At 42.3% G+C, this 210,719-nt stretch overlaps 18 protein-coding genes, 2 long non-coding RNA genes and 2 pseudogenes across 33 annotated transcripts; 10 read left to right on the top strand and 12 right to left on the bottom strand.

Moving 5' to 3' along the window:
• Window positions 1–8,181: 8,181 nt before the first annotated feature.
• Window positions 8,182–11,665, top strand: sgf29 (SAGA complex associated factor 29). Of its 2 annotated transcripts, none has more exons than XM_047571968.1 (10): window positions 8,182–8,317; window positions 8,929–9,002; window positions 9,129–9,204; window positions 9,306–9,378; window positions 9,557–9,621; window positions 9,720–9,849; window positions 9,996–10,142; window positions 10,275–10,310; window positions 10,555–10,717; window positions 11,212–11,665. In XM_047571968.1, exons 2-10 carry the CDS (start codon window positions 8,937–8,939, stop codon window positions 11,326–11,328), a joined length of 873 nt encoding a protein of 290 aa, XP_047427924.1. In that variant the 5' UTR covers window positions 8,182–8,317; window positions 8,929–8,936; the 3' UTR covers window positions 11,329–11,665. The 2 variants fall into 2 exon arrangements, with proteins under 2 accessions (XP_047427924.1, XP_047427925.1); XM_047571969.1 differs by lacking the exon at window positions 8,182–8,317 and adding an exon at window positions 8,377–8,619.
• Window positions 11,666–12,667: 1,002 nt separating this feature from the next.
• On the top strand, window positions 12,668–17,529 carry LOC124997359 (nuclear factor of activated T cells 2 interacting protein). Its single transcript, XM_047571014.1, has 9 exons — window positions 12,668–12,733; window positions 13,535–13,633; window positions 13,712–13,772; window positions 13,859–13,991; window positions 14,083–14,166; window positions 14,474–14,726; window positions 16,009–16,153; window positions 17,078–17,190; window positions 17,270–17,529. The coding sequence occupies exons 1-9, from the start codon at window positions 12,722–12,724 to the stop codon at window positions 17,429–17,431; spliced, it is 1,062 nt and encodes a 353-aa protein (XP_047426970.1). The 5' UTR covers window positions 12,668–12,721; the 3' UTR covers window positions 17,432–17,529.
• A 774-nt stretch (window positions 17,530–18,303) lies between these two features.
• On the top strand, window positions 18,304–24,763 carry spns1 (spinster homolog 1 (Drosophila)). 2 transcript variants are annotated; one of them, XM_047571400.1, is made up of 12 exons: window positions 18,304–18,531; window positions 20,049–20,273; window positions 20,946–21,011; window positions 21,090–21,226; window positions 21,317–21,535; window positions 21,630–21,772; window positions 21,865–22,017; window positions 22,104–22,293; window positions 23,390–23,455; window positions 23,539–23,637; window positions 23,728–23,896; window positions 23,991–24,763. In XM_047571400.1, exons 2-12 carry the CDS (start codon window positions 20,057–20,059, stop codon window positions 24,059–24,061), a joined length of 1,530 nt encoding a protein of 509 aa, XP_047427356.1. In that variant the 5' UTR covers window positions 18,304–18,531; window positions 20,049–20,056; the 3' UTR covers window positions 24,062–24,763. The 2 variants fall into 2 exon arrangements, with proteins under 2 accessions (XP_047427356.1, XP_047427354.1); XM_047571398.1 differs by having other exon boundaries at window positions 20,046–20,273.
• A 2,094-nt stretch (window positions 24,764–26,857) lies between these two features.
• LOC124997592 lies at window positions 26,858–39,922 on the top strand. Of its 3 annotated transcripts, XM_047571402.1 has the most exons (14): window positions 26,858–27,166; window positions 27,234–27,576; window positions 32,133–32,242; window positions 32,405–32,444; window positions 33,137–33,168; window positions 33,653–33,707; window positions 33,897–33,946; window positions 34,044–34,076; window positions 34,759–34,795; window positions 34,902–34,948; window positions 35,114–35,149; window positions 35,250–35,327; window positions 37,456–37,589; window positions 37,668–39,922. In XM_047571402.1, exons 3-14 carry the CDS (start codon window positions 32,140–32,142, stop codon window positions 37,680–37,682), a joined length of 660 nt encoding a protein of 219 aa, XP_047427358.1. In that variant the 5' UTR covers window positions 26,858–27,166; window positions 27,234–27,576; window positions 32,133–32,139; the 3' UTR covers window positions 37,683–39,922. The 3 variants fall into 3 exon arrangements, with proteins under 3 accessions (XP_047427358.1, XP_047427357.1, XP_047427359.1); XM_047571401.1 differs by having other exon boundaries at window positions 26,858–27,576; XM_047571403.1 differs by having other exon boundaries at window positions 26,859–27,576; window positions 33,140–33,168.
• Window positions 39,922–49,974, bottom strand: atxn2l (ataxin 2-like). Of its 2 annotated transcripts, none has more exons than XM_047571396.1 (23): window positions 49,710–49,974; window positions 49,291–49,348; window positions 48,405–48,461; window positions 48,235–48,306; window positions 47,950–48,157; window positions 47,590–47,708; window positions 47,198–47,289; window positions 46,882–47,088; window positions 46,203–46,513; window positions 45,608–45,691; window positions 45,349–45,495; window positions 45,137–45,214; window positions 44,713–44,774; window positions 44,236–44,582; window positions 43,561–43,630; window positions 43,307–43,468; window positions 43,161–43,221; window positions 42,685–42,851; window positions 42,414–42,546; window positions 41,752–41,867; window positions 41,230–41,406; window positions 40,888–41,071; window positions 39,922–40,131 (listed from the first exon to the last, which is right to left on the bottom strand). In XM_047571396.1, the coding sequence occupies exons 1-23, from the start codon at window positions 49,724–49,726 to the stop codon at window positions 40,073–40,075; spliced, it is 2,988 nt and encodes a 995-aa protein (XP_047427352.1). In that variant the 5' UTR covers window positions 49,727–49,974; the 3' UTR covers window positions 39,922–40,072. The 2 variants fall into 2 exon arrangements, with proteins under 2 accessions (XP_047427352.1, XP_047427353.1); XM_047571397.1 differs by having other exon boundaries at window positions 40,888–41,056; window positions 49,710–49,972.
• Window positions 49,975–54,722: 4,748 nt separating this feature from the next.
• On the bottom strand, window positions 54,723–64,541 carry sh2b1 (SH2B adaptor protein 1). The gene is made up of 10 exons (XM_047572131.1): window positions 64,157–64,541; window positions 60,297–62,421; window positions 59,981–60,082; window positions 59,550–59,641; window positions 59,366–59,448; window positions 58,471–58,626; window positions 58,171–58,382; window positions 57,532–57,706; window positions 55,827–55,917; window positions 54,723–54,868 (listed from the first exon to the last, which is right to left on the bottom strand). Exons 2-10 carry the CDS (start codon window positions 62,010–62,012, stop codon window positions 54,847–54,849), a joined length of 2,649 nt encoding a protein of 882 aa, XP_047428087.1. The 5' UTR covers window positions 62,013–62,421; window positions 64,157–64,541; the 3' UTR covers window positions 54,723–54,846.
• On the top strand, window positions 55,067–57,519 carry LOC124998017. Its single transcript, XR_007111012.1, has 3 exons — window positions 55,067–55,170; window positions 55,807–55,962; window positions 57,167–57,519. It is a non-coding gene; the product is annotated as an uncharacterized LOC124998017 (long non-coding RNA).
• A 1,109-nt stretch (window positions 64,542–65,650) lies between the features above and the next one.
• Window positions 65,651–68,351, bottom strand: LOC124998279 (annotated as a pseudogene).
• A 1,274-nt stretch (window positions 68,352–69,625) lies between these two features.
• Window positions 69,626–72,240, top strand: LOC124998282 (heat shock 70 kDa protein 1-like). Its single transcript, XM_047572557.1, has 2 exons — window positions 69,626–69,790; window positions 70,039–72,240. Exon 2 carries the CDS (start codon window positions 70,058–70,060, stop codon window positions 71,975–71,977), a length of 1,920 nt encoding a protein of 639 aa, XP_047428513.1. The 5' UTR covers window positions 69,626–69,790; window positions 70,039–70,057; the 3' UTR covers window positions 71,978–72,240.
• A 1,684-nt stretch (window positions 72,241–73,924) lies between these two features.
• On the top strand, window positions 73,925–76,529 carry LOC124998281 (annotated as a pseudogene).
• A 1,226-nt stretch (window positions 76,530–77,755) lies between these two features.
• LOC124998288 lies at window positions 77,756–82,835 on the top strand. The gene is made up of 2 exons (XR_007111043.1): window positions 77,756–77,963; window positions 78,049–82,835. It is a non-coding gene; the product is annotated as an uncharacterized LOC124998288 (long non-coding RNA).
• Window positions 82,836–87,103: 4,268 nt separating this feature from the next.
• tlcd3ba (TLC domain containing 3Ba) lies at window positions 87,104–106,616 on the bottom strand. Of its 2 annotated transcripts, XM_047572562.1 has the most exons (7): window positions 106,479–106,616; window positions 104,461–104,634; window positions 104,169–104,252; window positions 101,803–102,013; window positions 100,552–100,647; window positions 100,087–100,196; window positions 87,104–99,037 (listed from the first exon to the last, which is right to left on the bottom strand). In XM_047572562.1, exons 2-7 carry the CDS (start codon window positions 104,577–104,579, stop codon window positions 98,821–98,823), a joined length of 837 nt encoding a protein of 278 aa, XP_047428518.1. In that variant the 5' UTR covers window positions 104,580–104,634; window positions 106,479–106,616; the 3' UTR covers window positions 87,104–98,820. The 2 variants fall into 2 exon arrangements, with proteins under 2 accessions (XP_047428518.1, XP_047428517.1); XM_047572561.1 differs by having other exon boundaries at window positions 104,461–106,605.
• Window positions 106,617–106,762: 146 nt separating this feature from the next.
• On the bottom strand, window positions 106,763–118,752 carry nlk1 (nemo-like kinase, type 1). Its single transcript, XM_047572558.1, has 12 exons — window positions 118,439–118,752; window positions 117,324–117,739; window positions 116,571–116,700; window positions 116,434–116,489; window positions 115,998–116,104; window positions 115,297–115,382; window positions 114,962–115,171; window positions 114,772–114,873; window positions 113,488–113,574; window positions 113,107–113,305; window positions 112,327–112,420; window positions 106,763–112,136 (listed from the first exon to the last, which is right to left on the bottom strand). The coding sequence occupies exons 2-12, from the start codon at window positions 117,629–117,631 to the stop codon at window positions 112,088–112,090; spliced, it is 1,428 nt and encodes a 475-aa protein (XP_047428514.1). The 5' UTR covers window positions 117,632–117,739; window positions 118,439–118,752; the 3' UTR covers window positions 106,763–112,087.
• Window positions 118,753–118,893: 141 nt separating this feature from the next.
• On the bottom strand, window positions 118,894–126,882 carry LOC124998284 (myc-associated zinc finger protein). 2 transcript variants are annotated; one of them, XM_047572559.1, is made up of 8 exons: window positions 125,856–126,879; window positions 124,758–124,908; window positions 123,400–123,797; window positions 122,943–123,199; window positions 122,453–122,516; window positions 122,070–122,241; window positions 120,678–121,140; window positions 118,894–119,599 (listed from the first exon to the last, which is right to left on the bottom strand). In XM_047572559.1, the coding sequence occupies exons 1-7, from the start codon at window positions 125,886–125,888 to the stop codon at window positions 120,815–120,817; spliced, it is 1,401 nt and encodes a 466-aa protein (XP_047428515.1). In that variant the 5' UTR covers window positions 125,889–126,879; the 3' UTR covers window positions 118,894–119,599; window positions 120,678–120,814. The 2 variants fall into 2 exon arrangements, with proteins under 2 accessions (XP_047428515.1, XP_047428516.1); XM_047572560.1 differs by lacking the exon at window positions 118,894–119,599 and having other exon boundaries at window positions 120,801–121,140; window positions 123,011–123,199; window positions 125,856–126,882.
• A 530-nt stretch (window positions 126,883–127,412) lies between these two features.
• Window positions 127,413–131,493, bottom strand: cdipt (CDP-diacylglycerol--inositol 3-phosphatidyltransferase (phosphatidylinositol synthase)). Its single transcript, XM_047572563.1, has 6 exons — window positions 131,318–131,493; window positions 130,607–130,741; window positions 130,200–130,353; window positions 129,643–129,724; window positions 129,460–129,541; window positions 127,413–129,280 (listed from the first exon to the last, which is right to left on the bottom strand). The coding sequence occupies exons 1-6, from the start codon at window positions 131,358–131,360 to the stop codon at window positions 129,138–129,140; spliced, it is 639 nt and encodes a 212-aa protein (XP_047428519.1). The 5' UTR covers window positions 131,361–131,493; the 3' UTR covers window positions 127,413–129,137.
• A 5,673-nt stretch (window positions 131,494–137,166) lies between these two features.
• taok2a (TAO kinase 2a) lies at window positions 137,167–151,599 on the bottom strand. Of its 2 annotated transcripts, none has more exons than XM_047572553.1 (20): window positions 151,107–151,599; window positions 146,231–146,371; window positions 143,694–143,765; window positions 143,475–143,576; window positions 143,323–143,368; window positions 143,123–143,219; window positions 142,921–143,034; window positions 142,529–142,620; window positions 142,340–142,433; window positions 141,962–142,043; window positions 141,701–141,871; window positions 141,397–141,606; window positions 141,178–141,306; window positions 140,836–141,072; window positions 140,614–140,742; window positions 140,116–140,319; window positions 139,801–140,040; window positions 139,433–139,654; window positions 139,025–139,207; window positions 137,167–138,756 (listed from the first exon to the last, which is right to left on the bottom strand). In XM_047572553.1, the coding sequence occupies exons 2-20, from the start codon at window positions 146,360–146,362 to the stop codon at window positions 137,845–137,847; spliced, it is 3,468 nt and encodes a 1,155-aa protein (XP_047428509.1). In that variant the 5' UTR covers window positions 146,363–146,371; window positions 151,107–151,599; the 3' UTR covers window positions 137,167–137,844. The 2 variants fall into 2 exon arrangements, with proteins under 2 accessions (XP_047428509.1, XP_047428510.1); XM_047572554.1 differs by having other exon boundaries at window positions 139,442–139,654.
• A 1,490-nt stretch (window positions 151,600–153,089) lies between these two features.
• LOC124998280 (heat shock 70 kDa protein 1) lies at window positions 153,090–155,661 on the bottom strand. The gene is made up of 2 exons (XM_047572556.1): window positions 155,461–155,661; window positions 153,090–155,199 (listed from the first exon to the last, which is right to left on the bottom strand). Exon 2 carries the CDS (start codon window positions 155,178–155,180, stop codon window positions 153,261–153,263), a length of 1,920 nt encoding a protein of 639 aa, XP_047428512.1. The 5' UTR covers window positions 155,181–155,199; window positions 155,461–155,661; the 3' UTR covers window positions 153,090–153,260.
• A 5,279-nt stretch (window positions 155,662–160,940) lies between these two features.
• Window positions 160,941–167,720, top strand: LOC124997576 (serine protease 27-like). Its single transcript, XM_047571377.1, has 6 exons — window positions 160,941–161,098; window positions 162,704–162,724; window positions 163,504–163,666; window positions 163,746–164,014; window positions 165,948–166,099; window positions 166,186–167,720. The coding sequence occupies exons 1-6, from the start codon at window positions 161,044–161,046 to the stop codon at window positions 166,456–166,458; spliced, it is 933 nt and encodes a 310-aa protein (XP_047427333.1). The 5' UTR covers window positions 160,941–161,043; the 3' UTR covers window positions 166,459–167,720.
• A 1,381-nt stretch (window positions 167,721–169,101) lies between these two features.
• Window positions 169,102–173,766, top strand: jmjd8 (jumonji domain containing 8). The gene is made up of 9 exons (XM_047571379.1): window positions 169,102–169,311; window positions 170,040–170,135; window positions 170,521–170,569; window positions 171,173–171,269; window positions 171,398–171,466; window positions 171,590–171,709; window positions 172,931–172,998; window positions 173,094–173,228; window positions 173,326–173,766. Exons 1-9 carry the CDS (start codon window positions 169,223–169,225, stop codon window positions 173,404–173,406), a joined length of 804 nt encoding a protein of 267 aa, XP_047427335.1. The 5' UTR covers window positions 169,102–169,222; the 3' UTR covers window positions 173,407–173,766.
• Window positions 173,767–173,909: 143 nt separating this feature from the next.
• Window positions 173,910–178,760, bottom strand: LOC124997577 (E3 ubiquitin-protein ligase CHIP-like). The gene is made up of 8 exons (XM_047571378.1): window positions 178,602–178,760; window positions 177,700–177,910; window positions 177,227–177,425; window positions 175,687–175,852; window positions 175,489–175,573; window positions 175,184–175,240; window positions 174,919–175,035; window positions 173,910–174,821 (listed from the first exon to the last, which is right to left on the bottom strand). The coding sequence occupies exons 2-8, from the start codon at window positions 177,817–177,819 to the stop codon at window positions 174,696–174,698; spliced, it is 870 nt and encodes a 289-aa protein (XP_047427334.1). The 5' UTR covers window positions 177,820–177,910; window positions 178,602–178,760; the 3' UTR covers window positions 173,910–174,695.
• Window positions 178,761–179,228: 468 nt separating this feature from the next.
• LOC124997575 (calpain-15-like) lies at window positions 179,229–191,106 on the bottom strand. The gene is made up of 13 exons (XM_047571376.1): window positions 190,980–191,106; window positions 189,791–189,979; window positions 186,128–187,154; window positions 185,825–186,033; window positions 185,271–185,454; window positions 184,305–184,528; window positions 184,086–184,211; window positions 182,248–182,400; window positions 181,865–182,026; window positions 181,565–181,785; window positions 181,247–181,392; window positions 180,531–180,709; window positions 179,229–180,438 (listed from the first exon to the last, which is right to left on the bottom strand). The coding sequence occupies exons 2-13, from the start codon at window positions 189,949–189,951 to the stop codon at window positions 180,261–180,263; spliced, it is 2,970 nt and encodes a 989-aa protein (XP_047427332.1). The 5' UTR covers window positions 189,952–189,979; window positions 190,980–191,106; the 3' UTR covers window positions 179,229–180,260.
• Window positions 191,107–193,238: 2,132 nt separating this feature from the next.
• Window positions 193,239–198,298, bottom strand: amdhd2 (amidohydrolase domain containing 2). 6 transcript variants are annotated; one of them, XM_047570939.1, is made up of 13 exons: window positions 197,929–198,296; window positions 197,725–197,840; window positions 197,313–197,447; window positions 197,079–197,215; window positions 196,545–196,684; window positions 196,389–196,443; window positions 196,093–196,305; window positions 195,883–195,971; window positions 195,644–195,788; window positions 194,871–194,978; window positions 194,003–194,071; window positions 193,807–193,908; window positions 193,239–193,698 (listed from the first exon to the last, which is right to left on the bottom strand). In XM_047570939.1, exons 3-13 carry the CDS (start codon window positions 197,393–197,395, stop codon window positions 193,619–193,621), a joined length of 1,221 nt encoding a protein of 406 aa, XP_047426895.1. In that variant the 5' UTR covers window positions 197,396–197,447; window positions 197,725–197,840; window positions 197,929–198,296; the 3' UTR covers window positions 193,239–193,618. The 6 variants fall into 6 exon arrangements, 5 of the variants coding, with proteins under 5 accessions (XP_047426895.1, XP_047426899.1, XP_047426897.1 ...); XM_047570943.1 differs by having other exon boundaries at window positions 197,725–197,770; XM_047570941.1 differs by having other exon boundaries at window positions 198,043–198,296.
• Between the last annotated feature and the right edge of the window lie 12,421 nt (window positions 198,299–210,719).

The raw sequence follows: 210,719 nt of genomic DNA, 5'->3' as shown, positions 1-210,719 counted from the left end.
GAGAATAGTTAAATGGGGGGAGAGGGGCTTTTTCAGTCTGATTTATTAGTTGGTCGATAACCTGGATGGAGTAAAAATGATTGAACCAATGCATCATTTACAAAAGGGTCCAAAAATCCTTTAAATTTAATATATAAAATTGATTAAGAACAATAAACGATAAAACCCACACAACACCAGTTAATAAACCAAACACACCAATATGCCTAGCTTCACTGTATAAATGAAAAAAAATAAAATAAAATAAAAAAATCTGTCAGAAAGTAACAGTATAATCTTAACAAAAGAGCCATTCAACTGAGATACTGTCCATTTTAGAAATAGGTTAGCCATTCTTTGTGTATAATGGAAATGTCTTTTGCTTTTTTCTTCACTAAATCACAAAACCAGTGAATGAATCCATTTATCCTCTTGCTGTGAAATAGAGCTTCACTGTGATCCAAAAAAAACATTCATGACACATCTATTTTGGAAAAAAAAACCACTGAGCTCTGTTTTAATTTAGCATTAAAATTGGTTTGATTTACAGTTTACAAACAGCGGCATATCATCAGCATACAAACGTGTAAAGGATCTAGAATCGCACCTTGGGGTGCGCCGCAAGTAAAGAGACATCCATGGATAAGATCACAGAGTGCTTTCAAAAGGAAGGAGAGATGTGTATATGAAGGTTTATATCTCTAGTCTGAGGCAGTGTGTTTGGAGATAAGTGCTGAAAGATTACTGGAGAGTTTTAATGTATTACATCATATACGCTACCAGTCAAAAGCTTGGACACACATTCTCATTCAATCCAGCGAGGGAGAAGGTGTCTCCAAACTTTTGACTGGTAGTGTATAAAATAATAATGAAAGGAGTGTTATGCGCTGGCTGTCAAGCAACATGAACACGCACAAACAGCAGCTCATATGACGCCCCGGCACGAGAAAGATTCCAGGCTCCAGTGGTTCTCTGTTAAACAAACAGAGTGAAATATCCCTCCTCCGTCTCATGTCTGTGCTCATACAGAACGAGCAGGTTGATGAACCAAACACTTGAGCCTCACACAGGGGTTCATTTAAATTCAGACAATGTCTGCTGGAGAGAGGTTGCAGCAGTTTGAGATGCCACTGTATCGGTTCGGTCAGGAACACCTCTGGAAACACTAAAGAGACGATAGATAGATAATATATAAATACACAACCGTATTTATGAATTGACAGCATGAGTTTAACAGGCATCACTGCTGCTGCGGCATTGGGGAATTATTTCTTGGACAACTTTGGGGTCATTCATACCAATCAATACAGTCTGTCTGAGTCTGAGTGTTGTTGCTGGCCGCTCACATCCCTTTATGACCACAGCTGACCGCCTACTAATGGCTGCTTTCAGCAAGATCATGCTCCATGTGTCAGGCCGAGACTCAAAGCAGGACTCAGGACTCAGAATGCAGAGATGACAAAAAGGCTTTATTTGAATTCCTCAGAGATCCCTCACAGAGGGACAAACCTGACCAGTGAAAACAAAAAACTCTCCAGAAGGAGGAAACTCAAATCAAAGTAACAAATCAAAAAATAACACAAAACACTCCGAATGGAGGAAAACCTCAGGACTAAGGATATAACTAAAAAACTAAACAAACAAAAACTCTCCCTTCAAGAGGATTCACAGGCTTACTTGAAACTTCTTTGGTTGAAGACATGAAGCAAGGCACGAGAACAGGTCGAAGACGACAACACTGTGGCACGAGACAAGGGGAACACAGACTACTTAAACACATGGAGGGAAATAGGGGACAGGTGGACACAATCAGGAATCAGGGAAGACAATCAGACTGGTGACACATGAGGAAGGGCAAGTGACCTGAAACAAGGGGAGAGTTACTTTTCAAAATAAAACAGGAAATGACAGGACAAAACAACCCCAAGACAAGACACCCTCACCACGGTGTGACACCATGTCACAAAGTCAAACAGGATTCACGAACGGGTGAGTTCCTCTCCAGTCAGCTGATCTGAATCCAACGTGCATGAATCAAATGAAGTGATGAATCTCATGGTAATGTGGATCAGAATTTCAAAAAAAGGTTCCAACATTTCATCAAGACCCAAGGGAGGTTGACTCAGTTAGTACTTTACCCTAAAGTTGGAAAAAGAAGCTAAATAAACAGTGAGCGCAATTCACCATTGACAACCACAGAAACATTTAGTCATGTTTAATCATCATTTACCCACTGGGGAACGCCCAGTGGTTGTTACATAACTTAAGACTGCTGCATAACCTCACTTCTCAAACTGCAGCAAAACACTGAATTACTTAACGAAAGTGTTTTCCCCGTAAAAAAAAAAACACTTTGAGTTCACAGCCGACAGTTCGTGGTGAAATCAATCAGCTGTGCCCCTCAGAGAGGACCTCTCTCATCCATTCTGATTGACTCTCTGCAGGGTTCAGACTCTGGATGTTTGAGAGACGCTGCCACCTGCTGGAGGACGCACACTTCACACAACAAGTATGGTAAGTGGACAGTGAGACGCTATTTTTCTTGTTCAGGCCCAGTTTCAGCACGGATTACAATAAATGTGTTAAAGCAAGGTTATAAAGTCTAGTGTCAGGTTTTATTTGTTAAGTTACAACAGTATAGAGATACTTGTGTGGGATGTAATGTCAAATCTCAGAAAATGTCATTGTCATTCCATGAAATTGTTATTGTTTGACGTCTTAAAATACCTAAAACTTCCACAAAATGGAAAGCATTCGCATATATGAGGGAAGCTTTGGGGTCTTATAAAATAACTAAATGAATAAACTACTATTTTCTATAAGAGGATGTGTTTGTAAAGGTAAGACACCTGAAAAAGATGAAGAAGAACAACACAAATCTCAAGTGTTTAAGCAAGTTTTTAATAGTAAAAATATTTTCTAAAAAAATCCATAAAAATTCCCCAACATCCCACCATCACAATCGCGGGCGCACCGTCCGAGCAGGGAGCCGGTGCACCGCCACCACAGGTGAGTGCTTCCCGAAACCTTCAGGCAGAGGAGACACATCAGCGAAGAAGCTGCAGCTGCAACAACATCTGGATGTGCGGCTCCTCGTCACGCCCAGGTTAAACCTCGCCCACCAGGAGCTGGAAGACGCTCCTGCCATCTGCTCGTCTCGTTCTATCGCCAAGGAGGCCGTGGTCGGTTTTTCCGGGATGAGCCGTCCGAATTGCCTAGGTTGGAAAAAACAATATCAGACGCGTTTCAGTGACGCTTTGTTGTGCAGCAACTTTTAAATATAAATACATGTGGAGCATTTTTACAAGCCGATCTTCAGACCTGATGTATAATTAAAAGTATTTTTATCCCAAACCTACCACAAACTGGATGACAATGTCAGTACATACAATACGTCTAAATAACCAACTTCTAATCTCAGCTTTCGAGCACAGACCTTTGCTTTAGGCCAACATAGCAAAACATACATTGTAATACTTTTTAATTGCCAAATAATCTGCTTAAATTTTTCTATGCGGTTTCCTCTGAAACCTTTTTTTTAGTTTTTCGAGGCATGCCAAACTTGAAAATTATGAGCTTATTTATTAAAGTGCAGAAAACATACTACAAGTGGATAAATTCAGCTTTTAATTATACACGGAGACGAAACATAGAAAAGTTAAACGATAGAAAAACGTTGTTAAAAATACCGGATGTCATTTAGAAATGTGTTAATGTCCTGTTTCTTATCATGCGAAAAAACAAAACACTTAAAATGATTAGGCAGCTCTATCAGTAATACACATGAGTGCACACAGCTGCAAAGAAACAAAAGGGTTAACATTTATTTCTGCAGGTTGGAAGCCACATCCACTTGAGGGCTGTGGAGGGAGGGCTCAGAGTCTTAAGGAGAAAGTTAATCTTCAAGAGTTTAGTTTTGCTCCAAGTAAGAACCAACCTTGATGTTCAATTTACAAAACTTCAACACATTATGTTCAAAACCTCACTGAGGAGTTTGCTCATTTAGACTATTTACTGAATGGCACAAGTGCAAACCACATAAAATTACTCATTCACAAACCAAGTAGTCATTCTCAAATTCGGCGCATGACTAAAGCGATATGAGCAAAAAATAACTCTTATGTCAGGATAAAATATGTTTTGGAGTCACGGCCGCTCAGTTGAGGACTGCGCAGAAAGAGGAGCTTAAATCAAACGATTCTTCAAGGAACCGTTGAATCAGGAGAGCAGGTGTCATATTTCACAACAGATCTGGCCGTTGTCCCAACATTTTTTAAATTAACATGCGCCAGATTTATCTTAGAGATGTGTTTGTGAACTAATGACCCGTTGTTACCTCAGTATTCACTCTTTGGCTTTCTTCTCGGTGTTCTGAAGTTTTTCCACTATTTTGCGCTCATGTCCGCCGGGATTGTGTCTGTTGGTGTTCTCGCTGGCCTCCTTCTTTGTCCTGCCTTTCCTGGCCGAACCCTCTGCAAAAACATATAAACAAATAAATAAATAATTGCTCAAATGGATCAATAAACACTGTTCAGGAGCAGCCGGGGTTCTGTTACAAGTAAACAATAAACTGATTAAACAATTAGTTAAAAACTTTTTCTCACCAGTATACTTATCCGTTAAGTTGTAATATTCATATTCATCGAAGTATTCGTCTTCAAAAGTGGTGGGTTTCAAGTTTTTAACGTCGACGTGACTCATGTTTGTTTGTTTTGTTTGTTTCTTCACCAATTTCTCCAAGTTTGTCAGGAAGCTTCAGGAACGGTTTGTACGGTCGGAAATCTCAAACTCCGAGGGTTTCCAGACTTTTCTCCGCGGTTCTTTGCTTCTTCTCTGTTGTAGTTTTCTTCTGTTTCCACAGTTCTTCTCCCCGTGTCTCAGTGTTTTTCTCCCTGTGATTTCTCTGTGTTTTTATAAGAGGGACCAAGCGGCTCCTCCTTCATTTTCTCTCCTCCCTCTGTCAGGTTTCATCTTTCCGCTGCTCAAACGTTGCATCAGACAGAAAACGTTCTGAAACTATGGAAACCAAATCTTGACAAAACTTCCTTTGCTAATTCAGCGATTTTTTTTTTAACGTCACAAGTTGTGAGACTTGTGAGTTGTGAGACTTGTGATCTTCTTTCTGGCTCCATTTGGGTTTAATGACTTTTTTTCTTAATTGTTTCCCCCCTCTTTTTTGTATCCCTTTTTGATGTAAAAATATTTTTGACCCTTTAACTCACTGTTTTTTTCCTAAAGTTGATTTTAGTCAGAATTTATCCCATAAGCCAACCTCTTTATTCCATATTTTGTGACTTAGGAATTTTTTACAGTTTAAAATGAGATTCCTCAAAATGAGATTTCTCAAATTGTCCTCAATATTTATTTATTTATTTATTTGGAGGACTCTGGTTTCAGTTTGAAGTTCCACATTTCACTCTCCACGTGTGACCTTCGTTTCTGCAGCAGGTCAGAGCGACTCTTGTTTACCCATTTTATCAGCAGCTGCCGTCTTCACAGGGCCCTGACCCGATTCAGGGTCTCTCTCTTCGTCCATAACTCCTCCGTCTACCCTTAAAACCAAGAAAGTGGAGGACCCACAAAAAACAAAACAGTCCAGTCCTGAGGGAACGCTAATTTGGGTTTGTACATTCTGACGACGCGGCATTTCAAATGGACACAATAAAGTAATGATGTATCGTTACTGCAAGTAAAATGTATTGAAATACACTTTGCTGATTATTGTAACACATAATGAGTCCATGTTGGACAACAACATGTGAGTTTTTTTTGTTGTACATTAGTATATCTAAGCTGGACGTGTAGCTGTATGTTGATGCATGTTGATATCTAATCGCAGTCAGTTTATCGCACTCGAAGCCTTCATGCAAAACAAACTTTGGACCGAACTTATCTGACTGTAACGGGGAGGGTGGTGGAAAGAGGAATAATTTACAGTTCTCTGTTGGCTGGAATAAGTTTCTCTGACTTAACTGAAAGTAATCACACGCCAATTATACACTCTATGAAGCAGAGCAAACAGAGACTTTTTACGACCGTAAAACAACATAATCACGCAATTTATGTCTTTATGGATGACAGAAGGTCAAAGCAGCTGTTGTGTTTGTTTTTCCTTTTTTTTCTTTTTTCACTTTTGTTTTTTTCAGTGCTGTGAACTCCTCTTGCAGAAACTCCTCCCGCAGTCTGGAAAATTCAGCGAAAAAAACACTTTGCAAGTGTCACGTGACAGTCTGCGGGGAGACGAAGACACTGAGTCACAGCTTGTCATGGACCCAAACTCCAGACGGAGAGAGGAGCAGGCAGAGTGGAGGCGTTTCATTACGGCCAGCTCTCTGCATGAAAACACTGCAGTTCTGATTTTCAGGATGTTGCGAGCAGTAAATATTTGCAGGCGTGTCGAAGCTGTTACAAAGTGTCCTCACTGCTGACCTGCAGCACACCCAGAGTACACACAGTGCTGCATACCTGGCTACAGACTTAACAAACCTGCTGTATGTAAACACACTAAACTCCCATTTGGCTTCTGTAGGCGCAAAGACGCAGTAAACACGTTTAATCAAGAGACGCGCACGCGCTTTTTTCTTTTCATGCAACTTACTTCCATCAGAGGAAATATTCATTTGATTAAGGTGTTGCTGTGTGCTGAAAAATGACAAACCGGTAAGGGTTGGGTGCTTTTCATTTTTATTATTCAATCATTTTTGAAGAGCAAAACAGCAGCTGTTTTATTTTTATTTATCTTTTGTTTACTTGTTTTTCAGGACGTGCCATCCTAACTCCCCTGAGTTAAATGTGATGTCTTCAAAAGTCCAAAAGCATTGCGTTTATGGTGAAAATGACAAAGAAAAGGAAGAAATCACCTCATTTGAAATCCTTGAGTTATTAAAAATAACGATTATTCCTGCGAGCGATTCATCGATTCAGGTCTGTTTAGACTCTCTTGTCGGACGTTGCAGAGGGAGGCAATTTTGGCACACATTTTTAATCCAGTAAATAATTTCCCATCATAACACACATGTGATAGCGCGCACTGGCCTCATTCTCAGACACAGCGGTCACAGTCACAGTTAATCATTCATTTCCAGGATGTTTATCTGCCGCCTGGTCTGGGCGTGTGATGATAGCGCAGTTTGCATGACAGCTGGCACAGGCCAAAGTACCCTCAACAAATCCTTTCACTTGTTCATCGTTTGGCCCCTCCCGAAGAAGCAAAACAACAGCGGGGCTTCATCTGGTCTGCAAGAGTTTGTGGATTGTAGAGTATGTCACTGGCAAACACTCCAAGGCACTATTGCAGATACTGTTATTTGTAGGAATTACAGCTTGTAATAAGTAAAACTAATTACCACAACAACAGAAACAGAGCAGAACGGCAAGATTTTAAATAAATAATGTCTTTGGTAAAAGGGAAATAAATGACTGGAGGGAGAAATCACTTCAAAATGGTCAAACAATGCAAATCCATGTGGATTTCACTAAACAAATAGGTACCAGCTTCCTATTGGATAATTACTGCATGGCACAAGTTATTTAACCGCAACTGATGCAACGAGTAGTTTCTTATTTCTTAAACAATCATGTCGAAACAACACACCCTTATGGAAAAGATGTTAGTCTGTTTGAGAAGATTCAAATCATTGGCATGTGTCAAGCGGAGAAAACGTCTAAGGAGGTTGAATCAGAAAGGAACTGTCCAATGCATTATTAAAAGCTGGAGGGATAGTGGGGAACGGTGGTCTTCCAGGAAGAAATGTGGTCAGTGGTCAGTCTTGATTGATTGTGATTGGCGATCACTTGAAAGTTTGTTGAAATCAAACCAAAGGAAAAGAACAACACTAGAACTCATGTTTAATAGCGAGAGTAAGAGCATTTCCACATGTACAATGTGAAGGGAACTCAAGGGATTGGGACTGAACAGCTGTGTAGCCTTAAGAAAACCACTAATTAGTGAGGCTAACTGGGAAAAAAGGCTTCAATTTGCCAGGGAGCATAAAGATTGGACTCTGGAGCAATGGAAGATCTGATGAGTCCACATTTACCCTGTTCCAGAGTAATGGGATATCAGGTAAGAAAAGAGGCAGATGAAGTAATGCAGAATGAGGTCAGCTGACTGCCTGAATATATTGAATGACCAGGTTATTCCATGTTTTGGCCAGGCAGATTATGTGTTTGTTTTCTCATTGAATAAACACGAAGAATTAAATGCGTCCCATGGCTGCAGTACCACACCCGTCCAGCTTGTGGCAGTGTGAACATCAAAGCTGCCGCACCGACTTCTTCTGTGGTGGGAAGTCCACAGTTAGCAAGTCGACAGTAAATAAACAATAAAAGTAAAACGGTGAGTTTCTTTACGGCGCTTTAAAGAATACACCTGCATGTGTATTGCGATGGTTTATCTGTCAGAGAGAAAACGTATGGCCAGTTTAGTTTCCGAATGGACACGAATCTAATTATTCAGCGATGCTACTTTGCTAACATTAGCGATACAAACCAGTTGCTATAACCGGGTCTGCTAGCGCCTCATTAGTTAACAACGCACTTTTATGTCAATTTGTTTATCATTCATTCGTCAGAGCACAATTCCGGAATGTCATCATTGTTGTTCTACCTTGGCTACGGGTCTTGTTTTAATAGTTTGAGGTGTGTTCACCGAACTCCATTCAAAAGTCTGTCAATTAAGGGATATTATGTATTTCAAGAGCCATAATCGCCATATCAGACTTGAAACTAAACCGACTGAACCTACTTATTAACTCGGCTTTAACCCAGTATAATATTTCAATACAATGGTTAAACTGTTTAGATTTATTTGTACTCTTAATCACTGTTTCCAGTCATAAAAATCTGTGTCCCCGTATCTTAAAACGAGAGAATTTTAAATGGAGTTTTGTATGTATCAACTCTTATGTAACCAGACTGTTTTCTTTTTTTAATGCCAAAACCTCAAAGGTTTGGAAATGTCAACTGATACAAAGATTGCTGAGCTGCTCACGGAGCTCCATCAGCTCATCAAACAGACACAGGTGAGCAAAAATATTTATTGATTATTTAAAATATATTCCAGAGCCTTTGTTATGGTTTCAGTCAAGTTTTTGTATTTCCAGTAAATTCATGAATTAACAAGTAATCAATCACGTGCCTTTCTATAGGAGGAGAGGTCACGCAGTGAACACAACCTGCTCAATATCCAGAAGACACACGAGAGGATGCAGACAGAAAACAAAAGTCAGTCTCCACAAATAGAGTCACACCAAACACTGTTTTTTTACAGTGTCCGTTTATTAATTGTTTCATGACTCCTCCACTTCTCCCTGTGTCTCCGTCAGCCTCTCCGTACTACCGCACCAAGCTGAGGGGGCTATACACCACAGCCAAAGCAGACGCAGAGGCCGAGTGCAGGTGAGTGGTCACTCATTCCCCTTCTTTGAATTCTTCCTCCGTAGTATTATTTCTTAGCCGTGACATCCTGGGCTAAACACTTCTGTGAGGTAGCGGAAGTGGTTCTGGGAATCTTGAAGAGTCAGCTGAAGGCCTATGTGTTGTAAAGTACTGGTGCATTTCTGTCTCTCCCTGGCAGCATTCTGCGTCACGCTCTGGATAAAATTGCAGAAATCAAGTCTCTGCTGGAGGAGCGAAGGATCGGTACGTGTGCTGAGAAATTTGCTTCACCTTTTAAGATATGCTGCTGGAATTCTAATTTTAAAGTATATATATATAAATATATTTGTCTGTGTTTGTAGCTGCTAAAATGGCGGGAGTTTACGGCGAGACCGACCCTCCCAGGAAGACGATGAGGCGAGGCGTCCTGATGACGCTCCTCCAACAGTCGGCCATGACGCTCCCGCTGTGGATCGGGAAGCCGGGAGAGAGGTATCAGCCACATTATTAGATATGCCCAATCTACATCAATTAATCTGATTAATAACAGTAGTAAATGAGTAATAGACTGTCTTAACAAATGAAGATATACAAACTGAAACCACTCTATAAATGCTCTCCATCTGAACCTCTTCCAGCCCTCCTCCTCTGTGCGGGGCGACTCCAGCCAGCAGCGACTACGTGGCCAAGCAGGGCGACAAGGTGGCAGCGAGAGTGAAAGCTCTGGAGGTAGACGAGCAGTGGATCCTGGCTGAGGTGGTCAGCTACAACCACTCAACCAACAAGTGAGAGCCTCGCACATTTCAAACAGAGCCTCTGCGTCGGGATGTTAAATATCAGGGTCCAGTCTGACCTTCAGGACTCGGAGGAAATCAGCCGGATGTTCTCAAACTGATCTGACCTTTGTCTCCCTGCAGATATGAAGTGGACGATATAGATGAAGAAGGCAAAGAGTGAGTTCATGTTATCAAGTTTTCTATATGTCTTCACTTTCTTTTTAATACTGGAATATCTCGACAAATCACACAGGCTTCTACTGAAGGTTTAAATCTTTGCTAGATTTATGTTTTATTTACATGATTCATTCATTTGTGATAAGACGCATCAAGTTTTGTTCACTCTTCTGTCCTTTAAGAGCTCGTTGTCTAGATGTTCTTCATGTGTCTGATAAGTGCGTCTGTGTGTGTGTGTTATCAGGAGACACACTCTGAGCAGACGGCGCATCATCCCTCTCCCTCAGTGGAAGGCCAACCCCGAGACGGACCCCGAGGCCCTGTTCAGCAAGGACCAGCTGGTGCTGGCCCTCTACCCCCAGACCACCTGCTTCTACCGGGCCCTGATCCACACTCCCCCACACAGGGTGAGACGTTTCATTGCATCACATGTGTCTGAGTCAGGGGTCGTCTCATAGGTCGGTGGCAGACAGTGGCAAGTTTTGAATTCGACGCCAAGAGTGTGAACTTGTTTAAAAAAAATGATTTTGTTATTAGGGATTATTGATTATAAAGGGAAAAAAAATACAGTTTTATTAACAACACAAAGTATGAACAAAGTTTTCCTGAAGTAGATCAAACACAACAAATAGCACCGCACTTCCTGCGAAGGTGTTATGTAAGTTTAATTTATGCTTTGTGTTGATGTTATATGATGATTTGACCTCTCACTTAAGGACTGTATAACCTGGACCTATTACCAGTTTATAGATGGTTTAGCGATTAGATTCTCACGGTCTATCAGAACCAGGTCAGTCTTTCTGAGTTCGGACTTTGTACTGTACGTCCAAATAGTAACGATCTAAAAGAAGCTCCTGTTAAGCCTCAGCCTGCGGCTCTAACCTCAGCTCTCTGTGTTCAGCCTCAGGACGACTACTCGGTGCTGTTCGAGGACACGTCGTACGCCGACGGTTACTCTCCTCCGCTCAACGTGGCCCAGCGATACGTCGTCGCCTGCAAGGAGAACAAGAAGAAGTGAGCGACGACCGGATCTGCAGACTGACCCCCGCGAACGAAGCATCAGCATCGTTTTCATAAGAGACTCGGTTCCGTGTTTGTGTTTCTATCCAGATGTCACCTGATCGGAACTTCTATTGATAGATGATGGAAATATCATTAACAACTTTGACCTGAATGTGGATGAAATCGAGAGAAATTCAGCTGATGCCTCAACTGTTCTCTTGGAGCGCCATCTATTGTCCAACATGAGAACAGCAGCTGAACGTTTCATCCAGCTGCTGTAGTGGAAACTGTTGAATTATTCTGCTTGTATGTGTTTTTTTATGTGTCAAAAAAAAAACAGATTTGTGTAAATATCTCCTTCATGCTTCGTGTTTTTATTCTTCAGACATGACACATAAATACTGACTGTTCACAAGAAAATGAATATGCTCTTAAAATGTGTCTTTTTGGAGTTTGCCAGATATAGTTAATCCGAGATGGAGAAATCACCAAAAAAAAGAGGCAACAAAATTAAGAAAGTTTGGAATATATTGGTTTCCAGTAATAAGAATAAATCTACAGGCTTAAACACCTATGGCATTTCTATATAACGTGTGGCACTATGCTGCTAAATGAAGTGTACTATTGTAGCAAAAGGTTGAAGACAGATCCAGATTCTTCAGGAAAAGTAGAACTACTGCGATATCAAAATGGTACAAGTCTGACATTCTAATTCTTACATGTTCTTAAGTATTTAAAGAAACCTTCCGTTATTATAAAGTTTCTTTATTATTTTAAGTGCGGTAAAGCTTTACATATTTATGGTGTAAAGTGATTTGGTTTAGGAATGTACCGTAGATCCTGAAGGCATCACCAACATCCCGCAGTCCGTGAAGGTGACATGATGGAAATTTAGGTCACATGAAGGGAGTCGGTTCTTGTGTATCAGTTCTTTTCCATTTCCTGCGATTTTCGAATTGATCAAATCAAATTGATGGAGCAATAAAGAATACAGCGCCAATTAGCGTTGTTACAGAGCAAACCAGACTGACGAGCGCGCAAGTCTGTCTTCCACTGACTGAGTGTCTGTGCGTAAGGTCCTTTCGTAGCCCTAAACAGTAAATTACGCATTACAGATTCTTTATTGATCCAAAATAATCAGTTTGAAAGTCACGGAAATAGAGAAGCATCCGTAAATACTAAAGCGGAAACACGGGGCTACTAAGCGGACGAATCACAGCTCTTGCGTCAGTGGCGCGTACATTTCTGAGAAGGCTTTAATGCGAGAGCTCCTACGTCAATTGACGCAGAAGTATAAACCGCCTGTAACGTCCGATTCCTTTCGTTCGTTCTAAAGAGCCGTTAAAAAGATTCGAATCGTTCCGATACGCATCAGAGCGCGCGAGTGGAAAAAAAACAAAAAAACAAACATGGCCGAAAAGGTGAGCGTGTGATTTACTCTCTCTTTTATCTGTTAAAATCTGACTGATTTGCCGCTGCTTTTATTTATTTAGACACTAAATCAGCGCATAATCCTGTTGAGATGTGATAAAAATTGCTTCTCGCTCAAAGTGAGATGTTGAGACGCGAAGCCTATGAAATTACTGTCAAAAACTGTATTAGCTTGAGTTTTAGTTTCTACTTAAACGACGCTGACAGTTAAAATCTCAGCTATAACATTTAAGCAGAACCGGACACTTTTAATTAGACTAGTTTAACTAGATGTAAGCGAAGGAGGGGTCCCGTGTTGTCCCGTTAGCTCTTAGCTAAGTGAAAGTAATAGTTCATGTTGGTGACAGGTACCGGTTGTCAGTCAGAGACCGAAAGTGCTGCACGTAAGTGAAATACGTCTCAACTCAACCTGCCTTATCAGTCTAATAAGCTCAAAATTTATAATATATCAGATGGACACCGGTGATATACGTCTTGACTTCATTTTTATCTGATTTATCGGCTTCTTTTATCACTGGAAGCTGTTCAATAACAACACATCCTGCTTTTAAAACATGCGTAATGTCGTTTTTAGTTAGAAGAAATACTAATCTACTATTATGAACAGTCCATTTTTATTAATTTCACTTTCACTCCCTGTACACATTGATGTTTCTAATATGATTTGTGCTCTTTCTTAAGTAACACAACAATTCCACACAAAAAAAAAAAAAAAAAAAAAAACTATTTATTATCGGAGTCAAAAATCTTGATTTAATTTGTACTGTTGCGTCTTCTGTGCCTGTTCCCAGGTTTCCGACAGTCCGGTACGGGCTGCGAATCCTCCACCTAAACGAAGACGCATCCTCGACTCGTCAGCCATTGTCCCTGTCCCAGTCTACTCCAACAAGGTGAGGTCAAACTAAACCCAGACGTCCAGTGTTGTCTTGCTTGTGATGATGTCTTACTTGCCGTGTTTGTGTTGTCAGGTCAACAGCAGCCTGCAGCTGAAACCATCAGCAGCTCTCTTCGCCAAAAAGGACAACACAGGTAAAGACAGAGGTTTTATGGAAGATGGGGGCGATGGTGTAAGATTGTTTTTTTTCCCGTCTGCAATTGTTTCCTCCTCTGACCAGACGAGGATGCGGACGACTCTCTGTGGTCAGCGTTTTCATCCGGAGGAAGGACGGCACCGGTCGTCAGCTTCAGCGACTCCGAGGACGAAGTAGAACTTATTCAGAAAACAACGGAGCGCACAGAGAGGCGACAGTGAGTCAGAAGACGAGATCGTCTCTCGGCGGCCCGACTCGGGCTGAGCAACACTTTTTTGACGTAAATCTATTTGTGCTTCGCGTTGTAGAGAAGCCGTCCACTGCCCGTCTCCTCCTCCACCAATAGAGAGTCCGGTCCACAAGAACTCCAGAAAGGTCACGCAGAAGATAAAGTGAGTCTGAAGTGATTTTTTTATGTTTGACGTGTTGTTACACATTCAGAATAACTGAATTTTAAACACTGAAATAATGAGTTTTAAAAGCTGAACGAGTGATTTAACCGAGTGAACTAACAGACATCAGACAAACACCTTAGGTCTTATACACGACTAATTCACTAGGAATTCTGGGTAAATTAAGATAAGCTGAAAGAATGGCTGACTGAACACTCTTAAAAAATTAATGGTTACAGAATATTTTACTGGAAAATTCAGTCTAGAAGCTGACGATACGACAAACTGAATGTGTTTCCTCCCTCAGTGAGATCGACAAGAGGCTTCAAGAGGTGAACTCCCTCCTGTCTCCAGAACTTCAGGGTGGGAGGGGGCGGTCCAGACGGCGTCGAGGCGCCCTGGCTCCCCCTCCCATCGAGGTGGAGCCTGACTGTAACGACGAGGACGACGACGACGACGATGTCATCATCATGAGCCCTTCAGGTTACAGCCCGTTTGTGCGGGAGATTCCTCTCAAGATCCGCTGCCGTACAGATGTGCACAAGATCCCGGTGCTGTGTGTACGTACCATCCTAAAGACGCCTGTACTCAGGCTCAGTCCAGGTTTTACTTCAAACCACAAACTGAATGTCCCTTTCTCAGTTTTTAGTCCTCAGCCTGTTTTTGTACCAACCGTCCAGACAACTGTAGAAACAGAAGTCGTTTAATCACCCGTGTCCTCTTCATCCGCTGCAGTTTATCGGCTCCAACAGGAGAATCAGCCGCACCTGACTCCTAATACAGTCGTAACAGTTACGGGCGGAAACAGCAGGAAATCACATTGTGTTTGGAAGATTTTCTCAGAGTTGAGCTACAATTTATCAGACTAACATTTCAGTTCTTGCTCAGTTGTTTTTATTTACAGCACTTAACCCTCTATGACATGCATTATGATGCCAGTTAGGAGGTTTTTTGTCTTAAAATAGACTAAATAAACATAATCTAAAGAATTTTTAAATTTTTTTATTTTTTGGAAGTTTTTGGGCTTTGTTGCCTGTAGGCAACATTGTACCGTAATGGTGAAAAGTAAAAAAAGAGACTTTTCTTTCAATTTGAACATCATTTATATCATAAACATGTATCAAATATTTAAAAGCATCAACAGGTTACAATATACGCCATTGTAAATTTTTAAAATGTTAGAAAAGGAACTCTTTTGAAGGCTTTGTTGTCTGAAAGATGCCTGTAGGCAACATTGTACTATTGTGGAACAACAAATCGAATTTGAAGAGTCAAAGCGTAATACTTTAAAGAAAGTATTCAAACTAAGATTATAACCTTTAGAAGTGCGAAGTACCCTCTTCTTCTTCTTCTTCTTCTTCTTCTTCTTCTTCAAAGAGGCATAGAATGAGGCTGAATTCATTCTGTAAATGGAGGCAAATGTGCAAATGGAGGAAAGTAAATTAAAGTAAAGTAATAGCCTGAACCTACTGCAGCCAATGTCAAATTTACCTTTGTGAAATTGTACAAATCAAAACAAAATTATGACGAATGGCTGCTTTTGAACATAACACCTAAACACACAATACTCACACACGTTAATGCTGCCATCTTGATTCCATAATGGTACATTGTTGTCTCAGGGCAACAGTTGCATTTTAACATGTTTCCATTATTTAATTAGCAAATAAATTGCATGGAACTATCAAATATTAAAGTTTACTCATCTATTAGTGTGAATATATTTTTCTCCAGATGGAAAAGGGCATTATGAAATTATGAAATTATGTTTTCAGACGATTTTTGTGGTTAGTGCTGCCCTACATGAACAAATCATTTCACTTCCCCTTTGTTTGTTTTTAGTCAACACTTCTTAGTGACGTAGCTACGCGACTGTCCTCCATCCTGAACGTCCCTCCTTCTCGCCTCCTGCTGATGAGGGAGGAAGTGGAGCTGCAGACGGACTCCACCGTCAGCGAGCTCGGCCTCGGCATCGCCGACATCATAGGTGAGTCACATGACACAGTAATTAGATTCTTTACTTAAAACTATGAAATGAATGAATAATCACAGGATGAATGTTGGTGCGTTTACATGCGCAGCTTAATCAAGAATCGAAATTCGACTTTCTGAATGTGGTCCTTGTCCCAGTTTACTTGTAACGGAGAAAATTTATTAATTGACAGGACATGTCCTCCTCCTCCACACTAGTTGGCGATATGTGTCTTTTCAGTGGATTAATACAGCCCCCTACTTCGTCATATAATAAACTGTCGGAGTCATTCATGCGGGAGACCGGCAACAACCAGATGTATAATAGTTCAGCAATAGTTTTTTTAATCTGTTCTTATTGACACAACTTTTTTTTTTTATAGTTTTTGCTGTGATGCTTCTTGGCATTTTAAGAGAGCAGAGAAAAGACAAAAAACTAAAATTCTTAATGGATAAAATCATTTATAAATGATTTAATTACACGACCACAACACCTTAAGGCAGGCAGCATTTTCAACCAGTCAGAGCTTAACTATTAGACCTATGTTCTGTAACGAGTTGATTTTATTTGACTTTTGTGGTGCCGTCATGTTGTCGACTGTTTACAGGAAATTATGCTACAACAGCACCGGTCAATAGCAGTGATAGAGTGATGTCACAGATGCGTCTTCATCTTTGGCAGAGCGCAGTTAATCAGCAGCGGCTGACAGATAAACCTTTGCTGACGTCAATGTCTGTGTTAATAAAAGAACTAAAGGGTTTGATGAAAGATCATTTTAACCTGACCCTGCACCCAAGTGTTTACGTTTCGTCCTCAGAGTAACTTTAATGTCGGAACCACAGGTGTCAGAGTCAGTTCTAGTAGTTAAATGATCTGATCAAGCTCAGATCTAAAAGAAAAAAATCTAATTTCTTGAAATCTTTTCTTTCTTCTGTGCAGACTGTGTCGTCATGGCGGAGGAAAACCTCAAAGCTGCCGACGACGGCAGCATCATCACCGTGAGGCTGCAGAGCAAAGACAAAGACTCGTCTCAGGAATTCTCTCTAAACAGAGTAAGTATCCTCGTCCTCGCCTTGTGTTTGCTTTAGTAGCCGAACGCAAACTAATGACGTCACGTGTCACGTGTTACAGGACGCCCCGCTGGGCTCTATCTTCTCTCAGTATCTGTGCAAGATGTCTGCCGCCGCGCAGACAAAGGTCCGATTCCACTTCGACGGCTCCAAAGTCGCAGCCAGTCAGACGCCGGCTCAGCTCAACATGGAGGACGGAGATATCATAGAAGTCTGGATCTGAGTGTTATCTTTGCCATTGTGTGAATAGCATGGTTCAGTTTTTGTTACTGTAATAAGACTTCACTTATTACTTCAATAAATGTTCTTTTTTATTGAGAAATTTAATAAAATATGTTGTTTGCACTATAAATACAGTTTTGAAAATAAATAAATAAATAAATACTCCTGAGTGTGTTTCAAACCTAAACCAACCCGCCAACTATAAATATGAGTAGAGGTGTTTGTTGTGCCCCCTAAAGGCAGAGCAGGAGCTACATCATGTCACATGGTGTTGAGTACAAAATAAAAGTAAAAATAATATAGGGATGTTTAATTATTCTTATTACAAAAAACATACTAAGAAACAGATGCATGTGTTAGATCAGGGGTGTCAACATAAGGCCCGAGGGCCAAAGACGGCCCACCAGAGGGTCCAATTTGGCCCGCTGGATGAATTTGCAAAAATTACACTGAAGATATTAGCTGAAAATTTTTCGATAAAATAAGAAATTGCACTCGCACCTCTTTAGAAATATACGGCTGCTCATTACATGTAGCTGTACCTTTTTGCACTACAGCAAAGGGAAACATTTGGAGTTGTTATTTACAAGTTAATAAGTTATTGTGTTACTGGTCCGGCCCCCTTGAGATCAAAATGGGCCCTTGAACTAAAATGAGTTTGACGCTTCTGTGTTAGATGATTAAAATAAAAAGATAAAAAAAAATATGTTCTAAATTATTGGGTATATTATATTAAATTTAAATACTTGCTAACTGTCTCACTCTGCTGACTTTACACCCAGTGACAGAAACGCTTCCTCTTTTATGAATTAATTTCTGCCACGTGATTCGCCGATAATAAAGTCACGTGAGCAGCGAAGCGGAAGTGTGGTCAAAACCGTCATGGCGGCCGTATAGGGGCGTCAATTTTAGTAGTTCCGCAGTAAACATTCAGGTTTTTTTAAGCTGTTGTCCCGGCAGACTGTGTGCTCGGGGAATATTTTAACCTGTAAATCTTCAGCATGGGTTCAGCTTAGAGTTTCTGGGCGTGTGTGACGACGAGGAGCTTTGCAGCCCGCGGCAGAAAGAAGAAAGAAGCTTCAGCCTGACTCATCCTCACAGGTAAACAACAAGCAGGCTAACAGCGACTGACACTGGCTCAGCAGTAAAATGAAGACACGCTCATTAAAACCATTCAGACTACATGACAGACCGAGTGCACTTTTACAACGAATTCTATTCAAAATGCTACGAATTTAGTTTTGCTCTAACAAGAGTGAACCCATGAAAGAAATGCCACTTGTTAGATTCAAATCTAAAGCTAAGTATTTATCCAAAACATGTTGTTCGTTTGCCGAATTCATCGTCATCATCAAAAAAGATTAAAGACTTTAAAGCAACTTAACTTGATGTATTTGTAATGCAGTTTACACAGAATTAACAAAATCCGCAATAGACTCTGGAGTTACTCTTCATACCTGGCAGTGATTTGCATATTGAAATTAATCAAAACGCATCGGGGCAAAAACAATTGTTTGTTTGCCGAATTTTTTAGATTCTTTTTTTAGGACACACCGGGGGTTTAAACCAGCATTAATGCTTACTGCAAAGCAAAAACATAAAAATTCCTGAATTGTGAATGGGGGCTGGAATTTTGTGAATTGCACCGCAGCGAGTTAACCTGCGCATGCTGCTGGTATTTTTACCAGCTTATTACTTACTCGTGAGGCTGAGTTCAGATGTAAGTTTAAGCCGGCGGACCTGCGCAGGGGGAAATCACGCACTGTCTAATCATTGAGCTGTGTTTACTAATGGAGCGAAGGTCAGGGCAGCCTAATGATGTCTCTGCACATACAGTACGTCTGTGCCTGCGTCACTTCTGTGACAGAAAATCTTAAATATGACAATTATATGATAATTTGTCGTTGCAATGTGCGGCCACATTCAACAATCAGTTTATATTTGCATAAAAAACAGAGATAACCAGATTGCATTTTACGTCTGGACGTTACTCAAGTTTGATAATAAACTGTGATTATGTGAATTGCAGGTCTGACCATGAACACGTATCGTTTTATATGTCAGCAGAAACCGTGTGAACACCTCAGCGTACGCTGATGAGTGAAGTGTCTTTTAGTAAACCACAGCCCGTCCTGCAGTTCCACTGAATGAAGCAAAAAGTGACCACATCAGCTCATTGTCTGTGTCATGAGCTCCTCTTCCCGGACGTCACATGTTTGTAGTTTCCCTGCTTCTCCTTTATACGGGTTCTCTTCAGCGGCGCATTCGATGCCTTTCCACTGCAATAATTACGTGATGCAAAGAAGAATATAACTACTTTCGCTTTGATTTCCAGTTCTTCCATGTGACATTTGACACAGAGCTTTGAGCAAAAGAAGATAAACAGGATTTTCCACTGTGGTCCTCCCCCTGTGTGCTCATAACATGTTCACATAACTTCCGTGTGTGTGGCAGCACTTAAAACATATGGCCTAACACAGAGGTGTCAAACTCACAACTTTTAGTTCAGGGGCCACAACATGAAATGGATAATCGGAGTCAGACAATGGCTCAGCTGCTTCAGATCCCTTTCTGTCACCATTTAAACGAACTGCCCCTTTGCCGCCTCTCCCCAGCAGCAGCAGCCATGTCTCTGGGTGAGCCGACGTCGGACTCCGCTCCGTTCTTCTCCTCTGACAGCGAGGCGGAGGGTCCGGAGGACCGGGACAGGACGGGGTCCCAGCGGCCGCAGGAGGAGGAGGGGGAGTCGGCCAGCGGGGTGTCCCGGGTCCGAGCGCTGTCCACCGTCTTCATCCTCTGCTACATCAATCTGCTCAACTACATGGACAGGTTCACTGTAGCAGGTACACCGCACCTTGTTTTTTTTTTTTTTTGTTTTTTGTCGTTCTTTGTAGGAAGCGATAAAGTAGAAACTTCCTGTGAGAAAGGAAATGAATCATCGCTGCTTGTGGGTGCTTTTATCACAGAGACAGTTTAGATCATTTTGACAGATCAACAAATAGAAGGTTTTCACTTTTCTTATTAGGAAGAGTCTGTCGAATTACAGTACAGCCTCTTAACATGATATATATCTCATTACCACATGTTCTTTATTATATTTGTATGCTGGTGGTTTTTATTTGGGATCTTATCTTTTATAAACGTATTAAATAAAATAAATAGTGTTAATATCGTAATTAAAAATAAATATATGAATAGAAACTTTTTTAACTTTATCAACTTGTTTTAAATTTGATTTATTCTGTATCAGCAAAATCAGTATTTTTACCTTTTAATTAGACTCTGTCTAAAAGGACTTTCCACCTCAGCATGTTTCCACGTGCATTGTGGGTAACGCAGGCACCAAGGAGGAGGGATGTGTTTCCGACCTGTTTCTGATAATGTTCTCGCATAATCTTGTTTCCTGGACTGTTCTTCTCACTAGAACTTCCTGCATTATACATCAATAAACACATCAAATATGTTGAAGTGCGACGTAATAAATGAACCCCGCTCTTTCTTGTCGGCTCCACCAGGTGTCCTCCCGGACATCGAGCATTATTTCGGGATTGACGACGGGAAGTCCGGCTTACTCCAAACGGGTGAGACGACCGATCGGCTGCAGCTCCTGTGTTTATTTCTGTCCCGTCACGACTGACGGGCTGTTTGCCTGCTCTCAGTTTTTATCTGCAGCTACATGTTCCTGGCTCCTGTCTTTGGGTACCTCGGCGACCGCTACAACAGGAAGTACATCATGAGCGTCGGCATTTTGTTCTGGTCCTTGGTGACGCTCGCCAGCTCCTACACCCCCAAAGAGGCGAGTGGTGGTTCGCCGATCATCCAGAACGACCAAACATTTTGAGAAGCTGGATTGTTGAAATAACAGTTCGGTGTTTTCTTGCTGCAGCATTTCTGGGCTCTGCTGTTGACGCGAGGCCTGGTGGGAGTCGGGGAGGCCAGCTACTCCACCATCGCCCCCACCATCATCGCAGACCTCTACGTCGGAGGGAAGAGGACCAACATGCTGTCCATCTTTTATTTCGCCATTCCCGTGGGCAGCGGCCTTGGATACATCGTGGGCTCTCAAGTCAACAACCTGACGAAGGACTGGCACTACGCCCTGCGGGTCAGTCCTCCTTTGTGCCGGTTTGAGTTGATCGGAAACATCTGCAGCAGCCCGTTTGATCACGTTCCTCCTCCTCCTCCTCCTCCTCCTCCAGGTGACTCCCGCGTTAGGGCTGGTGGCCGTGTTGCTGCTCCTGTTTGTGGTGAAGGAGCCTAAAAGAGGAGCCATCGAGGAACGGGCCGAGCATCAGCTGCACCGGACCAGCTGGCTGAAGGACCTGCACGCTCTGAGCAAGAAGTAGGTCACTGCTGAAGAGATTAGCTAAAGAGAGATGACCGATGGATAAAAACAGAATACCGCAAAGGTTTGATGCTTGTTCTCCTCTGCAGCCCCAGCTTCATCTTGTCCACCTTCGGCTTCACGGCCGTGGCGTTTGTGACGGGCTCCCTGGCTCTCTGGGCTCCGACGTTCCTCTTCAGAGCTGCTGTGTTCAGCGGAGAAAGGGCTCCCTGTGTGGAGGGACACTGCGCCTCCTCCGACAGGTGGTAACGCCCGTCAACAATGAACCGAATCTTCTTCTACTCCCTCCCCCCCTCCTGACCCATTTTTTATTTTTTTCTTCTGACAGTTTGATTTTCGGGATCATCACCGTCGTCACAGGTATTCTGGGCGTGGCCAGCGGCGTGCAGGTGAGCCGCTGGCTGAGGACGAAGACGGGCCAAGCCGACCCGCTGGTCTGCGCCGGCGGCCTGCTGCTGTCGGCCCCTTTCCTGTACCTGGCCATCGTCTTCGCTGAGGCCAGCACCATCGCCACATACGTGAGTTCAGCTCGTCCTCCACGTTTCAGCCTGACGATCGGACCTGGAGCTGGTCTGATCAGTTATTTAGAACACAACCTGTCTGATATATAGATTTATTAATATTATTGATCTAATAATATTATTAGAATTTTCAAAAAAAGTCAAATGTGAAGACTTTTCTGAGGCTAGAAATACAGCCGACCAATCAATCCCTTCCAAACATGTTAAATTATCAGTAAACCATGGATCATGAGTCGGGGTTTCCTCCTTTTGTCGTAGATTATATGTCACAGTTGGAGTTAATGTTAATTAAGAGTAGTTTTTAGTCTATAGAGGATGTGTATTGATGTGTATTGCCCCCCTGTGTGGCAAAAACATGGTGAAATGTATCAGTAAATACAACGAGACCAGGAAAAATGTGGATTATCAGCTCAAATTATGGACAGTTGGACTCAACAATCATCGATACAAACTAGTCTGGCTTTGGAAAAGAGGATTAGCCTCAGTTTCCATTAGTTAAGTTAGTTTTAGGACATTTCAGTTATGATAAATGTAGCTAAATAAAAGATGCTAATGCTAAGTGTTTTACTGAGAAGTAGCGTTACACATATAATACTATAGCGTCTGACCGGATGTTAAAAGGACGACTAGGAGAGATCACAAATATTCCATTTATTTTTATCTATTGTTGAAACTGAAATAATTACTGTTGACCATAACTACACCAAAACAACAACAACTTATCTGAGAGCCCTCCACAACGTAACTTAAAAAGTAACTTAAGGTATATCAGAAAAATGCAGCACAACACCAGGTTTCTGTGCCTGGATTCCAGTTGTTTCTTTGTAATGCAGGGATCCATTTACTTCTCTTTTCTTTGGCAGATATGTGTAAACATATATCTGACTGCTTTTCAGATCTGTTGATACAGTCAATCGCACAACAGCTCTTCATCTTTCTTTAAAATAAATTTTACAATTTAGATGCTATTGATTCAAACTAATGCTGCTAATCTCTGTGTTTAACTGTCAACTTTTTGGGCCGTAACCACGGAGACGTCACAAGCGTACCCTCTATGTGCGTTTCTTAACGTGTTCTCCGTTCATCTCTCCAGGTCTTCATTTTCCTCGGGGAGACGTTCCTCTCCATGAACTGGGCCATAGTGGCTGATATTCTCCTGGTGAGAGACGAGCCTCTTTACTCGTTACAGTGACGCGGGAGAGAGTTCAGATACGAATTCAAATGTGCTTCTTTGTCTCTCAGTACGTGGTGGTTCCCACTCGTCGCTCCACGGCCGAGGCTCTGCAGATCGTCATCTCCCATCTCCTGGGAGACGCGGGGAGCCCGTACCTGATAGGAGTGGTACGTCCACGCTCTCGCTGCCTCCCTACTGATAAATATGAGCGGTTAAAAGTTCCCGGAAGTTGGTGTGATGGTCTTTGTGTGTCTCAGGTCTCTGACGCTTTGAGGAAGAACGACTCGTACCTCTGGGAGTTTCGCTCTCTGCAGCTCTCTCTGCTGCTCTGCTCCTTCGCGGCCGTCATAGGCGGAGGCTTCTTCCTCGCCACGGCGCTCTTCATCGAGGAGGACCGCCACCGGGCCGAGACCTACGTCCCCCCAGGTGAGACGTACCTCCGTGTCGCCTCAGATCTCTACTCCACTAAGTCGCTACTTCTCTGTTGCCTAATTTTGTTCTCATCATCTCGTGTCGCCAGATGAGGAACCGATCGTCGTGCCGAAAAGCGGCCGGTCCACCCGGGTCCCCGTGTCCAGCGTCCTGATCTGATGAAGGTCCTTCTCAGCAGCTGTGGTTGAGTTACTAAATCTTTTATGACTGAGGACTTTGTGACTCGCACAGAAACGCGTTTGGACGACTTTTATTTTTCCCCTCAGCGCCTTTTTATAACTTCACACGGGACCGTTTGGAGAAATTTCTTTGTGTTGGGACTTCAGATGTTTTTTTTGTTTTTTATTTTCACCGCGAGCTCAACACGAAGACTTCAAACTAAGAGCACTAAAGACTGTCTGAGCAGAGCGGACAGAACCTGCTCTTCATTTTGAAGGTTGGGACGAGATGACGAAAACAAGCTGAGAAAAACACAAGGACAAAATCCTGCGGAGCGACCCCGACCGAAAACGCGCGGCATCCTTTTATACAGGAAAAGCTTTATTAATCCCCTTTCACAACATGTTTGTACATACTGTATGTTTTAATAATGACACTAACCGCAGGAAAAGGAAAATTGCAATGAATCTTCAGACCTCTTACCGTTTTTATTTAAGGCTGGACGTTTTTGAACGTATTTGAAGCAGAACTCTTTATTTTTTAGATCAGAGCTTTTATTTCCTGCAGGTCCTTATCAGTTCAGATGTCATGTTAACAAAGGTTATTTTTAAAAAGGAAAAAAAAATAAGTTTTTAATGAAGGTTAACCTCAAATTATTTTAGCTAAGCTTTTTTGTTGAACATTAAATGAGATTTAACTTGTTGTGATGTTTGTGTGTGTTTGCGTCAGATGAACGGGGACGTGTTGTTAACATCAGGTACGTACATTATTATTCTAATTATAATTATTATTATTATTATTTCATTTATATAGTAGTAGTAGTAATATACAATTGATTAACCTATGGCTGAGTGTGCAATATGTGAAATTGTTTTTTTATGATCAAATTAATTTTAAAAAATTTAAAGAATTAAAAATAGAAAAGTAAAATTAGTAGAAAAAAATAAAAGGGCTAGTTTGCCCTTTTAAACAGCGTATATAAAGCAGATGTTCTGATAACAGTCACATAAAGAAACAACCTCTGCAGGTATTTTTCTAATAATAATTGTGTTTTGGGGTTAAATTATTTATTTATTATTTATTTGTTTATTATTATTATGGTGCGCTTGCCACAAAAGTCCTGAAAGTTGATTTGACCTTTCACCAGGGCCGCACCACCAGGATCCGCAGACCAAGCCATTCAGGGCCATGAGGGGGCCCTGTGGGGGTGGGGAGAAGAAACTGATGAATAAATAATAAATACACACACACACATCCACCTGTCCTTCCTGACGCTTTCTCTGGACGTGATAGTAGACTAACACATCGGGTTGATTTACCGCCAGACTATTTTGAGCCTCAAACAATGTTTAACCTCACACCTCCTCCCCCTCTAGAAAGACTAGACCACGCTGGGGTGATCTTTTCTTACGCAGATGCAGACGCATTTCTTGGAGCATACAAAACCCGTGAGGTTATTCTGGTTGGATCGTAATAACGAGACTGATTAGCATAAAGCAAAGATATTTGTCCACTCTCATGCTGACGTAGGATAAAAAAAAACTGGAAAAACAAACATCCATTTAAGATTAATTTACAAGGTTTTAGCTGCGAATAATTACGCGTTAACTTTGAAATTTAAGAGATTAATCGATTAAATATTTCACGACAAACGTAGGTTTTCACAGCCGGCATTTTGACGCAGGTTCGGTGTCATGCCTTAACTGGAGCACTTAAAGGAAATGATCACTACGACACCTGTGTCTTCTCCGCAGAGACAAGTCAGAATATCTGCCGTGAATAAAGTCAACCAAATGGAGCTGCAGATTATTTGAACTGGCTGTGAAGTCACGCTTCATGCCTTGAACGGTGAACTCAAAAAGGTTTCAGTGGTGAATCTATAAATAGAATCCAGAGATGTGATTAACAGGTGGCGACTTTTTCTGCACTACTGATATTTTAAACGTGACTTTGTATCTTCGGTATCGATAACCCTGGGATTAGTCCATATAATGTGTCCACACATTTAAAGTATTATTCACTTTAATTCCCTCAGGACTTTTCAGACCTTTTACTTATACGAGAGTATTTTTTTTTTCTTTATTTGGCTCAGCTCAACATCACTAAAATCTTTAATATGTTATTATTTTAAGAAAACATTTATTAATCTCATTAACGTGACAGTCACAAACCGCTGATTATCTTATTTTAGCCTTGCATTAAGACTTGGGGGGGGGGGGAGCGGTTAGCCGGGCCGTCTCCGTTTTGTTCACAACATTTCTTGACTTCTTGCAGTTTTGTCGTCAGTAGCAATAATCTCCAGGAAGCTTCCGAGAGGCTTCACCTTGACTGACTCCTGACATTCAGAGTTAAGCAATGTTTTGATTATTTATATAGTACGGTTGTAGTTTATGAGTCAGCAACCGCTTCGATTCAAGATTATTGACCCCCACAACAAAATTATTTTGTCCTAGAGTCACAAAAAAAACATACATAAACAAGACATGCACATAAGAATAGAATAAAATAATAAGAATGAGGTAGAAGTAAAACTTTACAAAAAAGTACAGTGCATCCCAATTTACATGAAATATACAGTAAATAAATGGGACACGCAGAGTCTCTCTTTAGACACTTTTAAACAGCTATCAATCATCCGGGTTCAGGTGATCTAAGCCGTAGTTTGTTTCCCGTCTTTTTTCCTCCATTCTCGTCCTTCCTCCCTCTGCGTCGTGAATCTACGCAAGGAGCAACGAGGGCGAGCGAGGACGGGAGAAGAGAGGAGAGGAGTAGAGGGGAGAGGAGAGGAGAGGAGGACTCGGCTTCCTCCCCTCGGTGTGGTTTCCTGTTTGTAGGTGGGAGGATGTCGAGACGGTTGCAGCCGCGTTCTCACAGCGCTGCAGCTTCTCAACAGCCGGCGACGCTCTGAGGCGTCGCAGCTACACCTCCCGATTGGCTCGAGGTGTTTGTGTGAAACCCTCTGAGCTGCGGGCCCCTCTTTTCCACTTTCCACCAGTGGCAGAGTGACAGAGGGCAGTTTGATCAGCCCACACATCGCTCACCACACACACACACACAGAGGCCTGAACTTTATGCTGCTGTTGCAGCTGCTCCTTCTTCTTCTCGGTTAGTGAGTCACTCATCTTCGGCTCGGAGCCGGTTCACTTTTGAGGCTCATTCTGTCTCCTTTCAGATTCTCCTTCTGACTGATGCGCCTGCGGTCCCCCGCCACCTTCCTTCCTCGGAGGAGCCAGTGAGAACGACTGCAGATACGGAGGACCGGCGAGTGGACGGAGGTGCAACTCGAGAGGTGATTGGCTGATGACAGAGGAGGAGAGTCGCTGACAAAAAAAAAAAGACGCCCAGACTCCAAATCAGCTCATCAGACGAGGCCCGAGCGAGGACGCGTTCAGACATGGCAGATGTTTGGTTACTGTAGGCGCCTCATGTGGAGCAGATACTGTGGAGGAGACCTGAAACTTCCACCCACCCTCCGCCCGACTCTCTCTGCCATCGCTGTTTGTCCCCAGGCGTAGGTGAGTGCTCCATCTTTCTTTATTATTATTATTATTTAATCTTCTCAGGTGTCTGAACCTAGAGAAGATCAGATCCATTAAAAGTTTTTTATTATTATTCAGTGTGGCTCATTTTAGTGGCTCCAAAGCGAACAGGCCTCGTTTCCTGAACAAGTAGGAGTTTGGCCTCTTGGCTGGTTACTGCTGAAAAAATTACTCAATAGGGCAGAAGTATGACACAAATCTGCACAGTTTAAACCTTTTGTTTCTTTTGTCAAAAAAACTGCATCATATTTAATGTTCACGGTGTTTTTATTTTACCTCCATGATCAACAGCAATTTAGCAGAAATAATCCTCCTCTATCATGAAGCTGCGTTATGGGATTAAACCAGGTGCATAGGTTTAAGTGTTTAATTTATATACATGTCAAAAACCACTGGGAACCTCTCAACCGGTACAACATTTGGAGAAAATTCGTGAAGTTTCAGAGATGGAGATCTGTCACATACACACGAGATCAGACTGATTAAAACCAGAAAGCAACTTTAATCTGTCAGCGACGCTGTAAGTGAATGCAACAGAACCAACTTTAATATATAATTAAGCTGAAACAGGATTTTGTTCGTTTACAAAAACAAAAGTTGACGTTTAAAACATCTTCTACTGAGGATTCTTTTGTATTTTAACTCGTGATGAGAATTATTATTCTAAAGCACTGAGGTGTTTTTGAATGCATCCACACATTTACATTCATTTACATTTACATCATACGTTTAAGCACCTGACTTAAATAAAAAGGTTTACACACAGCAACCAAAAATAAATAAATAAAAACACGATTTGAACACGTTTCTTCTACATGTGTAGGCCATTTTGTGCCCATATATTTTTGTAGAGCTGTGTGTTCACAAGAACTCTGAATCGCCATCTAAGAATTAGTTTGAAATCCTCTACAACCGGGAGCCGGCTAACTCAGCACGAGAAGAAAAACTGTAAACGGTTGGCGTGACTCTGTGCAAACGAGGCAAAGTCGTGCCCAAATCCGGCTGCTAAATCTGGTGCGTTTGATGTGCAGAGGACCCGAAGAGTAAAAAAATGACTGTTGACAGTTTCATGAAGGTTCTGTTCAGGACTGGAAGATGTGACTTCCTGCAGTTCGGTCGTCACCTTGATGTCAGAAGAACTGCAGCAGAGTTAACAGGAAGTGTTTCAAGGCTTCTTGATCTCTGAGAGATACAAATACTCCATGTAATGATGGTTCGAAGCTGCTGCTCCCTCGGTGTTTCCACTTTTACACGAGTTATCCACTGAGATTTTTGGTTTGGTGTCGTTAATCAAACGTGTCAAAGTAAAATGTGGCGCGGCGTTATAGATTAACTTTAAAACTGACTCCATGTCTGACAATAGAAGTTTCACCATCATTATTAATCTATCTACACATAAGTTACTCTGTCGCATTTGTTTTGTCTGTTTATATATATTGATATTGATCATTCACCTCATTTAAATTATTCTTAGAAGACTTGTAGTTTTCCGACCCCACCTGCACATTTCCACGAACCTCCACTCTACCAAGAGATATTTGCAAGCACTTCTTCTATTTTTTTTTATTTATCTATTTTTTTTATGTGTGCAAGCAAATAAATAAAATAATAAGATAATTCACAGGAAACTTCATCAGGTTTCATCAGAGTTGGGGCCAGGAAACAAGTCTTCTTGATTGATGTAGATTAATCGCTGTCAGCAGTCTGTTCATGTCACACTTCCTCTCGACATCTGTGACCTTTTTTAAAAAAAACAAAAAAAAACAAAACAAAAAAAAGGGGCTTTCATAGCGGGAATATGTCTTAAAGGTAGCTAAGACTTCCAGTATTTGACAAAACAAGGAGCGGTGACGACTACACTGCAAAAAAGGAATTTCAAGAAAGCAAAAAAAAAAAAATCTTTGTGTCAAAGAATCTTATATTTTGTTCAGAGACAAGAACTTTGTGCTTATTTTAAGAATTTTTGTCAAGCAAAAAGAAGCAATAAGTAATCTCTTAATACAAGATGATTTGACTGAATACAAGAATATTTGGTTTTGGTTTCTTTCCAGCAACGCTGTTTGTGTAGAAGTTTTGAGGTTGAGGAGAATCCGGAGCTGAGCGTTTGTGGCCGGTTTCCACTTTTGTACGGTGCGTCGGTGAGTTTCCAGGCTTTGGCGAACGATTACTGGAGAGTTCAGGTCTGCAGAGGAAAGAAAATGATCAGTACCAGTCAATTGCACCACGTGTCGACTTGGCTTTCCTTCCTGCGTGACGCAACTCTGCAATCAGGAGGCAGATTATCATCCGGCTGCAAGGCTTCAGGGAAGAGCAAACCGGCAGCAGTTTCAATTTGAAGACAGTCAGAATTAAAATTAAAGAAAGAGTTAAGGAGCCGAAAGCACGGTTTAACCAAAGAGGTTATGAATTGATTTCAGTGCAACCTAACGCGACCTCTACGTGTCTACCGCATCGTGCAGAAGGAGCTGAGGGCTGAAATTTAGTTTTGCTTTTACATTAAATTAAAAACGTATTTGGTGTCTCAATGCTCTCAGCGCGTATAAAGACAGTTGTTTGTTTTTTTTACTCTAAAGTTTTTACTAAATACATCCTGACACACGCAAGCCTCAATCTGACTCAAATGTTTGCGAGAAGTCATAACAGCCTTAGCAGCAACCACCTGCAAGAAACACACAAATGTCAGGCTGGTGGTGAAGTCAGAGCAGCTGAATCTGCAGCTTTTCACTTGCACAACAACGTTGAAACAGATTAGCTGTAAGTTCCACTGAAACTGGATAAAAATGACAGGAAATCACTAAAAGATACTTTTCACTAAGATTACTTCAGCGCGATTGAGCCCGTAAGTCAAATATAAAGTCGACTCAAATGTGAATATATAAACTAGAACGAGGACCAGTTTATTTCCACAGGTGATGATTTTGTGTTTAATTTTCTATCACGATGAAACTGTTTTTAGGGGATATAGACTTTAAAGTTTAAAGTTGTTTTAGACTGGATTTAATGGACATAATGGTTGTAGACGTTGTTCAAACTTCTGTTAGACTAGATTAGGACTGGTTAAAATGTGTTTTAATCTAATTTTAAACTGAAATTAGGCTCATTTTAAACTTTATTGGACTGGATTTAGATTACATTTACATTGGATTCAGTTATTGTAAACTGGGTCTAGAGTGGATTGACAGTGGTCCTCTACGTCCGATATAAGTCCAATTTAAGTATAGTGTTAGTTTAAACTTTGTTTAGACTGGATTTAGACTGATTAAAATGTGTGTTAATCTAACTTAAAACTGAAATTAGGCTTATTTTAAACTTTATTAGACTGGATTTAGATTAGATTTACATTGGATTCAGACTGATTTTAAAGTGGATCTAGAAGGAATTTAAAAATGATCAAGGTTAAACATGTTTAAAACTGGATTGACATAAATTGTCTTAGTCTTCATCCACTATAAATCCAATTTAAATCCTGAGTCTGAACTTCCTTTAGACTAGATCTAGATTTAAACTTGTTTCAATCTAATATTAAAATGAATTTAGGCTCATTTTAAACCTGCTTTTGACTGGTTTTAGATTAGATTTACAATGGAGACTTCAGACTGGTTTTACACTAGATTGAGAACATTTAAAATTAATCAGACTTAAAAACTTTAAAAGACTTTAAAGTCAGACTTAAAACCTGATTTTTAGAGCAGCTTGTCGATATTTCTTTATAACACAAACTACATGTCCTGCTTCAAAGTGAATCAAACTCCTGACGATGGGGAGAAAAATTCTAAAGTATCTAAGTCATGGACAGTGTACAGTGCACAAAGCCAGTACAGATACTGTTATCAGGTGATCAGGTTATTACCCATCATATCATGGTTATACAAGTGAAACGCCCCCTCATGTTTCTTTGTTTTTTGTAGAAGTGTAACATGAAGCCGTTCGTCACTCTGACCACAAACCTCTCTGGTTTTGTCTCATCCAGCTCGTGTAGTTTTCAACTTAGGTTTTTACTTAAGTTTTCTCTAAGTTGTGGAAATTCAACATGTTTTTGAGTGAAAACCTCACTGATGGAAGCTTCCAGTTCTGGTGAAGCGACGACTGACGGGGAGATAAAAAGTTGTTGTGGAGAGCACTCGCTGGTTTTTAGCGAGTCTCTGCTTCCTGCAGGGTTTTTGCAGTTTTTTTTTTTTTTTTTTTTTTTTTTTTTTTTTTTTAGAAAGAAAAAGAAAACTTTATTCAACTGGTGTCTTTTATTTAATAATGTGTTTTAGAGATTCGTCCTCCTTCGTGTTCAGCCTCGAGTCACCAAACACAGACAAACTCTGATCACTGTCGGTGCTGGGTTAAATAAAGTATTAGTACTTTTCAGATAAAGTAGATGATGAGCTTTACTGTGGATAATCCAGATAAAAGAATCCAGTAATATGAAATTAAATACTTGGATTACTTTGATATTATTTATGTTATTCAGGTTTATTCTGTGGATGATTAAAGGTCCCGTGAGTCATAATGAGAAAGTGTCCTCTCACTCTTCTTCTCCTCAGATGAACTATGGATCCCACCTGGTTGGTGGTGCTCGTGTCGGCCGGCGTCCTCCTCGCCCTCGTCCTCCTGGTCGTCGCCTGCCTGGACTGCAGGAACAAAGGCCCTATGGGTGAGACGCGGCTCTCGTCGCGCTACATTCACATGCGGTTGACGACTCATCACGCGACTTTCAGAAGGGCCTTTGAAACCAGACCTTAGACCATAACTTTCACACATTTGACCGACGCACTCAGATTGTTTCGCTTTAATGTTTTCTCTTATCTGTCAACAGTCTCCATCAGGCAAGGGAGCGCCTCGGAGGAGTACATCGAGTAAGTAGATATGAGTATCGATACTCTGTACCGCAACGACACCGGTGCCGATGCTTAGACCGAAAAGCAACTCAGATTATCGGTGCTTCATTTAGGTGCAGCTGAATTTTTAATTACTGCCCCTATAGTCGGGTAATTGCTGTGCCGACGCGTCACGTGTACATGTCACGTCATGTCAATTTTTCACCGGTATGTATGGAAGTGAACCTTCCACCTACCTGAATTGCCGCGATTGACTGCGGAGCCGCTACTGCGTCAAGTAGACTACGCACGCGGTGGAAAACCTGGATAAAGCGAAATGGTCAAAAGTTTGACTGTAGTTCACCGTACTTCATTGTGTTTGGAATTTTATTTTGTATTGGTTATCTTAGTCTTACTTCTATACAGCTTAATTTAAATAATATAAATATAGTTATATTATATATATTATATATATTAACATATTTATTTAAATTAATATTCTTGCACACAATGCCTTAAAAATAGAAAGGCACCGTTTTTGGCCAAAGTTTCCCATTTTTTAAGCACCGGTTCAGGCACCTTTTATAGGCACGTTTCAGAAATACCGGTTAGGCTCCGGTATCAGATAAAACCTTAACAATACCCTACTTTAAGTCTGTTCTGATGTGCGTTTGTACTTATCGATAACTGTCTGAGTAAATCATATAATGATGCCTTTTCTTTCTTTGAAGCAGATCAACTGAATTCAGAGTTATCCACCCCTGTGAGTATTAAACATTTGAAATAGCTGAAATATTTTGAAATATTTTTCATAGTCAGGAACAACAAGTCCCTTTTAAATCTCTAAAAAATAGTAGCATGCAACGCTATAACTCTGTTTTACTAATTATGTCAGTGACTATTTATAAGCTTTTGATTTCTATGTGCAAGAATAATTTATTATTATTCAACAATTCACGGTAAAAATTAACTTTAGGAAATCACATAGTAACAATGTAAATTAATAATGTGTTTTGTTCTATTTCAAAAACTACTTGATCGATATTCATGCTGAATCAAAGGAAAATGAACAGCTGTTATAGTTTCACAAGCTGCTGTCATGACATCAATGATCTAAATCTGATCTGAAACATTTTAACTGGTGAAACTATAATGAATAAGACTCCAACTCCAAATGTTTCCAATGACAGCTTGTGGTGTGTTGATGATGCTGTGATGCAGGTAATCTTCTCTGTGTTGAATTTCAGCGCATCCAGCCTTTGGCCTAAGCATCCACTCTCCCTCCAACGCGTTGTCGACTTTGTGAGTAACTTTAATTAAACACGCCAGCTTTTCACCTAAAATGATTCATCAGACTGAAACTTATGTGTCACCATAACAGACTTCTATAGACCGCTGTTTACTAGCTGACACTTTATGTAGGGATGGGATGGTGCCATTATGGTTCAGAGTGACGGTACCCATCCCTAATTTTCTGCCGTTCACTTTCAGGCGTAATTCACCTGATCCTGGAAGACGACCCTACACGCCGACAGAAACCGGTGAGATTCACAAGTCGTGTTTGTTTATTTTATTTAATTTTTTATTTCACGTGTTAAAAACAGCTTGAACACCCAACGCACTGTTTCTATTCTGCAGAGAGCAACCCGAGTTATGAGAATCCAGTCAATGGTAAGAGCCGTCATTTGCTTTCAGTCATGACAGAAAAAACTGCCCTGGATTTATTCTTAGCTGCAGCTTTCCAGATCAGTAGTCAGATGAACAGACTAATGGGGCTTTTCAACAAATAACTGTCATTAAACGTCGTTTTTGAGTCATTACAATCAAGCAAGGAAAATTTGATTCAAATTGAGAACAGACCTGATCATGATGACTTGGACTGTTTAGCTGTAAAATTCATGATTCAAAGGATTTCAATTTTTGAATATTTGTAATGAAACAATAGTATCACTTAATACGTACTTATACAGTAATAATAAAATGATATCTGCTGTGGCTCATTGTACAACAAAACTAAGCAGCGACTTTTATTAATCAATCAACACTGTTTTCTGCTCATAAACTTTCTAAATGTTATCATGATAAATTGCGATTAATCGCACGATTGTTCACAGTTAACTTGCGATTAAACAAAGGTAATCACACAATTATGCTTATTTTATGCTTTTATTTTTGCTTCAATCTAAAACAATAACAAATACCGTCCAGACTCCACTCTTTAACTTGTCATCTATTACTGCTTCCTGACTGGAGATAACTGCCATATATTATTTTAATTATTAACTTAATGTTGTATTAAAGTCCTTTGAGTTGAACTCTGTGTAAGTGTATGTGTGCGTTCTGTTTCCCCCAGGACCCGAGTCCCTTGACAACCCAGAAGGCGATTACATGTAGGTTTCCTCTTTCAAAGTATCACCGCTTTTTATTTATTTATTTGTTTGTTTGCTTTTTATCAAACACTGACCTGATCCCTCATTTTTTCTGTGGTTTCCATAGAATCGTGCTCGCTGACAATCAGAACCGGCCTTCGACGCCCTGTTCAGGTACAGAAACTGAGATGCTAATAACGACCTACTGAAGAGTGTGTGCTTGTTATCTTAGATTTACAAAAAAGTGTCTCAAAATAGCATGTAAAATGGACATTGTGACATAATGTGGGTGCCTGTTTATGCGAAGTGTGAATGTTGTCTTTATTTGCTACTCCACAGACACCCTACATGATTACGAGAACTTGGAAGGAACACGTAAGAGTCCTCGTCTGCTTTTTTTTTTGTTTTGTTTCACATTTGTCCCATTTTTTCTTTTTCAAATGTACCTGTAAATTATTTCTTTACATTTATACAGCTGATAGTAAATGTTCGACACCTGCCTCAGAGGAAGAAAATGACCACGATTATCAGAATGTGAATCCAAGCATTTCAAGTGAGTTACAACCATGTCTTGTTTGTTTTCTCTGGCGTAGTTTATTTTGAGTTGAGCTTGGTTAGAGGTCCACTTTTAGTTCTGAGGTCATACAGGAAGATCTACTCATGTTGACTATCTGGTTGTTTTTGAGGTCAGCTGGAAACTCACGTCACCATCTCCTTCAAGTTCAAATTTTTTTTGAAACACCCCCAAACTGGTGGAGACATTCAGTGCGTTTACATGCACTTGAAAAAACGAATTATTGCTTTAATCGGACTATAACAGGAGAACTTAAGTGCATGTAAACACGTTACTCCGATTAAAATCGAAGTTCTCATTATCCGTTTGAGACACCCAGATAATGCGATTGAATCGGACTTTTAAATCGGATAATGCGTGTGCGCATGCTCCACGACCGCTGCGCTGGCGTGTGACCCCGGAACAAAAACACCCAAGAAAGCCGGTCGCAGAAGAAGAAGAGAAACGGATATCGCGGAACTTAGCTGCACCAGAAATAGCGCGGACATTACGTACAAGATTAAAAAATGTACTAAAATCCGCCTGGTTGTTGTTTGAGATGCCGGTCTGCCGCATGAACGACTCTAGTTTATTATATCACGCAATAGGTCAACCCGGAAATCGGGCCGTATTAACGTGGTATTAACCCGCTGAAAAGATACGTATCGCCACCTAGTGTGGAGGAGGAGAACAGTTATTCGATTTTCTTGCGCTGCATGTAAACTGGGACAAGGACTGTAGTCAGAAAGTTGAATTTTGAGCATAGCTCGATTAAGCTCTGCATGTAAACTCACTGATTAAGTAGAGACCCTCTGTCTACTGTATGTGGTCTATATTAAACTCAACCTAGTTTGCTAATGTTATAGCTAGCATGCTAACAGCATGGAGAGAAAGTAGTCAATGTGTGGTCAGTTAGCCAAGCAGCTAGCAGTTACCGATCACTTTCATCTATAAAAGCGTAGTACTCACTACTGTGCACATTTGTGGTAAATGACTTTTTGATAGGGCTGGGTGTATCGATCTAAATATCGATAGTACCAATGCCGGTATCGGATCGATATTAGCGTGATGAGATCGATACTTTTGTAACAGTTTCTCTTCTATACGTCCAGTAAATTACATGTCACAGAGTTTGTGCGAGCACAGCTCGGGCTTTAGCGAAATGTGAGATATGGATATGGAGTTTGATACTGAAATCCTAGCATCACAGCAGCATCGCACAGATGTAACTGATGTCGTTATTGAATTGCGTCGGTACTTAGAAAAGAAGACAATTACATGTAGATAATGACTCACTTCTGTGGTGGAAAATTAATGAGCCGACGCTTCTCAACCCTCTCTGAGCAATTTATATATTTATTTTTACATTGTTGCTTTTATTTACGCATTTTCCTCAACTGAAAATTGTTAGTGACTTTATTTCCCATTGTTATTGTGTTGTTTACATCGTTCATTGTTATATTTATATTTTTCTTCTTCATTTTCTCATTTTGCACTAAGGACTTTTTCCCCCCTAAAACAATTGTGTGTAGTCAAAGGGGAATTATTTAAATTTTAATATATATATAAATTGTTTTATATTGTAATTCGCAAAAAAAAAAGGTTTATTTGCTAAATATTTGTCCTGTATTTTAATTGTAATCAACTAACTAAAGGAAAAATAGAAAAAAAGTTAAAAAAAAACTAAAAAGTTATTCAATAGTTTCAAGAAAAAGTATTGGTATCGATGGTACTAGCCCTGTATTTACTTGGTATCGGATCGAAACCAAAATCCCAATATTACTCTTTGAAAACAAGATGGAAGCTCACGTTTCTGCCATGTTTGGACTTCAAAGTCAAGTAGATGTTTTGAGATTCAGAAATGTATCCAAAGCCAAAGCTTTGACGAGGTTTTCCAGATTTTTGATTTAAAGTTAATACTCCAACTAAAAAAAAAAAAAAAAATAGAAACTCTAAAGCTTTCATTTATTAACACAAGAGATGCAACAATTTCAAATTCATGCTCCCCGGCGAGGATGGCTCTCAGTCGTGTTAGTTGGTGGTCACATTTCCATGACGGTCTGACCACGTGAATCTTAACGCGGTGATCACCACAGATCCTGATAATGTCTTTCTTTTCATCATCCAGAGCTACGGATCTGTCCAGCAGAGTACTTTCCACGAGGGCCAACACCAGAATCCTCTCCTGCAGGTGACACCACCGACGAAGACGACGACGACGATGACTACGACGACAGCGGAAACTACGTCAATCAACCAGCTGTAAGTAGACGCACCTGCTGATGTTGAGGGCTACCTGCGAGGAACACGTGTCAGCTCTCTCTGTCTCCTGCCTTTCAGATCATCCACAGCTAGCCCAGTGCATGATGGGACGGGCGAGTGGGCGACATCTTGACTGCCTGACCACAGTGAGCTTTTCAACCGCCACCTTCGTTTTTCTTCTTCCACTTTTGGCCCACAGTAATGACTGATGGTGTTTATTTAAAGAGCTGAACAACTGAGAAATGAAACATGCCTCTTCCCCACCGCCTCCTCTCCAAAAGTGAAAAGTTTCAAAGTAAAACACCAACCAGGAGCCACATTTTTGAACCTGCTTCGACTTACACTGTCACAGCAGCGTCCGAAAGCTTTGATCAACGTTGCAGTGGGAGCTGGGGGTGAAGATATATACCCCTGTGGTCAGGGTGTTTTGTGTTAATGTGAATGAATGTCCGTGAATCAACTTTAAAATCATTGACAGACAGTGTAGAACCTGCCTGAGAATCTTTTTAAGTTTTCCACAGCACCACAGTTATCAGATGGTGGTCTGGTCTGCACACTTATGTTACGCCGCAAACCAGTGTGTCTGTGTACATTAAAGTTAGTCCACCTGCCCCGAAAATCACATTAAAAAGGCTTCAGCCAAACCCAAATAATTAAAATGACCTCAACAAATGTAACCTTAGATTAAAAACCACACTGGTCGTCTGTTCACTGCTCGAAATGAACTTGGAAAAAAGAAGATAGTTAATGCACACATGGTGATATGTTTGTTCCTCCTGTTCATACCTCAGATTGTGTTTTCAGTTCAGTTATTTGAGGCTAACCAAAAGGTTACATCGAGTTTGTATATTCTTATTTTATTTTGAGAGCTGAACGTGTTGCTGGATGAACAGTGGATCACTGAGGTAATAATTTATCCTCAGAGGAACATGATCTGGATTAAAGAGGTGGACCGGCATTAGCATCTAGTCCTGCCCCTAGTGTAGCCTAATAATAATAATAATAATAATAATCATCATCTGTAGAACTGTCAACATCTGTCTAAAGTGGTTCCAGTTTCTCATTTACTTCCTGGGACTTTTCTCTAATATTTGCATCTTTGTCCTGTAAATGTTTTTCTTATCTTTTTTAATCTTTTATTAATTATTAATACAGTTAAAAACAACTGTTTAATTGAACTGACCACCATCCACAGTCACACCGGTTTCTTTAAGAGTCTCAAAGGTTGGAAACACTAAATTTAAATCCTTTTTTCTCAGCAGCTTTAGTGAAAATCCTCCCAAACAACTACTGTTTATCAGGCGTCAGGTCAGAATCTGAATCAGTTCTTTTAAATAGTTTTTTTTTTCTCATTCTTAAACTGAAATCAGTCAGTTATCATTTTTTCCTTTTTTTTTTTTTTTTTTTTTTTTTAAATTGATGAACCCTTTCTTCCTTTGTCTGACATAGTGAACGGTGTACATGTGGGCGACACGATGTTTGAGCTTTACTTTCATTTTACTGACAACTCCTGAGAATGTGTATTTATGTGTTGTTGCCACGGTTACTGTCTCTGGGCCTTTATTCCAGATGTGTGAACTAGAATTTTTCTTATGCAAATAGAAATCAATTAAACCTTAATAAAACCTTTTTGGCAGCAGCTTTTTTCTTTTCTTTTCTTTTTTTTTTTTTTTTTTACTAGTTTTTATCCACATAAAACTTTTTAACGGAAATTCAGATTTGTTATTTTATCTACACCAACATTCACTGTCTGCAGTCGTTGTTTTTGAGAATATTTTTCGTCAAACAGCAGTTGTCAATAGAGCCGACTGGAACCAAATTCTTGTTGAATGATTACAGTAAAATATTGGTAAAACTGCTTGGCTAACTATTTTCAATTGCATTTTCTCATTTGATATTTTTCTTGTTTAATAATCGCTAACTTCCAAAGGACTTTGAAAGGTATCTCATCAAGCAGCAGTCGGCATTTAAAGCAACTACAGCCATTTCTTGTGTGACAATGGTCAGTGTTGACTATTTCTATTTTTTCTACAATTATCTGGTTGTTATGTGTTGGTTTTCAGTGACAGATCTAGTCGATGGATGATAGACGGACACATAGAAGCTGTAGAGAAATATTTGTCTGTGCTACATTCAAAACATTACGACAGAAATCGGGAGATTTTTTTTTTTGTTTTTATTAATGAACTGGTTTTGTCTTTAAAAGGACAGAGGAGGGACGGGGAGAAAAACAATGTTTCCACTGTTGTCAGTCCGAATCTTTCCACCAGTTTTAACGTCTTCAGTCCATCTTCATGTCCGCGTGTTAAAACAGTCTGTACTCGCATATGAAAGTCCACAAAAAGTTCCTGTCTCTTGTCTGCTTGTCTAAAAGATCTGGGTAAAAATAAGGACGTGTTAATTTGATGTCAGGAGGTGGGAATGTTACGAGTTGGGGTGCCACTGCCTTCGTGGCTCCTGAATCTAGCTGTGACGGGGACGTTTCAGTTGGCAGAGGGGTGGAAGGACAGCTGCTGAGTGGGATGAGCCTGAACCTGGACAGCTGGAAGACACAACACACAGAGAAATGTTTTATTAAACCCAGTTCTCCTGATGAAAATTATTTAGCAGAATGCAAAAAAAAAGTTATTTAACTGTCTTAAACTTATTCAATCTTTTTTATTCCTATCAACAGAAATTTATTTTTCTCTGTCAACTGGCAACTGCGAAACCTCTTCTACCCGGTTATTAACTTGGAGTTCCTCAGGGCTCTGTTGTCGGCCCGTTAAAATCTCTACTTCCCATCTGAAAAGAGTCAAAGAACCCCATTTATATTTGATCTCAGGTCGATTAATATCACTTGATGAACTTATGAGGAGTTTTGATGAATTCAGGCTACTCAAATTAAATTGCAACCTTACACACAAAACTTTTTTCATAGCCTAATGGAGGCCTTTCACACGATGACACACTTAACTGTTAAACACTACATGTAAACATGTTGGTGAATATTTATGTGGTTGGCCTCAGACTTTATCTCCAGCTTGCTCCTCTGACTTGAAAGAAGCTCTCTGAAAATGCACCAGATTTGTTTTGCATGCACGTCAAATGTTTCAGTGTTTTCATTCAACGTTTATCTAAGATTAGATTAAATAGATACTGTATTTTCCAGAAGGAATTAGTTTATGTCTGTGTAATACATTTATCAAACATTTTTATTTGTAATTCCACTGAACATTAAACATTTGGGTTGATTTGAACTAATTATTAATAATGTGTGACTTTAAAGACCAGTCCCAGTCTCTGTCCAGGGTTTTACCTTGTGGGTGTCCGATGTAGAAGTGTTGTGGTGCCCCCTGTTGGGGTGGCGGTCCGTGCTGAGGGTTGGCACCGCCGCCTTGCTGAGGGGGGGGATAATGCAGCATGAGGTGCTGGGGGGCGTGGCCAGCAGCGTGGGGAGGTCCTGACATACCTCCTTGTACATGAGCCTGAAGAGAGGAAAACTAGAGTCAAGGATCATAGAAAGTTATACCCAGAAGTTATCCGAGACGAATACTTAAATTATAATCATAACAAATGTAAATTCATATCATTAAAAAAAAGTATTTTTTTTTTAGCCTTGTGTTCTTTATGAGTGGGTTAGATTGTTGTGGATGTTCACCTGTGTGAGTTGGCTGATTGAGAAGCCATGGGAAAGCTGGTGGGTGGGGATGCTGTATCCCTGCATGGTGTAGGAGGCCTGAGGAGAGCTGTGGCCTGGCGGCAGGTTAGGAGGCGTGGGAGCTGACAGACCTCCAGAGTGGAACAAGGACTGAGGCTGAGGGCCGCCCTGACCGCCCTGAGGGGGAAATCAGGGTGGAGATCAAGACCAACACTAACATAATATAAATGATATTAATGTAAATTTATATTAATTAATGATCCTTGTGGATCATTAAAGTTGGTTTAAGTCTAAGGAAATGTTCACAGTTCACATGAAGAAATCACAGAGACGTCAAAAGTGTTTTCTATCATGACGTCCCTTGTTTTAAGTTACAGTGTTTCACGTGGCAGCATCAGCGCCCCCTGGTGTGTGGATGTCTTATACTCTACTATCTGCACCTGAATTTATTTGTGCTTATAACTAATAGAAAAGAAGCTGTTAATTAACTTGCTGTAATTAACTTGACTCGGTAGCACTCACCTGGGCGTGTCCTGGACTGGGTGCTGCGTGCTGGGGCGGTGGCTGGTTCCCTGTAGGGGTGCTGGAGGGCTGGGGATGATGGATGGAGCCCGAGTGGTGGGAGAACGACTGAGCAGCTGAGCGACAGAACAAATGAGAGAGTTATGACTTGTAACGACTGAACATTTACTGAGCTCCTCTGACTTTTTAAGTCTTCATCAGTATTAGAGATCGACCGATACAGATTTTTTATGGCCGATACCGATACCTCACTTTGAGAGAAGCAATCTGTAAATTACTTTTTCATGCTTGACTCTTAATCACCTTCCTCTTAATGTACATCACAGCTAGATGCTGGAGAAAATAATATATGAATATGTATCATCGGACGCACCTGCGTATTGGATATCGATACCACTAAAAAATGTAAATATCGGCTCGATATATCGGCCAATCTCCAATCAGTATGAGTAGCTTATCTACATTTTCTGCACTAGCCACAGGTGTGTTTCTGATTTTAAACTTTGAAGTTTTTTTTTGTTGGCCTCTCAGGTAACATGCATTTCTTATGTAGGAGGTATGAACTAAAATAAATCTGCATTTTGCACCACATGTGGATTGTTCCAAACATTTCACTGGGTCATGATTCAGGTCAGAGAGGACGTCCTCCTCCTCCTACTTACCATACATGGCCTGTTGGGGCCCCTGTGGGCCTTCGCCCTGGCCGGGATACTGGGGCCCGGGATGACCCATGGCCTGAGGGGGGGCCCCAGACGTCAGCATCCTTGCACCACTCTGCAGCATTGAGTAAACCGCCTTGAAAAACAAGACAAGAAACAAGAAGAATAGTTTCATTTCCTGTGATCCTGATCTCCTATTATCTCCGTTCAGCTGAACACATCAAGGTCTACTGATGACAGTACCGCTCATTATCAGAAAGTGCTGCTGCTGTACCTGTCCGTGGTAGTGGGGGGGCATGGCCTGGATCACCTGCCCGTACTGCAGGTAGGACTGAGGGTAGGGAGAAGCCACCAGCGGGGGTCCTGCTGCCGAGGCTGCAGCTGAAATCATGGTGGAGGCCTGAGAGCCGTGATGGTCGGGACGAGAACCCATAACTGGGCCTGAAACACAAGAACACGTGACTCAAGTTAAACCACGATTCCCACAATGCTTTGGGGATGTAAACAGGAAATTTAAATGTGGAGCTGTAGATGTTTCTGATGTAGTACACGTTAATAGTTAGATACTTTCTACATTAGAATAACTTCACACTGAGACACTTTTTGAAAGTGTGTTTGAAAACATCAGTTCCTGTCATATCACTGACTAACCAGAGGGTGGCAGCAACTCCAAGTTTCTCAATGACAACTTTACACTGGTTTCTAAATACCTCACTGACTCTGTTGTGCTGTGTATCAGTATGTGTTTACCTTTGGGCCGGTATTTGGCCTGGTTGACAGTCGACATGGTGTACTGATACATCTGAGGAGCCTGAGGGGAAGACGACGAGACGTCAAGAGTCACATCTCATTTTCTCTGGGGGGACGAAAACGAAAACAAACGTCGAAACACGAACCTGGATGGAGTGTCCCTGTAGGGGGATGGGGGACATGTAGGATAGGTAGTGTCCAGGTGGGCTGGTGTAGATGGCTCCGCCTCCCGGCTGTCCTGGAGGAGGCAGGACCACGGAGGGGCTGGGTTGGGTCAGTCTGGGCGGGGTGGGGGTGGGCGCGGGCTTCTGTGAATTCAAGTCAAAGAGGAAACTCTTGAGTTGCCAGTTCGACGTCGTCGGTCTATTAAATTAACCAAGAGGGTCGACGTCACACTAACCAGGACTGTGTTTACTTTAATGGGAAGAAATTCCTTTGCATTCGGATTCAGTGTCGAGTTTTTCACTTGGCTGAAAAGAAAAGAGAAAAATTAATTCGACCGTGAAGAAAACAAGCAGCGAAATCACGTCCAGATCAGTTTAAATGCTATTTAATAGCACGATCGAAAGACAGTGATCATAGTCTGTGCTTTCCTCCACTGAGATGAGATTATTTGATCAAGCAAATAAAAAATTATTCAGCATTTAACGGTTCCAGTTTCTCGGGCTATTGAACAATCTGGGTTTGATAAGTCTGGATTGTTATTGACGGGATATAAATAAAACCGAAGTGAACAAACCCAGATATCAAACGACACAAATCTGTATTATAACATGGGAATTATCTTTTATTTTTGACTCGAGCAAATAATCAGTAATAAAAAAGAATCATTAGCAGAAGCTAACGCTTACAAACAATTGTTAATTAGTCATTCATGGATAAGTAGAACTAATAAATATATAATAGTATCAAATTCCAGAGCAGTTTTCTGATAATAATCACAGAAATACATTTTATGGATGATGCTACTGACAGTAATATTTAAGACTTGTTATTCTCATATATGTTACAGACTTTTCACAGCCTTTAATTAATCAAGGAGACACATTCAGCCGTGACAGTAGTAGTTACTCACACTGCGGCCGGAGACGCAGCCTCGGCTGGTTCGCTTCCCTCTGGACACGCCTCCTCTCCGCTGTTGGCTGCGGCCGGCTGGTTGGGGGGCGCAGGCTGAGGTCCCTCTGGCCCCGCGGCGGACGTCAGACCCGGTGGAGCAGCGGGCAGGGCGGTGGGCGCGGAAGCGGGCGGGGCCGCCTCTGTAGTTTGCTGCAGATCTTGAGCAGCAGAGGTGAGGGAGGTGGCGGGTTTAGCTGGGGCAGGGGAGGAGGAGGAAGAGGAGGGCGACTCCACGGCCGGTGCGGAGGCGTCCTGAGGGGGACCCGCAGAGGCCGGACTCGCTGTGGGAGAAGAGCTGGGCTGCAGCTGACGGACAGAGAGCGGGGAAACTCGGGTCAACTCAGTTTTTTGCTGCCAGTTGCGAAGAGTCGGTAGAATTATTTATTTATATCACTTCATAAATAATAAATCTCGAGCGTCTGACTTTGAGCGTTACCCTGAACTCTTTGCCGAACTTGCGCAGCTCCTCCAGCTGTGACCTCTGCTGAACTGACGGAGCTGTGAAAGAGACAGTGAGGTCTGGACTCATCAAATGCACCACAAAGACGCTTTAAGGCCCGGACGCAACAAACACACATCAAAGAACCACCCGCTGGCAGAGCTGAGAGGAGATGACTGATCGCACCAGCAGGTGGCAGTAGTCTGCGTTTACCATTTCCAGACATTTCATTTAAAGGAAGAGCTGCTATTAGCTGGGAAGTTAAGAAGAGCTACAACTAACGGTGGTAAAGAGCGAACATGTTCATTTTAGATAAAAATATCTGAATGATCGACTGAATAGCTGATGACAGAGGTTCTGTTACTTCCACCGCTGTCAGTATTCCTTCATAAAAAGACACAAACTAAAGTAAATCTTTTACCTTTGCCTCCTTTTCCCTCCTGTGGACTGGACAGACCCTCAGTTCGCTCTTTAGCTGCTGTGCTCAGGATTTCGTTCACTGTGGAAAACGTGGAGAGAACGTCTGAATGTCAGCGCTGAAGCATCTTTACACGAAGTATGTCGAGCGTTTTTTTTTTTTTTTTTTTTTCCTAAACTTGAAAATCTGCTAAAAGAAACTAAACCGTGTCTCACCATCGACTGGGAAGAGTGGGGTGGGACCAGAGGGTTTGGTGGTGCTAGTGGGTGCCGCGGTTACAGCGGAGGGTGAGGACTCCAGGTAAGCGGGGCCGACTGAGGGGGGGTCCTGGGGGGGGGCGTCTGGTTTCAGAGTTCGAGAGACTGGAGGGTGGACCGGTGGACGGACGGAGACGGAGGAAGGTTAAAGAGTGTGAAGCGACGAAACTGACAAGAGGCGGAAAACGCCTGGAAATAAAAGCCGACTGACTGTTACCTGCAGGAGATGACTGCGAGTTTGGGGTCCGGAGAGTTCTGTTGGTCTGAAGCCTCTGAGATTTCGGGGACGTTCTGGACGCAACTGAAAGAGACGACGTTCACGTAATCATCAGCGGGAGATTAAACTGTGGACGGATCTTAATACAAGCTCAGTCTGAGACACAAGACACAAACAAGTTCGTTTTGCCGTCAGTTTAAAAGAGAATAATTATTTTTTCTTGTAGTTAATTTGTAGCATATTACATCCATCACATGTCTGGTGTCTGTTTGTAGCTTCCATTTGAAATAGCTTGTAGCCTGTTGCCTCTGCTTTACTTTTGTCTCATTGCTGGTAGTTGTATTCAAACTCCAGGTCAAACTCTGTGTCTTAAATCTGCTTCTTTGCACCTGAAATCCTAAGGAACCATTCGGGACCAGTATTACGAGATGTTTGTCACATTAATGAAATTCTCTATGACCTGAGACAATAATCATAACGGGAAACTGACTTTACATTTTTCTTCCCTTTACAACTTTTTCTTGTGAACTCTTTTAAAAACATTACGGTAGCTGCCGATGTGACCGCGGCGAGCTGCCGGCGAAAAGCTCCGTACCTCCGTTGACAGAGGAGCGCGACGTGTCGGCCAGCGCCTGCGGATGCGAGAGGGAGTGCGGGAGAACGTGATTGGCGCAGGGCGGGCTGCCGGCCGCTGGCGGGCTGCTCTGCGGTTGGTGGGGAGAGTAGGCGGTCCGGACGGACAGCGGGCTGCTCCTATCAGACGGCGGCTTGGGGGAAGAAGAGCTGGGAGGCAGGTGTCTGGAAGAAGTGGGCGCTGCGGCTCGACCGGAGGCTCCGGGTCTCGCGCCGCCGGCAGACATGCCGATCTCTCGGGCTCTCTGAGGGAGAGGGATGTATTTACCTTCCCTGGAAAACAAGAGCGAGGGAAAACAGGAAGTGAGGGGAATTCCTGGAAGCAGATCGGATCGTGTCCTGTTTTCAATCACGCAAGTATTTCTGCGGCCTTCGCAGCTCATTCGGCCGAGCGAACAGATGTTTCTGAGTGAACTCAGCATGAAAGTTCAGATGTGTCGAACAGTTTCACACGTTACACACAAGCCTGAACAAACAACTGATTCATTTACTGTTTTTAAACATGTTTTAATAGTTTTATTTATCTACTGTTCTCAGTTTGAATAATGTGTTTCATTTATATGAAAATTACTCTCAAAAAGGAGAGTGTCCAGTCTCCGTCTCCAAAAACACTAACACACAAACTGAGTGTATCCATTCACCTGCTGGTGGAGGTGAATCCAGGGCTCCCCCTCTCCTCCCGGTCCCGCACGACCGAGCTGTATTTTTCCTCCTCGGTTCTGCCCTCGTCGTTCTCCAAGGACACTCTCCGCCGGTACTGCAGGTTGCCCTCGATCTCGCTGGCTAACCGAGCGGCGCGCGCTTCACGCTGCCGGTAGCCCTCTGAGTTTCCCCTCTCTAAAGGCATGCTGGGAAACACATACGACAACGGGTCATGCTGTTTGTAGCAGGACTAGGATAAGAGCATTATTATTACTGTTATTTAGCGCAGCTTTAAATGATGAGAAGTTCACTCACGTGTACATGGAGAGGCTGGAGTCGTACGTGGACTTGATGCCGTACGTCTCCTCGTTAAACTTGAACATGTCGTTGGCGTCCCAACCATTTGACTGAGAGAGAGAACAAATAATCATTAGTCATTCAGCTTTTACTTTTAGTTTCACTACAGTATCTTCTTGAATGAATAAATAATGGAGACATCACAATATATTACAACATAGCAGTAACAAACAATGTGGACACTACCAACAACCAGGCAGCAGCTGGTGTTTATATAAAACTAAGCCATTGTTGCCGATCGTACTGCTTAACCAACAGGCCTATAGCATGTGAGTGTCACCACATTTAATGCCAACACCGCTTCCTGCCTGTCGCGTCTAAAGCGTCGGCGCGCGAGTGTCTTTTCTCACCGTGTCGGCCTCCAGCTCAAAGTTTTCTCCGTTCCCGTCTCCGTCCCATCTCTGCAGCACCTTCTCCCGGTGCTCTCCGTTCAGCCGCGAAGAGCTGATGGCAGTGTCCGTGAACGTGTCTGCTCAAACACAAGACGTATTAAGTTGTTTTCAAGAACAGAAGTCTAATGCAGCAGAGTAGTATTTAGGAGTTTGTGTCTCTAGGCACCAAAAACATCTGCTCTGGCTCTTTCACAAGTATCCTGGAGGATATGCATCGTTTAAGTACTGATTCTTCTAGCTACGTCTTATGATTTGAGGTTCTTTCTTTGAAAATAGACATAATAACTAACATACTAGCATTGCTTAAAGTTTGATTACCTCTAACAGCAAAGTTTAAATCAACATCCCGGCAGGTCATGGTGACGAGGTCAGCGGGGCTAAAGATCATGGTGTCGGTAATGTCCTCGACCCTGGGAGAAGACTGGCCGCCTCCTCCTCCTCCTCCTCCTCCTCCTCCTCCTCCCTCACCTCCTCCGCCTCCGTCGTCATCACTCCGTTTATGAACAGCATCCAGGGCCAGCTCACACTAAACGCGAGGACAAAAACGTTAGCGCCTGCAGAACGATCACCGCGTAAAAAAGGCCGAAGCTCGAGGCTCCTCACCTGCGAGCTCAGCGTCTTGAAGATCCCCTCGTACACCGAGCCGTTTTTCACTCTCACGTCGCAGGTGGAGCCCTGAAAGCAGCAGAGGACACGTTTAGGTCGTCTGTTACAAAATGTTCAGGTCAAAACGAGGCAACGGACGCATTAAGTTTCTCCAGGAGAAGACTCACAACGACCGCGGTGAGGAAATGAAGCATCCGAGGATTGTTGTAGACGCCTTCAAATACCTGCAAATACAGATGACACATGATGGTTAATTAACGTTTTAGTAATTCATTAAATTTTAAGCCATTTATTGATCATTTAATAGATGACATCTGAGATTCTGGTTCATCCTCTGAAATTGTACATCTTCAAATTTAGATCTGATCAAATAATCAACAAACATTTATTAGAATAATCACTGATGTAACTAATTGTTAATTATAGTTAATAATAATAGAAGAGAATAAGAATATAGAAGAAAAGTTAAAATATACTTGTTACTACTAATCTCGTCACGCACCACATCTAACTCTCAGTTAGATGTAGTTTTTGAGTTAAACTGTTTGTTTTTAATTTTCTAATTAGAAAACTGTCCTGAATTATTTTAGACTAAACAACAAGGCCTCAAATTTCTCAGTCACCGAAACTGAAAGTAAAAGTAAATTTATTCAAGATCTGTGCTTTTGGTTCGCCTTCAATACATAATCGTAAGCAGTTGTTTGCGGCTTTCACTGCAAGTAAATCACTTAGAAACGATTTAACACTGATTTATTGCTCGTTTTAAACTAAAAAGTAGCTCAACATGGGTGTCAATTCAACTAAATGTTGAATTCAAAAGTGATGGCAGCCCCCAGTGCTGTCTGAAAGGCCTCTCCATTGTGTGTCTCTCCCCTGTCCCTTTAAGGACCATTAAAAGCATATGTTTGTTGTTGTCAGTTGCCTGCATGTTGACATCATTTTCTGAGAAATTTAACCACGCATGGGAACACCAGGCTGGGATGAACAAACCAGCAGCTGCTCATAACTCTGACATCAGTCATTCTTCGTGAGTACGGAGCTGTCAGTACTCACTAAGCTGCTGGCAGGAGTTGTCTGAGTCTGAGACGGTGGTTTCATTGTGTTCCTGGTCCTGCAAAAAGGAGAAAAATTAACACAACGGCTCCTTCAGTGAGAACAAAAAACCTCAAACTGGCAACACAGCGGCAGCTAGCAAGTCAACCACACAACCGCTGACACGAGATGAGTAGAGCGAACATAAACTGACTAAAATAATCTGAAATATTCCCGTTAAAGGTAAACCCGGCCACCGTTCCTCTATGTTATTGTTGTTGTTCAGAATAGTGACGGAGGCTAGCGAACTAAGCTAACGCGGCTAGCTTAGCGTAGACGACGGATTTTAGCAAACGAGACGCAGACGAGCCGCCACAACTGGAGCTGGTGTCAGGTTAGAAACTGACACGGGGGATAAACAGTCCGAAAATAAGCCTTACTTTTTAGTCATGTGCATCCCTGTTAACCCGGTCTCGTCGTCCCAGCGGAAAGTCACACGGTTTGACAGGCCAAACACGACACACCGCTGAAAAACAACAACAAAACACAGCACCGGGTGCGCTCGATTTAACGAAACCCGGCATCTGCTGCGAATGTGACTATGGTTAACTCTGCCAGGCGGAAAGATTAAATGTGCTCTTTTTAAAAACGATAATAATAATTTCACAATTTCCTGAAATGTAGCTAGGCAGGAGTTGTTAATGTCGTCCTGTGTGAAGAGTTCACCGAGAATAACCGCTCACCGGGCTCCTCCGAGTAGGTATAACGAACGCTCCTGTAGGTTATCCCCGCCCACTTAAGAACAGCGAGCGCTGATTGGTCACCACGTCTCCGGATGATTCTTGACTCGTCTTCTCATTGGTCAGACGCCCTGTCAATCATTGATCTTCCGGGCTAATTCTCCAAAGCTGTCCTTCTGAAAAATTAAATCGACCCCATTCAGTGTTTTACTTATTTTGGGAGAAAAAATATGAATAAACGCAAAGGGGTTCGGCTAATTCTGTGTTAAATACCAAGGTGCTTGAAACAATAACCACAAAACTACAATTTAAATGTGTTACAAGCAGTTTGATTTTTGGAAATAATTATTTGACATAAATATGGTTTTTTAGGAACTTTTATTTTTATTTTTAAAGCCACTCAAACTGCTTTCTGTAGTAATAGTCAATTTGAGTCTTATTATTATTATTATTATTATTATTACTACCACTGCAATTTTACCCAGAAAAGATAACATATTTAAAATATAAAGAAACTAATTTATTTATTTAATTTTGCAGTGGGATCAGGAGGTCTCATTTTGTGTCCAGACTTCTACGTGGCTCTTTAACCGGTGATAACCTCGACATTACCGACGACATCCCACAGATTAAAAACCGTGCCATGTCGCCGTAGCTCCAAAAACAGCGAGTGATTAGATAAACAGACCTTTAGTTGGGCTTATACCCAAGGAAGTTTCTAGTATCTCACTCTCACCATTTACATCCAACATCAAATAGTTTTTCTTCTCATCTTGAATAAAAGGTCGAGTGCGTGACGTTCACTCGGGACACTCACGACCATCTGCTGCACGAATCCCTGCTCCTTCTTGTGGGTGGAAATGGTTTGGCTGAAAGGTTGGAGCTGATGAATCGGAGGCGATCAGATGCCTCCCGAAGGTGGCGGAGAAGCAGGAGAATGTGTAAAAAGCTTAGAAAAAGCAAAAATCTTTAAACCCAAATTAAATGAAAGCAAAGTGTACACTCAGTGTTGTGTGATTATCAAATAGTGAGGAAAATGACCACACACACCAGCCTTTATGTTTCACTATATTTATATTATATCATTATCATTAAATTCAATGTAGTACCTGAAACTAACCACACAGGCTGGACAGACGACGCTGCCCGCCCTCAACACACGGTCCCAGCAAAGAGAGAAAAGAGACAGAGAAAGGCACAAAGAGTTCTGAAACTGAGACACAGAACATGATGATTGGAGGGGAAAGGTGCATATAGACAAATACATGAGCAAAGAAAAGACTGGCAGAAAACAGGAGAGCTCTAAACTGAAAGATGAACCGAGACAGAGGCCGATGACGAGACGACAGACACAGAAAGGCACAAGTACAAAAAGTAGTTGTTGTTTTTTTTTTGTCATTTTTTTTTTCATTGACATTTTCTGCTATATTTTTCTTGAATGCGGGATGAGGCCGAGGAGGAGAGGACAGCATGAAAAGAGAGCGAGGGATTTTGTGGCCTTGAGAACGAGGCATTTTTCTTTTTTTGTTTTTTTTCTTCCTTCTTTTGAAATAAAAAAGGCACAAAGACATTTGAACTGAATCACTAAATGGAGTCGGAACAACAAGTGTTACATGGAGTAAGCATACAAAATAAAAAGGTGTCTTAAAAACAAATAAATTTAATACTATTATTCTGACCGTCATTATTATTAATATTATTTCCATCGACGTTATTGTTATTGGTTTCATCAATAATTTTCTCCCAGAAAGAGAAAGAGAGAGAGAAAGAGAGAGAGACATACGTACTGAGTGATGCTGCTAAGTGTGACTGAGGTAAATGTTTCCTGCCTGCTACGGACCCAAATCATTACACACACAGTCGAGACGGCACCAAACAAAAACAAAAAACAAAAAAAAACAGCCAATTTAATCTTAACCTGTGTGCAAACCTTTCTGGAAATGTATAATTCAATAAGAATAACTGGTAAAAACTGAAGTACCGTAGTGTTAGTCGTGTGTATCTTCTCAGTTGAGACGTGCAAAAATACCATTAACAGGAAGAAATGAAAGAGAAAAAAAAAATCAGTTTCACTTTTTAATGATATCCTCCTTTATGAAGGATTTGTGAGTAGTGATCAATGGTTTTATATATAATGACTGATAATTTTGTTCCATTATGAGCCTTAATAAAAACAACCGTACCGTATCTTTACAAAGGGTTTATATGTCGCAGCTAAACTCTTCATAAACGTCTGAACATTTATCAATGTTTTCTATGGCTTGTTTAGACACAAGGATCCTGTCAAAAACCAATGCTTCCTGAGCTCTTTCTAAGCTCCTTCATAAAGAGGTTATAATCAGGGAGTGAGTAATGGTGATCTTGGTCATTGTGGAGTAAATATCAGCAGCTAAATCAAATAATCCTGTCATTAACCCAAGTTGGCAACTAAAACTAGCTTAACGGTTTTTTATTTAACATCTTTCCTAAAACCGGTCGGACGATGACCCCGTTTCACGCCCGTGTGTGTGTATTTGTTTGCCGCAGAAGCTAAGCTATCGCGTACGTGCATCTTCCGTTATCCGCGTGCTGATGCCGGTGGTTTTCATGCGAACTGAGCTCGGCCCCTCTCCAGTCCAGAGGACGGAGGTCAGGCAGCTGAAGGCAGAACGGTCCTGCATGCGTTCAATCTGCTGATGCAGCTTCCTTTTTCCTGAGACAACAACAACTTCTACTTTTAGCGTTTTTTTTTTTCCGGGAGGGTTACATGAGTTCACGTGTTTGCCGACGACAAGCTAATATATTGCGATTGTTTTGTGAAACGTCTGAGAAAAAAATGTAGATAATCTTTCGCCGTGTCTTCGTTTTTCTTCTGTTTGCTTTGTCGGCGGCTCGCTTAGCCTCGCTGCCGTTGCCTAGCAACGACTCACAGCTGACGTTACCAACCGAACAGCAAAACATTTTGTGTAGCAGACTTCTCAAGTTGTAACCACGAGCTCACGAGCTACATTTGTAGGCAAGATGGCAGCTCCCGTTTCTGCTGCGTTTTGGCTTCGCTTTTGAAGCAGTGGGATAAAACTGAGGCGATTAATGCAATAAAACTAATAAAAGGCGTCAAGTTTTACCCTCATAAACCGAGATCTACTTTTACAGAGAGAAATGTTTGATCTGTGTGAGACCAACTTGTGGCATCTAAAATGTAGCGGTAAATACATGTAAACCATGTAATTAGTGTTAGTATGATTATTATTAGTAGTAGTAATAGTAGTAGTAGTAGTAGTACACATTCATTATTGTTGATTTAAATTCACATTTCAGATGTCGGTTTTATAGCTTTTTTTCAATCATAAATTAATGTTATTATTAAAAATAAATCTATTCATTTTATTTAGGGGTTAATCTGCTATGATTTAAGCAGTTATAATCCTGCGTGCACAGGAATCGGCTGCAGCACTCGGGCTCGGTCACAACTTCCTGAGGAGGATTACACTTCTGAGCTCCTCTGCCAATATTTCACAGCAAACTACATCCACGTTTGCAGCTGGTTTAGATTCTGGCGACTCATTTTTTTATATATATTTTTTTTTTGCCCTTTTTATTTTGAACGTTTGTCTCGTTAAGCAAGGTTTTTAAATAATGCTATCTGCAGCTCACCGGGAAAAATGTGAAACATGGAGAACTGCATGCTGAATTCTGCGTTAAAATCTAAATTTCTCATCCCACATAAGTTGCAAAGCAGACAAATAACATTTTTTTTTTTTTCTATGGATGAGACAAACAGTGTTATAAATGAGTGCAGGTTGTTGTGAAGGAGCCACAGCGCTAAGCAGACACTTCCTGTGGACAGGTAAAGCTGTTTTTTTTTTAAAAAAAACAAAACAAAAGAAAAAAAAATGGCGCATCGTCTCAGCTGGAGTGTAATGCTTTGAGTCTTCTCGCCACAGTTGAAATGTCTGTAGAGTATGTTTGGCCTCTGGCTAGCGTGTGCTGTCTTGGCAGGACCGCTGTGAGGTATTGGATCTGCTGGCTTCACAGCTCTCACTACTGTTCACGAAGAGAGGACAGAGCCCACTGTGAGGCGCACCGGCAAAACACGAAGCTTATCTGGCTAAAGACTCAAAGAAATGTACCGCTAGTTTAGTGTTAGTGTAAAGCCGCTCTCACCCGTCTCACCGTTGCTGCTTAGTCTTCTCTCTCTCTCTCATTTAGTGTTAGTACTTTTACACCTCCTCCTCCTCATCCTCCTCTTCCTCCACCTTGCTAACAAAATAAAAATACTGGTTATAAATGGCTATGATGTACGCCGCCTCATTCATTCTCGCTTTCGCTCTCGCACGCACACTCTGTCAGATACACACAAAAACACGCATACACCTCCTCCTCCTCCTCCTCCTCCTCCTCCTCCTCCTCCCATTCTTCCTCCTCCTGGCCTTCCCTTCATCAGAAGAAGGAGTACTGGTTATCGATGGCTCGGGGAGCCCTCGCTCCGTCCCTCTCTTCTCCCTCCACAGCTTCTAGTTGGCGGAGAGGAGTGTCCCTGTCTCTGTCCTCCCAGTCCTCCACTCCTCCCCCGCTACCACCTCCGCTGCCTCCACTTCCTCCCGCTCCTGCCGAGGCCGCCATTGTCACCACAGTCGCCGCCGCCGCCGCCGCTCCTCCTCCTCCACCTCCTGCTCCTGCTGCTGCTGCTCCTCCTCCTCCACCACCACCTCCTCCTCCTCCTCCTCCCGCTGTTGCTGTTGCTCCTCCTCCTCCTCCTCCTCCTCCTCCTCCCCCCGGCTCCGTCTCGTTTCCCCTCTCCTGGGGCGGAGTAGGCGGCGGCGGTCGCCCCGGCGGCAGGGGAGGAGGCTGAGGCGGGCTACGGGGTCTGCTGGTCAAGTCTGCAAGGAGGAGCAACAGGCGAGAAAAGGAGAAAAAGAAAGAGAGGAGGGAAATGAGAGAGAAGTGTAAATAAAGGAAGGCAGAGGAGGTGGGAGGGTGGGGGGGGTTGAGGGTGGGGGTGGTGGGGCGGAGGAGGGGGGGGGGAGGAAATAAGGCCGAAAGTGGAAGTGACAGCGTAGTCGGAGGAAAGAAGGATGAGAAGTTGGAGAGAAAAAGAGAAAGTGACAGTGAGTGGTTGGTTAGGCGGCGGAGGTCTGCGGTCGTGGAGTCCATGGGAGTCATGGAGGCAGTCCAATTCACGGTGAACACACACACACACACACACACACACACACACACACACACACACACACACACAGGCAACACACAAACTATAGGACAATATCTACAAATCCACATTTAACCAGCAGTGATGAATCTGCTCCTAAAAATGACTGTTTTATCATCTGTCTCATCTAATTCATCAAAAAGTGTAAAAAAAAAAACTAAAACCTCGTCCCCGCGACGAGTCTCCAAACTCATCAATTTGTCTGAACAACTGAAAAATGTTCAGACTGTGATCATATGCTACGCAAAAAGCAGGCAAAAACGTCTTCACATTTTTCAATTTAAAATACCTGTTAACTTAGAAAATAAAAAGCATTTTAAGGAAGTCAAATTAAAATGTATTTGGCTTTAAGATTAAAATCAATGGTCAGATTTGTAGAAGAAAAAAATAAACTAAAACACATATATACATTTAAACCAAGACAACTGTGGCGCTGAACCTGAACGTTGAAACAAACTCATGAAGAACTTAAAGCTGCACAGCTCAGAAGCAGGAAGCCGTCCTCTGACATGTGGGTAAATAAAAAATAAATAAAAAAAATAATAACTAAACGGCCTCACTCACTCCCTGCCACACACTCTTTTCTCTCTCTCTCTCTCTCGCTCTCAGCTGAGTCCGGTCTCACTTACACACAGTCAGAGATGGGGGTTGATGGAGAGTCAGGATGGCGCGTGGTGATGACATCACAGACTGTAGGCCGACTGCCTGCCCTGTCCCGGCCTGCAAGGGATGAGCCAACGGATACAACAAGACAACAACAAAGAGGTCAGAACACAGATGGGAGCAGATGAAAAAGGCTGCGGGGTGCGAAGCCGAGCAGAGTTCGTTTCTGTCCCTGTTATTTTAAAACGTTTAAAATTGTCCCGAATCTTCCGAGATAGATACGTGTTTAGTGGTCGCTCGTTTCAAAACGTCTGATTCTGGATACGTGTGGAGAGGGAAAGGAAGAGATGAGAGTGAAAACATGGCTGCCACGAAAAAACACACAGACAGACATTTGATGGATGTGTTTCCAGCTGTGCAGCAGCTCTGACCTTCGAGGTGACTGTTCACTTCCCTACAGGTGTTCAACACCTGGCTCACATTCTAGGATCTGTCTGTCCATTTGTCTAACGCTGCGGATGTAATACAAACCAGAGCCGTATGTTAAAGAGAGTTTGGCCAACTAGGGAATGGACTGTCTGAACTATCCCTCTATGCTGATTGGTTCTGAGCTGGTCACGTGTTTCATGGGCGCCATGTTGGATACATGTAACCAATATTCACCCGTAGAGAAGTGGTGATAACAGAGAATAAAGTTATGGGAGCAGAAGATTAAAATTAAGAACTGGATGTGAACTGATTTCTCCCCGTTATGTGAGGTACATGTCAATGTCTCCCTTTGACGTTTTTTAAGATTTTATATATGAAAAATAAAGTTAATGTGGACCTTGATCTCAAAAATGCCCAACACCACTTTACAAATGAAGGAAGTTTGAAGTTAACAAAGCCTGCTGCTACGTAGTTATTTAGACTAAAGGCTTAGAAAAATAACAGCTACCGTCATATATGCTGTGAATATGTAATTTATCTCCATGTACTGACAGAAAAATCTACGTAACTTTGCCTCGGTTGCTACTAACTTATTATGCCTAGCGTGCTAATGTTATAATGATTATAGTAAATACAGTAAGACTAGTTTAATTTTGACTATTTAAGGATGTTGGGATATTTAAGTGAGTGCCTTTTACATATGGACAGACGTTGGCAATAACATTTACAGGCCCAATCTTCCCTTTGATGTAGCAAACATAGCGCCCATGATTTGAGTTGGCCAGACTCTCTTTAACATATGGCTCTGATTCAGACATTGTACCTTTTATTTACTTTTAATGTGCCACATGTTTTATTTGACCCTGCTGCAAACACAACTTGGTCACATGTCATTGCCGTAGATGTTTAAGTTGTTTTATGTTTTTTCTTCTTAAAGAACCTGAAGCTACAACAGACGGATGAAACTACGGAGGCTACGGTGAAACAACAAAAACAGCTGTGATCAGTCAGGTCGTGTTTATAGTATTGATTTCGTCAACAGTGAAGAACAAGTCCACATTTTAAACATCTTACACGAGTAAGAAAAAAGATTTGCTTGTTTCTTTTTCCCTGTGGCTGCGTCTCCACCGACTCTACAGCTGAAACACCTAAAGCCTAAACGTTAACATCAACAGAAGAAACTTACCAGCGGGTATCACACCTGACGCCAGTAACTCCAAACAAGTTTGAACGAGTCAGACATAAACTCATGGTGGGGTCCTGGAGATCACGGGGGAACGAGGAAGAAGAAGAAGCCCATACCTGGCTGGCGAACCGCGGTGGCCCCCACGAAGCTGATGAGCGTGACATCGGAGGCGCCTCCGGACTCCAGGGGAATGGGATGCACCCGGAAGTGCTCCAGCATGTCGAAGATGGACTGGAACCAGAGGTGCTGCACTCGACACTGGCCGTCCTCGTTCAGGGACAAGCGGAGATGCTGGAGTGGGTGGAAGCAACGTGTGAACAAAACTGACTGTAGACCACAGGACTTCAACAGGGGGTCCACAGAGGAACGCAAAATGTTGGTTGATTAGACATTTTTTATATTTTTTTAATTTTCCCCCACAGATTTTTTTTGTTTTTTTTTCCAAATACAAATTAACATGAATCCAACATATATATAGTATATGTACCAGTTAGGTTTGTTTATGTTTACTTGGTAGGGGGTCCCTACTTTTGGGGTAGACGTTTTACTGTAGATATTTAAGTCTCAAATGTTCCACTTATAAAGCAAGACTGAAGTAATCTGATTGAATGATCTGTTAATATATTAGTCTCTAGAGAGGAGGACGTATAAATAAGTATCTGCTGATGAATCACAATCAACATTGTGATATTTACTGTAAACAGGATTTAGTTTCAGGATTGTTTTTTTTTTGACTTCCTCGGTCTCGGACTCACCTTGGCCTTGCCCTGGAAGTTAAAGGTGAGGACATATTCTCCGCGCCGTGTCTCGCTCTGCCGGACCAGAAAGACGCCGTGGCTCGCCGGCCCTCCAGCCAGCACCAGCTGGGCAGCTTTGAGACGCGACAGGGTGCCGTGGAACCACTGACACTCGCTGAGCGGGTGCTCGACCGTCTCGGTCGTCGGCACATCGGAGAAGAGGAAGGACCCTGGATGATTGAAGAAAAGACAATAATCATTAATAGTCACTGTCATCATTGCGCTGCAACAGGTTGCCGTTAAGTTTGACAGTGTCACCTGTGGCGTCTGGCGTCTCAGCGAACGGCGTGCCCAGGCTGGCCCCGCCTCCTCCGAGTATTCGGCCGTCGGGTTCGTCGAGGGGGGCTCGGGGTGGCAGCTCCGGAGGGAGGGGATCCATCAGGGGTGAGGAGCCTCCGATTCCTCCGTAACACACTGGCATGACCGAAAAGAACAAGAGAGCGGAGAAAAGTCTCTCACGTTAAAAAGAAGACTCAAGTTTAGCGGAAGAAGTTGCATATTCTCAGGATTCAACAGGAGCAGCTGGAAGTAGAGAGCGATCATGTACGTTTCTTAAGCTAAATTTCAGCTTTCGCTTTGAATCTAGTCCGTACTCTGTCATCCACCTCCCCAGATATGTAAATGCACGTTGCTGTGACGCCGACTACGACAGCTGTGGTCTGAAGTGCATTTCCTCATCCAGGACAAGCACAGACATCGGTGAGACCAACATGCTGGAACCGGTTGAAAGACTCAAATATTTTTTAGGGGAAATTTATAAGGAATAACGAGCTGCAGACCCCAGCACTGTGCACGTCCATTTATTCGGGTGATCTGCCAGTAAGAATAACAGGAAGTAGAGAGAAGAAGAGTTCACAGCATCACTCGTAAATGCTTACCAGGCCACATAGAGCAGCTAACTGCCACTAAATTATTAAAGAGCTCTATGAGACGGAAAGAGGAGTGATTTATACGTGCGAGACAGACGAATGGAAAACTGTTGGAATAAGGGCTGTGGCTGGCAGCTTAAAATCCCTTTTCCTGTGTCAATCATGATTAATTATAAACACGGGGATGCATAAAGAATGTATGCGTGAGATACTATTATACTGATACTATTGTTGATCTATTTCCACCCACAGTAGGAGGCCGTCACAAACAGAGACACGCTCACCTTGTGAAAGACGGTCACCAATCTCAGGTGTCCCGCTGATGTCTAAAGGCCCCATACACACGCCCTCAGCGTCTTCCTGTTCACTGTGGGAAAGAGGAGGCAGGCGAACCAAACACACACACATCTGTCAGAGAACATATCAGACGATACGAGGAGGCTGCAGCGGCTCGGCTGTCGTCTTTACCTGAGACAGATGCCGTTCCTGATGTCGCTCAGCCAAGCCCTCATCTGAACAGCGTCTCGCGTTTCTATCACGTACTGCGCCGCGCCGTCCAGCTGAGGGGGAATAAAAAAGTCAATCAGAGTCTGTGTGGATGCTTCACTGCTATGACCCCTCACAAACCAAAGTGCAGCTTATGTCTACATTTATATTTGCTTAATCTACTCCAATGTGTTCCATCTTTACTGATCCAAAACAATCAATTCAGAAATTGCGGAGATGGAGAAGCAGCTAAAAACACGCTACTACCAAGCGGACCAATCACAGCTCTTGTGATCTGTGTTGCCGTGATGCCTAGTTACATTTTTGAGGATGCCTATGGCGCTCGGGTCTGTGTGAAAGTGGCCGCGCATTAAAAGGGACGGAAAGACGAGACGGGGGCCTCGGGCGGTTACCTGCAGCAGAAAGGTGTTTTCCTTGTCGGGGACCTCCAGCGCTGTGGTGCTTCTCACATCCACGATCGAGCAGCAGGGGACAGTCAGCCGAGGCTTTGACGACTGAGGAGACAAACAGCAGTTTTCCCTTTAGCTTTAAGAAGTGGCTGTTATGAGGCGTTAAGAAGAACATTTAAGAAATAAGGTCACTAGAAAGAGATGATCTTAAGTATATTCCCACCTGACATGAATTAATAATGTAATGATTACTATTATTCAGGTTTATATAATATGCAGTACTATGACTTCCATGAATGGGATCTTTGGGGTTACTCACTTTGGGTGGAATGAAGAATTCCAAGTAGTACTCCTCTCCCCGCTCTCCTCCTTCTCTGTCCCTCTCCTTAAGGACCAGGCGACATTTATGCCAGCGTCCTCCCCTCCAGGGCACGTTCCCTCCGCTGGCCAGAGGCTGCACCGAACCGGCCTGAGCTGCGGCGGACGAAGCTGAGGCAGCGTTGTTGTTGTCCGTGCCGTGATGCAGCAGACCGAACGAGAAGCCGGAGAAGCTGTGGCTCCCGCTCAACTCGTCGTTGGACGAGCTGACGCTCACCCCGCCCTCCCGCACCAGCCGGCCCACCTTCCGCGGGGGGCCCATGGCGGCGGCGCTGCTCGGCGGCAGCATGGAGGAGGCGGACTGGGAGCCGGAGGCGTTCGGGGTGAGGACGGGGGGAGGGGACCGGGACAGTCTGAGTTTCTCCAAGCGGTGGCTCCACTTCTCCTTCTCGCCTCCCTCGCCGTTGCTTCGCCGCCGATCCCGGGCGGCCTCCGACAGAGACAGCGAGGTGGCGCTGCTTGAAGACGACGGCGGCAGGGAGGAGGAGGAGGAGTGAGGCAGGGACAGGGGCATGGACAGGGAGACGGGCATGGAGGAGGTGGGCGTGGGGGGCTGGGTGCCAGAGTTCCTCTTGGAGGCCGAAATCAGGCTGGCATCCTGGACGCCCATGGTGTAGCTGTAGCTGGAGGGCAGCTGGCTCTGGGCGGAGTCGCTGGAGGAGCTCCGCCAGTGCAGGATGCCGCGGACGCTCCCCCGGACGCTGCGGCCGACGCTCCGCAGCGAGAAGCGCTTCTTCAGTTTGTTTTTGGAGGAGTTGGGCGTGCTGCTGCCTTTGGAGCCGGGTGGAGGAGTGAGAGAGGAAGGCGGGATCTGGGGAGTGTGCGAGGGGTCCGCGTTGTCCACCTCCGAGGACTCCGCCTCCCGCTCTTCCGGCTCGACGTCTTCGCCGACGGACGCCACCCCGAGCCAGCAGTCCTCCTCCTCCTCGACGGGAGCCTCCCCGTTTCCGGGGGCCATCATGGGCCCCCTCTCCTCGCGCCTCCCGTTGTTGCCTCCGACCGAGGAGCAGCACGACGACGACGAAGACGGGGGCAGGACTTGCCCGTGGGCGTAGGAATCTTGAAACCTGTCCCCGCTGCGGCTCTCCAACACCAGCCGCGTCGGCGCGGGCTTGGACGCCGCGCGCGCCGCGTTAGTCGGAGGGCACGGCAGGACCGCCCCCCCGGTTGCCGACAGAGGAGAGACCGCTTCCTCTTCCAGGGAAGTCGCATCGGACTGGGGAGCCCAGCTCACCATTTCATCCCTCCCAGACGCGCAGCTCGGCGGGAGCACCCCCTCCAGCTCGCTCTGGAAGTGTCGGACGAAGCGGTCGGTGAAGCGCCGGCAGAAGGCTGCCGCCGAGTCGGTGGAGTAGTGAGGGTTTTCCAGGAGAAAAGCCCGAAAGTGGCGTGCGAAGTCCCCAGCGGCGACGCGAGCGTGGAGCTCACAGAACTCGGTCCAACTCAGGCAAGGCGAGGGGGATGGCGTCGGGGTGTCGGACAGCGAGGACGGGTGAGCCTGGGGCGGGGGGCTCACCAGCGGCGGGAGAGGGGGAGGCCGGGGGGACAAGGGCAGCAAAGACGGGGACGGCGGGGATGGGGACGGGGAGGGTGAGGGAGGTAAAGGAGAGGAGTTGGCAGCCCGCGGGCTGGGCGGCGTTAAAAGAGAGCCGTTCATCCTCCTGAAAGATCAGGAGCTCTGGCCGAGTTGATGATCTTGTCAAATCACTTCAGACATACAACACAAACTTGAAGTGATTGCACAGCTGGGGTGAATGAGTGGGCGCAAACACGGCACATTGGTCTCCTAATTTACAAATGAGTGCGAACTTAAGTGCTGTTTTCAGCCCCATCTAAAAGAAAGAGTTAAGAGGACGACGCGGCGGGTTTAAAAGAGGTCAAATGTCACAAAGGATGAGCTTTTTGCTACATTATTTTGTGTAACCATGACCTTTATCTTTTCCGCACGAGAATAAGGGGCTCAGACGGCCAGTGAGTGACAGGACTGAAGAGGGGAAATGAGTGGGATTCGCAGCGTCAGCCTCGTCTCACCATCCGACATAAATCCAGAGAAGTTTGGCCACATCCTGTAAAAAAAACAGACACAAACTTTAACTTTACACGCTCCTAAATAACCTGAGAACACTTTATAACTTAAAACTATGAGAGCTGTAAGAAGGCAAAACACAGAACTGAGATAACAAACTGGATTCAACAAAAGGAATAACAGAAGATGTAAGTTATAGCTATAAATAGAAGTATAAGTTAAATTGAATGGGTTTTTTTTTTTTTAAAGATCTTATCTCATTTCTATATCCCTACTTTTACCTAAGACAATGATCAGGACACTTCTTATGCCTAATGTTTTCCTTGCCATACATGCATCACTTCCAACTGAGCCTAAATACAAACTCAAGATTTTTGTCCTTTAGGCGGGTCCCGACTTCTATAACATTCCTTACCTCTAATTTAATTTACAAACTAAGCTAAGAGCATACGAAACATACAGAGAGCCTCTAAAACATGAGGCAAAGCTTTAAATTAGGTGACTTTACAGCACCGCAGAAAGAATTAAGTTATTTTTTATGCTGAGATGCCATAAATTTCATGGTTTCAACTTCTCAAGCGTGGACTTTTCCTTTTAAGAACTCGAATATTAATCATTTTTCATATCATATTATGCATCTAACGGTTATTTTCAAGGTGAATGAATCTACAAATCACTTATTAGTCAAAGAAATGTCAAAGTGTCATCAGTTTGTTTTTTTTAGAGCCAAACAATAAATCAAAGAAAAACTACACTATAAATAATAATTAGTCGCCAGCCTATAGAGGTTTAACTCAGCCCAACCAACTACAACTGCTGCCTTTAATGCATCAGTTAAAATAAATAATAATTTTACAGATAGGCAGATATAAATGTGTCCCTGTCATGGGTGTCTTTTACATTTCGTTACTGGTAACATTTTTCTTATTAATGCATTAATATTAATTAACAATGTAATTAACTATATATAACAGCAACGCAGGTACAGAATTAAAAGATAAAAACGAACAACAAATAAATGAGTTACATAGGAACATAATTAAGACACTTGCATGCAGAAAGACTGACTCCACTGTTTTCAGGTTTCGTAGACGCAGTTCGGACTGAACCTTTTTCCAAGCATCTGGAGCCGAAAACCTCAAGAGCTTTCCCTCCCAATCCAGTTCTTATTATTAGAAAAACCAAGAAAAAAAATATCCATTGAGCGGAGATTGTAACCTTCTTGTTTCCACGTTAAAGGAGAAGATAAATAAGAAGGAATTTAACCATATCAACCGATTTTGTTCGGGATTTCTATTTCTAATACTCACTGTGGTGCGTTTAGCTGATATTCGTATTTCTACAGTGTGATGATCGCACATCTACTTAAATAAAAGGATGTGAACCCCCTTCTCGATCGCCGCCAAATGCGGGCGATGCATCGTGAAACAGCTTTAAGTGACATAAATATTGGATCATGTCGCCTCACTACCATGGAGCAGAAAGCGGTGTGTGAGTCTTGCTTGCTCGTTCAGCTTCCTTTAAAGACGTGTAACGTTAGCCAGCTAACAATAGCTACACAGCCTCGACTCGACTACAGACCTGTCGTTCATTAGCACCTTCATTTGGCCCCGCTGGTTGCATTTGGCTGATTTCTGAGACGGCCACTGTGACCTGAGGCTGGGATGTGACCACACACTGAATCACCTAAAGATTATCAGCTAGCCATGCTAACCGTTAGCCTGCTAGCTATTAATAAACCTGCTACCTAGCTTTCAATATTGCTCCAGCTTCACCTGTGTATCACAGTCCAGCGTGTTCATCCGCGTCTTTGGGTGAAGCTGCCGCACATTTCGTCATTCTTGCGGTCTACATAACGGAACAGTCCTTTTCGTAAAGGTTGTTGTTGTTGTTGCTAAATATGAATATTTTGCTAATGTCTCGCCTGGACCCCTTCTTCTTCTCGCTCTGCACCCTCTCTCGCGATATTTGGGAGGTCGGCGAGTGCAGCGTCTCGTTCCTGACAGCGGCCGTGAAGAAAAAAACAGCTGGAGCCGACGGGCAGCGACAAGAGACAGACGAAAAACAAATGGTGCAGGAGAAAAAAGTGGAGCGACGGCTTCCGCTCGGACTTCCACCCCACCCCCTCCACGCAAAACAAACAAACTAACCCAGAGCTGGGACCTCAGGAGTCAGGACGGGTCTCCGCTCCGTCCGGAAGGGGTCCCAGCTCAGTACACGCTCCGGTCCGGCAGCACACATGTTCAGTTCAATTACATTTTATTTATATCAAGAATAAAGAGTCTTTATTGTCATTCTGAGAACATAACTAAATTGTGCAGATATATGATGTTGCATGACAATTTGGGAATATAAGAGGTAGACAGGTTGGAGAATTGTTGATTCAGGTAGGAGTGAATGAAGACTGGGTTGTTGATGATGAGACCACGACAACAGATGTAGTACAGAGCTCCACATGTCCAAGGATCTGATGTTGAGCTGAACCCAGTGCATCTGATCTATAATAATAATAATAATAATAATAATAATAATAATAATAATAATAATAATACGTCGGGAAAAAACAGGCAAAATACACACAAATGTACATTAACAAAATTATTAATAATTAATTAAACCATCTATGGAGCATCAAATGTGAAATTATTATTGGTGCATTAATGTGTAAGGAGCATGGAATAATTATATTTGCAAAAGAGGGGATCAGTTGACTTCATAAGGAATAATCTGCTTATCATTTCCTCATTTAATTAGTCTGTTGGTTGGATTGTAAAAAAAAAGAAACAGACAACAAAACAAGTTGGGGATATAATTAAATTGAAAGCTTGTAACTGCACACGGGAGAATTTGGGGTATTTTTTTCCCCAGGAAAATAATTTACTAAAAACTAATATCGTAGATGAACTCTAACTTCGGTATATTCCTCTTCAAAATGTAAAAAAAAAAATGTTATCTTTGAAGACAATTAAATAAAAATTTGAAAGTGATATAACCTTAATTTTGTCACATTGACAACGACACCACACAGACCGGGTTTTATTTCCTCAAATCAGTGAGTGTACTGTAGAAAATGATCACAAAGATGTCCAGTTACACATAAGCTTTATCTGTTTTTTAAGGTTGGTGTTTTTGTTTTGTTTATTTATTTGTTCTTGTTAATGTAATTGTATTATTTAAAGGTCCATATGTAAACTGTACATTACATCTGTAACTGTCGGATAAGTAAAAACTAAAGATAGAAAAAAGAAAACAGAGGAAAACAAACCAGATTTTTACAATTTGTGTTTTGTCTTTATTGCACTGTCCAGTATGGCACAGGTGAAATATAAAATTGCACTTAAATCTTCACAACAATATTATATGTGATAAATATATATACATGTGACAACTTTTATAAACTTAAAGCATTTATATTTAAATTAAAGAAAAACACAGTTAAATGCTGATCAATCCTCATGATCACAATATACAATATAAAAAAATAGAACTCTCATTATTTTGTATTTAAAACCACAAATGTCAGCATGAGGCAGAGATGAATCTTATCACATATAGAGTGAAAATCATCATAACTTAATGTTAAACAGTCCCAGTGATCACAAGGTCCACATTTAGACCACTTCAGTCCACCTCCTCAATAGTTGGACCCTGGGAGCCGGCTCGTGCCTGCTCTCCACAGCTACTTGCAGGCATCCCTCCCTGGTACAACTTGCTGATGATGGGGTTGCACACTTTCTCCAGCTCTTTCTGCTTGTGTTGGTACTCCTCTTTATCAGCCAGCTGGTTGTTCTCTAGCCAGGTGATGGTCTCGTCACACTTCTCAATCAGCTTCTTCTTGTCCTCCTCACTGATTTTGCCCTTCAAGTTCTCGTCCTGCACGCTGCTCTTCATGTTGAAGGCGTAGGACTCCAGGGAGTTCTTGGCAGCGATTTTGTCCCTCTGAAGCTCGTCCTCAGCTTTGTACTTCTCTGCGTCCTGCACCATCTTCTCAATGTCTTCTTTGCTCAGTCGGCCCTTGTCGTTGGTGATGGTGATCTTGTTCTCTTTGCCGGTGCTTTTGTCCACCGCAGACACGTTCAGGATGCCGTTGGCGTCGATGTCGAAGGTGACTTCAATCTGAGGGACTCCTCGTGGGGCTGGTGGGAGTCCTGTCAGCTCAAACTTGCCCAGCAGGTTGTTGTCCTTGGTCATGGCTCTCTCCCCCTCGTAGACCTGGATCAGGACCCCAGGCTGGTTGTCAGAGTAGGTGGTGAAGGTCTGGGTTTGTTTAGTGGGGATGGTGGTGTTGCGTTTGATCAGGGACGTCATGACTCCTCCAGCTGTCTCGATACCCAGGGACAGAGGCGCCACGTCCAGTAGCAGCAGGTCCTGAACGTTGCCCGAGGTGTCACCTGTGAGGATGGCAGCCTGGACGGCAGCACCATAAGCCACCGCCTCATCTGGGTTGATGCTCTTGTTCAGCTCCCGGCCATTGAAGAAGTCCTGCAGGAGTTTCTGGATTCTGGGGATTCGGGTGGAGCCTCCCACCAGGACCACGTCGTGGATCTGCCCCTTGTCCATTTTGGCGTCCCTCAGGGCTTTCTCCACCGGCTCCAGTGTTCCCCTGAACAGGTCGGAGCACAGCTCCTCAAAGCGAGCCCTGGTGATGGAGGTGTAGAAGTCCACACCCTCAAACAGGGAGTCGATCTCGATGCTGGCCTGGGAGCTGGAGGACAGGGTCCTCTTGGCCCTCTCACAAGCTGTGCGCAGCCTCCTCAGGGCTCTCTTGTTCTGGCTGATGTCCTTCTTGTGTTTCCTCTTGAACTCCTCCACAAAGTGGTTGACCATGCGGTTGTCAAAGTCCTCTCCGCCCAGGTGAGTGTCTCCGGCTGTGGCCTTCACCTCAAAGATGCCGTCTTCGATTGTCAGGATGGACACGTCGAAGGTGCCCCCTCCCAGGTCAAAGATCAGGACATTTCTTTCTGCTGACTTGCCTTTGTCCAGACCGTACGCGATGGCGGCCGCCGTGGGCTCGTTGATGATCCTCAGGACGTTGAGTCCTGCAATGACACCTGCGTCTTTAGTGGCCTGTCTCTGGGAGTCGTTGAAGTACGCTGGGACTGTGATGACTGCGTTGGACACCTTGTGGCCGAGGTAGGCCTCAGCGATCTCCTTCATCTTCACCAGGACCATGGAGGAGATCTCCTCAGGGTAGAAGGCTTTGTTCTCTCCTTTGTACTCCACCTGAATTTTGGGCTTCCCTCCATCTGAAACCACCTTGAAGGGCCAGTGCTTCATGTCAGCTTGCACCACTGAATCATCAAACTTTCTTCCGATCAGTCTCTTGGCATCAAACACAGTGTTGCTGGGGTTCAGAGCCACCTGGTTCTTGGCTGCATCTCCGATCAGCCTCTCGGTGTCAGTGAAGGCCACATAGCTGGGGGTGGTCCTGTTGCCCTGGTCGTTGGCGATGATTTCTACTTTTCCGTGCTGGAAAACCCCCACACAGGAGTAGGTGGTGCCCAGGTCGATGCCGATGGCTGCGCCTTTAGCTGCAGACATTTTCACTGTACACGGTTTCCTGAGAAACAGTTAAACAACACGTTACAAACTAGACATCAGCACATTGTTCATTCATTATAAAGCACTTTATTCATGTTATTATTCAGTTCAGTATTATTAAGTCAAATTGATCTTCTTATATGATGAAAGCAATTTTAAAACAATACTAATTCTAGCATTTTCCTCAACTTCTTTTTAATTCTGTAAGTTAAATTTTGAGTCTTTCAAAGTAAACTACTTGTTCCATCACAGATGAAGGTTTTACTTACAGTTGTGTGTTGTCTGGTCTGTGCTGTGAAGAGAATTAATCTTCTTCTTCTATGTCTTCCTCTGAGAACTGATCTTCTTCCTCTTCTTCTTCTCTCGATCTTCTACTGAGCTCTGATCTGTTTCTGTCTCTGCTCTCAGAGCAGCTGCTTTATATCTGAGGAAGAGGACTCTCTGGCTACTTCTGGAAATTTCACCGGCATCACAGTCAAGTTAGAGTCAACACCAAGTACTACTTCCTGTTAGTTGTTTAAAAATACAACACGTAATTCGTCCTTTTCTTTCTTATTTTGCGAAGACAACAGCAAAACTATGTACCATAAGGTTTGTTTAATGTTGTTTTGAATCTGTCCTCTCTTTATCTGGACTCTATAACAGGTAAGACCTATAAATTAAAGTTAAGTAAACACCATAATCGGAAACACTTTAGTTGAATGTGAATATAACTTGACACAAAGTGATCAGAGTCTCCAGCAGATGTCACTGTATCACTTCAGCCGCAGCAGAACTTTCCTCTCAGATCATGAACTTTCTCTTTGCAGCATCACTGAGTCTGTTTGTTCTGGTTTCTTGAAAACAGCAGAAAGGATATATTTGTTTTGCTGTTTTATGTTCCTTTGAAACTTGTTGACACCCCTAGCTACATGTCAGTGCTAATATTTGAAAACGCATTGCAGCTTTATTGTTCATAATGGAACAGCATCACAGATGAATGTGATCAGATAATATCAAATGTCATTCATGAAAAGCCACATGTAACCGATTCTCCATGCAGATTTGTTTTATATATATATACAGTTATTACAGAATAACAGTAAAAAAAAAAATAATTGTCTCAACTGTTACTGTTGTAAACTGACAGATATGAGAATCAGCACCTGGTAGCATGATAAGCACATAGATCTTATTGTCTTAATAGTCCTGAGGTGACATGTCTTATGATTTCGTGCTGTATTAATGAACAGTTTCATCTTAAATAATCTGTCTGTCTATCTGTCTGTCCCAAATAAGATTTTATTTTTCTGTTTCTTTTGTCTTTGAAATATTAAATGTTAAATATTGGAATCAGTTCTCTTGTTTACTCGTTAAGTCAAAGATCGGACGTTTTCTCTTTTTCTCGTCTTTTTCTCGTCTTCTCTAGAAAATTCTGTATCCACCAGAACGTTTATTTTATTCTGGAAACCACCGGAAACAAAAACTGCGCTCGTGGCTTTCATTGGACAGATTCAAGACACGTGAGTCAAGCATCAACGCGGAAGGAAACCGGAAATAGTAATAGTTTCCGTTAAAAATAAGACTCAGTCCCTCCTCAGCACGGCTCGCCCACTTGAATGAGGCAATGTTTTATTTTTAACAACTAACAGGAAGTAGTACCTCGTGTTGGCTGTAGCTTGACTGTGATGCCGGTGAAATTTCCAGAAGTAGCCAGAGAGTCCTCTTCCTCAGATATAAAGCGGCTGCTCCGAGAGCAGAGACAGAAACAGATCAGAGCTCAGTAGAAGATCCAGAGAAGAAGAGGAGGACGAAGATCAGTTCTCAGAGGAAGACATAGAAGAAGAAGATTAATTCTCTTCACAGCACAGACCAGTCAACACACAACTGTAAGTAAAACCTTCATCTCTGATGGAACAAGTAGTTTACTCTGAAAGACTCAAACTTTAACCTACAGAATTAAAAAGAAGTTGAGGAAACTGTTAGAATGAGTATTTTTTTAAATTGTTTTCATCATATAAGAAGATCAATTTGAGTTAATAATACTGAACTGAATGATCATATGATGAAGTGCTTTATAACGAATAAATAATGTGCTGATGTCTAGTTTGTAACGTGTTGTTTAACTGTTTCTCAGGAAACCGCGTACAGTGAAAATGTCTGCAGCTAAAGGCGCAGCGATCGGCATCGACCTGGGCACCACCTACTCCTGTGTGGGGGTTTTCCAGCACGGAAAAGTAGAAATCATCGCCAATGACCAGGGCAACAGGACCACCCCCAGCTATGTGGCCTTCACTGACACCGAGAGGCTGATCGGAGATGCAGCCAAGAACCAGGTGGCTCTGAACCCCAGCAACACTGTGTTTGATGCCAAGAGACTGATTGGAAGAAAGTTTGATGATTCAGTGGTGCAGGCTGACATGAAGCACTGGCCCTTCAAGGTGGTTTCAGATGGAGGGAAGCCCAAAATTCAGGTGGAGTACAAAGGAGAGAACAAAGCCTTCTACCCTGAGGAGATCTCCTCCATGGTCCTGGTGAAGATGAAGGAGATCGCTGAGGCCTACCTCGGCCACAAGGTGTCCAACGCAGTCATCACGGTCCCAGCGTACTTTAACGACTCCCAGCGACAGGCCACTAAAGACGCAGGTGTCATTGCAGGACTCAACGTCCTGAGGATCATCAACGAGCCCACGGCGGCCGCCATCGCATACGGTCTGGACAAAGGCAAGTCAGCAGAAAGAAATGTCCTGATCTTTGACCTGGGAGGGGGCACCTTCGACGTGTCCATCCTGACAATCGAAGACGGCATCTTTGAGGTGAAGGCCACAGCTGGAGACACTCACCTGGGCGGAGAGGACTTTGACAACCGCATGGTCAACCACTTTGTGGAGGAGTTCAAGAGGAAACACAAGAAGGACATCAGCCAGAACAAGAGAGCCCTGAGGAGGCTGCGCACAGCTTGTGAGAGGGCCAAGAGGACCCTGTCCTCCAGCTCCCAGGCCAGCATCGAGATCGACTCCCTGTTTGAGGGCGTGGACTTCTACACCTCCATCACCAGGGCTCGCTTTGAGGAGCTGTGCGCCGACCTGTTCAGGGGAACACTGGAGCCGGTGGAGAAAGCCCTGAGGGACGCCAAAATGGACAAGGGGCAGATCCACGACGTGGTCCTGGTGGGAGGCTCCACCCGAATCCCCAGAATCCAGAAACTCCTGCAGGACTTCTTCAATGGCCGGGAGCTGAACAAGAGCATCAACCCAGACGAGGCGGTGGCTTATGGTGCTGCCGTCCAGGCCGCCATCCTCACAGGTGACACCTCGGGCAACGTTCAGGACCTGCTGCTACTGGATGTGGCGCCTCTGTCCCTGGGTATCGAGACAGCTGGAGGAGTCATGACGTCCCTGATCAAACGCAACACCACCATCCCCACTAAACAAACACAGACCTTCACCACCTACTCTGACAACCAGCCTGGGGTCCTGATCCAGGTCTACGAGGGGGAGAGAGCCATGACCAAGGACAACAACCTGCTGGGCAAGTTTGACCTGACAGGACTCCCACCAGCCCCACGAGGAGTCCCTCAGATTGAAGTCACCTTCGACATCGATGCCAACGGCATCCTGAACGTGTCTGCGGTGGACAAAAGCACCGGCAAAGAGAACAAGATCACCATCACCAACGACAAGGGCCGACTGAGCAAAGAAGACATTGAGAAGATGGTGCAGGACGCAGAGAAATACAAAGCTGAGGACGAGCTTCAGAGGGACAAAATTGCTGCCAAGAACTCCCTGGAGTCCTACGCCTTCAACATGAAGAGCAGCGTGCAGGACGAGAACTTGAAGGGCAAAATCAGTGAGGAGGACAAGAAGAAGCTGATTGAGAAGTGCGACGAGACCATCAGCTGGCTGGAGAACAACCAGCTGGCTGATAAAGAGGAGTACCAACACAAGCAGAAAGAGCTGGAGAAAGTGTGCAACCCCATCATCAGCAAGTTGTACCAGGGAGGGATGCCTGCAAGTAGCTGTGGAGAGCAGGCACGAGCCGGCTCCCAGGGTCCAACTATTGAGGAGGTGGACTAAAGTGGTCTAAATGTGGACTTTGTGATCACTGGGACTGTTTAACATTAAGTTATGATGATTTTCACTCTATATGTGATAAGATTCATCTCTGCCTCATGCTGACATCTTTGGTTTGAAACACTAATGAAATGACCTAGCTCTATTATTAATATTGTTGCCTCTACTAAAGATCATGTGTTGTTTATAACTTGTACAGATCATCAGACTGTAAATATATAGTTCATCTTTGCACTGCTGGACATTGCAATAAAAAATTGTCTTTATTCCCTTTTCCCTGTTTTTCTTTATCAATATATTTATCTTTGATATTTCCATCATAGGACATGAACATTTGTCTTATAACAGCAACATGAGATGTGTTTACTTATTGATATATAAACAGTAAATTAATGGGATCTAGTTTCTGTGATTATTGGAGGGCAGCAAACATACAGGCCTGTAAAAACACCACCACACCAACAGCTTTAAAAAAATATATATCAAAATTGCATAAATAAACTGTACATAGACCGCACCCATCTCGTGTATGGAGCAACTTCTCCTACTGGAAAGTCAAATGAATGACAACACAGACACACAAACTGAGAAAGAGACTTATAATTCTCCTAGAAGACTCAGAGGACACAAAGAGACAGAAAAAGAAAATCCAAATGACTGTAGAGATACACAAGAATGACAAGTACATGAGAAACATCAACAATGCATCATAAAGAGACACACAACACGGCTAAAGAGAAAATAAGTGACTTCAAAGTGAGGCACATCAAAAAAAATCACTGCAAAGAGAAGAAAAATGGTGAAAAGGAGACGCAAAATGCTGCAAAAAGGAAAAAACACAAAGGATCACACACATGTGTAGAATTAGCAATAAAACATCAAGAAAAGACATGCCTCAAGATTTCAAAACACAGTAACAACCATGACAAAATGAATATAATATTAATTCAATAGATAGACAGATAGACAGACGGATAGATAGATAGATAGATAGATAGATAGATAGATAGATAGATAGATAGATAGATAGATAGATAGATAGATAGATAGATAGATAGATAGATAGATGAAACTAGTTTCATGATATATAGTACATACATGTGATTATTTTAAAATATTACCCACAAAGTAAAAACTTACATAAATGAATTCATTACAAAATGTGAAACACATAATACAACACTGGTCACTCTCCTTTGACCCAAATATGTCAATCTGCACCAGACCAACGCTACAGAGACTCCTATTGATGGAACTTTCTGGAGCAATGCTGCCATTTAGTCAATAAAATTCAAATACAGATGTTTAACAAAAATCTTGCTTGTATTATTAAAGATTAAACTGTCCATTAATTTAGCACTAAATTATAAGACATGTCAACTCTGGACTCTTTAGACAATTAGGTCATATGTTTATCATGTTGCCATGTGCTGATCCTCATATCCTCATAGTGACAGCACTGACATGTGGCTAGGAGTGTCAACATAAACGTTTCAAAGGAACATAAAACAGCAAAACAAATACATTCTTTCTACTGTTTTCAAGAAACCAGAACAAACAGACTCAGTGTTGCTGCAGAGAGAAAGTTCACGATCTGAGAGGAAAGTTCTGCTGCGACAGAAGTGATGAAGCGACATCTGCTGGAGACTCTGATCACTTTGTGTCAAGTTATATTCACGTTCAACTAAAGTGTTTCCGATTATGCTTTTTACTTAACTATAATTTATAGGTCTTACCTGTTAAAGAGTCCAGACAAAGAGAAGACAGATTCAAAACAACATCAAACAAAGTCTATGGAACATACTTTTGCTTTTACCTTTTCAAAATAAGAAAGAACATGAAAAAATGCGTGTTTTATTTTTAACAACTAACAGGAAGTAGTACCTGATGTTGACTCTAACTTGACCGTGATGCCGGTGAAATTTCCAGAAGTAGCCAGAGAGTCCTCTTCCTCAGATATAAAGCGGCTGCTCCGAGAGCAGAGACAGAAACAGATCAGAGCTCAGCAGACGATCCAGAGAAGAAGAGGAGCAAGAAGATCAGTTCTCAGAGGAAAACGAAGAAGAAGATTAATTCTCTTCACAGCACAGACCAGTCAACACACAACTGTAAGTACAACCTTTATCTCTGATGGAACAAGTAGTTTACTCTGAAAGACTGAAACTTTAACTTACAGAATTAAATAGAAGTTGAGGAAAAAGTTTGAATGAGTTTTTTTAAATTGCTTTCATCATATTAGAGGAGCAGTTTGACTTAATAACACTGAACTAAATAATAATATGAATAAAGTGCTTAATAATGAATGAATGATGTGCTGATGTTTAGTTTGTAACGTGTTGTTTAACTGTTTCTCAGGAAACTGTGTACAGTGAAAATGTCTGCAGCTAAAGGCACAGCCATCGGCATCGACCTGGGCACCACCTACTCCTGTGTGGGGGTTTTCCAGCACGGAAAAGTAGAAATCATCGCCAACGACCAGGGCAACAGGACCACCCCCAGCTATGTGGCCTTCACTGACACCGAGAGGCTGATTGGAGATGCAGCCAAGAACCAGGTGGCTCTGAACCCCAGCAACACCGTGTTTGATGCCAAGAGACTGATCGGAAGAAAGTTTGATGATTCAGTGGTGCAGGCTGACATGAAGCACTGGCCCTTCAAGGTGGTTTCAGATGGAGGGAAGCCCAAAATTCAGGTGGAGTACAAAGGAGAGAACAAAGCCTTCTACCCTGAGGAGATCTCCTCCATGGTCCTGGTGAAGATGAAGGAGATCGCTGAGGCCTACCTGGCCACAAGGTGTCCAACGCAGTCATCACAGTCCCAGCGTACTTCAACGACTCCCAGAGACAGGCCACTAAAGACGCAGGTGTCATTGCAGGACTCAACGTCCTGAGGATCATCAACGAGCCCACGGCGGCCGCCATCGCGTACGGTCTGGACAAAGGCAAGTCAGCAGAGAGAAACGTCCTGATCTTTGACCTGGGAGGGGGCACCTTCGACGTGTCCATCCTGACAATCGAAGATGGCATCTTTGAGGTGAAGGCCACAGCTGGAGACACTCACCTGGGCGGAGAGGACTTTGACAACCGCATGGTCAACCACTTTGTGGAGGAGTTCAAGAGGAAACACAAGAAGGACATCAGCCAGAACAAGAGAGCCCTGAGGAGGCTGCGCACAGCTTGTGAGAGGGCCAAGAGGACCCTGTCCTCCAGCTCCCAGGCCAGCATCGAGATCGACTCCCTGTTTGAGGGCGTGGACTTCTACACCTCCATCACCAGGGCTCGCTTTGAGGAGCTGTGCGCCGACCTGTTCAGGGGAACACTGGAGCCGGTGGAGAAAGCCCTGAGGGACGCCAAAATGGACAAGGGGCAGATCCACGACGTGGTCCTGGTGGGAGGCTCCACCCGAATCCCCAGAATCCAGAAACTCCTGCAGGACTTCTTCAATGGCCGGGAGCTGAACAAGAGCATCAACCCAGACGAGGCGGTGGCTTATGGTGCTGCCGTCCAGGCCGCCATCCTCACAGGTGACACCTTGGGCAACGTTCAGGACCTGCTGCTGCTGGATGTGGCGCCTCTGTCCCTGGGTATTGAGACGGCCGGAGGAGTCATGACGTCCCTGATCAAACGCAACACCACCATCCCCACTAAACAAACACAGACCTTCACCACCTACTCTGACAACCAGCCTGGGGTCCTGATCCAGGTCTACGAGGGTGAGAGAGCCATGACCAAGGACAACAACCTGCTGGGCAAGTTTGAGCTGACAGGATCCCACCAGCCCCACGAGGGGTCCCGCAGATCGAGGTCACCTTCGACATCGACGCCAACGGCATCCTGAACGTGTCTGCGGTGGACAAAAGCACCGGCAAAGAGAACAAGATCACCATCACCAACGACAAGGGCCGACTGAGCAAAGAAGACATCGAGAGGATGGTGCAGGACGCAGAGAAGTACAAAGCTGAGGACGAGCTTCAGAGGGACAAAATCGCTGCCAAGAACTCCCTGGAGTCCTACGCCTTCAACATGAAGAGCAGCGTGCAGGACGAGAACCTGAAGGGCAAAATCAGTGAGGAGGACAAGAAGAAGCTGATTGAGAAGTGCGACGAGACCATCAGCTGGCTGGAGAACAACCAGCTGGCTGATAAAGAGGAGTACCAACACAAGCAGAAAGAGCTGGAGAAAGTGTGCAACCCCATCATCAGCAAGTTGTACCAGGGAGAGATGCCTGCAGGCAGCTGTGGAGAGCAGGCACGAGCCGGCTCCCAGGGTCCAACTATTGAGGAGGTGGACTGAAGTGGTCTAAATGTGGACTTTGTGATCACTGGGACTGTTTAACATTAAGTTATGATGGTTTTCACTCTATATGTGATAAGATTCATCTCTGCCTCATGGTGACATTTGTGGTTTAAAACACTTACAAAATGACTTAGCTCTATTATTTATAATGTTGCCTCTAATAAAGATCATGTGTTGTTTATAACTTGTACAGATCATCAGACTGTAAATATATAGTTCATCTTTGCACTGCTGGACATTGCAATAAAAAATTATCTTAATTCCTTTTCCCCTGTTTTTCTTTATCAATATATTTATCTTTGATATTTCCATCACATGACATGAACACTTGTCTTATAACAGCAACATGAGATGTGTTTACTTATTGATATATAAACAGTAAATCAATGGGATGTAGTAGCGTCTCCGACTATTGGAGGACAGCAAACATACAGGCCTGTAAAAACACCATCACACCAACAGATTTAAAATAGACTTAAGAAATATATATATATTGATGAAACTGTATAAATAAACTTACATCGACTGCACTAGTCCCGTGTATGGAGCAACTTTTTCCCATTGGAAAGTCAACTAAATGACAACACAGACACACAATGAGAAAGAGGCTCATAAGTCACACAAAGAGACAGAAAAAGAAAAGAATCCAAATGACTGTAGAGATACACAAGAATGACAAGTACATGAGAAACATCAACACAGCAGTATAAAGAGAACACAACATGGCTAAAGTGAGAATAAATGACTTCAAATGGAGGCAGATCAATAATTAATCACCACAAAGACATGAAAAATGGTGAAAAGGAGATGCAAAATGCTCCAAAAGGGGGTAAAAACACATGAAGGACCACAAACATGTTAAATGAACAATACAAGATGCAAAACAAACTGACAAGGAGGTGTCACAACAGACAGACAGACAGACAGACAGACAGACAGACAGACAGATAGATAGATAGATAGATAGATAGATAGATAGATAGATAGATAGATAGATAGATAGATAGATAGATAGATAAATATAGCGTGTGAGGCATATTGGGCAAATTCTATGTATATATATATATAAATACATGTCTCATATAAAGAGTTGTATATAGGACTATAACTATAAAATATATCAGTGTTTATGCCTGTGTTTTACAGTAAAACTAATTTCCAAGTTCCTGTTATGAAAATACAAGTCTCTGAGTTTGTATTCTCATCATAAAAGCACGTAATCCTAATGATAAACATGAATATTGATCTGTTTCTGGGTCATTTCCTTGCAGCTGTTTCTAGAACTTTCTGTGAACTAACTATCGTTAACTCTGCTCTGATTGGTCGGTTCAGCTCAACTAAATATATTAAGTTGTCACGGTTATCTGGCGATTAATCGACAACGGAAACGGATTTGATTTCAAAATAATACACGACCATGTTTCCTTGTGGGCGTTTTAATTAATATGCGTCAGGGCGTGTTTTATTTTGAAATGCGCTACCGGATTTACACCTCATTATTTATTTTCACTTTACTGCAGTGTTTGCGAGAAACGTCTGGAAGAAACCAGAGAGATATAAAAGAAGACGACGAGGAGGAGAGATTCAGTTGCAGAGCCACGGAAGAAGAAGAAGAAGAATGACCAGGACGAGAAGAAGAAGAATAACAACAACAACTGCAACATGACCACCGCCCTCCTCCTCATCACACAGCTGTGAGTACACCTTTTATTCCCTGATGAAACCTGCCTGCTGCTCGCTGTTTAAGGAGTTTCTTATTTGTTGTTCTGTTTATTGCAGAGTTGTTGATCCGAGAAGTTAAAGTGATGATGACAAGCAGGTTGGACTCAGAGACACGGACCAGTTAAAGATTATTTAAAGAAAAGAAAAATACATCTTGATTCAGACGTGTTTGTGACTCTTCAGGGGAATTTCATTTACAACAAAAAACAAACAAACAAACAAACAAAAACAGCATAAAACCCTCAAAACATAAAAACTAAACCACATCAAACTAAACTGAACACAGCCGAAACTAAAATATAATATAAAAAGTAGACTTTACCCTTTAATGTCCGGCACAACCAACTCCCTGTATGTGAACGAAAAATTAAAATTAAAAATATGTTGAATCTAACCCAACCTGACTCTAACGCCGAGGTTAGTGTGGAATAATAAATAATAAAAGCCACAGACAGAAGAGGCAGACGTAAGGATGGTTTTTATAGTTATACTTGCTTTATTCAGCATAATACAGTTTCAAAAACCTCATTGAATAGAGTTATGTAACTTATTCCAGGTCTAATAAAGACCAAATTATTTTCTAAAAACATTATTTGTTTATATATGTTTAAGTATCTACATCTTACTACCACTTTAGCAGATTATTTTTTTTTTCAGTTTGAAAAATAAAAGATGGGGAAAAAATATAGTGTATATATAATATATATAAATATAATATATAATATAATTTGACCAGATTTTAACTCCTGATGGCGTAAAGACCCCACCCAGAGCTCTGAGCGGTGACTCAACGCGTCTCACCCCACAGACCGTGTGTTTAGTGATAATCAACAATGCAATGACGAAATCTGGTGAAAGTCTTTATGCTGCTGCACGTCAGCACACATGAACAAGTCTTTTCTTTGAAGCTTTTCATTTCTAAATGTTTTGTTTGTTTGTTTTTCTAAATGTACTTAACACTGAATAATTCAAAACATTATAATGATGAGACTCCTGAACCGGTAGAAGCCTTTATTGATTTATTGTTTTTGTTTGTTTTCATTTTCAGCTGTTGATTATTATTGCCCAAAGCTATTTTTTTGTTGCTTTTTTTTTTCTTAGGACACTAAAGGGTTAAAGATGTATAATTATTATATTATTGGTTTTAACATTAACTGCTGCTTCTGACCATAGGAATGAATTCTCATCTTTTGGTGACTTGGAAAAAGAAAAATACAAAAAAAGTAAAATACATTTTTGTTTTTGAAACTGCCTAATTAGCAAAAGTGACCTGATGTATTCAAACGTGTTGTCGTCATGTTCTTAAAGAGGTTCGTTCACATTACTCACACCTCCAGATCTTATGAGAGGCTTCACCAGAGTAGATTCATTCAGCTTCATGTGTAAACTGTGGCCCCAGAACACACACAAGAGTGTGAAATATTAATGATGATGAAGCAACAGTGATATGTGTCTGCACTCACGTTGTCTCCGTTTCAATAACTGAGACACTACTGCCACCTGCTGGTTGAATGAGGTCCTTCACTTTAAAAGAGGTTGAACACTTCATTCACTTTTTTTTGTTTTGGATTAACTGACATGGCTTTATATTATTATTATTATTAATAATAATAATTATTTTATATTATTATTCACTGTTTTTGTTTAATTTACTCATGCACTAATGGTTTAAACTCACACAGGTAAATTAATACAATAGTTGAATTCTCACTAAATCAAAATTTTCTTTAGTAAATATTTGATCTTGACTCATAAAAAAATTACATTAAAAAAAAAAAACTGTTGTTCCCAGATCCACCCCATTCAGCTTCACTCCACCCTAAAACACAAACCACTCGAATAAGGCTCAAGGTTATAATTCTCTATCTGCTCTGTTTTTATTTCATGTCCATGATGATCAGATCAGACCTGATATTTCTATGAAAACGTATAAGCGAGTGAGTCGGTTTCTGTTCACTGTATCAGTATTTTGACATAAAATATAATGAAATTAAATGTGTATCATGGTCGTTGAGGAGGTTCAGTGTCTCATATGTATTTAAGCATCAATGAGGACACGTGTTTGGAAAGATGAAAGCGTATATACACAGTGGAGGGGGAAAAGTTTTCAGAAACCCATAAAATTTTATCTTGAAATATTTTGTATAAAAAGACACAAACAAACAAATACAAATTATATTTTGTTTATCGTTTACAAGAAAAACTAACAAAACTAGTTAGAGTAGAGCTCTAATCCTGGCTGGCTTTTTTTGGATTGCGTTTTGAAAAAGACCTTTTGATAATCCACCACAGATTTTCAATGGGGCTCATGTCCAGGTTTGTGTATATACAGTATTTATATTTATATATATATTTTTTGCCTTAACCAATTCTGATCTCGGACCCAAATCAGTCATTAATATTTCTGTCTGTAAATGTCTGATCTCTGTGGGATGTTCTTCTATTATTACATCATATTAAATTCACTTTAGTAAATATGCAGACTCATTATGCTTTCAACTTTAAATGTTTCATCAAAATCTATTTTCTGCTGGAAGCTTCTGGGTTTTGATCATTTTTTTTTTTTTTTGCCACCATGAAAAAAGAGTTTTCCACGCTTTAAAATGTTAAGTTTAACTTTGCTGGATGTACTGACGATGAAACACAAGCTCTGTCTGCAGACTTGAGGTTTTTCTGTCCTGTCTCTTGAGTTTTTTTTTTTCTTCTTCTTCTTCTGTTTGAAACACAAGGAAATCTGATGCAGCTGGATTTAAATGAAGGTCCTAACATTAGATTCTGACTCGTCGTCCTCTGAGACGACGCCACAAATGGAGGAAGCGCCATGGTTGATGTGGTTCTTAATACATTTCAAGCAAATTTATAATCAGGACACATATGCAGTGAGAAATGTCTTAAACCTGTCGCTTTGAGGTATAAAAACATGTAGCAGCTGCTTCGAGATGATCAAATACTTTTTAACTGCTCCTGAAATCATCAGAGAATAATGTTTTAAACTGAAGAAGACTCTTCTACTGTTCAGTATCTAGAAATAAATTCATTGTTTGGCTGTAAAAGCTGTGAAAATACATTAAAGCCGCTGTTGAATTAGAAATGTTATTGGCATTTATTTAGAGGTTTAACTGTTATTCTGGGAAAAATCATTTAGTTTTATAGAATAAGAAAGGACAAATCAATAAAATCAACTACTGATAAATAGCAGTGGGACTCATTTTCCTGCCTCAGTTCCCTTATAAATAATAAAATTAATAATTATTAATTAAATTAATAATTATTAGTTTATATGTGAAGCCTTTTAATTCCGTGTATTTCTTCTAAAATGATTCCAATTCAGTGCAAATAACAGTTACTTCACTGTGGATTTATTTCAACTTAAGTGCATATCTGCACCATAACCCTTTACAACACATCCCTTTCCACACATTCAGAAAATAATAAATTAAATTAGAAAATAATGTTTGTTGAGGGGGATCAATATAGTATATCAAATGATATGAAAAAAAAAAATGTATATATATCACTTGACTGAGGGCGAGCAAAGTAATCAAAACTAACAGCAGACTTACCTCCATCTTTCCTAACTTACTAACGTCAGGGTTCTGCTGCCTCTGTAGTCAGACCCTGAGCAAACTCTCTCTCTTTCACACTCACTCCGGTTTCCCCAGACTCGCCTGCGCCTGTATCACAATAAAAATCAATAATCTGCAAGGCTCTAGCATGTTTGACATGGAAAACACAATTTGTGAGTGAATCAATTAAAATATTTTCAATGGCAACATATGCAATTTATTCCATATTACTTTCAAACTATTCACTTTCTTATTTTTAATGATAATTTGGACATAAAAGTAGTTGTAGAACTACTTTACGAAGACTTCTGATCAATTAAAGTCGGTTTTAATAATATAGTGGTGAAGAGCATTTTTCAGAAGGTCTACACAACAGTCTTCATTATATTAATTCTAATAATATTCCTACCTGCCCACTCTAGACCTGCTCATGGCAGGTGTTTGGTGCTGCTGCATCTTGATTCTGAGGGGGGTGCAAGACAAAGTTTCCCAGTCATGTGGTAAACCCGTACTGTTTTTATTTTCCATTTTGCTAAATGACTTTGCTGTCATTGGATGCACCTCTGGGGGCGGAGCCAGGCTACAAACGCCAAACACTGTCGCCAGGCTGCGTCTGAAAAAAAAATAAATAAGAAAAAATGCAGCCCAAGGACAGCAGTAAGAGCAAACAAGTATTACCCACTCAGTACCATGAATGAAGACTGGCTCAAAAGAAATAGATAAAACCAGGAATTGTCCCGTTCCTCACGATTAGCGACTCATGAAAGTGTCTGATGGATAATTATGTATTTTTTCTTTTGTTGAATGAATATAAATAACCTTCACTAATTGAATTCTATTTAGTTGCCTTTACTGTTCGGCTAAATTGTGACTTAAAAGGGGATTTTATTTTAAATCAGTCCTCAGTTTAACAGAGTAGAAGTTTAACACTGAAGCTGCTTTGATTTAACAGTGAATCATGTCAGTTCACATGAGAAGAGACAAAGAGATGGAAGGATTTGCAATTAACTAAAAAGAGGCACAGCATGATGAAAAATGGCCCCAAACTGATATTAACCAGTGAAAAATATACAGATATTGAGACAAAGAGGCAAAATGACTGAAGAGAAATAAATTAACCAGGAAAAAAAGATGCAAACAACTACAAGGAGACACAACATGGAGTAAAGCGATGGGAAAGATTCAAAATGTAAAGAGGAACAAAAGAACCACGAATAGATGATCAATTACATGGGTCCCCAAAATGACAGGATGACAAAATGCAAACAGCAACTAAGACCAAAAAAAAGAGATGAAAGAGGAACAGAGAGGAGACAACTACAAAGAAATACAAACCTGACAGTCCTGTGGAGAAACGAACACAGAGACGTGAGATAACAGCAACAACAGAAGACAGACATGTAGCATAAAGAGAAACACAAACTGGATGAATGGAAACATGCAAAAACTTAAAACAATAGCAAGGATAAAAAAAATCCCTGATAAGATACAGAATCTGAAAAAAAGATGAAAAACAATTACAAAGGGTTTCGAGATCATTAGAAAGAAGAAAAAAAATGTAAAACAGATGGAGAATGAACACAAAGAGACTGAGAACAGCTGTGAAGATGAAAAATAACACAGAATACATCCTCTTTCTGAAAATAATTCATGGGCTGTCCTACATCTGAGGCCACATTTTATCCCACTGTGAACAATTAAAGAGACGAAAACTGAGCTCAACCTCTCATGATCAGAGGCTAAAATATAGAAAGAAAATATTTGGCTTTTTTAATCACGAGAATAACAAGTTTATGTTAAGATATATACGTTATATAAATGGTAATATTTACAAAATACTCAGTGTCCGACAAAACCATCTGTCCACAAGTTCACATTAACAATCAAATGTCTCTTAATGCACAGTTATAGCAGTGGAGGGATAATTCATTCCTGTACATTTCTAACCAAACGTCCTAAAACATTTACGGATATGGTCCCACACTCTGGTTGAATTAGTATTATCAAAATGACCATCACACTAAAGTGTCTTTATTTATGTCAATGTGTTTCAATGTAGTATATGACAAAAGGTTTATTTTACAGCTTAAATTATTCCAGATTTCATCTAGAATAAAGGTGACAGACAGGTGGTTACACAAAACTCCTTCTTGATGCTGCCTTTCTTCTGTTCTTCAGCCTTATAATTCTGAGCTCTGATGCTGCTTTAACCCTTGAAGATGATCCAGTACTAACTAATACTACTAACTGAAAATTATACCTTTGCAACTTGGTTTGGTAGTACAATGATTAAGAACTGGCACGGAAATTAACGGGAATTAACACTTTTATGGACTTTATGGAATTTAGAAAACATTTTTCATAATTTAATCAGAAAATGTAATGTAAATTAGCTCTGTGTGTACACATTGTAGTGTAGACCAAAGGGCTTCAACAGGGTGTCCCCTAGGGGGTCCACTGAGGTACTGCAGAGGGGTTGCAAAATCTTTGGTTGATTGAACATTTTATATACAGTATATATTTTTTCCTTTTTAATTTCCTGCCACAAATTTCCTTTAATTACACATTAACATGAATCTAACATATTTTAGTAAAGGGATAAGGGATAGCTTAATATTGAATACAAAAAATGTTGCAGACCCCTGGTGTACTCAAAAGTATAGTTGGGTACCACACTTGGACTGTAAAACTTATCAGCTATACTGATTATTATTCTAGAAATGAAACTAATACTATAGGCGGGAGCTTCTGACCCAAGTACAGCTCCAAGTAGAGATCCACTGAAAGGACAGCCCATCCAATCAGGAAAGCTGCATTTCCTTTAGCCAAATACAAGGGCCCTTCTGCCAATAGCTGGAGGTCTTTGACCCTTTTAATTCCACCCACAGATACTTATTACTGAGAGTGTAACTAACTCCTGTACCAACTATGGATTTTCCTCAGCATTTACCAGGAGTTATCAATCGACTCGCATTCATTCACAGAGGTTGGTTTTCTTGAAACTTCCTGTGTTGCTCAAATGTCAGTTGGACATGTTTTTTGATGTGACTAAAATAGACCCAGCACCCTTTTGTTTTGGAGTCCTCTCAGTGAACTTGGGGGGATCTAATGCCAGGAAGGATTAATGAAATGTACAGGTGACTTACAGTAGCATAAACAAGGAGGTTGGTTTCCTTTATCTACAATACAAAACAGAAGGTTTGATTTTTATCAGGTTGAGGTGATGTTTCTTTGAAAGGAGTTAACATTGTTTTATGTCTGCAGGTTTTAAATCTAGATCTGGTCTTGGGATAATCCACATCATTGTAAGGAGTTTAATCTCTAAACCGGACATGATAAAGATCTGGATATACTTAACACATGGTGATATTGTTGTCTCATCTGAAACCTGGCATGATGAGAATATTTGCATTGACAGCTACTGATTCAATAAGTGAAGATCTAGAGATGTTGCTCTTGATGCACAGTTACCTACCTCATCATATTATGTTGATGGGATGTTGTAGAGTTGTTGTAGAGATGTTGTAGAGCTCATCTGCTCCTAGTAATTCATTGACCACTCTTGTGAAGCTTCTGTCACAGCTTCACAAAAATAGTGTTTTATTTGTCCATGACCAAAGAAAGCCTTAAAGATCCTAAGAAATTCTGGAAATGTGTTTCCTGCTGGCTATAATTTGATGAATCTTCCATCTATTGTCTTTATTGAAGGTCTCGGGGTAACTGACAAATCTGAAATGTTAAATCATGTTTTTTCCTCTGGCTTTTTACTTACCTCTTTAAATCTCCCCAGGGTATTTCCTACTACCACCACATCACTAGGTCTCTTAAAGTGTTCAGTCCCAGAAACCCAGCTGCTCCAGACAAATTACAGCCTGTCTTTTTAAAATTGGCATCAGAAATTAATACTGAACCTTGTGTCACAGTTTTAATCTTACATTGTCGATAAATAAAATCCTCAAGGTTTGTAAAGCTTTTGTTATTTCTCTCTTAAAAGGAAGCGAAAAAATATTATTTGACTTATTCAACCATAATTCAAGACCTTTGCAAACTTGAATCCTAGTAGGTGTAACATTAATAACTCCTGGCTACCAATTCCATACTCTCAGCATTAGTGTCAGATTTCTGAATAAACAATAGGATGGTCCTAAATTTTATAGTTGAAGCTGTTGACGATAAACTGTGCTGTCGCTCTGTGTTTGACTTCTCTGAGGCCTTTGATACGGTTGACCATAACAAGATAATTGGGCATTTTATAGCTTCTGGCTTTTCTGAAAATGCAGTCGGGTGGTTCACTAACTATCTCACAGACAGGATATTCAGTCAGAGGGTGCTACCTGAGAGGTTTTGCAAGTCCACAAGGGGGCCCCACAAGATTGGTTTGGGGCCTGCTGTTTTTTATTATATATTAATTCAGACTCAACTGTCCATTTCTATGCTGATGATGCTGTTATTTATTGCTTTGCATCCTGCTAAGGCTTTTGCTTTATTTAGTATGCATTCGATAGAGTACAAGAACAGCTTTGTCAACTGCTACTTGAACTTAATGCTGGTAAAACAGTACTTGTGTTTTTTAACTACTTCAAGTTCAGCAAGATCAGCAGTGTCTCAGAAAATTCTTACCAGAAAATGTCACCAAAATTAGTTGGTTTCCACTTTTAAATACTTGGGGTTTTTAATTGATGACCAGCTATCTTTTAAAGCATATGTCATAAAAAAAAACTAAAGATTTTATTATTGAAACAAATCTTATTATTTTTATGTGAAACTGATAGAATCTACCTTTTTACCTATTATTCATTACAGTGATGTGTTGTACATGAATGCCTCTGTTCACTATTAGTCATATGCTGGATAGCGTATGCTGGGGCTCTGACATTGATCACAAACCATTCTTACCATTACCTTAGTAATTGTCTTTTCTAAGCTTGAAATGTGGAAAATAGAGTCTCCATTCTAAGGATATACTACGATCTGCGGTTCCTGAGGTACAAACTGAATTATGAAAGACAGCGTTTGGGTTTTCTCCTCCTGGTGTGTGGAACAATTTACAGTCTGACCTTTTCCTTCATTAATTCATTCACCTTGATTTTAAGGCTACTTTCCATTGGCAGTCCCCCCGCCATAAAGAGCATGGTCATTTAACCTGGTAAAAGAGGCAATAATTGTATATACTTGTTTTAGCTTCAATATTTAGAAACGGCAACATTACAAATAACTTTACCTCCCTGCCTATGACTGCTTCTGTAGACATATGATTTCTGAGATGCCTGAAATTTATGAGTGTAGATTTGAGAATTTTGCTCACTTTTTTAACATGTTTAAAAGTGAGATTACTGGCTAACATGGTTCCTAGATATTTATATTCATTTACAATTTGGATTCTCTGTCCAGATATAAAAACATCAGCTTCTGTGTATGATTTGTTCATTTTGGTAAAAAAAAAAAAACATACCAATAATTTGAGAAGAATTAAGTAGTAAATGCTAATTATTAAGCCAGTATGAAATGTTTACCATGGCTTCTGCAAGCTGTCCAGAAGCTTCAAATTGATCTTTACTCTTGACCAAAATCATGGTATCATCTGTATACATAATGACCTCACAGCCTTTACCATACAGATGGTGGATCGTACATATACAGACTATAAAGGAGTGGACCCAGGATTGAACCTTGGGGAACATCTGTGAGGAGATCATTGAAAGAAGATTTTGTATTTTAATACACTGTAAATTGGGAAAAAAGATAAGTTGACCAAATTTACACTGGACACTATTATGATTAACAGTGTCAATGGCTTTTTGAAGATCGAAAAAAGAATTGCACCAACCACACCCCTTCTGTCCATTAAAGACTTAATCCTTTCAATAAAGTAGACAGTTGCCGTTTCTGTTGAGTGGTGGACTCTAAAGTCATATTGCATGGGATGTAGGAGCTGACTAGAATTGAGATGACAAATTAGTTGGTCTGCCAATAACTTTTGAATGACTGCTGGTGAAAGACAGGAAGGATGCTCATTGGCCTATAATTTTTAGGGTCACTTTTAAAAAGGGGGACAAAAGCTCAGCTTCCAATATTCAGGGAAACTCCCCCTGCCCTAAGTAAATGAAATATTCACAATGTGAACAATAGGTTTAATCAGTAAACAGGTAAAGTCCTGTTTCATACACATCCTTTGACCTTTTAGGTTTGAATGAGTCAATCATCTTTGCTACTTGAGTTTCAGATGCTCTTTCTAATTGAAGATGTGTACAGCAGGATTTGGTACTGTGACGCTATACTGCTGATGTAAGGGAAAACTGTTGGTAACAATAGATACAGATTCCACAAAATAATTATTTAAGGCTTCGGCTATGTCAATCTTCTCGTTTGTTGGAGTGTCATTGATTCTCAGTTCAATCTGCTTTCATGATTATTTTTGTCCAGTTAATATATTTTCTGCCATGTCATTTATTATTTACTATTAAATTCTAACATCTATTCTCTGATTGTATTCAAGTTGCTGGTCTTTTTCAAATTGATGTCCAAGGTGCCCTAAATCCTTAACAGTTTGAACTCAGTCTCTGAGCTGATTAGAAAGAAGAGGTTTGATGTTTTTTAGAATCATTTTAACACTGCTAGCTTCCTCTTTATTTTACAGCGTGCCCCAGGGCTCAGATTTGGGCCCTATTCTGTTTGTTATTTATGTAAATGAATTGGGCAGAGATGTTGCCAAATGCCAAATTTCATTTCTTTACTGATGATGCAGTCATATATTGCTGTGGCTGCACTCTTGCCAAGGCCCTTGGCAAATAACAGATTGCTTTTAACCTTGTTGATTGTCAGCTCATCAAACTAAAACTATTTTTAAACGGAGCCATAAGTAAACTGATGTTTTTTTTTTTCAATGGCAGGAAAGTACCTGTGTATCCTCCCAGCAGTTTATCATTACAAGGGAGTGAGATAGAACATCTGACCTGTTACAAGTTCCTTGCCATTTTAATTGAAGATCGTCTTTCTTTTAAAGTACATGTATAAAACCTGGTTTAAAAAAAGAGAGAGAGAGAGATTGAAAGTTGGATTCTTTTTCAGTCACAGAAAGGAGAAAATTCTTAACATAAATGAACACCAAATTTAGTTGGTTTCCACTCTTAAATACCTGGGATTTGGAGTCTACCTTTTTACCTGTTCATTAGAGTGATGTGTTGTACATGAATGCCTCTGCTCACTGTCTGTCAAATGCTGGATAGCGTGTATCATGGGGCTCTGACAAACCATTCTTACCATAGCTTTAGTAATTGTCTTTTTGAAGGTTGAAATGTGATATGTCTCCTAAGGATATACTACAATCTATGGTTCCTGAGTTACAAACTGAATTATGAAAGACAACTTTTAGGTTTTCTGCTCTGGTGTGTGGAACAGCCTACAGTCTGACCTTTTCATTCACATTAATTCACAAGCGAGAAAAAAAAAAGATGTAAACCATGCACTTGAAAATAACAACACTGCTCCAACTCAGAAACTTATATTTATTGAGGATTATGCAATGATAGAAGGATCTTGATTATTATTATTATTATTATTTTAATCCAGGATTTTGAGAGTTTGTTTGTACATGGCAATGACTGCTTCTGTAGACATATGATTTCTGAGATGCCTGAAATTTGAATGTAGATTTGAGAATTTTGCTCACTTTCTTAATATGTTTAAAAGTGTGATTAGTCAACTCATTTCCTGTTGAAATTGTGTTGCTGTCACTCTTGGCCAAGATATATTTGACCTCAATGGGACAAACCTCCTTAACTAAAGGCTACATAAATACTAATAATAATACCAATTTTCTGATTGTATTCAAGTTGCTAGTCCTTTTCAAATTGATGTCCAAGGCGCCCTAAATCCTTAACAGTTTGAATTCAGCCTCTGAGCTTATTAGAAAGAAGAGGTTTGATATTTTTTAGAATCATTTTAACACTGCTAGCTTCCTCCTTCTTTTACAGCGTGCCCCAGGGCTCAGATTTGGGCCCTATTCTGTTTGTTATTTATGTAAAATACATTGGTCAGAGATGTCGCCAAATGCAAAATTTCGTTTCTATGCTGATGACCCATTATATATTGCAGTGGCTGCACTCTTGCTGAGGCCTTTGGCAACTTAGAGAGCACTTTTAACCTTGTAGATTGTCAGCTCATTGAACTAAGAATAGTTTTAAATGCAGCCAAAACTGAACTGATGATTTTTTCCAATGGCACCTCTATCCTCCCAGTATTTTATCATTACAGTGGTGTGAGATAGAACATCTGACCTGTTACAAGTTCCTTGGCATTTTAATTGATGACCATCTTTGTTTTAAAGTACATGAGGGAAAACCTGGTAAAAAAGAAAGAGAAAAGAGAAAGTTGGATTCTTTTTCAGTCACAAAGGAGAAGATCCTTAACATAAATGAACACCAAATTTGGTTGGTTTCCACTCTTAAATACCTGGGGTTTGGAGTTTACCTTTTTACCTGTTCATTACAGTAATGTGTTGTACATGAATGCCTCTGCTCACTGTCTGTCAAATGCTGGATAGCGTGTATCATGGGGCTCTGACAAACCATTCTTACCTTATTAGCCTTAGTAATCGTCTTTTCGAAGGTTGAAATGTGGAAAACACAGTCTCCTAAGGATATTCTACAATCTGTGGTTCTTGAGGTACAAACTGAATTGTGAAAGACAGCTTTTGGGTTTTCTGCCACTGGTGTGTGGAACAATTTACAGTCTGACCTTTTTATTCACATTAATCCACAAGCAAAAAAGATGTAAACCATGCACTTGAAAATAACAACACCGTTCCAACTCAGAAACTTTTATTGAGGATTATACAATGACAGAAGGATCTTGATTTTTCCTTTTTTATCCATGATTTTGAGAGTTTGTTTGTACATGGCTATGACTGCTTCTGTAGACATATGATTTCTAAGATGCCTGAAATTTATGAGTGTAGATTTGAGAATTTTGCTCACCTTTTTAACATGTTTAAAAGTGAGATTGCTGGCTAACATGGTTCCTAGAAATTTATATTAATTTACAATTTGGGTTCTCTGTCCAGATATAAAAACATCAGCTTCTGTGAATGATTTGTTAATTTTGGCAAAAAATAAATAAATAAAAAAAATATCAACAATTTTAGAAGAATTAAGTAGTAAATGCTAGTTATTAAGCCAGTATGAAATGTTTACCATGACTTCTGTAAGCTGTGCAGAAGCTTCAAAGTGATCTTTACCCTTTACCAAAATCATGGTATCATCTGTATACTTAATGACCTCACAGCCTTTGTCACACAGATGGTGAATTGTTTATATACAGGCTGAAAAGGAGTGGACCCAGGATTGAATCTTGGGTAACATCTGTGAGGAGATCATTGAAAGAAGATTTTGTATTTTAACACACTGAGAATGGTTAGCAAGATATGATTTGAACCAGCTTGAAGTAAATTGAGAAAAAATAAGTTGACCAAATTTAGACTGGACAATATTATGATTAACAGTGTCAAAGGCTTTTTGAAGATCTAAAAAAAAATTGCACCAACTGCACCCCCTCTGTCCATTAAAGACTTAATCCTTTCAATAAAGGAGTTGCCGTTTCTGTTGATTGGTGGACCCTAAAGCCATATTGCACGGGATGTAGGAGTTGACTAGAATTGAGATGACAAATTAGTTGTTCTGCCAATAACGTTTCAATGATTGCTGGTGAATGACAGGGAATTACCTGTATCTCCTCCCAACATTAAACTATTTGTGTTTAAAAAAAAAAAAGTCCCAGAAACGGGAAAATTCTTAACATAAATGGTCACCAAATTTAGAAATTTAGTTGGTTTCCACTTTGGAGTCTACCTTTTTACCTGTTCATTACAGTCATATGTTGTACACGAATGCCTTGAAATGTGGAAAAGACAGTCTCCTAAGGATATACTACAATCTGTGGTTCCTGAGGTACGAACAGAATTGTGACAGGCAGCTTTTGAGTTTTCTGCTCCTGGTGTGTTGAACAATTTACAGTTTGACCTTTTCATTCATTCATTCATTCATTCATTCATTCATTCACCTTAATTTGTTGTAGAGGGACAATGTACATTAATGAACATTTTCAACATTTTGACCTCAATGGGACGAACCTCCTTAATTAAAGGCTACATAACAATAATAATAATACCTATTCTCTGATTGTATTCAAGTTGCTGGTCTTTTTCAAATTGATGTCCAAGGCGCCCTAAATCCTTAACAGTTTGAACTCAGTCTCTGAGCTGATTACAAAGAAGAGGTTTGATGTTTTTTCAGAATAATTTTAACACTGCTAGCTTCTTCCTTCTCTTACAGCGTGCCCCAGGGCTCAGATTTGGGCCCTATTCTGTTTGTTATTTATGTAAATACGTTGGTCAGAGATGTCGCCAAACGCAAAATTTCCTTTCTATGCTGATGACCCATCATATATTGCTGTGGCTGCACTCTTGCTGAGGCCTTTGGCAACTAACAAATCACTATTAACCTTGTTTATTTTCAGCTCATTGAACTAAGGCTAGTTTTAAATACAGCCAAAACTAAACTGATGTTTTTTTTTTCCCCAGTGGCAGGGAATTACCTGTATCTCTTCCCAACATTAAGCTACATGTGTAAAGCCTGGTTGAAAAAAAAAAAAGATTGAAAGTTGGATTCTTTTTCAGTCACTGAAACAAGTAAATTCTTACCACAAATGGACACCAAATTTAGTTGGTTTCCACTCTTAAATACCTGAGGTTTGGAGTCTACATTTTCGTCTGTTCATTACAGTGATATGTTGTACACGAATGCCTTGAAATGTTTCCTATATATTCCTATATGGATATACTACAATCTGTGGTTCCTGAGGTACGAACAGAATTGTGACAGGCAGCTTTTGAGTTTCCTGCTCCTGGTGTGTTGAACAATTTACAGTCTGACCTTTTCATTCATTCATTCATTCATTCACCTTAATTTGTTGTAGAGGGACAATGTACATTAATGAACATTTTCAATCGCAGTCTGCTCTTCCTGTAATGCCCTAAAACTGTTCTTCACCTGTCCTGTGTGAGTGTCACTGAATGACTGGATCTCCCACTTAGTCCCTGACCCTTTCCTGAATTTGGTGTGGATGCTTGATTGGGTCAGTCTAACTGACTTCCTATTTGTCTCACTTCACCTAATGCTTGGTAATTTGGGGGCTGTCTCTGTGGTGGGCAATGTTTGGTCCCAAGTACCACGATAAATTAAGTTGTTTTCCTAACCCTCATTGTCTGAGTTGAGTCTTCTCCCTCACTATGTTCCTGAATGCAGTCTGTGTCTAACTCATGAGTCTCACCTCCACTAATCACAGGCAGTTTCAGTATTTTGGTGTCCCCCTTCTGAGGCCATTTCTTTAACTTTTCTTTTATGTGGACCATACTGTAGTACCTCTTAAAGACTCCTCTGAGTCTAGTCTTTGTTTCCAAGTGACAGATGATCAGTCTGTCCGTCAACTTGTTAAATGGCTACTTTGGTGGATATACCACCCTGAAGACTTAAAGTTTAACAGTAACCTTTCAACTGTCCTCACGCCTCAAACGTTGGACGCCATGTAACAAGATGTTGGCTTTACTCCTACTCCTCCTTTAATCCTATCACATTTGTACCAGCTGGTCAGACCTGGAAAACCAGGGAGACCAGCCAATCTGGGTGGGGTCGGCTCAACAACATTGAAATGCAGCCTTGTCTATTGCTCGTCAGCTCAACAGTTAATGTCAATTCTACACCTTAACAGACAACAACATTCCTGTGCACGAGAGAGTAATGGACTGGACTCACCAATAGATGTCTTTTTCCTCAGAAAGATTCATTGGTTGTTTTATTTGCAGAAAGCAATCCTGCAAAAAATCAAAAGAGAGTTTTACAGAGCAGGTTGGGGCCCAAGAGGATCTCTTGGAGGGACCTTGGAAGGATGCTCATTGGTCTATAATTTTGAGGGTCATCCTTAAAAAGGGGGACAACCATTAGGCTACGTCATTTATTATTTACTATTATATAAAGAAAGTAGTTTTCTTTAGGTTTCCTAAGTTTCCTAAGGCTCTTATCTCGATCTTTAATCATTTGTAATATATTAATACTGACCAGCGTACAAACTTGGTATCGCTAAATGAGTTTAAAAAGATGGTGAAAACTGTTGAGTCATGTTTGTCTGTATGCATGTTGCCCCAAGCGTTTCTGTGTTATTCATCTCTGATCTTATGTGTTTATGTCATCTCTGTGTTGCTGTCACTCTTGGCCATGATATATTTGACCTCAATGGGACAAACCTCGTTATCTAAAGGCTAAATAAACAATAATAATACTAAAATAATACCTATTCTCTGACTGTATTCAAATTGGCTGGTCCTTTTCAATTCGATGTCCAAGGCGCCCTAAATCCTTAACAGTTTGAACTGAGACTCTGAGCTGATTAGAAAGAAGAGGTTTGATGTTTTTTTTAGAATCATTTTAACACTGTGAGCTTCCTCCTTCTTTTACAGCGTGCCCCAGGGCTCAGATTTGGGCCCTATTGTGTTTGTTACTTATGTAAATGACTTGGTCAGAGATGTCCCAAATGCCAAATTTCATTCCTATGCTCATGATACAGTCATATATTGCTGTGGCTGCACTCCTGTTGAGACCCTTAGAAGCTTCCCGATCCCTTTTAACCTTGTAGACTGTCAGCTCATTGAACTAAGACTAGTTTTAAAAGCTGTCTCATCTCTATCTCCTCCCAACAGTTTATCATTACAATGGTGTGAGATAGAACTACTGATCTGTTACAAGTTCCTTGGCCTATTAATTGATGATAGTCTTTCTTTTAAGCTACATGTGGAAAACCTGGTAAAAAAAAAATAAAAAATTGAGATTGAAAGTTGGATTCTTTTTCAGTCACAGAAACGGGAAACTTCTTCTGGACATCACACAGAGATGTGCCAAATGCCAAATTTCATGTCTATGCTGATGACACAGTTATATTTCGCTGTGGCTACACTCTTGCTGAGGCAACATTTTATCATTACAAGGGTGTGAGATAGAACGTCTGACCTGTTACAAGTTCCTTTGTGATGATGATCGTCTTTCTTTTAAACCAGATGTAGAAAACCTGGTAAACATATTAAGACTGAAACTTGGATTGTTTTTCCCTCACACGTCTTGTTTTTCCTTTTGCTACCAGAAAAAAGTTGTTTGCTGCCACCTTCCTCCTTGATTACAGTGACCTTTTATCTTTTCTACCTAAGAAACATGCCCACATCTCATTCTGAATTTGGTAAACACTGTTTTATGCAATCTACACCTGCTGCTTAACTCACTGCAGAAATAGGTAAAGGAGCTAATCACCCCTGGATCTTTGAAAACTCATGTGAGAGACCTTGGAGCAGCTACATATCGCACTTGTTCTGAGTGTTGGTCCTTTTGTTTTTATCTTCCATGTATTTGTGTTGTTGTGCGAGTTGCTGTTTGTTCTTGATGGTCGCAACTTTTCTAGGCTGTTGTTTGGAAAAGAGGTCACTGTATCTCAATGGGATTGACCTGGTTAAATAAAGGCTAACAAAAAAAACAAAAAAACAAAGGAGCTGTATAAGAGCTGATAGCTTAAGGTTTCAAACTGGCTCCAAGTAATTTCTTTTGATCAGGTTTATCTCCCACTAGTCAGTGTCATGGAGAATGGTATTTATTTAAACTGGATTTACTCTTAGTTATTCCCTTTTCCTTGTCACTCCTCTGTACTCCTCTGTGGCTTTTGTCAGGAGTTTTTCACACCTCCCTATATTTTTAAAATACTGAACTTTGTGAAGCTAAATAGTCCACATCCTCAAGTTTCCACACTAGTCGGCATAAGAAATAATCATCACACTCAAAATCCTCTTAGCAGGAGGATTGAGGGAGATAACACAAGAGCATTGGCAGGCAGCCTTAAAACAGATCCACAGTTCTTCTGCACAAATCTAAACCCAGACTGAGGAAAATACTCCTGGATATATCTGTGAATCCTCCATTGTGGGCTCGTGTCATCATCATTAGTTCGTTTGCTCTGAAGCCATCAGAGGCAGAGTCGTTTTTGTCAACAATGACAATGATGAAATTATTCCGTTGACACCCTTTTTTCTTTTTTTTCATGATAGTGACGAGCTAAGCATGGCTCTTTGATGACTAATACATGACGAGACGTGCATGAGTTTTCATTGACGAAACGAGACTGGACATAAGTGTCAGTGGGTGGTTCGTCAGATGTTCAAAATGCATGACATTTCTTCCTATTGTGTGTGTAATCTGTCTGTCAGATGCTAAAAGGGATCAGCTATGCTACTGCGTCCTAACTTTGTTTGGTCACGCTCACCACCACGCAGCGCACAACACGCCTGCAGCCGGTGGCTAGTCACACACAGACACGCATTTGAGTTTATTAATTCATTGACGTTATTCAACAATCAGCATGTGATAAATTTCATGGCAAGCGCAAAGTTTTCCACATAACTCATGGCGCAAATGGGCTGCTAACTTCAAGTTAGCTTGGTTGCACTAACGCCATTCATTAGCTTGTGTGTGTTATTGTTATGTGTAAGAAAACGTAGAATATCAGACATGTTGCTGTTCCCCGTGGCTTTTGTAACATTAGCAGCATGTTTAGCCACGTTTACATTCAGTGACGGTCTGGTCTGACAAAGTCAAGTTGAGCATACATGTTACTCATCAATGTTCATACTTTGGGCATGTGTATGTTCATTGCACTTATAACTTATAAAAAAAAACATAAGTTGAAATTTGGAGATAAAAGGTTCCTGCCCAACATTAATGAAGTACAGCCTGGCAGCATTGCTTCTCCATCTATGGAAAAGTCTAGGCTAGAGCTATAAATCTGGTTATTATAGAGTTAACTGTTGTTTTATGAACTGCAATGATACAACCTGTCGGCCTTGATTCCAATACCTATTAACCTAAGTTAATTTGCTAAAAGACTCATGAGATTATTGGAGAAACATTTTTGTGACAGCCAAAGTATTTGCACCCATGATTAGGATCCTCTCTTTGAAAATCTGGGACTTACTAACTTAAACATCATAGAAAACAGAGTTGAACAAGAGTACGGTATGATTCGTCATCCTGCTGGCATGGACATTAACTCAACTGGTGACAGAAAACTGTACCTCATAACACATTCGCACCGAATGAATGAGGTGGTTGATGTAAAAAAGGTCAAATTCTCAAATGATGAAGGCTTCAGTTTTGATTAAGTTGAAAATATTACCAGAAAGACAGAAATACACTGTAGATACTAGAGACATGGAACTATGACAGATAGATTAACTGTAGAGATACAAAATGTCCTCCCAATGCTTCTGCTCTGCAACCTTAATGCAATAATGGTTAGCCATTTGAACAGGCTCATCCTTTTTATAGTCATTCACAAATCCACTCTAGGCACATTGAAGAACTGTGACAAAGGTTCCGTAAATACCAACGCCAGACATGCATTTAGGTCAAACAATACCTTAACAAGCCAAACTTATTAAAGAATCACCCCTAGTCTTCATTTGGTTCTGCAGTGGGGAGATTAAGCACAAACCCAGTGGGCCTCTAAAGTAACCTCCTGGGAACAGGCAACCCTACCAGAAAACTCCATGGAAATGCCCCTGAGAAAGACGACCAACACTACAACACTACAAAAAAAAAAAAAAAAAGTAATGTCATACAACTCAAGAAGAAGTATCCTACAGCCCAGTGGATATATCTCTGCCCCCAGCATCCCATCTTAACTTTGCCCAGGCAACACAACACACCAGAAATCGTGACTGAACTGGACCAAATGGAGTGTACAAGCAACATCAAAAACAAAAAAACAAGCTTTTTAACCAAACTAACCTCGCTGGACAGTTTTTCTTTATATTAAATTCGATAATAAAATCTTTATTTTAGGGCTTTAAACTACCCTCCATAGAGCTCAACCCTGTATTTTTAGTGACATCCTCCCCTCTTGGTGATTATGGTTCAACCTCTTTAAAAAGAAACTCCCGACGACATGAAACCCATACAAAAGATAATTCATTCAGTCAGTCACTTTGTTTTATAGAAGTTAGTTTAAATCTATGTATAAATTATGCACAAAAAATAATAATAAAAAAAAGCAGTCGTCACCCCCTGTCAGTTTGGGGGTGGGGTGGTGGAGTGGCCTTAAGGTCCGGGACTCAAAAAGTAGAAATCAATTAAATGACCAATTTGAGCATCTATTGAGAACAACGAAACTCTGCAGAGAGACGGAAAGGCAAAGCATAAAGACGTGAAGAAAGACATGCAAATATGTTTTCTTCTCTGTAGGAAGCGTCCAATGGAAAATATTATCAGTTAAAATCGTAACAAGAGAAACTGTGTAAAATAGATTAAGAAATTTAATCTAGAGGACTGTGACTGTTTAGATCTAAAATAAAAATGATCAGTTTGAGTGAAAAATATAAAACCTGAGTGGTACCAGTTGTTAAATATATTTATATTATTAACAAATTACATTATATTTATATATATATATATATAATATATATTTAAAGATCAATATCAGTTGTAGAAATAAAACTAACAAGAACATGATAAAAAAAACAACCTCAATGTGTGAAGCTTTGTTGTTGTTAACAACCAGAGAATGGATCTTCATATTAAGCCATCACTTTTTATTTTATAAAAAATACAAAATCAGTGTTTTGTGTTCAAGGCAATCCATTAATAAAATAAGTCATCAACAGCAGGTTGAGGTGGAGCTGATGGCAGACAAGACTGTAAAAGATGACGCAACAGCACGCGAAGAGCAAACAACAGTGGGCCTAAGGTCGATCCTTGTGGAACACCTGTTTTTTCTGACATCAAACTGGGATTCAGTAGCTTGTTATGAGCCAAACTAAATTGAACTAATCCCAGAAGTTACTTTTCTGGCTTTAATACCTGATTACATCAGATGGCATTGTTCGGCTTTACAGTTTTATTTTTTAACCTCACAAAGTCCTGCATCCTGATTTGTTTGTTCTACAACTCAAACATTTACACACAGTCGGCTTCTTTCTTCTGCTTTTCTGTAACTTTTCAGCTTTTCCACTTAAAGCTGGATGAGAGGTCACAAGGTTTCAGCAGCACCTTCCTCAAAACTCTTCTCACAGTCTCTCGATTTGATCTTTACACCAAATGAGGAGCAACACTTTCCAGCTCCCTGGTTTTGTCCTTTTTGTTTTAACGGTTAAAGTCACCACATCAGGTTTAATCCTTCTTTCTCAGCGTCTGTCCATCTGATTGGTTGAGCAGCCGTTTGTCGGAGGCAGGCAGTCGCCATGTTTTAAAGCTGGTGACGAGCGTTTTGTGACTAGACGGAGAGCCCCTCTGCAAATCAGTGTGAACCAGTAGAGCTGCAGGGGCCAGAGCAGAGCGGTGCCCAGGTTACACTGCCACGGGGCCACCAGGGGCACCGCATACACCGGGATCGATGCATACCTGCAACGCAACACAGTTTTAAAGCTTTAATGAATGATTCCCTACAAGCTGAGCCAGCAGCACGACTGTCATGTGTCATCAGTTCACTGGTTCACTAGTTCAGGCATTAAATTTACACAGATGTTCATCAGGCACCATCAACAGGTCAACAATCCAATACTTTATTACTCATAAAAATAGTGGCTTTCCCATCATCTCCAGCTATATTTGTTAACATGCTGAACTAAGGGGCTAAACATGATAAACTTCATGGCTATTAATCATCAATCTGACAGTTCCCTGAATTTTGTAATTAACATCTTTAAATCATGAGTCACTTCTTCTTATTTTTGTAGCAGTAAGATAAAATAAGAGATATACAGTACCTTGATTGATCCTCGCAGTAGAACTTGATTTCAGTAAGTCAGTTAAATCATCATCAGTAAAACATGAAAGACCAAGATTTAAAAACTAATAAGGATCAATTTATTTATTTATTTTGTCACTTAATGAAAGTAACGCTAAAGGGTCTGAACCTCTTTATGTGGAGATTTTGCTAAATTTTTTATTTGTTGCAAACATTAATTATTATAGTAAATTAAATAAAAATGAATTAAATATAGTTAAAGCATCTAAATCAGTTATTAATCAACTCTTTGGTTTAATACACAATTTTGCTTTAAAATAATTTAGTTATTAGTAATAGTAGTTATTTAATTAATCTTTGGAGACACATTTTTTTTTTTCCCATAAGTTCTATAATGATGATGATATGGAGGCCAAAATGATCAGGAGTGTTGCTTCCTATGGCCTCACCATCAATAATGGAGATTTATTCATTGGCTAAATGATTAAAGTTCGACTTATCTGCCTTTTCTTCTGTCATGAAAATATAAAAATAAAGACAACTGTTCTACTTGGCAAATTTGTCTTTCTGTTATTTTTGACTTGTTTGTTCCGTTATTAAAGTTGTAGATATGTCTTTGAGTTTTTTTTTTAATATAATTAATGAAATGTTAAAGGTAAATATCTTTCTAAAAGTGAATCTGAGGACAGACGGGTGGGGGTACCTGCTGTAGGCGTAGTACAGGTATGGAAAGAGTAACACTCGACAGCCGAAGAAAGTGAGCAGCATGACGACTCCGTTCACTTTGTGCAGCAGAGTGTGCTGCTTATTATACTGAGGACACAGACGGTGAAATACAAACGTAAATAATTACATCAACTAGTTTTAATGACAACATTTCAGGCTGTGTCTTAGTTAATTAACTAAAAAAAGGTCTTTACTTAAAATAAACAGTTTACATGATTAGAAATAGAACATCATTGTAATATTGAAAATTTATTTGCATTTCCATGGACAAACATGTTCACATACGTCAAATAAATCTGGATTCTTTTAAATCCAGATCAGCCCAGAAATCAGATCTGATTTTTAGGCGTAAAGGGAGGTCTAGGAACGAGCTGATGCCGATATGTGTTGATCAATTATTGGGTATGCGTACATGTTTAATGTAATATCAGAGGTGCGGTACCTGGATCAGGACTTTCCCCAGACTGACGGACGGAGTGCTGAGCTCTGCCAGAAACAAGACGCCCTGGAAGTAATCTCCTTTACCCTGCCTCCACATCTGACACAGGATGGAGAAATATTAATTAATCTACACTTATCTTTGTTTTTTAAACTTAGAGTTGACTTTAATAAGGCTTGGAATTGATTTTTGACTTGGTTGTATTCCTGGTGCAGTCATTCTTGACCCTTAGAGGGTCCACAGAGGTACTTCAGGAGGAGCGCAAAATCTTTGGTTGATTGGACATTTTTTATATGTTTTTTTTATTTTTGGACACACAGGACTGTCCAAATCACATGACCAATTTCAGACGACATAGCAGCAAGATGCAGTGTCTGAATCTCTGTTTCAACTTTTGAAGAAAGTGCTAACTTCAAACTATATACCAGTTTTTAAATTGTGTTGATAGCCCCCTGCCCCCCCCAAAGGGGAAAAGTTGTGGGAGCTATATTCAGTCTATGGAGTGACTGCAGCCAAAGAGAGAGAAGCCAGAGATTTGAGATTTTTAGATATTACTACTTATCGTTACACCTGATAGTTTTGTAAATGGTTGTAGAACTTGGTTGTATAAAAATGTGTGATGCATTTCCTGCATTTTAATTGGGATAATTATAAATACCTTTGTTGTTTGCTAAATTTGTACATAAGCTTTTGAAATTCGCACTGTAGATTTGCATTCTAAGTTCTGAAAATGGTTCGTTAAACATGTCCATGTATTTCACTCTGAAAAATCTAACTTTTTCCTACTGTATGGTTTTAGTCTGGTTTTAGGTCCAATGTGTTAATACAGTTTGTCAAAATAAGTGTAAAATATTACACAGGTGAGGTTGTGCTGAAAAGAATAAAAACCAAACAAGGCGATGTAAACCGTTTTAAAGATGAAATATGAAGAAAAGTAGCGAAAAATGGCCAATTATACTCTGGACTCCAGAGGGTTAAAGTTCTTTAAATACACATTAACATGAATTCAACATATTTTAATATAATATAGCTTACTATTGAATGCAAAATTATGATAAAAATGTGCATTTATAAATAGCACTAAGCTGAGTTTAATATAGAACACATATAGTAGGTAGGGGGTCCCTACTTAATCTCTCTATTAAAACCTCCAATTTAGAGCATATGAAGGACTCTATTCTAGGACTCTAGAGAAGACTATTCTACTCTAGGACGTTGTCGCTAGAGAGAGAAACTCGGTGTTCATGTAGTTACCAGTGAGGCAGGGAAGCAGAAGGCCACCATGAAGATGTGATGCAGCACCATGAGGACCTCCCTGCGCAGGTAACCGGCCACAGAAGCGCTCAGCCCCGCCTCCTCGTGACCTTTGACCTGCAGCTTGTGCCGGTAACACAGAAACATGGCGTAGATGTCGTAGGCGAAGTACGGCGTGGCGAACAGGATGTAGGCGTCGGTCAGCCAGTGTCTGGGGAGCAGGAAAAGTGAGGAGAGAGAAGATTTTTTTTTTTTAATCTTCCATTTGGTTCGGACACAAAAAAAAGGCGGTTACCTTGGAAACGGGAGTAGTCACAGATGGAGAGCGTTAGGTGTTGAATCTATCAAGTTTTTAGTTTTTAGAGCAGTTTTGGTTAAACAGTTAAAAAATGGTCAGTAGCAGTTAACTAGCAGATGGAAATATCAGAGTTTTATTTACCCATCCATTCACCCCGACCTCCAGGCAGAGGCTAAAGTCAATTCAGAAATTGCAGTTTCTCTAATGTCCACTAGAGGCTGGTTCCAAATGTGAGTTCACCTCTGCAGATGTGTGCAAAAAAAATGTCCAACTTTACAGCAGAAATAAACACGATTAGAGCCTGATACAAAAAAAAAGTTTTTGTTTGGGGAGAAATTATGTATTAGTGATATTTTATACCAGAGATTTCCTTTAAGATCTGATACTGAGTGAGATTCAGGCTGGTATCGGCAATACCGATCTGATACCAGTACTTTGTGACAATATGTCGGGAAAAAAAAAAAAAAAGCATCAAATACATCAGAGTAATTTATTTATTTTAAACTCTGAAGTATGTTGAGGTAGTGGTCTCATTTACTGTATAGACGAGCTAATACGACAACAGAAAAACCAAACAGAGGCCACAATCATACATAGAACGTTCCTGTTAATGAAATACACTGCCTTGAATGACTGAAGTATCAAAAGTATTGACATTTTGATTTGAGAATCGATTTCAGAGCATAAATATCTGGTATCGGAGGTATCGATATTTCAGTATCGATCTGCTCATCACTATTATATATAACTCACCACTCAGCTTACGTCAAGACTCAATGAAGCATAATTAAAGGTGTTGCTGCTTTAAGTCAAGCAAATCAAAATCAAATTGGGCCGTATGTGGCGCCTGAACTAAAATAAACCGGGACACCCCTGACCAATATCCGTCTTCCTCTTAATGTGATTAAATTCCCTGCAGGACCTTCACAGTTTAGTTTTCCTGCTGCGGCTGAACTACAGTAAACAACAACAAGCTCTCCGCCGCTCGCTGCCTCTTCCTGTGTAATTTGATAAACAAATGCTGCAGCTCAGGCTCAAACTCTCCCTCCGCTTTGACTGTGAAATGAGGAAACCACCCAGCGCTCACTTCATTTCACTTCCCGTCGTGCTCTGCAGGGAGGATTAGTGGCCGTCTTACAGGTTTAATATAGTTGTGCTGCGGCTGCTGCTCAGGAGATGAAATAGGCTCAGCAGCGGAGTGATAATTAGATTAGAGACTCACTCTGAGGTCCGCTCCAGTGAAAACACGACTTCGATTTCCTGAAAACTACATTGTACACTGCTAAACGTGTGCAAGCTTTTCTGTTTGTAGCGGATCAGAGAGCAAAGAAGTGTGATATTACAATTCAACATGACTTAATTGATATTAATTAATTTTTCGGAAGGAACTTTAATTGGAAAGTGCAGATTAAATTTGAATCTTTAATCCTGTTTTCCAGCTCATTACCTGGAAACCTTTGTCATAATCTGTCAAAAAGCTGAGCTGATATTTATCTGTAAAGTGAGTTATTTGGTACGAACTATAAAGGGAATTTAGAGATGGGTTATGATAAAAAACACTGAGAAAATAAGTGTTTAAGAAGAAAATATCCCAGTTTTCTCGTTAGATGCCAAACAGCTGATCAGATAGAAAGACTCAGTAGAACAGCAGAGTAGTTAGGTTTTATGGCACTGAGTGAGTTTTATTTGCGTGTAACGCAGTACTTTTAGTTTCGTAATTTAACCCAAATGCAGCAGAAATGTTGGTTAAATATTTACTCATTAACAGGCTGATATAAAAAGTACAGCAGCTCTGTGTTTGATCTGAGTTTTAAGTGGTCTGATTATTGTTCTACTTCAAAGATTCTGCCTTCCCTTCTTTGGGAAATTAGCACCAAACTCACAAATTTACACAAATATTGAACTTTAAAATAAGTTACTGTAAATAAATACAGTGATTTTTCTCTTTTTTTTTATTGAATTATCCCAAAGTTAATTCAGGTTTCGGCCAAGAACGTAAATCTCAAAGCACTTTTCATTCATTCATTCATTCATTCATTCATTCATTCATTCATTCATTCATCCTCACCTGTCCTCCATGACGTCCCTGCAGGACGAGATGATGACACATCCGGCTGATGAGGCCATGACGGCTTGGACTGACGACACCAGACTGAGAGCACAGAGACAAGGTGATCAATAATCAGAGATGCTGCATAAAGACAGAAAGCTTCACAGAAACCAAATTTTAAATTGTCAGGTTGAGGTTTGGAGTTGGTGTCCCACCGTGGGGACAGACAGGAGTCCCCATGATGAATGACAGCATGTTGAGGTCTCTGTGTAATCAGTGTCAGTGTCACGTCCTCTCTGAAGTCTCTTACCGCGTTGAGACGACGGCGGCGTCCCCGTCGCTCCATCCCATCAGGCGTTTCAGGGTTTGTTTGGACAGGAGGAAGAGTCCAGGGAAGAAGACGGAGCCGGCAGCCACAAGGGTCAACATGGCTGCTGCTGCTGCTGCTGGTGGTGGTGGTGTGTGTGTGCTTGTTTGACTGTCTCTGTGCATGTGTTAAAAGAGGACAGGTTAGCAGGAGCTCAGAGGAGAGGATCAGAGGGGCAGAGCTTCCTGCTGCCACCTGTCACAGGAGGAGGGATTAGCCACGGCAGAGAGGACGGTCCAGGCTCGGTCACTGAAGATACACCTCCACCTCCACCCCCGGGGTCATTTACATCATTTGATTATTTGCAAATGTGTCAGAAATCAGAGAAATGCTTTATTTTACAGGTCAATGATTGGGTGTATTTTTCTTGAAATCTTCCTTCCCTTCGCAGTTTGTAAACAGTGACGTTTTTGAGGGGCGGGGCTTAGCTGGAGGCAAAGGAGCTTGTAAACGGTGGCTAGCATATTTCAATGGACTGTTTTGGCAAGAATGGATGAGGAAAATGTATATTTTACAGAATATACTAATACACTCACTCCCCGAGACTGTGAGTGTTATTTTAAAAAGTTGACTGACTGATGGGATTATATTCATCTAACCCTAAACAATCTCACTCACTGGATGGACGATTTGACCTAAGGAGGACACAGAGAGGTCGAAGTCTGGTCTATTATTACCAAGTAAAGCCTCTACAACAAAGATATTACAAGAAGTGAGAGTAACCACTGTAGGGGGTGACATAGTAAATGCTTGGACACCCCTGAACCATACAACTAACGCTGCGTTAGCTAGCTGTTAGCATTAGCACTGGGATGTATCAAGAATCCTCCAAATAATGATTAACTTAAAGTTATTTCAGTCACACTTTATTCGAAACCATAATGTTATCCAGGCTGAAAATGATGATATATTAGATATTAATCTTGCCTGATATCAAATGTGGCTATAAACAGAGAGTTGTTGACGATTGTCTCACTTCAGTCCTTTCTTTTAAAGGTGTTCAACCAAAGTTTTCTACGACTGGCATCGGCTGGTTAGTCTTTTTGCTTTTTCGGTTTTAACAAACAAAAATACAGCAAGAAAACATTTTCCCGGTTGACATTGAAAGTGTTCGCCTCCAGCAACGCAGTGATGTCACTGTGACATCGGCCATGAAGGGGTCTAATGGGCCTTACATGACTATATTATTATGTAGTGGTGCATTAAGCTTCTGTGAATCTTCGCGTACGCTTTGAGATTTTTAATTGTTTGGACAAAATAAACTTTGGGATGATGCAGCAAAAAATAAAATACATTTTTAAAAAATCACAGTTGTTTTTTGATAGTTTGGTGTTAAACATAAAGTAATGTTTTTGTTGCTTGAAATCTCTGCAATTGATTTCAGGTCTTTAATGTCTGATGGGTAAACAAATCGCAAATTTGCAGCTGTTTCATTTCCTGTATCTTCTCTCCCAATCAGCTGTTGTTCATCTGTAAATTATAGGTAAGTTGTGTACCACTGGGACGACTTGTTGATTTCACTTATTAAAATAGGATTTTTACCTGTAACGTTTTCACTGTGGTGTTTTTAATTTATTGAATCATTGACTTTTATCTATATCTATTTATTTATCTATCTAAAATAGGGAAAATAGTTCAACTGAATCAGAGCCGCAGAAAAATAGTTGCAGTTATGCAAATAGACGTTTGTTATTGTTGAGATTTTAAGAGAAAACTGGTTTCAATGACATGAAAGAAAAAAAATAATCAGATGATTGAATTAAAGAAGTATTTTAAACTCTGATCTGCGGAAATCTGTCGGTCAGTAGCTTTGAATCAGATTCATCACTGGTTTGTTTTTAAGAATGTGGTCAGGTGCTGAATAACTTCCCCTTTCTTGGAAATGTAACGGCCAATTTGGAGGAAATTAAGAGGAAAGTTTCCACAAAATAAATACAGGAGCCATTAAAATAAGAAGTTACCCAAATTTGCACCAACGTCAACAGTGACGGATCCTCCCTGCTGCTCTAACGCAGAGAAGAGGTTCAGTCAAAGGTTTGTTTGTCCTCCATCCACCCCGACATCCTCTGCAAGAAAACAGAATCATTAACGAAGAGAATAAGTTTCTCCTCTGAAGGCAGACAGAATAATAAATGATTGATTTGATTCTGGAGATATAAAAGTAAATTAATAAAAACTAAATCAGCTCTGAGTCTAACTCCAGTGAAGTAGCAGACAAAAGATTAGACTGAATGTGGTGGAGGAATATTATCCAGTGTCCATTTATTTATTTATTCATCATTCACTACTTTAAGTCTAAACATTTTTTTTTTAAGAAATTCAAGTATTGTTTGGGAACACAAGTCAAAAAACGAAAAACAAAAAAAAAACAAAAAACGTTTTGCTAAAACGAAGACAAAAACATCAGTTTCATATTTATAATATAAACACATCAAGTTTCTTTTTGTAGAAGAAAACGAGTCTAATCTCTATAAAGAGCAGCCGTCCTCTTTGCTCTGCGGGGATCCTGAACGCACCCCCACCTTCCCTCCCTACCTACCACCACCTCCTAACCTAACACCACCACCCGACGGCTGATCTCAGAACAGAGTGCAGGGAGGGGAAAGACCGGAACACAGGTCGTCTAGTTCAAAAACTGATCCTAACCTGGAAGATCTCTACGAAACACAACGACAGGAAGAGAAACGAGAATCCGGAGGGAATACTTTGGATCAAATGTCCCATAAATTACAGAATTTGTGCCTCAAATGATCAGTGACTCAAATCACTCTGATGGGTTTTCTCTCATTTATTCGAAACTTCTACGACGTGGAGATTTTCCTTTTTTTTTAAGATTTTAACAAATTTAGCCTTTTAAAAGACACATTTAAGACATTTCAGAGAAACCTTGTGTGGTTTACGCATGAGGAAACAAAAATGCAGATAATTATTGCCTTTAAGGTTGCGCTTATGCACTCGTTTGCGTCGGAGTAAACCTGCTGCAGTCCTCGGACAACACTTCACTTGTACCGTATTGCAGCTAGCATGATAAAGCTGAAAATAAGAAGCGATACTGACGCCACGCCCAATCAAAAGACGAGGACAAAGGACGCCGTTATCCAATTCATGGATATTTAAAAGAATTAAATTGAACTTTAAACCAACAATAACAGTGAACTAATGAACGTGGGAGTCCCTGGAGAAAGGCCGCGTTCCTTGAGGCTTGAGATTAACAGTCTTGATTAAATGATGACCGTGATTAAGGTTGAATATATTTAACTGAATGTAATCAGTTAACAGAGTGGATCTATCAAGTTTCATGAAGAAGCCTAATTGAAAAAAAAAAAAAAAAAAAGTTCAGTTAATCTAACTGTGCAAAAACAGCTGTAATTTACAGCTAAGTATCTTTTGCTAATTAGCTGGAAGCTAAGCTAATGTAAAACTGATCATGTCTGTCTGCGCTCCAGACAAATGGACGCTGTGAATTCATAAATGTGACGGCCTCCGTCCATCATTAAAGACGTGTTAAATCTTATTTTTTTTTAGAGCAGGTGATTTCAATATGGCTGATAATGAATTAATTTATGGGTTTAGAGAGTAATCTGAGACACTAACTTTGAGGACACAAATTAAACCAATGAGAAGCCATGTTTCTGTCACGTGACCAAAAAGAAGCTCTCTTTAAGTTTTTTTGTTTTTTTTGTTGTATTTTTTAGGGAACAATCATCAAAACGTTCTTACAACTCCGGACTCCATTTAAAAAAACAAACCAACAAACAAAAAAAAAAAAAACTGAAAAAAAAAAAAAAAAAATCTAATTAGATCACAACAAACAAAGCAAAATAAGAAACAAAGCTTCTAATAAAAATCACCTTCTAAAATGAATTAAATAAAAAGACCACAAAGTGTACGTCATCGTCGACTAACTCAACCATTGCACAGCATTCAAACCCAAATGCTCTCCGCGGGGTAATAAATATACACATGCAGATTTACAAGTCGTCTCCGGGGGTTTTTTCCCCACAGAGACTCGCCGTGTTCCTGTCGGAGACGAGCTGAGGTTTCAGGGGTTCCAAAAAACGTTTTAAGAAAGCAGGAGACCGAGGGGCCAGCGAGGGCGGTCGGGGGGGGGGGGGGGGGGGCCCCGGCGGCCCCCGCCTGCTGGGAACTTCAGGGCGAGTACAAAACATTTCACCTTGGCCGCAGATTCCCCAACATTTCAGTGATTGATCCAGGAAACGGAGCAGCCACGGGAGCTGAACCTGAAGGTCCTCCACCCCCCCCCCCCCCACCCCCCCCCACACCCCCCCTCCCCCGGCGTGTCCGAGCTCCCACTCAAAACATAAAACCAAACGTGGACTTAAAATAAAAGCAGCCCTGTTAAGAGACTCAGCGTCTGTTCGGACCCTCAATGTAAAGTTCCTGAGATCCTAAAGAAAAAAAAAAAAAAGAAGAAGGTTCTTGCAGTCAAAAGGGGGCCAGACGTGGAACCGGGTTCTCCAGGACCACACTGATGGTTTCACATGTTTTAAATTCACTGTATTAACTTCACATCTGTACACTTTACACAGATCCTCTATAGTTTTCAAACACACTAGTTAAATATTCCACTGTTTTTTCTCTTTTTAGTTTTCTTCATGCAGTCACTGGTTTTATTTCTAGCAACTCTTTCTGACATAATTCATCGACACTCTGTGAGCAGACTGCGGATAAAGATGGACGACGTGAATACTTCGGAAACCGGCGCCGCCATCTTGTGTCTGTGCAGCTGGAGGGGGCGTCCATCTTTATGCACAGTCCAGGACAATGTGAACGCTTTGTTCCGCTTTTAAACATCAGCGTCTTAAAATCCATCCACAGGCGACATGGGGGAAAAAAATCACCCATCAAATAAAACTCATGTTATAATAAAACACTTTGGGGCAAATTACAAACAGAACTTTGTTAAAATAAACATAAAACTTGTCAATCAGAGTTAATCGATCCATGATAGGGGTTTGGTTTTCATCAAATCTCACATTATTCTCCTAGTAAAACAATAAAAACGATGGACTCTCATTAGCTTGTAAACTTGTATCTTGTGTTAGTTGCGATCTATGTGCACTGAGGATTATCAATCTAAAGAGATTAGAGGAACTAAACATGTAAAAACCACCAGTATGGTCGCTCCTTATTTCATTCCATCTGCTAAAACTCATCAAACTCATCACATCTCGTCCACAGACTCGATGTCCCACGACACAAATATATTCACTTTCTTATATGTAACTTCTGACTTCTTACACCAGGTGCGTTTCCAACACAGGAACCAGAGTTTGAGGGAGATGGTTTAATCTCCAGCAGGTAATTTCCATTTGAGGAACTCTGCTCCCAAGTTTCCACTGCAGGAACTTATTTATGAGCAAAGTTTTAGTTCCCAGGGCCTTGGGTGGAAAACAAATCACAATGTGATGGAGAAACTATGAAGCTTCCCGGAAAACAAGCTTCATCACCAACTGCAGGAACTTTCCACCAGGAACTAAAATGTACTGGGGAACTCTAGCAAAGCAGGAACCAGGGTCTGAACCAAGGTTTATGGAGACAGTTAATCCCCAAAGATGGTTCAAATATGCAATGTTTATCATGGGTTTAGATCTGGTGTGGGAAACATATCCCAATATGAGAGAGGAACTTTTCCTCCACCATAGGAACTTTCCACCAAGATTGAGGACTTATAATTTATAATAATTAAGTCCAAGCCTTAATGGTTTTTATGAAGGGATCTCCTGGTTCCCATGGAAGAACACTTGGTTCATGTAAACATCTATGGGGTATTCAAAAAGTTCTCTGGATTTTATCTTCCTGGGACCTTTGGTGGAAAAGCACCTTTTGTACAAAGTTATTTTCTGACTCCAGGCCGATAATCCAAACCTGATCATCCAAACCAGGATCAATACTGGTACATCTTTATGTGGCTTTATACAGTTCATAGTCTACAACAGGACACCTGAGCCTTAAACTGAACAGGAACTAAAAAAAAAAAAAAAAAAAAAAAAAAAAATAATAAACAACAACAACAAAGAAACAAACAACAGCAGCATTTCACTGAACATCCTTCTCTCAAAACCTCACACTGATTCAGACCGGCGGGGTGAGAGACAAAGAGCAAGCACGAGGTAAAAGAAGTCATGAACGTGGAGGAATGACGTTAAAGTCGTGACGGGAGGGTTTTAGGTGATTTCCCAGGTCCACCATGTTGTCCTCAGCCTCCATATTTTTTATTTTTTTTGTATGTATCAAGGGTTTGAGGTAACCGAGACCGCCACAGACGCTCAAATGGGTCGCGTTAAACACAAAGAGTGGAGACACAATCTTTAACAAACACTCAATAAATTAAGAGATTAAAAAAAAAAAAAAAAAAAAAAACATCATCGCCACTGCTTCCACGTCCTCTCTCTAATAGCGGGATAAAAAGTCGGGGGGCGGGGACATAAAAACACTTGGAAATCTGAGGCGGGTCCACGCAGGTGGTGGTGTTTAGATCATAACACGGATGAGACGGGGGGAAAAAGGGTCAAGATTAGAGAGAGTAATAGAAAAGGGTGGCATTTACCGATTAGCAGAAAATGAGTTTAGACGACTAAAACACTGAGTCACGATTTCCTGCCCTGCTTTCCCCAAAACGAACAGTTGCAGTCACACAGCCTGCAGATCTCAGACTGTAAAAAAAACGATGCGTGGTGAATGAATTCCTGATTAATCTGATCCAGAATAAAACAAGTCACTGTGAGGAGATAAACGACAACTATATGAGGAGAAACAGCTGAGGACTGTCGGCTAAAACCTGCTACATCCGTTTAATTGCATTATTATCGCCACCAACGCGCGGTGTGACGAAAAACACAGTGAGCGATGTGTTCGAATGGATTTTCTTTTTTTCTTCTTCCTTCCCAAAATAAAAAGAGGAAATCTTGGCGGCGTTTGGCGGTTAATGGTGTCGTTTGGCGGGTGGTGACGTCGTGATGCCTGACCCGTTATGTCGTCCGTTAATCCTGTTGGCAAGAGAGCACGCTCCGAGTGTTTATCGCTGCTTGAACATGAAACCATATTGCACAGGGCTGGAATGACTTCAAACATCAACTAAGAATCAATTCTACCAAACAGTTAAAATCATTAATCTTTAAAGTCTCTACAAACACAGATGGAAAATCCAAACTAGTACCGAATTCAGTTACTTTGCTCTTGCTTTTTCCTCATCAAGCATTTCAGCAGCATTTTTCTTTTTTTTCTCCCCCTCTCTCTCTTTTTCTTTTTTCTTTTTTAAATTCAGCACCGAAAAACGCCGTGATCATCAGACGTTTGGGTCGATAAAAGCGGAAACTTTGTGGGTTTGTGGGGAAACTATTTGAGGATTTTCACGAGGTGGGTCGGCTGTTTTTCCCCCCTCCGGGCTGGGGGCTGGGGGTAGTTGGGTGTGTCGTTTCACTCCGTACGAAGAGAAAAAAAAAAAAAGAAGAGGACCCAAACTCTTTGTTATTTTCAAGATGCCACGGCCAATAAAATCCTTCCTCGAACTGTCGTCGCTCCTCGTGACGAAGAGGAGGAGGACCGTTCATCTCTCCTCCTTCCTCGACACCTTGGAGGAGTGCCATGCAGTGGACCTGAGGACAGGGGGGAGGCGGGAGGTGGTGAGGATCACAAGCTCACATTCATGAGATAAAAACACAGGAATGAAATATAACGCCAGATTTAGACCTAGATCAAACTCGTATTTAATAATGTCTTCTTCAAACACTTTAAAAAAATCCTTTGGTAAGAGGACGAGGTAGAGTTAAAGTCCTGAATCCTCACCTGATGAAGGTCTTGAAGGCAGCACTCTGAGGGTTGATGCACAGCGGCACCCGTTTTCCCTGCTGGTGCTCCGTGATGAAGCGATGGATCAGCTCTGATGTCGACACAAGAAGAAAACATCGTTTACATCTACAAACATACTGATATTGAAACATGAGCGGGTTTTTGTTGTGGTTGACAAGAATGTTGGCATCTAAATAAAGTGACGCTTAAACTGTGACATATTTGTTTCTCCTTGATATTTTAACCATTTCCCTTTAAGGTGACAGAAACATTCAGAAACTCCTGCAGGTTGAACTCAACAATGTCAATGGAAAATAAACTAGCTTAACAACAATAAAACCAAAAAACAACCCACGACGCAGCACCCTCTGTACAAGAAGATGCTTCTTCATACCTAATAACCAGAGTGTCAGTTGCTGCATTTCCAAATGCGCAAAACCTAAATATCACAATAAAAAAATGGTAATGGGAACACCTAAATTACGAAAAGCCTCTAAAATATCGCTAAAAACCCTTGTGTGCGCAGATTTCGCAAAAAAAAAAAAAAACTCCTTTTTTTCCGCACTTCCCCGTCACTGGAGGTGTCATGTGACCGGTTCATTTGAAATCAATTTCCTTAAAGTGAAGTCTCATGTGGTGATAATTTAAGAGAATTGTGGGATATTGCGAAACGAAACTTTACGAGAGTTACAAAACACAAAGCACAATTACTTTTATCGAAATTTCAGAAATATCGCGGAAATGCAGCTAGCGACAGTGTCTGAAAACTCGGCGTACCTTTCCCCTGCCACACAGACAGCAGACTGTTCTCGTAGCTGTGGCTGAACGGCCGCTCGGCCACCGGCTCGAAGTCTCGGGTGTAAACTCGCCCGCTGGGAACCGAGTAGCAGCACTGACACATGCAGGTGTGGTAGCGCAGGCGCCCCTCGTCCAGGTACGGGTGGGAGAGGGCGTCGCTGCCGGAAATCCTTTTAGCCTGGAGACAAACGGGAGAAGAGCAGGAAGTGTGAACGTCTGATCCAGAAAAGACATTCACATACACTCTATTATGCTGCTTCACTCTCTCTCTCATAAATACTGACTTTCTACTTGGGCGCAAACGTTAAAAACCTGCCACGTCTGATCAAAGCTGTGTTTCTGTTTGTCGCCTGAACTCACCGGATCAAAGACCAGCATCCGACAGAGCAGGTGAACGGCCTCGTGCGTGGCTCCGTCAGACAGCATGTAGAGCACCGACAGCGACGGCTGAGGAACACAAATAAAGAGTTTATTCATCGGCCGCTATGAAAATCTGTTACTGTATCTGTTTATCTGTCAGTATGTTCTGAATCATATATGTACAGAAAATAAGTTGATTTAATTTCAAGTAAAGTCGAACTACGGCTCATTAAACTAATCACATCTCGTCCACAGACTCGATGTCCCAGGACAGAAATATATTCACTTTCCTATAAGTAACTTCTGACTTGTTACACCAGGTGCGTTTCCAACACAGGAACCAGAGTTTGAGGGAGATGGTTTAATCTCCATCAGGGCAGAGAACCTTTTGAGGAACTCTGCCCCCAAGTTTCTACTGCAGGAACCAATTTATGAGCAAAGTTTTAGTTCTCAGGGCCTTGGGTGGAAAACAAATCACAATGTTCCGGTTCACGGAAAACAAGCTTCATTGCCACTGCAGGAACTTTCCATCAGGATCTAAAGCCTACTGGGGAACTCTAGCGAAGCAGGAACCGGGGTTTAAGGATATAGTTAACCCCCAATAAACTCAAATATGGTCCAAACATGCAAACATTTCCCTGGGGTTTAGGTTTGATGTGGAAAACACATCCCAGTATGAGAGAGGAACTTTTCCTCCACCACAGGAACTTTCTACCAAGACTGAGAACCTATTGAGGACAGTAATTAAATCCAAGTCTTAACAGGTTTTATGAAGGGATCTCCTGGTTCCCATGGAAGAACATGTGGTTCATGGAAACATTTATGGGGTATTCAAAAAGTTCTCTTGATTTTATCTTGCTGGAACCTTTGGTGGAAAAGCACCTTTATGTAAAAAGTTCTTTTCTTACTGATAATCCAAACCAGGATCACTACTGGTACATCTTTATATACCAGCCTAAATGTCTGAAGGCAAACTGTGATTTGTTTTCAAGGTGTGAATCCAGCCTTTCTGCATTTACTTCATTATTATTTGAGGGCTTTAATTCTTTTGATAATTTTTTACTTAATTCTTCTAACTTATAATGTTATTGTTTAAGTTTTTTTCTCACCACAACAACATTTTGGCCTCAAATTGTGACCTGTATGAAAAATACAGTTTATGTTTGACTGATCTAAATGTTTAACTAAATAAAATGCAGGTTAGCACATGGCCTTTTTAGTAGTAGTCTCTACTCCGCTGACGTGAGTCATGTTGTACCGATGTTGGCAGTAAGAGTCACGTACCGGTTTGTGCGGCCCCCTCAAGATGTGGGCTCTGGCTCCTTCGCAGGCAGAGGCCAGGGCCGATAGAGGAGGCGTACCCAGCAGATCTGTGATCAGATCCAGCTGAACAGAGGAGCAGAAAGGTGTTATTCGAAGACGGGGCGTTTCAGCGCGGTGCTTTCAGTTCAGCCGACCGTCGTATCGGCCTCACCTGCTGGATGGGGCTCTGAGCCTGGAAGAGGATGCGACGTCCCAGCAACTCCGCGAAGATGCAGCCCACTGACCAGACGTCAATGGCCGAGCCGTAGTGCCGGCAGCCCATCAGCACCTCGGGGGCTCTGTAGTACTGGGTCACCACCTCCTGGGTCATGTGACGCGACGGGTCGGGCTCCTCCACGCGAGCCAAACCGAAGTCACAAATCTAGAGACATAAAGGTTTAACGTTTCTCCTATGTTCTAAAAATATACCAAGTATAAAACATAAAAATAGATTGAAACACCTGATGCTTCACACACAGCGACTCAACCTTATAATGAACAAGTTACCTTGAGCAGGCAGTTGCTGTTGACCAGCAGGTTTCCAGGTTTGATGTCTCTGTGCAGGATGCCGGCAGAGTGAAGATATTTCAAACCTGGAGAACAGATTTACAGGCTGATGAGTATCGAGTTATTATATACGAACTTAGCTTGATGTTCCTTATCAGTATGAGACTTCTGCAGCTTGAGATAAATGGACTTCTCTCAGTTTTACTGCCCTTTTAGCAAAAAACATATTAACCCGTCAATCTCAGAGCAAGCTCTTAAAATTGTGTCATTAGCAAACATGTAATAATGAAGATAAGTCTGACTATAAGATAAACTTCTGGTTTTGGTTAATCAGTTTAAAAAGGGTAGACTACTACTTAAAAAAAAGACTTATTAGGTTCACCATGATTTCAGGTATAAAAACAATAACAAGAGCAAAACATCGAATTTCACATTACAAATGCAATTCTTTAATGACGAAGTTTGCGTCGTCAATCCAGATAAGACAGGAGTTGTATTTGTGGTGAGCCAAAAAACACAGAGAACTTTAATTTAAATTCAGAAAATAAACCTTTGAATCATCAGTTCTGTGTAAATGTCCTTCAGCTTCACAATAATAATAATAACTTGGTTAGACTCAGTCCACCAAATAAAACCGAAACACAAATCTTTGCAGGGAGAGCATGTACAGCCCCTCTGAAAAAAACAAAACGGCCGCTCACCTCGGAGGATCTGATAGAGGAAGACCTTGATGTGGTCGGTGGTGAGAGGCTGAGGAGACACGATCACTTTGTGGAGGTCGCTCTGCATCAGTTCTGTTATCACGTAGCTGCGGGGCGGTAGTCAAGGAAAAACGCTGACCTCCGCCTACACAAACATGAAGCATCTCCCAGCACTGGACTCATTTTTAGCCAGCGAAGAAGACAACCACGACTGCTCAACAGCGAGTGTCATTAAATGGTGAGAATCAACAACCCACATTAAATATTCACCAGTGACCAGCCACACGTCTGCAGTGATGAGCTGGATTTAGACCGGGGACCAGGAGCTAAATTAAGTGCATTAAAAGGAGGACATAAGGGACGATGAATGAGGAGAAACTAGGACGGAAAGGCATGAGGAAGTAAAAAGTACGACTCCCGGTCTGAGAAAGGATACATCTCCTCGAAGCAGTCGATCTGTGGAGGCTGCAAAATGTCCAAAGCTGACAAAACCTGCGCCGGACGGAAAAAAAATATTTAGTCTCTTTCACGGTTTGAATAAACATCTTTTAAATCCCTTTGTCAAGTCCTTACGTTGTCGTGTTTGAAGAAACACAGCATCCTCAGCTCTCTGAAGACCCTCTTACAGGAGACCAGGTTCTGGAAGACATTAGGCATCTTCTTCAAAGCCACCTTTCTACCATCACGCGGGTCGGTCACTGACCTGTGAGAAAATGGGGACGTTCAAATGCATATTCAGTGAATATTTCAATAATAAAACAGCAATAAATAAGTAAAATCAGAATATGCTGGAAATAGCTTGATAATAATTCATAACCCTAGATACTAGTGAAGTTATACTTGCATTTAGGGAACAAACATGTGGATAATAATAAAACAAATCTAATCTTTTGTAATGGCATCACATTTAATGCTGTTATTTGACATTTGGAAATACACGGGTACATGTTTAATATTTTAATTAAAGTGTAATATCTGATTAAATCAAACAGCAGGAGGCTTTGGCACGTGACTGCAAAAATGCACTGGTGTCCTAATTTTGATAACCAGTTAAACATTCAGGGGGATTTAATCGCACTAAACCGAAACATCTGCAGCTATTCTCTGGTTTACATGATAGTAATGAAGATAAGTGGACGATGTGCTTACACACAACTCATCAACATCTAAAAAACATAAACATATTGAGTCAGTTTCATGAAACCAATCAGGACGTTCAAAAGATAAATATTAGATTATTTTTCGATATATTAATCAATAATGTAAGTCATGCAGTATCCACAGTTTTAAATGTCTAGACTAGAGGTTTGGCCCTTGCTTTCTTACCAGACAACACCAAATGCGCCATAACCGATGGGTCGGTCTGGCTCCATCTCTGCAGGGCTGGGCACCTCGCTGGCCGGGTTGCTGTAGGGCTGGGGCACCGCTGCTCCGCCGCCGGTGCTTCCTCCGAGAGCGGTGGGGTGACGAGGGGTTCCTGCCGGGGCAGTGGGTCCAGTCAGACACGGGGTAGCACTGAGGCCCGTGGAGGGAGCTCCGCAGGAGGAGTTGACACAGAAGTACTTGTGGCCCAGCTCGGAGCCCGGAAACAAATCCCCACAGACGGTCTGTCGGCCTGCGCCGTGAAATGCCATCCTCCTCTCACCAAAACACTCCTCTATATCTGAGCGGCACCGAGCTGCAGCCGGCTAGGTGCGGAGGAAACACGGCTCCTCACTTGGCATGACCCATTAGCTTCCTTCCTGTGTGAGCATACAGGGATGTAAACAAGGCAGCTCGATGCCAACATGAAGGAAGGCAGAGCTGCAGCCGGGGGAGGCTCCAGTGTGCAGGCAATAAATAGAAAAACAAGCGCAGCTAAAGTCTGGTTAAAGCAGATGAACACTAGCCTGGAGTTAGCATAACAGCTAACTAACTGACCACTGACTCTAACAGTATAACCTTTGTAGCTAACGGAGCTAACAAGTCGGTTTCAAAATATTACAAAATAAAAAGGCTCCCCTCTGTGCTAACATCACTCATTCACATTTAAAATATCACAAAGCATTCGCGTTATTTTTTATTTTTTTAAAATGCTGAATAAACAATAACCACCACCGCGCTAACCAGCTAACTACAGCGCTAACCAGCTAGTTACCATGCTGACCTGCTAGCTGTCGTGCTAACCAGCTAACTGCCTGCCGTGCTAGCCAGGCTAACGGTGGCGCTAATCAGTTAATTGCCTGCCGTGCTAACTATCTAGATGCCGTGTTTACTAGGTTAACTACCGTGCTGAACAGGCCAACTACTGTGCTAACCAGCTAGCCGCCATGCTAACCAGCTGTTCCAGGTTAACCAGCCATGTCTATGACCCACATAGGTATTATTGTTCGGCGGCTGTGACCTACATAGTTTCAGAGAGAAGCGCTCATTTAACAGCTCGATAAGACCAAAATACAAACCTGGCTCTGTTAAATGGTGGATGACATGGCACGGAAGCAGATTTGAAAAATGGGAAAAAGCCGAGTTAGACGCTCGTCGCCCGGCTCCTAGAGCTAGCTGGACTGCTAGCTACAGCTAGCTCCTGACTGCTCGCTAGCTGGCCATGGCGTCGCAACATCCAGGTTGGAAGCCTCCCATAGAGATGTTGGTGGTTTCTCGTGTTTTCTGAATGGCGGCGCATCCAGCAGACTCCTTACGACCCGGGTTACTTTAGCCCAGCTGGACTTGAGGTCGCTCTCAGTGCGACAGCTACGGCTAGCTGGCTACTAGCTGGTGGTGGAGGAGGAGGAGGTGGAGGCGGAGCTGGCAAAGCCGGGTGGGGGAGGGTTGATGCTTTTCTGCTGTAAACAATGCTAACGTTAACTAGCTCAAGTGCTTGAGCCTGGTCGACCAGCAGCAGCCATGAGCCCACACATGCATTTCACTGCCTTTTAATACAGTAATAGTAACTATGCACTATGCATCAAGTACAATCAATCTGCACAGCCACAGAAAATGTGTCACCAAGGTAGCTACAAATACATGGCAAGTTCAAAGAGTTACAAATCAGCATCCAGAGTAAGAACAAAGATCATGAAGCAGAGAAGTTATGCACATTCAGTGTTCATGGGGAATATTCACAAACAACTATGGGTTTGCCTTTATCAGCTGTATAAACTTTATCTACACGGTGGCCCATCTGAAACACGTTTCCTGTAAGTTTCTCTGCTCTGAAGGATCTGATGAAGGCAAACTGGCAAAACTGTTCTGCAATAAATTAGGAGGGATTGAGATAAGTCATGTTACTGAGGTCTCATTAGAAACAAACACTGATTTCATGGAATATAAATGGTGTAAAAACAGCGGCGGCTTTACAAAATCATGAGAGGCTGTGCAAGTCAGGTGGAAAGTAAAACGATGAGTTCATGTCTAACTGCTAAGCCATGTGAGTAAAAATACACACTAATTATCCTCTTTAATAAACAAACAGAAGTTCCCTAATTGTCTCTCTTCTGTACAGTCGGCTGTGTGTCTGTCGGATCAGTCGGGCTTCACAGAACAAAACAAAAAGGTCTCTGTCCTCCTGAAATCTTCAAACGGCAGATTCTCCTGATCAGTGAGGCAGTCGGAGAAGAAATCATCTGGAAAACAAAACAGAAAAACAAATTTGCTCAGACCTTCCATGTTTTTTTTTTCTTCCCCCTCATCTACTCCTTGTGTGGAGAAACACTGATGAATTTAGTATTTTTACTGGAAAAGCAGACGAGCATCAGAGTCAATCGATAAAAATGTGAATAAATTGTCTCTAAATATTAAGAAAACTAAATTTATGTTTTTTTGGAAATCAAAGGAAAAATATAGAAGTCGGTGGCAATCTTGTATAAAAGTAGAGATGTATTAAATTATAAGGCATCACATTTAATTTATTGTTCACTAATACAACCTTACATGTCACCTGTAAATTCATTAGTCCTACATAGAAAGAGCCACACGTGTCGACAATAAAACTGATTATTATGCTCACACAAATTCATTGAATTCAAATCCTCATGTTGTGAAATTTAATTCCATGTTTTTCTATTATAAAATAATGTAAATAAAGTTTGGAGTAAAATCAAAACCCCTCATACAAAAGTTGTTTTCAGTACGGAGAGCAACTATGAACCGAGAGGTAATTGTGAGTTTATTGTACCCATTAAAAAGGAAATGCATTTCTGTAATTGGAGTTAAATTGTAAAATTGTGCGACTCATTTTTTGTTTATAAACGAATGGTTTGTGAAGCTACAAATGTGAATTACTTGCCTTTTTTGAAAAGCAGCTTAAAATTGTGTGGATTCTTAGCTTCTGCCTGAGCCTGTTTACGCACTGTAATTAGTTTATACTGACTACCTGTATTTATTGTGCTGTGACTGAATAAAAATACTGCTACTACTAAGTTCGGTTGACTGAAAAGAAATATGAAATTATACATCTTGATAACTGGATTAGAGATGTCCGTTCAGGAAACGTGGCGTCTGTCATGACGTTTTAAAACAATCATATGATTTGAAAACTGACAGACTATTAACCTCACAGGACGCCTCTATTTTTTAGGTGATGTAATAATAAGTGTTACTCTTTAATAACTGGGAACAAACAACCACAACTGTTCCCACTTCAGCCTGAAACGAAACAAAGTCAAGGAATCCATGTTTATTCAGATTTAAATCCTCACTCACCTGGACCGTCGTCCGGTCCTCTCCTCCACGTCGCCTTTTCCTCGACTCACCCACCACCTCCCCGCGCCTCCATCCCCCGAACCCCGAACCCCACCCGTCGCCCACCCCCAGCTCCCTCCCCTCGCCCTCGCAGCGTGCTAGCTGTGGGGCTGCGGGGCGATACTGGAGCAGTCAGTAACCAGCAGTCCCACCGTGCTCGCGCTGGACACAGTGACGGCCACGCTGGTGGTGCCGACGGGCCCCGCGCTCGTCGGGTCGGGCCCCGGGTCACCCTGGTTGGTGTGGGTGCCCATGTGACCCTGGAGCTGCGTGGCCGTCTTGCACTGCACCCCGCACAGCTGGCAGAGCAGCACCCCGCCGGCGCCCGTCCCGCCGAAGCCCCCCCGCGCCCCGCCGCTCTCCTTCCACTCCTGACCGTGGTGCTTCTGAGCGTGGACGCGCAGGTACGTGAGGGTGGTGAAGCCTGGAACACACAGACAAACACTCAGGAACAAGGACGTGATCAGAGCAGAAAAACATGTGTCACCAATAAAAAGTCAAACCTGATCTGGATTGTGTAGTTTAGGGATCTCAGTGTTTTTCAGATCAAGGGGCCCCCTACCTACTACATGTGTTCTACATTAAACTCGGCCTATAATTATTGTTAACATTTTGCATTAATTATTAAGCTGTAAAAATACTATACGGATAAAAATATTCCTTTACATATAAATATACAGCTGCTTCTCTTCAGCTAATATTGCAGCGTGTGACGCGATTTCATCCGCGGACTGAACAGGATCTCGGCCAATAGCAGGCAACCCGACAGAGTCAGGTGTGTACTATGTGGCCTCATGATTGGCTCAGCAGCCATAGGGGCGGGGCCTACTGTGTACGGGAGGTTTAGATTGACAGGTCTAGCGCTGAGTGAAGTGCTGACTGAAAGATAACGTCTTCTGCCTCCATTTATCGCTTTACTGAAACATTTTGGATTCGTGTTAATGTGTATTTAATGAAATTTAAATCTGTGGGGGAAAATAAATAAAATAAAATAAAATATTTAAAAAAATGTCTAATCAATCAATTTTGCGATTTTGCGACCCCTCCCTTCAGTACCTCCATGGACTCCCTAGGGGTCGCTGTTGAAGACCTATGTTGTATTTCATCAAATTTGACTTGAATAGGAAATGCATGTACTCTCTGTGAACTACTTTCAGCAGATGATTATTTCAGGTGTGGTTGTGTTTTTTTTATACACAACAATGGAGCCAGGGGCAACACAATGCACGGCCTCGAGTGACAACAATAAAAACAGAGAATAACTCCGGACCTCCCCATAAGCAAACAAACCACGTTTGCGTTGCACAACTGTCTATTTGAGCGTGAACTTTTGCGATCCTGCTGCGCCCTTACTGCGGTTGCAGAGGTGGCAGGCGTGGTGCTGCGACTGGTTGTGGACCCTCATGTGGTCGGTGATGTAGGCGGCCGACAGAAGCTTCCCGCAGATGTGGCACGGCACCTTCTCCTCGTGGCGGATCAGATGAGCGCGGAGGCGATCCCGCGTGGCGAACGCCGACGTGCACGTCTGCGGGAAAGAAAAGCAAAGCGACGGGCGTTCAGGAGCGTTACAACCTCACTTGCGGCCAAATGACACCACACGGTGCATTATTGTGTCCGTGAATGACGGTCAGGAGAGTGTGAAGCTTACGCTAATGCGGCGCCTCGGACTTTCTGCCTGCATCAACTGCATCTAGTTCATCATCATGATAGTCATGAGTAAACAAACAGATGATTACCGTGCACTTGAACGGTCTCTCTGTGGAGTGCACCTGCCGGACGTGGCTGTTGAGGTGGTCTGGTCTGAAAACACAAGCGCACGAAACAAAACAACGTTTAGGAACACGTCGGCAAAAAAGCCTGAGAACGTGTCTTTCTGGCGTACGGTGGTCAGTGAAGGCAGCGTGAATGCTGTAGCTTTTGGAGGCACGGGACAGTAATGACACTTCCTCCGTTTCCATTATGGAAAAATGAAGTGCTTCTTCAGACGTCTGGACATGAAAGTGTGCAGCAAAAGCGCGATGGAAACACTTTTTTTACGGGGTGTGATGTCTCACGTGATGAGATTTTAACAGAATTATGGGACATCGCGAGATGGGACGTTACGAGACGTGGAAATTTCAGAAAGGTCGCTTTGACGGAAACGCAGCTAATGACCCAACAACGTGAGCTGATGATCAGATCAAAGACGTCCAGAAGACATGAAATAGAAGCAGACAGCGTTTATACCGAGAAAAGGCCTTGGCGCAGTGTGGACAGACGTAGGGTTTCTCCACGCCGCCTTGGTGTGAACGCACGTGGTAACTCATTCTGTCTTTCCTCTTGAAGCGCTGCTGGCAGATGGGACAGGAGTACGGCTTCTCGTCCGAGTGGGACAGTCGGTGTCGGTTGAGGTGGTAGACGTCCCTGAAGGCTTTTCCGCAAGCCTCGCAGGCGTGGTTCTTCCTCACCTGGTTGGTGTTGGGAATGGGATTGGGATTGGGATTCTGTGTGGCAGAAGGAGAGACATTACCGTGTACGCCGTTTCTTAAATGCATCGTGTCCCTGTTTAAATTTTGTTAAAGTTTGTGACTTTTTTTCACAACAAAAAACGAAAAAATGTGCATAAAATCACAGTGGGCCACTTATAATTAATGATAAGAGGAGGATTTCTGTTTTTTTTTTTTTTTTTACCCGGTGAACCCACCTGCTCCATAGACCCCACAACAACAACAGCTGTCTGGATGGGCTGAGGAGGCGCGGCCATGGTTACAGTTGCCGGGGCGATGGACACAGAGACCGGCTGGGTCTCCTGGTTGCCGTGCTGACCGGGCTGGGGAAGGGCATCCTGCGCGACGGCGGCGGGGGGAGGAGGGGGCGGCTGGGGCTGCGGGGGCAGGGTGAGATGGAGGAGGGACAGGGGCACCGTCTGCTTCTCCACCCGCCCCCCCTTGGCCCCGTCCTCCTTCTCCCGGGCCGCCCGGTCCTTCATCTTGATGCCCGTGTGCACCGACTGGTGCCGCCGCAGGTTGTAGCTGTTCTTGAACTCCTTGTTGCAGGTGGCGCAGATGTGGGCCGGCCGACTCGGCTTGGGGAGGGGTTTGACTGTCGGACGCAGCAGAGAGAGAGACAGCGATTTAAAGTTTTAAACTGTGGTCAGTGGCCTCACAAACCAGTGTCCGTCCGGACAAACGTCCTGTTTATGGAGGACGAAGTGGGTCTAAGCATGAAATTTTTATTTTTTTTTAAATATTAAAAATTAAGATTTTGTTTTGTCATTTTCTTTGAATAATTTAGTTCAAATACTTGTTACAGATTAAAGCACATTCAGTCCACAGACCTTCAGAAGAAAACAAGAACTGCATGTTGTGCTTTTACTTTTGATATTTGTGAAATAATCAAATAACCTTTTTTTTTTTATAACTGAAAACCCGTGTTTTGATGACAGTTCTGATGAATGTCTAGTCTTTTTTTGTTGAGAGAAAATTATTTTTTAGTTTTTAGAATGACTCTTCTTCTAATATAAAACTGAGGAAATTACTGGAATTATAAACCAACCAGGATCATTATAGAAAATTAAACTTAAGTGAAATATAATTTTCCACTCAGGAATACAGTATCTATATTTAGAAAGTGAACGGGAACTGATATAAAAGAAGTTCCTGAAGCCTCAAGTTTAGGATTTTAAATAATGTTATCATGCTTTGTGTTTTGCAGTAACTCATCACTCATCTGGTTCACTTCTTTGAACAGAAACACAGGTTTTTCCATATATTTATATATATGTGATACGGTTTAGTTTATTTTTGTGTATTTTAATTTATTTGATTTATTAGACCAGAAGAGATTCATAATAAATCAACTCTCAAAATATCAACATAAACTAAAGTTAATCTTTTAATGGTAATAAGTAAGACAGTAACAGGTGGAGAGGATTATGGTTACGACCTGCATCCCTGTCTTATGAAACACCAGCCCACCTTTAAACATATTGATATTGAGAGTCTTTTTGCGTAAACATTAGACCCTGCAGTTAAAAAAAAAACAGTCCCCTCTCCTCCTCACCAGGTAGGGGCTCCTCGCTCAGGGCGGCGGTGTCGACGGTGGACGGCGGCGTCACGATGTGCTCCGCTGGAGGACTCTGGGCCGAGCTGGTCAGCTCGGGCAGCAGCTCGGCCTGGAGCGGCGTCTCAGGTTGACTCTGAGTCGACGGCGTCTGCGGAAGTTGTTTAGTTATTTAAAAATCAGTTTGGATTTTGGATCAGTGCTGGAGCTCAGATAAGTCAATCGGAAAATGAATCAGAGTTTGAATGAACTGGAATTTCTTTAGGATGTTTCTGACACTAAAAATCGTCTGAGATTATGACATAAGATCATTTTTAAATATGTAATTGTTGAAGACTTTAATCCAGCTGGATGTAGATGAGATTAAACAGTATCTCCACTCCCAGTGTGTTGTTATTACATCAGAGTCGCTGACTGATGAGTCCGTGTGCTACAAACCAAGATGAAGTTATTAATTCATTCATTCATCACTGTAATTTGACTATATTGTTGCTGTTTTCACGCTGGAACGTATTCATTAGTTGATTCATTTCACCAACAAATGCCGATCCTTTTTCCTGTTTCTCTGAGGGGAGAATTTCCTGCATTTCTCAGATTTACACCGGACATCCTCGGGACGTTTGGTGGTGATTTTATCGATCGCCAGGTCATGTTGGGACGAGGATTAATAACGGATCCATTCTGCTTTGCTTTGAAATAATTTGTCTTGATTAGTTCAGATTCAGATTCACAGGACTTTAGTTGTCCCAGCCAGCGGGGGCAACTCATGCAGCTTTCCCCACATCAAATAAACAAACAAGGAAACGACAAGTGCGTGGGAACATTATCAATCTATCACAAAATCAGTGCTGTGCAGTGGTGGATCTGGATGTTTAAACTCATGCGTGCAGCAGAGGAGGCTGAAGTTTGTGCTCACCTGTCCTGAAGCAGACAACTTCACCCTGACCCCTCTGTGACCCCCCCTCTCCACCCTCCCTCCATTACCCCACACACAAATGTCAAACACCCCCACCCACCCCTGCTTTCTCTTCCCCCCACCTCACCCCACCTCAAAACAACCCCATCCTCAAAGCAGCTGCGGCGTCAATTAACACTCACCTGAAATAGGAAATTGCTCCAGGAGGTGTCCATCCTGACAAACAGAAGCGGCCCGGGACCGAAGCGGGGAGGGAGGAGGGCCACGGAGCCCAGGAGAAAAGCCCCGAGTGCTGCTATGAAAACACAATCTGCGGCCTGTATCGCAGCTCTACCTGCTCGGCTTAATTCATGGAAGAAGCAAAAAAAATAAAAAATTGTGGTGACACCGGACGATGTTGAGCTAAAAAAAAAAATCGACCTACACTTATTAGTGATTAGTTATGAGTTAATCATCTGTTGGCAATAAACAGGCACTGACAATTTAGTAAATGCGACAGAATGGTTGTTGTCATGCTTTCTTTAATGGTGCACTTTTAATATAATCTGCTTATGTCTACTGTAATAAAATTTGGTGAATTGCATGCAAAATAGAGATTATTTTGATACAGAAGATGAGCGGTCACAATCATAGCAGCAGCTCGGGACTCGTTTATTTTGCGATAGCTCCGAATAAAAAAAAAAGGCCGCGGCGTCGGGATCCAAGCCTCGGCGTCGCGTAGAGCTCGTCCCCTAACTAGAGCGCTCCTGCTCGGCCGCGGTCCGTGGCTCCGCCTCGGCGTTTCAATCGACAGGGTGACATCTTTCTCTTTTTTTCAAATTCGCTCCCTCTCTCGCCCTCTCTCTCTCCCTCTCCCTCCCTCCCTCTCTGTCTTTCTTCCTTTTCTTTTTTTATCTCTTCTTCTCCCCCTCTGTCCCTCTCCGCTGCTTTAAAGGGAAAGTATTTTGTGTATGCACCCTCCTCGCGGACCCCGTCTCGGCTCGTCTCGCCCCCGCCGCCGCCTCTTCTTCTCAATAGGCCGACAAATAATGAAATCCGACATTTATAGAACCAGCTCGCTCGTTAATCCCCCCGCCACGCTTTAAAGTGAAAAAATCCACCGCCGCCGGTAAACAGAAAATCTCACCGGCCAGAGACCCGGACCGCGTCCGTCAAACTGTAAGCTAAAATGGTGTCGGGTTTAGCTAAAACAAGGCTCTTTATCCTGAGAGCATCTTAAAGGTAACGATGCGCGCAAGTGCAACAGCTGGATCCAACCTCGGTGCACATGACGTCCATTCCTGAATGGGCCAGGCAGACCGGCGCACCAAAACCCGTTCAAAAAATCCCAAATTTCACGTCGGCTCGTCCTGTTGTGAAGTTAGCGGGGATGACAACGATTTGTCGTTTTCAGTAAGAGGCACTGATAAATTCGGCTTGCAGAATTTATATGAAACATCCATTTAATTGTCGAACATGTTTATTATTAACTCGTTCTTATCGATAATCTTGATTAAAAAGATGTTAGAGATCCCCTCCCCAGTTCTCAAACATAGAGCACAAGTGTCTGAAAGACACAAAATGACCACAGACATCTGATTGCATTTTTGTATGTTTGTCTTTTTCTGAAGTGACCCTTCAAAAATATAATATGCTAATATTAAATGTGCAGAAAAATATAATACGCTAGTATTAAATGTGCAAACCTACACAATTTTTCTAAAAAAAACAAAACAAAAACAAAGCAAACATGCATTTGCTCATTTTAATCATATTTATTTTGCAGCTGCTTTTACAGTAAATTCAAACCAACCAACCAAAAATAATAATAATAATAACCACCAAATATTTAAATTACCACAATTTAATTTTCTTAAACATTAGAATTGGCTTTGATATATATTTACTCTCTAATAATACATTCTAGGAAATAAGTTCCATCAAAAACAATGTTCAGCACACACATGGCTTTACAGTTATCAGCAGCACAAACCATAATACTTGGAGCTCCACATGTTGTGAGGTAAACCGTACGCAGGTCACGCATATACCGTGTACGCGTGACCTGTATAACGTTCTGCACAAACAGAAAAAAAACAAAACACACCTCATCTACCACAAGTAAAGAACATTAGAAACCTCAAGTAGGCGCCAGCACGTCAGTGTCCCATAGAAAAACAAAAACAAAACTCTAAAAAACGCAAACAAATGGCTCGGATGTGGCGAGAGGAATACTTCAGCACTGACGGCTTTACTTTCATTTGGATCAACTGAATGAGCTTCAGTTCGGTTTGTTTGGTCGTCGATTTCAGGGATGTCAGTTGAAAGGACACAGAGGTGGCTGCCGTGTTCTCCAGATGTCGGTCTGGATACAGAAAGAGAGGCAGCAGCTTACGAAGCGTCGAAGCCTGAAAGGATCGTTCCGCTTTGTTTCAGCTGCTGCATTTAACGTCAATATGTCTCTATGAGTCATAGCGAAACAAAAAGCCCTCTGCACCTTTAAAAGCTTAACATTTTTACTTGAAGAAAAAAAACAACATAAATGGACCGCGCTGTGCTATCTCTAAAAGTTTGTGATGAAAAAAAACTCATTTATCCTTAAATATTTTATATCATCAACAGTTCCAAGCCATTAATAACAATGTCCTTATGCGGAGCATCTGGACTAAAATCCAGATGTTTTAAAATGTATCTAAACGTTTAAATAACCATTATTTTAGCTGCAGGAAAGTGAATCAGCATTTTAGAAGTGACTTTATATTTTAATTAACACGCTAAAACACAAAGGTGTTTCACTTAATGCTACAGGAGACAGAGACACGAGCAAATACTTACACCTGAACGCACCGATTACGAGAGTATTGGTGTGTGATGACAAGCCGACCGTCCTGCACAGCCACAGTCGGCCAGCGTGAATCCAGATGTTCTGCATCGGAGGTTTATAACGGATCTGAATCCTCGCATTAAAATCACGATTGATTTAAGATTTGCTGTAATGTTCAAAGCTCTGGGATTTTTTGTCACTATTTCTTTTGATTTCCAAGTACTGGGCAGTTCTGATTGTCTTCTAGGAGAACGTGATTACGCAGCCGATGAGCTTAAGAAAACGACCAAACGGAGGAAAATAAGAGCGTAGAATTCAGGCTTCACGGGTTTATGTTACAAGTCAAGTCTGTTGGCGAATATGTAGAGAAATAAAGCACTCAAACGTGCACTATAAGTTCATCACACTTAATAATTTAGTGATTCCAATAGTAATAATTTATATTGAGGCCATTTACTGGCAAAATAAGTGGGAAAAAAAAACTTTTAAACTGAGTTTTCTGACTGGAATCATCTTGTGAACTTTGGTCGTGCGTTTTCTGGAGTGGGTTTTTTCGCGTCGCCTCGCACATCAGCAGCCCAGCGCCGCCTTTTTAGACAATAAGAAGGAATAAAACCGGATCCGTCGCTCTCGCCGCTCACCCCTCCACCCTCTCGCCCTCTCACTGCCCCTTCGCAGCTTTCCCTCGCTCGGCGACGTCCATGGCGGCCATGTTCTGCGAGGCGGTGATGAGGTGCACGAGGCTGATGCCCGACTTCAGCAGGCAGATGGCGCAGCAGATCCCCTGCAGCCAGTAGAGCCAGGCTGCGAAAAGAGACACAGAGACACGTGTTGGCGCTCGTAGAGACGAGTCGTCTGAGAAAACCAAAGCATGAAAACGGGGGGAGGGGGGGTAACTCGTTTCGGAGGACACCGAGGGAAAACCGTGACCTGAAATGTGCTCAGGCGTTGGTTAGATCGTCTTGTGTCGGACAAAGTCTTACATGCGGGTTCCTCGATGTGATGGAGGAGGTAGAGCAGGCAGAAGAAGAGCTCGTTCCCAGCGCACATCACGAACAGCACCGGCTGCAGGAGACAACACAGTTTCACTCTCTTTTCCTTTTTTTCTTTTTTTTTTCTTAGCTAAATCAACAAAGATTTAATCCTGAGACAAGAGCGCGACGGACCTTAGATGTGTAGTAGATCCGGAGGATGGGGTTGCCGGAGAGGTCGATGGTTTTGTGGCTCGTTGATCCTTTTACGGTAGAACTGAGGAAACAAAACACAAAAGTGATCCTCCCTTTCTGAGTAAATTCCCTCAGGATTATTAATTTAAGGCAAATTTTTCCATAAATATCATAGAAATATGAGCACGGAGGAGCATTTTCTTTATCGAGGATTAAAGAGCATTAAATTAAATGTGTGAAGACATGATGGAAACTGACACATTTATTCTGATAACTCCCGCAGGCTGCCAATACGTTTTAATGGTTAAAAATAACACAGGACTGATTGTCGTCGGTTCACATTATCAAAGTAAAACTCTTGTTCTGGGTCCATTAGGCCTGATTTGATTATTTCTCACGTAAAGCTGAGCTATGAATAAAATATTATCCAACACTGTTTCCAGCGGAAAAACCAGCCCTCGTCCGCGCGACGCTCGCGCGGAGCGGAGAGCAGCGGGGAGGGGATGACGAGGACGTGGGAGCTGGCGCTGCAGAGCACAGCGGAGCCGATGACTCACCTGTGCAGGTGCAGCCAGTGGCTGGCGATGTCCAGACACATGCTGAGCTGGAACAGGAAGGTGTAGGAGGGGTAGATTAGCGACAGGTTCACCAGCAGACACATGGTGGCGCAGCGGTCCGTCAGCATGTCCAGCATTGCTCCGAACTTGGTGGCTGATGTTAAACACGATGGAGAGAGAGGAACAGAGAGTCAGAATCCTGAGGGAACAACACATCCTGCTGCAGGTTTCCATGACTGACGCACAGAGAAGAAAAGGGCTCATAAAAGTCATGTGAGCTCCGGGTGCAGAATTATATAAACGCATGACCCCGTAATAAAATCCAAACGGTGTCTAACTAGAGTCAGGCTGCCCGGGTAAGGGCCTTGTGGTTTCAAGCCTAAAGAGGTGCATCTGCAGATACGTACACTGGTTGAGAGCTCGGGCAGCGTGGCCGTCAAAAGCGTCGAGCACAGCGCTGAGGAGGTAGCAGAAGACGGCCGGCCACGGGCAGCAGGGCATCAGGAAGAAGGACAGCAGGGCCAGCACCACACGGGCATAACCTGCACGAGATGGGTTGAATTAATCGTTGAATTAAAATGTGCAACTTTTGTTTTGTTTTTGTTCCTTTCACCACTGGAAGGAAGTGACGTAGCCACTGTTTGCATGAAAGCATGAAACCCAAAAACAAATGAATGAACATGAGTAAATATATTAAAATCTATATATGTTTTGAGCCGTTTAAAATTAATTCAGCTTAGATCAAATATGCTTGATTAAATAACATTCAGCCTTTATGGTGATTATTTATCATAAACAACACGGATCATTTTCTGAGATTTAATCAGTTTGACGTTTCAATGGCTGCAAGTGTCGTGAACAAAGTAAAAAGTAGTAGCACAATTTGATGTTTCCGTTTTCTAACCATTTGGTCGAATTTAACTTCCACGGTTAAAGTTAAGGAAACTCGGATTAACTCGGTAGAAAATCGCTGGATTTACTATAAATATACACATATATATATTGAATATACTTTGGTTTGAGTGTCTCAGAAGCATCTACAGTGACGTTAATGCTAATGCTAAGCTAACTACGAGCTGGCGGAGACCGTGGGAAAAAAACAACAACAACGAACTCACCGATTAAATTAGGGACAAATAAGAAAATATTTTCCTCAGGCATCTCGGACGTATTGGGGCGACTCGCGGTCGTTCGTCTTCTTGAATTTAATACCGGGTGGTGTCTTTGGGAGGAAGACTCAGCGGGCTGTAGTTGTCAGACTGGGTAGGCAGAAGATGACTTCTTCCTCTCTGCGGCGGAAACAACAACAACAAGGCTTCCGCTGCTTTTGTTTTTAGAATAAAAGCTGCATGAGGACACAGACACTTCGCAAGAAGCGACGGCAGAGAGACACTAGCGTATCATTGGATGTTAAATGTATAAATAAAACAACACATTATATATTTTTACACTAATATCATGATAATAAAAGAGGGAAAGTGCCATTGCCTTTGATTACATTCGATAAGAAGCTTCTGCAAGTGTTTGCATTAAGTTTTCACCAAGATCTTGTATTAATGATGGGAGAGTCTGACCACCGTGCAAAGCCTTTTCCAGCACATCCCAAAGATTCTCAATGGGGTTCAGGTCTGGACTCTGTGGAGGCCGATCCATGTGTGAAAATGATGATGTCTCCTGCTCCCTGAACCACTCTTTGACTGTTTGAGCCCCATGAATCCTGACATCTTGGAATACGTCCATGATATCAGAGAAGATTAAATCCATTGATGTAATAATCTGGTCATTCAGTATATTCAGGTAGTCAGCTGACCTCATTCTTCCGAAATAATGTTGCTGAACCTGGACCAATCTTCATGCTCCTGGATAAATTGAAGCCTTTTTTTTTCCTGGTTAGCCTCATTGATTGGTGGTTTTCTTAAAACCCACACAGCTTTCTTTTACTTTCACTATTAAACACAGACTGTTGTTTTTCTTTGATTTGATTTCATCAAATGTTTCAGTGTTTGGCAACGACATTTCTTCCTAAAAGAGGATGGTTCCCCACTACCCTTCCAGCTTTTAATAATGCAGCATTGGACAGTTCTTAACCCAGTTTTTAGTTTCTGCTTCAGTCTCCTTAGATGTTTTCTCTGCTTGACGCATGCCAATGATTTTACCCTTCTCTAACAGACTAACATCTTTTCCACCACCATAGGATGTGTTGTTTCGACATGGTTGTTTAAGAAACGAGAAGCTACTCATTGCATCATTTGGGGTTAAATAACTCGTTGCTGAAAGCTGAAACATAACCACCCATGCAGTAATTATGCAAGAGGAAGCCGGTACCTATTTGCGTCCTTGAATCCAGGTGACTTTCATCCACCACATTTATTTCCAAACCTCCCCAACCAATGAAAACAAGCCGACACTTCTGTTTTTGTTCTTTTATTTCTCCAAAAATTATTTTGTTACGTTTCTGTACAACTCGTTTCTCCTCCAAACACTTTGCACCGAACCTGAACATTTTCAACTCCGACAGACACACATCCACCCCGCTCTCCACTCAAACACCGACTCTCACTACAGCAGTATCCTCCTCCTCCTCCTCCTCCTCCTCCTCCTCTTCCTCCTCACAGCTGCTCCTGTCAGTTTCTCACAACACAACGCTCGGGGCATTTTCAGGGGAGTGTTTCCAGCCTTTACAGGTCGAGGCAGTAACACTGAATGAGTTTGTCCAACAGAAACATTTAAAACTGCACCAGGAACGTGTGGACCCAAACAAAAAAGCCAATTATCTGACAGAAGAACAGTTTTACATTTTGGGACATTACATCGTTTGCTATAGACGCCTGAAACGAACACCTTTAACTATCTTTTTAACACTGGATTGCATCAGCTTTAGGGATGCCAGACTGTCCCTGAACGCACCACAGAGCTGAACTGAAACAATTAGTCAATTCACAAAAATCAAGACTTTGTGTTTTGTTTCTTTTTAAGCTGAATATCTTTTGTTTTGTTTTTTGTTTTTTTGTTTTTTTTTTTAGAAACCGTGACAGTGAATCCTCTAGTCGTCAAATTATTAAATGGACAAAACAATCGTCAGAAGAATGTGGGGGGGCAGCAAAACCACCGATTGTTCTCGTGATGCGATTAATCTGCAGCTTATTTCATCAAATTGTTGATTATTTTGTAAACCTTCTGTAGTCAACTGCTTTATGACAATGACGCCATAAAATAAAAATAGAAAAATCACGAAAGTGACATGAAATTAAAAAAACAAAAACAAAACAGACTTCTAAAGAGTCCAAAATGCTGAAATTAAATGAACCCCTATTGTGAAAACCCTGGATAGAGATTCTGTTTTTTGTGAAACAGAGAAAATTTAAATGTTTTTACTGAAAAAAAAAAGAATATTTGACTTTGAAAATAACTCTGTGCTATTAACATTGATTGATGACTCGTTTCAGCTCTAAATAATAAGATGTCGCCTTTAAGAGGCGGATTTTTTTTCACTATTTTCAGACATTTTCCCGACAAGAAAAACCTTCAGAAGACAGCAAAAATACAAATTGCACAAGATGTTCCTCAAAATTTGACAAAATACAAAAATCCTACTGTCAGTAACCTGCTCACAAACTGAAGTGTTTTCAGAGAAAATGAAATGAAGTGTAACATACACCCAAACGTATTAGGACTCCTCGCTCGTTGGAGGCGACATAAACTTCCCCAGTGCAGTTTTAATTGGCAAAAATAAAAACACTTCAGGAATGTTCGGGATTTAAAAAAAAAAAAAAAAGAAACAATAACATTGGCAAAATGAAATCTCACGCTTTAAACATTTTTTTTTCCCTCTCAGGAAGATGAGAAGCACAGTTCATCCAGACACTTCCAACAAACAGAACCCAGCACAGCTTCTTATATCCGACTCGTTTCCACTCAGCGTCTTTAAAGTCCAGCATGTCCTGCAGTGATGTGTCCCAAAAAAAAAACAAAAAAAACAAAAAATAAAAACAGAAAAGCTCCATTTTACAGCTTCCACTCTGAACGTGGCGTCAGTTTGTCCTCTCCTGCTCTCATTCACCATCTCTTGTCAACATTTGCACAAAACTGAGAAACGAAAAAAAAAAGAAGAAGAAAAAAAAAGCCAAGAAATGTTTTCTCTTTTAAAATCCACCAAACATTCTTTTACTATCAGTGCAAATGAGGTAGACGTGACAACTAAGGACAGCATCCGATCGCCCGGAGGTCAGCTGAAGATGATTTTCTACCCATTCGGACTGTGCAAAATTCAAACCATGAGGTGTTCACTTGGAAAACAGACGGACAGAGTGGGGTTACTATGGAGTCCCAAAGGTGCCAATATTAAATTATAACTGAAACAAATAATTATATGTACAAAGTTGTGTAAAATACAAAGAAAAAAAGAAGCTGTGAAATTAATTATCACCTCTAATTTGACAAGTCTGTTTAGATTTTATCAGCTTTCCATTTGATGAGACATATTTTCCACTTTCCTTATAGTTTATTAATGTAAAACGTATTGTGTAATATATTGTGATGCTGTTGTTGGAGAGTCATTAATATGACGACACATAAAGACGATTTACTGTTAAAACCGGTTGAAAGTAAATTTCGGTAAACATTTCAAAATGTCCTCAATTATTTCACAAGCTCGATATATTTTAAACAATTTGTGCATATGCTTTTTTTTTTTTAATATTGAAAACTTTCTGGGCTGTGTTTTGCATGGTTTGTGTGTTTGGGGTAAAAAAATAAAAATAAAAAATCTACTGCACAGTAACAAGTATGAAATATAAAACTGAAAATAATAATAAAAAAAAAAAATGGCACGAAAATTTGTAATGAAATATCCGGAAAATACGCGTGTGACTAAGCTCGACTGTGGACGCTCCACGTTTTAATACTGGCTCAAAATAAAATGTAAAGAGTAGAACGCAGCCCTGCCCAGAACCGGAGACTCCCACCCTGAGACCTCGACAGGAATGCTGGGAAAGGTAGTCCATTTGTCCTCCTTAAAAACATTAATATTTTTTTTTTTTATAGCTCTATCACAGTAACATTGCGCTTATTCCCCACCTAGTGGTCAAAATTGGCAATTACATTTTTAAAAATTAGCATACAACATAAATATTCCAACTGCAGTAGTAGTAATAATAATGATAGTATCTATTGGTCTGCATCTAGTACAAATTGTCTGAACTCACGTGACAAAATAATCATTATTATTACTCTAACACAGTCTCAAAGTTAGTGCTTCTATGTACACCGGTAAGTACAATGCAAGTCAAAAGTGTTTGGACAGTGAACAATCTTCAGTATACCTGCTACTTTTACTCAGGTATCTTACATTTATATGCATTTATATAAATAGGTAGTGTGCATGTTTATTCATACAAATGCTTGTCTGTACATAAGTTCCATGCACTGAATTGTACTAGTTTGTAATGCACATGTACATCTTATCTACAGATGCAGACGAACTGTGGAGAAATCGGTGTGGGAAAGCTGTCAGCGCCGCGAACACACACACATACAGACACACACAGACACACACACACGCATACACGCCCCATCAAACGCACGTACAGATTTAGTGCTCAGCCCACGCAGAAACACTCTGTGGCAGCATCTCGTTAAAGGAACCTTCCGGCTAGATTTTGTTGTTTTTGGCGCTGTGCGGTGAGATGACTGACGTCGTGTGTTTGGGTTCAGTACAGAGGTTAGCCGGGTTAGCTAGCCTAGCCTAGCCTAGCCTAGCCTAGCCTAGCCTAGCCTAGCCTAGCCTAGCCAAGCATAGCCTAGTGTGAAAGACAAAGCATATAAAGGATTAAAAAAACGCTTTCCAGCAGATTCAATTTAGGTTTAGTTGTTTTTTTTTTAATCATCAATCCCGTAGAGGATTAACAGACGTATAAGGTACAAATGTTAGTGTATTAAGTAATTGTTTGACTCCATGAGCAGACAAAAAAATGCTATCACCGTCCTTCGCAGTGGCTACGTTTACACGGACACTCGTATTCAACCCAGAACAGACATTCGTTATTTTAATTCGGTTGCAAAGTGTGATGTAAACCTTTAGAAAATATTAGCTGCTAATAACCATCCAACCAGATCTGATGTTTCTCACTGGTTAGAATGAATCTTTCTAATTTCTTCCTGTGCATGTTTGTCCCACATGAGGTAAACATCAGGTTTGTTCGAACAAAGCCTGAATCCATGTGGACACTGAAGACTTGGTCGTCTTCAGCAGTTTAATCAATTCGATGATGTTGTTAAAAGACACTTATTATATACGTTCCAGTCTATTTTGTGCACGTTAAAAAAAAAAAGTAATGTGTTGGGGAATGTAAACATATATTACAGAGTAAACAATTAAGGAGGAATCTCTGATCTGATTGAAGAAACATCGTCCACGTAAACGTAGCCAGCGTTTTATTGTAAATAGATTTTAATCACACGCTCCAACGTGGGTTAAATTTAGCGTCGGGATTAGATTTAGTCATTGCTCCAGTGTCAACGTGTACAGCAGCTCCTACCAGTGAGGTTTGGGGTAAATGCTGATGCTCATTAACCTTCACTCTCGTGTTATGAGGATATTGTGGGATTTATTCGTTACATTTAAAGCGTGTTACTGGAAGGTGAGCGGCTTCCTCTGCCTCCAGCGTCAGCGCTACCCGTCTGTACTGAAACGCGCCCGAGACCCGAACGGATCCATCTGATAATCTGACGGTTACTGAGGCGGCACAGACGAGACTGTTCCTTTAAGAAGATCACAGGGCAGTGGTAGAGTTGTCTTGAGTCAGCCCAACAGAAAGATGGCAGTGTTCTTATATTGTCATATACAGAAACTTATCACTACAACAAAAGAATTGTGTTTTCAATAAAATCTTCCCTTGGTCAACTCCTGTGTGCCCCCCCACCCCCCCAACCCCACCCTACCCCACCTCCTGAACCCCCCCGCCCCCGCTGAACGTATGAAACACTTACAAATCAAAAACTGGGTTTACAATTTACCATTATTTACATAGTTACAGTGGTTTTTAAAGCACCGCGAGTGGAAGCTCCACAACTGTCGCTCGTTGCTCAGTTCGATACAAACTAAGAAAAAAAAAAAAAAAAAAAAAAAACCTGCTGCGACTCTGAACACCTGAACCTCAACAAGTGACTCGGTTTAAACCATCAATACTGTGCAATGCGTTCAGCGTGTTACAAAACAAACAAATGGCTTTTTGTTTTTTTGGATGTGAAATGATGGTTCGACTCGTTTGTTTTGCAACACACGGCTCATTTGTGGACGTTTTATTAATCGGCTCCTTCTCTCGGATTGTATCGCTGCTCCTGTGTGACTCGGGGTTTAAAACTTAAAACAGCCCTGTAGTGACTAAAAGACTAAAAGGGAACCTCTCTTTCTTGTCGGTGCAGCGTTACACCCCTGCACAGAAAGGAGATCTTAAAATCAGGTTGTTTTTGTTTTTTTTAAAGGATCAAATTATTTGCCGCTGCTCCGAGAAGACTCTCAAAATCTTCTAAAACTTAAAAACTAACTCTCTGGGGAAACGGGCATCGCTCTGCTTCCGCTTTTGGCTCAAACTGCCCTTTCCTCAGAGGGGCGGGGGCCGAGGGTCACAGGAGGGATCTCCGCCTTTCAGGAGTAAGAGAGGTGAGAGCCGTTGGAGATGTGGGAGGTGACCGACGTGCTCCGGCTGAGCCCCCCGTCGCTCCCCCCGCCGCCCCCCGGGCCGCCGGAGGCCGTCCTCCTCAGCGGCTGGGGGCTGTTCCTGAGCGCCATCAGGGTGGGCCCCCGGACGCTCAGGCCGCCGCCTCCGTAGCCGCCCTGCGACGACGAGGAGGAGGAGGCGGAGGAGGGGGGGGAGGAGGAGGAGAGGGAGATGGGGGGAGGCGGCGGCGGGGGAGGCAGGAGGGCGAGGGACTGGGAGGAGGCGTGGGTGGAGAGGTGATGGTGGCCTTGGGAGTGATGAGAGTAGTGGCCCCCACCTCCTCCCACCCACTCCCTGGCGCGCTCCCGCTCCCGCTCCCTGATCTCGCGGTCGTGGGTGTCGCGGTAGAGCTGGGGGGTGCTCTGGTGGTGTTGGTAGTGCTGGGGGAGGTAGTGCTGCTGCTGGTGGTGGTGGTGGTGGTGGGAGGAAGAGGAGGAGGAGGAAGAGGAGGAGGAGTGGCCCCTGCCGCTCCTGTTCAGGTCGCTGTCCCTCCCCAGGCCGTGGGACGACTGGATGGACTCGGCCCGGCTGAAGCCGGCGCCGCCGTGGTTCTGGCTGCGCCAGGACGGGGTCGCCACCGAGTTCTGGACGCTGTGGCTCCAGTGGCTGCCGGAGCGGGGGACGGGCCGGGACGGCCAGCCGCTGGAGCCCGAGGACGGGCTGGGGGTCGGGTAGCCCTGGTTGAAGGCCTCGGCCGGGATGCCGGTCAGCGCCATGTTGCTGAAGCCCAGGCGCATGCTCTCCGAGTCGAAGGCCTCGATCTCGTGAGCCTGGCGCTCGAGCAGAGTCCGGATTCGCTCCGAGCGCTCGTTCTGCAGAGACAGCATCTCCTCCTCGATCTGACGGGATGAGGGGGGGTGGACACACACATCCACGGTTAGGACTTGACTCAGCACCGTAACAAACATAAAAACCTTCATAAATGACCATTTTAAGTGCCAACATTTCCTGGAAAACCACAAAAAAACGTTCACAACTATAAAATGTTGCCACTGCTGCTCCTTAACTGCTAAACCGATACTAACCAGTAATACTTTTTTTTTCCGTTTGTGGCCATTTCACTGATGTTTTACCAAAGTTGTGTCTGGGTGGAAGTGTGAACCGTACCCTCTGCTCCAGCAGCGCTCTGCGGATGGACACCCTCTGCTCCAGGTCTTTCACCTCCCGCTCGTGCTGGGTGTCGGTGTGGATCTTGATCTTGCTCTGGTAGGCGTTCAGCAGCTCCAGCTCCTGCTGCAGCTGCATCCGGAGCACCTGGTACTCCGCCTCCTGGGTCTCGTCCAGACGCAGCTGCAGGTGGAGACAGATGAAGCTCGGTGTCAGCAGAGCTCAGGCTTAAACAACAGATCTTCAGCAGATCAGAATTCCAGCCATTGATCATTTGACGTGCTGCCGCTTTGCTTCCTCTTGGAAAATAAGTGAAAGTTTGTTGACATTTTATAACAACTTGTGTGTAGGTCTTTTTGGTGTGGGTGCAGTGTTTCAGGTGTTCGAGGTGCGCGGAGGTTTCCTTGCCTTACTCACAGCCTGTGTGGACAGCATGTCGTTGACGGAGTGGTCGTACTGCTCGGCCAGGATGGCCAGCTTACGTGTTTGCTCCTCTTTGAGGCGTTTGAGGACGGCCTTGTGGTCGGATTTGGGAGTGCTCTCCAGCAGGTGGTTCCTCAGGGCTTTGTACTGGCGCGTCTGGATCTTGCAGGTCTCCTGGAACTGACGCTTGATCTGCAGCTCTTTGGACTGTAACGCCACCAAAGAAGAGAATTTAACTCAACATAATTTGGATATTTCATACTTGGAACAACAACCAGGAGATCCTTCATGGTTCTAATGTTCTTGATCTGATTGTTGAAGCTCGTCCTCGTTGTCCGAAGTCTGCTACGTACCTTGAGGCTCTTGGGCTGCTGCCGGACCTCCATGGCATGTTTCTGTCTGAGTTCTTGCTCGCGCCGCTTGTTGTACTCCATCTGGTTGGTCAGCTCGGTCTGGTGCTGCGTCCGGATCAGGTCGGCCCGGGTTCGCTGCACCGAGCCCAGCTGCCTGAACTCCAGCTCCTGGGTGGACTCGTGGTGCCGCAGCAGCATGGCACACTCCAGGTCCTTCTGAGTCTGCTTCTTATTCAGGTCCTGGTGGGCGGCAGAGGACGTTAGATTTGTCACCTGATGGCGACCAAACGCTTCCAGCTGAGCTCCAGCTCTTACCTCTCTGAGCAGGTCCTGCTCCAGGTTGTGTCGGGCAAGCAGCATCTTCCTCTTGTACTGGCGACACTGCAGCTCGTAGTACTGCCTCTGCCTCCTGAGCAAGCTGGCCTCCTCCTCCGCCTGCATCTGCTGAAGACACTCCTTCTGGCGGATCAACCACTCCTGCTTCTCCCGCTTTGGGGTCGACTGGTTCTCGTTCAGCTCCTGTCGAGGACATGGTTGAGGGGGTGAATGTTTTCCAAGACTTGTCTCGTTCTCCCACAGAACGTGTTGATTTGAGGTTTAATTCGGCTGTTTCTACCAGAATAACTGCAGTAAGCTTGAAAAATGTTGAAAATATGTAAAAAGAAAGTATAAATAAGCAACATGTTTGTATTCTTTAACTTGTAGCTGAGGCGCTCCTGTATCAGTGCTGCCTTCAAAATAACAAGACACAAACGCTGAGTTGAGGTGGAAAGCGTCATCTCCTACATGGATCTACTTAGTGTGAGCTCATACCTCCTTCAGCTGCTCCTTGCGCTGACGATACTGGCGTTTCTGTGACTCCAGTAAACTGGTCAGTTCCTTCTTCTGCTGGCCCAGTATGTGCTGCTGGAACTTCTTCTCTTCAGCCAGAGCTGCTTTTGTCTGTAGATTTAATTTTAAACATTTGAACATCCTTAAGCTTTAAAAGAAACTGTTAATTAGTTCACCAACGGTGCATCGGGATCCACCCCTCACCTCTTTCTCCAGGATGGCCTGGTGCTTCTTGGCCAGCTTGTCGGCCTCCGTGGAGAAGCTGTTCCTCTGGTTCTCCAGCTCCTTGTCCAGTTTCAGCTGATGTTCGTCCATCTCCGCCTTCAGCTTGTTCTCCAGGCCCATCAGCTGCTTCTGGTGCTGCCGCCTCATGCGCTTGTAGCCGGACATCTGCTCTCGGAGAGCGGAGCCCTGCTCGTGCTCCTGGATCTGACGGGTCACCTGCAAGGCGGAATTTGTTGAGTGCGGAAATCACCCGCAAAGTGCAGCAGATGCATTTGCTCCAGAATAGAAGAAGCCACGTGAGAGGCGGTGTCCAGATCTTACCAAGGAGGCGGTTCGGATGGTGGCAAAGTGGTCCCGGTTGCGATAATAGGCTCGGCGGCGTCCAGCTGAGGGGGCCTGGGGTTGATCCATCTCCGGCTGATAAGGGTCGTCATAGATGTTGTCTTGACCCTAAAGAGGAGAAGGAAAAATGAAACGAACTCAAGTGGCCGTCCGTTACGGTGTGTGAAGCTTAGAGATGAAGTGAAGCCGCCGGTTTACCGTAGGCCGGTGGATGATGGAGCTGTTGGAGGTGACGGTCTGCTCGCCCTCCTGCATCATGGCCATCTCACTGCTGCTGTCATCAGAGGCGTCGGCCAGGCTGTTGACTGAGCTGCTCTGAGAGCTGGCTGAGATGGACATGCTGGGGACCGACTGGGAGCTTTCCATGCTGTTGATTGTGCCGGTCTGCAACAAGTACTGCTCCACCTCCTAAAACACAGGAAAAAAAATTATTAGTTTGGGTTTATTTTTCTCCCCCATTCACCCAACATCCTCAGTTCACATTCATTCCCCAGCTCTTCACCTCCTCCTCGTCTCCTCCCTCGGTCACGGGGCCGTTCTGCTGCGTTTCCTGGAAGAGGATCTTCTTCATCTTGCGGTACTGCAGGTTGTCCAGCTCCCTCACTGCATCCTTGGTCCGTGCGATGAGGTCCATGATCACCGTCATGGGGCGCTCGCGGCACAAGAACCGATGCTGCAGACGAAGGGACGAAAAAACAACAAATGGTGAGCTCAGTCAAAAGAGAGGCACGCTATTTTGTGAAATGTTAGTAACAACGCTCACATTCAGCAGCACGTCCGAGGTAGGCCGGTCCTGGGGAATCTTCTGTAGGCAAGAGTCAACAAAGTTGCGGAAGGAATCAGACCTGGAAAAACAAAATCATTGTTATTTCTTATAACAGACAGAAGCTCTGTCCTCTAAGGATAACAACCAGTACTTGGATTTAATTTAAAACAAATTAATGTTATCAGGGTATCAGTTATTGTATTTCCCTGCCATGACTCAAATGCACCATTGTCACATTTCAGTGAAGATCAAATAAATACAATAAAAAAAACACATCTAACATCTCAATAAATCTGGAAGCCTTGTGCATGAGTGTAATTTCAGTGTAATAAAAGTATTTAAGATGTACAGATGTATGAGAAGAGAAGGTCTCACCAGTGATTGGACTGCAGGATGGGGCTTTCATTCTGAGCAATGTGGTATAAGGCACTCATAGCATTCATATTAAAGAGAGGGGGCTTCCTCTCCGCTGCAGAGACAATAAAAAAAAGAAAGAAGACTTTCAGTTTTGTCCATTGGTGCGTTCAAACATGAGATCAAAAAGTGAGTAGCAGCAGGTTATACCCAGCTCTATACTGGTGATGCCCAGCGACCAGACATCGACCTTCCCATCGTACTGGCCCTCGTCCATGGCCAGGATCACCTCTGGAGCCATCCTAGGGAGGAGTGCAGAGGAGGGTAAACAGGGTGAAATAATTATCATGGTGGTTTGAAAAGGAGACGTGAAGCTTAGAGAAGGCTCTGATGCCTGCTGAGTGCTTATTGACAAGCAGCTGCCTCGCCGGCTACTCTCCACGACTCCTCAACTCCCCCCGCCTCAGACCGTCAGAGCTTCTGCTCAAAAGAGAAACCGGCCGTTTCTCCAGATTTCTCGTGTGTTTTAATTGTTTAGTTTTAAAAAATGCTCCATACTTTCCTGCTCATTGATGACGTGGTAACAAGAGTTGAACACTCACCAGTAAGGAGTCCCCACGAAGGAGTTGGCCGGAGCCACGATGGAGGCGGAACCGAAGTCCCCCAGTTTGACCTGGCCAGGCTCCGTCAGCAGGATGTTTCCTGCTTTCACATCCCTGCAGAAGAAAATCACGTGTCAGTTCTCAAAGGTGCGTAAAGCCCCCTGTCAACACACCGAAACTCCTAAGAGCCAAAGATTTTCACCTGTGAATCATGTTGTGAGAGTGAAGATATGCTAATCCCTGCAGAGCACCATGGGTAATAGCAGCTATTTCAACTTCCTGGAGTGGCTTTTTGTGAACTGCCGGGAAGAACAAGACAAATTAGGAATCACAAAAAAACAAAAAACAAACAAAGAAAACCGACGATGATTACGTGAGAGTAAATGATGATTTTCAACGAACCTTCGAGGAGGTCTGAGGCCGAGCCGAGGCAGTACTCCATCACCAGCTAAGGGACAAACAGGAGCGATAAATAATTCAGATGTGGATATTCTAATGCGGACAGAGACGTGCTTATGGATTCCTGCCCACTGACTGATAACGACTCTACGCACCCATGCTGTGTGTTCTTTCAGGTAACAGCCTCGGTACTCGATAGTGTTCGGGTGCCGAAGTTTCTGCAGGAACTTCACTTCTTTAATGATGTCCTGCCATTTCTGCACACAAACGGGAAACACGTCTTTACCACATTTATTTCTTTTTTTTAAACAAGAGGGAAAGCTTTCCAAGCTACCAGAAGTTGCATGTTGTTTTTAATTCCACCACTTCCTTACCTCGTTAGTCTGCTTGCCGCTGTAGGACATTTTCTTGATTGCCACCACCTCATTGTTGCGCACATCTCGGGCCTGTTGGCGAATGGAGACACAGTTTATTAGCACGCAGCGAGGTTAAAACGAGTTACACTGGTAATGAAACAACTGTCTGGATTCCCTGGTATTCTTCTTTTCAACACGGTTAATACATGCAAGTAACATTAGCAGCTTTTGTAATTGGCAGATGCCACTAAAAGGGTTTCAGTTAGCTGCAAATAACGATGAGACTTAGAACAATGATGATGTTAAACAATCTTTTTCTCAGTTTTTATAGTTGTACAATTTGCTGCTTCCCTCAAATCTTATGTGTTGGAGAGTTGGTGGCTTTTTCTTTTTTTTTAGAAGTCTATAGATGAATTTGTGAATTAGCAAAAACGACCGCGAATAACTAGAGCGGTGCGACATATATCGTGTACGATGGTAAATGTTGTTTTGACGATGTGCAACTTCACATTATGGAGTATTTATAATCTATCGAAAAGAAAAGACAAGCCAGTCAGGAGGCAGGATTCAGTCACGTGGCGATAACGTGATCTACCACAAGCAGCGTCGACGGCAACAAAACACAAACGGCAACGACTTCAGCAGATGATCTCTCATCACGCTGCCGTTTACGATGGCGTCGCGCCATGCGCACGTCGTATAACCACGTAATGACGTTTGTGTCGGCGGCCGCTGTGTTTGGTTCGGGGTAATGTAACTGTTGTGTTCAACCACAAATGTCCTGCTAAGCAAGAAGCATTTTTTTTTCCTGTTCAGAAATCACATTTTTAAATTTTAATTGTCTGATTATCATTATCAGAAAATAAAAAATTTTTTTTTTGCTCTTACCGCCCACCCTTATGAATAACAGAATTCATCCGCACATGCAATCATCCCTTTGTCCCCGTCATTGTCCTGAATAATTTATTACACTCATGAGAAATATGTATTCGTGCTCAAGATATTTGCATTCTGGAGGAATCAGGCCTCACTAATCCTGATTACAGAACTGCATTGTTTTAAAGAAATCTGCTTAGTGGCTAAAGCTGACAGTAACCCGGTTACTTGTGCGCATGTAAATGAGCTCTGTTTAAATTACATCTTAATGACCTGATGATGGTAAACAAACCAAAATGAGTTTTATCTATTTAATATATATATATATTTTTAGTTTGTCTTATCTATTACTGACAAACTGATAGAAACCTATCTCATGCTTTGTTACTGCAGAAAAACAAACTTTTGTTTTTTGTATGTTCTCTGAGTGCAGGTTAACTTTGGAAACCGTGGCCAAAGACCGCTGACACGCTCATAGACAACGAAGTTTACAGACGCGACCACTGAGACTCCAAACACCGAAATGATTCATTAATAACCTTTCTACTCCAAATAATTGTTGAACTCGGCGTTAAAAATATAGAAATGTTTCACATTAAGCCTCAACTGACCATTTAAAGACAACCGTCCGGGTTTACGGTACTGTACAAAATACTCCCAGTAAAGTGATGCAAATTGATGCACATCATCTATTTTGGTAGCACATCTCTAATGGCCTTTTAAGGATCCTCTGATACTCAGACGCTCGCTGAGAACGATGTGGAGGTGTTAGTCTACCACTCAGCCCGAGGAATATTTACAGGTGAAATGAGACACTCGTTGCTTTCTCACTGTTTTCTAATGAGGAGGAACATTTTTCAGATTCACAGTTTATTTATTAATGACAGAAAATACATTTTTCTTTGCAAACCCGCATAAATAAAATAACTGGTCGCTGGTCAGGCTGCCTGCACTTACATAATTTTTGCTCTGAGCGATGGGAAGAACTATGATCAGAAACTGCCCCAAAACATGTGGAAAAATATCTGTATTCTGCTCCCAGACCTATGAGACTGCATCAATTATTTTTATACTGATGTATCACTGGAGGCTGGAAACAAAAATATCCACCAGAGTCAATGAGTTTGTGCTGAAAATATATATTCAACTGACCGCTTATTTATTTAGTGTCATATTTAGTGAGAACTATACAATTAAATGGTACGGTTACCAACAGTTGGTTAACAGTGTAAACACGGCGGCAAAGAGAAAGAATGTGACTCTCTGCTGCTGCTGCCGCCTGAAGATACGACGGTTAAACCTTTTCAACCTGCCGCGATCAAACAGTGACCGCAGAGAATACAGAGCGGGGAAACAACACAGGAGGTGTCAGAGATCCGCTGCTCCTCATCAGCGCAGAACAGATCAGTGAAGACGAACTTCTGAAGCATCATTTATAGAAGTGCAGTGAGGATGTGTGGAGTGGACGGTTGCAGCGAGCTCTGCTTTTATAAACAAGACCATTTCTTCAAACCAGAAAAACAGGAAAGTAATTGCTGTTAGCGAAGCTTCCAATGAACTGCAGCGGAGCTGAGCCAAACAAAGAGCACCCCTCCTTTAAATAAACTAAAGAAAAGCTAGCGCGAGGACCGCCCGGGCAAAATTAAAGTGGTTTACATGAGAGTTCACACGCTACTCACGAAGTACACGGCTCCGAAGCTGCCGTGGCCGATCTCGCGGAGGTCGGCGAACAGCTTCTCCGGATCATCTTTGCAGAAGAGATCTGCCACATCGGGGTCCTTCAGATTGCCCGCCCGTGCATTCGAGGGCATGGCCAGGGCCTGGAAGACAGGGAAGAGCACAAGTGAGTCCTGGGAGACTCGGGTTGGAGATACATAAACAGCTTAATTTTGAGCTGTGCTCAAAATTCGACTTTCTGAAACGATCCTTGTTCCAGTTTACGTGCAACGGAGAAAATCAAATAACTGATCGGAAACATTTCCTCCTCCTTCACACTAGGTGGCGATATGTGTCTTTCGAGTAGGTTAATACGGCCCCCTTTCCGGTTGACGTATTACCAATGGAGTCATTCATGCAGCAGGCCGGCATTTCAAACAACAAGATGGATAATAGTGCAGCTTTTTTTAATCTCATACATAATGTACACGCTACTTATGGCGCAGATACGATGCGTTCTATCCCTCGGGTGGTTCTTCTATCAGCTCTGTTTACCTTCTTCTTCTGCGAAAGGCTTTCTTGGGTGTTTTTTTTTTCACCTGCCAGTAAAAATCAATTTCCAATCACATAATCTGTGTGTTTTATGAGGAGAACTCCAATATTAGTCAGAGTAACACGTTTTACATGCGCTTAAGTTGTCCAGTTAAAGTCGGATTAAGGCAATCATTTGTTTTTTTTTCACATGCATGTAAACGTGCTGACTGACGGCTTCTTCAGTTGTGGTTTTAGACGTCAACACAGACTCTGGAGAGTCTTCGACACTTTAATTGAATGTCCTCATCTTTGAAAGCGGCCGTCTAATGCGCCGACAGACAACTGAAGTGCACCATTAAAAACATTAGTCATTGCCACTGATGCAGTGCAAGACCTGGCAATCACATTTGGAGTCATAGCAGATTCAAATCTGGCGTTTTACACCATCCTGGAGGTGGTCAACCTTTTAGTTTATATTTGGATCGCGGACTGGGTGCCCACATTTCTTTGAAGGACGAGAACCGTCTGTTTTCCACTTCAGCTGTGCAGAAACCATCTAATTAATGTGTTAAACATGCTGGAAAATGCACTCTTGTACACTTGGAAAGTGACCCATTTGCAAAATCCCTCAGTTGTAGCAAAACAGAGGCTTTTATCGGCTTCCCTAATATTCCCAATCGACGGTTTATGCCTCAAAAAACTGCGTAACATTGCGGGAACGCCACGAGCGACTGCTTCTGGTACAACTGTTAACGAGAAATCTGCACCTCTGCAGAGGAAAAACAACAGCACTATCTCGCACCATTGATCTGATCTGGGACAGTAACCAGCTGACAAGTTGAAGCATGAAGACAGTTACGGGGAAAGTGCGGACGTTTAACTGTGTGAAAAGCCAATTGTTGTACAGGAACAACACACAGAAGGAGAGTGACAGCGTGTGCAGCTGCAACCAACAGCCATTTTTAATTTAATCAGCTAATCACATCCTGCATTATTTTAAATATCAAACAGACATAAAAGATATAATTGTAATCCTACAGGAAGTAAATTATAAGGACTTAGTTTAACACAGAACACAAAGAAGCCTTTTGAAAATCTGGAACCAGCTTTAAAAAGTTGTTCAAGAGTCGTATTGTTGCTGATTATTCTCACCGATCAACCAGTTAATTATCTCTGCTCCACGTTCTACTATTACCAGATTTATGCATGTTCAGTTTCTACTGACAGAAAGCTCAAGGCCACGTCCCTAAAGAACTGCTCATCTTTGCTCTGGTCGGCGTCGGTTTAAAGAACAGGGGGCGCAGCAGATGATTTCAGAGCGAAGAAGATCGGTTCGTCTTCCTTTTACAGTCTGAAGCGTGGAGGTTGTCATGAGACCGGAGAGAATATAAAGGCTGCGCTGTGGTCGATAAAATACCACAGGACCACTTCAGGAGGGACACTGTCATGGTGTGATCTGTGCAGAAACTTAACAGCAAACAGTACAATCATCTGTTCTGTACATCAATAAAATAATAAACGTCCATTTTTAATTAATTAACTTTTCTACAGCCAGATTCAACCACTGGATTTGCTTGGTCCCATTCAGTCACTTTCAATATTGATAATTCCCAAATATTCCACTGTTGCTTGAAAAAGAACCTAATTAAAAATTAACCAACATCTCATCAGCGCTGCAGCTCTGAATCGTGGCGTGATAAATAAAACGGTGACGACCTGTTCATAAATGAATAAAAAACGACACGCTTCACAGTGGTTTGACTGCTGCAACCGAAAAAATCAGAGAGCAGCTGATGGCACTTCACCGTAACAGATCAAACCCAAATCACAGACTCATTTAAATAAATCCACGAAAACCCAAATAAGAGCCAGGTTGAGCTTCAACACGAATCGGACTAAATCAGCGCACTGAACGGGATCTCGGCCTGCGCACTGAGCCGTGGTTATTGACAAACGCAACGTCGTTCTGTAATGGGGTTAATGTAGCCGCTGATCCTTTTGATTGTGAGCCGGAGCCCCGAGGAGAGTCGGCAGCATAAACCGAGCCTCTGTGAGCCGGTGAAAGCCTGGGCGCGCAGCCCCGAGGTGTCCGCTCAATGCGGCGCTGCGAGGTTCGTTCCTTTTAAAGCACCGCCGCGTGAAACGCACGAGCGGATCTGTGCTAGACGAGGAGACGGATTCCCACCCTCCCGCCCCCCTTGACCCAACATTTCTTCAAAACGCAGTGAACCAATTTCCAATTATACATTATGTGGCGCTCTGTGGCCCGATGGTGCTCGTTCCGAGGCGAGGACGCAAACGAGTGCAGCCGCCGTCTGCAGTCAGGATTAAAAACAACCGATCTGAAAAATGGGAATCGGGAGCATCCTAATTTGCCTAAAACCTTTACATGTGACAGATTCTTCTGATCCTTTATCATGCCAATCCCCCTCTTTACATTTTCTATCACTCTTCAACACCCGGGGTATCTTCTCTGTTATTGATATTCAAATGTAAGACGTCAACTAAAAGGAGTCTCTGCGGACCAGAACAAATGCACAACGGTCCCTGAGTGACACATTTTAAATTTGCAAGATATCACGTATTTGTTTTGCGTTTAAAAAATGCTACAATGAATTATGTAGGTCAAAATCTTTAAGCATATTTTATAGATATTATGCAGCTCTTTCCCTTATACAATCAAAAAAAAACATTCTCATCAAATGTTCAAAACAAAAAGGTAGAACAGAATCATTGTAGCTGCAGCGTTCAAACGGGGTCACGTTAACTCACTTGCATAAGACCATTGTTGTATTCATGACAAAGTGAAAATTTTATGAAAACCTAAGCTCACGCAGCGGCGTGTATGTCTGCGTGTTAAAAAGAAGTCCGCTAGGATTTCTCCACCATTTTTAGACTGCTCAGCATCACGCCGACATCCAAAAAAAAAAAAAAAAAAACCACCAAATCATTCAGAATTTCTGAGACGCGAGTCTATTTTTGTCACTTTCCAAGGAACGGATTTTTGTTGTCACAAGCCGCCGCACGCAACAACACGTAAGCATGTTTCCATGTGGCAACTTGCGCATGTTCGGTCAAGTTATATCTCGGAGGCAGCTTTTAGGACTAAACAACAGAAAACAAACAAGACAAGAAATCTGTTTTGTCGGTGGCGCGGAGCGACCATAATCACATGTCTGAATTCAGCACTGGTCTGCGAAGAGTTTGGAATAAAAGAAGCACTTATTACGACTAATAACCAACGCCTACAAAAACTAAATTTAGGTTTATTTCTTGTAGGAAAGAACAAGTGGCCCGGCTCGCAGGCAATGGAGGTGTGTGGGCCAAACTTTGTTTCATAAAGAAATGTGCACAGCAGCCAATACATGAGAAATGTAACTGAACACTACAAAATGACAGCTGAATGTGTTTCTCTTTAGAAAGACAAAGATTCAAAGTTATATGGGATGGATTAAGGACGTGTGGCTTTGATTTCAGGTTTACATAAGCACAAGAACCATCAATAATAAATGGACAACTCAACTCACCCCTGATATAAATACCTCCAAACTGAAAATTTACCTTAATCAACCTTTACTAAACGATTCAATCCTCATGTTGACATCCTAATGGTATTTTCCTTAAGTGTTTTATTTAAATGTCTGTGTATTTCATTGTGTTTTGATTACGACAATATTATGGTATAGTTCCTGTTGACAGTCCACACATCCATCTGTATGATATGATCACAGCACCTTCAACCCATCACTGTGTATATCTTGCTTACTCATCTGTACCTATGGTCTCACCTGTGCACAGGCTTCCATCTGGAAACATTGTCCATATGCTATAAAAACAACCTGTACCAAACACCACACCATTTATGGCACATGCACTTAATGCTTATTGCACTCGTGGTTCGATGTTAAACTTAGATGCTAAATTGCTCTGTGCCTATACATTTGTAATGTCAGTAAACTTAAATCTAATCTAAAGACTCTTGGTTGATTCTTGATTCCTGATCATCATCCATCCGATAAACAAGTCCTTTCACTTTGAGAAAATCTCAGAAGCCGATAAACCAACATAAAGCTACAGTGGCTAATGTTACCTTTACTATGCCTTCACTAAAGCGATTAACAGTGAAATGAAAATCCTACATGATAACGGTTTCAGACAAACTCTCGCTCAATACCGAGTCTTAATTGTGCGGTCGGGTCGTCAGCTAATGCATAAAAAAACAACAATTCCTCGCAATCGAGCTACACGCTAGCGGCTAGCCGCAGCATTTTAGCATCATTTCTCATTTTTATTCAAGGCATCAACAATCCACCGTCCCCGGATTCAAGTTTGAACCCCCCCTGGACCAGATGTAGTCTCACTTACCGCGGCTTATTGTGGTTCCCCTCCGGAACGAAAAACAACTGTTAGCAGCGGAGCTAGCGGCGAGCCTCAATCCTCATATCCCGGGTTTCGGGTTCGTCTCCGCGGATAATCAACACGACACCTGGCCCATTTCCACCCAACTCCCTCCTGACTGCGGAAACACTGTGAATAAAATTCGCCTTTTTCAGTTTACTCCCCCTAGCTTAGGAGGCTTAAATGTGAACTTTAAGCGAACGTTACTCGGCTAATTGTCTAGCTTAGCTTCGATAGCCTGTGAGCTAACGCTGACATTAGCTGTGGTGCTACTACGGGGTGGGGCGGCTGCTGCTGCTGTTGTTTCTCCCTGGAGCTGCACCTCCGAGCACTGACCCTTCCCGAAATTAAACGCGTAAACTCGTCTTAAAATCTGTGCTCCATCCTTAGACGGGACTTGTTTCTTGCTCCGTTTTTGTTCCTGCTAAAGACAAGATGGCACAGGCGGCCGGGGCGGGACTCAAGCGGAGACCGGAGACGGCGACGTCTCCCTTTCCGGTGAGGTTTCAACTTGACAAATAAAAGGGTCGAAATCATTTTAGTTTCGGGGGCCAAACTAAAATGTCCCAACTTGATCAAAAGCGGCTCGGACCAGTAAGTTAAATAGTATATTTTAATAAATTTTCCCAATAACAGCTGTAATTAGCAATTATTTACATCGTTGACTAATCTAAATGTATCTTTCTTGATTAATTAATCAGTTTGAAAATTGTAGATATTCAGTTTAAAGTTGAAGTCAACGAAAATCCAGAAATATTTCAAAAGGCTGAACCAGAATTTTCAGATAAAAACTCGGACAATAAATCATTTAAATTATAAATAAAAGGTTTCAGTTAGCATGAAACCTATAATCAACAGCAACTTGAGATTTATTAAAAAAAAAAAAAAAAAGTAAAAGTAAATTAGGAGCATGTTTACATTCAATAAAATATCCTTAAAAAAGAAATTTCAAAAGAAAAATAAGTAATAAGTCACATTGCTGTTTGCTGTTTAGTCCTGGGTCCCAGTGTTGTGTTCTGTCCACTACTTTGACTAAAACAATGGACAAATTAGGGCTGGCTGTTATTTTCACTGAAAAAAAAACTGCAGTCATCTATGTAATTTCCGCACTTCTGCGAATTCATGGTGCGGGCCAGATTAGACCCTCTGGTGAGCCGCTTTTGGCCCACAGGCCGTATGTTTGACACCTGTGGTATAAATAAACCGACCTACATAATATTAATAATCTGGTACAAACGCTGGGAGGCTTCATTTAATGATGCTTGATACAAGACTGCGTATCTGATGACATAATGAGACGTTATCCCTTTAATGACATTTAGTCCTTAACGAATTATACAAACATTATCCATCATGATAATAATCAGAATCATATAAAATTCTACTTTTACAACTTCTTTAAACCACATTTCACATATTATTTTATAGGCTATTTCATAAGATGAATGGAGGTTACACATTGATTACGCTATTTATAATATACCACGTGAAGCCTACGTCAGACTACTGAGTTGCATTCCTCGATGAAATGATTTAAATTCTATGAAAATACTTCCTCCACAACATCAATTATGCTGCTATGTAACTACACATTTGATTTCTGTTTGCTGCATTTCTTATCCTCTGCTCTTTAGTCATGTTTGTTCCAAGACACTTATTAAATACAACAACAACAAAAAGATGCTTTTAGTTAGTTTCTGATATGATTTATTTTAAAATGTGTATATTTTCTGACAAAGTGTGACAGTCTCCAAAAACAGTTAAATCCTGACATCTAGTGGTAATTCTGCACACTGCACTGCTTTAAAAAGATGCGTCAACATGAGAGAATTCAGGGGTTTTCAGAGTCGGTTTCAAAAACACAGTATTATAAAATTCTGGTTCTACTGTCTGATGAGTCAGTGTTTAAAAATGCACTGATATGAACTTGAAATAACTTACAAAGATACAAATAATTAACCATTTTTATTGCAAGGTCCAGCAATGCAACAATGTAAAACACACAGACAAGTAAAGTCTCAACCATTCTTCATCTCACATCTCATGAATATACGAAATTAAGTACAAAGTTGTTGAATGTTAAACAGTCCCAGTGATCACAAAGTCCACATTTAGACCACTTTAGTCGACCTCCTCAATAGTTGGACCCTGGGAGCCGGCTCGTGCCTGCTCTCTACAGCTACTTGCAGGCATCCCTCCCTGGTACAACTTGCTGATGATGGGGTTGCACATATTCTCCAGCTCTTTCTGCTTGTGTTGGTACTCCTCTTTATCAGCCAGCTGGTTGTTCTCCAGCCAGCTGATGGTCTCGTCACACTTCTCAATCAGCTTCTTCTTGTCCTCCTCACTGATTTTGCCCTTCAGGTTCTCATCCTGCACACTGCTCTTCATGTTGAAGGCGTAGGACTCCAGGGAGTTCTTGGCAGCGATTTTGTCCCTCTGAAGCTCGTCCTCAGCTTTGTACTTCTCTGCGTCCTGCACCATCTTCTCAATGTCTTCTTTGCTCAGTCGGCCCTTGTCGTTGGTGATGGTGATCTTGTTTTCTTTGCCGGTGCTTTTGTCCACCGCAGACACGTTCAGGATGCCGTTGGCGTCGATGTCGAAGGTGACCTCGATCTGCGGGACCCCTCGTGGGGCTGGTGGGATTCCTGTCAGCTCAAACTTGCCCAGCAGGTTGTTGTCCTTGGTCATGGCTCTCTCACCCTCATAGACCTGGATCAGGACCCCAGGCTGGTTGTCAGAGTAGGTGCTGAAGGTCTGGGTTTGTTTAGTGGGGATGGTGGTGTTGCGTTTGATCAGGGACGTCATGACTCCTCCGGCCGTCTCGATACCCAGGGACAGAGGGGCCACGTCCAGCAGCAGCAGGTCCTGAACGTTGCCCGAGGTGTCACCTGTGAGGATGGCGGCCTGGACGGCAGCACCATAAGCCACCGCCTCGTCTGGGTTGATGCTCTTGTTCAGCTCCCGGCCGTTGAAGAAGTCCTGCAGGAGTTTCTGGACTTTGGGGATTCGGGTTGAGCCTCCCACCAGGACCACGTCGTGGATCTGCCCCTTGTCCATTTTGGCGTCCCTCAGGGCTTTCTCCACCGGCTCCAGTGTACCCCTGAACAGATCAGAGCACAGCTCCTCAAAGCGAGCCCTGGTGATGGAGGTGTAGAAGTCCACACCCTCAAACAGGGAGTCGATCTCGATGCTGGCCTGGGAGCTGGAGGACAGGGTCCTCTTGGCCCTCTCACAAGCTGTGCGCAGCCTCCTCAGGGCCCTCTTGTTCTGGCTGATGTCCTTCTTGTGTTTCCTCTTGAACTCCTCCACAAAGTGGTTGACCATGCGGTTGTCAAAGTCCTCTCCGCCCAGGTGAGTGTCTCCAGCTGTGGCCTTCACCTCAAAGATGCCGTCTTCGATTGTCAGGATGGACACGTCGAAGGTGCCCCCTCCCAGGTCAAAGATCAGGACGTTTCTCTCTGCTGACTTGCCTTTGTCCAGACCGTACGCGATGGCGGCCGCCGTGGGCTCGTTGATGATCCTCAGGACGTTGAGTCCTGCGATGACACCTGCGTCTTTAGTGGCCTGTCTCTGGGAGTCGTTGAAGTACGCTGGGACTGTGATGACTGCGTTGGACACCTTGTGACCGAGGTAGGCCTCAGCGATCTCCTTCATCTTCACCAGGACCATGGAGGAGATCTCCTCAGGGTAGAAGGCTTTGTTCTCTCCTTTGTACTCCACCTGGATCTTGGGCTTCCCTCCATCTGAAACCACCTTGAAGGGCCAGTGCTTCATGTCAGCCTGCACCACTGAATCATCAAACTTTCTTCCGATCAGTCTCTTGGCATCAAACACAGTGTTGCTGGGGTTCAGGGCCACCTGGTTCTTGGCTGCATCTCCAATCAGCCTCTCGGTGTCAGTGAAGGCCACATAGCTGGGGGTGGTCCTGTTGCCCTGGTCGTTGGCGATGATTTCTACTTTTCCGTGCTGGAAAACCCCCACACAGGAGTAGGTGGTGCCCAGGTCGATGCCGATGGCTGCGCCTTTAGCTGCAGACATTTTCACTGTACGCGGTTTCCTGAGAAACAGTTAAACAACACGTTACAAACTAAACATCAGCACGTTATTCATTCATTATTAGGCACTTCATTCATGTTATTATTTAGTTCAGTGTTATTAAGTCAAACTGCTATTTTCATATGATGAAAACAATTAAAAAACACTCAGTCAAACTTTTCTCAATTTCTATTACATTAAAAAAAAAACGTCATGTGTTTCTATAAGTTTGAGTCTTTCAGAGTAAACTACTACTACCATCAGAAATGAAGGTTGTACTTACAGTTATGTGTTGACTGGTCTATGCTATGAAGCGAATTAATCTTCTTTTCGTCGTCGTCTTCTTCTTCCTCTGAGTACTGATCTTCTTCTTCCTCTGAGTACTGATCTTCTTCTTCCTCTGAGTACTGATCTTCTTCTTCTTCCTCCTCTTCTTCTCTGGATCTTCTGCTGAGCGCTGATCTGTTCCGCTCTCTGCTCTCGGAGCAGCCGCTTTATATTTGAGAAAGAGCACTCTCTAGCTACTTCTGGAAACTTCACCGGCATCACGGTCAAGTTAGAGTCCACACCTGCTACTACTTCCGGTTCGATATTTAACAAAATAAAACACTTCCTCATTACTAACCAGTGGGAGACCTTGACTGAGGGGGCCGGAGTCTTATGCTTAACGGAAACTATTACTAGTTCCGGTGTTCAGATTGTCGCTTGATTGGAGTTTCTCGAAACTGACCAATGAGAGCAGCTGTTGTTTCTGCTAACTTCCAGAATAAAGAGAATTTTCTCGACTGATGCAGAACTTTCTGGAGAAAACGAGAAAAGGACGGAGAACTTCGGGTCATCGTATTGCGTGTCTACCGATACCGATTTAACTGAAATACACACACACACACACACACACACACACACACATACACGTACAAAAGAAATATTAACTCTTATTTGTGAATCTTAATTTCAATACACCGAACTTTAATGGGCTGCGTTTATAGCGATAGTTTCACCATTTGGATTTATCGGAATCACGTGTAACGTTGTTTTCTTTATTTTTGATAAAGAAATTTTAGCTTAATTTCAAGGTGTGATTTGATCAGTAATGATCTCAACTATAGGTATTTAAATGTATTGTCATGTTCAGAAAAGACTATCTGATACACATCCAACAGCATATAAGCTACTCTATTCGAGATTCAAACTTTGGTTCACCTTAGATAGTTATTATTATTAATAGATTGTTATTTGAAAACAGGTTATGAAACAATAATTGCTATTTTGTCAAGTTTACAGCAGGGGCGTTGCTAGGACTGCAGCTTTACAGGGGCACAGACCCCCACCCCGACCACCCCCTCACCCCCGCCCCCCACCACCATTTAGAAGAGGTTTAAATAAAGATTCTCTGTAACAGCATTATAAATACAACAATATTAAAAAAAAAAAAAAAAAAAACAGCACTCACAGCCTCACAATAAGGGAGTTTTCCTGTTTGATTGTGTTCACTCGTGGTAATACCACCATAAATGTACATTGTTCCTATTTTCACTCATAATTTGGTTAATTAGATAATGCAAATACTGTGGAATAATTTTATTATAATCTATAGGCCATTTTGTTCATTGTTCTGGTTTTGATGTTAAAAGACAGGAGGAAGTATTCAAAAACTGTGTTAAATTATTGGTGAGAAAGGGGGTGGCATTAAATAAATTGATGGCCTCTATACACTGCGATTTTAGCAGTCAAGCTATTGCAGACACACTATGCGACATGGATCTAATGATCTTTGGTACGATGTCAAGTTTGACTTGTGCAATGATCGCTCTACTGAATCGCAGGTCCGTGATTCCCATTAACATCTGGCTCGGTGCAAAACGAGTTAAACCTGCCTCTCTCCATCTCATTCACATTTCTCCTTCTCCCTGCTTCTTCGTCTCGGTCCCCTTTGTTTTTAAAGAAACCAGCCAGGCTGTCCGCTGACAGCGCATCCGTATCTATGATCCGCAGCAGTGTTTGTAGATTATTTAGATTTTTCGCGCTAAGTGTCACCGGTTCCTAGACGCGTCAGTCATAGCGCGGGGGCTCGGATATTATTCTGTGATCATAAACTGTATATGCTGAAAAATAGACTCATTCGTGAAATTTCATCTGGAATTTTACAGCGGGGCACAGCGCGTGTTTACCGGGGCACGTACCCCGGTAAAAAAGTGTCTGGCGACGCACATGGTTTACGGACTGAAAACTGGTGATCCACTAGTTCGTTAAAGATATATGTCTTCAATAGGGGATCCATTTTTAAATATGTTTTTTTAATTCTTTATTCTTTAAATACACATTAACATGACTCCACATATTTCAGTAAAGGAATGATGTGTAGCTTGATACTGAATGCAAAATGATAATACTAATAATAATGTATATTTTTATACAGTACTAGGCTGAGTTTAATATAGAACACATATATTAGGTAGAGGGTCACTACTTAATCTCTCCATCAGTTTGGGGATCTTTGGTCTGTAAGACGTTGAACACCTTTGCATTAAAGACACTAAAACAAGATTTGATTTGTTCAACGTGCCATTCTCGTTGTATCCACCAGATGGCGCCAAAGAAAGGACATCTCAAAAATGTTTTCTTTTTTTATATACCGGTATATATTTTTCCCCTTCTTTATCGATGCATACTGAAAAGTAAAATACCAAGACAATATCACATGAAATAAACAAATCAGAATCAGCAGAAGCAAAAGTAAAAGGAGACATTATTGTATCCCCAACCTAAGCTACCCACCCACCCACAACCCCTCCCCATGCACCCTGCCTGTCTGGCTACTCACCCCCCCCCCCCCCCCCCCCCCCCCCACACACACACACACACACACCTCCCCCCCATCCCCCACTCCAAAACAAAACAAAAAAATTATAAATATTAAATGAACGAATATAGACTAACTAAAGAAAAGAGAAAAAAAAAACAGACACAGCACCTTTTCCATAAATGAAACAGGGCACAAAGAAAAACAATAGTACTACTTACATCAAATACTCAGTGTTTGTTTTGCTATGATAAAATCTATATATCAATAGCAAATAATACAAAGACATTCATGTCATTGTCACCTTATCTCATTTTAAGTACATATCTTATAGCACAAACATAGTTTACAACCGCTGTCATTTGTGTGTACTTACCATGCCTGAGCCAACATGTGTGAAAGGGCGGCATTAGCTTTTATAAATCCTTCTCACGTTACTGCTTTGGGATGCAAAAGAAAGACTGAGATCTTTGTGACTCCTTTTTGGGATTTTTACATCTCTTTCCCAATGAATGGTCATCATCAGTCAGAGGCTCCAGTCTGAGGGTGACATTTTTGTTTTTCTGTATGCCGTGAAAATATGGGGAAATTGACCTTAAAGAAATCTTGAATCTTGAATGTGGTTGAAACGTCTTGGGGACAGAACATCTGTCCAGGTCGTGGTTCGTCCAAAAGGCTTGTAGATACTTACTGTACCTGAGCCAATATGTGTGAAAGGGCTGCATTAGCTTTTATAAATCCTTCTCAGTTTGCTGCTTTTGGAAGCGAAACTTAAATCAATGTAAAATATAACAATAACTGTCTCAAACACAGATTTGACAGAGGGACGTATATGGTGGAGGAGCAGCACACGACCTTTAACTGACTTAGGACTCTTCGGCTTTTAAAACTGGTTCTGGTGTTTTGTGTGTTTTGTTTCCTTTAGCGTCACACTTGTTTTTCCATATTCTTCTGTCTGCTTTCTTTGTACTGCAGCCAGATTCAGATGTGAAACACCAGATCGCGCAGGAAGAAGGAGGTATTCTATTGTATGAAAGAAACACACCTTACTAACTTGCTTAAGACAATAAATAAAAATCTAATTGGAATTACATTTCTTTAAAAGCATTTACAGCCGTTTTAAATATGTATGCGTATATATATATATATATATATATTACACATTTGCCCTAGTTAGGTTTAAGTAGAATGTATTGAGTGAGTGCCAGAGGATTATCGAACCAGGAAGAAAATGTGGCCAGAAAGTCAACATTTTTTTTTGGTCGATGGGCCGTAACAATGAAGACGCAGTTGGCGCCAGTTCCTTTAAAATAAAGGAACCAAAAGCACATCTTCCTCATTAAGTATTAAACGTTTTGGAAGGGCTTGGCAAAAAAGCACGTCTTCCTCATTAAGTATTTCACATTTTGGAAGGGCTTGGCAAAAATTTAACATCCATTCCTGAAAGGCATCCTGTCATCAAGGCGAATGTGAATTAACATTTCCCAACACAACAGGTGGAGGTCAGGGCGGACGGCCGGCGCACATAACACTCCGCATTGTTTTTCCGCATTGTTGAGCTTTATTTTTGGATTATTAAAACAGGATCCGCAAAATCATTCATTCATTGTCCTGTGCGTTTGTTCGTATCACCCTGGTCTGTTGATGGCGACACAAACGCCTCATTTGTTACCATGTGATTGTGTTTAAGTCAAAAATGATGACACATAATTAGTCTTAGTCATCTGTACATGGAACATTATTACGTCTCATGGAAGACCTGTTCGGCAACTCAAGGTGACTGCAACATGTTCTGTCATCCTTAAAAAATTAAAAACAAATAGTTAGCAATTCTAACCTTTTTCCTTTTACGTCTGCGACTGTTCTCTGAAAGCCTCGGACCAGAGAAGAAAAAAAACGAACTAGAAAGACTGTGATCTTTGTGACTCCGTTCAGATTTTCAGACTTCTTTCCCACTGAATGGTCATCATCAGTCAGGGGCTTCTTAATCTGTACATTTTTATGAGTGAGAGAGAGAAAACCTTTTCTTTTCTCCTTTTTTCATCTTCTGTATGCCCGTGAACATACAGGGAAACTGACATTAAAGAAATGTTGAATCTTGAATGTGGTTGAAACGTCTTTTGGGACAGCGTGTCTGTTCAGGTCGCGTGACGTCCAGAAAGTTTGTAGACCTCTGAGGACAGGTTTCACGAGACTGGTGGGAAGTTGTGGGTACAAAGCGATAAGAAACTTGCTTGACTTGTTTCTTTACTGTCGCTAATTGCCAAGAACAGCTCGATACTTACCTGTCGGAAGTTGGTGGTGGTGGTGGTGGGGGGGGGGCAGGTTTTACAACCTTGGCAACCTTGAACTGAAGAAGGTACTCCGGTGAGCGTCCAAAACGTCTTCTTAAGACTTGGGGACAGAAGTTGGGGGATCATTGTAAACTAATTTCAAATTCTACCTCTTCTGTTTAGGGAAGGGGGGTTTCCAGTCAGACATAGACAGCTTTCTTTACTTTATTCCTCCTTCTAACAATCAGTCTTCTCTGGCTAGAATCTGGTGTTTGCTATCTCCAAAGGAGTGGCCTTTGTCCATCAGGTGTAGGTGGACCCCTGAGCGGTTCCCTGATGAGCTGGCTCTCCTGTGTTGGGACATGTGTTTGCGGTTGGGTTGCCTGGTTTCCCCACACCGTGTACGTCGGTACATTCCTCACCGCACTGAAGGCGCACTCTGAAGTATATGAAACACTCTAGAAATGAGAATCGTCACATCCAGGAACTGCTAATAATTTCAATCACGCAGGCACGTCTAACAAAAACAAGCCATCGCGTCACGTGAGGAGGAACGCAGCAGCTCATACATAGTAAACACAGGTCGCCGGCTCAGCTGGTCAGCTACGCCTGTTTCTGAAAAAAAAAAAAAAAAAAAGGGCGTGTGTGTGTGTGGTGTTGCAAATGTAGGCAAAGTACTGAAGTAGTGGAACGCTGCCAGACGGGAGGGCAGGTTAGCGCGGGGAGTCACGCCCTCCAGTTCAGGCACTAGTTAAAGTGGTGGACGTCCATTGATCTGAAGATTTGCACCATGGCAGCCAGACTGTTTGCTTGTGGAGCCGTGCTGTTGGCCCTGACTTTTGGAGGTGAGTAAAAAAAAGAAAAAAAGAAAAAAAAAAAAGGAAATTTTCAGAATGTTAAGATGTTTTTTTTGTTTGTTTTTGTTTGTTTTGTTTGTTTTTTTTTTAAAAATCACTTGAGAGCAATCTGATTTATTTTCTTTTACTGAAGTGAAACAATGAGTTGCTTAACATCAGATCAGTGTGGGTGTCTACATGTCAAGGCGCAGTTAACGTTTTACAACTAGGCGGGAGCTCTCGTTAAGACAGTGTCACTCTCATTAAAATTAAAAGGTTTATGATTGAAGTTATCGCCGCAGTTTTTCTCCTTCGCGCTGCAAACGCAAAATCCAGAGCAGCCGGTTTGAGCCACAGTGTGTTGACACCTGAGGTCCGGTTGAATGAAAAAAACACCCCAAGAGCACACATATTAACAGATCAGATCTCTCCTGAGACTCCTGCTGCTCTTTGCCCATCAGCTCCACCTCATTCACTCCCTTTAAGCCATCGTGATTTTATGATATTGAATTTGATTATTATTTTTCTTTCCTTTTTTTTTTAGTTTTATCTGTGTGAATGTTAATCTCTTTGAGTTAGCGTCTTTGAGTCGAAGGAAGCGATGAGAGGGGTGGAGGGAGGGGTGATGGAGAAAAAAAAGACCAGGAAATATACAGAGGCTGTACCTACATCCCTGGTAGGTATCACCACCAGGAATTTAAAACGCCAGCACCAGCCTACGTACTAATAGATTTTAGAAGTAAATATTAAAATCAGTGAACAGACCACGACCACGTGAGTTGAATCTGTCTCAAGTTAAAGGTTTAGACTTTAAAAACCACTCTTGACGACGGCCATTGTTATTGGTCAATGGTTGACGTGAGAAATTTCAGAGGAAACCACGGAAACAAAAAATCCCGCTCTCAACTTCAAGTTCGTTTGACAAGATGAAATGAGCTTTTGTCAATGGATGATGTAACCTAATTAGCTTTTTTTTTTTTTTTTACAGTGAATACGTGATATGGAATTAAATCATTAGACCAAACAAATTGAACTATATCTGATTTTGGTCCGTTTTAGTGGCGTTGACCTTTTCACTCCGCCAGCGAGAAGTTCACAGGTCTTGTCGGAAGCGATGCATTTCAGCTGACTCGTGGCAAAAATGCCTTTTAATAGCAAAGCTTAGAGCATTAGCACCTGCCGTTTGTCTCATAATCACAAAAGAAAACGGGCTTTATTTAGCCGTTTCTTTCACAAACAAATCTGTCCAAGTCCGATTAAGCTGACCGCGTGTCAAACAAATCTGACTTCATGACTAATGAAATGAATGGCTTTATGCAAAATGCACTTGGGCGTAACTCATATTTCCATTTATAAATAAATAAATAACATGCGGTGTGAACAGATACAGAAACACTTGGTGCTCTTTTTACCCCAACTGTCCTCTTGGACCTGGACAAATGAATGTGTTTTGTTTAGCCAGATGTCACAAATACCAGCCTCACCCAGTGTCGTCAGTGGTGATGAATACATCAGATGGTCATTGAACTACCAGTCTGGCAGGTTTCCAGGAAGAATAAAAAACAAAACAGCAGATGAAAAGAATGTGATCTTGTGCTTTTCTTTCTCCAACAGGAAGTCTCGCGCAGCTGGATGGTGAGTTTTGTTCTCATACTTTTGTTGGTTGATTTAATTTCTCTCGCTGACAGCACGACACGCAGCTGATACTCGGACGATAAAGGTTCAAAACCGAAAGAACAATTAATGCTGCTGGAATGTGGCTCATGTTCCCCTCAGGAACTTTACCGCGTTTCAAAGAAACAACATTTTATTTGTGGTGGGGAGTTTTTGGTCACACCTAAAACGCTGCACAGTTAAATGTTTGCATGCATAGGTATGTGACAAAAAGCAGTTTGAAGGGGTTTTGGAGGGAACTATTTTATGAGAAATCAGAAATTCACCCCAACTTCAGAGGGGTCCAAATAAACCTATTTGGACACTAGAAACTAATGGAACATGGGTCTTGGAATAATAAAAATTGTAGAACAGTTGCTCCTGTCTGCCCTGAGTGAAAACAGAATGCCAAAGACAGGTTGCCTAATATTGCGTATGGTCTGACTCATGAGAAAATTAGGTCAGATTAGGACAGATACTTGATCATTATCCAGTGAACTTGGGAATCCAGGTTAGCAGCCGTTTCTCATTTGTCAGACTGCATCCTGCTGCCATCATGGAGTGTCATTGCTATAGGGTGGGGGTGCCCGGTCTAGTCTAGGTGGGTGCTACACGTCTAAGTGATATCCTCATGAATGCCAGGTCCAAAAATAATCCCATAATTGTTTACATGGTCAATGTTTTCCCTCCTCCTGTCAGTCAGTGGTCATAATGTTGTGGCTGATCGGGCGTATGTGCTTAATGCATGCATTTCTTTTCAGTTTGCGGCACCGCACCGCTCAACACTCGCATCGTAGGAGGTGAAGATGCTCCGCAAGGAGCGTGGCCCTGGCAGGCCAGTCTGCAAAGCAGTGGCAGTCATTTCTGCGGGGGCTCCCTGATCAACAACCAGTGGGTTCTGACCGCTGCCCACTGTTTTCCCAGGTGAGCTCTCATCTCACGACTCAGTCGTTCACTTGTAAACCTACACGTATTTATACACATCATCTCTTGGTATTTTCAGCACCAGCACAGCAGGTTTTACTGCTTCCCTTGGACGTCAGACCCAGGAAGGCACAAACGACAACGAGGTGTCCCGCACACTGTCCGAGATCATCTTGCATCCACAGTACGACAGCGCCACAAATGACAACGACATAGCCCTGCTGCGGTTGTCTTCAACTGTTGATTTCACTAACTTCATCAGACCCGTGTGTCTGGCGGCCACAGGCAGCGACTTCCCAGGCGGGACGTCCACCTGGGTCACGGGCTGGGGAACAATCGCCAGTGGTGGTGAGCAACTTGTGTTCAAAATTCGTAGATTACTGCAACAGAGATCAGAATAAAGTCTAAATAAGTAAGACAGTTACTCCTTCTCACTTCTCCTGACACAAATCCAAATTAAATAGTCGTAACAATTTGGAGATTAGAAAAACTGTTCTGTACAGATTCTTCACTGCTTTTCAGAAGCAATTAGATAAATTAACTCCACCCACAGCAGGTATTTCTACCACGCCCACTGCAACTATTCGGCCAATGTCATTTCAAGAGACGTGATTAATATTATTGACCTCCTTTTCTTTCATAATCCATCAGAGAAACATTTCGTCACTGATCCCTAGTTACTTATTTTAGAGCCCTGTACAAAGGTCACATTATAGCTAGGACACTATATGCAAAGTAATCTCTAGGAATTCATATAAATAACTGAGATAACTGAGAGCGTGAGTATGATTGAGGAAATAACTGACCACACTTGTAGGTTACCACATCGTCGGGACAGAATTTGTTCATTCTTGTTTAGATTTGTAGGTTGTCCGTCAATTTGGGCTAAGCGTTTTTAAATGAAATTGCTTTATTTTGTTGTTGTTGTTGTTTTTCCTCACAAATTCAACAGATTTAAAAGGAACATGAACACATAGTGGGGCGTGTTGCATGTCTGCCAGCGATAAAAAGCCATGCGGCCGGAGTGAAAATGTGTCCTTCAGTGAGCCCTGTTCAAATTTAACTCATTTGTGACGTAACTAGTTCGCTCTGCCCTGTCAGTCCACAGCCTCCTTCTTTCTGCAGCGACGTTAGCGAAGAAGCCACATTTGGTTTCTGCAAAGTTGCAATGCAAAAACTCGAGGGTGTGTTCCAAATGTTTTTCCTCAGACTGTTTCAACAGCTGGTGCTAATACAAGCATATTTTCCATGCGTCATTCACACTGTGGTTTCATAAGGTTGCCAGAATAAAACAAGACTAGCAACATGGCTAAATTTGCATGCTGAGTCCGTGTTGCACATGCCGCTGTTATCAGTGTGTCTGTACATTAGTATAAACGTATGTACTGTATGTGAACCGACTGGTATTTAGCTGTAGTGTTATTTGCCATGTGTGAAACAGCAGGCTAACTGGTTTAACTTGTTGTCTGCTTTCTTGTAGGCCTACAGCGTTACAAAAAATACCTGTATCAATTCAGATGGATATAAATGATTACTTACGGGCTGCAGACAATTGTCAAACGCTAGGGATGGGTGTATCGATCTAAATATCGATAGTATCTATACCAAGGCCAGTATCTGTATCGGATCGATACTCACATGATCAGATATTTGCTGTACGTCCAGCGAATTACCCCCCCCCCCAGGCAAACGTAGCTTATCTCAAGTCTTTGCGCGGCAGGAGCTTCTCCATCCCCACCCGTAGCAAAAGGTGAGACATGGACCGAGTTTGACACTCAGATGCTGGCGTCACATCAGCATTCACACAGCTGGCACTGATGCCGTCATCGAGATCCGCCGGTACTCGGACGAGAAGACGATTATTTACATTTTATACTGTTAAATTGTTTTATATTGTAAGTAGTCAAGAAAACGGGTTTATTTGCCCAAATATTGGTCCCGTATTTTATAGTAATCATTATCAACTAACCGAAGGGAAAATTACAAAGTTATTTAGCGATGATGACAGTGCAAGAAAAAGTATCGATATCGCGATACTAGCCCTGTATTTACTCGGTATCGGATCGATACCAAAATTCTCATTATCAAACACAAGGCCCGCCAGCCGCATCCGGCTCACGGGCCTTGTGGTTGACATGTATGGCCTAAAATAATATACCAGCCCGCCTCCAAATGTGATCTGATCTCAAATGCAATCTGATCACTCATGTGACAAACTGGGTAATACAGACTGGTATGTTAGACATTTCTGTTAACAATAGCTCTTTGTTCTCTTTTTCAGTGGCACTTCCTTCCCCTCAGACGCTGCAGGAGGTTAACGTTCCTGTCATTAACAACACTAACTGCGACAACTCCTACAGCAGTCGAGGCATCTCAATTACAAGCAACATGATCTGTGCCGGTTTGGAGAACGGAGGAAGGGACTCCTGCCAGGTGAGTTTGCGTCCGTCCAGACACCTGCACGTCCTCACGCCAACACTGGCTGGAGACATGACCAATCATTATGCCTGTGTGTGCAGGGAGACTCAGGCGGCCCCATGGTGAGCAAAAACGATACCATATGGGTTCAGGCTGGAGTGGTGAGTTTTGGAATCGGGTGCGCTGAGGCCGAATTCCCGGGGGTGTACGCACGAGTGTCACAGTACCAGGACTGGATCAACAGCCAGATCCCCACCAACCGGCCCGGCTTCGTCACCTTCATGGGCTCAGCCTCGTCAGCCACCTCCTTCTCAGTTCCTCTGCTGCTGTCCATCCTGCCTTTTTTCTTCTCTCACTTTGTCCTCACATGGTAACTTTAATGAGGTACTTGTGAGTCAACATCCCTGTAAAGATTGGCTCATACTTACTTATGATTTATTTATCCTAAAACAAGCAAATATTCTAGTAACTTAATCATACCTTTCCCCTATAACCAGCTCATACTTAGGTGTTGTGGATGCTTTAGTAGACCCAGAATGTTAAATTTGCTAAAAACAATGAAGATAGCAATTTTTTTAAATGTTTTTTTGTAGACTTGAGCTGAGCCGAGTTTCGCTTCATTGCTTGTGTATGTGAAAAAAAATTGGAATATAGTAATTTAATAAACCAAAGAGCAATACGGGATAAGAAGTTGTATTTCTGTCGCGACTTCAGCTGCTACCAAGGTGCATGGAGGAGAAAGTGAAACTGAAGAAAAACCAAGACTCCAGCAGCACTTCTAGTAAATGAAACAACTTATTTTAACCAAACCATAAAGTGCTGCTGGACAAAATTTTATCCTATGAGCTGAACTTTAAGCGTGTGACGTTATGAAATTAGATTAAAGAATTACTACATATAAAGAAATGCCCCTTTTAAGTGATTACAATTAATTAATCGATGTAAACATTAAACATAATCAATCAGAACTAAATCTAAAAGACAACTTTAACAAGTTTAATACCTGCTTCTGTCTTATGTCTTTAAATGACCAATTAGTAACCAATAGTTTATTTATAATACTATTATTACTATTCATAATACAACACAGAATGAGTCACTTTTAAAATTTAATCATCAATCACTGTTTAATGCTTATTCTTGGCAATTAATTAATTAAGTTCAACAACAGCTGAAAATCTGTGCGTTTTGTTGTCACACTCCAGACTCCGCAGAAGCTACTAAACTGAACAGATGCACACGGCTCTTTGAGAGAACGGTGACGTTTGACAGTTTACAGCTGAAGGACTTTGGGAAGGATTTATTGTTAGAAGTTTTCTGTGTTCATGCGAATAAATATTGAATGTATGTACTTGTGGTGAATTTTTTACAAGTTTACAGAATTGAACGTGTGACAGTGAAGAAACGTGTACGCGCCTTCATACTTACGTAATCAGGGAAGTCAGATTTATGATAAGGAGTCCATTTTTCTACCAGTTTGTTATGTAGCTTAATTTAACAGTGTAAGATGTATATCTGTTCTCTTGGCTTGGCTGTGGTACAAATCCTAATTAAATCCTATTTTCAGAACATTTGGAAGTTCCCTGCTGCTGCTGTGTTTTTCTGTGAAATAAAGCGACACCTGAATGTGTGAGAAGCTAGCTTGTGTTAATTATAAATATAATTATAAATATTATAACAAGATACAATATATATATACTGTATATATATATATATATATATATGTGTGTATATATATATATATACACATATATACTGTGTGTGTGTATATATATGCTGCACTGGAACTGAACATAAAACAACAAATTTAAGGGTCACTTGATGATGCTGCGTTGGTAGACCAGTGTCATGTGTACATATACACAGTCTACACTCATAACGAAGATTAAAACCAGTTCAAAAACTGGTTTTAAAGTAGATATAGATCTCTTAAAAAACAAGTTTTGTGTCTCTTAAATGACGAATGGATCTCTCTATCCAAACTCATTCACAGTTTATCTCTCAGTCACGTCTACACTCACATTACACGCACCGTGGATGACCTTCAAACAGGTACAGTGTCTCGCCTCAGCACTTGTCCACATGTAGGCAGCCGGAGCTGGGGTTTGAACCACCCACCCTCTGTGATCTCCTGCAAGTGGGTCACTCCCTGCTCCGTGGCTCTGTGTGCAGGGAAGGAGAGCAAAAGTTTGAAATATCCTTGAAACAAAATGAAGTAGATGCCGGAGTATCGGCACTCCGTTTAAACATACAACAGAATATGGATAAACGCAAGTGATGTGTGGATCGATATTGAAATATCGACACTTCCGATACCATGTCTTTATGCGCTAAAATCGATTTTCAAATAAAAATATCGATACTTTCGATACTTCTGTCATCCGAGGTAATATAGGCAGGAACAGTGGAGAGTAAACTACTGAGCTGTGACAACACAACAAACCTTGTGAAACACCTCAGGTCAAACCACAACACAGAACACGAGGCATTTAAGACGAGAAGGACAGAAGAGGAGAGAACAGTATCAGAATTAAGATGCAAGTTTTCATTTTATAGTAGTCCTTAATAGTTAAACAATAAGTTATTATTATTTTACTTAATTCCTTCTCAGTGTTTGAAGCAGCATTTTCACATATTTTGTATGATTGTGTCCTGTTTGTTTTTTCAGTTGTTTTTGTGGCTATATAGTAAATGAGGCCACTTCCTCAATACACCTAAGTTTAAAATAAATAAATAAATTACTCTGACGTCTTGTATTCTTTATGAAGCTAAAATTTGAAGTGCACTACTTCTTTAAAGTTAAGCAGACACAAAGTGTCGGTATCAGATTGATATTCGCCGATATCAGCCTGCGTTTTACTCGTTTATCACTATCAAGCACTAACAGAAATCGCATGAAAAGGGGGCAGCATTACGCCTGTGGTGTGTCTAGACGACTGCTGAAAGTTTTGAAATATGTCGTAGTTCCCATGCAACTTGAACGCAGCACCGCTAGGATTAATGTGGTGTCCTCTGATTGGATCTCTTGCAGGAAGCGATCGGGACAGTTCATGCTTGGTGATTGTGCGGCATGTTAGTCTAAAGCGGAGTCTGTTTTCTCCCGATCTGTGCTAAATGTCACAAACGGCAGATTTTTGAATGGAACACAACAAGGTTTGTCTCTTTGTTGTGATATGTCTCACCGTCGCCGGGCTGGAAGCGCAGCAGCCAGATGACGGAGGAGGCTGGTGAGTTCACAAACCCGCTTCAACGTGAAACTCACACATCTGTGAGGTTATTTTAAAGTATTAGTAGTAGTGTTTTGTTTGATGCATATTTGATGCTTATTTTTGTTTTGTTTTTTATTTTTATTTTTTGTTTACATCTATTTACCACCTGCACAGTTTTGCAGGGATTCGTGGTCTTGTGACTGAATCGCAAACCAAAGTTCACAAAAAATCACAAAATTTAAAGCATTTGATCACGATTAATCTAATAAAATACCGTTCACATATGTAAATCTTTCTCACTGAGCTATATCCGATTTCTTGTTTGAGTAAATAGGCTGAATATTAGGATATACAGTGTAATACTACATTGACCTGGTTGTCAACGTGTAGTAAGCATGAGTAGCCTACTGGTTAATAATCAGTTAAATAAATATTTTCTAAATTTTTTCATGTCCCATTCAGTTATCAATTTTATAACTGGCTGATGAGCATTTCCTTTTCATGTTCCCTTTGCATTTTCCACCATTTATTAAAAATTACATTTCGGCTTCATTATGCAAATGAGGGCCTGTAACTGTAACAAGTTGCCAACAAGTGCCAAAAATATTCATGTAAAATGAATGAATCTCTCATTAGTAACTAAAATAATTGCAATGCATGACTATTCGGTTTTTCTGCACGCAAACCTGCTTTTGAACTTTCACTGAGACAAATCACTTTGTTCTAACCTGCATGTCTGTGTTCAGGTCACGTCCTTCAGATTTCAGGCTACAAGATGAAGGTCCTTGTAACATCGACGTGCTGGACAGCTCTTCACTCTCACATCAGCAATTCATTGAAAGGTCTGTAAAGAAGACACACCGAGGTTAAAAAACTAAAAAAAAAAAAATGTTTGGGGGTTCAGGGTCTGCACTTCTAATCTAGATTGATCCTCCATCTGTATTTTGTAGCATTAAAATATTTTGATGTGTATTTGTGTATTGACTAGGGAGCGGGGTCCCACAAATCACCATGGCAACCAATGTTAAAATTAAAAAGAAAAAAAGCTATTCAAAATGCGGTTAAAAAACAACATTTTTTTTCGTCTGTCGTGTGTTGTTGTGTGTTTAGACTTTATATACAAATTCCAAACGAATTCAGCACAAAAATTAATAAATAAAAATCCTGGTTTATACAATAAACAGAAAGCTGCATGTTTCCTGAGAAAATCTTTGTCTCCATTTGTAGATACGCATACAGCAGACCCGTCATCCTCAGAGGCCTCACCGACAACACGGTGCGTATTCAAACGCATGTAAAGTATTGAATGGAAATTTCACCCACTGACTCGCTGATGGCCACAACATTTCCCCAGTTAGAGTGGAAGCATATGTCTGCTTTGGGTTTGCAAAACTAACTTTAACCATTGCATGATTTCAAAAGTTCTGTTGAGTTACAAAAGTTTTATATGCTAGCTGCTTCCAAAAGAGCAAACATTTACCATGCATTTTATTAGACGCATATTTCGTTCAAAATCTTTTAAGATCAATTTTGGACTATTTAGATAATTCTGCTGGGGAGTCAAATCACGTGTGTGCTGGAAGAAATTTCCCGGGATATTTGGTAGGAAAAAACATCTTAAACAGATGAATTTGGCCATAAATGAAACAGCAGATTTTAAAAGAGTCGAGGGTGACTTTTCCTTAAACTCAGAGAGCAGTTTGTACGTATCAGGACACTTTTCTGATTAATTTGACAGTGAAGGAAATGTCATGAAGAATTCCTGCACTGTTGAAAGGGATCAAAGAAGAAACTCAACAAAAGTGTCGCGACATGTTCAAGCTGTTACTATAACGAGTTTAACGTTGAAATAAAAACTCTACCCTGGCTTTGTTTTTAGAAATTCAGGCTGTTGTGCTCCAAGTCAAGCTTACTAGAAGAATATGGCTCCCGGAAAGTGAGGCTCAGTACAGCTAACACTTACTCTTACAAGAAAGGTACGCATGTCTAACACTTAACTTAACTTAACTTAACACTTACTTCTCCTGTAAGGAGTTTTTTATTTCATTATATTATATTTTTTCATCCATGCTTTTAAACACTGACTGGCAGTGATCTGTTCTAGTGGACGTCCCATTCAAGGAGTATGTGGATGAGTTCCTGAGGCCTCAGTCCGTGGACTCCCTCGGCAGCGGTGAGTTCAACCCCAACTCACAGTGTTTAGTATTCTTGGGAGCGTATCAATAGTGGAGTTGAACTTTTAATTTGTTTTAAATGAGGAACTCTGTACAAGGCTCCGCGTTTCTCCGATCTACAGACACGCTGTACTTCTTCGGAGACAACAACTTCACCGAGTGGCACGGCCTGTTCGAGCAGTACGAGTCCCCACCGTACGTCCTGCCTCTCACCAGCGGAGCGTACAGCTTCGGGATCGCAGGTCAGCCTTCATCCTGCACCACGGACGTCTAAACACGTCACTTAAGTTAGAGGGAAACAGCAGAAAATATGTGTTGCTGATATATCTTGTATATGCGCTATGTTGCCAAAGGTATTTTCTCGCCTGCCTTTACACGCATATGAACTTAAGTGACGTCATATTCTTAATCCATAGGGTTTAATGTGACGTCGGCACACCCTTTACAGCTAGAACAGCTTCAACTCTTCTGGGAAGGCTTTCTACAAGGTTTAGGAATGTGCTTATGGGAATTTTTGAAGCATATTTTTGATGTCAGATATTGATGTTATCGCAGTCTTCGCTCTAATTCATCTCAATGGTGTTCTGTCGGGTTCAGGTCAGGACTCTGTGCAGGTCAGTCAAGTTCTTCCACATCAACCTTGCTCATCCATGACTTGATGGATCTTGCTTTCGTGCACTGGTTCACGGTCATGTCGGAACAGGAAGGAGATGGAACATCCCCAAACTGTTCCCACAAAGTTGGGAGCATGGGATTGTCCAAAATCTCTTGGGATGCCGAAGCATTCAGAGTTACTTTCACTGGAATTAAGAGGCCGAGTCCAGTTTATAAAAACAACCCCACAACATAATCCCCCGTCCACCAAACTTCATACTTGGAACAATGTGGTCAGACACAAGTAGAGTTCTCCTGGTAACTCCCAAACCCAGATTAGTCCATCAGACTTCCAGATGGAGAAGCGTGATCGGTCACTCCAGAGAACGTTTCTACTGCTCTGGAGTTTAGCGGTGGTGCTTTACACCACTGCATCCAACGCTTTGATGCACTCGGTGATGTTTGGCTTGAATGAATCCGCTCGGCCATGGAAACCCATTCCACGATGCTCTCTACGCACTGTTCTTGAGCTAATCTGAAGACCACGTGAAGTTTGGAGGTCTGCAGCCATTGACTCTGCAGAAAGTTGGTGACCTCTGTGCACTACGTACCTCAACATCCTCTGACCCCTCTCATTTTACCTGTCCGGACACTTTGCATCCGAGTTCCAAATCTCAGTCTGCATGAATAGGTGCTTGATCTTATACACCTGTGGCCATGGAAGTGACTGGAACACCTGAATTCAGATATTTGGATGGGTGAGCGAATGCTTTTGGCAACATAGTGAAGACTTTCATTGTCTGATTACACGTTGAATATGAGAATTGAGAATAAGAATTACGTGAGAGACTCAAATGAATCTTCTTCAGGTCCTGGAACAGGAGTCCCCTTCCACTGGCATGGTCCTGGGTACTCGGAGGTCATCTATGGAAGAAAGGTATCATCAAAATGAGCTTTTTCATCGTTTTTCTGCACCTTATGTTGAATAATTAAATCAGAGCCACTTTTGTTAAACTGCTTTTCTCCACACAGCGCTGGTTTCTGTACCCGCCTGATAAGGAGCCTCACTTCCACCCAAACCGCACCACCCTGTCCTGGCTGACAGAAACCTACCCCAACCTGCCCGAGGACGAGGCTCCGCTGGAGTGCACCATCAGACCTGGAGAGGTAACCGGGGGCAGCTTGCATTTCATGTTAACACCGACACGGAGAGCAGCTACGTTAGCGCAAAGTTTTCTAACTCGTCTGCGTGTTTTTTCTTCAGGTGCTGTACTTCCCTGATCGCTGGTGGCACGCCACTCTCAACCTGGACACCAGCGTTTTCATCTCCACTTTCCTCGGCTGAGCTTCACCTTCAGCTCTACAGTATTTTCTAAGGAGTCCATCATCACTTCTTTTTTTTTTTTTTTTTTGAATCAGAGCTTGTCTTCCTGGGCGGACAGACAAGAAGGACAACAGGCTCAAATGCTGACTCAAATGAAGGACTTTGACTTTTCCAGGGGGAACAGCAAACTTTGATTTTATGACCACACGAGTGATTCCAGGAACAAAGGAGAACCAGATTCTTTCTTTTGTTCTTATGTGCAGATTTTACACTTTTAAATGAAACCATCCAATAAAAGTAATAATTAAATGGTTTATATAAAATCCACAGCAGCACAAACAAAAGGGAAATTATTCATAAACTCATCAATGCACAGATCAATAACCTTGCATTCCTTCATTTATTAATGTGTTCGCTCTTGATTAGATTTTCATTTGTCGTCTTCATACCCAGAAAGTGACATCTGACGGGAAACATGTTGCACTTTACTTCTGAGAGGAAAACAAACCACTAAAGCCCCAATGTAGAAAACACAGAAAGTTTATTGTGTCTGAACATTTTCAACATTTTGCTGTCGCCTCAGTCTGAACTCTGCTCTTTTGAGTTGTCAGTGACATATACATATATATGTATATATATACATATATATATGCAGAAACCTTTTAAATTGATTGTTTTAAAGCTGCAGAGTCACTTTTAAACATTAAACATTTAAATAGCAAATATAGTACGGTTAAAATAAATGAAAACACCCCCGCATACAAATGTTTAAGCAACCGCAGATGACGTCAACAAACTGCTTAAAAAGTCAGAAGCACAAATAATAATAATAATAATAATAAAAAAAAAAACAAACTCACGAATATGTTTTAAACTCACTGATCAATACGTAGAACAAAGACTGGTCCTTTCTTCCACTGACTTCGTCCTTTTCGTACAAAGTTTTACAATTTCCCGCCTTTTCCGTTTGCCAGCAAACACAACATTTATCTCTATTTACACTTGTTAAGCTTTTTATGTGCCATACAGCGAAGATTATTTTGCTGTATTTCAGTGATTGTAGTGGGCAGTTTGATTCTCAGAGCTGTGTCACAGAAAACTACATTAACTGATAATCGTGAATGCTGAGGTTTTTATCAACGGAGAGGATTCAATAATGTCCGACAACACAGCTCAGTCTGGATTAAAACAGATGTGCATTTCTAAAACAAGCGTTTACTTAAAGTGATCTCAGGTGTTCGCGGTTCCACGTGACACCTGAGGCGAGAACGAACACGCCGCTGGTTGGACTTGATCAACATCCTCATCAGTTAGTAGTCCTCCACCCACCCGTTCTCCATCACAAAAGCATCAATCACTTCCTTCATGGCCAGGTTTGGGATGAGCTGGTCCTGGGTCAGAGGAGTGCGCGTCACCGGGTCAAAATGGCCGACTCTCTGCAAGAGAACAGCAACAAGAAAATTGAAATTAATTCAACTGCTGTAAAGATGAGAGACTGAGGATTGGAGACTGTGATGACATTTAGAAGATCACCTGCAGATGCTCTTCGATGTCCTTCCGGTCGTAGGTGACGCCGCTGGGAGTGATGCACGGCTCCCTCATCAGCTCGAAGCTGATCTTTCCGCACAGGTAGTCCGGGATCTCGCGCTTCTGTCAAACACACAGCCTCGTTTATTTAAACCACCTCAGTGGACGCCGTCTTCGTCTTTCGACGTTGACGTCGATGGAGGTACACATTCAAAGGAGAGGAAAAACAACAGGCTGTTCTGGAGGCGAGTTTCCGGTCACCGACACTAACCTTCCTCTTCTCGTCTACCTGGCAGAACAGTTCCTCCATGTCTGACAGGTACTTGTCCTGTGGAGCCACGCATCATTTTAGATTACAAATAATTAAACACACTCAGGAAGTAATTATGTGCAACCAATCGTACCACTTTGAGACACTTTGAACGCCTTGTGCTGTTTTTCATGTTTTTGAGTTGTTTTTGAGTCTTATTTAGTTCTCCTGTCATAATGTTGTGGCTGATCGGTCTGTAGCACCTCTATGGGACTAAAGCTGGAGATTTTCCTACAACTCATCCTCTCATAAAAATACAAACCTACATGTTTTGTGTGGATCTCGTTGAGGTTGTGTTGAATCCTGCCGCCGTCGGTCTTGTCCTCTTTCTGTCCGCAGCCCTCCAGCTCTCTGAGGAGAGAGACACTTTAGTCCGGGAACGAAAAAATCTGCTGCTAGCACGCAGCCCACTGTTCTCAGTAACTTCTAATCCTTTCCCTCCATTAACGCCAGACTCCACCTGCCTCTTTTTCTCGGCGAGGATGAGTTTGGTGAGATAGGCGTGCAGCTCGCTCTCCTGGGTGATCCTCCTCTCCTCCAGGCTGTTCCAGCGTTTCTTCTTCGCTATCCGCAGAGCGCTGGGGATGTCGTCGCCAAAGTTCAACCGCTGCTCTTTGGCCAAGTTATAAGCTTGATCAAAAAAGAAAAAAAGAGAGTTGTCAGACTGAGCTGTCATCTTACTGTAGAGCACTTTTCTTTACTTAGATTTCAGCGGCGCTACAGATTAACACCGCTCACTGATTTCTTGGAATGATTTTCTCACTCCAGCAGCCACCTGAAGGTGTTCATGCTTTAGCATCTCAAAGAGTTAAGACACACGTGTTTCTCTAAAACAGGGCTGGAACGGAGTGAACGTCAAACACATCGCCAATGTGATGACTGAGTTGCTAAAAACACTTCTTAGCAGATTATGTATCTCGCGGCAGACGGATGACGTGCTCTGTAAGAAAAGTCAGCAACGCCTTCAAGATCCAGGTCGATAGGATGCTGATGAAAAAGTTTTACAGTGCTTAGACCGAAACCCTCATTTCCTTTTCTATTATCTGTTGATACGGTCATCTCTACATCAAAGATAAGAATTCCCTCACGAAAACTGTGATAGGGGCTCCTAAGGTACAGTAGCTGGCACCAAACTGGAAAGACTAGATCGCACCTTTAACAGACAGGTGCTCCTTACAGCTCTGTCTGTTCGCTCAAACCATACCTCACCTCCTTCCGTCTGGCCTTTCGCTGGTATGTCCCGCGAGCCACTAAAAACAGGCACAAACATTCCTTCGTTCCTGCCTCTGTTCGTGCATCGGATGCGGCAAAGCGAAGGTAGCGAGGGCGAACATGTAGCTGTTTGTTTTATAGTTAAGATTCAAGATCACTTCACTGATGCCCCCAGGGAAATCATTTTGCCACAAGATAAGAAAAAAAAAAAAAACATATACGAACAAGACATAGATATAAGAATAAAATAAAATAAGAAGGAGGTAGAAGTAAAAATATACAGTTCAATTAACATGAAATATACAGTAAATAAAACATTGAGATAAAGTTTATGCTGTGAGTGATACTTCCTGTACCCTTGAGAGACACACACGTCTTGCATCACTGTGTGCACTTTACTACCTCTATAGTACTTATTTTATCTTATCTTATCCTACTCAGCATATTTTAGTATATTTACTGTTATTTACTCAGAGCCATCTGGCAGTCTTTCTGACTTATGTGTTCTGACTTACTGTTCAGTAGCTACTGTTTATGCATAGTTCTTGTATTGTTTCATGTTGTTTACATGTCTTATTTTGTGCCTAAACTGCCCTCTGGGACTCAATAAACTTAAACTTTGCCACTCGGATCAGCTGTTAATAATAAATCGCCAATAACTTGCTGACGGATCAGAATCAAACTGTTGATAGTTTGCCAGAGATTGTTTATAAGCGAAAGAAGCCTCACACAGCTGTTAATTTTTCCTACTTGTACGCGTCAGATCAATACTCCACACGGAGCGTTTGGTACCTTTCTGCAGGTTACCGATGGCCTCGTCGTAGTTCTCCATCTCCAGGTGACACTGGCCCATGAAGAAGTGGGCTTTGACGGACTGGCTGTCCAGCTCCAGCGCTTGCCTGCAGTCGGCCAGCGCTTTGTCGTACTGCTGCAGCTTCACGTAGCACAGCGCTCTGTTCGTGTAGTAGGCAGGGACGGAGGGACAGTGGGTCTGCGCGTGGAGGGGGACAAAGCACAAATACACAAAGGGATGCACGACGAGTCCACCTCTGTCGTGCACAACATCTAAATGTTTCATTTTAGGAGAAACAAACGGAAAATGTTTTAGGCGACTTCTGTCACAAAGAATGAAAATGTGATTTGTCTTCTTTTTACATCTCTAATTGTAAACGCATGTTTATAAAGTGTGGAAGCTCAGGAGAAACCTCTGACCCTTCAGACACACACACAGACACACACACCCTTTCACGTGACACACGACTCACGATGGCTTTGCCGTAGCAGGCTGCAGCCTCCAGGTACTTGCGGGTCAGGAAGAGCCGGTTGCCCTGCTCCTTCAGCTCCTGAGCCGACACCGAGGCGCTCTTCTCTGGACTTTCTGACATGTTGTCCACCAGGCTCGCTGCGCCGCTGGCAGCCGCCGCTTCACTTTGCTTCCCTATCCTGACGCTCAGATACAGCAGGGCAGGACGGAAACTGAGACAGCAAAACAAAAAAATAAAATAAAAAATAAAATAAAATCCAAAACAGACTCAAAGCTGCTGTGGTGTGTTCATAATTCTTCCCTTATGGGAAAAAAAGCACCATGTTATTAGCACCTATTCAAACTGTCTTGTTAGTGAATCAATAATACAATAAATAGTAATAATACACTGCCTGGACAAAAAATAAATAAATAAAAATAATAAAAAAATGATATTCTTCTTGAAACAATGCCACAGAGAATAGTGCAGTATATGTCATAGGTGACATTTTTAGTTACATTATTTATACATACACAATAATAGTTCAGTCAAAGTAGATTGTTTGTATTTGTAAATGATATAACTAGTTTTACTTGGGCAATACCTTCTACAGTAGAGGTGTTTCATTTTACAGCCACAGACGTGTTGACAATTAATATTTTGTTCACATTTTAGACTGTCACTGCCTTGTGTGACTCACTGATCATGTTTGGCTAACGTTAGCTAGCTGGCGTGTCCGTCGTTTCCCTCATCTCCCGTGTCATCCCTAAAATGTCATTTTGCGGCAAAAACCTGTGAACGTTCACGAAGCTAATGGGACATGACACGGTCATTTAAACATCAGCGTTATTAGAGCGAGACAACTAACGCGTCACACGCGTAACTTTGAGCTAAGTGCATATTTCGTCGTTACGTGTACATACCTGGGCTTTCTGCTTGATAACCACCTTGTGTATTTTTTTTTTTTTGAAAAAATGGACAATATTGATCAAAAAGTATCCGTATAAACGTAAGGTAACGGGCTGGATACTAGTTGTGCATCGATGCAGCCGACAGATGTTTTGATATGTGACGTCATCTGGAGGCGTCGGTTGACGTGCAGGGATATGACTGATTCAGAGCTTCCTTGAGAAAATGCCGTTTTTAATATTTCTTCGGTATTAGCGTAGTTTAGTGGCGCTTGTCAGAACCAACCATGAACAAACATAAAAAAGTAGGTTTAGCTAATAATTCGGCTCAGTTGTTTTTGCAAAATATAAACAAATGCAGGTTAGTAAAACGAAGCTGTATTTAATGCCCACAGTACGGTGGCAGGTATTGGGATGCTTCAGAACTGCCTCGGCATTATAACATTTTTAATGTTTCTACGGCATCAATGCAAATCTCTGAAAAGTGTCGGTAATGTCATAGGGACAATACAGAAGGAAACTATTAATAACCCATTCGGCACTGTTAATATAACAAAATATAAAAGGCCAAAGTTTAAATTTTTAAATTTCCCCTGCCTGGTTTTGTAAACAGAGTGCTCAGAATTTACTGGCTAAAATCTATTTATTTTCAAAAGTTTTTTTATTTTCATCTCTCATATGCTTTATATCAATATATATAGTGTAGCTACTGAATGAACACATAATAAAAGTCAAACCCGAACACATAAATTACAACAAAATATATCAAACTCTATGTTAACCATGAAAATATAACCGGTAAGCCAGAGATCTAAAGAGCTAAACATTTTCAATTGAAGCGTCATACCGTCTTTCGAACATTTGCATAGTTTGTATATTCTATCTAGAGTGACCGCAGATTTGGATTTGTGACAATAAAACATTTTTTCTACACTGTTCATCTTTAAAACATCCAAAATAAAACACGATGAAAATCCAGCATAGTTTAAAGTTCATAAAGTGCTACTGCTTTAACACAGCAGGTCTCCACTGTTTCTCTAAACTAAAACATTAAGACTGCACATGACTGAATAACGCTGAGGAGAATAAACAATGTCTGCATTTTTCCAGTCAGTATTCTTGGCAGTCAGTTCAGACGCATGTGACTGAGTTATAATATTATAACTCCTACTCATCTACCACCAGTGCAATTAAGACAGTTTGGGCCTGAAGACCACCCTGTGACGTGAGATAAAGTGCATCATGTGTATTTCTAATGAGATCCGGTCTACATGTTTGTCTTCGTGCAGGGTTGTGCAGCTTCTGTTTCACTTCTTGGAGGCAGAACAACTCTGAATGCAGAAACAAAATGGTTCACTTTTCTTAAAGCAGGGGTCTCAATGCTGATTCAGCATAATATACGTTACATTAATTTATTTTACTTGAGCTTCTAGGGCTTTGAGCTCATGGCTTTCAGCACCAAACAGGAAATTATAAGTAGTTGAATTGTTTGAATTTAGCGAAATTCTCCAATTGAACACGTCACAAAGAGGAGCTCTGCCTCTAAGAAATGCAATATGAATTCATACAAACGAGTGGAAGTCCCAACGATTCAGACTGTTCCTTTTAAAGAAGCTGCCCGTGTGATGCATGGAAACGAATCAGCCGTCCCAGTTCCTGGTTGCGGATTAGTGGTCATAGCGGCCGAGGCTGATGCAGACCCGCAGTCTCTGGACTCAGAGCAGGACTGTGCGTCGCCTTCGAGGGACTCCAGTTCCCCAGAGAAGCCTGGACGGCCTTACGGTGAGCGAGTCTGTGTGTGATGGAGAATCCAGCGTTTCCCTCCAGCTGAGACAAAACCACGAGCACCTGTCTGAGAGACGGAGAGATTTGTTTACAGTTAACTGCCCCTGCAACCCTGCATGGTAAATAAAGTATAGCCTAACAGTTGGTTTGAGAGCGAACCTGTGCAGAGGAGGGATGCTGTCGACGGTTTTGAGGCAGCTGCGCGTCGACACCACATTGAAGCTGTCGCTGCAGTCGCAGGAGACGTGCAGGTGATGTCTGGGGTGTCTGTTTTCAACCATGACGATGAGGCCGGCCCAGCCATGAGTTAGGTAGTAACAGGTCATCCCTTCTCGACCCTGACAGACAAGAGAAAGGCTTCTATTCACTCCTAATGTTACTGAATCAAATGACTCTGAAGACTTCCTGTTCTATTCAACATTTAGAAAAGTAAGAATTTAAAAATGACGAGAAACGGCATCAAATAAGAATCTTAAAAAAGTGTATTTGTCTCACTTTCAGCCAGTTTCCTGTTAAAGTTATTCAGTCTGGTTTCATGGTTCTCAAAGTCAGTTTAGTTCATGGGGCCACGTACAACCCAATTTGATCTCAAAGTGGCCGGGCCAATAACACAAATGTATTAATCTATAAATAACAAACTCCAAATCCAAGAAAAGAAGTGAAATGTCTGCATAATTCTAGGTCTCAGTGTTGTGTTACGTCCACAATTCTTACAAAATCTGTGTGAACCCTCGGAGCAGCACTTTTATTGGAAAAACTGCAGTTAATGCCTTCAGTGTCATTTTTGCACGTATGTTTGACACCTTTTTGAACACATTGGTTTTCATTACATTCTTTCATATGAACCGAGGACGTCGCGGTGGACGCAGCATCACCTCATGCCGCTCTCCTTTGGTTTCCGCCAGCTGGATGATGGCGTCGGCGATGGTGGTGTTGGAGGCCGTCACCTGCTCCACCATCACCAGTCGGGAGCTGTAGACCGCCAGCATGTAACCGGGCACCTCCGATTTTCCACTGCTCACTGACAAAAAACAAAAAACAACAAAAAAAAAAACATTGAAAAAAATACATGCATAAGGAGCTAACACTGAATTAACGTTCATTCGTTTTTGGCTCCAATTTTGGTCTCCTCCACCTACACGAAGGAACAGACTCTCTATCTTTAAACTAAGAATGGTGTCAAACTGTCCTACCTGGGCTGTCTGTGATGGAGCAGTGCCAGTGGTTGAAGGCGCAGCAGAGCACAGCGTACTCCCCGGGCTCCAGCATGACATCGCAGCCCACAAACCTCCTCACCGAGCGGCGACTGTGCGCCAGTAATCGACCCAGCGTCAGAGCCCCGGAGCCGTCGTAGGCGACCCGAAACACCAGCACACACAGATCCAGGAGGTGGCTCTCTGCTGTGTCCCAGCGCCTGGGAAACACAGGGCAGTTTATACTGGTTCTTATTTATTGCTCTCTGAAGCCTTTTTTAATATGGGTGTATTCTGAACCTGCTGCCCTGCTGGAACAAAGCCAGCTCCACGGCCGTCCTCTCCAGAACTGTCAATGACACCACCATCACCGGGACGTCGGCTCTTCGGGGGAAAACGCCCGGGATCCGGACCTCCTGCCAGTCTGAATGAATCTTACAGATGTCCACTGAGTCAAAGTACCTGCCAGGGTCAAACACAAGAACCCACACAAGGAGATTAACGTGTATATCTGCAAGTCTTTGCCTGTAACTAATGACGAACGGTCCGAACAAACAAGCTGACGATACGCGACACGATTTAAGATTTAAAAGTCATTTAAACCTTTGTGCTCAGAACATAAGCTCATAGCAGTTCAGAGATGAATGATAAAGGCTTAGTGTAATTAAGTCATTCCGACAAACCTGATGAAGTCCCAGAAGTCCATCCAGAACAGGCCATCCTCCGCTCGCTGGGCGCACAGCTCCCTCTTCAAGTGTGGAGGCCAGTCTGGCCAGTCGTCCGCCCAGGCTCCAGTCCAGGAGAAGCGACCCCACGGGTTCCTCAGCTGCAGTAATCTGAAACCGGAAGCTCATCTTACATATGGCATTATATGCATTACCTCGTAAAATGATAATAAAAAAAAGATGAGAATTTTAATGCAAGGAATTTGTTCTCTGCAGTGAACCCATCCAGTCGGACGCACACACAAAAGCCGTGAGTAAACTTAGAGCAGTGTGCCAGCATAAAAGCAGGGCTGACTGCCTTGCTCGAGGGCACTTCAGCCATGAACGTGAACTGGATATATACAGTGACCCTTTAGTACCAAGTCCACTTCCCCACAGTTTACCTCTAATGATGTCCCCTGAACACAAAAAATAAATAAATAATAATAATCATAAGTCAATGAATTTTCAGATTTTTTTGCCACCGACTTATTACTCAATTTTTATCGAATAAAATCAAGTCATTGGGCCTATTTTTTGCAAGACTTTGTTGATAAATTATTGGAAATGTTTTAGTTTGTCCCATCCACTAACAGGGAGGAGGTGGAGGTTATGACCTATACTGAAACCAGCCACCAGGAGGAGCTCTACTTGGCTTCACTTTGCTTTGGCTTTTGTCAAGTTCACTTTTCTTGCAGTCTTTAGTACAAACTTGCAGTTTTAAACCAACTTTGTCACAATTAGACACAATATTCGTTAAATGTTCTTGTTTAAGTCATGTTGCAGATAGTTTTATTCATTATTTTTCTTCCTTTGTTTTTTTGTCTGTGCCTGAAGTTGTGTCATCCTGTCTGAAACTTGCAGCGCCTTCATTTGGTCGAGGAAGTGGCTCACCACAGTGGGATTTACCAGACTGGTGGTAATGTTCACTTCTGCCTGCTCTACCGTTTTGAATAATGTCTGTTTCAACTACAGCAGAATTCAGTCACAATCTAATGACGCAGCACATTGGACTTTTCTTAATCAAAGATGAGTTTAAATTACACCCTCTTGGCATTTCCACTGCACAAAGTTTACTTCAAAGTAGTTCAGTCTGAATCTGAACGTTTCCTCGTGCTTGCATCACCTCTTTGCTTGCTGGAATCACCCGCGTAAGTGTTGTTAAAATATTGGCATCGGTGCGAAGTATGAAACCTACAGATTGTGAAAAAAAAAAAAAAAAAAACTGTAGAAGTGTTTTTGTTTCAAAGGCTGCGCTACACTGACTCGGTGCGGTTTTATGTTGCCTTAGAGCACAGGCGTCAAACATAAAGTGGCCTGCAAGACGCTTCAATTTGGCCTGTGGGATGAATTTGCAAAAGACAAATATTGCACTGAAGATATTAACTACAATTTCTATTATAAAAATAACTGCTATTCCTAGGTTTTGTTTTTGTAAGAGTTGTCAACATAACACCACACTGAGACCTGGAACTAAAAAGAAATTGCACTTCTTTTTTCTCTAGAAATGTTCATGTTGCATAGGACCTGCACAGGTCTTCAACAGGGGGTCCACGACAACTAAGGGGTTAAGGTCAAACTGGGCTGTGTGTAGCCCTGGAACTAAAATGAGTTTGACACCCGTGACTTGGAGGGTAAAACCAAGGAAACAGAAGCCTGTGTGTCCTGAAACTTCGCCTGCACAGAGGAGGATGTTCACCGTCTATCTGCATCGCTGCTCCTCTGGAACAGCCTGAGACGGACGTGCGTCGAGGGCGCGTCCGCTTCCGGGTTCAAACCTCCATGTGAAGTCGACAAAACCAGACTTGAATCCTCACCTGTGGCCGTCGACGTCCCGCACATCGAGGACAGAGTAGGCGTGTCGTGGGCGCAAACCCAGAGATTCGTACTCCGCGTCATCCACCTTCATGTTACCTCCCCCGCAGGACGCCCCCATCAGGAATCTGGAGCGCAGAGCACATGTCGGATTCATATTTTATTATTTATTTATTTATTTATTTGACAGGATTTCCTCTCTTCGGAGGCGCGACTCTCACCCTGCCTCCTTGGAGCTCAGCATTTTGGCCCAGATGAGGTCGGTGTCGATGGGCTCTTCCTTCGGGTTGGTGGCGCTGACCTGGAGGGACAGCGACTCGCAGGGCGCCCCGGTCAGCGTGGACAGGCCCTCGATGGCGCGGCCCGCCTGCAGCGCGAAGTAGGAGCCATGGAGCTTGGCCAAGGCTTTTTCGATCAGAGCCACCCAGAGCTGCCTCCTCTGTGCCTGGACAAGAGGAACGGGGGAGAAGAGATTACAGCTTTAAATCCTACACATGCCGAGGAGAGAAGAGAGGAGCCTCGGCCCTGTGACGAAGAGATAAAACAGAAGCGGGACTCATTAAAGCATTTTTTATACCCCGTAAGACTAAAAGTGGTATCGTGCTGGAGATTGTGAGGACGCACGTGGCGCGGGAACATTTTGGGATTATGTATAAGAGAAGATAAGAGCCGCTATCTCACATTGTGAGAATCCAACAACCGAAAATGAGCAAAAGTTGACCAATAAATCACAAGTGTGAAAATGGGAAACGGGAGACAATTCAGCATCTTTAATCACAAGAACAGGTGCAGCTTTAAGTGAAGCATTGGATTGCTGATGGTTTAAAATTATAAATGCCGCAGAAGATCTGATTAATTTAAAATGAGTTATATTTTAGCAGCTGCAGCAATTTACCGCAGTAAAACGCTGCAGCTGCTCCACACGGAGCCTGGTTTAAAACTTCCACCCCTTAGATTTCATTTAAGCCATAAGAAGTTAAAATCAGAAGCAAAACAAGAGACGAAAATAACCACTAGAGAGGTTTTTTTTTTTTTAGAGGAGCTGCTAACATGTCGTGCTGCTTCGCAGGGACACGAAAAAGCCAGATGGAGGATAGTTGCAAATACCTCCTTCGGTCAAGAGGTTTCGCCAAACAAGGGCGCCCGGGCGGTTTTCCGTCCTCCAAACGAGTTGAGAGACATTTCACCTGAGAGAAGAGCAGGTGTCCGTTCTCATCGCACGGCAGCATGTCGTCCACCAGCACCGTCGTCCATGAGCCGTCCTTGCAGAGCCGCACCTGGTAGGCCCCTTCTGCACACAGCGAGCGGGTCACCATCACCTTCTCCACAAGCTCGGCCCGTTCAGCCAGAACTGCCAAGGCACTCAGGAACCTGCTCGGCAGAGACACATGCTCAGGGAAGCGTTCCCTTAATCTGGAGACAGATTCGTTTTAAAGGCTTCAAAGTTGCCTTTATTTAACGCTGAATGACTTCTCATGTACAGATCAGAGAAACACGGTAAAGGCCTTCAAGTGAAGAAAGCTGATTTAGCAGAGAAGTTCATGTTTGTTACTTGTGCAAGAAGTTTCTAGGTCTTTTTCAGGAGTTTTTTGGTTGGACAAAACAAAAGACATTTGAATGCATCTTCGTTTTAAACATTAGTGCCACATTTCCCTGTGAATTGTGAACCAGACTGAAGTTCCATAAAATGAAACTCATGTTATTAAGTCCGGAAATTGTCGTGTTTTTTGGAGCAGCTCACCAGCAGTTACCCAGAAGCCCCTGCATGATGTCCGACGGTCGCAGGGTTCGGAAAACCGACCATTTCACGGCGCGGTCCCTGAAGTTGGAGCAGCTGATTTCCTGCGGACGGAGCCACTTCTTGACCCGATTCTGAACGCTGTCGTCTGTCGGGAAGCCGACGGAGTTCGGGCCCGGGGGGAAGCTGTCGTCCACGAAGGTCACCGAGTTCTGTGACAAAAATAAAACGGCGGGAGCGTTTCGTGAAACACAACAACGTCGGCCTGGTTCGAGTGATTCTGAGGGCGCTGACGTTTGAACGAACCTCTCTGCAGAAGCTGACGATGTTCTCCCACAGCTCTCTGGCTTCCCCTTCGTCGCTCTGCCGCAGCGCCTCCACCAGCATGCTCTCCTTCCTCTTCTGGGTCAGTGCTGCCTTGAGCTGTGCGACGTGTTGCTGAGGAGTGTGGCAGGCGAGGCAGTGTTTGGCTTTGACCCTGTTGATGAGAGTGCAGGCGGGACACGACCACTCCTCCGTCCTGCTGACGGCGCCCGGAAACGACGCAGAGGAGTCTGACGCAGGCGACATCTCCTCCGCGAGGATGCTGAGCCTCCTGCCGGACACCAGCTCTGGCTGTGTGGAGGCGGACAGGTGTGAGACAGCCAGCGTCGAAGGAGAAGAGCTTGTGCTGTGTCCAACGCCCGGAGGGGGCACCTCTCTGCGACTGCAGGGAACCGGATTGTTGTGAGCCGGAGTCGGCGCAGAGTCCGTGTTTGGATGTGAAGCTTCCGCGGGTAGACTTTCTCCTCGGGTGGATATGGACAGTGAAAGGGCTGCCGGTTCAGGCGGACGGGCTCTGGTTCCATCGCAGACCTCGGGGATGAGCAGGGCCTCGGCTGGGATTTGTGGCAGAGACAGTTTTCGCGGTCCACCGCAGGCAGAGCAGGACATGGAGGTAGGAGTGTTTTGCAGCGTGCACCTCAAGCAGTCCCAAGTCAAGCTGGTTTCGTCCGCGTCGCCGCGCTCGGCCGACGGCGGCCTCAGGGGGCCGGAGCAGCTGCTGGAGCGCTGAGGCCGGGGCTGGTCCCGGGACGAGTTCAGGGATCGGCCCGGAGCGCCGGCGTAGCCGCAGAGAGAACAGGCCAGGCTGCCGGGGGAGTTGGCCAGCGTGCAGCGTGGACAGGACCACCGAGCCTCCTCCCTGCTGGACCCGGGCCACATCCAGCGGGTGTCGGAGCGTCGCCGAGGGGCTTCACAGATGGAGCAGCGAGGAGCACCGGCTGCATTCAGGAAAGTGCAGCAGCCACAGGCCCACTGGCTCCTCTGCAGGGGCATCGAACCAGAAGAGAAACTACAGAGAAAATGTAAAACGCAATTAAGGATAACGACAGTTCTGACAGTAGCTCTAGCTGAGCTGGGGACCACATTATATAAATAGTGAATTCTACTGCAACAATGCCTGTACACTGATGAAGTGCCAGTACATTAATCTGCAGTCATATCTATCTCAAAGCAGCTTTAATTAGGTTTGACGACAGTTAAAAGCATTCATCAATCAATTCTGCTGCAGGAGAAACAGAAGAAACATCCACAGAATTAACTTCTTCCAGAATACACAGAGCTCTTATCTCGACACCATGGAGACATTTTTCATCCTGTATCGGCCTTAATGAGTTACTACGTTTCTAAATTCTATTAACACTACTTCATGTAGCTGCAGAACTGAGCCGTAAACATCAAAAGAGTCCAAGAACAATCACGTATTTCACATTCTACACATGTGACGACCAGTTAATCGCAAATGTAACGCTCAGACATTCGGAGAAGAAGCTCCAGAACATGAGGGAGAATCCAAATATAAATGGATGAATAATAACAGTTCCTTTCTTGTAGCCCGTGGCGGCTGCAGAGAGAACATTAAAATGCATGAATATGGAAATGATGCAAAAAGCCGCAGCACGCTAACAACAAAATCTGTTCAGTCGCGGATTCTCCAGCTTCGTCCTGCGCTTGTAATGTTGAGCATTAAGCGCAGAACAATGCAGAACAATTACCCCGAACTGAAAACGTTTGCAGTTTGCTTGTTCCTCGCTCTCCGCTCGGAGGCTGAAGCCTCAAGCAAATTATCTCCGCTGCGGCGTCAGGAGACAAAGTTCAAGTGGAGGAGCCGGAGAAACATCTCAGTGGAGGCTGTCCCACATTTCCTGGCTGCTCTTTAAATAGTTTGGCAGAAAAGCCGAAGCTTCCACTGCTCTCAACATTTACCTGCTCGTGAAACTCCGTAGAAGTTTAAATTAATTAACAAAACCACCAAGGCAATTAAAAACAACTTCTTTAATACATTAAATTCTACTTTTAATGTTGTTCATTGAATTCATTAATAAGATTGGTCTTGATTTGTTTAAAAGAAAAGTTATTTAGAAGTATGAATAGCAGGCGTGGGTATACGCCTGATACGATACGTATCACGATACTTGAGTCACGATACGATATTGTGATATCATGATATTGCGATATATTGCAATATATTTTAAATTGAGAAGTTCATTGAGAAATTTTAAATGCAGCTTTAAATACAAGTTGTATTTATGTACATCTGATGTCACTGGACAAATTGATTCAAAAACGATTTTAATTCAAATGATCCATTTCCCATTTATTGCACTTGTACAGAAAAAGTGGTGGTGGAGGTGCGGAAGTTGTTCACTATCGGCCCAAAACAGGACTTTTTCTTTCAAAATCAATATAATATCGGAAGAAAAAATATTGCGATATATTTCCATATCGATATTTTTTCTAACCCCTAATGTCGGATGTTTATTAAATCGGCATAAATGTGTTTTTAACTTACAAATGCTGCCAATCACCTGAAAATCTTCCTTATAATGTTTTTAAAAGGTAGCTGCTGTTTAACTGCAATCTGTGCTAATATTATAAGAGGAATAAATGTGGCTTTTAATTGATTAGCAGCATCTTTGCTTCATTTTAGCCTAAGTTGAGGTTTTATTAAGTAACAACAAAAAAAATGTCCTAAAACTTCCTCTGTGTCTGTAAATGTCAGACAGTGTGTATCAGTACTGAAATGTGGGGAACTTCCTGCCCATAGACATAAACCGTATATAAAAAAAAGCTTAACGCGTCTCTTATTTCTGCAGATTTACAGTAAAATGTATTTTGATCTCATTGGATCAAACGTAAATCAGAGCGGCCTGCTCGTCTGAATCCCCTCCGGAAAGCTCACGTGCGCTCTTCCCAGACCGGTTCCACCATCAGGGATTTCCCCACTTCCATTTCCTGTCAGCCAGTAACTCGACTCCCGGCTGAGCCCAATGTACGCAGAGCTGCAGTAATAATTAATAAGGAGGGCTGTGGTTTAATTTATATCGATCAATTCATGAAAAATTCACGAGCCCGGGACGCCCACGTGACCGAGGAACATAAATTAAACTTTCGCGTGAACAAAGCACCAGGATCACACACAGCGACGTGGAGAAACAGATGTTGTTATACAATCTGTTCTGGACGTTTGATGGGTTGGATCCACTATAAGTCATCGCTTTTGTGCTTCTTATCTTTCAACAGTTAATCAGTTCTCATTAAACCAGTCAAACAGCCACAAAGGATGCAAGAGTTTTACTGAATAAAACATCTGGATGAGTTTCCTCTGGATTCACCAGAGACTAATATCTAATGTTATATTATAACACTATGATTACTGCATTATTCTGCCTGGGAACTTGTTTTTATTTGACTCTAGTTGATGTTACAGTCACGGATTCTCAGATTAAAACTACTTTCAGAAACTTCTTTAGACTTTTCATCTGCATTTTCTATTTAAATGAAAAAATGTTGTTAATCTCAGATAAATTGCCTTTTTAGGGGCATAGCAAACCTATTCTTTTGTATCTTTTCTCTGCTCTCACATCTTCTTTTAATCCTTCTGCGTGGTGTCATGTCGCGTTACAGAAAGTAAACCTGAACATGCACCTGCGCTCCCTGTGCCTGCCCGGCCGGGGAAGCTGCCGAGGAATGAAGGTGCTCTGGCTGCTCCTCAGGCATCCCATGATGGGGGAAGGAGGCAGGGCAGCGCCGCGGGGTCCCGCGTCGCTCTCTGCCTCGTCGGCGATGGAGGATGAGGAGCTGCCCATGCTGCTGCTCGGGACGGGTGGAAGGGTCCTGAGGGGGAGAGGGGGGAGAAGAGAGCGTCCCGCAACAAGCATTTACAGCACAGATGAAACCGTTTGTTGTTGTCAAGACGATGCACGTGGATGCACACACTGTGAAGTCATCTTAGAATCTAAATATCTGACTCTGCCCACTGTCTATCGCCTAGAATTAATGCAATGTTATGCAAAAGACTAAATACAGAGATATTAATGAAAGAGAAATCATATATTTAAGATAAAACAGCCTACAAATATAGAAAAAAATCTGCAAACAGATCCACTGAGATGTCAGTGTGTGGGACTAATGCACAGATGAGACATGCAGCTTGTTGCAATAGTTGAAATGAAAATGGAACAAATGCTGAATATATACAGTAAAAAAGTGACTTTATACACACGTCACTGTTTCAAGTTTCAAGTGATGCCACCGTCCCGTGTCGATTTTGAACTTGCACAAATGTGTTATAATGTAGCTGCTGTTACCATTATGGCTACAGACTGATCAGCCAGGTTTATGTCAACCTCGAAGCCGTCTGCAGGCTCCAGCTGCCTCTCAGCCTCTCACTCCACGGTTTTGTCCTTGAACAAGGACTTAAAGTCTGTCTGATAATATCAGATGCTCATGATGAGGACACCCTGACTGAGACACACACGCTTCTCCTTTCTCCACCAAGATGAACTGCTTTTAATCTTACGAGATGCTTGATTTAAAAAATAAAATAAAAAATAAAAATCTTGTCTTTGGTTTGTCTGTAAATGAAAAATAAAAATGCATGCACAGAAACACTGAGTTGAATAAACAGAGTTCAGTGCGGGTCGTCTCCGGGACAGAGTCTCACTGCAGATGCTTCCCTGCTGATGCTGAAGTTCGCCTAGACTTCATTCAACCTGGAGCACCTGCAGTGTGCAGCTGCCGCCGGCTGCACGGGGGAGAGAAGCTGCAGGAGGACGGCGTGAGAACAAAGAGCGGTGCAACGAGGAGCCGGACTCACCGGACTCACCGGACTCACCTGGCCGGAGGACGGAGGCTGCTTCAACGAGGCGCTGGATGTTCCCGCACACCGTGGAGGTCTCCATGCATCCTCTGTCTCTGAGACAGCGATGTGCACCGTCACCCACCACAGCTGTCCTCTCAGCACCGGAGTCAAGTTGCAGGGAGACACGGCAACTTCCCGTCCCCGAATTCAAAATAAAGCCCTAATTAGGTTTTACAACAATACAAATAAATCATGTTGCGATAAAAGGGGGGAATGTGCATTGATTCCTTGTTATTATTATGCGTCCTCATATGGGGACATTAAGGTTTTACAACATTTAGGTTTTATTGCTGCTAATTCTGCTTCATTTTCGTTGTCTTCGTTAATGGACGCTTTAGTCTGTCATCTAATGGTAGCAAGGGTCAATACACTAGTCGGCGTAAAAGCACGATAGCGGATTCATTCTACAGTTAAGATCACAGGACAAAAGTGGACGAGGTAGGAACATCATTGAATTATTAACGTTTCTAGTTTGATATGACGTGCAAATTGAACAAATTTCATCAATAGCAACGAGCTACAACGTCGCTAATTAGCAAGTACTCGTTTGAGGACTTCGGGACTTCATTGTTCTGTCTTTGCTCAGTCATGTTCAGGTATTAAAATTAACAGTTTTATATTTTGTCACACACTGAGTGACTTTATTATAATATAAATAATGAAATGATCCCAGTGTCCACATATGAGGACATTGTTGTTGTTTTTTTCTTCCAATAACTACTACTTCCTGTTCAAAGATGATGCTTAGTTTTTATACATTTTAGGTCCTACTGATCCCAAACGCAGACCAAATAAAAGCCCAGGTCTCAGGAGGTTAAGAGACAAAGGATAGAATGATGTTGTATCTTAAGCAGGTCTTTATTGACCTTCGTGTCTTTAACTTTGGTTTGCACTTGTTGTTCCTTTTCTTTATTCCTTTTCTTACTCTTTTTTTTTTAAGACCAAATGATAGACACAGTAGATTCACATTAAAGCACCCTTAAAGCTCTGACCATTTAATCGCCCCCGCTACTGCTCATAAGAGACTTAGGGGACGCATTAATCTTTGGTCTATGGGTGCGTCTGGATGCCAAAACAACTACAAAAAGATGCAAAATATTTGCAGAGGCACAAATCAGCAGCAAAAAGACACACAGTGACACCGCAGGGAGCCCAGACCGCCCCTGGAGAGAGACAAAACACATCACAAGGGACTGCAGAGACGAAAAAAAACATAAAAAATGACCACACAAACACATTAAATGACAGAGCGGAGCAAAAAAGAAATTGAAAGCTATCAAATCGAGACGCAAAACCACCACGAAGACAAAGGAAAAAACAAAACAAAAAGAGACACCACAAGATATGCATTACTTGAGACACAAAATAAGTGCAGTGACAAAATGACAGGAACGAGTCCAAGTACAACCACAAAGAGATCAATATGTTTATATATTTTAGTCCATTAACGAAAATAAACTGAAAAGTATATCTGTAAGAATCTGACTGGCCACAAGAAGGAAAAATACAGTGAAGCATAATTGCATCTTTGTTTCAGAACCTAGTCATTTGTTCTTTTATTTTGAAGGTAACTTCCTGTGCATTTTTGCTCTTATTGTGGTAGCCAGTCTGCTCCTGGACACCTTTTTTTTCTGCAGGGACATTTTCAGGACAGGACTTGGACACATGGAGTCTCATCCGGTCAAGATAAACATCTTCTTCCATCATGACGTCACTGCAGGAGTAAACCTAAAACCTACACCAAACTCCACTGGAAATCTGGCAGAAAATGTTGGATCTATTATTGATATGGACACAGTTTAAAAAAAAGAAAAAAAAAGAAAAAAAAAAAAAGATGAATTTAAGTTGATTTTCCTCAATTATTGCTGTGATTCAGTACACAAGTAAAGGCTCAATTTAAATTCAGGTAAATGCACGTTACCATGTCTTCAGAAACATAAAAGAAATTGGCTTTAAAGACAGTTTTCCTTAAATTTGTGGTCATTTGTGTCTCTTTATGTGCTCTCTGTTCTCTTATAACGTGTCTAACTATTTATACAGACTAAACTGTCACATATACAGCCAGACTCTCTCTTCCTCCCGATTGTGCAACATCAACAAACTAGTGACAGCCAATAAATCCCTGAAGACTGCAGCACAAAGTGAAGCGGACAGACGAGAAAGGAGGAGATCTGACAGACGCTTTCTACGACGACGAAAAGGCCGATAACAAAATATGATATATCAGTGAAGTATAATAAAGTTTTTTTTAGTACATTTATTGAAACACTGTTTCTAGTTTGAGGTATTAAACTCCATTTCCACTCCACTCTGTGTTTGTTTTCTGTTTTACAGGGGCCCCTTCACTTTTGACCCATGTGCTGATATTTTAGCATTTACATCACAGGCCCTACACTCATTCATGGAAACATGTCCATATCTCAGATGGCACAATGTCACAGTAACATTCAGAGGGAGTTGATTTCTTTTTAATCCATTTTAATACTAAAACATTTCTGCAACATTTCATCAAAAATAAACTGTAAAGAATCTGATGCAGGGAAATATAGCTCTCAGTAATGCAATATAAAGGCAGAGGAGGTCATAACAAGGAGCGTCTTCTTCTTCTTCTTCTACTGTCCTTTCCTCCACACCTCCTCTCCTGAAATGTAGGTGGCTCTGACATTGAGGGCGTCGTCGAGCAGCACCAAGTCTGAAATCGAATGAGAGGTTCGAAGGAGTTCGGCTAACACATCACATCTGCGACGTATACATTAATTCATTCATTCATTCATTCCAAGTCGACAACAACCACCCTGACCTGCGTCTGAGCCGTAGTCCAGTTTTCCCTTCTGCTGGCTGATACCGAGCAGCTGAGCCGGATGGAGCGAGGCGGCTTCCAGAGCCTGCTCCACGCTGCAGCCTGAAAACAACACCAGGTAGGAGAAGATGGAGGGGGAACTACGTCTTGCAGCTGAGCCGCTTTCTGACATTTTTGTATCGTGTCGCAAACTGACCTGAAGCCTGTTTGAAGTGGCGAACGCACATGTCCATCGTGGCTATGCTGCCACTCAGAGTCTTGGTGCCTTCAACAAACAACATTGAATAATTTTTTATCGTTGTGGTACATGTTCCCTCTGTCCCACAGCATCTTCACGCACTTCTTTCATCATTTAAATTAGCACCAGATGTTAATTCTCCAGGGCAATATTTTTATATTTTTGAGTCTTAACCTCCTGAGACCCGAGCTTTTGTTTGGTCTGCATGTTTAATTCCTTGATTTTTCTTTATTTTGCATCAGTAGGACCTAAGAACTATGAAAACTAAGCATTGTATTTGAACAGGAAGTAGTTTTTTAAAAAAAAATAAAAAAATAAAAAAATGATGTCCTCATATGTGGACATGGGGATTATTTCACTCGATTTTATAATAAGGTCACCAATATGCAACAAAATATAAAACTAAGACATGAACTTAATTTTCATGTCCAATCATTGCTGTGCCAAACAGAATAGCAAATAATGAATTCCCAATGTGCTCAATTGAGAATGTGCTAATTAGTGTAAAGTTAATAAACACAAATAAACATGTTTCAAACATAAAGGTTTGGGGCCTTGTCCACTTTTGTTAAGAGATCGGCTGCGGAATGAATCGATGTTTCTACACCAACTAGTATCTAGTTATGGAGATAAAAGTCTACATTAAGCAGAAGAAACTGCCATAAACCTAAAACTTAATGTCCCCATATGAGGACGCAGGGTCTCAGGAGGTTAAATTGAAATGTTCTTCCTCTGAATCAGTTCTTTGTTCTTTCTGGGAAACGTGAAAATGATGTGTTCCTGTTGCATTCACAATAGCTCGTCTGAAAAAAAATGAAAGTGAGACCTGCCACGTAAGCGTGGAGACCCTGGATCTCGATGACCTGCTGGCCCAGAGTGTGGCGGCCGGGGGGGAGACCCATCGCTGCGATCGCGTCCGTCACCAACACCAGACCTGCAGGTACAAACAAAAGTCTTGTAAGACGGGCGACTGATTCAAACTCCTGAGACCCTGCGTCCTCATATGGGGACGTTAAGTAACAAGCTATAACTTTGCTAATTAGCAAATACTCGTTGGAGGATACTGGAAATTCATTATTTGCATTACTGTCTTTGTAAAGCCATGTTCAGTTTTATATTTTGTTACATATTGGTGACTTTATTGTAATGTATAGTGAAATAGTTCCCGTGTCCACATATGAGGACATAATTTCTTCCAAAAACTACTTCCTGTTCATAGATGATGCTTAGTTTTTATTACGTCTTAGGTCCTAATAATCTCAAAATACCTTGGAGAAATTAAAAATGCATAGCAAACAAAAGCTCAGGTCTCAAGAGGTTAATAAGGCAAATACGGCAAAAACATACAAATAGAAATCTCCTACAGGGAGGTCTGATGATTTGATTTCCCGCATTTGAGTCATTTTTAACTTTTGCGACGTGTCTATATGTGAAAAATAAAAAACTTGTGATCACATTTCCAGACATTCCTAGAAAGTCTCCCCTAGAGTTAAGGTAGTAAACTCTGAAATAATTATTTAGTTCACTAGTTATTTAGTTATTTAAGGCTCAGAGGTCAGTTTTCCAGATTTTCACGGTGTTAATTATTCTTCTTCATACCTGAAGGATGAGCTCTGTGAGCGATCCGCAGCGCAGCAGGGTTGGTGTGGATCCCATCCGCTATCATGCCGTAGTAGACCGTCCTGCCCGCGGGGACCTGGTCACTGGTCAGCAGACCCACGATACCAGGATCACGATGGTGGAACTGGACCACAACACAGCACAGATGCAAGGATTTAAAAAAAAAAAAAGATCGCCACTTAACAAGACAGTAAAAACTGAGCGTGGAGGCGACTCACGGGCAGCATGGCGTTGAAGAGGTGAGTGATGAAGGAGGCTCCGTGCTGAACAGCCTCCTCAGCCTGGGACAGGTTGGCCACCGAGTGACCTGCAGCAGCCAATCCAGAAAACTTTATTTACGTCACACTTCTCAGATAAATAAAGCAAATTCATGTTTTACAGATGAACAGCCAGGGAAATGTAACGTTCCTGTAAAACTAAAGTCTCACCTAAGGACACTTTGATGCCCCTCTGGCAGAGCTCCCTCACCACGGATTGGCTGTTGGCCAGCTCGGGAGCCAGCGTCACCATGGCGACGCTGTCAAGGCTGCCGTAGGTCTCCATCAGGTCGTCGATGCCTCCGGATTGGAAGGTACGGAGAAACTGCTCCGGGTGGGCTCCTTTTTTCTCCCTACTGATGAAAGGACCCTCCAGATGAAGACCTACAGGGTACAAAGAGTTATTTTAATACTACACAGCCTACGTACAGCACACTCCACGTTCATCTGAACCGCTCATTTCTTACCGAGAACTCCAGCTCCGTGTTGTCCCCCATTATGAATTTTGACCTGAGGCAAAACCTGAGACACATTTTGATCCTGGTTTAGATTTTAGAAGAAGCGGCTTCACTTCAGATATTAACACCAGACGAGTACATGTGTCTTCCGCCCGGTTACGTCACCTTGTGGTAGACTGCCGGAGGAGAGGTGACCAGAGTTGGGCAGAAGGACGTGACGCCATGCTCGAGGATCTTTTTGGCCACTAATGAAAGTCCGCCACTGACGTCTTCGGACTCCTGAGAGAAGTCGATGCCGTAACCTCCTGCAGGGAGACAGACGGTCACGCACTTCAAACACCATCAGGAACAACAAACCATGTGTTTACATTTCAGTCAGGACACTTCCTTCCAAACTTGAATTGAATTAGGACGATTTAAAACACTTACACCGATCAAGCATAACATTATGACCACCTTCCCAATATTGTGTAGGTCTCTCTTGTGGCTCCTAAACAGATGTGACTCATCAGAGAATGGACATGGGCCTTCTGAGGGTGTCCTGTGGTGTCTGGTAACAGGATGTTGTTAGTGGGGGATCATCCCACAGGTTACTATAGGGTGGGGGCGTCTGGTCTGGTCTAGGTGGGTGGTACATGTCTAAGTAGTCTGTCTGAGGTTTTAATGTTGTGGCTGATCGGTGCATATGTGTGTATGTACCGTTGAGCTGGACGTCTATAAAGCCCGGGGCGATGATGCTGTCTTCACAGTCCACACGGTCGTCGGCATAGCCCTGCTCATCGAAGAACAGTTTCTCTGGATCTAAAATCCTCCCTTCACGCACCCACAGATCCTCCCTAAAGACACACAAGGACACACAGATAAACTTAAACCTTAAGATCAACCTCTGGACTAGGATACAACTATGCATATGTTGAGTTCTGTGTGTTGTACCTCTGCAGCTTGTGTTCTCTCAGTATCCTGCAGTTGACGAACTGAGTGATGGGAGCGTCAGACACTGACTTGTTGGTGGGCATGGCTGTTGTCCCAGCTGCTCACTGCAAACTCTGTCCGCTCGGGTTCAGACGTCTGAATAACACAGCGGAAAACTCTCCCCTTTGTAACAGGCCTCCTTATATTACACATTATCACTACTGCAATGATAATTTGGATCAGATTTCAAGAGGCTGTTAATAATTTGTCACGGGTGTCACAAACAAATATTAAACTACAAGTAAAACTTCTCTGTGTCATTTATTACTTAAGTCAAAGTGTGTATAGTGTGTGTAATGAGGCTATGTTTGTTTATCAGTTTGGAAATGAAAGGTACACCCACAGATCCTGAAGAATTAAAATCTTATCTTACCACTGTAGGTGCAGCTGCTGACTTTGACCTCTGATCCTCTATGATCCTGAAAGATGTTGCAACAGCTGTTGTTGGAAGTCTGCAACCCGAACAAACTCCTCTAGCTACTTCTGCCACTGTTAAGTGGATGAAAATTCTTTACACCAAACTACAATCAGAAATCGTGCATTTAAAGCGTCCCCGGCTCTCTCCTCTTATACGTACCTCGACAGGGAAAGACGTAAAGACTCAAGGTATTGCTAGAGTCCAGGTGACAACTCGGCGTGAAAACTGCGCACAATGAAACTCTTACTTTAGTACATTTTTTAACTTCTTTACCTGTAACGCGGCGCTCCCCGGCAGACAAAGCACAGAGGTGGGCTACATTAAAAAGCTATATTTTATAACGGAGTTCGGCGGAAGAATATTCCGCATCGGCTCCAAATTCCTCTCGGTTATCGTGGCATTAGCTGTCAAAGAGTAGCAGATATATTTTCTTACGGTGTTAATGAACTGGTATATTCTTCTCAAATAGAAGAAAAGCTGAGTCAAACAAAAACAGAGGAAGCGGATGAAGTCATGTGACGGAGCTGCAGGTCAGCTGATCAAAACAACGGACTACCAGGGGCTGCAGTTTGCTGACACATCACATTATTTAAATAAATATCATAAAATAATAATAATAATAATTAAAATAAATAAATACATCTCATCAAGAACAAAAGATAATAAATTTCAGTTTAAAAGGTTATATATATTTTAAGTGAGGAAAAATAAAATATACCCAACATAAAGTTAGAATTTTGCTGAATTGCAGTCGCGTGATTTACTGATTTCAACTTATCTTGCATTCACAGTTTTTAACACAATGTGACGTTTTTGACGGGCGAGGCTTAGCTGGAGGCAAAACATGTCAAACATTCCTGTAGCTAGCCTGTAAACACTGGTTACCAACGCCGGTTACCACATGCCTCTCCAACAAAGATATTACAAGAAGTATATACAGAGTATATAATACATACAAAATAAATATGCATATTGAACACACATCAAACGGTATGAACGCTAAAATGAGGATGATTAAATCAAAACATTTTAAATTTAAGAAGCTTGGGATATACTCACTTGAATTCCTCCCCCTTTTAATTCAATTCATTTCAATTCAATTTTATTTATATAGCGCCAATAACAATACAAATAGTCTCAAGACGCTTCACAAAAAACAGCCTGCAACCTCCAGAGCAAGCCTAAGGGCGACAGTGGCAAGGAAAAACTCCCTTTTAACAGGAAGAAACCTTGAGCAGAACCCAGCTCATATGGAGAAATATCTTATGTTTAAATAATCTTATATTAAGCCCTTTTCAATGAATGAACTCTTAAACTGGGTTGACTTTCGAGACACTTTGGAGAAACTCATAAGAATTACTAGTTTACATGAATATAATCGCTGAAATATGAGCATTGTCACTGGCTTGGGGGTACGTTTAGACTGCTATGCTGCTTTCACAAAAACGTATCAAGAAACGAATATGATAGTGAACTGAATATTTGTTGAACTTGTGTGTGTGTGTGCTGAATGTAACTCTGTTGCATTTACACTGTAAATTTAGCAATAAATGTAGTGATACAAATACATCCAGTGTACCGACACAAAGACAAATAACACTGAATACTGTGGTGATATGATCCCCTGATTCATCTCTCCACTGGCTCCTAATGCCTGTCATGTTAAAGTTGTCCAGCAGATGGAGCTGAAACACAACATCTGAAGTTCTCATTGAGCCGTTTGACTTTTACAGCGAAGGCCTCCAGCAGACTGCTCATATAGCAAATCAAACTTTAACAAAGAAAAAAAATATGAATATAGCAGCTAAACATTCATCATTAGCAAATTATTACAGTGAGATGCTTCACTTTGGGGAGTCATAAACATGAGAAGCAGCGATCAGTAATGACTGAGTAGTTCCTGTTTTGTGTTGCCCAGTTTATGGATAAGAGTTAATCAGGAGCTGCCCATGAGGAAACTGGCTGATTTACAGATGATTATGAACTAACGTCAGTATCTTATCATCATCTGCTACAGAGACCTGGATTGTTACAGTACATCAACTATTAGTTTTAACCTCCTGAGACCCTGTGTCCTCATATGGGGACGGTAAGTTTTTAGGTTTTATTGCAGCTTATTCTGCTTTATTTAAACCCATTGTCCTCATTAGTGGATGCTTTAGTCTGCCATCTAGTGGTAGCAAAGATTAAAATTTATTTATTTATGCTTATTAACATTTCAAGTTTGATTTGACGCTCAAATTTAACAAATTAGCAATTTTTGCTAAGTAGCAAGCACTTGTTTGAGACGTTGGGACTCATTGTTTGCAATTCTGTCATTGCACAGTCATGTTCAGGTATTAAAATAAACAGTTCTACATTTTGTCACACATTGGTGACTTCTTTATAATATAAATAATCAAATAATCCCAGTGTTCACGTATGAGGACACAGGGTTTTTTTCCCCCCAAAATTACTACTTCCTGTTCAAAGATGAAGCTTAGTTTTTATATGTCTCAGGTCCTACTAATGCCAAATACCTCAGAGAAATTAAAAACGCTCACCAAATAAAAGACTGGGTCTCAGGAGGTTAAAATATGGAGTAAGTGGGCTCAGTGGTAGTAGTTAACACACGATATCCTGCATCTCAAAGATGATGTCTGTTGTGCACAGCCACAGTTTGTCTCAGGTGAGCCGTTTCAATGAAACCCCCGTTGAGCCAGAGTTCACACAACCAGGAAGTTGATGCACCAAACTCCACCCCCACCCACCCCGTCCACCCTCACCCCTCCAGCTCGAGTAGGAGCAGCAGCCCCCTCCTCATTCCTGAAAGTCAACAATAAACCACGTTTCCAGTAAGCCAGATACCTCCCCAAGTCCTGCTCATCCCCATGGAGACCACTACGAAAGTCTGCAGGCCTGTGTCCTCTGGCCAAACAGGGCCACCCATGAGGAGACAGAGAGAGTCTATATTTTACCCAATATGGATCAAAAGATGGCTCTCAACAAGGCTCAGAGTAAATGTCTAACTATTGAAGGAGAAGACTTGGCAGCGGCACAGATGCATATTTGATAAGCTGCAAAGACTCAAACAGGGGGGAGAAAAAAAGCACTCAGAGGCAGTACTATATTTTACGGGCCCGGCGTCCCTTCTTTTGTGAGCCGTGACGTCAGCATTCCCGTCTGAGTGACACACTAGCTTTGTTTTGGAGTGGCCACATCTCATTCACGGCCGCTTAACTCCTGAGTCCGGGGCGGCGTGGCGGTCTTTCAGGATCCCTGATTCCTTAATCCTGGTTTTTTAAGGCACTGAATAACCGGCCGTTTGTGTGCTCGGCTCAGGGGCAGCGGGGTGCTCCTGCTTTATGGGAACTGTTGACTTGCAAAACACGCCCTGAGGACGCTGAGGGACTGATACGCCGAGGGAGGCGACCGCCGGGCAAGGTCACTGTGAGAGGGCGGAGGCACAGCTCACATGTGGACGATGCAGAGAAGAAGAAAGATGGCAAAGAGTGACATGTTCAGAAGGAAGTCCAGTAAGCAGACAAAGCGCTAGAGGGCCAGGAATAGGTTTAGTTTTAGTTAGCTTTAATACAAAAATAAGAATAAAAATCCAGTAGATATTACTTATAAAAATGTCAAACTTTTACACCGGTGAGGATGATATGAGAACAGTCAAGCAAACAGTCAGGAGAGAGACGACTGGAAGTCATGGATTAGCCTTGGTGGCTTTTAAACTGGAAGGGGTGAGGGGTTTTAGCAGATTAGTGATGGAGAAGCTGCTGCTGAGCATGTCAGGTGTTGATGCCCTCGGCGTGACTTTGTTTGCTAATGGATTTTGCCTTTCTCACACAATGTGTTTGCAAGTGATCCGGACCTCTCACATGTCAGAGGATGGTCCTGCACGGCTTTGACCTCGAAACACAAACATTCACTTTATCCTTCAAACCGCGATAATTTTTCTTATCAAATAAATCAAATGTTCAAGCTAATAAGCAACGCAAGTCTTTCTGCAGAGGGCCTGTCATTAATGAGCATGTGTGGCCCTTTAAGTAGATCCAATTTAAGTTGTGCACATTTTATTTTCTAATCCCCAACAGAGACTTGCACATTTCAATAAAGAATAGTTCAATTAGGCCACAAAGAATAAAAATGAAAGCCCCAAAATAAAAGCCCAGTGTGTAATTGTTGCGTCGGTGCAGTGTTCTTCTGGAAAACTCTGGATCCTTCTCCTGATGGAGGGGAGAGGTGGGGTGGGGTAGGGTTTACAAGAAGTAAATGAGGAGGAGGAGGAGGAGGAGGGTGTCTTCTCCTCTTTCTCCTTTCACTTTTTTTTTCATCCCACATCCTCCCCCCCTGGCCCTCCACCCTCCACCCTCCTGTCTTGCGTCTGTTTGCATTCCTCTCAGTTAATAAGTGTTTGTCTGATCCCCGGCGGGGGGTGTAAAGATCACCCCACACAAACACAGCGTCCCGCCCCGGCTCACCCAGCTGTAAAGATGCTGTGAGGGGCTCTGCTCGGCCATTAACTGCATAACAAGCAGCACGCTGCACAGGGTTTGAACCTGCCGAATACATTCAGATGATAAATTGACGCTAACGACCAGGACGGCTTCCTTGTGCGATGCTAAAACTCGAAGTCTGATCGTGGATGCACCCTTCAGTTCGAGTCCCTTCAGGTCAATCATTCCTTGACTGCAGAGGTTATTAAATCACATATTAAACCCAAAGCTGCAGCGGTGTTTGTGTCCTCATTATGGAGAGACTTTTCACTTTCCGGAAGGCATTTCTTCCTTTGGCAGCACACAGAGCCCTCCATGTGAAGATTAAAATGCTGCCATGACAATGAGCTCAGGCGCTCATGTTTAATTTAAACTGCTGAGTTGATCCTCTAACTTCTCCATTTTACCATGTTTAATACCATATTGACAATTACTTAGCTAATGCTACCATGCTAATAAGCCAAACTAAGATGGGGCGCGTACTTAACATCAAAGCTTAGACTTGACACTTACAGTGAGCCTTATTATATAGGTTATAGGCGGTGACAGTGTTTCTACTTTAGTATTTCCGGCTGTTTCTCCATCTCAGCATTTTTCGAATTGATGGTTGAAAGACAGAACGCAGCAAGGAAAGGTTAATGGAAAAGGCTCAGTGACACAAGTACAACTGGTCTTTGGAGAAATTTCAGTGAAATTTTGACAAAAGAGACTGAAGCAGGAAATAAAAACGCAAATAAAGCCGACTAGCAAAAACGATACAGTACTGACTAATATTAGGGTGACGTTCATGAGCGCCCAAGTGACTTGCATCGGCGTAGGTTAAGTTTCCTCTATGTCTCGCAGCACCTTAAAGAGCCTTTACAAAGGTGCCGACAGCACGGAGGCCTTAAGGAGACATTGATACTAAGCTCAAAGATGGCTGCCACTACAGTATGTTGACCCTTGGTTCAGGACATCATGTGTCAGGTTCTGTGGTAAATTCAAGGATGAATCCAACCTTTAAATCTCATCTTCTACAACCGCTTACCCTCACTAGGGTGGCAGGGGTTGCTGGAGCCTATCCCAGCCGTCATTGGGGCAAGAGGCAGGGTTCAACCAGGACAAGTTGCCAGCCTATCGCAGGACTAACACAGAGACAAACAACCATTCGCACTCACACTCATACTTATGGTCAATTTAGAATCACCAATAAACCTAAAGAGCATGTCTTTGGAAGGTTTAGTTGGACTCGATCCCGACCTTCTTGCTGCGCTAACCACAACACAACCATCTTTAAATGCAACGTGCTCCAGGTGGCAAGTCACAACATCTAGATCAACCTCGTTCTGGCCACACAAGGGATTTGTTCTGTTTTTTTCAACCATGCGTTTGTACAAAAAAAGAGTAGTGAGCACACCTAAAGGTTAGGAGTCATGCTAAAGGGTACCTCACCTGTGGATAAAAAGAGGAATCAGTGACATGGGGCTCCTACTCCATCTCATAGGATGCAGACAAGAATAGATACTACACTTGATCTTGGCCCTAAAGGACAAGAAGCAAAAAAATTAGGTGGTGTACGACCACTGGTCACAAAGACTTGCTGAGTGTAACAGCTTGACACAAGGCCTACGCTGGCCGCAGCTCCACAAACACACAAGACAAACTGAAGCCAACCGTCTGTGTGGCTGCTCGGTGTGATAGGGCGATAAAACATGCTGCAGCGTGAAATCACAAATCAGCTGGCCGCCACTGGAAGCTCCCGCTGCAGAAGACTGATAGCAGACGCGGGAAGAGCTGCGCTGTTGAAGAGAGCTCTGCCAGAAACATCATCCCGACTGGGAGCGGTTTGGGAAAACGAGCCGCCCTCTCCCTCGATCCCACGTCCACCCTCATCAAATCACTTTGTGGACGCAGGAACAACAGAGAGACTCTGTTTGCTGGGGGTGTGAGGCTGCACCAGTGAATGGACAGACTTTCGGGGCTGGTGCAGCAGCAGCGAAGGGGGTCCGCGACTTGGACCAGGCCTGACCGGGTGTGTGTACAGGAGGCTTTTGTCGCCGTCGTCGCCACGGCAGCTCACCTATTGAGGGTTGAGTCTAAGATATGTAAAGCAGCAGCGTTTCAAAGCGTTCCCTCCACTGTGAAATAAACAAAGAAATAAAGAAATCAAATTAAAGTTTAGAAAGGAGTGAGTAACGAGCGGGAATAAGGGAAGAAGCGGAGAGAAAGTATCCTCTGTGGTAAATGCTTATGCAGCGCGCCAAGCTCTGTGTTGGAATCCGGTGAGTGTTGGGGAATGGAAAAAGAAAGGAATCCTTAAAAAGATGGAGCGAAGTGGAGGGAGACTAGTACGCCCTTGTTTGCCCCGGCGTGGTATTTCCATTTCTCATTGAGTCAGTCCAAGTCCTGCTGGTGGCTTTGGTGAGGTTCCCTCCCATCATTCAGAGGCAGGCCTGGGCTTGCCCGGCCAAGGTCAAACTGTGGCCTCCGAGAACACTCACACAGCTCAGCCCGCCTCCAGCTGCCTCGGCTCTGTTTATGTTTGTTTTTCAGTTGTTTTCTGGGACCGGGACAGTTCGACGGCACATGCAGGTGTCAGGTGACTCTCTTTCCAGGACGACGATGCTGCACACGCTCCCTCCCGGCAACGCAATGTACACGGGCAACTGGTTTGTGTTACCAAACGGCCTACATCAGGGGTTCCAGCAGAAGAAAGATGTGGAAGTCTGACATTAAATTTTTTATTCTTTGCGTCACCATTACATGAGGAGAAGACGATCAGCTGTGTGTGTGTGTGTGAAGGAAACAATGCACATAGACGGTGTGAAATGTCACAGACAGGAGTGTAAGCTGAGAATATGTTTGTTAACTGACTCTGGTATTCAGAGAGCATTGTTCTGTCACTGCAGAGAGTCATTGACCTTCGTGTTACCTGGACAGCATAACACTGCAGAGCGCTCGAAGACAACAATGAAGACAAACAGCGGTGACGAATCAAATTCTGTCCAAATTAAATAATAAAGATGAATAAAAACAATCCTTCCTATCCACATTGCTCTTTGATGCACAGATATCTGGTCTGAGGTGTGAAACTGACCTCTATAGCTAGTAAGAGGCTTTAAAAATGAAAATCATGCAGCGCTTAATGATTAAACATGTCTCTAAAGACACCAATGTGTCTCCCCCTTCGAGTTATCCAGAAAATTAAGGCTACTTTAAAATTAAAATATATATTTAAAAACAAATAAACCCAAAAAGCCTCCATGCGTGCTGCCCCATTTCATGAACGATTTATACTGTACCTTGGCACAGTACGACTGTCCGCGTCAGGGCCTGTTTGGAAGAAGTATTTCAGATCCAGATCAGATGAGAAATGTAGTTATAACAAAAACAGAAAGTGCATCAATATTACCTCATTTACCTGATTTAACATGAAATTTTATGTAACTAAATATTTGTTTACATCCACTCAGTTTCTAACGTCCTCTTGAGGCTGGTTCCAAAAGTCAGCAAACCAGACCATTAGATTAAAGGGCCACTCATATGTGAAATGTAGTCACTCACCATATTCCCCAGAGTTGGATAAGTAAGAAAAAGTGTTTTTAAATCGGTCGAGGCCTTGTCCTACTCTGTGCAGCACAGCTGTTAGCTTTAGCTTAGCATAGACCTTGTAATGTAGTGTTGCTAATTGGCCAGTGGTTCGCAAAAGTGAAGAATTTTCCTAAGTACTTCTTGTGACCTGTACATTTATATCGAGTAAAAATGTCAATGCAATTAACACGATGCCTAGAATTGGTACTATATTCCAGCAAAGCACCACTGTCAGGCGCAAAAACACCACGTAGCACCTGAAAACCCCAAACTTCCGTCAACACACCAACGTGACTGGTTTTCAGGTGATCGATGTGAATGTACAGGCCACAAGAAGTAATTGGGAAAACTCTTGAGTTTATTTATCAGTTTTCCAAAAGACTAATTGGCTAATTGGCAACACTACATTATAACACCTATGCTAAGCTAAAGCTAACAGCTGTGTTGACGGACTAACACGATGCCTGGACTGATTTAAAAAACGCTTTTTCTCTCTTGTCCAACTCTGGGGGAAATACGATGAGTGATTAAATCTCACATAGAGGTGGTGGATCCCTTTAAAAATGTCCAAGAGCAGAGACACAGCTTGACACAAAAAATACATTGCTTATAAAACTCTCCTGTTTAAATTATACCAAGGCTTAAAGTTATGTTTAATTAAAGGCGTGGCTGCTTTGAGTGACAGGCGGTTGTCTGCTTCTGCGAATCTCGCCCGCATCAATTCCACTTACTTTCCAGCTCTTTGACCAGCGTCTAATTAGCTGGTAGTTAGTTGGAGTCAAGCACTGCCAAGATGGACACAGCCAAGACACCACACTGAGCTTTGAAATCCCTCCTCAGGAATGACACGGAGTCTTCGTCCAAATTTACACACAGTCTGTGTTGAAGGTGTGTTATTGCATTTATCTCATGGCTGCAGGGACTTCAAGCGACCAGAAACGTCCCCGTGTGTCTTGACAGGACACCCACATTCAGTCAGGTCACAGTGTTTTTCCTCCACAAGCTTCCCAGCTTGAAATGGAGTTTTACTGGTCTCTCCTCAAACGGCTTTGTCATGTCGGAGCTGTGCTGCCTCATTCTTTCCTCTGAAGCACCTACAAAAGAGCGTCCCCCAGCCCTGCGTAATGAATAAAGAGGCCCTCCCTCTGTTTCCCCAGCCATTGTTTCCTTGTTGTTACACAGAGTGTGTGTTGCTCACTAAGCCCGTGATGGATGTCGGATTACCCCTCTGCCTGTGTCTTCCCGACAAAGAAGGCATCAGCCTGCACTGCAACAAATACACACACAGAGAAAGAGGCAAGCATGCAAACACACACACTCCCCAAACATACACCCACATTCATCCTTAAGATCCTGCATACAATGATCTACAAATCTTCGCCGTGACCCCGAAAACGTCATATCCACATGGCATCAGCACTTATTTCTAGTCTAGTTTAGTGGGAAAATAATAGAAAACTTCAAGGTTATCACATTTATCTTTAATAATATGCGCACAGCTGCAAGTATGTGGTTCATATTTTCATGCGAGGCATTCAGGCGTCACCTGAAAAGGCAGTTCTCGCCATTTACGTCCATTCATGTTTATGTTTCTCATCAAGAATTTATTTCAGTGCACAAATTCAATGACGCTGACTGACACAGTAACCTCTTAAAAACCCGTTGACGGCCTTTTAAAATGTGTCACTCTGGTTTCTGAGGTCATTTCGGAGCGTTTAAGTAAACAGAGAAGCAGCCCATTAAGCCGCAGAGCCACTCTGATGTGTTTTATGGTGTTTGATTTTTCATGTGCTGCTGTGACAATTAGATAAGACTTCCAAAGCAACACACACAGCAGCGGGGAATCAGAGATGGGGATGCTGGATCATCAAACACCAAACTTGTGGGATTGAATGCAAGATTTTTTTCTTGTCTATGCATGTTTTAAGTGAACCTCTTCTCGTACTCCTGGGAATACAGAGTGTTTTAGCTCCGCGGAGGCCCACTTTGCGAACATAAGTGAACTTTCGCAAAACCACCACACCGCAATAAATCTGGGGCACCATCCAGCCTCTCCTTCTGTTAGCTCCACCATTCCTCCTCAGCCCCAATCAACACCAGCGCCTCCGTAAGACAAGTCACAGACTCTCACCCATCTCCGCTACACCCCCTCCAGCCCAGCCAGCCTTACATGACAATGGTACCAGCAGTTACCCGGGAAACAGGCCTTTCATTAGCTGTGTGATAAAAAAGATGTATTCCCCATCGCTCCGTCGTCCACTGTTTTCACTTCTTGTAGATAAGGTTCAGCTCACAAGAGCAGTTCAAGCTCCCAGCAGATTCCTCACCAAACCGCATTCTGTGAGTGCAGAGGAATACCAGTCATGGGGCGACGGAGAAGAATGCACCCGACGCATACCTCCATCAGTTTCACCCCTCTGGGGATCTCTGAATGGACTCTCATATGAATTATCTGAGGAACAGTGTAAATGAAGATTATGGGATTCATGGTTTTTGTTTGGTTTCAGTCGATCGTACTTGCTGTCCTTTTTCCAACCTTGCTACATGATGGCCTAAACCAGTTTGTTTTCGATTGGTTCGAGTGCTGATATACTTAAACGTCATGTAGCTCAGCTGCAGTCATCCACTGTCATAGTAGCTCGTAGTATGCTCATAATTTTATGGATAAAGGCTCAACAGTAACTGTTAGCTGTCTAGTTAGCAACAGTTAGTGATCCACTACTTTGTGAAGGCCGGACAGGAGCACCTCCATAGCATTACTGCAAATGCTGCAACCCAATATGGCCGCCTCCATGTCTCCCGTGTCTGGCTTCACTTCATGTCTATAGCCGCTGCCCTGGACAAACATAATTAAATTTGTTGTCACCAACTAATCCTGAGGTCTAAAAAAAAAAAAAAAAAAAAAGTTCAGCTCTAATCAGATAATTAAGAATGTACACCAATCTGCCACAACATTATGACCATGGATCATCTTGTAACATGTTCTGCTGGGAAACTTTTGGCTTTGGATCTGACATTTATGTGGATGTTACTTAAAAATGTACCACCTACCTAGACCAGACCAGGTACTCCCACCCCTTAGTGTTGACAATCCTTGATGCTAGCAGTCATCCCCATCAGTATGCAGCCTGTAATCAGGCAGACACACAAAAACAAGACCAACTAACTCTAACTCTAACCTGTAGGACGGCCCAGAAGGCCCATGTCCATTTTCTGATGACAACTGTTTCTGAGGCACAAGGGAGACCAACACCATATTAGGAAGGTGGTCATGAAGTTATGCCTGCTCGATGCGCATAAATCAAAGAACTGAACAAAGTTATTTTATTGCTACCTGTACGCTCACATCGGTTTAACTCTACGATGAATGGCTGCATCGTCCTCTCGGCCACATCAGGTGTTGGCGTTTAGCACTTTCAGTTTGCAGCATTTCTCGGTTGGAACACGTACCAGGGGTTAGCGTTTCACCTGGAGGCTCCTCTTACCTGCGGCCGTCAGCAAGGCCAGAGAATAATACCTGCGTCAGGTTACCACGGGCCTCTCATCTAACCGGCCTGCCGCATTATAATTATGAGCCCTGTGCAATCCAGCTGGAGAGCCACGTCCAGCAGGTAATAGCTGTCCAGGGGGGCCTGCAGGGAGCTGTGCCTGGGTGGGGGGAGGTGGGGAAGGGGAAACTTCAGCTCTCCTTTCCAGGAAAAAGAACTCGGGCTGGGCATGAAGATGTAGGATCCTGCTCTTCCCGTGGAGTGTAGGGTGTCCATCATACAGAGGTGTAGCGTTACACTACTTTATCTCCGTCCTTCATTACCTCATCAGTGGCCACGGACAGGCTCTCTGAGAACGAGCCTGTCTGTTCACGACCCCGGGGGGACGCAGGCTTCTTAAATTCTACATATTTGCATTTGATTACCGCCGCTATTCATCTGACCCTCTGAACGTGAGCCACCTTGCTAATCTGCCGCAGGGTCAGAGAGAGACGGTGTGGTCTACAGCCAGGCAGACAGGCGGTGATATATGGGGCCGTGGGACACTTGTCCCCGTTAGACCCCACACCGACCCAATGAAGGACCACAGATCCAAGCGCCATAGGGAACAAGAGTGTGACTGAGCACAGACAAAGCCCTGAAAGAGAAACCCAGCCACCCCCTGCTACTATTACCCATCCACTGCCTGATCACAGCAAGGGCCCAAAAGAGATGAGCAGGAAAAGACCAACGTAAATCTTGGACCCAGGAACACTAAAGCAGAGGGGGGTGAGGGGTGAAGAGACAGCAAGCAGAAGAAAACAAGACATGCAGCCATGTAACAGCCCTGTGAGGCTGCGTCAGGCATGTTAACATTGACAATTAACAACGAAAGAGACAACATGCTGGTGTTTGGCAGGTATGTTCACCATTGTACACTAGCGTGTTAGTACGTGGTGTTTTATAAAGGCCACAGGTCAAAGTATTGGACGAAATAAAAGACAAAAGTCTATCTGAAATACATTTTATGCCAAAAGAGGGTATGCACGTGACGTCACAGCTAGTGAAGTCTCCATGGTTACGGCAAAAAGTGACAGCTGAACGTGGAGATTAGCAGCATTAGCATTGAATCATAGGCTTTAATAGCGTCTAAATGGTAAAATTAATTTTTAAAAAAAGGTGAAGACCTGTCGTGCGATTGACTGCACCAACACATTCAAAAAAACGTATATCACCAGCTGTCAAAGACAAGAGAAGTAAATGGATTGCTGCACTACTACAGCTAGTTAGCATTAGCATCTTTTATTTAGCTACATTTATCATAACTGAAATTACCTAAAACTAACTGAAACTAACTAAAACTGGGGCTAATCGACTTTTCAAATCCATACTACTTCGTATGGATCATTGTTGAGTCTAATTGTCCTTAATT

This window comes from Mugil cephalus, chromosome 20 (assembly GCF_022458985.1).
Source record: "Mugil cephalus isolate CIBA_MC_2020 chromosome 20, CIBA_Mcephalus_1.1, whole genome shotgun sequence".
Lineage (NCBI taxonomy): Eukaryota > Metazoa > Chordata > Actinopteri > Mugiliformes > Mugilidae > Mugil > Mugil cephalus.
Note: the sequence above shows the minus strand (reverse complement) of the source record. Positions and strands in the feature narration are given on the sequence as shown.

Coding starts and splice junctions, on each gene's coding strand:
- sgf29 (XM_047571968.1), top strand. CDS start 8,937: ATGTCAACTGATACAAAGATTGCTGAGCTGCTCACGGAGCTCCATCAG. Junction 9,622..9,719: donor GCTGGAGGAGCGAAGGATCG/GTACGTGTGCTG, acceptor CTGTGTTTGTAG/CTGCTAAAATGGCGGGAGTT. Junction 10,143..10,274: donor TACAACCACTCAACCAACAA/GTGAGAGCCTCG, acceptor GTCTCCCTGCAG/ATATGAAGTGGACGATATAG.
- LOC124997359 (XM_047571014.1), top strand. Junction 14,167..14,473: donor AAGGTCACGCAGAAGATAAA/GTGAGTCTGAAG, acceptor TTCCTCCCTCAG/TGAGATCGACAAGAGGCTTC. Junction 17,191..17,269: donor AGGAATTCTCTCTAAACAGA/GTAAGTATCCTC, acceptor CACGTGTTACAG/GACGCCCCGCTGGGCTCTAT.
- spns1 (XM_047571400.1), top strand. CDS start 20,057: ATGTCTCTGGGTGAGCCGACGTCGGACTCCGCTCCGTTCTTCTCCTCT. Junction 21,773..21,864: donor CTGCACGCTCTGAGCAAGAA/GTAGGTCACTGC, acceptor TCTCCTCTGCAG/CCCCAGCTTCATCTTGTCCA. Junction 23,638..23,727: donor GCCCGTACCTGATAGGAGTG/GTACGTCCACGC, acceptor TGTGTGTCTCAG/GTCTCTGACGCTTTGAGGAA.
- LOC124997592 (XM_047571402.1), top strand. CDS start 32,140: ATGGATCCCACCTGGTTGGTGGTGCTCGTGTCGGCCGGCGTCCTCCTC. Junction 33,169..33,652: donor ATTCAGAGTTATCCACCCCT/GTGAGTATTAAA, acceptor GTTGAATTTCAG/CGCATCCAGCCTTTGGCCTA. Junction 35,150..35,249: donor CGAGAACTTGGAAGGAACAC/GTAAGAGTCCTC, acceptor ACATTTATACAG/CTGATAGTAAATGTTCGACA.
- atxn2l (XM_047571396.1), bottom strand. Junction 41,407..41,751: donor CCAGTCCAGGACACGCCCAG/GTGAGTGCTACC, acceptor TTTCCCCCTCAG/GGCGGTCAGGGCGGCCCTCA. Junction 40,132..40,887: donor CTACATCGGACACCCACAAG/GTAAAACCCTGG, acceptor TGTGTCTTCCAG/CTGTCCAGGTTCAGGCTCAT.
- sh2b1 (XM_047572131.1), bottom strand. CDS start 62,012: ATGAACGGCTCTCTTTTAACGCCGCCCAGCCCGCGGGCTGCCAACTCC. Junction 60,083..60,296: donor AATTCTTCATTCCACCCAAA/GTGAGTAACCCC, acceptor TTGTCTCCTCAG/TCGTCAAAGCCTCGGCTGAC. Junction 55,918..57,531: donor CACCGCGGTTCGCCAGCCAG/GTATGGGCTTCT, acceptor CATCCCTTGCAG/GCCGGGACAGGGCAGGCAGT.
- LOC124998282 (XM_047572557.1), top strand. CDS start 70,058: ATGTCTGCAGCTAAAGGCGCAGCGATCGGCATCGACCTGGGCACCACC.
- tlcd3ba (XM_047572561.1), bottom strand. CDS start 104,642: ATGCACAGAGACAGTCAAACAAGCACACACACACCACCACCACCAGCA. Junction 102,014..104,168: donor AGGGACGTCATGGAGGACAG/GTGAGGATGAAT, acceptor CCTGCTCCCCAG/ACACTGGCTGACCGACGCCT. Junction 100,197..100,551: donor TGGGGAAAGTCCTGATCCAG/GTACCGCACCTC, acceptor CTGTGTCCTCAG/TATAATAAGCAGCACACTCT.
- nlk1 (XM_047572558.1), bottom strand. CDS start 117,631: ATGGCATTTCACGGCGCAGGCCGACAGACCGTCTGTGGGGATTTGTTT. Junction 116,490..116,570: donor GTTTCTTCAAACACGACAAC/GTAAGGACTTGA, acceptor CGTCCGGCGCAG/GTTTTGTCAGCTTTGGACAT. Junction 112,421..113,106: donor GTCTGTGTGGCAGGGGAAAG/GTACGCCGAGTT, acceptor TGTCGACATCAG/AGCTGATCCATCGCTTCATC.
- LOC124998284 (XM_047572559.1), bottom strand. CDS start 125,888: ATGGACACCTCCTGGAGCAATTTCCTATTTCAG. Junction 123,798..124,757: donor GAGCGAGGAGCCCCTACCTG/GTGAGGAGGAGA, acceptor TGCGTCCGACAG/TCAAACCCCTCCCCAAGCCG. Junction 122,517..122,942: donor TGCGCCAAGGCCTTTTCTCG/GTATAAACGCTG, acceptor TTGTGTTTTCAG/ACCAGACCACCTCAACAGCC.
- cdipt (XM_047572563.1), bottom strand. CDS start 131,360: ATGCCTGAGGAAAATATTTTCTTATTTGTCCCTAATTTAATCG. Junction 129,542..129,642: donor GGATCTACTACACATCTAAG/GTCCGTCGCGCT, acceptor TGTCTCCTGCAG/CCGGTGCTGTTCGTGATGTG. Junction 129,281..129,459: donor TCACATCGAGGAACCCGCAT/GTAAGACTTTGT, acceptor CTCTTTTCGCAG/CCTGGCTCTACTGGCTGCAG.
- taok2a (XM_047572553.1), bottom strand. CDS start 146,362: ATGCCCTCGAATGCACGGGCGGGCAATCTGAAGGACCCCGATGTGGCA. Junction 139,655..139,800: donor AGCAGCCCAAGAGCCTCAAG/GTACGTAGCAGA, acceptor GTGGCGTTACAG/TCCAAAGAGCTGCAGATCAA. Junction 138,757..139,024: donor GAGCGCTGCTGGAGCAGAGG/GTACGGTTCACA, acceptor TCATCCCGTCAG/ATCGAGGAGGAGATGCTGTC.
- LOC124998280 (XM_047572556.1), bottom strand. CDS start 155,180: ATGTCTGCAGCTAAAGGCGCAGCCATCGGCATCGACCTGGGCACCACC.
- LOC124997576 (XM_047571377.1), top strand. CDS start 161,044: ATGGCAGCCAGACTGTTTGCTTGTGGAGCCGTGCTGTTGGCCCTGACT. Junction 161,099..162,703: donor GTTGGCCCTGACTTTTGGAG/GTGAGTAAAAAA, acceptor TTTCTCCAACAG/GAAGTCTCGCGCAGCTGGAT. Junction 164,015..165,947: donor GGGAACAATCGCCAGTGGTG/GTGAGCAACTTG, acceptor TCTCTTTTTCAG/TGGCACTTCCTTCCCCTCAG.
- jmjd8 (XM_047571379.1), top strand. CDS start 169,223: ATGGAACACAACAAGGTTTGTCTCTTTGTTGTGATATGTCTCACCGTC. Junction 170,136..170,520: donor CATCAGCAATTCATTGAAAG/GTCTGTAAAGAA, acceptor CTCCATTTGTAG/ATACGCATACAGCAGACCCG. Junction 172,999..173,093: donor AGGTCATCTATGGAAGAAAG/GTATCATCAAAA, acceptor TTCTCCACACAG/CGCTGGTTTCTGTACCCGCC.
- LOC124997577 (XM_047571378.1), bottom strand. CDS start 177,819: ATGTCAGAAAGTCCAGAGAAGAGCGCCTCGGTGTCGGCTCAGGAGCTG. Junction 177,426..177,699: donor CCTGCTACGGCAAAGCCATC/GTGAGTCGTGTG, acceptor CTCCACGCGCAG/ACCCACTGTCCCTCCGTCCC. Junction 175,853..177,226: donor CATCGGTAACCTGCAGAAAG/GTACCAAACGCT, acceptor TTTTTGATCAAG/CTTATAACTTGGCCAAAGAG.
- LOC124997575 (XM_047571376.1), bottom strand. CDS start 189,951: ATGGGCAGCTCCTCATCCTCCATCGCCGACGAGGCAGAGAGCGACGCG. Junction 184,212..184,304: donor CTGAGCTCCAAGGAGGCAGG/GTGAGAGTCGCG, acceptor TCTGCGCTCCAG/ATTCCTGATGGGGGCGTCCT. Junction 182,401..184,085: donor CGGGACGTCGACGGCCACAG/GTGAGGATTCAA, acceptor TTCCGGTTTCAG/ATTACTGCAGCTGAGGAACC.
- amdhd2 (XM_047570939.1), bottom strand. CDS start 197,395: ATGCCCACCAACAAGTCAGTGTCTGACGCTCCCATCACTCAGTTCGTC. Junction 193,909..194,002: donor CCACTTCAAACAGGCTTCAG/GTCAGTTTGCGA, acceptor TGTTGTTTTCAG/GCTGCAGCGTGGAGCAGGCT. Junction 193,699..193,806: donor GGACTACGGCTCAGACGCAG/GTCAGGGTGGTT, acceptor ATTCGATTTCAG/ACTTGGTGCTGCTCGACGAC.